Source organism: Tachypleus tridentatus, chromosome 8, assembly GCF_004210375.1.
Source record: "Tachypleus tridentatus isolate NWPU-2018 chromosome 8, ASM421037v1, whole genome shotgun sequence".
NCBI lineage: Eukaryota > Metazoa > Arthropoda > Merostomata > Xiphosura > Limulidae > Tachypleus > Tachypleus tridentatus.
In genome coordinates, this window is record NC_134832.1 from 123,239,005 (window position 1) to 123,477,277 (window position 238,273).

The 238,273-nt window shown below is 33.2% G+C and overlaps 3 protein-coding genes and 1 long non-coding RNA gene across 13 annotated transcripts; 1 reads left to right on the plus strand and 3 right to left on the minus strand.

Moving 5' to 3' along the window:
* Positions 1-2,201: 2,201 nt before the first annotated feature.
* Positions 2,202-79,690, minus strand: LOC143223385 (diacylglycerol kinase theta-like). Of its 2 annotated transcripts, none has more exons than XM_076451304.1 (21): positions 79,231-79,690; positions 71,214-71,293; positions 65,095-65,197; positions 53,681-53,769; positions 51,935-52,066; positions 46,554-46,710; positions 41,476-41,574; positions 41,053-41,147; positions 40,710-40,776; positions 39,519-39,660; positions 33,909-34,051; positions 33,257-33,321; positions 29,998-30,148; positions 26,724-26,908; positions 21,352-21,476; positions 20,572-20,829; positions 20,139-20,333; positions 19,646-19,801; positions 19,014-19,179; positions 13,949-14,047; positions 2,202-7,349 (listed from the first exon to the last, which is right to left on the minus strand). In XM_076451304.1, the coding sequence occupies exons 1-21, from the start codon at positions 79,430-79,432 to the stop codon at positions 7,221-7,223; spliced, it is 2,838 nt and encodes a 945-aa protein (XP_076307419.1). In that variant the 5' UTR covers positions 79,433-79,690; the 3' UTR covers positions 2,202-7,220. The 2 variants fall into 2 exon arrangements, with proteins under 2 accessions (XP_076307419.1, XP_076307420.1); XM_076451305.1 differs by having other exon boundaries at positions 7,233-12,847.
* Positions 79,691-97,495: 17,805 nt separating this feature from the next.
* On the minus strand, positions 97,496-143,622 carry LOC143223386 (very long chain fatty acid elongase AAEL008004-like). 4 transcript variants are annotated; one of them, XM_076451306.1, is made up of 9 exons: positions 143,512-143,608; positions 138,456-142,481; positions 117,192-117,438; positions 109,777-109,967; positions 107,267-107,347; positions 105,350-105,406; positions 102,402-102,507; positions 101,014-101,150; positions 97,496-99,878 (listed from the first exon to the last, which is right to left on the minus strand). In XM_076451306.1, exons 3-9 carry the CDS (start codon positions 117,244-117,246, stop codon positions 99,594-99,596), a joined length of 912 nt encoding a protein of 303 aa, XP_076307421.1. In that variant the 5' UTR covers positions 117,247-117,438; positions 138,456-142,481; positions 143,512-143,608; the 3' UTR covers positions 97,496-99,593. The 4 variants fall into 4 exon arrangements, with proteins under 4 accessions (XP_076307421.1, XP_076307422.1, XP_076307423.1 ...); XM_076451307.1 differs by lacking the exon at positions 138,456-142,481 and having other exon boundaries at positions 143,496-143,622; XM_076451308.1 differs by lacking the exon at positions 138,456-142,481 and having other exon boundaries at positions 143,512-143,621.
* Positions 143,623-152,173: 8,551 nt separating this feature from the next.
* LOC143223387 (very long chain fatty acid elongase AAEL008004-like) lies at positions 152,174-189,387 on the minus strand. 6 transcript variants are annotated; one of them, XM_076451315.1, is made up of 9 exons: positions 189,231-189,384; positions 186,802-186,904; positions 183,891-183,982; positions 162,333-162,523; positions 161,423-161,506; positions 159,546-159,602; positions 159,119-159,224; positions 158,417-158,553; positions 152,174-153,990 (listed from the first exon to the last, which is right to left on the minus strand). In XM_076451315.1, the coding sequence occupies exons 2-9, from the start codon at positions 186,864-186,866 to the stop codon at positions 153,964-153,966; spliced, it is 759 nt and encodes a 252-aa protein (XP_076307430.1). In that variant the 5' UTR covers positions 186,867-186,904; positions 189,231-189,384; the 3' UTR covers positions 152,174-153,963. The 6 variants fall into 6 exon arrangements, with proteins under 6 accessions (XP_076307430.1, XP_076307425.1, XP_076307431.1 ...); XM_076451310.1 differs by having other exon boundaries at positions 152,174-154,121; XM_076451316.1 differs by lacking the exon at positions 186,802-186,904 and having other exon boundaries at positions 189,231-189,387.
* A 1,979-nt stretch (positions 189,388-191,366) lies between these two features.
* LOC143223389 (uncharacterized) lies at positions 191,367-231,117 on the plus strand. Its single transcript, XR_013012887.1, has 4 exons — positions 191,367-191,606; positions 214,663-214,776; positions 219,857-219,957; positions 230,734-231,117. It is a non-coding gene; the product is annotated as an uncharacterized LOC143223389 (long non-coding RNA).
* The last annotated feature ends 7,156 nt before the right edge of the window (positions 231,118-238,273 follow it).

Consider the following 238,273-nt stretch of genomic DNA (forward strand, 5'->3'; position numbering starts at 1 on the left):
ACAACAACAAAAATGTATCGTGTACAATACATGCAGCAGTAAGTACAAGACTGGTTGGTTGTTTCTATTTATTCTCAAAAGATACATTCAGATCTTTGAAACTAGTCCTTACTTACAGAGTTATATATTAACGAGATGAAGACAGGTGCTTGTAATGACAGAGCAGATACAGCAGCACCAGTAACAATGAAAGCATACACTGTAGTATTGAAAGCTGTACTGTTTACACAGTGAGCTAAGAGCTGAGTACAGATGGGTGAGAGATTTTCAAAAACATTCATGTTAGGCTACAATTAGTAGAATATTATTTAACAAACATACAGAATTATTATAATTATTTATATGTATATATTTGTATCATTGTAATACCAATGCTAACATCTATAAGTAAATAAGAATTTTATGGTAAATAATGTACACAAGATTTACAGCTCTACAATGAACTAACATTACAATATTTGTGGGTGTTGAAGAATTGACTAGAAAAGGAAGTATTACATTAATAGAATAAATAACATTTTGATTACACTATCTTATATGTAAAGGTGTGTCCCTTTAAAACAGAAATTCTACAGTCAGTTACTTCATAAAAGGTTAGTTTTAATGAAGTTTTTTCTCATGAGCTTTCTTTATAGGCCTATTTTATCTACACATCACAACACTCTGTATAAAAATTGATACAAAAGAAAAGTTATATTTAAACTGTTAAAGTAGCCTTAAATAAAATTATATATATATATATATATATATATATGTAAATTCTGAACATGACATTTGAACAGATTTATGTATCTTTGTCAAAGCACTTGCATATAAATTACAAGGAAACAATAATCAAGATATTAATGAAAGACAACCTCACAAAATGTACATTAATTTTCTTCTCAATATCAGATAAATGCTTTCCACAGACAGCACAAAAATGTAAAAAAAAACAACAACAACAACAAAATACAATAAAACATTACCACCTCATAAAAGAGCACTTTTCATAGCTTAAAGATTGGGGGAAAGGGGTAATAACATATTACTGAAAGCATTATCCAAATCTGTCAGAATGACTTCATAATTACATTCTATGTTGTAAGAGTTATGTAATAAACAAAAACAGTCTTTTTTACTAATAAAAAACACTAAAAAAGTAATAAAAGGCAATAAAGATCATAAAATATATTAAAATAATAACACACATCAACATTTATAAAAGAGACGTGTAAAACAAAATTTACAATTAAAGCTGACAATATACGTCATAGACGAGTTTTCTAGTTCTCATATTACCAACACACTGACTTTCACCTCAAAGAGGTCTGTGAAACCCTTGCAGGAAATTTTATGTGTATGTATATATATATATGCATACAAACACTTGTGTACACCCATAGCTCTGGTATGCTGGAAAAGTACCTACTTTTGTGAAATGTCTTTAAAAAACCTCAGTATACAACTCAAAGCAGCTATATTGCTAAAAGCTAAATAGATTAATACTAGAGTTCACCATGAAAATCAGGACCTATGGAATGCTAATACCCTATAAAAACAAGTTTCACATTAAAACTTTACTAGATTGATGGAATTCTCATTTTTAGTTCGTATGAATTTATCTTCCCATTTTTTTGTAATAAATTTATGTATATGTATACATAGGTTATGAGAAAAAAAGAAATATATATGGTTTCAAGTATACATATTTTCAGCAATATTTTATTTATGAGAAAAAAAAATGTTTCAGTTATAATGAATTAACCAATTATTTCTTCAGCATAGGAATGGACATTAAAGTGTTTTCATTAATTTGAAATACTGGCTCAAATATTTGAACAAATACAAAACACAATGGCATGATCACTTATTCAGTACTAACTGTAACTGACAAAAATCAAAGTTTTAATGAGCAAGTTTATGAAGGATGACTAAAATTACAGCTTTATATATGATGAGCTGAGCTCCAAAATAAAAATAAACTTAAATAAGAATACCATATTTTCTCATATTCTAAATGACTTAGTAGTACCATAAACAAGGCTCAAGACAAACATAGTGTAGAATAACTTACAATCTCTTAAAAATTATTTTGTAGGTCTCCTTTCACCCATATTTAAAACTGCTTCTAATTACAGTGAAATATTAACTGTAGGAAAAGAAACTGTAAAACATCAGTTTCTAGTATATACCAGCAAATTTACATACAACTAGCTATCTGTTGGAAAATAAAAAATATCTCCAAAACATAGTAACATTCTTAGTAGTATTAAATATATAACTGAAAGATAATAAAACTTAACTGTGACAAAAATGAAGTAACACACAAGAATCATACAGCCTTTAATAAAAATAACTAAAACAGTTTTAATGTGACCTAAATGAGATGTATAAAAAAGTTTTTATCTATTTAAAGGCTTTAGATAATTTTTTGAAATCTTACTTAATATGTATTAGAACTTTACTTAAATATCATAAAGAGTTGAAATACTAGCCTACATTAAGTGAATTTCTTTCGTATATTTAGTTTTACATATTATTTAGACACATTTTTAATACCTACTGCAATGTTGGCATGACTTTATGGATAAGTTTCAAATATTATTTTCTGTATATGAGCACTTCAAAAATTGAAAATACAAATAACAAAAATAACTTAGACACAGTTCAGTACAAGTTCTTACAAATACGTGATATCATAAATCATGCTTGCTATTTTCCACAACAAAACACATTTATTATAAATAACAATGATGTCTTTCTTTGTCATATTTCATCAGAATAACCTGTTCTTAACCAGGTTTTAAGTAGTTTTACAAAAAGAATCTTATTGTTTCATAATTAATAAACACAGTTTGAGCTACTAAAATCAGAAAGGTTTGTATTTAGATTGGTGCTACTAAATAAACAATGCTATATTCCAAAGCAACAATATAAGTAGATACACCACAGTTATTGTGGAAAGTTATTAGATTGGTCCTATTAAAGTAAGGAATGCATATATAATATAAATCAACATAATATATTAAAACTAACTTTTAATTCAGTGATGTACATGATGTTATACCAAACAAGGTAACTATAGATCTATTGCAGTCAGATAGTGCAAAATCAGTCAACTCATGTCTCAACTGGCAAATAATTCTTCAACACATATGGTGGCACGTCAGTGACTATGTATCAGTTTCATACCTCACAGGAATATAATTAAACAAGTTGAATATGATATGCAAACAATTCCTGTAAAATAATTTAAAGAAAATAACAAAATACTGATACCTTTATTGAAGAAGATTGGTGTCACCTACACATAATGAGAATCAGTACTTTTATTAGTATTTTATGATAATAAGTGATGTTTCTAAGTTCCTGATCATCTAGGATAGACAGAGAATTACGAAGCAAACTCCACACATACTTAACAGTAGCAATATACATGTATATAACTGTAGTAGGATAATTAGTGTTCTCAACATAAGTGGTACATATAATAATGTAACTGTTTGCGAGACTATTAATGCATAAGAAACGTATCATACAGGTGTATCAATAACATTTGGTCATTGTTATTTCCACTTCAAATTTGTAGAGAAGAACTACGTACGATCGTGTGTACATAAATACTAAGTATGCATTACACAACAGCTTGTAGGTTTTCTTTTCAATGGTTTAAGGGAGTATGGTGTTAGGTTAGTCAACTTAAACAGACTGTGATGTAGAGAAATTGCGAAAAATAGCTCCACAACTTTAATATGTAACACAAGTACAAGAATACAGTGAAAATCACTTAACACTGTTATTTTATTTACATCTCACTGAAACTTTTGCAACACAGTGGACTTTCAAGTACAAGAATACAGTGAAAGTAGAATCACTTAACACTGTTATTTTATTTACATCTCACTGAAACTTTTGCAACACAGTGGACTTTCAAGTACAAGAATACAGTGAAAGTAGAATCACTTAACACTGTTATTTTATTTACATCTCACTGAAACTTTTGCAACACAGTGGACTTTCTGAAACAGTTTTATGATATTGAAGAATTGCATTTGGTGTCATACAGCAAGAATGTGATAAACATTTTTATTCTATAGAGAACTTAATACTGTGTATAATCAATCTTTGAAAAGTGACAATAACTGTAACAAAGTAACTATGATCTTTAGTCCAGCTTGACAAAATATAAAAAAACTTAACTTTAAAACAATAATATTAAAATCACAAGCACATGTTAACCATGCTGGCCTCACAAGTTCTCTCTCTACCCTAATGTCAGTAGTACTCCTCATAAATCTAGAATACAAGTAGGCAATCTCTTGAGCCAGCAAAGAATTACATCAGTAATAAATCCATCTTTGAATAAATTCATGCAAGTTTCCCACTGACCAGCCTTAATAATTGGGCTGTTAAAAAATAGCAATAATGAAACAAAATTCCTTTTGCAGTTCTCAAGTTAATATGTTAAATACTTATAAATAAATTATATTATAGGAATATCTTTGAAGTAAAGAAATGCATCTTTACATACGTATATCTTGACCATAAGTACTGAACAGAGAGTAAAGTTGTTTCCAAATAAAAGTATTTTTACCAGATGAAATAACTAACCAATAAACATGTATTTACATTGGTATATCTTAACCACCCATAATTACTAGTTTGTAAATGTTTAAAGAGAGAGGTATCTTTATCAGGCTTAATGATTATGCCAGTAAATGTGTTTTATAAAAGAATATCTTAAAGCAATGAATATTAGTCTACCTAAGTTGATTGAACATTTAAAATCGTTTCCAACAGTCTTCTATTTTCCAACTCTTGTTGCTTACCTATGTAATGGTCAATGATCTAAAATAATTCATAAAACTACATGCAAACATATTAAAACATGTCCCATAATGCCAGAAATGAGCAATACATTTCTCAGCTTTCGGCACATCCCTTCAGCCAGATATGATAAGTAGTAAGAAACAAGTGTAGATTTAGGTATGTGTGTGTGTATATATATATATATAAGAATATGTGATGAACAGCTAGTAAACATATCTTACATAGAAATATGAAAAAGACCAACCAGTATTGATCTCCTGTGGGAATACTTTATCTGGACTTATTGACTAGTTTTTATGGAGGAATATCTTAACTAGATATAATGAATGATAGGTTGAGAAACTAAACTTTTCTTATGAAATCTTTAAAACAGTAAATTCCCACAAAATTATATCCTAGATTATCAAAAGAAACTCAAAACAACTGAAAAACAAAAGTTATCTTTATACAGCCTGAAAACAAAGGCAATGCTACCTTTCTTACTTCTGAATTTATCTACTTCTTGTTTCTACTAAAACAAAAGACCCCTATTCCTTTATAATAAATTATATAATAACCTTCCCTACTCTACTTTCAAGTAAATTAAAATTATAAAACAAAATCAGGAATGTAAATGTAAAAAGAACTTAACCACGATAGCCTTTCTTCTAGTGAAGTCTTAAATAGTAGAAAATACAATACTGTCCCCTTTGTTAAAGATCTAAACAAGGTCTTCTTACAGTAATTCTACCTACTGTGTAAAATATAATACTTACCACTTGTTAAAGACCTTAAGGTCTTCCTACAGTAGTAGTTCTTTCTGTGGTGTATAACATACAATACTTCCCCCTTGTTAAAGATCTAAATAAGCTCTTCTTGACTAGTTTTGCCTACTGTGTAAAATACAGTACTTTCCCTTTGTTGAAGACCTAACGGTCTTCTTTCTACAGTAGCTCTTCTATCTGTGACACACAAAATACAGATTAAAATCACAATTTTTCTTTGGAAAGTAAGTGAATAAGAAAGAAAGAAAGAGGACTAAACATTTTTACAAGAAGAGGAGCTCAATTAGAGATAATGTTTAAATAGTTATTTTGTTTAAGAAAGGCTTCAAACTAAATGAAAAAATTAATTACAAACTACTAAATAACCTATTCTTCCATGACAGCTTCAAACAAGAAGAAATAAGCCTTTATTACAAATATCTCAAATAAATGGTCCTTAACCATGGTTTTGAAAAGGGTTTCATGGAAGCAATGAAAATACAAAGTTCAAGTTTTTCTCTTTGAGAATATTTCACATGAATACTCATTTCCTTATAAAGACACCCATATCCCTTAAGGAAGAAATATTATTCAGCTATTCTGTCAGTGAAGTCTCACATAAAAAAAAATTTAAAACAGCAGACAAAACATTTTTTTGAAAAATCTACTCTCTTCATGCTAGGTTTGTTTGTTTTGTTTATTTTTGAATTTCACACAAAACTACTCGAGGGATATCTGTGCTAGCCGTTCCTAATTTAGCAGTGTAAGACTAGAGGGAAGGCAGCTAGTCATCATCACCCACCGCCAACTCTTGGGCTACTCTTTTACCAACAAATAGTGGCATTGACCGTCACATTATAACACCCCCACAGCTGAAAGAGCGAGCATATTTGGCACGACGGGGATGCGAACCCGCAACCCTTAGATTACGAATCGCACACCTTAACACGCTTGGCCATGCTGAGCCCTCTTCATGCTAGGAATCCATCTTCGAGATGATAATTATAAACATTTCCTATCTCAGTCTCTTCCTTTGTGTACAAATGCTTTCATTTGGAATAAATATCACATTTCTACTGGAACAAATTTAATACAACAAATATAAAAGAAATAATTAAATTCCACCTGATTTTCACCTTCTATAGTTGCAACACAACTCGTGTACATAAAAGTTTAAGGAGCTATTTTTCTCTCTGTTTACGTGAACAGTTGTGTAAATCAATAAAATTTCTTCTTCTACTCAACAAAAAAATATAATCTTTTTTAAAATCACAGTCAGTTTATGAATGTTACAGTTATTAGTGAAATATATAAATACATATATATATATATATATAAAATAGTTTAAAGTGACACAACTACAACAGAAGATGATGACGAAAGTGGGTTTTCATAAAATTAATAATAACAAGAAAAAGAGGAGCAGAGAATAAGAGAATCATGCTTTAAACAACAAGATTAATGATGCACTGGAAGGTTCTGTGTAAGCTTGGATGATAAATTAATGCAGTAAGTAGTAGCAAGGGTTCTTATTGACCTGAGCAACAAAAGAAAACATAACAACAGGGGGGCGAGGGTTAAAGTTTGGAACTAGAAGGAACCTGCATTTTGGCTCACGTGACATCACAGCAAACAGAGAAAAGGGCGAGTACTAGAAATTTGCAGCTAGAAGGGACCTGCAGTCTGGCTCACTAGGATGGAGGCAGATGCTCCTGGTTCTGTTCCTGACAGAAGCATGCTGGGCTCCGTGTTCCGCCTCTTGATTTTGCTCTTAGCCTTCTTGAGCATGGTAGCCTACAGGAAGGGAGAGCAAGAAAACAGAGATGGGAAGAACAGTAGCACACAGACAGAGAGGACTGAAGCTAGGGGGAGCTAAACAGCAAATAATCAAAGCTCATAATCAAACAATTAGTAAAAAAAGGGGGATAAAAACTATTTCAGACTGGATAAATATTAATAAAGAGTACATTTTGCATCATTTTAGAACTATAAAAAAATATGATATCAAAATGTAAGATACATTTTCATTTAGTAAGTACAATTGTACACACATATATAACTTTAAAGCATAGTATATTATAATGTTATAAAAGTTTGCAAGTTATCAATATTGTAGTTAATACATAAATTTATGGGCACACCTCAATATAAATTTCCTGTTAGCTTGCAAGTTTAAATTACTAACAAAAACTGTTTTAACTCAAGAGTAAATACACTGTTAAAATAGAAATTGCATGAAAAATCTGTCTTAACACAAATATTTTACACTTTAATAATACTACAGTATACTGTTACTATGAGCATACCGATTCAACCAAAAGGTGCTAACTGATACAGCTGACTACATTTCCTAAATTCCAACGTCAAATTTGAACTGAAAATTTGAAAAAAATACTTAACTTTTTAAATTCATACTCTCCTTGCAACAAGGGAAGAGAATAGTAAATACTAAACATATAACTATCCAAAAAACATGATGCATGTGTACATTTTCATTACACTACAAGTGTATGTTTCTTTACTTGAAGTACAAGTAGAGTAAAAAATTAAACAGTATTTAAATTAAGTCGTTGGTTTTATACTCTGTTAAGGTTTCAGCAATTTTGTATGAATGATAATATACATCAGTATCAAACCGATGCAAAAATAGCATAACTGTATATATGTTTTTGCTAATATAAGTATTAAAATTGAATATAAGTCTCAGAAATTGACACACCATTATATGTGAGATAACTGCTTCAGTAGCAATGGTATATACATTATAACTGTTCAGCAAAGTAAAACAACAACCTATTTCTCTACAGAAAAGTAAATTTGTGAAATCTATTCCTGTTGAGCACATATAAACTAATTAAACTGGTTTATAGCCAAAGTAGCAATTATAAATGTAATTAATAGTTTAATTTTAATACAAATATTGTTCTATATCATCATGACACGGATAAGAATTACGTAAAATAACTACTTCATCTATAAGCCTTCTTGAAACAAGGTTTACTCAAAATAACTACTTAATCTATAAGTCTTCTTGAAACAAGGTTTACTCAAAATAACTACTTCATCTATAAGTCTTCTTGAAACAAGGTTTACTCAAAATAACTACTTCATCTATAAGTCTTCTTGAAACAAGGTTTACTCAAAATAATTACTTCATCTATAAGTCTTCTTGAAACAAGGTTTACTCAAAATAACTACTTCATCTATAAGTCTTCTTGAAACAAGGTTTACTCAAAATAATTACTTCATCTATAAGTCTTCTTGAAACAAGGTTTACTCAAAATAACTACTTCATCTATAAGTCTTCTTGAAACAAAGTTTACTCAAAATAACTACTTCATCTATAAGTCTTCTTGAAACAAAGTTTACTCAAAATAATTACTTCATCTATAAGTCTTCTTGAAACAAAGTTTACTCAAAATAATTACTTCATCTATAAGTCTTCTTGAAACAAGGTTTACTCAAAATAACTACTTCATCTGTAAGTCTTCTTGAAACAAAGTTTACTCAAACTAATTACTTCACCTGTAAGTTTTCTTGAAACAAAGTTTACTCAAACTAATTACTTCACCTGTAAGTCTTCTTGAAACAAGGTTCACTCAAAATAATTACTTCATCTGTAAGTCTTCTTGAAACAAAGTTTACTCAAAATAACTACTTCATCTGTAAGTCTTCTTGAAACAAAGTTTACTCAAAATAACTACTTCACCTGTAAGTCTTCTTGAAACAAAGTTTACTCAAAATAATTACTTCATCTGTAAGTCTTCTTGAAACAAGGTTTACTCAAAATAACTACTTCATCTATAAGTCTTCTTGAAACAAGGTTTACTCAAAATAACTACTTCATCTATAAGTCTTCTTGAAACAAGGTTTACTCAAAATAACTACTTCATCTATAAGTCTTCTTGAAACAAGGTTTACTCAAAATAACTACTTCATCTATAAATCTTCTTGAAACAAGGTTTAATTATATTAACTACTTCATCTATAAGTGTTCTTGAAACAAGGTTTAATTAAATTAACTACTTCATCTATAAGTCTTCTTGAAACAAGGTTTAATTAAATTAACTACTTCATCTGTAAGTCTTCTTGAAACAAGGTTTAATTAAATTAACTACTTCATCTACAAGTCTTCTTGAAACAAGGTTTAATTAAATTAACTACTTCATCTATAAGTCTTCTTGAAACAATTGAAAGATGTTTAGGAACATTACAAGGTTTATTTTATTCCTGTTGAAGCATAGCAATGAAACACTGAAAGATTTATAAAAAAAATTATCTTAAATTACAGGTCATTTTTTATTTTTCTAAAAGGCCACATATCTCAAGTCTGCACTACAAATTTTAAACTGTTAAGCTCTTTTGTCAGTATCACAATCACATGCTTATTTCAGGAAAACTTTGTAATGTTTCAAGACAAAACAGACATAAAATAAAACAATTATTATGTCGAATAAGAAAAAATATATGTTTAAGTTAGCTGACTATAAATACTGTGATATGAACTGTTTCAGTGTATCTGAATTACACTATCTTAGCAGAAAATACATTCATTGTCCTTGAAACAAATTGAAATTTTAGTGAAAGTAAGTTGTAACAACAAAGTGTAAAATTTTAGATAAAAGAAATATTCTAACAAGAGTAAGAAATGCTATTTCTTGCAACCAGATGTGAAAATATCACACATGTCATAAGTACTTTTTGCACTGCAGTAATAAATGTACATACACTGTTAAAATGATTTCAAAAACATCAAGAAAAATTAATTTGGATGGGAACCACACAGGTATTTTTCTCATCTAATGCACATCCCAAATAAACATATGTGGTAGTTACACTAAATATATATATACCACATTTAATCATTTTAAAGCAAAACAAGTTAAAGAGTTATACATAAAGACAAAATCACCTTCTCATCTGTTATTATTTTTGAATTCATCCTGCAATTAAATTACTTTTAATGTTTTAATTTATTATTTTGAGCTTCTCTCAGTAGTTTTAATTGTAAAATACTTCCATTTATATTCTCACAAGTCTAGTTTTATACTTTTTATATCCTTTCCTACATAACAGATAATTCTCAAAGCTTTTCTTCATTTTTCACCCTATATTAAAACTTGTTTCAAAATGGTTCTTTCAGCTTAATCAGGTTTACATTATCTATTTTCCCACAACCTACTGTAACAAGGAAGAGCATTTGGGTTTAGTGTCTAATGTAACTTACGTACCCATTGCCTTATATACATATTTTTACCCTTCACTAATTCTTAAATTTGTGGTGAAGTCTTTTTGCTGAAATGTCCTAACGAGCATCAGTCATCAGTTTAGGTTTAACAAAGCATGTGTACTAAGTCAACTAAAAGGTACATAAAATGTTGATACACATATGATATGACATTATGTTATTGCAACACAATTTATATTAACAACTGCTATTATATATCAGATAACTTATAGTCTTTATGATCAATATCCCACTTCATCCATACGACCTCACAACTGCTTGCAAGCTTAATAAAAATTTTGTTTTACATCAAACTTTTTATTAATATATAAGTCTGCTAACATATATCCATCAGTGATGATTTTGAAAAATCTCTAAGATATTTCTATATTTTTAAATGATATTTAATAAACTACAGTATTTTGCACTTGTATCTTAAAAATACAACTATTACAACTGTATTTTTTCAGTGAAACATATTGGCAAAGCAATAGCCTTAAAACATAATGTTTGTGTATCCTAAAGACTACATCTAGAAGTGTGCACCTCCAGCAAGAAGATTCATAAATCCATACAGATGGTGCTAGTTTAAATGAACAGTACATATATTTATTCTATCATGAAACATGAAAAAATTGTATCTTTTATAGAAAAGGTTATAACACAACCAGTCCTGAATATCTAGATTCATATGCCATACCAAACAGTTTAAGATAAAATAAATGATGACCTAAGGGGTTTAACTGAAAGACAAGCACTTTAAAATTAAAATATGATTCATGAAAGGATACCTTTTCACAAAAATACAGAGATTGTGTTTAAGGTGAAATGGCACATAAATGTAGAATGTAAACATTTTATCATGCAAATCTGAATTCACAAGAAACTACTCAATATAACAACTGTACACTTAAAACATATATTTGAGAAAATATCTTTTAAAAACATAAAAGTACAAAACATATACTGAAAAACACAGAAACACAGATTTGAAACGTATCAAATTAAAATGACTATTTTCATAGATTTTCAATTTTTTTCTTTTATTTAAACACAAAAAAAAACGAAGGATTGGTTGGTAGGTTTAATTCACTGTTTTTAGTGATGTTACTGTTTTTGTATTAGTAAATAGTTTTCAAATACCATATGTTACAAATATAATTCTATAATATGGGACTTTATTTACAGTAAAATTAAAGCTATTTGACTAGTCAGTAATAGTAACTCAGAAAATCAACTGAAGGCCTTCTGCTGTAAACACCTTTTTTTTTAACACAAAAGTAACATGTTTTATTTTATTATTATCACTGTCAATATTCATGTTTACTCTTGGGAATGTACCTTTTCACATAGTCTATTTAACATGATAAAAATGGGACCATTTACATGGTCTCAAAAATTGTTCTAGAGAAAAACAAGAACAAATACTTGAAAAATTAAGAGGTTACATTTTACAAAAGAAATTAATTTTTATAACTAAAACACAAAAATTTTCTGTTTCAATTCAAGCCTGACAGTTAATATTTTCTTGAAACAATAGAAAAATATAGACAAATTAATAAAATATTAAATATTTTTAACACATCTAGAAAAATGTCAGGTTCTTGTTGAATGCATATTTAGTACCTTTACCATAAAAGCAAGTTTTGTGGGTTGGTAAGATATATACCTAACAGTATAAATGTGAAGTTTAAAAATAAGAAATAACAATGAGACTCAATAATTTAATTTTAATACCGACTAGAAAGTGAATACCCCAGGAAACTATAACATGACAATTGTACTTTATGAGGCCAGAAACCAAACCTCTACGGCACACTTGTTGACACAGACCTCACAATCTGAACTATTTGCTGAGGTCTTCGACATTGAGAGAAACATGACCTGCATGAATGAAGCTTCTTGTGTTCACCTCAATGACTACAGAGCCCCAGGAATCACTACACCTAGCTAGGTTTCTTTCTAATTTAACAAATCAATCTTCACAAGACCGTTCTGCACTGGACGAGGCAAGAGCTGATTCTGTATTTCTGCGCTTCATTTTACTTTTCCTGAGCATGGTAGCCTATATAAAGAATTGTTGTTTGTTTCAGTGTAACTTTACTAAAGAAACAGACAGAGACCAACTATTGCTGTAGGCTCAAACTTGACTGCTTAACTTATTATTCACATAGCAGGTATGACCAGTTTTTCTGTAATTTATACTTTATTAAAGCAATTAGCTATTTCTATATGTCATGTTCACTTTATAATTTTAAACATTCTTATGTCAAAATTTATGTAGTTTCTGATTACTTTATATTTTAAACATCATAAGAATTTACATTTCATAAATGTGTTTATTATTTGCTAATGCACACATCTTCATAAAACTTTACTGCCATTCACAGTGAACAGTTCTTTAACTATTATCTGTACTAATGAAATAAAATAAACTAATTTTCTTCTCACTGTGTTTATGGATACAACTTCTCTGATCTAGAATTCATGAATATGGATTACAAGTGAGGTTTCAAACACTTTATACACACACCATAAAAGATTTACAGCATTTTAAAAACAGAAATGAATGGCCTACAATTTAAGTCTCTTCATAACTATCCTTTACTAAAATCCACTTTAACTCTATAAAAATCCTGCTTGTTTGTGAAACTACCCATACAATATCTTTTAAAAAGATAATTTTCCCTGAAACCACTTGCTGTTGAAATAAAATTCCTTTATAATAATAAACTAAAGAAAAAACACACATGAACACAAAAATTAAGACTATTAAGGAATCACATCAACAGTAAACTGATTATAATAATGTGATTAGTGTTATTCATATATATCATGATGTTATATCAATTAACATTTTGATTCTTAAAGAATAAACTTAACACATTTTTAACAATTCACACCACATAATTTCTGGTACTTGTTTTTTCTTATTGCTCTTAAAAATACTTAGTTCTAAGTTATGGAATGATTTTTAAACCAGATGAAAAATAAAACAAACCAACCCCTATATTTTGCACAGATATGTACCAGAATGACTAAGTAACATTTTTCATGTAATCTAAATACATGTTATAAGTATTACAAACATTTAATATGGCTAAAAGCATTCGCTTCCAAAATGCCTCATTAATGTTTCAGTAATATGTGCAAAGATTTTACTGACCTTGAGAGCAGAGCGCAGGACCACAACTTCCCCAGTACTCTGAATCCAGGGTTCACCATCTACTTGTACAGGCATTTCAGAGTTGAGACGAATTCGGAGCTAAAGAACCAGAATTTCCAATTAAGTATTTTCTTTTCTTAGTTGAATAAAACCTAAAAGTTTTAACAATAAAATAAATGGAAGAAAATACTTTAAAAATCCAATCATAATTATTTAAAAGATAATTTACAAAGTAAAACATGCAATTTCAATTAAATGTAGTTATTCAAGTGAAGGTTCTTATTACACTTTTTAAATGTAATTTAGAATTTGCAGGTTTAAGTGCTTTTGTAATTATTTAAAACTTAAAAGTTAGCATTTTCCTACAATAAAAATGTATTTCTGATAGATATTTACCTCTTCTCAATTAGAACTGCCCTCTGTTGGCACATATTTTCAATGCAAGTCACTAGCCTTCCATTTCCCACTTCTCCATATCCACATACAAATAATCATATAGTAGCTCTACCCCAACAGAAGTACAACACAGCTCCTATTGTAACCAGTGCCCTCTTTATATCTATATTCATTAATCATTTCGTGATTGGTCAGAAAACCTACACTTTATATCACTATAAGTGAAAAGACTAGGAGAGAAATTTGATCTGAGGTAAGTACCTATCAGAAATACATTTTCATTGTTGAAAAATACTAACTTCCAATACAAGATCTTACATCTGTTCACAAAATTGCTAGAAACCCACACTAAACAGGTAGAGAGTTGATTAAAAGATAAATCCCCATTTAGAAAATGTATCACCAATGAATGATACTCCTGGGTATTGAGTGGCTAGGAAGCAACAGACCACAGTGGTAGTTTGACCTCATCCAACACCAGGTGGTACCTGGATGATATAACAAATCCATGACAGGCACAGGATCATCTACTTCTTCACTTTAAAACAGGAATTGGTATGGAAGTCAAGTTTCCATATCAAAGTCCATCTTCACTTCTGCACATTTCCAACACAGTTAACACCAGATCCACTGAGAACCACCACAGATGGATAAGAGGAAGAAATCCACAGCAATATGACATTTCCAATACAAAACCTGCTAGCAATAGGTATAGTGCTTCTACTCTGTGGTAGGAGGAGAATGTCCAGCCATACACAAGCAGGAAAACATGTACTATGTCTAGTTACAACCAACTTCAGATTCTATGGGAACTGACAGATGGTAGGAAGAGGGACCACAAACTTGGGATGTAACTCCAGTTCAAAAACTTTGAAGCAGTGGACATTTGTCAACCAGTTCATGGTAGGAGGTATAAAGGTTTGTATACATGTGAGAATTTACTAAGCTGAACCATCTCCAACCAACACCAAGCTCATCAGGAGCACAGATCCAAATGATGACATATATGAAGAATATCTCAGCTTGAGGGGCAAACTGCAATAATAGATACATATGTATTCATGACATGGTGGGGTGCTTCAACCAAATCCTAGAGGCATCTGCAATTGTATATCAAGTCTGTGGTAGGAAATGCATCATGCCATCTACAAATGATGCAAATTGTGACCAGGCCCATCTCCAACTAAAAACAGGCCCACTGGGAACAGAAAGAGGAATACCTTGGTAGGAAAAAATAATCAGTCAATATAAACAGACAAAATACAGAGGAATGTTAAAACCAAAACCTGGTGGTATCTTAAACTGTACATCAGACATGTGATTAGAAGTGTGATACCAGAATACCACTATTTCACTTTCAACTGACTGATATAATACATCATGCAGGAGAGACCTCTTTGGTCCAACACCTCAGCAGCTATGAACTAATAAGTGGTAAGGACGTAAATACTCCACTAGAAAAAAGGGAGACAAAATGTGCTGTAGAAGTCTATGGACTGCATCACTGGAGACAGTGCAATGGTTGACTGCAATCGTCTATTTTGAAAAGCAGATCTACCACATCAATAGAGTCAATCAACAAAACCTTGTAGCATCTGGAATTGTACATTAAATTTGCAGTAGGAAGAGTCTCAATGTCAAAAAGCATCAGAGATGGGCAGCAATCTTTATCTGCTTTACTCATAGTACTCCACGAGTGAACAGTCTGTGACAAACTGTGAACTACTACAGTCCTTCAGAACAGACCCTCTCTATGGTGTGCAAAACCAAAACCTATGATGTAATAGTTTAGTCATAGTTAACAATAAAATAAAGACGTGTAGCTAAAACCTGTCGATATCTGGAATTACAGATCAGGTCTGCAGTCAAAAGGGCTATAACATAACTGACATCAAGCATGGTTGAAGAACAGACAGTGCAGATTTTCAAATAAAATTATACCTATTCAGGCATTACTTGTCACAGAGTTGTATCCACAATATATGAGCAAAAAGCCTTTGAGAAAGTATGAAAAGTTTAAAAAAATGCAACCTTTCATAATTTGATCACTTGCATTTGGATATGCACAAGAATGGAAGGCTAGTGGCATATGTTCAACATTTGCACCAACAGATGTCAGTACCAGTTGAGAAAAGCTACGTTGTGAGAAACGGTAAGACATTATATCAATATTATGATTGTTAATTTTATAATAAATGTTTTTTATTAATAAGTTTGGCTCCCCTGTTGCTAAGCAGTAACTCTTGAGGGCTTATAACACTAAAAATCTGGTTTCAAAACTTGTTGGTTACAACACAAACAGAAAACTATGTGACTTTGTGCTTGATAACAAATAAATAAAAATAATTAGTTAAATTCTCTCAGTTAACAATATTTGTAATAATTACTGTATGTCTTTTTAATTTTGTGGTCTGATATCTTTGTGAGTAGATTTTAGACTGTTGTTATGATTTGACATTAAATACATAGATATTAAAATTACTTATATACCATAAAATGTGTCTATATATTACACACATCATAATTTACCCTTAACTTCAAAATTTATAACCTTCCTATACTGAAGATGTATTTCTGACAGATACTTACCTATTTCTCACAAGATTAGCTGTTTTCATCAAGAGCTACCCTCTAAATGCAAACATTTTTCTTTACACATGCTACAGGCCTTCTACTCCTCCCTACTAGAATCAAATAATTACAAACCTCTGTCATGCAAATCATCATGTGTCACTTTTCCACCAATAGAGGCATAACATATGTGATATGTCTGATTCACTCTATATGCTTCTACTGAACTATTACATTGAAGTTTTGCAGTAAATGTAAGCACCAAAGGAGAGTGAAGAGAAAAAGTGAGAAGTTTGAGTGGGGGTAAGTACTTATCAAAAAATACATTTTCAGTACAGGAAAATTATATCTTCTGATATGTTATTTATCTCTACTCACAAGATTAGCAAGAATCCCACACTGAATAGGAGGAAGAACTGGTGCAAGGGAAAGACAAAAGCAACCCCCACAAGTATCTGAAATGAGAGAGCCAGATTTCAAGATATGATGAGGAGAATGACAACACTTCTGAACTAGGTATTCTCTTTGTTTATCTGGGAAATGTGTAGGTGGTAAGGGTGGAAGAAGAGGAGAGCACATAGGTAGCTCAATCCCACTAAGTATAAAAGTAGGTAAATAAAGAGATGTGCCCCTTGGTATAGAGTGGCTAGGGTATGATGGGCTATATCCAAAATAAATGCTGCTGGGAACCAACATCCATGCAGTGGGAGGATAAGGATCATACTTTCTTCACCTCAAGTTCAAGAGACCAAAGGGAATCTAGAACCACTCTGACTCACAAACGACTCATGTGATATCTCTGATCTATCGATCTGGAAACCTGACATCCTGTATTGAAAAAAAATGTCCATATAATAGAAATCAATTTCCATAACAACAAAACTGACCAGAACCATCCAAAATGCAGTAATATCTTCAGCATAAGATACAAGGGATAGCAAAAAGGACAGAACCTGAACAGTCTCCTTTATCCCCACAACACAGGAGTATGAATGAGGAATGAATGGAGATAACCATAAACATGTGTGAGGGACTTATGTTGATTGGTTCTACTCTAAATCCCACACCCACTATAGAATAGTAGAATAAGAGCTCCCAACCGAAGGGGTGAACTTCAGATTAAATGTCATTACCCTTTAGTGGGTGTGGGATTTAGAGTAGAACAATCAACATAATGACATTTACAGTGAAGTAGAATGAGAGCTCCCAACTGAAGGGGTGAACTTCAGTTTGATGTCTTATTACTTTGTGATTGTAAAACGTATATTGGATGATATCATGTCATCTACACCTGCAGAACATCACTGCCCTACTCTGCACTGAATGGTCATAGTGAACTTTACATGGAATCTATTCAGGATGGCACCTCCATGGTTAACTACCCCAGCAACATGAAACTGAAACTTGGTAAGGAAGAACTCCATATTTCACTAGAAGAAGAAGGGATAAAAATGTGTTGAAAATTCTGGAGGAATGTCATCACCTGAGACAGTGCAACAGGTGACCATGAAACTAAATTTTGAAAAACAGACCACACCAATTTATTCAATACAAGACAATGCAGGGAAAGGCAGTTATCCCCTTCTGTTTTACCTGTGCAGTTTTTGGTACAGTCCAGAATAAGCAAGTATATATCACCAAGGGTCCCAAGCAAGGTTCCATTGATCTTGAAGAGCTCACTGGAGGGATCTCAAATGTGCACAACCAAGGAGGACCAGTGACTTCACTGAAGATCACATCTTCAAAAGTGATAGAACCTTGTGAGCAGAAAATGTGTGGCAAACAGAAAATTCTATGGAACAAAGTCACAGAGAAGATTGGGAGTGAGCACATCACACTCCTACTGGCAGTTAAAGGGAGCATGATTTGCATGAGAAACATATTGGAATCCAATAGGGGGAGAAGAAAACTTGTGGCATGTGTAAAGAAAAAAGTCTGCATACAGAGCACAGTACTAGATGAGAATAGCTAATCTTGCAAAAGGAAGTAAGTATTATATTAGAAATAAATAGTTTTGAGAAAAAAATATCAATTCTTTCTCTTTTCTCGACTCCCAAAAAATCTTAATCACAAACTTATTGAAACTACAAGAACTCACATGTCCTCCCTGGGCAATCCTGATGCCATTTCGAAGTCCACTCTGGATCTGTCCCATGTGGACTACTCCCGTAACTCCAACCACTTCCAACATCCCATCGTAGTGATTAGGCTTAGAAAACTGGTCTTCTCTTTCTGGGCCCCAGGGATTAGCACCTGATCCCCAGCTAAAATGCAATCATATAACATCAGGCAGATTAACTGACTTAATACTACTGACATTAATAAGCAGCACTGGTAAAGTATACTAGACCTAAATCAAATAACATATTTAAAAATTACAAACTATAAATACTGGTAAGATAAACACAAATCATCATTTAAATAAAGAAAATGTTTACTTCTGTTGTATCAATTAAAAATTTATAAAGTAAAACTAAGCCAGACCTTGCATATATAAGCATATCCACAAGTAGTGCCAATAATTTACTACTGCTCTCACAGGCACACAAGTTTGGGAAACGTCATATGAAAAGTTAGCGAGGATGCACATCTTTTTCTAACAACGTTTTACTTTTACTTTGACTAGAAACTTGTCTTTTGAAAATGAAGCCACAGTTTGTGAAAAATTCCCACATTGAAATGAATAATAACTTCCAAATCTATGAATTTTGTGTGCACATAATATTTTACCTTAGAATATTAAGAATGATTATTCCTTCAACTGGAGGGAGATCCACAACTTTACCATCCACTTCAAGACGGACTTCTTTATTAAAATCTCTCCATAATTTTCTACCCACCATTTTCCTAAGGCCCATTTTGAAATAAACTCCTTTATTATGAAGTCTGTAACAAATAAGTAAAAGTAATTTAGATTGAAATGGTTTTAAAATGCATACAATTAACTTAGCAGGATGATACCAATGGAATATTAATTTAAAAGTACTCATAAAAATTGTTATAGTAGTTTGATGGATTGATATAGAGCAAAATAATGTTATTTTCAGGTGCCATGTAAATACAATTTTTAAACTGTATGGGTAATTTTAATATTTTTAAAACTCTTTTATAATCTACACAAGATTTCAAGGACCTCATCTTTTTAATATAAGTGATGTAATAGTATATTAGATTTATATTGTACAAATTAAGTTTTATCACACACTGGTGAATGATTTCTTACCTACTGTTAAACTTGTTAGGGTTTTCTTCTCGAGCATTATGAAAATCAAGACAAAGATCAGCATCAATTCCAATTCCAAAGTAATTATTCATCACAAAGATGGCAGTGTTGTCCTCAGATGTGGACCCAGAGCTATTAGTCACAATTCCAGGTTTATCATCAGATTTTTCATCAGAATGAAACACTACTGTCCACCTATATGCATAAAATATTATATCTTAAATTCAGCACTTACATCTCTACCAAATACCACTTTATGTACATAGATCTAAATATACAATGGATTAGATAATTAGTCTTTAATAACTCCATAAAGTCTGTTGAGACATGAATTTATTACAAGAACAGAACCTTCAGTTTAATGCTTTTGACATTTTAATTAAAATCACATAACAAGGTTTATCTACTACCTGATACTTATATCCTTGTTTACCTGTCTAATCTAATCTCTTCTGCATCAATAACATCCTTGAGCAGTGTAAGTGGTTCCTCTCCACCTGTGTAGCCTGGACCCCAACGAAGAACTCGAGCAAGGTCGTTGCCTGTTCCAAGAGGCAGGATGGCACACGGTGGGGATGAGCACTCAGAGTCTTGACCAACATTATCTAGACACTGTAGTGTCCAGCCTACTGTACCATCTCCACCACAAACTAGAATCTTATAGTCTTTAACTCGTCTAAACACATATAGCCTACAAAAACCATAAACATATTTGTTATTATCAATAATTTTTTAATTAGTTAAGCTAAAAAACTAAACTTTTATTAAACCTACTCTTTTGTTACATTTCTCACAATTAGTTTTGTACCTCTCCATCTGAAGTCTGAATAAAGATACACAATTTGACTTGTACATTTCTGTTTCATAATGTGTGAATGTTAATAATTTTAAAGGCTCATCTGGCACTCTATATTACTCACCGGGCAGCCTTATTTGTACAGCCTAACTTGTGCAGCTTTATCTACAACTTATTCTGACTTTCTTGGTTTTAACTAGCACTTTTGTGGAGTTTTATTTGAAAGTTTTATTAAATATTTAAGAAATTGTGACATGTTTTCCCAACATTATGTACTTGGTGTAGAGAAAATTAGTAACTTTAAATTTTTATGATATTAATTACTGAAGTTTAAACTGAAATTCAAATTCCACCTTTAATTATAGCTGTAGTCTTGTACTATGCATACAATATGAACTCATTGAAAACTTTATTTACCCAGGTAGAGGTCCTCCATTCTCAAGGTCATAAACTTGGTAAGGATTTAACAATTTTCTGAATGCTGATAAGAGCTCAAGTCCCTGACAGCCACCACTCTTAACATTAACAAACACTAACAATGGCTGAAAATAGAAAAAACATCATTACAAACAACTAACATATTGAAGTTAAAAACCAATCAATTTAATAATTTAAAATCACTTAATTTTACAGTAACACAGCATTGAAAGCAAAACAATATCACTAATAACAGAATGCAACATTTTAACTCCAAAGAAAAGGTTTGTTAAAATCATAACTCATTACATTAATAGTTCAGAAGGCCTAAACAAAACAATATCATTAATAACAGCTGCTACATTTTATTTACATAGAATAAAGTTTGTTAAAATCATCACTCTTTATATTAATAAAAGTTAAAAAGGTCTGAATGAAACTATAACACTAATAAAAGATGCAATGTTTTAATGGCACAGAATACTGTTTGTTACATCCATAACTCTTAACATTAATAAAAGTTAAAAAAGCCTAAACAAAACTATATTTGACACTGGACTTAAAACACACATAGAACAAGTCTATCCTCTTCTAGCTCCAACAAGTCCACACTTTAGGCTGAAATTGTACAAGATTTTGAATAATCTATGTGAAATCATAATTATACTTTGCAGTGTGATGTGGCACTGTCAAAACCTCCTGCAAGCAAGTTTCTAACAGCAGACACATGTTATGTGGTCTTTTTACAGTACTTTTTGAGTCAGAGGCAGTTATTAATTGAAGTCATAAAGTTCCTAAATGCTGGAATTTCAAATACCCTAAAATCTATCACTTAAACAACATTATACTGCTATTACACAATTCTCTTTTTTGGTATTAAAACTTACACTGATTGTTGAAGTTAACACATTTGACAGAACTTGACATGTAACAATACATCTGGTCTCACTAGTGTATGCCATTAAAGTACGGGATGCACTGTAAACTGTACACTTCTGAGAATGATAAATCAAAACATGCTACATGCATACATGAGATAACTTTTCCACATCATTCAAGAAAAGTATCTGTCCTTTATTCATATCTATTTAATCATTAAACTTGCTTCAAAACAAAGATGCCCAGGTAATAATTAAAATATTTCTACACATAAAGAGTATTTTATAAATTGATTAACCCTTTGCAAAATGAAGAAGGGATTGTCATTTTTACACCTACTGATATTATTTCCTACTCACAGTGGAAATACTTAAACAAATGTATGAATGTTAGTAAAAAATTTGAGTATACAGTATTTGGTTTTGGCTTTAAAACAATCAAATAATTCAATTTAATTTTACTACAATTTCTCTATATTGTGAGCTTTCTGAACTGTGCTCAGCTATACTGAAAAAACATTAAAAATACTTACTTTCATCTTAGAATTCTATTTTTTTTTATTATTCACCAGAAGTTGTATTTTATACACACACTAGCTGAATGCTTGTTATATGACAGTAAATAATGATTAAATTTTATTTTGAAAACTTAATGCAAGTAAAAGTTTTAATATGCTTTCAGAAAACATAATTATATTGTAGTGTAGCATTTTCCTTCACTAACAATTTTCAACACTGCCACTAGCTTTCCATCTCCCCCTTCTGCCTGTCCACTTGCAAATGATAGTACAACAACTATCTATCAATAGAAGCATGACACAACTCCAATTGTAACAGCATCCTCTTCACATCTCAAGTCTGGTAAAATATTTTCACTATATAACATTGTAAGTGGAAGGCTGGGTGGGAAAAATGAGAAGAGGTAAGTATCTATCAGAAATACATTTTAGTGTAAGAAAATGCTAACTTCTGAAACAATATCTTACCTCCATTTACAAAATGGCAAGAATCAAAACACTGAAGTGGTGGAGGGCTAATAAAGAAAAATCCCCCTTTATGAAGCACCCTAAGAAAGATCAGGAGGTGTGAAACCAAAACATTACACCTAAGCAGGAGACTGTACAATATCTAAACCAGGTTTACTCTTCACTCTTTTATGGCTGTGTCATAAACATAAAAGGCAGAAAAACAAGACAAAATCCCAGAATATGTATCATTGATTAATGGAACTCCTGGATGTCACGTGGTTAGGGTACAACACATCACAGTGGTAGTCCAACCTCATCTAACAGCAGCCAGTATCTGAAATGATACATCAGATCTGAAATAGGTAAAGGATCACCTACTTCTTCACCTCAAAATGGAAACTGATTAGGAAGATGAACTGTACATCAAGTCCATGGTAGAAAGAGTCTCAATGCCACAAAGCAACAAGATGGGCGGAAATCTCTGCCTGCTTTACTCAAGGCAGTCCCATGAGTGTACGGTTTGCAATGATGTAAAAAAATCACTATAGAGAACTACTGGCTATCCCACAGAACACCCCATCCCTAAGGTGCACATAATTCAATAGTGTGGCATAACTATTTAAGCACAGATGGCAATAGTATGGAGACACACAACTAACACCTAGTGACATTTGGAATTATAACTCAGGTCCACTGTAAGAAGAACTACAACATAACTGATGAACAGTGTGGACCTTTAAAAAAAAAGCATGCCTGGTCAAGCACCACTTGCCACAGAATGGGATCTACAATAAGCTGTCTAAAAAGGCCCTGAACAAGTTGGAAAATAGCTTATCACAATTCCAAAATGTAAAAATTTAATTCTACAGTAAAGAAAAACTAAGTCTATATCATAAAGGAAAATGCTGACAAATCTGAAAAAAACAAAAAAAAAACACCCTATCCTTACATTTCTATTGCCAACTGAAAACTGATTAATGAGTGCAAAAGTGGAGAGGGCTCTGGTTACAATAGAAGTGGTGTCACACTTTCATTAGTGGATAACCACTGCATGATTATTTGCATATGGATAAGTACAGGATGATAATGGAAGGCTAGTGGCAAAGCATTAAAAATTTGGGCAGTACTAATTGAGAAAACCTATTTTGTGAAAAGAGGTAAGATATTGTACTGGAATAACATGCATAAATATGGAGAATCTATTATTTTTCTAGTATTTCACAAAAAAAAATTGTGTATATTTTTATGTAATGTTTAAATTTTCTGTTTGGTAAAGTCTTATAGATAGAACCTTTCTAAAAATTGGTTCTCAAAGAAATAATTCTACACCTTCAAATATCAGACTGCAGTTTATTAAATGTCATGGTGAGGGCAACAAATTTCATGGTGAAGGGTACATTTACAAAATTGTAATTTCCTTAAAAATGCTCCTAAATTTTTGACTAATTCTTTACCAAAGGTGAGAAACATCAATAATAATGTATTGTAGCATCTATTGTATTGAAAAGATTTCTGGCACACACAATCACTTGTGTTTATTATGTAACACAATGTTATCAAGTATTTATTCTATAACTGTAATTTTATTTTATTAAATATTCAAAAAGTGTGTTGTAAATGTATAATAAACAGATAAAAAAATTAACATAAAATCCTGACTCATCTAGGATCTCAACTTAAGAAGCTTTAAGGAGAGAACAACATTATTTTATAAATTTCATGCATGACATGCATACATAGATATCATAGGAAGAAAAGACATGCATGTTATTGAATACGTAAGAGTAAGAGAAAATATATAATGATACTTGACCCAGAAAGGAAATGTGTATGTCAAATATAAACTAAGATGCATTCCAAGCTGTAATGTGAACCAGTAGTTTATCTTATCTATATAAACAAATGAAACCATAGCAGAGAGAAAGCTTTGAGAATGTTTATTTTAGTTTCAGTAATGGCAGAAAATAAGTTCAACAAAAAGAACATAAGTGACCACTAGCAGCACTTTGATTGTAAGGAATCCACCAAAAAATATATACAAATAGGTAGCAAATTTACAGCTTCTGACCTTAATTAATTAAAAAATAAGTTTTGGTTTGATAAGACAATGGAAGATAACCAACTGGAGAAGGGATCTTCTTACAAAATAAGCATGCAAAGCTGTTTAAATCATCATAAAAATACCACAAACAGTGTATACAAAGTCACATTTTGGTCTAAAGCTAAGTTCTCTGATGCTAAATAAAATGCCATTGGTCTTACTGCTAGAAAGTTCACTGCTTAATGCTACCTGATTCAACCTCTCCTAAACCAAGAACATCAATGATGATGCCCATATTACAAGATGTTACAAACTTTTATTGTTCAATTTTCATGTAAGTGACCAATGGCTACCTCTCTCAGTCAAACAACTAAGTTAGGAATTGATGTAAAATGTATAGTTTACAGAGGAACTTGCAAAGTAAATTACGTTCAAGCATCATATTTCATGTGACATGGTAACAGATAACGTATCTGCCGTAGTAGGATATTTAATGAATATTTTTGAAGGTTTGCACTCAGACCAAACATTTTGACAATCTTAGTATAGAAACTTTTCAAGATACTTTGGGTAATCTTGATGTAGCCAAGTATCTTAATAATTTGCATTAAAGTATTATATGTATTTTTAAATCTCAGTCTGTAAGTCTATTCTTTGTTCTAACTGTAAACTTCTTTGAGTTAGTGACTTGAGCACTCCACTCAAGAGTATACACTTGGAGTTAAAAAAATCTGTCTGAACTGGTGTTTAAGCTGAACCAAAGTGACTAGGCAAATGGTCTCCTATTACACAAATTCCTTAGAACAACAACTTTTTGAGTTAATTCAGCTAACAAATATTTGACCTTATTTTTTATGAATGTAACTCTGAAACACAAAGTTAATTTAATTATCCTTGGTTCTTAGTTGGTGAGACAATCACAAATATAACATAAAAGATTCTCCTTTACTAACTTACCTGGCTTGTTTATTAGATAAACTTTCATAACACTTTCTTACATACTGTTTCCCTATGGGTAAACTGTAAAAATGCTAAATGAGACCTTATTCTTTTAAGAAATACAATGACTTTAATAATTTACTACAGAACTTAATAACCATGATTCCAAGAGTGATCATTCATAGAATAGGGTTAGTAATGCTTAAATTACCAAAAATACTGTAAATATCTGTGAAATAATGACTTGGATATTTGGTATTTTGTACAAATCTTTATTATTCATGAATTAATCACTCTGATACAAATAGAAAAATATACAGAAGAAATAAGAATTGTTTAACTCAGCAAGCCCAGTTTCTGAAATACTTATTAATAATTAAAAAGCCAGTTGTACTATTAAAATAGGCTAATTCATAACATCGCATTATAACATCTAATTTTGAAAGTTTTCTCAGATATACTTATTTTTTTTTGAAGATCATTTATGAAATAATCTCTAGAAACTCTTTACTTGCAACTTACAAATAAGTGATGCACCTAACTTACCCTAATTCCTGGTGGGATCATTTCTGGGGTAACGTTTGGTAGAAGAAGGACTAAAAGATTTTTATCATCAAAACTACATTCTCTCAGCATGTAAAATGCCTTAACTGCTATGTCTGCATTGTCATAGGAGACAATCAATGAACCATATTCATAATAGATTGGCCCAATCTGTTTGAACCTGTAGGCTATAACAACAGGTAAAGTAATATATATCAGTGCATACACAGAAATCTAAGAACATCTTTAAAAAACTATCTTTGGTATATCACTTTTATCAAGGTGGGTTTAGGGAGTATATCTGACTTGTGGGTTGTATTTTATGTAGTTTGTTTGTTGTGAAGCAAAAGGCTACACAGTAGATATCACAACCAGGATTTTAGTGTTATATCTTCAAGCTTACTACTGAACCATGAAGGGAGGGGCAGTTTATAAAGCTAACATACTTGATCTTGAGATAATACTGCAAGTTTTAAGCAGATGAAAAGCTGAGTTAAAATATTGAATATATTGTAAAAATGAAACAAATGTAAGTACATAAAACACAGTCCATATTACTATCTCTTATTTAAGAACAAAAAGCACTCAAGAGGAACTATAAAAATATGTATTAAAAATAATTATACAAAGTGCTTTAGGGGTGAAGAATAAAAAATTTACCTTAAAGTTAAAACATAAATAATTAAAAACACTTAAAAAATTTTTGTGAAGTAAACATTATACACTGTGCTGAAAATGTAAAATAAATGCATCTTTAATATATCTTATTAATGATATTAGAAATTAGTTATCAATATGGAACCCAACAGTAGCTTTAAAACTGATAAAAGCAAAGCTCTTACCCATTTGTGTAATAAATTATTATTTTAAATAGTGAAAAAAGTATTATAAATTAAAGCTAGGCAAACTAATTAATCACCTACAATAAAAATGTTGCTGATTAGTATCAAGTAAACTAACTGATTAAAATATACTCTTCAAAACAAGAAATGCAAAATGGATATTTTTTTATTTTAAAGAGAAATATATGTAATAACGTTACAAGCTCAAAGTATTTGATGTTACACGTGTTAAGGCACTGATTGTCAGACCAAAATGACAATAAAAGTTGTGCACTTTGAAAATGGAGGAAAACATCGGATTTTTCGCCAAAACGCATTCGTGTCCAATAAATTTGTTTGAGAGATCTGCATGTTCTGCAAGTGCAAAATCCCTATAAAAGTGACGAGATGCAGGAATCCGACCTTGACGTCCAGTCAGAGGCGTCATCCTCACCCAGCACCATCGTCAAGCACGGCTGCAGTGGACTTGGGCACATCGGGTATGGCCTCATCAACGATGGAGGCATGTTTGGTTCAGCGATGAATCACGTTTTATGCTTCGTAGGCAGGATGGAAGGACCTGTGTTTACCGTTGCCGAGGTGAACGTTTTGCAGGAAACTGTGTGCAGGAAGTTGACAGATTTGGTGGTGGCAGCATCATGATGTAGGCTGCCATTGCCTACAATGCCAGAACAGACCTTTTGCACATTCGAGGGAATCTTACAGCTCAACGATACGCCGACGAGATTCTTAGGCCCCATGTGCAACCCATCACGGTGAACGTCAACTACGTTTTTCAACATGACAATGCCCGTCCTCATACAGCCTGACTCACTACTGTCTTCTTGAGACACCACAACATCAACGTTCTTCCCTGGCCCTCAAGATCACCAGATTTAAACCCCATTGAACATGTTTGGGACGAGTTGGACCGACGTCTGCGATGGCGACAACCTCAACCGCAGACTCTACCTTAGCTTGCAGCAGCTTTGCAGGCTGAGTGGACAGCCATCCCACAGGATGTGATTCGTCATCTCATCGCTTCCATGGGCAGGAGATGCCAAGCAGTTATTGATGCTCACGGGGGGCATACTCGTTACTGACATTGAGTGACGTTAAACTTCAACTAGTGACCGTGGACTTTGCCTTTGCAGACTTTGGATGTTCAGCAGCGAATGTGCAAAGTTTCACACATGTCATACAGAACTACCCGGAATAAACTTGTTAACAATTTGTCCCAAATTTTGCCTTTTGCATTTCCTTTTTTGAAGAGTATATAATTAAATCAATTAATCAAAATTAATATTTCTGATTATTACTGTTTTCAATTATACCAACAATTGACCTAATCAAATTTACAGTTAAGCCAACTGTCACAATAAAATCATGTTTCTGATAATTACAATTTATGATTATTCCAATTACTCATATAGCTGTAGAGCCATAGGAAGTAGTACAGACAGTCAGACCATGATCTGACCACTTTTTCATGGCAAGTTATGTACTAAAACTTGCTTTATTTTATTCAATACATTATGTTGCGTGTATGCAGTATTTGTAGTAAAAATGGCTGAAGATTCAATCTTACAGAATGCCCCTAAAAATGGCAATATGACAATGTCCTGACCACTCATGAATTGCTTCCTATGGCAACAAAATGAAATGCTGTCACCAACGTCACTTGCTCTGTCTTTGTTATGACAAAGCTCTTCTGGTTATCTATTGCTGTGACTAATTTTGTACTACTAACTGAAGAGAAAGTGAGTGTTCAGCAAGACCTACCATCACATGTTTTCTTTTTAAACTGTTGAATTAAAGGAAAGGCAACTGTGTGGCACCCATTGCCAACCTTTATTGCTGTCTAGAATGAAGACTAATCAATAGATCAAATGTAACAGATTAATGGGGCCATGAATTAACCAATTAGCAAGTATCACTAATCACCCAGTTCTATTATAAAACATCCTCTACATGCTGTTTTGGAATGCCTAAAATAACGAAAAATAACCAAATTAATTTTGTTGTTGTTAACTAAAAAATACAACACCTGTAACCCAAGCACATTATTCTTCAGGGATAAACTAATTATCCTGAAGTTGTTTTCTGAATTCTTAAGAGACAAAATACAAAACATCTGGATATTTCTAGACAAAGTTTTAGGTTTATTTCCTACTTGAGTGAGTAATATCAATATAAATTTAACAGTAGATTTTTTAGCAATTATTTATTAACATTTAGGGTAATACATTCATTAACTGTATTTCATAAATCCAATTAGCAATAGAAGCATCCTATATGATGCCACTTTTCTATTATGTAATTTGAGTAAAACAAAGTACAGCTCAATATGCTATCATCTCAAAAATGTACAGGAAAAAAATCAGTAAAAGAATATTTTAACAATCTTATGTTCATACACTTTGCTCACATTTCAAAATTGGGAATTAAACACTTACGTTTTCCCAACATATCCATAAGAATCTTTTCATACTGTCGTTGCGATAGGTTTGGAGGGAGATTGCCAATAAACAGTGCTACTGTAATACCAGGAGACTCATCTTTCTGTTGTAGATAAAATCTTGTCAAGTTCATTTGCCTAATAGATTCCTAGAAATAAACAATAAATAGATTGAAAAGCATAATTAATTTCTTAAATCCAAAAATTCAGTCCTTAAACAGCAGATAATGTATATACAATACTCAGAAGTATTTGAATAGAAAATATAACTTAGAATGAGTATAAACAAAATCAATAAATAATTATTATTGGATTAAAATTATCTCAGGATATTACATCTGAGTTATACTTCAAAGTACAAATTAACAGTATTTGAAACTAGAAATCCAAACATTCATTGCCTAAATGTTTTAACTTCGAATTAATTAAAATGTTATTACAGTTATTCAAGCACTATAAACAAAAATCATATGAAACTTTTTTCAGTTACTATATTTCTGAACCAAGAGTATTTGACAGTGGAATTCTGGAGTTACCAATAACCAGCAAATAATTTACTCCTGCACATTAATCCAGTGATTGTTTTATTAAATATACTTGCCAGTGCAGCAATACAGTTGTCAAACATAATCAGACTTTTTTAAGTTAGACCTATGATTTAATTCCTACCTCTTCACATGTGGTTCTTTGGAAAATATTTCAGAATAGGCCAGATGATTTCAATATCAAATAGCATTTTTTGGCTAAACTAAAATGTCAAAGGGCTTTTTAAATAATTATCCTACTTATTCATGTAGTTTTCTTAAACTACTAAATACATTTAAAATTTGACTACACAACTTTATTATCAGTGTATGCCATTACATTTGGCATTAGATATAGTTTAAAATTTGAATAGATGTTTTGACTTTTTAATTTCACATGAAAATATTTAAATAAATTCTCAATTTTCAATTCTTTCTATCATGTGAAACTAATTTACACCAATTTGCCTAATTTTAGACTATTTCTATTCTATATGGTCTTCTGAGTTTGGCACAATATCGTATAGATACCACTGATACATAATACACATTTATATCCCCCAATCATTTTGCTTTAATAAGCTACAAGCCAGAAAGTCAACATTAAGTGCCATAACACATACTTCAGATAAAAAATTTTTTTATGTATATTCATTTATTGTTATAAAGGTAACTATGATACAAAAATTAGAAGATCACTAGGACTGATACGAAAACTCATATGAAAATAATTAAATACAAAATTTGTTCTGTGAATGATGCACATAAGCTATATGTGTGTTATGTAATGTGATACTGCATTCACCTCAACTTGAGTTCTGGTCTCAGTGGGTGTTACATTAGTTTAATAGTCAAACACAGCACTGAGAACAATAAACTTAAATGGAAGCACTTGTAAAATACTATCAGAATAAATAATTCTAGTTTTATGTTACAATTTGCAGTCGTTCTAGAAAAATAAATGTTATTTTGGTTTTATTTCACATTTTTAAACTTTTGATACATTTAGTATTATGACAGAAGAAAAAAATAAAGTTTTCCCCCAACACTTGTGGTATTCATTTATTAGGTCCTAGAGGATGCATAAGTGAAATATGAAAACTGTAAAATGAAAAAAACTATTTGAATTTTCAACATAAAAATTATCTTGAACTCAGACTAGCCAGAATTTGAGTCAGACTGCCTTCATAAATTCCCAAATGCTTGAAAAAATATTTTGTTAAAAAATCCAATTTTTGTGTAAACTATATGTATAATGTTTACTAAAGTTTAAAGTTTGAGGAGATAGAAACAGTAAGTTCCAAATTATGGGAAATATTAAGTGTTCAATGCAGGGTTGATCCACTCATGCAGGTAGGATTAACTAAGATTACATCTATTTTGGTTGTGTGCAATATTTCACTTGCAGAAAGTGTACTAGTAATCAAACATTTATTATTTAAGAAATGCTGCAATTAACCTATAATTGTTTTCTCCTCTTTTATTATTGTCATCCACAAAATAAAAAAATATTTCTGTTCTCACACATTCCCCTTCAATAGGAACCATGTTCCTACCTGTTTTAATAAATTGGCTGAATGATCTGGACATAGCTTTCTCTGTTAAATATCTGTACTACGGTCAGATTAATCAGCTGAATACTGAAGAAGTAAACATAACTGGTTCTAACTAGAATAATTCATTATTAATTGTTTCAAAGTCCTTAACATACCAGTCATGTGTAACTTATTGCAACAAGAACTCAGTAATACCTGATTTATAAAATTCCACTGGATATAAAAGCTAGCAAGGGGAAAATTGCATTTACTTTCAATAGGTTTTGCTTACTTTTATAAATTAGCAAATGTCTATTTTTTTCCCCAGGTTAATCAAGTTCCATTATTCAGTCCATAGGTAGTCAAATGAAACTTCAATACTAATCTAATTATTGTAAGTAGTTCTAAAGGTTATATGCTATATACTGGTCATATTTCTCAAACAAGAGTTATTCAAAGCTGAAGTTCAGGGGCATTTTGGCTCTGTTACTAAACATACAGTTAATGTAGTTGAGTTTCACTATAAGAATCTTGGATCTTAAATATCCTACATATCATAGTTCCATCTATACTTACTCAATGATAAATCAACAATTACCCAAGTTATATTATAAAATTTGAAACTGTTCAATGTTTGCATTCTTAGTTCTATGTCTATAATACTAATTATTAATCCCTAAGTATATTCCTAAACACTGAAATGATCAAAATCTAAGTTCATATTTCGTATGACTATAACTAACCAATTTAAACAAGGAGCTGTTCAACATCCATATCAACATTTACTATGGTTATATTATTTAACCAATGTTATTCAATGAGTAAGCTGAAACTTAAGAATGGATAAAATTCTAAACCTAGAACTATTCGTTGTTAAGTATAAACTTACTCCAAGTACAGTCCTGGAATGAGAACTATTCTATTTGATTCCTGAAATCAGTACTCTGACTAACTGCCATGCTGTATTTCCAATAAAAACTTATTCAAAGACTATGTCCACATGTACCACGATAATGTTCCAAAATCCAGTTATTCAAGGTCAAGCACAAACTTATCCTTGCTATATTGATATTTATTCCATTTTAATTTTGGTTTTATTCTATAATGTATTTTCAAACTATAGTTAGCCAAGTGTATATCCAGAACTACAATGACTGTTTATCAAATAAATTTTATTTAAAATCTAATCTTAACTTACTCTGGCTATATTCCTAAGAAGTTCCCATGGACACTCTTGATTGTCCATAATTCTTTCATGGACAGCTGAAAAACAAGTCATTCTAGTAAACAATGTGATATTTTTATTACATTATTTTTCCAGTATAGTACACTGTGCAAGAAATGAAGTCCTGACTGTCTGAAAATCTAAGAGTATACTTTAAGATTGTTTAGGCAGAATATTCATGATGAAACTTTGTAGAATGGATGGCAACTGACTGTTGTGAAGACACAAGTGTAGAGGAAGACTTTCAAAATGTTGTCCTCTACACTTGTTTCCACAACAGGCAGTTGCCAACCATTCTACAAAGTTTCATGTAAGAGTATAGTTTTGGTTTTGGAGAATTAACAGACACTATTCCAACAATTTAAAAATGAAAGTTTGATTTATTAGTTATATCAAATACAAGGACATTCAATTACAAGCAACAGCTATGTTAAAGTTTATTTTGGAGAACAGAGGAATTTCACAAATCAATTTTTAAGGGACACACTTTTAAGTAGTAGTGACAATTAGAGTGCATTCTCTAATAAAATAAATGACAGGGAAAAATAATTGCCATACATATCAGAGAAGCTAAAGTTTGAAGATTTTATGAACAAAATAACATTATTTGTTGAAATAAGCTTACAGCCTCTATCCAGAGAAACTTCATTTAGTCGAAATTTATTCAAATTGCTTGAATCAAGACCAAGTTTTTCTAAGGCTTGCACCATAATTTCTTCTACACTTGAGTCAGCTGTCACAGAAACAGTGACGTAGGTTTCAGTTACACTGTAAGAGAATGGCCTTTTTTTACCTTATCATTCAATATCCATTGGGGTCATTTCTTAATAAGTAATTTTAGTGCAAATTCCTGACTACTTAAATGAAATATTCTGAAGGTATTTAACACATGAAAATACAATTATTTCAACATTTACAAATATTTATATCAGTGTAATTACTACATTCCTTTGAATCATAAGTATAATATTTCTTACAATGTGTATACAATTAAACTGAGGAATAAGTACATACCAAGAACCTGTTTTACCAAGTTCGTGAATAGCTGATGAAAATTGACATTTTTCTAATCTGCATACCACTAGCTAACTCCCATCTAAATTTATGTGTTTAATGTGAACTGCACTGATGCATGGTGATATCATCATACTACAATAACCTTCCACCAACCAGGTGAGGACACAACCTTCATGAATAGTAACTTCCTCTATGCACTTACACTCATGATTATTTCATTTTTAGATAAGGTAAGAAAAAAAAAAGGTGCACCAGAAGTGGGAAGGATGTGAAGAGTATATAATGCAAATATAGATTATGAAAATGTCAATTTCTGAGACAATAACTCATCATTTTACACAGAAGTGCAATAATCCTATGATGAAGTGAAGGAGGTACTGGTGGAGAATTTTACATCAGCAAGCTCTATTCAGAAAGCATCCAAAAGAAAACTCCATGCAGTGTAAAACCCCATGGCAGGAGATCAATATGATATACTCTTTGTCCAGAAGGAATAGGTAAATGAAACAGACATATTGCAGGAATGGACAGAATGTGATCATAACAAACCGAACACCTGCATAAAAGTAGTTAGCGAGTTAACATATATTATTGTGATTAAGGCATGATAAGGCCATGTGATATGTGCTCATCTTGATTCTATTGGATAGACTCTGACTCAAGGAGGAGATCAAATTAGATGTATGAGGGGTAACCTGTACTCAGTAGACATGCCTCTACTGCCATACTTCTTACTGTATTGTGCTAAGCTCAACCAATGAGAATTCTCCATGGTCACTATCCCAGTAGCTAGGAACTGATAAATGGCATGAGTTTTACATGCTCCTCTTGAAGAAGAAGATGGGGAAAAAATTCACACTGTGGAGACTTAGAGGAGTGTCCAGATCCCCAGTGGACCACCAAGAAGTGGACACTGGCTTACTTAGTGCTAGTTTTTGTCCATGGTAACCCATGGAATTTGTATGATTTGGATCAGACAACTGATAAAATTTGTATTCCCCAGGATATCTCTAATGGTCTTCTGGAACATCCCATCATGCAGTGGACACCAACAGATCCAGGATGGATTATGTAAGCACTTGCTTTCCTTTACTTTTGTCCCAAAGTGTATTTTGAAAAATAAGTATACCCTGGAAGACAACACCAGCCACATAGTGGAATCCTGAGTGATGAAAAGGAGAGAAAAGGAATAAGAAAATATATTTACACATCTCAGAGACAGTGGGTTGATAAAATAATGGCAAGCAGAAGAAATCAAAATCCTGTGAGAGACAAAAGTGCCAAAGACAATGAGTGATAAATATGTGGAGAGTCATCTACATGTTCATCTGGAGAATCTCCTCTGAGGTCAGTCAGAGTTGGAAAGTAAGAGGGTGAAGACAGGTGATAAATCTGACGTGAAGAAATTTGAAAGAGCCTACATATCAAAGTAAGAATATATCAACTGGAAAGTTAATGAACACATCTGGTAAGGGCAGAAGAAGAGAGGTCCCTGGAAGAAGTTCAAGGGCAGAAACAGACAATGGATGAGGTACAGAAAGGACACAGGAGCCAATATGTGGTCTGAATGATCATACAGGTGAAAAGGGTAAAGGGAATGGAGACCGAAGGAAAAGTATTCTTACTTTCCTCAGTAGCAGAAGCTTTAGGAAGGAAAATCCAGTCTGGGTACAGGGGTATGTAAGTTAAGTGGAAGAGTGTGCATGAAGTATCAACAGAATAGACATCTGAATGGCAGCAACCACAGGCAAGAAAAATGAAATAAATCTTGAGAAAAACATGATACAAAGAGCAAGAAACCAATGGCTTGAACAAGGTATGCATAAGTTCATGTAAACTCACAGTAAGATTTCAAGCAGGCATAAGAGTTGCTTGAGGTGGTCAGCAAAGAAGGGAAGAGTGGAACAGAGTAAAGAGGATAAGAGAAGAAAAGAATCTATGGTACCAGGAAAGACAAAATGAAGAGGACAACACTGCCTGAGAACAAGCATTGGTGAATACCAGCAAAACATGGTCAAATAGTTAAGTAAAACAGGAAGAAAAATGGTTCACAGCAGGACAAGTGGGAATAAAAGATCAGCACAAGGCCCAACACTGAAAGACCCACCACTGTCTTTGGTAGACAAGGTGGAAGGGCAATAGGAATGGGACAAGAAGAATACATGATCAGACAATCTAGCCTGACGGGTGATGGAGCATACTAATCTCATATGTGAAGAAGGAGAGAAACATCCCTTAATGGAAAATGGATGTGTGGTTCTGGAGTAACAGAGTAGAAACATCTGATAGAGATAAATGGCCTGGATGCTAAACAAAGAAGCAGAGGAAATTAAGGCTGAACTATCCAAAGGGACACCATCAAGAGGATGCAACAAAAAGAGTGATGCATCAGGGAGAAGACCCATGGAAGGATTCGAAGAAAACGATAGGTATATAGAAAAAAGTAAGATCAGGCCTGGAACAGGAATTGAAGCACAAAGTTGAAAAAGACAAAAAATGTGGGAAGATAATAATGACATAAAGGTATATAGAAAAAAGTGAGATCAGGCCTGGAACAGGAATAGAAGCACAAAGTTGAAAAAGACAAAAAATGTGGGAAGATAATAATGACATAAAGGTATATAGAAAAAAGTGAGATCAGGCCTGGAACAGGAATTGAAGCACAAAGTCGAAAAAGACAAAAAATGTGAGAAGATAATAATGACATAAATCAAGCAACTTCAGCCTGAGTTTCTACTGAAACATGAAAAACTGAAGGCTTACAGGTGTAGAAAGAATGCCTGAATAAGACACACAAAAAAAAGGAAAGTCTACTTTAGCTCCAACAACAAAGGAACTAAGTAAGTAGACAGAGCAGAAGAAGAGAAATAGATGAAGGTACAAAGGGAAGGGGATGAACCTCTCCCATGTCCCTCTCTTGTGTACAATGAAATTTCCATGAAAAAAAAAAAGATGAATAGAGAAGAGCTAACACAGGAAGTTGGTGAAAAACAAAGATGTGAAAATGGGGAACTAGAGAAAGCAGGTAAAAAGAGATTCTAAAGACAAGGAATACAGTAAAGAAAAGGAAGAATGGTTGTAAGTCAGGACAAAAAGTCACAAGCACAAAGAGATGAAGCACTAGATGCAAGGGTGGAGCTGTTCAAGAAAAGGAAACAGTATAAGCCCTAATACCATGCAAAGGAAGAAAGATAAAGCAAACACAAACATGTGTTCAAGTAATTAAGATATGAAAATATTAAAGGGCACAGGGAAAAGATAATGAAAAGAACATATATTAGAAAGCATAACCAGAAAGAGTTTGGAAGAGTAAGAATATTCACAGATGGATAAGGTATTACACAAAGCAAAGCAGGTTAAAATTATTGTTCAACTAGCTGCTCCCAACTGAGGAGAAAGAACATACAATAATGGAAATGGAGAAGGTCTACTGTGCATAAGGTAATCCACAACACACTGAACAAAGGTAATAACACAAACATGACTTGTGTGTTTAACAAATACAAAACAAATATAGGTCACTATCATTTGAGAAATCCTGAAAAAACTAAGGCTTCTGAAACAAAAGCTAAAGAAAATGAAAACCAAAATTTTATGAACAAGAGCCAATCTTATCAAACTGAACTTGGATCAGAAGTTTAAAAACATCTGTTCAACACAATGTTTAGTGAAAGAATCAAATTATCATAAATGCAAATGCATAGGAGAGAAATACTGTGCATGAAGTTTGTGTCTCCATTCTATTGATGGAGGGCCATTGTCACATGATAATGTCATCATGCATAAGTGCAATTCATGATAAACATGTGAATTTAAGTGGGAGTGTTCTTAAGGTTAGTGGCATAAAAATCACATAAGCAGATGCATGAGGAAAAAGAATTTTGGTATATGATGGTGAGTTATTACCTTTGAAATTTTAAAACAGTAAGATACACACATTTAAAACATGGCTCAAGTAATATCACGAGATGATTAAAAGTCTGAAACACGATATTTATGGAATTTTTAGGTCTTTTTATCTTATCATTTTGTAATGTAAATTAACTTAAATATGTGAATATTGTTATGGTATTGCAACAAATTGGAGTGTAGCTTATCAATTACGTCTCAGTAACAAGATACTTATAAAGTAAGAATTCTGGATTTTGTTTTTAAATTTATGATGTATTTAAATATTATTTATAACAATAGAATATTTCTATTGTTCTATTTTGTTGGATCATAGCTTTCTTTGGAAAAAGTCAAATATTAACATTACTTTAAACAAACATTATGCAGTTGGTTGACTATATTTTTCATTACTAAACAAAAATGGGTGAAATATAAACTTAGTTTTACATATATACAGTTATTACACTATGTAACAAAATTTTTACTTTTTCTTATTCCTGAGCAGATAGTGTTATTTCCCAATTGTTTATGCCTAAAGTAAATGGAAAAGAACTATTTTTCTTTTCAAACTTTGCTTTTGTGACCTGGGAGTGTATAACAAAACATGGTGGGAGACTATATTTGGGAGCTGATACATGAAAGTGATTTACATTACAGTCACAAATCTCGAAAAACTACTCACTTCTAAACATTTTTTTCATTTTTGTATAACTTTAGTATAAATACATGTAAATCTTGATTCACATGTTGTTTTATTCAGACCTTATGTGAATGAAAATGTGCAAATTTGCCCCTTTTTACATAGAAAATAGGTTAATTTCTAAATTTCATTATCCAGATCACAAAAGCAAAGTTTGAAGGGAATAATGGTCATTTTCTGTACTTTTACAACATAAGCAATAAAGAAATAACAATACTATCCAGGAACAAAATTTATGTTACATAATATAATTATCACACAAATACAAGTGTTGAGATGAAATTTGAGTTTGCAAGAGTAACACAGGTTCAAATATTTTTTCATAATATAATTATGTGTGATGCACTTTATCACAGTGCAGTAATACATTAATTAAACAAAAGAGAATACAGAACATGGAATATGTGTCATGTTGTACCCAAACCTATGTTGAAATAAGAAATACAGGAATATATAATAAATTATATTTGGTACTGCAAACATAAATGTCTTTGCTGTTATAAAAAAATCAATATTTTGAAAATAAAATACATGGTACATAAATAATTTCAAGTATGTTACAATGTTCATTTTTACTTATAAACAATAAAGTATATCTAACATCATATAAAAAAACTGGAAACATACCCTAAATTACCAGGATAGACTTTTAAAGAACCCTTTTCTGGTTCTGGTGGGCGATACCGTAAAAAGATAGCTGGTCGTTTTCCTTCTCGCCGTGTTAGGCTCTGCACTGGTAAAAAGTCCCCAAGTTCTTTTTCATTGGGATCTAACATAACCAAAAAAAGGAAAAAAGTAGCTTATTAAATCAGAATAGAGTATTAAATTAAGTTTCTTTGTGTATAAATCAATGACAAAAACGTGTATTAAAATAATAGCAATGTACTGAGAAGTTCATGATTAAGACTTTTTTTTAAGGAAATATTAAAATAAGAATTTGTCAGAATACATTTTCCCACAACAAATAACTGTCACAGTAAGCACAATAATCAGATATAATCTGTTAAAATATATATCTATTTCTACATGTACAATTCTGTTTTTTTTCACTGATATGAATACATATCTTTATCTTCATAGCTATTTCTTGTTCAGTATAGTCAGTTGCAAATGTTTAAACAAAATTCCTTACACCACAAACAACTTTGTCAACTGTTCCTTAGAGACCTACTATATTGGGCAAATATGATGTTAGCAATAACTTAAAAATGTTGTAAAAACAAATCATTTTTAACATATCTGCTGTTTTAAACTCATAACAAATTCCATTAAGTTAGTAATTTTAATGTTTTATTTATTCAGTTTCATCAAGAAACCAGTTCTGCACCAAATTGAGATAAGCATAACAGAATGAAACATTGTATAACAACGTAGAGTTAAGGCAGCATATAAGCAAGTATTACTGAATATTGGTCACTGTTAATTATGTTTAATGTAAAAGCCAAAAAGAATGAATGGTCTATATAAAGAAACACTATAAAGGAAAGATTCAGAAAAAGAAAAGAAAAACGAAATTTTTTTTTGAGAATTAATAACTTAAATATGGTGGTGTTGCTAAACTGTTCATATCAATATAAGGACTTTACTTATCAAAAACAGGTACTACTTATCTTTACAAACACATAATATCAGTTTACCATTAATTAATATAACATAAAAAAAAGCTTTTAAATGCTATTTTAGCAATAATCATTTTCTTAAAACCTTTACTTCAATTTTCTCAACAATTTATATACCAGTTACTTTAAACTTTAATGACACAAAATAAAACTTGTCAATTAATTTTTATCTTACTTCCACAAAGAACTGAAAACTTACCATAAACATCTATCAAATAATAATTATTAGGATCATCATGGATGTGGAATGCTCTTAATGCTGCACCCTGAAAATAAAACATAACATGCTAATGTGAACATTAGAGCAAATTTCTGTTGAAATGCTTCTTTCACACTCAATCTTCACTGTGAAAGATTTCAATCCTTAATGAATTATTAAAATAGTTACATATATATATATATATTTACTGTTACTAATTTACTGTGTTTTTATGTAAGATGAAAAAAACACACCAGAAAACTAGAAAAAAAATATACTCTTTCAATAAATATTTAGAAGCTTTTTTCTAATATGATAATAGCATATGAATTCAAAAACATACAATGACTTGTTCTTTCATTGCTTTCTGAGAAATACTGATTGTCCTGTAGGCTGACCTCTTCATAGAGGAATTTCCATCATATACTCTGATTAATTCTGAAAAAAATATCTAGTAAGATTTAATTATTCTCTTTAAATTAAATACTCATTTAAATAGAAACAAGAAACATTAAATGAGAAATCTCTACAGACCAAAGTTAAAAATCTACCATAATCTAATTTAGTTAATTGAAATAAATGTAAAACACAAATTTCAAAACCAAACTAAGTTTTACAGGTTAATTCATTTTTGTGTTAATGTTATAAGTTTTTAAGTTTATCACTTTCTTTATTTTATACTTTATAAGATGCTAAACCTCTCCTGTAGGAAAATGTTTTATTTTGAGAAACATTTTACCCTTCCTTTCTGAAAACATCAAATTACCTTCTTCTCTATCTTTTTCTTTCGGGGATGAATAATCATCATATTCTTTATTCTTTATATCTCCACTGGAAGAGAATTCTTCAGATACACTCCTTGCAGCTATGTTAAAACACAGCTGACAGTAAACCTCTACATAATATCACATTTTTATCTTGAAATCTCCAAGTAACAAAAAAAATCACAAAATAACCAGAATACTTGTTATACTTATGCTTTTCCTACATAAGATAATTTATATAATATCTTCAAATGAATTATAAACTGTTAATATACTTAAACTTTATGAGTATCCTGATAGTATTTCAAGCAACTATTTTTTTTACTAGATCATTAATAATATACTTATCACTAATGTTATATAACTGTTTAGAATATCACTAAATAAGGTTATATAAAAATGTACATTTATTTTTCTTACTTATAATATTAATAATATTCTGCCTGAAAATGACTTTCGTTTAAAATTGCATTTATATATGTGTGTGTGTGTTAATAAAAAATAACTTTCTTAAATTATAAAATTATGCTAAATCCAAATTCAATTCTAATTAATTAAAAATAAAACAAAATGTTATCTATAGGATTAATCAGCTAGGAGATGAGAAAATAAAATTTTATTCCTTAATGCACTATTTCATGTTTTTCATATCTGACAACAATAAGTGACAAAGTAAATATATTTTCTTCTTTTATTACATTATAATTTTTAAAATTAAACGAGTTTTTCTTCTGTTCTCTTCCCTTTAAATTAACTTTTTGAAATATTATTTTCATGGTATATTAATATGAATAAAACTGTCTTTAAAATTTTTTAAAAATGAAATACACATGTAAAACATTAAACTTAATTTGTTTGGTATTAGCATTTATGATATATGAACAAAAAACGGAACTTACTAATTATATCTAATTCATGCATCTTACAAAAACTTGATGCTTGAATGAGTTATGTTAATGTAGCATTTGCTAAAGTTTTAATCTTGTGAAAATATGGGTAATATGATGCTACTGTTCTGACTTGTTTGTTGTTAAACACAGTTATAAAATGTGCTATTTCAGTTCTACCCTCTAAAGGTAATGAAACCCAATTTTCAGCATTATAAGCTTTAGAGTTTCCTCTGAGTCACTGTGAAGCATATGCTGCTGCAGAAACAGAGAATGAAAGATACTGACTAAAAACCTTTGTTTAATAAAAGTTGGTTGAACATTTAAAATTTTGAAGTTGTAAATGATGTTGAAGTGTTGATAATTTTAAAGAGAACTGGATTCAAGTTTTAAGAAACCAATTTCTGTAGATTAATCAGCAACTTGTATTTATATTACACCAGTATCCCTGATGATGTTGAATAAAACAGAAGACTTAAGTTAATTTATACATTCTATAAAAGCTTTATGTTATTCTTGTATTAGTTCTAAAAATTATTGAATATTGTACACAGTGGAGAAAAAGTGACATGTGCTTCAGTTGAAACATACTTTAATTTCTGATATCTTATTCTGAAACTAATAATAACTGATTTCAGGTCTCTTTGTAATATTTTCTTTAGAACCAACTGTACAATATTACATTTATCAAACCTATATTACCAAATGTGTTGTCCCACTCTGTATAATACACACTGCTGTGTTTTAGTGTATATGAAAACCTTCAGTAATAGAATTAAAATAACATAACTACTGATATAATTGATGCAACTAATCAAACAAGGATATTCAATTTAAAAAAAAACACATTCTTTTCCATTTAAAAAAATGCTAGGAAGATTTATTTATCTCCCTCACAATCTCATAAAATGCTCACAAGAATCAGTTATAGCTTTAAAGATTTTGTTTTTAATAAAAAATAAACAGTAGTCTAAATTTCTGCACTCATGACGTCTATTTCAGAAAGGTGTGAACTTAAAAAATAATAACAAAGTAAAGAATGAAGGTGACCACAAACTTAAATATGCTCCAAAAATTATCATTTGGAAAACAATAAATATAATGTTTTGACCAAAATAACTTCATCAGATTGCTTTTTTCAGAGTAAAGTCACACTGGGATATCTGCTGTATGATCTGCAGAGAATCAAACCCCAAATTTTAGCTTTGTAAATCCATAATAACAAGAAAATGAACACAATTAGTGGTTAATAATACCTTTTGCTTTGTGAAAGTAAATAAAGAAAACAAAATTAACATGAATATATACGTATATACATATTCTTAGAGATGACCAGTTAAATTGGATAAGGATCAATCAGAATCTCTGGAGGACCAGTTAAAAGTTTTATGCAAGACTAATTGAAATTTTGCAAATTTTGGACCTTGGTATAGTTCATCTTGCTTCTGTTTTACTTATACAATTTTATTCTGGAATTAATTTAGACATTGCATTACCAATACCTGCATGTTTCCAGTACATGTAATTTATACCTATATGTTATCTGTCAAACTATTCAGATGGAGAATTTACTTCAAAAAGTGATATGATGATGTGTTTTTATGTTTCATATTTACATCATATGTATTCAGATGTCATATTAATGCAGAATTGTGCAGTATACACAAAGGAAATTTTACCAAAATACAAAAAACACATATATAACAAGTTAAACTTGATTAAATTACCAACTGTATTATTTTTTTATACAATGAAACATGAAAAAAATTTTCCACAACTAAAAAAACAATTTTGCACATGTATATTCAAAAACAACAGGATTTTGGCCTTTCATTAGGCCATGCATCTCTGATAGGAATTTAAACAGTGTTGTTACCACAATAAAATTAATGTTATCTTATTAAAGTCTGTGATTTCTTATTCCCTACTGGGTTTAAAACTTTGTAATGTTAAGGTATAATGATCAGAATTTCTATTAACATTATTTTAACATTTGACTTGTTTAATATTTAGATTATCTTGGAACTACATGGTTGAAACTGGTTAATCTAAAACTAATTGTGATTTACAATAATACATTTGTGGTAGTTTTCATGCCCTTTACTTGAGTTTTCATTATTCTATCATTTTTATGCAGACATTATGTTTTAATGTGTTAGACCAACAAATTCTGATCTATTTGAAAAAAATTATGTTGCAAGGCAAATAAACTCACAGACATAACTTTATTTAATAAAACTATAAGTAAAATAAACATTAAAGTATTGATACATATAATATTACATAAGTAGTAGTTTTAAATTGCAGAGTTAAACAAAGAAACAAAAATGACAAAATCCACAAAAGAGAAATAAGTAGCAAAAAGGTGTTTATACAATCTATTAAATGAACCAAAACTAAATTATTACAAAGTAAAGTAAATGTAAAGTTGTAATGAAGACAAACTTACTTCAATATGCAGAAATGTTTGAATGCATGTTCACAAAGTGATAAGCATAGGATTTTGAGTGAACTGTGAACAAGTTATTTATACCCAAATAAGTTGAAAAAGCCCATTGATATTGTATTTACTGTAATGGTTTATTTTTGTTTCTGAAATTACATACAGCTTAAGTGCTGTTTGTGGGAAACACTTTTCAAGTAAAAAAAAATAAAAAGGACACTGAAGCCAGTTGTCATGTGATGATAACAACATTATACCATGGTGTAGCATACTCATTGCATTAAAAAGTTTGCATTAGCAAAAATCAGATAAAGTGATTATAAATGGAAAAGCCAATATGCAATATGGACTTCTCAGACAAAGGGGATTCTAACAATACAAGATTTGTTGTGTTTGATACAGAAGTTTGGAAGAAAAGTTCCAGACAGGCAAAATGTAAGCCTATTATTTAAACAAATACTATAACTGTTACAGTTCTCTTTTTCATGTAAAAAATACTAAAACTTTGGTTACAGTATTACACAGCTAACTTTCATAAAGATGATATACATCATACTCATCATAAAAAATAAAAAACTACAGTGTATCTCAAGATGGCTGGTATGGGTATTAAAATTTTAATTAAAATAAAGTACAGAACAATGTTTTGAACTTCTTAGGTCATCCTCAGGTTAACAGACCTAAAAAGTTTGTTCTGTATTTTAACCAAAGTTTTACTACCCATACAAGCTGTCTTAAGAATATACTTTTACTGCAATAGATATTATGAATAAATTAATCAGTGTTGTTAACACAACAGTACTATATTATCTTGATAGACTTTCAAGTTTTATTTTATTCATTCCATAATTGTTTTAAACTTTATAAGATACAGTTAAAATTATAAAAAGTTTTGATCTATAAGATTAATTGTTATCATCATTCATTTCCTTTGGTTTGCACAAAGTGTTTGAGTAACTGCATAATTACAGATACAATGCTCAAGGTTTCAACAATGTGGTAAACAAACTTATGATGAACATGCAAAACAATACCAAATTGTTTGGAATAAAACATCTGTAAAAGTCTACACAATAATGAAATATTGATTCATTTCTAAATATTCAACAATTTACAAGCTTAACGTATAGCTCTGACATATTCAGCAATGTACATACCACTGCACATTTGCACGTTTCTCAGATGTTAGATATTAAGCACTGTGAGTGACACGTTATTGTCTGCACGTTGATTTATTTAATCTAAAATAACGTTAAATTGGAGACTAGTTACTTTGATATAATACTCAAAAAGTAGGCATTATATTTGGAAATTCAGATATATAGAACATGTTATTAAATGTTAGAAAAACATATGATATTATATTTACATTTGTAATTTATCAGATAGAAGACATATTTTTATTCATTTTCTGTAGTTATGCTTGAGAAATGAATATTTCAAATACAACACGTGTTTCAGTTCTGTGATGGTGATGACACAGTAATTTCAAAGTTAGATTGAAAAATAAAGTACTTGTCTAACCCACAAACTATAATGGTAAAAAGTTATTGTCTCTTATACAAATGTCACTGTCCTAGGAGTAGGGCAGTATGAATTTGCAACTTTTGATTAAACAATCAGTACTGAAGAGCAAAGCCAAAAACAAAAGATCTTTCAAATCAGTTTACTGTTACTATCTACTAAGGATCAATGCTAAAATGAGAAAGTTACAAAAGGAAAAAAAAATCAGGATGTACGTAAAGCTTACGAGACAAGGTCTCTCTTCTTCTAGTTTGAACTCCCATTATTGTTTCCAGGGGTACATCCGTGCGTGGAATGCTAACACAGCTTGGTGGAAGCATGATACTTGCCATACATCCAAAGTTACACTCTGCTGCAAGGTTCTTGTAACATGCTGCATGAGCCTGCAGAAAAGGTGTACCACATAATACATAGTAGTTACATAAAGCATTAAGTAGTTGTACGTAGAGCCATTTAAACATGTGATACACTATAACCTAAATATGTTAAGTTGTATTAACCCTCTAAATAAGAATAGATCAAAGTACACTTGTCTCAACTGTTATAGAGTTACATCCAAAATTTAATTAAACTACTTTATTATCAATTTATATCACTAAACTTAACATTAAAACATAGTTTATAATTCAATATACAAGTTTAATTTCTTAATATCAGAAAGAAATATTTAAATAATTTCCCTGTCTTAACTGTTTTACATCACATGAAACTTTACTCCAAATTTCTTTTCATACCTATATTATCTACTGTTTCAGAAGACTTAAATACTTACATGTGACATATACCTGAGCTAAAATGAAAACTTACTGTGTATATTTTTCTTGCTTCAATGAGTTATATACCATAAACTAAAACACTCCTTCCTTGTACATGCTATTTTCAAAAAGACCAAAAATTTTTTTCTGAAATTTGCTGCTGGATTATTTATAATAAGTACTAAGAGGAGAATTTTTACTTTACTGCTTGTCTTATGAGGTTAACTTATTGTCACAATCAATTCTGAATTATTCTACTTCAAGTTTCAGGGTCACTTTGACAAAGAGAGGAAACTATTTTACCATGCATATAGCTTCATTTACAACAGTTTTAATGGTTTAATGTGTTAATGTTTTTTGTTATAAGCTGCATATTTAAAATAAATAAGAATTAACTACAGTGTTAAAAACAACCTAAAGAACAAACAGGATCAACTATCATCAAAACTACCCATAGAGAAGGGAAAAGAGGGAAAAATTGCAAGACTGATACATAAGTAATGCATGTCTTATTTTTTTACATTTTTTTACTTATTATAAAATTAGATAACCTGGAAAATTAGAAATATATCAAGTTAGATAAAAAAAATACCCACCCTAAGGAGCACATCTCAAAACAGAACATGTAATTTGACTAAGCATGTTGTGTTTACACAAAGATTCCCATTATTATAATTTGCACTGGCATTAATCTAAGTAGCAGAAAAGTAACACATTTAAATGACCAAAAGATGTGGACTGTATTAGCTTGAGTTGTAAGAATAAGTGTTGGGTAATTGTAACAATATAAAATCGTTTCAGAAAAAATATATTTATTTTGAGTTTGTACACAGAAGTAGGATAGTAAAAATAACAGACAAAACAATACAGTTTTACCTTAAAAAGTAAATAAACTTCTGACATTCATTTAAGAAGTTCTACAGGTTATTCAAATGAAACTTACAAACTGTGAAATAAGACAAAAAGATATTTTAAACTTTAACATGAAAATCACCTCAAACTCAGATGAGTCAAAGTCTCTATGAATTCACAGAAAAATCTTTAATAAAAAAAAAGTATGTGGTTACAAAGTCAATCAAAGTGTAGATTTGAGAGGAGTTGTTCATGTGTATACGATTTGTACACAACTAATCCTAAGTACATTAAATTGTAAAAGGTTGACTGTTTAAAATTCAGTAGCATTTTAACCAACATAAAATTTGCAGTGTAAGCAGAATTTTTTTAAAATAACTACTAACAACATATTAAAGCTCCCACAACTACAACAGTTTATTATTACATAGTGTTAAAACTATGCATTAAACTGTTGCAAGTAGAACTGTTTATGAACAGAAAATTATAACTTACAATTATCATGATAAAGAATGCAGCACTAATGAATACTTGAACATAACTTTTGATGACCCAGGATGTAAAAGTGTTCTTTCCACAAAAAAAAAGTGGTTTTATGATATTTTATTTTAAAAAAATGAAGTCCATCAGCTGCTTTGTTATTTCTTTTTGAATAACATTATAATGATAATGAAACTTTGTATACATTATCAACTTTTCATGTTATCAAAATAAACAAATATCCCTTGAATAATAATACAGGGTGTTCGGAAAGTCACTGTGCACTTATATATTTATTAACAGACATGTTTCTATATAGAATACAGGAGGTAAATATGAATGACAATTATAAACAATGTTGAAAGTGACCCCCGTTCGCATCAATACAGGCTTAGATCCTTCTTATTTTGTTTCTAAACACCGCTATCAGTTGCTGGCTTGAAATAGACTGAATGAAATGCAATAATATATGATTACAAAACTGCACAGTGACTTTCCAAACACCCTGTAGCATCAGTCTTATAAATTTATATTAACCATCTCACTTTTACAACATTTTGTCATTCCTTTTCAGGTAGCATAGTTATTATTACTGAACAGAAATATTTACTTTTTTAATATTATTTTGTAGATATTATCCAAAACATCTCTACAGTTGCTGTAGAGTATCTTACAGACTATTCTCAACCTTGAATTTTCAAGTAGAAGATGTTTCAAACTCTGCACTGCTTGTTTTTTTCTGACAAGGGAATTTTTATAAATTTCTTGCTTGTATTTAGTAACGTTTTGTTTTTAGTAAGGATATAGAGTTTGGAAAAAATGACGACAGATAAGTAACTTTCATAACATGTGCATTGTGGCCATATTACATAAGGAAAATGGAAATCAAAATGTCCATGACCTTTAAACCTCCATAGTCATAATTTAGAGTAGGGTGGTGTATCCTGATGAAAACTATTATGACTTTTTGATTTTTAAATGTACAGATCTGTTCAGAATTCTGATGTTATTTTAGTTGATTATTTGATGATGAAGAACCCACTTTTCTTTAGAAAATAAAAGTTGGCTTGAATGGGTAATGTAAAAAACCTTTATTATAAATATACAGTGTTTTGACAAGATTATGTTACCATCAGGCACAAGTAATTTACATAAATAAAAACACAAACATACACAGTACAGAACAAAGAGGTTACATGACCAGAGGTTATTAAAGAGCTTAATAAAGGTATCTTGATACCCCAGAGTTTGGTTTACAGTTAGTTTTGTTCAATTAAAATAAGTTAACTTTATTTTACACTTGTTTATGTTTGATTTGTTTTTTTTAAATTACAGGGTTTTGTATAAATATACTGTAGTTTTTGTAAAGTTGCAATGGTCATAAACATATTTTGTCTTAGACTGATGCTAAAAAGAGAACTGAAACCGTATCTTAATCACCCTACTGGTTTTTTTTGCAAATAGGAGAAGTATCTATAACAGATATAAAAGATTAAAAACAGCCTAGCAACCAGGAGTCCATTGTTTCTAACTGATGAAATAGTATACTCAGTAAGTTTCCACTCAATAATGTCCCCCTACTGACTCTGCTCCTAGTTGGCTATCACAGTGTCCCAAAAAGAAACAGAGATTTCCAGATGAAAAGCCTTACTAAGCTGTCAGGCCTCAAAACAAATGAACAAATGCCATACATTTCATTTTGATCACTCTATCAGACAAAACCAGCAGCAGAGCATCCCAAAACAGTTTATACAGCTCATAAATCACAAGTAATGTCGAGGTCTGTGAAGAGTTTCACCTGTAGGAAATCACTAAATGACATGAATGGAAGAATTACAAATTATTTAGAACTAGATTATGTTAATTTTAAATACAGTTCATTTATTACTGTTAAAATTCCCTGGGCTATATTTTGAATATAAAAGAAATATAAGAAAGTTGGTAAAGTTATGACAATACTCACATTTGAAGACAGATATACAGACTAAAGATGTTTTATAAACAGAACAGCTTTATCATATTACAATTCACTCTGCACCTCTTACTAGAAATGGCCAACTTAGAAAATGATGTGTTATGCTATTTAAAATTTACAGACCAAGAAAAATGAACACAGCTGGTTAAGACCTTAATTAGGAATGATGTGAACTTGGGGACAACAAAGCCATTTATTGCTTGGGGTATTTTCTCATCTGCATTTTACCAAAATAAAATAAACAAGAGAAACCTTACAACATAACTAAAAACTGTAGCATTTCATCACCATATATGTTTGAAAACATTTTCCACAAAATTGTGCTACTTGGTGTCTAATTTAAAAAACATATAGTAAAGAACCAAATTGAAAAAACCAGACCAGCATCCACAGATTAGACACTCAGCCACAAAGAAGAAATAAGACGTTTCCCATTTCCCACAGACATGGTCATTACAGGAAATAAACTAAATTAACCCTGAAGGCAAAGAGAAACTGTACACAAGTAAGCCAATCAGCAGTAGATAATAGCTAAACTGGAATAATAAATGTTCAGTCTACAGCAAAACCAACCTGAATGCCTTGGCAGAAATTCTGTGAATATGAGCCAATCTGGAAGAACACATAGAAATTAAAGTTCAGGTTTATCAAAACACAAAGGGATTGTTCCTCTTCTGAATACCATAGAATAAATTATGCTAATTGAACATCAAGAAAGATTGATGATTAGATCTGCAAATTTTAAATTCCACTGAGAGTGCTCTAAAGAAATTTCTTATACCATCTTATCATTTAAAGAATATGAAGTTGGTGAACTTCAGAGGCACACAACTTCAGTACACATTGTGGTGAGTAAATGAAACATGCATATATATGTATTTGTCTGAACTTTACACCCGTGTTTATATTTGTTCTTGCTTCTGTTTATGTTATAGAAAATAAAAACATATACTAGAATATTAATTTCATATACTCATTTTTATTTGAAATATTGCATGTTGCTTTATTTTTGTTAACACAAAGTTTTTATTATATTCTCATAATTTATTACTGTGATTTTATTCTTGCATATTAACTTTTAAAGTAATATTTTTTAGTATAACTAACATTTATTTTCTGTTGTTTAAACAAAGTTTAAACAGATTAAAACTTTCACCATGCAATTTCTTATAGGCAGGGATATAAAAGAGGGGAGTATGCGAGAAAATAAAGTTGCATATATATATATATATATATACAGTAGTTATACATTTTTAGGGGTAGTAAGCTAAAATAAAAGCAAATAAAAAGAAATTATTTTTAACATAATAATATTTCACCATTAAATGCAGTCAGAAAAGTTGCAGTTTATCATAAGACTACACAAGATTTATAATGTTTATACACACATCACTCTCATTGTACACAGATCACATGTTAAAATGCTAGCTTTACCGTAAACCTAATTTTTTCGAATAGAAATACCATATAAGTTTACTTAAGTTTGTAGTTACTGTACAACCAAAAGCGTTCATCTGAACTTTCTAACAGATTCTTCCTACTCACCGTTAGATTACACCACTCACATCGAGTACCAGAGAGACATTCAGCTGACCAGCATGTTTTCTTACAAAAATGGCACTTTGAGTTTCCTGGTAAGTTTCCTTCCCTCCAGTGATGAAACTGGGTTACAGAAGGCTGGCAAAAAAAAAGAAAAAAAAACAACAAATCATTATTGTTTGTAAATCAATACAGTGTTTTTAAATTATTCAGTAATTATATTTTTATAAATTATCATTTCAAATGATTTACATAAATTATTCTTTGGGATAATGATAAAATATAGCATTGTTTTGCAATATAAATATTTATTACCTTTTTATAAAATTATGTTTTGCAAGCTTGATTAATAAGTGTAGCCACTTGATGTATGATTCATAAATGGGTTGAAGTATGTAATATCAATACAATTTTGGAGCCTCATGGCATCATTACATCCCATCCTGCCATGTTAGGCTATGCTCTATTGGACCACTGTGCATCTTGACAGTAGCACTTACCACAGTTTCCATTGTAAAAGGCCCTGTCATAAAATAGGGTTTTAAAGTAAAACACTCCTTCCTGCTTGGTTTTCATAAGTCAGCTGGTGTATGAAGACAATGGTTTTATGGCACTCATTTCAACCGTCCATTCATAAAGAAATACAAAGCAGTTAAATTCAATGACTAAATCAGTATGTATTCATATACAACCAGCATGAATATCCATTTCATTCTCCAACTGCTAAAGGTATGTAATGGCCAAACAGATATGTCAAGTACTGTCAAAATGTAGTTATGATACATTCATTTCCATCATGACTTTATATTGGGTATGGATAATTACCACATACTTTGTTGATTTGCATATATAAAATTGTTTTAATATAACATACTCAATTTTCTGTATTCTGCAAGTTATATTATTGTAACAAATGATATCCAAAAATACTCAAAACTGTGACTGTAATGTTGTACATTAATAAGCAATAACATGGACATAGTGAAAGACATAGTAGTAATTAATGGCTTATCAACAAGGCTTTAAGTTGTTATTTAGTAAGTTTACTGTGTAGTGATTTTAAACTTTCAACGAAGTATTGGCACACTTAATTTAAACCTGTATATGCATTTGTAACAGATTTACTGTTTTTGATGCCTGTCCAAAATATAATATCAGCCCTCTGTTGTAACATTTTACAGCAACTATACAAGTCAGTATTCCAAATTTAAAGTGTTTTTATCCCAATACATCATCCTTAGAATACAATTTTTTATATAATGTCTGTAAGACACCATCTTATTGAAAATCCATCAATGAATAATACAAAATTATATAAATAATGCAGGTACACTTACTAAGGTATCTTCCTAAAACCAAAACTAACAGTTTATGAATGATACAAAGTGAACGAAAAACATTAAATATTGCCCAACTCCAACTTTTCTGATTCAGTATCTCTTAAATTTTGCTTTGGAATATTTCTGCTATATTAATTCAACTATAGTGAAACTTTAATCTTCATATTAAATTAGCTAATAACCAACTGCATAACTAAATAAAATCAGTTTATATTATAACTACTATTTATTTATGTATTGTGTAATTCACAAAACATGTTCTTGTGAGATTAAGTATGGCTGTTTTAAATCAACAAAGTACTAACACACACACACTGAAATAATATTTCTTACACAAAGTAGGTACTGAGATAAACTCCTAATGCATAAACACTTCTCTTAGATAACATTAGAATATCTGATGTGTACTTACAAGATTTCTACTAGTTGGGTAAGTGGCACATTCTTTACAGTTGGCTACACTGAAGTCATGACATTCTACATGAACACTGTACTCACAAACTAAAAAAACAACAAAAGACAGCCACTGAGCATACTATATAGCATAATAAATAAACACTTTGTATATTATTTATAATGTACACTGCAATATATAAATGATGACATATATGTCAAAAGGAGGAGAAATCTCCTCATTTACAACAAACCACTGTAAGTGAAATTTAAAAATGAAATTAAGATTAAATAGAATGGGCAAAGAGCAAGTGGAGTTTTTTTTAAAGTAGCTACACCTGGTATTACAAATAATTATTGCTGGGAAAGTGGGTAAATCTTAAAGCTCCTGTGTTGATTGTATAAATGATGCCTTTGTTAAACAAGTTTTCAAAGCTAGAGAAAACTTAATAATTCCATTCTTTCATATTTTGTTTAAATAAATAATAACTTAAATAAAATATTCTGATTTTGATGAATAGAATTAAAATGATTTTCTCAAAAATATCTGAAACAGATTCAGCAGGTCAAGTTACTATGACTTGAATACATATTACAACCGGCAGTTCATTTCTGGTCTAAACTATATTGGATGCTTCTTAAGATATGAGCTATATACCATTAACACAAGCATAGACTTATTTTTTTTTCTAGTTAATATGTCATCTTTCATACATTAAAAGTCATGCTGTATTAAAATGTTCATGATGTTAGTAGCATATGCATATACATTTATTCATTTTGCATGACACTTTTATATATATATATTTTTTTAAATCTAAAACTACTTTATGATAAACTGTAGTTACCTAAATGATAGTTAAATAGTGTATAAACACATTTTCACTGAATAATTATCTCAAGAATTAGTTAATTGAGTGATAAATATTCCAAACCATTAACAGCAATTTATAAGCTTCTTTCTACTCAGTGGAGAACTTAAGGTTGTGTGGGCCCAGGGGCTAGTAATTTTACATAGAATAAAACTATCAATATCCCCCCTGTTAAGACCAAGGGCCCTGGGGCTGAGCCCCCTGTAGCCCCTACATAAATACTCCACCGTTCTTACTATTACACAATGCTATATCTGTGCATGCATGAAATAATAAATAAAAATGCAAGGTACTGTACCTCATGCAAGTAACTAGAAGGCTACCTGTGTGAATGCTTTATGCACCAGCAAGTCCACAAATTCAAATGAAAGATTATATTAACCCTCTGTTCAAGGGCTTAGTCATTTTAACTGACCTTTAATAGTTAACCAGGTAATCATAAAAGTATATACAACTCATAATTTGGTAAGTGTACCTTCCCAAGCTTTTAGTAAACACTACAAGTCTCTTTAGATAAAACAAAAAAATGTTTATCTTATGCACTCAGCTGGGTCAAAGTGTGCATGTCACAAACTTCAAAAGAGTCATATTAAAAACTAATTAAACAACTTTATTAACAATGTAAAACTTCAAAACTTAGTTTATAATTTAAGTGCTGACATTATATTAGTTTTAATTTTTTAATTTTGGAGGGAAATATTCTCAATCGTTACTGTATCACATGATAGTACTTGCTCAAAATTGTCCGTTTCATATTATCTTACTATCCCATACACTGCCTTCTAATTTGGACATAAATGACACACTTGTAGAAATAATATTGGTAAGACATAATATAAACTTTTATCATCCAATTACTGAATTATAAGTCAAGAAATACAACCCACATGCCATGTCTTCCAATCATATCTTGGCTTCAAAAATGTTCAATAATTCTCTCATGAGTTTGTTAATTCTAATAAGAGTTTTTTAATTACATTACATAATGATTCTTCTTGACAAGGTAGGAGAATGACTATAATCCATTATAGCTTAGTTAGGAACACAGTTAAATTATAATAGCTTTTTTTTCACAGTAATATTTTATACTCTTAACTGTATGTCTGAAATAAACAGAAATTATTTTATGTGTTACACTCACAATGGACCACATATGCCCACAGATATCAAAACCCATTTTTTTGTTTTATAAGTCTAATTACTAATTGCTGAACTACCCATTGGCTACAATTTTTGATTTTTTATGTATATTTTTTATTTACTGCAATAAAAGAAACTAAAATATAAAAATTAGAAACTTATTAGTTTTGTAGGAAAGTAACCACATGGAAATCATTTTCAAAGAGACAAAGATAAACTCATAAGATCATCACATAATTTAGCCAAAATAAAGTATTATATTAATGAATATCAACTAAGTTAAAATTACTTGATATAATGTTATAATTTTCCAACAGTGAAAATGTATTTCCTGATAACTACTTATCTCCTCTCACATATAAAGCTATTGTGGTTCAGTGATGCCCTCTATATACAAAAATGTTTTTTATATGCCACAAGTCTTTTGCCTCCCCTCCATTGGAATTGACTGATTTCATTGCATTTCTCAAGCAATTCATCATACATCAATTTCCAACCAACAAGAGCGCAGCATTCATTTCTACTGAATTATCACTTTGAGTTTTGACAAAAGATGGACATACTGGTTTTCAATATGGAGGAAGAGTAGGAAGTACCTATTGGAAATATATTTTTGGCATAAGAAAATTATAGCTTCTAATATAGAACATTAGTTCCACTCACATAAACAGCCAGTATCCCACACTGAACAGATAGAGTGAAAGAAAGAAGAATCCTACGGACGATCCCTAAGATGAAACAACCAGATTCTAAAATCTTATGTAGCGAACTGCAATACTTCTGAACCTGGTGTACTCTTCACCCATTTTAAAAAGATGTTACATATATGGGAAGAAAACAGAAAAGCACAACCAAATGGGAGAGAACCAAAGCTAGAAAGTGATCTGTACTATGAAATATTTAAGAAACTCAATTTGAAAAATGACAAAAAGTGGATAAAACTTAAAGGTGTAAAATAGCTAGAGTACAATGGACAATACTTGGCAAGTCAACTACATCCAATATCTATGCTACTGGGAAATGACATTCACATGAAGGTAGGATGTGGATCATACCATTGGTAAATCTCAACTACAATCCAAAACCCAGCCTTATGAGAACCTACATCAATACGAGTGTGAGAAAGAAGATCATATCAGTGGCATGTCAACTACAATCCAAATCCCAGCAATCTTTACCTTTAGTTCATGAGACTGAAGGGAATCTATTACTTTCTGACTCATGAAGGGGGCACATGTGAATATGATAAATTGACAGATCAATCTGGGAACCTGACATCTGGTACTGAAAAAGTGTCTACATAATGTAGACCATCTCCATCAAATGTGAAACTGACCAGAACCATCACAAGCACTTTAACATCTTTGCAATAGGAAATACAAAGGGATAGTGAAAAGGAAAAAAAACATAACAATCTGCAATTACCTTCACAGTGACCAATAATAATGATGGAATATAAATGACGGAGGAATATAGACATCTAAATACATGTGTTGAGGCTTATGTTCATTGTTTCTACTCTAAATCCAAAATACAGCCACAGGAAAGCAAAATCCAGAAACAAACATTGCAGATAGAAGTTGTACATGCAATATAACAGAGATGAGAATGTGTAGGATATAAATGTCTACCTAAATAAGAATGGGGAAAAAGATGTAAAATGGAAGGAAGGGAAAGCAGCTCAATGAAAGAGTTATCCTCACATCAAGCTGCAGAAGTGTTAAAAAGGAAAAACAATCTGGAGAAAGAAGAAGATATGTAGAAGGATAAAGTGTATGTGAAACACTGATGGCTAAGAAGCAGACCACTAACATCCACAGGCAAATAAAAGAAAGAATGAAAACAAAAGGAAAGGTGAAACAAGAAGCAATGGAAGAGTGGTTCGACCACAGACACAGTGAGGTCATGCAGAAGTACATTAATATCCCCACCCAAAAGGGTACCCACCACTGTGTACAACAAATACAGAAGAAACACATCCACAGTTATATAAAGTTTAGGACAGGTAAAATACTGTATGGACAAGAATATGATCCACAAAAAGAACAAATGCACCAAGAAAGCAACATGTAACAAAATGAATATCAAGAATGGGGGCCCAAAAAGAAGATCCAGCATATAAATACAGAGGGAAGGAGAGCAGATGTTGACTGAGATAAGCAACCTTTGAAGAAACAATGGAATAGGTCATTACCAGATAACTTCAAGCCAGTTGAAGAAAATAAGCCAAAATACAACCTACAGCAAGAAGTTCTAGGACGTTGATAGGATAAGGCTTCTTGGTTACAGACTGAAACACCAAATCTTCCAGCTGATCAACTCACTCACTCCATTTCCAAAGGGTGCAACCATGAAATGTGAAAGATTGGATGAGGAGGAGGAAGTGAGACACCTGCCAATGTGTGAGTCATATCTAACAACCAACACTGATCAACAAAAGGAAGGGTAATAAGAGCTAACAAAGGAGACCTGCAAATTTCACTGGATGTGAAAAGTCCACAAAAAAGGATGTATAATAGTCTGACCTAAGGAGATAAGGGCTGCCATGAAAGATCACATTCAGGAAAGCAACAGAACTTCACAAGGAGTAATTGAAATGCAAGCCAATCGAACAAAGTCAAAGAGGACTGACTGAGATGAGTGTAGAAAAGAAAAACTCCCAAACAGACAAATTATTGGATAGGTTTCAGTAAGACTTTTTCAACTTGATTAAACAGTCAATTATAGCTACTTCTGTGAATAGCTGATTATGATAACAGCAGGAGTCCTGCTTGGTGTGAGCAAAAGGCAACCAGTCAGCCAAAGAAAGGTTAAAGCACTACTCAAGAGTATGTAAGTGATGAACAAATGCTCTGAATGCCCCACAAAACATACAGAGCCAAAACAAGTATAAAGGACAGTGCACTAAAAAGAAAAACCACCCCATGGAGAATAAAACGAAAGACGTTAGTAAGTGATGAAATATTGCGATGTGGAAATAATCATTTGAAACATTCCTTTTGTCATTGATAAGCCTGGAGAAAAAAAACCCTCCTTAGGATCACAGACAGTTTCAAGGGCAGACTGAAAATTAGAATGAGATTAAACAAACCTTGCACAGGCCACCAGTCTCTGGTTTGTAGTAAGGACAACAAACAGCCTGAAGAAAGATGATGAATATGTGCAAGAGCCTGTAGAGACAGAAAATCTTGTAACTCGTAGGACAGACACAGGCTGTTGGCAGGATCCCAAGTCATGGGGAAGAAAAAGGTTACCAGAGACATAGAAAGTGAGGAAAGAAATAGTTGGGCAAGTCCCTTTGAACTCAATAAACTGTAGTGAAAGATAGTCAAAGGGTAACTATATAATATAGACAAGCTCTCACTGAACTGGAACCCTCTTATTAGACTCTGATACTGCTGGAGATATGCCTATCACAGTTGAATAAAGCAACAATATGAGAACTTCCTGAAAGGGAAATAAGGACAGTTGTATAAGGACCAGGATGGGAAAGGATTAGAAACAAGCATGTCATGGATCCAACTGTGACAAATGTGCAACCAAAGATTAAAGCATCAGGTGTACACATATAACACATGAGGTTCCAAAGTCTCAAATTCATGATCAAAAACATATCACCAAAGAAAAATATGGACATCCCAAGAAGAAAGAGGTGTCAAACATACCCTGGACAAAGTCACATTGCAACCCAGAAAATCCCAATTATAGTGAAACTATATGTGTGAAGTGAGAGTTGAAGAGCCAACATGGAGGTAATAAAGAATCACAAAAATTGAATTGAATCAAACATAACATTCCTGAGAAATCAAGTCAAAAAATGCTGTATTAGCTCATTCTGCAGGATAATTAGGGAAAATATACAGCAAAATTCAGTGGTGTAAAAAGACTATCAAATTTTCATCAGTCAAAACAGGTTTGGCTTGTTCATGAGTAGAATGCTGATCCATATAATGATCAATTTCATGATGGATAATAGCAGAGAAATCTAATGATGGGTCCAGCCTGTAAAAATAGTGCTAGTGATATAGCACCAAAAGTGAGAATATGAACCTCATAGTGTGCTGTACAAATATGTAAATCAAACAAAAGTGTTTGATGTAAAATATGCAAGTGTGAGAAAAAATAAAGACTGGGAAATTAAGTTAAAATATTTCCTCAAATATTTGCCAAATTTGGTGAAGGTACAATGTATCAAAAGTTATAGGGTAAATACTTAATGGATGAAAATGTGTATATGAACTTGTGTATTTTATTATGAGCCTATCAAGAATGTTATATCATATCATATATTCATTTTTTTCAACCAAAACTTATACTACTTAATATTTTTCTTACGTTTATTGCAATTTGATTAAGAATTAAATTTTCATTGTGAGTAGAAGAGAAATCAATGGACATCAAAGACTCCCTTCCCAAATCCGAGAAAGGTTAATAGAATTTGTCATGTTCAAGTCAGAAGTAAAAATGAGACTTGAGAATTGAATTACAAATTTTCAAAGAGTTCTTCTGATTGTTTATAAACTTATGCACAAGGCTAACTTTTAACACAATTTATACAGAATGACATAATTACTGAATTGTTACAATACATGGTATAACCTTTTCTTCTGTTACTTACACACAACACTTCAAAAATCCAAAAGATTTATATATTTTTCAGATTATTCTGGTGTCAGTTATATTAATATGAATAAATGCAGTAATAAAAATGTATGCTAGATACAGAATTATACAAAATCCACATTTGTTGCAGTGCACACTTTTATTAGTTAGCTTTGAAAATCAGAAAGCATCACTAAAGAGAATTCTATAACCAAAAAATAGAAAGATAAACACTGGTTATAAGAAAAGTTAATAAATTTACCTATTTAAGACTCATAACTTAAGTATTTATATTTGACTGAATAAAACACATGGACAATCAATCATTAAATTCTACTTTTTGTTGCATGCTTTCAGCTCCTTCAACAAACTAACTTTCTCTAATCAGCTTTAATTATTTTACATACAAAAGTCTTATGTAAAGTCTAGTTCTGAACACTACACCAATACCTTAGCCTACAAATGTTTGGGTAGAAAATACAGCAATTACCAAAATGTTTTTAGTAAAATTTTTGGAGCAAATTTCTTTTATGCTGAAACTGTAAATGTGTTCATGCTACACTATATAAAAGTTATAATTTTCCTACAATGAAAGTGTATTTCTGAGAGGTACTTCCCTCCTATCATAAAAATAACTATTCTCATTCACTATTGCCCTCTAAACACAAAAATGTTTTGCATGCTATAAGCCTTAAGCTCCCATTACCCCATGATCAATGTGGTTCAACTGTGTCTTGCTCCATCAAAAGGAGGATGACACATTCTCCTGAAGCATGTGAATATTTTGGCAGAATATGGAAACACCACTTTTCAGTGGAAAGGAAGGGTGGGAAGTGTAGAAGGAGGTAAAATTTACAGTCAAAGAAATTTATAAATTTATATACAGTATATTACTTTCTCTCACATGAATAGGTAGAGGGATCAGTGCAAGGCCAAAAAAATACTTTAAAATGGGAGATTCTTGTAGTAAAGTATTCTACTACATACACTTCACTCCTGGTGTGGAAAGGGGTGACACAGACGTGTACAAAAAAGTGATGAGCACATCCAAAATGCAGAAAACAGTAATGTGGGTGAGAGTAAGGTGTACAGTAGCTAGGGCATAACAGAATGTATACGGCAAGTCAACTTCATGCAAAACCCAGCTGTTGGGAACTAACATTCTTGTGAAGATAGGAAAGAAGAGCATGCCATCTTCTCTTCAAATTTACCAGAAGGAAATATCATACCCGATAATCTATGAGCAGAACATATGATAGCAAAGAAATAAAATATTTGACATATATGGGTACATGACATCTGATGGTCAGAATAATAAATATGTCCCTGAATTGTGAAATAGCCTACTCAAAACCAATCAGACATGAACCATTCCAGAGCAGTATCATCCTTGGCATAGTGAAATTGAGTTGTAGCACAAGAGAAAGAACCATACCAACTAGCATGTTCATCCACCATGACCCACAACACATTATCAATAATATGTGTGAGAACTTATGTTGAGTGGTCATACCCTGAATTCAAAATCAAACCACAGGGAACTAGCATCCATGTGGGATTAGTGTAATGGATCCCAATCAAAAGGGTAAACTGCAATTTTGACAGCTCACATAAAAGCTACAACATCCCCTGTTTAGAGATAGAGCATCAGATTAGAGGACATTTCATTGTCTACATCAGCAGAACACTATCACTCTACTGTCAACTGAATTAAATCATTATTTTTTGTGTTGTATATCATCATCACATTCAGAAGGATACCTCCATGTACATCAGATCTACAGTAGGAAGAGTTTCAACATCACAGAGCATCAGAAATGGGCAGCAATCCCTACCTGCTTTATTCATGACTGTTTATGAGTGTACAGTATAGGAAATGAAGGGCATGGCAGACAATACAAATAGGAGAGGTAATATGAGAAGACAAAGGCTGGACAACATGGCTAGGGATAAAGGAATAAGTTTAACAGGGTCTGCCCCCATACATACAACAGAGATCCTAAGTGCAGAGAATCAAGAAAACAAAACACAATTTGTCTTGTGGTAAGCTACAGCAAAATGAATCAAAGCCCATGGAGCACCATGGGTATGCTAGCACCATCTCTCAAAATACGGACAATAAGGCCTAGTATGAACCCAAATGTCTGGAATAAGAAGAGGGGAAAAAACTGCAGTAGAGATCAGGAAGGTTAAGTAATTAGATGGAGGAAACTGTCAAAATACACATCCTCCCAAATGTTTTTGGCAATGGTGAGAAGGTTTGATGGATCCTGGACCTAGGGGTAATCACAAATGAAATTATTCATAAGAAGTATAAAATATAATTAACTAAAACAATGAAATAGTCATTATGTTTTAAAATTAAGTAAGTGTATATTGACAATACAAAATATAGTAGATGGTATTTGTTGAAGAAACAACATATTTATGACTTACCAGTAAGATCAATGACAAGTCTAAAATAACACACATAATAAGCCTAATATTACATATTAGTACAAAAGATATCACTAAACTTTAATTCAAAAATTCTAACCATACAAGAAATAGGTAGAGATCTAACTAAACATACAGTATTGAAACCAAATAACTACAAACAATAATAATGATGTCTAAAATAATTAAAAAGCTATAACAGTATAACAGTTTATCTGTCCAAAATCAATGGACCGCATTAAAATGTGTGGCACCTCAAACTCAAGATCAGACAAACGTCAACTCTACAACAGTTAATTTCCCAACATATTAAAGCTAACAATTCCTTAAATGACTACTGCTACCTGAAGTCTTAGTTATGCTGGAAGTAACTGATAACATATTTGAGGTGACAACATAAGCTATGGTGACAAACAATAAAGTTATCACTTAAAAGTGATAAAGTAGAAAAAAAAATACTCCATTTCATATGAACTTTAAAAAAAATTTGAGATGAAAGCACAAACAAAAACATCTTGAAATAGCACTGACAAACAAGAAGTGATAGTTTGAGTGAATCAAATAGAGGGAGTTACGTGTTAGGAGATTTTTTCACACTTCTATCTGTAGAGGATTGTCACATGTTGATTTACTTATGAGATAAAGTTGATTATGGGGAACACAGGACCTTAAGACTTATAGAATATGAAACAATCTTCGCATGTACAGGGCAACAATGAATGAAAACAGCTATTTATGTGAGCAGAGGTAACTTACCATATCAAAAACCCTTTTTTCAAATATCTACAAAATTTAAAATAAAATACTCCACTTGGAACCTTCATGTTCAAATAAATCTGTAATATCCTTATACATTCTCTGCTGGGCAGTTAATTGCTCCTGATGATCAATGTCAGATGAACATTGTCGTGATTTATGCTGACTGCATCAGGATATATACAAGTAATATTCTTGCATTTGCCCTGTCCAGCTCTTTTCTTTCAAATATTTTTATCAAACACTACAAATGTCATATCATTAGAAAAGCCTTTGTCTAAGGAGTCCAAATTGCATATTGGCTTTTTCAATTCAAAAATCATCTTAATTATTTTTTTGCTTAGTCAAACTTTTCAGTGCAACAAGTATAGTACATAAATGTTGTTGTAATCATGTGATGACTGGTTTTTTTCATTTAAAAAGTACTTTACACACCCAACACTTAACTATGTAACTTCTTTAAAAAAATTAGCATTACACTATTACAATTTCTATGGGCTTTCTCAACTTATCTAAGTCAAAAATATGCTCGCATAGTTTGTTCAACACCATATCCTTATCACTTTGTGAACATGCATTCAGACATTTCTGCAGATTTAACTTAGTATACTTTCATTACAGCTTTGCAATAATTTAGCTTTGGTTTGTTTTGCATCCATTAAACCAAATCTGGCACACAGATGCTTTGAAAAATAAATTTACAGTTATGAAAGTATAATATTTCTTGTCAGACATGAAACACTGCACTTTGGCATCTAGAAAAGATTATTTGTCCTCAACCATCCTCCTAAACAACTCTCCAAATGAATCATAACCATGGACACAATAAATAATTACCTTCCTATTTTCCCATAGACAAACATATAATAACATTTATCCAATTCATGACAGTTTATGAGGATGTTGTTTGTTTGCTTCACTAAATCAGAAATGTGATGAAGATTATAATATTTTGACCATAACTGCATCTTGGGCAATGAAAATTTCTGGATTTGAAAGCAAGAAAATATTGTCAAAAAGTGGTTTGGTTTGTTTGGAATTTCACACAAAGCTACACTATGGCTATCTGTGCCTAGCCATTCCTAATTTAGCAGTGAAAAACTACAGGAAAAGCAGATAGTCTTCACCACCCACTGCTCACTCTTTTACAAAAAGAAAAGTGGGATTGACAATAACATTATAATGGCCCCAAAGCTGAAAGAAGAAGCAGGTTTGGTGAGGCAGGGATTCAAATCCATGATCCACAGATAACAAGTCAAGTGCCTTAACCACATGGTCATACTGGGCTGTTTTAATTTGTGGGAATAATAATTAGAACATCAAAAGGTAAAATAATGATATTATTCAAAAGGTAGTTTCATTTAGGTGATAATTAATTTTGTGTCCTATGATAACAGTTTTCACTTGAAAGATATTCAATAAATCTAATCTGTTATTTTCATGTTTCTGAGATGTCACACACTTTGGATAAACTGATGTAAAGTTTATCAAACAGACATGTATTTCTTACATTAAGATCTTTTTTTGGTTGAACATTTTGAAGTGACTGGTGATTTTTATCAAGAAGAAAAATTTTTAAATTTTCCAGTTATGTAGAAAAAGTTGGTAAGTACAATTTATAACTTACCTTCACATCTTACAGCACAGCTGTCCTCTATCCTTTTTCTACACACATTACAAAACTTTCTTTTCAGATGGCCAGGCTCTGTCCAACAGTGTGGAACAGGATTCTAGGAATTGAAAACATTTTACTTAGAAAAATAAAATCTATAGAAATAATACAAAAATAAAGTACTAATTATTCAATAGCTACATTTTACTTAGACAGATCTTCAGGGTAAGGTAAGGCTACTGACAAAGTGCTTCACTGCATATACAGTTAAACCTATCTAAACCGGAAACCTTTACAAACTGAAAATATCAAAATTTTGCAGCATTATCTTAAGATCTCTTTTATAAAAGGCTCTCTATATGGCAGAACCTGCATAACACAGATGGAAAACTATCTTTCACCTACCTCATCTATCAACAAGTAGGATTAGAACCTGAGTAAGGTGGAAAAATGTTTTTGATTAAATATTAGTTTCTTATTTAATTCATAATTTCTTTACATATAAATAAATTCTTGTTTAATTAATATTTTATCTAAATATTAACAAATTCTTGGAAATCTTGTCACAGTAAGTACTGGTTAAATATATTCTGTTCTTTTTTCAGTCATCCTTATTCCAGAGGTTGCTATTCAAAAGAAGAATTGAATGCACTTTTGGTTGAATTTGCTGATGCAAAATTAGAGAATCCATGGCTAATAGGTAAAAGTGAAAATCCATACTGTTTCAAAAATTTAAGTTAAAATCAACTTCTTGTGAAATGGAAAACAACTAATAAAGCGTGATTGCAAGAGCTATATTCGAGGAATTTTTGAACAAGAAAGTAGGAATATTCTACTTTTCCTAGATAACGCAACTTGTCACCTAAAAATTCAACTTTCAAATGTTCATTTAGTCTTTCTACCTCCATGTACAACATCAGTTCTACAGCCACTAGATAATGAAATTAAACAGTGTATAAAACTGAAATATAGAAAACTGATGCTTCAGCATATTATTGCAAACATCGACAACTGTAAGAGAGCATCTGAAATGACCACAAAAATTGACATGTTAGGTGCAATTGCACTTTTTAAGTCATTCAATCAAATGCATAAAAAATGAATGCGTAATAAAGTGCTTTTGAAACTGTGAATTTGTTCTTGATAATGGCCGAGATTGTGGAGAAGTTGTTTGTTATGATGATTCTAGTGAAATCCAAACTCTGACTGTGAAGATTGATGCAGATGATTCTGTGAATGCAGAAAGTTTTGTGAACATTGACAAGAATGTTTTAAAAAAACTGATGAAATTGATTTAAAATTTGTAATAGAATTGCAAAATGGTAACAGTGTGAGAGATTCAAAAGATGAACAAAATGGAAAAGATAGTGAAGAAATAGAAACTCCTACTTCATCGCAACTGTTAAGTTATATTAACACTATCAAATTTTTTGCAAAAATGAAAAGGGAAAATGAACTTCATGAAATGACCGTAGAATTGTTCTCTTTTACCTGCATGAGAAAGCCCATTAAAAAAAACAAAACAGTTGAATCTGGACACTTCTTCAAATAAATTTGATTAAGATTTTGTGTACTTATGTATATTTTGAATGTCTATTTTTGTTCTTATTCTAATAAATACAGCATAAACAATATAATAACTTTATTCACAAACATCTTACTTCCCATGAGTCAAGCAAGTATCACATTTCACTCAAAAATTATATATAATTAAGGAAATGCATGTTCACTGTCTAAGCCAAAAACCTGCTTAAGCCGCAAAATTTACTCGGTCCCGTGCGATTCAACTTTAGATAGGTTTTACTGTAGTACCAAATTCATGAAAATATTTAGACCTAAAATTAGTCACTGAATCAGAATCCCAAAAAGATAATAATTGCTTTATTTTAAAAAACTGTATTTTGCACTCAAATAAATTTAAAAGTACTTTTCATTAAAAAATCAGTTCCTACACACTATTAGTTCATGTACAGATTCTTGTACTCAAAATACATGTTCAAATCTGATTTCAACTAGACTTTAGTGTGTTAACATTTTAGGTAAAGAAAATAGATACCTCTCCCACAGAACTTAGAGCTATTATTAGTGATGACAAGAAAACTCACTTGTAGAGAAAAATGTATATGTAAAAACTGCTTGTTTGGGTTGAGAAATTTTTTTTTATGTAGAAGATCGAATCGTTGTTCTCTCCTCCACACAAAAAAAATGTTCTCAACCCAAACCAGCTGTTTTTACATATATATTAGAACTATTATATTGTGCCACTGATGAAAACATTTTGCTCATGTGCCAAGAGCCAGGTGACTTTATTAATTATTCAATGTAGCTGATCATCTATGAGCAGTAATTACAGTTATTAGTGTTATATAAACTGAGCAATTAATAAAAGCTAGTATTTTCAAATCTTCCAACAATCTAAATAAAATTAGTGATTTCAATTATTAATTGATTTTATTATTCCATTCATTGATCAACGAAAATAATGAAAAAATAAACTGTCAAGAAAACAACCACTCAATCACAATTTAACTTTCCAGTGATACTATTTTCAATTATTCCAACATTCCAAGTATTGGCACCAAACATGCTCACAATACCCATTATAGCAAAGCGACTAATGTTATTTGCCAAAATCACTGATATTTAACTGCTTACTGGTGGGAAGATAACTGGTTGAGCACCTGTTGTTTTCTTTTGTGAATTGCTGACTGGGAGAAAAGTATGCTTTCTGGCAACACCCACTGCCAACCATTGTCTTGATTTTATTTTTTGCTTGTATGTACCACTGATGGAAGACCACTGTACTTATTAATAGTAACTGATTAATGGGACTCATTGATTAAACAGTTAGTAAGTACCATTACTCTAGATTGTCATACCCGAGAACTGTACAAAGGCCTTCATCAAAAGGAACGACTGCTTCTAAGTTTAAAAAAATATCTGATCTACCACACTTACAAGATCATGGTCAACAGGTTCAATAAAAAAAATATATTTTTCTTGAGGCAAAAATAAACAGAAATTTAACAGGATGTAAAAGTGTGAGCACTGGTGTGCTGTTGACTGAGATCATTTTAAGCAGTACAATCCACAATGAAAAGAGAACTACAATTAATTCATTTATAAAAATGATCCTTTGCTGTGAGACTTTATATATTGTAATACCTGCATGAATGAGCAGTGACAAAAAAAACTGCTAAATTATCCTCTCAAAATTCAATGGATCTTTCTTAGCAGTTTTAATAGTTTTACATATAATTACAAAGTACTGAAAAACTTTCTGCATCTCTTCTTGGCACCCTTCTCCCACTGGGAACCTTGATGATCCCATACTCCTTGCCTGTTTTATTTTTCTCCTAAAATTAACATGATGTCTTCGATTTGATTTTGAAGTGAAATCCAGCTGGCAATATACTTTTGCAAAGCAGTCTTTACAATTACCCACAAAAACATATTCTATAATATAACACTGAAAACTCCAGGTAAACTTTTATCTCAAAGTATCTGTGATTGCAGTACCAAAATATCATAATCAAACCCATGGAATATTTTGAGATACATAAAACAGATTGTTTCTTACCAAAAATAACAATTTCAAGAATTACACAAAAATGAAGAAACATTTCCATACTTGTAGTTAAAATTACTTTCAGTTTTCAACTGTATAAATTACATTTCAGTTGAAACTCCATCCAATTTATATGGACTTTATAACCAGTTTTGCATAAAATATTAATTCACACCATTGACCATCAAGGTTTTCAAGAAACACTTTTTACAGAAATAAAATACACTTTAAGCTCCTAATAATCTTACAAAAAGTGATCCAGTAATTAAAAAGTTTATAATAAAATAACACACACACACACACACACAAAGTTTTAATAAAATCACACTTGCTAAAATTGCAACAATATTATATTCAACAAAGTGAAACCAGTAAGGTGCAAGATTACTCTCCCATGAGCCAGTTTAAACTTTCTAAAAAATTACATTTTAAATCTTCTTACAACTTAGCTGTAATTATTTGAAAGAATCAGAATTATCTGTAAAGTTCATATGAATTAAGAATAAAGAGATAGTAAGCCAGGTTTGCATATTTTCTAACCATTCATATTTTAACACACGACGCATATATCAGGGTGACAAAATTCCTGTTATATTGTCAATTTCTGCAGAATGTTAACTGCAGGACTTGAACACCAAAATGGGGCATTTTGCACTAAAAAAGAACAGTGAAAAATATTTTCAAAGGGGTTTTTTTTTTAGTTATGTTTAAGACATAAATGCTCAACATTTTATGATTGTTTGAAAACTACAATTGTCGCTACAGTTTCCAGAGCCTGTTTCTGTTTATTTTCTTGTTCTTTCTTTCTTTCATGAAAATAAATAACAATATATATACAAATAAATAGTAATTCTCTTATGATTTTACTGTTTTTTGGATGAATATTTATGTCAACCTTCCAGCAAGTATAGAATATGTAATGAAACACCTGTTTGGACTCCTCCTCAAGCTTCATGCCTTTCCTTCTTTTTATGTTTGATTTGGTTTTTTTATTTTTTGTCTCATCAGGGAAATCTTTGATCGGGTTTGCCTCCATTATCATCTCTTATCTTTCTTATAAAGTATTGATAGAATTCCAGTAGGTTCAAGAAGACCCTGGATTTAGTTCCATTACATTATGAAAAAAATCAATGCAAAAAGTTTAGCCATTCATCTTTTTTCCTGTTTAAATAGTGCCATGGGATTGAAAACAAATTTGTACCATGGAGGTATGCATAACATATTAAAAAGTTGATTACAGTTTAGTCAAAATTAACTGTAAAAATTTAAATTACTTTTCGAAGTTCACAGAAATTACAAATAGCCAGATATGTAATCATCCTAACCGCTAAGAAATTACCACAACATTGAATTAAATATTCAGTGAGTCCCAAAATCAATACTTTACAATTTTATTAGTTAGTTGTTTTTTATTTAGATTTTCACTGCAAAAAATAATTATTTGAAACATTAATAAAATTTTTTGAGGTATCTCTGTTTATTTCAAATAGATGGATGTTGATGTTCCAGTCAACCTTGCTACCTGTGAGTTGTGCATATACTGTTAGTTTACTGAGAAACAAAAATGTGGAAATTAATTAGAAAAATTTTCTCTCCTGTGTGATGCCAGTTATTATTAAAACGCTTGCATTCTCATCAGTGATGGCATATTTCATTATTTTGCACAAAACAGATATAACAGTTGACTATATATATATATATATACATATACAGCAAATAAAACACTAAGATATATATATCAATATGCTTTAATATGATAAAATAACTCACAGACACAAAATTTAAATCAAACCATAATGTGAAACAAAATGATGTACTTGAAGGAGAATAATATTAAAGTTCACTCTCTCTTGAGTCAGCATAAAATTTATAAAAATTTGTGTTTCAAAGCTTACCAGAGTTTAGTTCTAATTAATTGCAAGAATCAGAAGCACTTACAAGTTCACATAATTTTAGGGAAGACAGATATTATATCAGCCTTTTACTATTATAATATGAAACTTAAACTAACTAGAGTAATACAAGAATGCATTCTGATAGGCTTGTATTTCAATCACTGTATCACATTATCTACATACTGTGGCACATCAATACCCATCCTTATTGTCACCCATGCTGGTTAAATCTGTACAGTAAACAATGCTGCTTACAGAAACAAATACATATTTTTCTGATATCCTAAACACAATCTAATAAATTTGGTTCTAAACCTTTTAAGCAATTTTAACTCTTAAGTTTTCAAAAATCAGAGTTAAAAGCCAAATAGTTATTTCCTAGACTTAAAACTATAAGAAATATTAATTAAATATTTTTATCACATTTTATTTTTCTACATCTCAAAGCTAGAACATTTACTCAAAAGAAGGTCTGTTTGGGCCGTAATGTATAATGAAACTGGGTTTGCTCCTTTTTACTGCATTGATCTTTCTGAAGTTTTATTCTCTGTTCCATATCATGTTCACAGAATTTATTAGTGCATCTTTGGATTTGTGACAATCATTACACATGCAAATTCAGTATTGTGTAACCTACTTAAAATAAATTAAATACAAACACTTTCACTTACCTTTAAAACATGAATGGCATTGGTAGAGCAAGGGGATACAACTGTTTTCAAGCAACGATCATGAACAACAAAATTACAAACTGCAAGAAAAACAGAGCAACACCTTCAAATTAACTTTTACACAATTGTTTCTGCAAAGTTAATATGTTGAAAAACACAATGAAGAAACAAACAACATAAGTTTTATTGTCTTACTATATTAACTTTGTTAACTCATTCTTTCTCTTAATATGTTGAAAAACACAATGAAGAAACAAACAACATAAGTTTTATTGTCTTACTATATTAACTTTGTTAACTCATTCTTTCTCTTAATATGTTGAAAAACACAATGAAGAAACAAACAACACAAGTTTTATTGTCTTACTATATTAACTTTGTTAACTCATTCTTTCTCTTAATATGTTGAAAAACACAATGAAGAAACAAACAACACAAGTTTTATTGTCTTACTATATTAACTTTGTTAACTCATTCTTTCTCTTAATATGTTGAAAAACACAATGAAGAAACAAACAACACAAGTTTTATGAAAAACACAATGAAGAAACAAACAACACAAGTTTTATTGTCTTACTATATTAACTTTGTTAACTCATTCTTTCTCTTAATATGTTGAAAAACACAATGAAGAAACAAACAACACAAGTTTTATTGTCTTACTATATTAACTTTGTTAACTCATTCTTTCTCTTAATATGTTTCAAGTTTTATTGTCTTACTATATTAACTTTGTTAACTTATTCTTTCTCTTCGTCTTGTGCCATTTATTTTTTCATACTTATGCACCAAATTGATTTCACGTAAATCAACATATCAACCCACAGTTGTCTTCCAGTCTTTTGTGACTAATCTCTTCATTATTATTTAAGTGAAAAAAAATTAATGAAGTAGCTCTAAAAATCTTCATTTAAAAAAAATATTTCACTTAAGAGTTGATTTCACGATTTTTCAAAACTCGTTTCAACAGCAAATAAACTTCTAGGTTCAATTTATTTACTGAGTTACTACAGTTACTTTTAAAAATGAATAACCACCAATACAAAGTACTTGAGGAACAAGAAATAAGACTTTATCATTATTTGCAAAAAAATTATATTAATTTTTCTAAACATTTTGTGTATGAAATGTTAAATATACAGTGTTTTTGCAACTAAACCAGTGGCTATACTTATAACCCCAAAACTGTAATTTATAAGAATCATTATTATAAGACTATTAACTGCTTTTCTTCTACACTGATGATGTTGTAACATAGTTAGTTATGTATCAGTACAAAGAACCAAGACTGAATAATACACAAATGTCTTATCTATACATGATGTACAAAATCCCTTACATTCATCAAGAATGTTACATTTTATATTATTCAAATAATTTAAGGATTAGAAAAACACAAGTACACTTATTATATAAACAAAATTAGCTTCTACCAAAATATAACATGTCATAGTAGTGGTTCAAGATCTATAATCACACAAAACAAGCACTTGAAATTTTTATTATATAGAATAATGGCCAAACTGATCTTCAGAGAGTTAATGAAAAAACTACAGTTTATGAATCAAACTATCAAAAGAGTTGAAATTAGAGAATATAGTTTCAACAAAGCTTATATGACCACAGAACTTCAAATTTCCTTCTTAACGATCACAACAACTATGGATGTCCAAAGATTTACTGCAAGTTCAATAATACAACCTTCTAGAATTTTCTAAATGCACTCCTCTATTTTGTTTTTTCTTTACTAAATACTTTATAGGAAATTGTAAATATTTGGAAAGTTGTTGGAGTGAAACTTGATGCAAGATTAAGTCTGTAGCTCCTAGGTAATCAAAAACAAATGTAAGTTCTTCCAACAATCCATTTAGTTTAATGTGCTCATGGTCCAATAACCTAATTCATTTTATGTTAAAAAATTTTTATTAACATAACACATCTTGTTTCCCCAAATCATTATATAAAACCATAGATCTCCCTCTAACTCTTTTAACTGGCTCTCCATGTTCATTCAAACTCATCTGTTATCACATTTCATCTCATTACTTTGTTCATTCTTGACACAGTACTTACTTTGTTTTTACCAATAACTTCAACAAATTATTTAAGAAATACATTATCTTTCTTCTTATGTCTGGATGATTTTTACTCATATCTATTTTAACAGCTTTTATAGATGTGTCCTCTACTTTCTCCAAACCATAATTTTGAACTAAATCTTCCTTTTATTTCTGGCAATTTTTATATTGGTATTGAGTATTTGGAATTATGATTTTACATTTAACCTATATTTTAAAAAATATATATATTTGCAGTATTACTGCAAAGTTGGTGGATTTGAAAAACTTCCTCTATTATAGTATGAAAGATAATGAAATTATACCATCAACTAGGTATTTTTGTGAGTTAATCAATACAAACTAAACATCCACAGAGTTTAAAATCATTAATTTAGAAATAGAAACCTGGGAATCTATCATCACAGAAACAGAGGTTCCAATATCCAAAACAGCTCTTTAGTCTTTGCATCTATCATAGAGCAAAAAAGTATCATCACAGAAACAGAGGTTCCAATATCCAAAACAGCTCTTTAGTCTTTGCATCTATCATAGAGCAAAAAAGTATCATCACCAGAAGTGTTTACTTTCCAAAATAAAGGGGATGTTCTCTTTTTTACAAGTTAAAGAAAGCACCTCTGCTGAAAATCTTCCACTGAATCATTTCCTTCAGATCTATAATGGGTAGAATTCTGAAATCTAAAATGCCTTGACTAATGGCTACAATAAAAACATCAATCTCTTACAAAAGAATGCCTGTCTTTAAAAGGATTTACTGACATCCCTTTTACTAAATCATTACACTCAAGAGTTACCATCAAATCAAGTGCCCTACTCAGTAATTTAAGAACTGTTACAGGCATTCCTCCATTATACTGAAATCTAATATTTACCATAAACATTACTCAAAGTTACCTTAACCTGTTCTTGTTCCAATGGGAGGTGCTTCATATGCTTAAATATTCCTAACATTTTAACAACAAAAGCAGACAAATTTTCATTTATCTGAAAAGTTTCACATAGTACTTTATATAGAGTTTTTCATCAGGGATATTCTCTAAAACATGAGTCATTCATGAAAAGCATTCTTTAATAAGTTGGAAATTTTTTAACATGATGTAATCTAGTTAACAATTACTTATTTTATAAATGTTACATTGATAAAGCCTTTGATCTGGAGGAATATCACTTGAATCAGGCAAAATAGGTAGTTCATGAACATTTCTTAAAGTCTCTTAAATGTAAGTATTTCACAATACCAAATCAGTTACAGTATTAATATGAACAAAATCACTTGCAGGTTCAATTGTGAAGACAAGGATCCCTTAGTAATAGTATTTACTTTTGATTGGTCTACAAAAATTATGGGTAAAACACTTGTAACTCCTAGTTTCAATTCCAATCAAGATACTGATGACTGCTCTAAGTGAAATAAATCATCCTTTGTAATTATTTCCTTCTGTCTATCTTCCCCAATCATGAAAATATTTCTCTGTAACTGCATTATCATTTCCAACAAGCAACTTTCTTAGAATGAAAAATAAATATTATAATTTCCATTCTTTACCTATAAGTGCATACAAAATAATATATATATAAAGTACTAACAAAACCAAAAATATCTGAACCTAGATTTTTAAAGTAAGGGAGATATTAAACAATTGACATTATAGTAATATCACATTCTGTTAGTTAAAAAGATGGTATGATATGAACAAAAAATAAAAAGTACAAATTAGAATACAATTTCTTAGTAGTATGCTAACTCAAGTTACTGTCAATTCTCACTCATATTTCAGAAGGTCTCATCTAATAAATTTAGAACATACTTTGGTCAACTGCTGTTTATACAATTTTGTTATTAACAACAGGGAGGGAACAAAGAGGAAGTATCCCTCGACAAACAGGAAATGTAAACACAACAGCAAATGAATGGAAACGTGAAACATTAAAGGTATGAATGGCAATATGGGAAAAATAATAAATGCTGGAAGAAATCAGCCTGAAGTTAAAATAAGGTAACACTGAAAGTATATAGAAGGTAAGGTTCATAAGTACCCAAAGAGCACATAAGACATGAAGATAATATTCTACAAAACGTGTCTGAAAATGCGTAAAGAAGATCTAGCAGATATTGCAAGAGAAGTATGGAAAGCATTTTATGATAAAGCTAGGGAAAACTGATAATTTTAGGTTGTTGAAAAATGGACTGAACCATTAGAAGGTGAGCAGTAGTGGTAGCAGGTACAGCAGACACCATCTCCATAGCTCAGCTCTGAGGTAACACTTTCATAATAGCCTTATTAACAATGCTGCTACCAGTTCTGAGATAATGCTTTCCTAGCAGTCTTATTAATTATGCTGCTATCAGCCCTGAGATATGTTTTCCTAGTAGTTTCACTAACAATTCTGTTACCAGCTCTAAGACAACACCATAATAATTTAGACTAGTTTACTTTAGCTTGTAGTTTTTATTCAAACAGTTAAAGTACAAAATGATTATTAATAAAATAAAAATATACTAAACACAATCAAACTGGCTACTATTTTGTTTCAAACTGGCCTGAATTAATACTTAAGTACTAAGTCACATGTTATTCAGAAAGCAGTGTTGAAATGATAATTCAGAAACTTCTGGTAAACAAATACTTCATTTCTTAGTCAAAGTGAGATACAATCATGATATAAACATATAAATTCTGTGATTCTCACATAAATTTAAATTTGTGTAGCCATTACCATTTTGAGGAACAAAATCAATCATACCCAGCCTCAAAATAAAATGTATTTCATTCTGAAACAAACAGTTAAATTGGCTTTAACTGTCATTATAATATTTCTGAACTACCAACTGTATAAAAACAAATATATAATAACTACTGCCCTACCCTGTATATTAAATTTCACTTTAACACCAACTTACCTGTGCAGACAAGAGTCAATATTGCTTGAAACCATAGCTATCAAATATTTAATGAAGGACTTTATTATTCAAAATCAGCTACCATGTTTCATATTACCAACCAGTTAGATTGCACACACACACATTGAAAGAAGAAACATTAATGCCATATAGAATTATTAAAAAGATATTCATTTACAATTCAGACTTTTTGAGAAATAAATATTTACACATTTTTAAAATACATATAAATTTACCTGAACTATAAAAAACATTAAGTTTTATTTCTACTGTTGCCTCACTACATATATGTACATGCAACACTCAATCTGTGTCAACACAAGCAAGATTTAAATTAGGTTGTCCACTGAGTAAGGTGATCTCTGTCACAGTGAACAGCTTTTGATTTTGGATGTTTCTTCTTTTAAAATATAGTAGACTATAGTTACATATACCTCACTCACTAAATATACTTTCTAGTTCTAAAACCACACCATATCAAAACACTGAAAACCAGACTTCACAGTATTTGCACCATGTTGTCTTTTTTTTATCCTTTCTATGGCTCACTTCAGCTTCTAGTAGGTAAATTTGTGAAGAATGTGAATAGTAATTCCCATATTGATAATGTAATTTAAATAAACTTATTTTAACTCTGCTATTTTCTCTTGATTTATTTGACTGCAAATGGGTTTCAAATTTTACCATTTTCTAGTTAATCATCAAGTTATCAACATATTTGTTTAAGTGTCATTCATTATCAATGGAATTCACATATCACATTTTAATGAGTGTCAATAATTTTGTTTTTACCTATTATAGTACTCAGACTAAAAAAAAACTGACCCAAAACATTGGGTAAAATCATATATTTTCTTTACAAAACAAATAAGAAACCTGAGTAGTAATGAGTATAATTGACATTAATACTGAAATTCTTTTTTTTTTTTTTTACATTCTCTTATGAGACATCTATGTTACCTAAAGTCCCTGTGAATCTTAAAGCAAATTGGTTTGGTGTATAAATAGTTTAGAAAAATATATAAAAAAAAAGACAGTTTGGCCAATATAGATCCTCCAGTTTTAAGTTTAATCAATAAAGATGAGTGATCTTGGTTTCATATATACTATTTTTAACACTACATCACTGACATAATTCTGTGTGAAAAATGACAGCACTATGTCCTACACAGCTCCATGTTTACCCCCTACATTATGCAAACAGCACTTATTTGGATATGGTAAATATGATCATAACCTAAAACTTCACAAAAATCTACAACTGTAGAACTGCAACATGAACATACACACAATTATATAAGCTACAGTCAGTAGAGCTGAATAAAGTGCTATCTGTCATACAATAATTAATTAAAGAAGGATCATAACAACCTCATACATCTACTAGGTAACCAAACTTTAAAGCAGTTTATTTGGCCAACTTTCCCTCAGATGCTACACAACTTTTCTGGCATATTAGTTTATCTATAATAAACATTAACATTAGGCAGTAGATGAATCAACAGAAGTATTAATAATCCTGTTACTTCAAGCTTGTATCACCTGAATGCCCATCAATACCTAGGTGGATTCAAATACTACATCAAGTTGCAAGGATTTTCTCAAGGTACTGCTTAATTTTGTATAACCTCATTCTATATGCTACAGATAAAGAATGCACAGCTGTGGCACAAAATTTGGGTATAATAGCTTTGAAATTCTCATATTCTCTGCATGTTATGTTCAGGCTTCTATGTTATTTTCTTTACCATAATCAAAGTACAAAACCTGAATAATTATTGGTAATCATTCAAGCATTGTTTTGGTAGGTTACCTTAATGTCATTATGATAAGTCTTTAATGTAGAGAGTATAATAGATAACTGATTATTTAGATTTTAAGAACATATCAAAAATCAAGATGAAAGAAGCTGTTTGGGCCACCAAGATTATTTTTCAACCAAAATATCAAACTAATATTCCTTAAATACATTTAACTAAATTTCAAATTAAAAGTATATAAATGTGCAACAAACCCAGATATAAAAGTAAAACATCAAATAATAGCCTGGCAAATATTGAATATCAGAATTACTAAACTTCATCAAGTTTACTTTTAGGCCTGAGATTGTGTGTTTTTACACATCATTTTATACTAAAATGCTCACAGAATATTGCTTCAAAATGAAATAAAATATCACCTTTCTGATATACCTGCATCATTTAACCTTAACTTTCATAAAATATTATAAACACCTAAGAAACAAATTACATGTATTTTTTAACATAGTTGTACTACATAAAATTATCAGGATATTTTTTTATGTAATTACATTTAGTGTTTGAATTGGGTAATATTTTCTATAACTTTTTTAACTACCTTTTCTTGTTAATATGAACTCATTTTTATTTACTACTAAATATAGTATGTATTCTATTAAAGAATCCTAGCATACTTTAAATACACTTAAAACTATTTTTTCTTACTGTAAAAAAATTGTGCTCTTCTGTGTTCATACAAGTTTTATAAGACAAAAAACGAATAACACAACAGGCCATAAATCACAATAAAACTGTAACTAAGAAATCTGTTAACTCTATTATTACTCCATTAAGCTCCACTTTATTATCTGCAGATATTACTATTACTAGTGTAGTGCTAACCTGAAACTATGATTGCATCTCAGTAAACCAAATGTCTCTTTACAATAGATAAAATCACATTTCACAATTATGTAAAAATTAAAATATTATCTATGTTTTATTATTTACATCATTAAATGTGGCACTTCTATAAATATGGCACACAATATTAATTTACTCATTACTAATAGTATTAACAAGCACAGAGAGTATGATTACACTGAACTATTGACAGTGCTGGTATTTTTAATAAGTGTACCACTACATCATACTAATATTATATGAATAATACTTTGTTGTAATTATATTAGGAATGTGTCATTTAGGCTTAGCTGAGGACCAGTTTTAACTAATTTTATTATCAATATCAAACACGTTAACTATTTATTTATAAATTACTTTTTAACGTAACTGACCTTCACATATATATCCCTGGCCAATTAGTCCCCACAGCATATCTGTACAATGATGACAGTATGTAGGCTTATGAAATGTCTTCTTTACAAAATAATGACCATGATGACCCTGTTCATAATCCGTAAACGGTACTACTTCGGTTGTTGGGCTCGGGTCATCATTAGTCCTAATGCCCATGTTAGGCCTAGCACTAGAAGCCATATTGTTCCACCTGAGCCGAAATAAATCTGCGACCGCTTGCAAAGCCAGCGGTTCCGACTTAGATTTCTCCAATTTTGCTGGCGCAGTATCAATATTCACTTTATATTAACATGTTGTAATTGTACAAAATAATAAAATGCAAAGTTCCATTACAGCGTCTCTCGTCAAGCTATTCAAGGAAACGCCATCAATAGTTACCAAATTTAACATCGGAGGTAAATTAACGTCACCATCCGCCATTCCATCGTTTCCCTCACTGCTGTAACTCCGCGAAGCAACAATTTTCACATCAAAGAACCCCAGCGCTTCAGTATATAATTCAAAAAAAAAAAACGCTAAATATATATTACATAACATTATATTATCTTTAACTATACAAGAAAAATTCCAACAAAGTAATAAAGAATGGTGTTTTTAATTATCGATGTCTTTTTGCGCCAGACTATTCCATTAAACCATTACTTCTTTTGTAAACTGAAAGATATATTCCAAGTGAATCTAAATATTTTTCAATACAATCAAATGTCAAAATCTTTATAAAAACGTATTTTATAAGAAATATAATATCATTTTCCAGTAGTGATAGAATCCGGAAAATCTACAAAAGATACAGCATCTGAAAATTATCAAACGTGAGTCTCTTAATTGTTAATTTGTTTACATTTCATTTTGATATATGTCATGCTCACATATACTTTAACAGAGGCCAGAATTTCATAATTTATTAAATAAATTTCCTTATTTGAAAAAATTAATGAAACTAAAAATAAAGTTTGATTGATTGGAATTAAGCACAAAACTACACAATTAAATATTTGTTCTCATCTCTCCTCAGGTATCGAAACCCGATTTCTAGTGGGATGAGTCTGCAGACATATTGCTACGCCACTGCGGGACTGATAATAAAGAATCTTCTTTCATGACTTCATATAATTGTAAACTATATCAGTTATTAAAACAACTAAAACAAACAATTTTATTACAATTTTAAACTGTTGATTCAGTGCCTGTATAAGTGTTTTTCCAACATCGCAGTTTAATACTATGTTATATCTACCATTTCAGGGGCTTTTAATATTATTAATTTTAGTATCCAACATCGTAAAAGATAAATCATACAAAAAAAAAAACTAATATAATTTTAAAATAACTCAAAATTTTGAGGTACAATTATTTTTTTCAAGGTCATACTTCTACAATAATCGACATAAGGAAATGTAAAGCACTATATAAAAGTGTCATTATTGTAAGTTTCATAAACTACAACTTTGTGAATTGGTATAAAATATTTGTTTTATTAAATTAATATGAGTCCTGTAATACCTTAGGACTATCACTGGGCAGCAGTACATATATGAAAAAGGACTATAAAAATGAAATAAAGAGCTCAGCCACTAATTTAATGATGCATTGTTGGTTATAATTAAGGCAGCTTTTTAACAGCTTAGGGCAAATAATTTTTTTATTAATAAGTAACAAATAATTAATAATGTAAGTTATAAAAGGTCCCCCACCCGACCTCTCAAAAAATAGCAATTTAAACATATTGAATAATTCATTATTTTTTGTCACCATATTTTATAGAAATGTTTGTATATTCTAACCTTAACTAGAACCAGCTTTAAAAGTGTTTGACAGAAATATTAGTACACCTTTTTTTCAGTTATAAACTAGTAATAGCGTTAACAACAAGCTTTAGTAGCAGTTAATTCTAACCAGACACATATGCATAAAATTCAAACTAAACATTTGTTTCGTTATTTTGTCTTGTTCTACGTTTAGGAATCTAAAATTAAGCTTTGGAAACATTTTTGATATTTGTATGAGTAAAATTACAACAATGCTTAAATAATAAATTTGAAATAAAATTTCGTATTGTTTTCTCCTTTTAAAAATATTCTAAGCATTAAAAGGTAATATTCCATGATGAAGTATATTTTCAAGTCGACAATAATTTTTCTTTGATATCACTCAAGAGGTTAAATGTTAAGAAAAAACAAGAGTAGGAAGCGGAAGAAAAAAAGTTACACTTTAAAGCTTATATTAGTAAGTTGGAAATGAGGTCAACAGTAAAATAAAAAAAAAAACCTGTTAGTTTACGTGTAAAGAAATAAAAGAAAGAAAAAGACGTGAGCGATATATTCGGTGAACCAAAAAATCTCTCGATACTCTGTTGGGTAAAATGAAAGTTTAAGTCTTATTGTTACTCTAGAGGAGACTGAAATATTTAACTTGTAATAAAATTAAACTTCTAAGAAGGAACCGTTTCTGCTTATGAAAAACAAATGAATAACTATGAATATGTTGCAATATTGGATAATAAAAAGTAGCCCACGTAAATAAGCATGAATAGTTAAGAAATCCCTAAAATATCATATACTCTACTCATCAGCATCAGTCATGATATTCAGATAGCTATGAGCCAGCTAACAGAAGCTGGGTTTTAGTTTTGTCAGCTGTCGCATAGATTTATACTAGTGTGATTAGTGTTATGAATGCATTTCATCATTACAAGTATCTTAACGTAAAGGCTAAGTTTTGTTCACAATATCCAGCATTGACCACTAAGAATAGATTGGTGCTTTCTGTTTCCAAAGCTAATTATAAAAAGTAAATATTTTACATCTCAAAACTACTCAAGTGAAAGTAAAAAAAAAATTAACATTTGCTACGAGTTTGTATTGGTATTACTAGAGCAAGCTAACATACAGAAGTTTCCATTATTTACTTCCGAGGTATGTGCATACCATTAAAACATCTATCTAGCCTATAATTTATTGAACGAGGAATTGTTAAAAGTGGGAGTATAATAGTTGATAATTCATTGTAGCTTCAGAGTAATGCAGCCATCTGAAGTGAGTTTGATCTTCAAATACAATAAAAGACATTTCCAAATATACATACATCAATGCAGCACCACATATAATCTGAAATTGTATTACGTTCTTGTATTACGCGCCAAATGTTAACTATCTTACGTTTTTTCACATACTGCATTAGATCTGCAGTTGTTATTCATTTGCTCAGCTGTGAAAGTTAAACCTATTCTTTATCCAACCAAAAATTATTTTGTATAATTTGGCGTGTAATCCCTTAAAATAGGAAATCATTGTTTCTCCTTATTGTTTATTTGGTGGATTTCGCTCAAACTTACACGAGCGCTTATTGTGCTAGAGTTTTCTAATTTTAAAGTGGTATATTAAAGGGAAAGAAGCTGGTCAATACCACCCTCCGCCAACTTTAGGCTGCTTCCGTTTGTATTTGTAGTTAAGCACAAAGCTACACAATGAAATGTCTGTACTTTACCCACCACGAGTATGGAAACTTGGTTTTTAGCGCTGTAAGTCTGAGAAGACTCTTTCTTTGACATTTAATCTTATTACATTTTCTGTTTGCTTGTTTTTTTTTTTTTTTTTTAATTTCGCGCAAAGCTACACGAGGGCTATTTGCGCTAGCCGTCCCTAATTTAGCAGTGTAAGACCAGAGAAAAGGCAGCTAATCATCACCACCCACCACCAACTATCGGACTACTCTTTTAACAACGAATAGTGGAATTGACCGTAATATTATAACGCCTCCACGGCTGAAAGGGCGAGTATGTTTGGTGTGACTGAGATTCGAACCCGCGATCTTCAGATTACGAGTCGAACACCTTAACCCACCTGACCATGCCGAGCCTCCTTCTGTTGGCTGGTTAATTTGAATTACGTGGTTGATGAATAGAGCATATGAAATTTGAGGAATAGCTTAATTACTCATGCGAACCATAGAACACACTATGAGATAATTACCATTAGATCTACCTCTTCTAAGAAACAGTTTAAATCGTTCACTTACTTTTAGTGTCGTAGTAGATAAGAAGGAGTTTAAAATGTGACTATCTGGAGATAAAAAATAAATCAAGTACCTACAAGAGGTGGAAAAGCTACTGGAAAGAGGCCATAAGTCTGGAACAATAACTAAAGGTGGTCTTTAAGACTAATTTAACTTGTTTGGTTGTTTGTTTGAAGTTAAGCACATAGTTCCACAATGTAATACCTGTGTTCTCTTCACCACGGGTATCGAAACTCTATTTCTATCACTTTATATCCACAATAAACGATATTACCAATCAAGATCTGTGCTGTAGAATAACGGATACTAAAAAGGGAGACATGTTCCTTGTTTCCGCATAGATAAAAATGGGACTATCAGTCGTTGTGTGGCACGTTCAACCTACCGTAAGTGACAAGAGTGCAAACAAGTAAACTAGTGAAATATTATTACACCAAAGGATCCACTGCCAAAACAACTCTTAGAAAACACTGTAGAATGTAAACAACTGCAGTTGGCATTGTTATACTTCCAGTTTTGCACTTATAATAAGTTAAGCACAGGCAAACCGCAACACATATTGAAACTATCGCTGAGTTCAGCTGTGCCGTAACACAATGAGACAACCTAAGAGCACGTGAGTACAGAAGTGCATGTGTTGCCTCACGGTATTTTGAGTTGTCAACTTCAACTGCTTTTGAAATTCTTGAATCAACTTTGCGAATGGTTCTGTTCAGGTTTCATCGTGTTCAAGCACTGTTGGAGATTTACTAAACCAAATGTGCTGACTTTGTGTTGTAGTTCACATCAACACTAGAAGTCGCTGATGAATGGTCTGCCAATATCGTATGAACTTTACACACTTAACTCTTTCTGGAAGTGTCAACACATTTTATTATCTGGTCGGAAAATAATCTACATGTAGCATTCCTTCCACGCTTCCACGATGGTAAAGTGACAGAGTGAACTTTGTTATTGGATTTTAGTGTTTTTTTAGGACCATCAGTACATGAAATGTAAATCTGTACCATCAGTGGTGCACAGTGCCATGCAATACTAATAACCAATGTGGTTTCCAAGCTGCAGCAACGAGGAGTGATAGATATTATAGTTTTCACGGCACGCTATTGCTTCTCTGCGTATTGTTAACAAGGTGAAACTTGTATTTTGGGGGCAACTTCAGGACGCAATCATGTCACTATCATTTCGAATGATAACGTTCTCACCAATTTTTTGGTATTGGGAATACCTGAGGTAATGAGACGTCTCTGACGTGACATGAAGTTATGCATTTTATTTTACTATGAAAGTATGTTGTATTATTAGTTTTCATGTCCCAGTGGTATGTTGTATTATTAGTTTTCCTGTCCCAGTGGTATGTTGCATTATTAGTTTTCCTGTTCCAGTGGTATGTTGCATTATTAGTTTTCCTGTTCCAGTGGTATGTTGCATTATTAGTTTTCCTGTTCCAGTGGTATGTTGTATTATTAGTTTTCCTATTCCAGTGGTATGTTGCATCACTAGTTTTCCTGTTCCAGTGGTATGTTGCATTATTAGTTTGCCTGTTCCAGTGGTATGTTGCATTACTGGTTTTCCTGTCCCAGTGGTATGTTGCATTATTAGTTTTCCTGTTCCAGTGGTATGTTGTATTATTAGTTTTCCTGTTCCAGTGGTATGTGCATTATTAGTTTTCCTGTTCCAGTGGTATGTTGCATTATTAGTTTGCCTGTTCCAGTGGTATGTTGCATTACTGGTTTTCCTGTTCCAGTGGTATGTTGCATTATTAGTTTTTCTGTTCCAGTGGTATGTTGTATTATTAGTTTGCCTGTTCCAGTGGTATGTTGCATTACTGGTTTTCCTGTTCCAGTGGTATGTTGCATTATTAGTTTCCTGTTCCAGTGGTATGTTGTATTATTAGTTTTCCTGTTCCAGTGGTATGTTGCATTATCAGTTTTTCTGTTCCAGTGGTATGTTGTATTATTAGTTTTCCTGTTCCAGTGGTATGTTGCATTACTGGTTTCCTGTTCCAGTGGTATGTTGCATTATTAGTTTCCTGTTCCAGTGGTATGTTGTATTATTAGTTTTCCTGTTCCAGTGTGATGAAATAAAATCCTAATTAGTTTTTCACTTTATTTCTTTACAATTACAAGCTATACTAATTTATCATCATTATGTGTCATCTGCTTGAAGCAAGTCGACTGTTGTGGAGCACCATTGTTCTTTATTTTCAGCCACACTGATACAGTTACTATACGTTGTTGTTCATCTACATATTTCTAGGCATGCCTCTTCCTGCTTTCTTATTCATTTTCCCTTCGAGCAATAGTCTTTGCATTACATTCCTTCTAATTATATGTAAAAAGTACATCACTCTAAATAAAAGTTGTTCATTACGACTACCAGGGCGTAGTTACGTCTATTTCTGCTTTAGAGATATCGTGGTCGCTGTCAGATTGACTATTTAATATGTATCAATAAGCAAGATGACAATCATTTTGTAGTCGTGGATATGAAATTGGCTATTAAGTAGTAACGATGATCTATTACTAGTCAGTTTGACTGACCCTTAGTCAATTTAAGCAATAAGTCAGTTTGACTACTTCCAAGTCACCTTGACTACTTCATAGCAGCACTGCTATGCTAGTCTTAAGGACTACTTTGTGGTCAGGAAGACCAACACCACAGTAAGCATTAACTCATGAATTGACATCCTTGATGTTTCTTATATCATTAAGGCACAGTTCTAACAAATGACTGTATACATGCATCTTGTTCCATAAATGCAACAATTGAAACGTGACCAGGGCTAAACTTTGCAATAGTTTATTTATTTATTTACTTTTATTTGGGGGGGAATAAATTTCTTTCACACGAAATAAACCCTACCTAAATAAATCTTATTTATTGACCACTACTGTTTCTTCACTGTTTTATTTGACAATTGTGTTTTTATATTGTTGTGTGCGTGTGTTGGAATATTCAAATATGAAATCCAATAATCAATACATTTATAATTACAATCCACAACGATCTAAGTTATGACTGAAATAAGTTTTCCCCACGTGGTTAACCCTCTCGCTGACACTACACGTCCGGAAAATGCATCCGATTCGTCTAGTGGTCCGCAGCGGAAATCGAGTACAAATGGAAAGCAGCTACATTAAGCGCGAGCGAGACTATCTCTTTTCCAGAGGGGTGTACCAGGTCGAGTTTATATGAAGGCGGGAGTTCCTTGTGTTATTTGTGGAGAGAAGTTGATCATTCGTCAAGGTGGTCGAAGGGGGATTTAGGGGCTCACATACAACAATACATACACAGACAGCACGGTCCACTCCTTAGCGGCAGCCGAAAGTAGGGATGACACTATAAACCCAAAGGGAGCTGGGTGGAGAAATCACACAGAGCAATATTTTGTCGCACATTGAATAATTACATGTGACGTTTATAGAATTTATAATGACCAAAACTTGTACTGACATTGCCCAATTGCCATGCGACTACGCAGATGACGAAAAGAAGAAATCCAGGTAAATATTAATCGTTTATGTCTTATTTTCCTATACTATGTTTCAATAAAACAATATAAGAATACGAATGTTTAACTTTCTAGATTAGCTGAAGTGAATCCATCCGTATGTTTTTGTACAACTTGTTGTGTGTAAACAAGGATGGTTGCCCGTTACATTGTGTAGGTCTGTACTACTGTAGTCTAGTAGTAGTAGAGTAAGAATATTTATATTTAGGTAATGCTTTGAAGCAAGTATGAAATCGCAAACAGTCCCCAGTCTTGACATCACAAATGTACATATTTGGTATCTTGAATGCATATCCTGTGGTAAAATCAAAAGCCCGCAATGATCCATGTTGCTGCTCTGTTAAATTTAGCGCCAACTACACCGCTGCTTCAAAGGTTTGTTACGGCCACCGCTACACAGATGAAAGTTGTATACTCATTAAAAGGGACCTCGTCTGTTATTATTTTATAGACCTTTGATAATGAAAGATGACATACGATAATACGTAAATAATAAATCCTTATTTTTAATACATCAGCAGAGCTACAAATGCTAAAGCGTACACACTTTATGTGACGTGTGTATTATCGTGGGATCCATTGACACAGCCAACAATGGAGTTACAAATGAGGGCAGCAAGACAAATCATTTGAAAACAGCGAAAAAGTGAAACATATATTGTGTTTAATGTGTGTTTCTTTAATTTAATATTACGAACTATCTAAAAATTTCTTTGGGTACAAAATGTATTTAAATTTTTAACTCTATACTTTGAAATCGAATGATGCGAGATAGAAGCCAGCGCCAGGTTGTACACTATGAATAGAAGACCTGTGATCCTGCAAAATATTCCCCCAATCCCTCTCCCTTCTTTACTCCCAAGGAACTTTCTCAGACTTTGGGTCTCTCCCGTAATCCATACCGGTGAGAGAAATGTAGCATCCGGGGATATTGCATCGAGTCATGAGCAACCGAGTTGTGTAGTTAAAATAATAAAAATTGTATACCCTAAGAAAATCGGGGGATACTATGGATCACGCATCAGCATGCGTATGCGTCTGCAGAGATTTTTTTGAATTCACTCTACAGTCCACAATTCTTTTCGGATTTCTGTCCAATTTGGTGAATATGTTAGTTAGGTTGAGGTCTGACCAATGAATGTTTTTAGCCAACCCCAGGGGGTGGCAAAAGTTTGCATTTTGAAGTACGTTTTTATTTGCTAGATTGAGAGCAAGTCCGAGGATACACCGTTGGTTTGAGGGCAAGTCCGAGGATACACCGTTGGTTTGATGGCAAGTCCGAGGATACACCGTTGGTTCGCGGGCAAGTCCGAGGATACACCGTCGGTTTGAGGGCAAGTCCGAGGATACACCGTTGGTTTGAGAGCAAGTCCGAGGATACACCGTTGGTTCGCGGGCGATCGACATTTGCTAGTTGTTATTGTTGAATTTCATCATTAAATTTAGTTAAATAAATGATACATTTTACGTTCCAGAATGAAAATCCGTGACATTTGGATGCATGTCTCGCATGATATTTATTAATAGGCACTATATAGTTTAGTAAACTTTGGAGTTAAACATGGCAGAACAGTCAGAGGTTTTCAATATTTTCCCTTGCATTAAATGTAATTATAAGGTTAGGCATTTTAGCAAGCTTCTTTCACATTTTTCGTTAGTTTATGAGCATGAGCCTGGATTTGTTGTCCGATGTGGGATTAATGGATGTCAAAGACCATTCAAAAGCATCAGATGTTTGAAAAGACATATAAATAAAAAGCATGGATGGTTTGTTACTACCAGTATGCATGATAATGAAGTTGATGGTGAAGGTGCCGAGTACTTTATGGAACAGAGGTATAAAACTCTGACAGTGATGAGGCATTTGATGGTAATAAGGTGATATTTGTCACAGACAAGCGAAGAACCTTAGCTAAAATAATTCTGCAGCTGCGTGAAAATGAAAAAAAAAAATACTTATAAAACTACAAGCATTTTTTGAAATTTGTTCTGTTCTATTATGGCTGCCAAAGATGAACATTTATTCCAAACCATAAAAAGAACATTGATCAGTGAGGAGGTTCCTAGAAATAGTATAGTTACAGTGATGGAAGCTTGCAAGAAAGAAAGTATTGACTTTCATTCCATGATTGAAAATTTCACTGACTACAATAATTTCCAGTCTTACATTGACGATAATTTGTCATTTGTAAAACCTGTTGAGTATGACCTGGGAATTGCTGGTGATGGGAAACATGACACAGTGCAGTATGTTTTTTTATTAGATACTCTGAGGTGTTTGCTTAAACATGATGATATCATAACAGAGGGAACATTCAAATTTAGAGGTGCACCTCTTGTTGTTGTTGCAGATAATTTGGAAACCTTTGCTATTGGAGGGTTTTTTTAATCATTTTCTGCTCTCAGATCATGTAGATTCTACATGATAAGCCGGGATGAGTTAAGAAAGTTGACTGATATTTCAAAATGTCCAGAGAGATCTACTGCATCCTATAATTACCAAGTTGCAATGGTCGAAACTGAACCAACTTTGTCAAGTACATATGGGGTTAAAAAAAGATCGCCCCTGAACGTTCTGCAGCAATTTCATGTGGCAAATGCTCTACAACGTGATATATTACATGACCTTTTTGAGTCTGGCTTGGTGTCAGAAATTTTAGTTTTACTCGTAAATCAGTATGTCTTGTCTGGATACTTCAGCCTTCAGTACCTTGCAGGCAGAGTGAAGGAGTTCCACTGCAAAGGAACTGATAAAATCAATAGGCCTGAGCTTGTTATTTTGAGAGAGTCTGTACACATTAAGCAAAAAGCTGTGCAAGTTTGGTATCTCTTAAGGTTATTTCCATTACTGGTGGGTGATGCAGTGCCAGAAGGCCAGAAGGCATTTAAGCGGCTAAGAAATGATGCAGAAAAAGGAGTGTCCAACTTTCTCTCTCAATATAAGGACTCGGTAAATTCTCATCTGCAGGACAGAAACATATCACCAGAAAATAATCCATTGCTAGCATTTCTTATGAACCAGTCCTCACATATGCCTGATGTTACATCTCATATTGCCATTCTTGGTATCCGTTTTCTTCTAAAAGAAAGTGAAAGTATCATGATTGGTACTGAAGTTAGGGTACCTGCTAAGAGTGGTATATACATTCAATGTGGTCCAATTTCTCAGTTTTGCTATCAGGAATTCAAACTATATGTTGATGGCTTTGATATTTGTGCTGCTGAAGATTTTGTGGAAGCATTCACAATGTATGTAGGGAGTTTTTATATCTTCAACTTTGCATTTCCAACAAAACTCAAGAAAACTTTCAACTTTGTTGAAAGAGTTGTTCTGAAGCTCTATAATGAGTCCAGGAAAATTACCAAATCTGAAAAAGATGCAGACAGATGTGTTCTTCAGTTGCTTGATCTCTTGAATGTCAAAAAACATAGCAGCGGGAAATCTGTCAAAACGTCCAAAGGTAAAGGAAGAGGAAAATGTTCAAAGCCATAAGGTTATATTAGATCTGGTAATAGTAACTTGTCATGTGTATTTGATCCAGGGTGAATTTGCAAAAACCAAAGTTTGTAAAGTTCAGTTGTTTATTTTCAAATTGTTACTGTATTTTGAATTTTATTTTGGTACATGTATATTGATGTACACTTGTGTTCAGTTTGGAATAAAAATGGTGCTGCTAAAATGGATTTTATATTTTTCAGGATGGTGGCAGGTTACTGGGTCTTAGGTTGAATCATCAGATGGCAGCGGGGTTGACTGCTCAGTGATGGTTCTGCTGACCACACTGACTGAAGATGGTCTCTTTGCCTAACAGTGACATTGCAGAGGTGGTCCTGCCCGGGTCAACATAACTTATCTTTCATGGTCGTTGGATAGTCATAATGACAACAGTACATCGTTAATGGATGATCATAATGACAACCGCTCCTTGGACGAATAGGGTCACACTGACTATGTTATGACTACTCTGTAGTGGCTTGCAGGTAGGCAATGAGACTGTTGTCAGGTAGTCAGAATTGATCAGAATGACTACCTAACCAAAGTCATAACGATTATCATAGGCCAGTTAAATTTATTACCTGCCAGGTATCCCTGCCACCATCACCTGACTATTTTCTGATTATACAATAGTAAAAATGACTAATATTTAATGGTCATATTAGGTAGTCATCGATTTTAGCGACAACTTGGAGAGTCTTTTTTTGGCACCGCGTGACTATCTGATTTACTATTCAAAAGTCGTTGCCTTGACTAGTTCTTATTTTGAGTGATACATTTTCTTTTATTGATAGCTGACAATAGTTTTATTTTAGTTTCATAATTTCTAATACTTGTTCATCTATATTATGGTCTGTCCAAAATATTTTTATACTCTCCTACAGATTCACATTTCAAATACCTCAATCTTTTTAGCATTTTATTTATATATTATCCATGTTTCAATGCCTTATAATAGGGTTAACCATACATAGCATTTGACTAGTGTCATCCATGTTGTTATGTTAATGTTTCTTAATTTTAATATTTTGACATGTTGTTAAATGCACTGCTAGTTATTCTTTACTCATTGAGGCTATTATATTCATACGTTTGACTGAGTTTGTTATTTCGTTTCTCTAGGCTTGTCTTACTCAAGTGAATGAGCTTGCGCGATTACTCACGCGCAGCACACATTGAACACACCATATTATTTTGTTTATGATCAGGCAAATCAAAGTTAGCCTGTGTAATAACTCTACCTCCATTTCATCTCGAGGATGCATTACTTCAACTTTTAAAAGTATAGGATAATCTTTTAAATGTTTTCTGTACTTTACAATGTCTTAATTATTAGTGGGCCCGTACCAATTCTACCTGTTCTCAAAATAAGCGCCATCGATTGAAAAAATAAGTGTTGGTTTCTTTGTTCTACTATTTACAACCATTGTAGATTATCCATTGGTACTTGTTAGTACTATCTTAACTGTAATTTGATGTGTTTAAAATGCTTTGTGTTATATGTGTTTTTGTTAAGTTATGTATTGTTAACCTCTATCAACTTTAACGGTGAAATAAGATGAACACAAAATATTCTGCAGAGTGAAGAAATAACAATATTATATACTCATTTAAATATATAACAAAACATTAATAGCTTTTGTTTCTTATACTTCCTATCAAGTTCTCGTTCGTTGTGTAACTCTTGTAGCACAGTGGCAGAGTGTGTATTGTTAAGGGACACCAAACCCTAGTATCAATTGATACGTAACTGTATTGTGTATTGTTACATGACAGCGAATTCTCCTCACAACAGATGCGTGATAATGATGTAGTCTGATATAAAAGGCTGTTTAGCGTATGTATTATTAATTTATTTACTTTGTGAGTTATTATTTGACAATTGTTTAATGTCGTTTTTCTGTAATAAAAGAGCTAAAAGCAGATGATTATTGTAAGTTGTGTTTGTAAGTTATCGATGTCAAGGCTATCGAACGTCGTGTGCAATCTATTTCTGTCGAGGATATACAGATTTCTAGAAAGTCTAAGTGATAGCAAGTAGCCAAAGAGAAAGCCAAAAGTAAAGCTGAGTGAATGAGAGTTTCAATTAGAGAAAGGTTATAAAGCGTCAAGTTAACCCGTCGTAGTTAGTTAATAGCCTAATAGTTGATATGTTAAAGTGAGAATTATAGTTTTTTTTTGTTATTTTAGGAGAATAATTTGTCTCGTCAAAAGGTGTTCTGAAGCAACTGAACCTGCTTATGTGGATTTTGGCAAAAAGTAGACGATTATTTGGAAGTAGGTATAAATACAAAAAATAAAAACAAAAAACTCACAAGTATCGGAAGCTCAGAATACAACTGTGGTAACTCATGAGCCATTGTAATTAATTATACGGTCATAGTGTTTTAGACAAAAATAGAAAAATAGTTCGGCTTGTAAATTGAATTCTGTAACAACTGAAATAACCAAACTGAACTTTTGACAACAAGAAGAGAACAATATAGTATTGAAGGTGTAACTATGACATACGTAGTGTAAATAATATTTGTACATACATTTAATTTGTTTTGAATATATTATTTTAAAGCAAGCAGAGTGCGTGCTTTTCATTACCGTTGAATTTATCACCAACAAGTCACAGACACCTACTGTAGAAGAATCTTCTGCCTACATACTCATATTCTAATTTACCTAATATATCCTACTTAAAATGTGAGTTTTCTGACAGATCCTCGTGGTAGTCACTGCATGATTACGATGAGTACTGTAAAAAGACAACAAATCTTCGTGACAAAGTATATTTGATTGAGATTTTGTTAAAAATGAAAATAACATTTATGAACAAAAAAGGATACGGTGAAAATCATTTAAAATTATGAGAACTCCAAAGAAATTATCAATATGTTTTTGTTTGTTCTACTGCTTAATTTTCTAGTTCAGTTCTTTTCAATCATTCAATTTCTTAAGATATTCACCGCAAATGTAGCTTTTGGGGCATCATGAACTTTTCATGTTAAAATCTCTAACTGACACAAATAATTTAGAACATCACAATTTTCATAGAGTCTGAATTAGCAATATATTTGTCACATAGTTGAAATGTTCTGCTAAGAGCTGAATCTATTAAAAATACATATAAAATTCACGAATAATGTTTGACGTTTAGCCAAAGGAAGCTCAGAACAAGTTCGATTTTTCTTCTTTAAAATCCATAGATGGCAGCAGCGCTGAAGATATTTGTAGACAAGAAAGATCAGTATTCAATTAAACGTCAGCAGTACATCGATCAAATAAACTTCAGCTTTATTGACAAGTCTTCCAAAAGGAAACACACTCATTTTCTAAAAAAATTACTCTCAAAAACTAAGTACGTCTTCTTTTATAAGATTGCTTATCAATTAGTAATGGATCTTGGAATTATTTTACAGTTTTAAGTTGGTTCGTTATTTGCTACCTAAATAAATATATTATGTTTTTTGGTATTAAATAATTGTTTCACTTCAACACTTGTCAGTTTGTTTTGGAATTTCGCACAAAGCTACTCGAGGGCTATCTGTGCTAGCCGTCCCTAATTTAGCAGTGTAAGACTAGAGGGAAGGCAGCTAGTCATCACCACCCACCGCCAACTCTTGGGCTACTCTTTTTTTTACCAACGAATAGTGGGATTGACCGTCACATTATACACCCCCACGGCTGGGAGGTCGGGCATGTTTAGCGCGACGGGGGCACCGTCACATTATACACCCCCACGGCTGGGAGGTCGAGCATGTTTAGCGCGACGGGGGCACCGTCACATTATACACCCCCACGGCTGGGAGGTCGAGCATGTTTAGCGCGACGGGGGCGCGAAACCGCGACCCTCGGATTACGAGTCGCACGCCTTACGCGCTAGGCCATGCCGGGCCTCAACACTTGTCAGCTTCTATTTTAGTGAAGACTAAACGGTTTATATCAATTGAATGACCAACTAATATACTCTTTATCCGATAGATGGCGTCTTTTGGTATCTTATTCGATTGGAAAACAATGTGCACAACACAGTTCAATCGACAAATGAACTGAATTTAATTCAGTTCACCAGAAGAAGTCTCGGTTCGTTTGTCTGAAGAACTGAGTTTGTTTTTCTTCAAAACTTTCGCAGATAGCCTAGTTTCTTTGTGCCATAAAACTCCAAACCAAACTTCAAAACTTTAATGTGAACGTTTGGAGTCTCGGTAAGTGCTGACAAAACACGCAAGTGACCCATGAAAAATTTATATGCAAAAACGGTTCGTTTGGGTTGAGAAAATATTTTACATAGAAGAGCGAACAACGTTTCGACCTTCTTCGGTCATCGTCAGGTTCACAAACAAAGAGGTAACGGACCGGAAGCTGACCACATGTTTGAAAGGGGTTGTGTAACTGAGTGTCGGAATGTAGAGGGCGGTATTAGATGTTTGAATATATAATTTTATTTATTTTATTATATTAATATAGGTATAAAGGCGTTCCTTTATTTTGGTTTATTTTTTGGGTTTAAGTTGTTGTATAAGTAAGGCTTGATGATCGAAGAAGGTCGAAACGTTGTTCGCTCTTCTATGTAAAATATTTTCTCAACCCAAACGAGCCGTTTTTGCATATAAATTTCTCAACAAGTGGGTTTCTCGACATCACTGACACATGAAAATAAATTCCAGTTCATTTCCAAACGAACTTGAGACATCTTTTTATCATAAAAAAAAGTGTAAAAAACTAACACATCCGTCAGAGGAAACGAACTGAACCAAAGCTGTTAGAAACAAATCCAGTATGAATACTTATTTAATCTTACTCTTTTTAGTTTATAAATGCATACTATGGGTCGAACCCTGAACTTTAGCAGAATAAGCTCTGAAACTTACCTCTTAACCGTTAGATAGCTTCTTGGTATTTTTTTTTCCATAGTGTATCAGAAGCTGGTTTTATTTAAAACTGGAATTGTATAACTATTCTTCATTATTCTAAAATTTATGTTTGTTTATTGTTAAACACAAAGCTACACAATGAGCTTCTGTTCTTTGCCGATCACGAGTATTGAAATCCTGTTTTTAGTGTCACAAGCTTTTAGTCTTTTGCTGATCCATCACGGACTTTTATTTTATAAAAAAACTCCAACAATAGTTATTTTCGCTTTGATCCCTATGGAAGTTTTGTGCAATGTACTGTGGTGGAACTGAGCTGTCATCTGTATCTCAGAACGGCTGTTATGGGTATTAACACTGTTATTAATAAGGAGAGAACAACGTTTCGACCTTCCTGGGCCATCTTCAGGTTAAGAAAGACAGAATTTTGTTATATTTTTTTCGAGGAAACATTTTACTGAATTTTGTAATATTAATTCAATAAAAACACAATCCAAAATTTGTACTTTCTTAAATCTAACTTAGACATTTTAAAGTTACTTTTGGTAATATTCACATTTCACAATTCTCAATTATTATCACTTTAAAACTTATGATAAAAAAATTTGGTCTTACAGTTTGAATATATATTATTTACATTATTTAGTCCTACCTCACCTCCACCTCCCAGGCTCACGGCAATAAAAGTGTGCTTTCGACTTTCACGGTTGTCAAAGCACACATAGCCCCTTGTGTAACTTTGTGCTTAACAACAAACAAACAAACATTACTTGTCTTCTGTAATAATGCAGTCGCATTATTTTATGAGAAGAGTTGATAACGTCCGTTAAGAATATAATTTTATCGGTTACACTACATAGCAATTCACAATAATTTATTTCTTTGTTAAATATTTAACTGTTACAAATTCTCTCTTTGTTAACCTGAAGATGACCTAGGAAAGTCGAAACGTTTTTCTCTGCTTGTCAATAAAAGTTTTAATACTCATACCAACCGTTCTGAAATACTTTTTTTATTTCAAGTGGGTTTCTCGTCATCAAGAATAAACGAAACTTGATGCGACGTTGTGAAGAAATGTATTATTAAACGTCTGATCTTCCACGAAATATTTATACAGAACACAAATTAATTGTCCATTTTAACTTGATAAAACGCATCTTAAGCCTTTACGAATCAGGTGGTGATAATATAGAAACTTAATGTTTGTTTTTAAGATTGCTGAAATCTTAAAGCAGATCGTTATTTAATTATTATACAGTTTTTGACGAGCTCTTTCAAAAAAATTCATCTTAAAACAGATTGCTGATTGGTTACCACAACATTCCTCGTGCTGTTTTCACGATCTGTATAGTAGCGTTTAGTTCGTTGGCTTATTTTTAACACGGAGACTTTGTTGATGGAATAAGCTGAAAAATAACATTTTAGTAAACTTACATTTCAATAGCTTGAAGACAAACTCTTGCATACCAAAATGTTATTCCTGTGTTGGGCCTGGCATGGCCTAGCGCGTTAAGGCGTGCGACTCGTAATCTGAGGGTCGCGGTTTCGCATCCCAGTCGCGCCAAACATGCTCGCCCTCCCAGCCGTGGGGGCGTTATAATGTGACGGTCAATCCCACTATTCGTTGGTAAAAGAGTAGCCCAAGAGTTGGCGGTGATGACTAGCTGCCTTCCCTCTAGTCTTACACTGCTAAATTAGGGACGGCTAGCACAGATAGCCCTCGAGTAGCTTTGTGCGAAATTCCAAAACAAACAAAAATATTCCTGTGTTAATCTAATGAAGACGAAATATCTTTTAAAAAATAAAATATTAAGTTCTAAAAATATTAGATTTAAAATGCTCATACTAACTTTTGAATTATTGATGTTAGTAAATTAAAATCAATTTTATTAAGGATGTTTGTGTTTCAGGTATTTAAAAAGTAATTTATGTTTTGTAAAAAAGATATAATTTAAAACTGATAGCTTTTAAAAACAAGTTTTAAAAGTCGTTATTTCTGAAGAAAAAAAATTTAGTTTATTCCGAGCCACTTTTAAATGGTTTGTTTGTTTGTTTGTTTTGAATTTCGCGCACAGCTACTCGAGGGCTATATGTGCTAGCCGTCCCTAATTTAGCAGTGTAAGACTAGAGGGAAGGCAGCTAGTCATCATCACCCACCGCTAACTTTTGGGGTACTCTTTTACCAACAAATAGTAGGATTAACCATCACTTTATAACGCCCCCGCAGCTGAGAGGGCGATCATGTTTGGCGCGACTGGGATGCGAATTCGCAACCCTCAGATTACGAGTCGCACGCCTTAACACGCTTGGCCATGCCGGGCCACTTTGAAAATGAAATGAACACCCAAAACAGACTATTATAATAGTTCCTTTATTTGATTTTATATAACGACCTATGTACTAAAATGTTGGACACGTGGTAAATATACAACGAAGTGCAGAACTTATTTGAAATTGTTTTCGAAATTTTTCGAAAGAAAAAAAAGATTAGAAAACAAATCGTCACTGGTAGATTAGAAGGCACCTTCGTTCATTAAGCTTACTACGGTAATGACTCAATGAATTATTAGAAAATAATAATGTAAATACGTAATTACAATGAAAATATAAGTTTTCTCTACTTTTACTCGGTCACAAAATTAAGAAATATTCACTAAGAAATACATTAGAACAGTTTCAAAACTAATTAAACTTATATTGGAACACTTATTACATAAAAATATATGTTTGTATTCTATACGGTAGTGAAAAACTGACATATTTAGATTCATTTATTTTTTGTATAAGCTTAAATTGGCGAATTTTAATATAGGACTAATCTTATGTTTGTTTACAATTTTCGCGCAGAAACCTAAGGAAGGGCTAGACTATCTAGTCGTAGCCATCCTTAATTGTGAACTGACAGATTGGACTCAGGAAATGCAGTTAGTCAACAGCAAGTATCCACTGTTTACTCGAAAAGTAATGTTTGACCACCATTTTTATATCATCCATGGCCGCAAAGTGCAGAACTCATTTTGACGTGAACCACAATCTTTCGGATTCACGGTCTGAGCATCCTTACTACTAAATCTTGCCTAGTCCATTCTAATCATGAAATATGGGCGGAAAGCTTTTGAGATTTTTCATTAACGATCAAAATCTAGAATTATTGAGGAAACTCATTGATTGTGCTTAGTTTTATTTTCACAACACCATTACTGCTGATCTAATTTACAACGAATTTCGATACGATTAACACATACTGCAATAATGTAAGATTCTAACAGCTTTCACGTGAAATTTCCCGCCAATAATCCGAAAACTCATTAGTTATTTGAAGAGATTGGTTATGACTTCTACAACAATGTTGAATGCAAATATTTACTTCGAAATATTTAATTCGAGTAGTGGTTATTGATTACTTAATCATCTTTGTCATTGTGTATTCTACAGAAATATTTCTATCTCATAGGTATGCTATGAAAAAAAAAAATGTTTCATTTGCGCAACAATATTTGAAACTAATATGACACCTTGAAAAACTATAAAACTATACATTCAAACTAAAATGTCATGCATTGTTGAGCAAAGTTTTCTCTCTTAACACACTTTGTGAAAATTACTAACATAAACAGTATACCATTAAAATAAAATAAAAATACTGAGTGTTAACCGTTTAGTGTAAATCCATCATTATTCTGCTTACATTTAAATTAGAAATATCAGAAATTGTCATGCAACATGGTTACCAAAATCACGAAATGCTTGTTTCAAACAAACCTTCACTGTTTAGTTAATACGACAAATATTTTTCATTTTATAGCATTGTTTTTGTTGTTTTTCGCGCAGAACTATGAATCAGGTTATCTTCATTATATCCACTGCAAAGAATAGAAATAGAAACCCGGATTGCGAGTCTGAAACTTTACCACTGACTCATTGAGGAGTTTATAAAACTAAATATGTAACTTTTTAAATTTTGATTATTCTAAAAAATATAGTAATTACTTCTAGTTTGCCAAGCCTATATAGGTAGGTAATAAAATACTTTGTTAAACAGGCTAAACAGTTTTTAATAAATGCAAATCTCATAAAAGATATAATGGTACTGAGAGATTTAAAAATACCAGCTCTTGTCTACTTTTAGTCTCTTCTTTCATAACACAGATGAAATTCAACTTTATTAGCTAATTAGAAGAGTTATTCAAAACTAACCAAACTAAGCTAACTTGTCACTATTAACAACAACAGTAACTACAAAAACAACTGTGTTCAAATACAAGATACGTATATTATCACAGCACCATGACGTTGATTTTGTGATAAAAACTGTGTTTTTTAGCTCACAATGATAATAAAAGAACAACAATATACTTCATAATAATAATGGCAAAAACATTAAAACAAAGAACAAAACGCATTAAATCTTATTATAATTTACCTTCAAATGACGGAGTTATTTTTTCTTAATTGTCATGCTTCTTTAGAGAGTTTTATTTCATTTTTCAAGCTTGTACCGTTTTTACGGACCAAAACATTAATTCTATTATTGTTAGTTGATAAATTTTTATGACTTAGGATATTTTCATTTTTCTTGAAATGTGATCTGGGTTTCTTGTAGGCATTTTTGTAGAAATCCCAAAAAAGAAACCAAAAAAGGACAGCATGAAATCCAATCCACCATATAAAGCCTTTCGGATAATTACAGTCTCGAAAAAGCAGTTGGAATGAATGAACAAAAATCATAACAAACTGAACCTGAAATAAGAAGTATGCATAAAAACAACTGAAAAATATGGCAGTTATTTTAAACATACATTATTAATATTAATAAAAAATTATTAAAAAGCCAATTGTAAAATTGGACTGTTAATATTTTACCTCAGAATTTTAAATTTAAAGTGGATTTTAAAGGAAAAGAGAATAATATAATGAAACGTCAAATCTACTCTTTATCTGTTGTCCATGATGCATTTCCTTATACTACCAATGATCAGTTAGGCCTGATCTGCAGCAGCTGTGACTCGTCTGAAATATTAAGGTGTAAATTCCTAAAACGGTGAAGCGAGAAAGCTCTTGAATTTCAAGACCTGGAGTCCTTAACTCTTTGCATTTTAATATTGAAAGCAATGAGTAATATAAAGTTATAATAACGTATATGAAACAATAAAACATAACATTTCACATAGCCCATTGATGATTTCTGAAGACATTCAACAAACTGTTGTAATAATTAAAATGTAAATACAATCGATAATGTGATTAAAAGTTAGAATATTTTGTATTCAAACTTGATATAAATAATAAACTAAGTATAGTTTCGCAGGGTCTCCGTAAATGTTCTGCTTCAAGAGTAAATAAGACCAAAGTTAACAGTCACAAATATTTTTATTTATCGCTTTTTAAGTTTGTATGTCATACTATGTTGTAGCTTACAGATTGCATAATTCCTCTTGTGATTCACAGCATATGCACGTTTTACTGACGTCACAGGCAGCACAAATTGCAACGTTCAGGGTACTTTCTCTGACATCATTTTAGTGCTTTCTGAATAACTGAGAGATAAAAAACTAGGGCAAAAAACAAACACAAAAAACAGACGACTTCTCCAGGAATTTCTAGGCCACATTTGGGAAATAAAACTGTAATAACTTTTAGTTATGCCTCTATTGTTTAATCAATGAAGTTTTTAGTCGGTACTGCCATCTGTTGTTCATAAATAGTCTTCAAGATATTTGGTTGCAAAGATGATGGTATATTTTATTAGTATTATCACAAACTTTGTAAACATAATAAATAAATTTAAATATCTAAAATAGCAATATACTCAAAGTAGCTCCTAAAGAGAGCTAATATATTCTTATCTGAAGCTTAATTTTTAACTGCTACCTACCATCTGAATGGTTGTAATATACTTCTTCCACCACAGATATTTGTACATATGTGGTCCAATAGCTGCTATTCCATAATAGATATACATAACAACGTGAACGAAGCTGTTGATGAATGCAAAAAATGTACTATGTCCTCCTGGAATAAATGAATTATTAATAATGGTTACATATTATTACTTATACACTTGAATGTATTTTACAAAAGATTAAACATATACGGCACTGCTTCAAACCTAAAACTTATAAAGAGTCAATATCTTCATAATTCTTTCTTTTGTTATTTTAACAAAGTCTAACCATTTTCAGAAATAATATTTTGTATTTCTATTATTGTAAAGAAAGTACATCAGGTGTGGTGAATTTATTAACAGTGTAATTTCAGTTTAGATATTAACGACACAGAAGTCTTGTTTATAATGATAATAAAATTCTAAAGGTTTGTTTGCAGTTAAGCACAAAGCTACACCATAAGCTATCTCTGCTCTGTCCACCTCAGGTATCAAACCTTGTTTCTAACGGTGGAAGTCCGCAGACATACCGCTGCGTCACTGGGGGACAATTCTAAAGTACTCTAGCAAAAATTTTAAGTAAGAAAGATCTTAGAAACATTCAAAACCATTTTCACAAGGTTTTCCACAAACTGACCAAGTTGTATATAGCTTGGTGACTTGTACATCATGTATAATTACGTCACCATACACTGTCAATCAGACCCATTTTTAATTACTTTAGAACACACTTTTCTTCAACCTATTGGTTGTGGAACAGCTTATAAAATTATTTGAAACACATTTGATACCAGCAGCTCTAGATGACAAAAAAACGTGGTTCTAGCTTCCATGTACAGTTTTATATCCTTCTTGATTACTACCATTGTCTGATCATAACTGGAAGCCAAGTTTAATTTACTACCTCACGTATTTTATAACCAGCTGCTCATAGACTACTAATATAATTAAGACCAATTTTTGAGTTATTACTTAAGTGTTTACTTTGTTTGAAATGTAATTAAAATAACGTGAGCTATCTATACGCCACCCGCTAGTACAGCGATATGTCTCCGGATTTACAACGCTAAAATCAGGGGTTGGATTCCCCTCGGTGGGCTGAGCAGATAGCCCGATGTGGTTTTGCCATGAGAAAAAAACACACACGCTATCTATATAAACAGTAGTAGATTCCTAATATTTTTCTAGAATCAACTTATCACAAATATGTTTTAAACCAACCCTCCTGTCAACGATTCTGTTGAATAGATTAGAATAATTACAAAAAACAACAACAAAATTAATTAGTCACAAAAACAGTCCTTCAGCACCACTCATTATAAGATAACTTACCTGGAGTAAAACAGTCCTTCAGCACCACTCATTATAAGATAACTTACCTGGAGTAAACTTAACTCCCCACCACACACTCATAGGCATAACTCCATGATGGATTACATGAAGTGTGGACACGTGGGAAAACTTCTTTCTCAGTACGAAAAAAATCTGTAAATATGTAGCAAGAATCAATCGAATTTGTTCTCACGAATAAACGTTTCTTTCTATAAAAACTATCTGTATCATTTTACTCTTTTGGTGGCTCATTTGTTGAGAATAACAGTTGAAACAAAATCATAAGAATAGCAGCTGAAAGCCAGGCGAGTTATTTTTAATATACGTTACTAATAATAATAATAAATATTTCAATTCATATTTGTAGTTTAACTGATAATATGTTACGGTAAATAAATTTATAAATTAAAATTTAAAATAACAGTCTATTCACATTAAGTCACAAATAATACTAATATCTTTCTAGTCCAAGTTTTATTCCACGTATTATCTGTAACTTATCTTAGTGAAATAGGGTAATAAAAACAGCCTACCAAGTCTTTCATTTCCATATATATATAAACTGATTGAAATAACTGTATTCAGATTTACAACAAACAAACAGAAACACAGTTAAATATAAGATAGATGCTTAACATATTACCTTAAATAGTAGGAAAGCAAACGCTGAAGAAGAAGGCGTAATTTTTCCCCATTTCAGTGTAGGATTAAAAACCCTTTCGCATTAATCTTACTTTGAACTGTGTTTCTAAAGTTTTCCATCAACCACTGACACAAGTTTGTAGCGACAGACCGCCGCTCCTCTTACAAACTCCAAAAGTATCGATATTTCAAAGTTTGTCTTTAATTTGGTTTTCAAAATACACTAGAAAGAGTATAATATTCATAAAAGGTTTTGACCTGATTAAACCATATTCTCTGTGCTATTTGTTTTATACACTAATTGATATAAAATCCTGTATGGCATGGTACATTATCTTGCTGAAAAATAAATAATCCTTCCTAATAGAATTCCATAGATGCAAATAATGCTGTATTGTATATACAATGCTGTAATATAATAAGATAGTCAAGATATTCTTATACGAAATCAAAACAAACTAGACTGAACCCATGCTGTGACCTCACCCCTCATTCTTCATGGTTGAAGTAAAACAGATAAATCCAAAGTATTCTATGGGTTGTCATGGAATCAGTCACAGCTACTGAAAGGAAGTAGTAAGGAGTAGTTTCTTTGTTCCACTTGAAGGTTTTCCATTTATTTGTCTTTTCCCCAGTTTTGACGCTCAAGATGTGATATACTAAACCTCAAAATCTACTCTTCTAAAACGTATTTTATTAAGTTTATTGGCATTTGCTGTTTTTTAATAAACTATTGTTATTCAAGTTGTATATTATTAGCCATATAATTCTAATACCTTAGTGTTATTGTCATCAATGATAGTGATGAATGACTGTAGCCTGTTTCTAATATCCAGCGGCATGGATCTCTTTGTGCAAAGCTGTGTATGTGTTGGTCTAGAGTCCTGGATTCTTGAGCCATATAGCTAGTACTCTGGCCTGCATTCCTGGAGTCTTCAATCATATAGCTGGTGTCTTGACCAGCATTCCTAGAGCATTGAGTCATGTAGCTGGTGTTCTGGCCTGCATTCATGGAACCTTGAGCTGTATAGATGGTGTTCTGGCCCACATTCATGGAGTCTTGAGTCATATATTCAAGGTAGGTTGGTTTGGTGTTTTATGGCGCAAATCAAGTAGGCTATCTGCGCCAACATATGTTCAAGAATAGATGAGCAGTTTCATTTCACAATTGATTCAAAGTTTTCATGGACCAAAGAAACGCTTAATGTTGAATAACTGAGCAGGTCAGCAGGTTCATGACCTTCTACTTTTTGTTTAGCACAGACGACATGAATATGAGTAAAGAATGAAATAATTCCAATGCCGATACTAACATCGATTGTTCCAATTACTACTCCTTTTAAAGTCTGTAAAATCCTTTCTTCGAAGAACATTAATTGTAGCTAGTTAGGTGTCCCAGCACTTGACTTTTATAAACCCTAAACTTCATTGCAACATGGAACACACATGCAATTTCAGTGAAGACGGACCAATTTGTAGCTAAGATCATACTTTCGAGCAGTTTTTTGTTATTATACACTGTATATTTCTATGTACCAGGCTTTAATTAGAATCTGTGGATTGGCAGACAACTGATAAACTTGACTAACAACCTTATCAAAGAATTATTAATAATGTAAATATTTTGCAGTCCTTGCACAAAGTGTCTTAAATATATAGTATAACAGCTGAATAAAACTACACTTTTTCAGAGTTATCAGAAATAGATAACCTGTTCCAGTAGTCGCAATTCCATATATACTATTAGGTCCGTGTTATAGTAAAGATAAGCCTAACGCCAAACAATGAATTCACTGTCTGCTTCTATTTTGACGTGAAACATTAAATGAAAACTTAAGAATATATTGTAAATTATACGAGTTATTGACTATTAAAAGCAAATTATTCGAGAAAGTGTTTCGACAAAAGTGATAAAAAGCTACACGCTTCGAACTTTCCAGATCAGTCTAACATTGAGGGTAGCTCAGACCACGAGACTAAATCAGAGTAAACTTTTAACACAGAATTGAAAAAAGTAACCAAGTAATATTTAACTCTCAATGTTTAAAAATTATAATAAAAAACACTTTAAATTTAATTAAAGCAACAACATACTTAAAATATTCACTTTAAATTAAAAGAAATGTGCATCTACACACTAGTAACTTACCGTAATTCCAAACAAACCTTCATCTACACACGTTACTTAACATGTTTTCAAATAAATCTTCACCTAAGCACACTACTTACCACGTTTTCAAAGAAAGCTCACCTACATAAAAGCAACTTGTGGTATTTTCAAATAAATCTAGGTCTGCATATAAGTGACTTACCGTGTTTCCGAAGAACTTGCATTTACACATGTGTAGCTTACCGTATCTGAAAATTCTACAAATTTTGAGACGTAGTACCACCAAGCTATCTGGGTCATCTAAGACACCGGGACAAAACAGAAACAAACACATGTTTTAACAGTGTTAAATTGACAACTAAAATTATACTGATATTGCTAAAGAACATGCAGAACATTATTATATACTACAGAAGAAATACAAAAATTTGGTGACATCAACGACAAAAATAACAACAGTATTAATATTCATTTGTTATTGTTTGTTTTTACGTGTGAAAAGGAAGTAGCCACGTGTGTCTCTGTAAATACAAATATTTGGTAGCTACTGTGCCATGTTCAAATGAAAAAATGTACAGCGATCAGTAAAATCGTCACTTAATATTTCTCTTCCTTTATTATCTACCCAGAGCAACACACTCTACAAAACTATTTATGCATCGAAATACTTAGTTTTTTTTTTCACAGGGTTACCAGTAAAATTTATATCATATATACACAAAATAATTTTGTAATTAATTCCACTAACTCCTGTTGATGTGTTTGTCGTTAATCGCAAACATGAACAAAAAAATGTCTGTGTTGTGCACCCTGGAAAATTGAGTTTTAACGTTATAAGCCCTCGACTAATACTGATCCATTTGAAGTACCCTTCCCCCAATGATACGGCGGTATATCCGTGGACTTACAACACTAAAATTCGGGTTTCGATACCCGTGGTGGGAAGAATACAGATGGCCCATTGTGTAGCTTTGTGCTTAACTTCAAACAACCAAACCTAAATCATCTGGAGAGGAGGTTATTGTTGCTGGTTACTTTTTCATAGGAAATTGGTGATTTCAAGTTTTTACTTGTTTAGAGCTTGACACTGAATATTTCAGCATAAAATTACTTCATTTGATGCCATAAGCTGACCTCCTCGTAGTGAGCGATATGAAGACACATAAGTGTTTGTTTGTTTGTTGTGAATTTCGCGCAAAGCTACTCTCGAGAGCTATCTGTGCTAGTCGTCCCTAATTTAGCAGTGTAAGACTAGAGGGAAGGCAGTTAGTCATCACCACCCAACACCAACTCTTGGGCTATTCATTTACTAACGAATAGTGGGATTGACCGTAACATTATAACGCCCCCACGGCTGAGAAGCCGAGCATGTTTGGTTTGATTGGGATTTGAATCCGTGAGCGTCCTAACCACTTAGCCATGCCGGGCTGAGAGATAAGCTAGTAATTTGAGATAAAAAGTATTCTGAAACATAAAGGTTAGAGGACATATGTATTTTTTAGTTTACAATGAAACAGTCGTGATAAGGTGGAGAAGTTATATAAAACATTGTAGTTTTTTCTACGTTTACCACACTCGCCTTTCGAGGTGTAACTATTTAGATTTTCTTTAAACACCGAATTTTTTAAACAATATACACCTAATTTAGTATTTAAATATAAGTGTGCATTTTACAGTTCACTGTCGAAACGTCGAAAGTGAGTTTTAATAATGCTGAAATTATTCAAAATGTCTACAGAACATTTCAACAAACATATAACATTTCTAGCTTCAAGGATGTTGTAAATTTAAATTTACAGAACTACTTCAGTAGCGTATCCAGGAGAGAAGAGAGGAAGATGTTTTGATTGACAAAAGTTTGTGATATATTTTCAATACTGGTATCAATTTCATTACAAAAATTCCACAAAGCTGCAGTTTTAGAAGTGGGTATTTCTTGCACAAACAGAATGTGACCACTTTCTATAGAATTGATTTTAACTTGCCCTCTGAAATTTCTAATTGGTCACGCATCATTAGCAGTCATAGATTTCGGAGACAGGTAGATGTGACCACCTGATTTGAACCCTGCCCCCACTCTCGTGTAATCCTGGATACGTCACCGTAATTGACATCAGAACTTTAAGCAAAAAACAAACAACGAAGATGGAAGAAAGTTACTTCTGTAGCGTCCGGATGATCGGAGTAGTCAACGGGTTGGCATCTGTAGTCGTATTTCCCAAACCAACCAAGGAAGCCAAGCTGAAACAGTGAGAAAATTATTACGTAATTTCAACTTTATGGACATTTAGGGTGTTCACATATCATGTGGTTTAATGAGCTTGGATATCACAAACAAAATTGTGTAGAACACTCCATATGTTTAGATACCACGCACAAAACCTTATAGAACAATATACTTATTTAGATAACACATAGAATAATTTTTAGAACACTACCTGTTTAGATAAGACGTACAAAACTTTGTAGAACATACTATGTGTTTGCATAGCACATACAAAGTTTTGTTGAACACTCCACTTCTTTGTATAGCAAACACATGGATCTGTAGAATAAGCGCCACTCTTGTTTATATAGTAAACACAAAGATTTATATAACATTACACTTGTTTATATAGAATTCACAAAGATCGATAGAACACTTCGCTTGTTTACAGAGAGCACACAAAGATCTGTAAAACGCCCATTTGTTAACACTAAATGTGTTACCACGTGATGTTTCATGTGATTATTCGAGTACAGAGGTATAGTCGTAAAATATCCAGTCTACAAGAACAATCATCTCTCTGAATTTAATGTAGTCTGACTGGTCCAAGAAAATTCATCAAAATGACAGTCAAAAGAAAATGTTTTCAATCACTGGAAAAGAGTTAAGCAAGGTAAAGAATTGAATAGGTTTGTAAAATGTATGTGACGTCGAGCTACGTCTTAATTAACTGATTGCTTTAAGGCTACTCAGGATTCGACTGTTTCCAATCACATTATATGTCAGATTTTAAAAACAAAACTTGTGATGTAGCCTCAATATTACCAATCCAGGGATAATCCATACAGACACAAAAAATACATAAAACGCACAAAAGATTTAAGACAAAGATTAAGAAATAAATAAAACACTAGGTACAATTGCAATACAATCTAGGAAAACTTTGATTTAACAAAGTTTTGGGTTTTAAAGCCTTATTTTGGAATTGAATTTGAACGTAACATTTACTACTGTAATTCTCTACAATATATTACGAACTAACTGCAGACCATATTGTTCGGTAAAAGGCAACTGTTGAACAATAAATCTACCAGAATCTTCAAAATCCAAACTGTTATTACACCTATAGTTAGTTCATTCGATATTAAATAAGGGTCTTCAAAAATAGGGTCAGTGCATTTGATTTGGTTTTGGTTTTTCAAATTCGCGCAAAGCGACACGAGAGCAATCTGCGCTAGACGTCCCTAATTTATCAATGTAAGACAAGAGGGAAGGCAGCTACTCATCACCACCCACCATTAACTCTTGGGATACTCATTTACCAACAAATAGTGGGATTGACTGTCACATAATAACGCCCTCACGGATGAAAGGGCTAGCACGTTTAATGTAATGAGGATTCGATCCCGTGACCCTCAGATTACGAGTCGAGTGCCTTAACTACCTGGCCATACCGGGCCTTTCTGTCAGTGCAGAGTATCAAGAGTATGACATATTGCAGGTATTGTAAACTTTTTTTAGAGTTTGTGAAATATCAAGTGTCAAAATTCAAATGTAACGCTGAAGTTAAATGTGCTCACATAAATTCAATGATAAGAAAAGGGCATTTAAGTTCGATATTACATATTCAATTAAAAATGCACCAATGAGTTCTGTTTAATACATTATTAACGACAATTCAAATGTTCCATCATAAGACGTTGGCTTCCACATGACCCAGTAAGGACCACTTATTGACTGGCACACAATGGGTACATATACACTCTTCCAAAAAAATGTAATCGTAAAATGAGTCGTGGGACCGTGGAAAGTATCGGCAAAGTAGGCTTAGAAGCCAAAGTGTTAAATAATTAATTGTTTTTCTAACTAAGAAGGGAAAAAAACAGAGAGGTTAATAAAATATAATTAAAAATTACTTTATTAGATGATACAAAAGGAGATAAAAACTTTTAATACTAAAAATTATTATGTATATTTGAATCAACTGAGAACAACTATTGATTGTTTATAGGATTAGAATAGATACAACTATTTTTTTTGTCTCTCATCATTAAACCCAACTGATGAGTTTTGGTATTTTTATGAAAGGCCTCTTGGGGGGAAGGGGAGAATACTGATCCGAAATGTTAATTTCATGCATTTCTAATTTTGAATCCGAAAAAAAACGGATTAAGTTGGATCTGGTTTCTCCATATTAAAAGTTTATTCTATGAATAAAAAGAGAATAAGAAAAAAAAGCCTTTAGTAGACTTTTCACAAGAAACCTTCTATTTAAAATAATCTTATTCAATTATTGTTTTAAATCATTTTCGTATGTTTATTCGCAGTTTTTCTGTATAAAAATAATGCTATTTAAGAGATTCTCCTATGTTTAATTGTATTTTAATAGTTATACGTATTAAATGAGCTGGAAACAAACTTTTTTAAAACATTGCGAATTCATAAATGATAATTCTTCTCTTACCTTAAGAAATAAGTATACGCTTGTATAAACCATAAAGAAATTGTATAGCACCATGACCCAGCGTAAGTTTAAGGGTTCTCGGTTCTTCATCAGGAGGGGTCCGAGTACTTTAACAAAGTACACATACGACAAACAGATGGTGATGGTTGGACCTGGACCTTGCATAAACATCCATTCTTGTACTCGTACATCTACAGATTCAGGTACATTTTAGGAAATCGCTTGTTTTATGTTCAAAGTTTCACCTGTTCTATGTTTGTTTTTGTTAGTATGATAAACCTTTAATATCATAATATTTAAAATTAACGTTATTCAGACGCTGGAGAGAATTTTGTTCAAAATGATTGATTGTGCTAAAAACATCTTATGAGTTGGTATTTAGTTGTTTTTTTCAAAGATTATACATAGTCACTCTGCTGCTTCTGAATTTTACATTTCAAATTAAACTCTGTAAATCTGTTTAATGTATGTCCTAGAGGAAGAACTGAAAACAAAAATATGTTTGTTTGTTATAAAACACAAACAATGGACTATCTAAGCTGTGTCCACGACTGATCTGGAAACCTACCTAGTTTTGAGGGTTTTAAATCTTTGGATTTAACAACGAGCCACTAGGAAGCTAGTCTGTTTTAGAATAAAACGACTGGACTATCTACTGTAATCAACTCGGGAATCGAGCTCCGGATTTCAGCGTTATGAGTTATGTTAGACAACAGACAAACGGATAAGCATGACCTGAACTGATCACTAACTGTTTAACCTTATTTCTTCTTGTTTACGTTTGTTTTTATAAACGATACCAATGTAAACAATATATTCAACGAATCAGGATCTACTTTTAACTTGGTATAAAAACTTCTGTACCTCAAGGTACTGAAAAATATATGTTTAACAAAAGAGTTTAAAATATCCTATAATTGTATCACAGTACAAATCTAATACGCCTAGTCATGCTTTATTTTATAATATCTCATTATTCCTATTTGCAATTCCTAAACGTCTAGCCCCAAGTTTAGCAATTGTGTTTGTCTTTGTGTGGATAATCGCAAACTTTACGAATTCTTTGAAATCATTTGTAGAGTTTACAAATTACACTGGATTCTAAAAAATTACAAATATTATAAAAGGTTTATGTCTAGTAAAACTGAACTGGACTGATACGATGTTGTTTCTCCCCATACTAACATTTTATTCTATGAATAAAAAAATATATAAAAAACATTTAGTAAGCCTTCAGAAGAAACCTTCTTTTCAAAAGAATCTGATTTAATTATTGTTTAAATTATTTTCGAATGTTTATTTACAGTTTTTATACCTGTTCACGAACAAATTAGTGTACGTTATTAGTAAGTTATTTTGCTGCTTTCATATCGTTTTCGTGTTTCTCTAGGAAGGTTTGGTTTGTTTTGAATTTCGCACAAAGCTACTTGAGGGCTATCTACGCTATCCGTCCCTAATTTAGCAATGTAAGACTAGAGGGAAGGCAGTTGGTCATCACTACCCACAGCCAACTCTTGGGTTACTTTTTTACCAACAAATAGTGAGATTGACCGTCACATTATAACGCCCCCACGCCTGAAAGGGCAAACATGTTTGGTGCAACTGGGATTCGAGCCAGTGACCCTCCGATTACAAGTCGAGTGCCTTAACCACTTGGTCACACCGGGCCCTCCAGGAAGATGTGTTTGTTTGTCGTGAAGTGCCATGCTATACAAATAGTTATTTTTTGCTCTGCTTACTGCGGTTATCGAAACACAAATCTGTTTGCGTTATAAGCCGTCAGACTTACTGAGGAGGCACTTCAGAAACAAAATTTTTTACTAACACAAACACTCCGAATAGAACTTTTTCAGAAAGTTTATTTGAGTATTAGATGGATCGAATGACATGAACAACCCTTACGACGAGGTGTCTGATAACCTCCCAGTGGCTCTACAATATGTATGCGTACTTACAATGTTAGAAACCTGGTTTCGATTCCCATAACGGGCAAAGTACAGGTAAGCTATTCAGTAGTTCTGTGCTTGATTTGAAAGAAGAAAAACATATGTCTCGTATGATGGCAATGTGAAGATCGCGGTATTTAGGTCTGTATATGTTTTCCTTTTTAGAAGAAAGGATGATTTTTTCCCTCTTGCTTTAATGTTAGTACGATTACTATCAGATTTGTTTTCCTGGAGCCATTATTACAGATATGTTTTTTCCGTTGCCAGTTTTCTCGGAATTCTTATTATTATAATACTATTGATACAGCTATCGATAACTCTGTCATTAAAAAGTGTTTTTTTATTATGATGGCACTGATGAAATAAAAGTAAAAAACTTTCGTCAAAGCAATTTCCTTGGAAGCTTTGAAGAAGAAAAATTATAATAGAAATGAGCAGTGTTTTTCTCTTTTATTTTTTTGATCTGCTAGACGTATGTTAAAGCAGTAGCTTACGGGCTTATTTTGCCAATACAGAGAAATCACAGTTCTAATTTATGTATATGCACATTATTTACTGTGTGCTGACAGACTATGCAAACACCACAGTAATTTTAAGGAAAAGGAAAATTCGAATGGTATTAGGGTATAATGTCCTATAAAGGTTTTATTATGTCTTGAAAAACAGCTGTGTACAGCGTTTTATTGTTTGTCAGTTTCAGAAAGCAGAGCAGGAACACACAAAAGTTGTCTGTGCATATCTGTCCCTAAGTTCAAACTAGCATATTACACGAAAGGCAGTTAATTAACAGCATATACTGAAACTATATGGCTGGTTTTATCTATCTATCTCACTTCAGTAAGAAATCTTCTATGCAATTACCGTAGTTCAATATACCCCTTTCTGTGTACGTAGTCAGTTTAACACTGACATATTTTAGAGTTTTGAAATTCGTAAATAATGATTTATTATTTATAAAGAGTGAACGTCCGCTGATGAAATACTGAAAATAATACAGTTTTATTCGTAAAATGTTTTGCAAGTTTAAATTTACATGGTTAATATAACTCGTCTTCATGGAACCAATCTTTAGAAGCCTGCATTTTTTTGCAGAACTGTGCAACACAATGCAATTAAACCAGTTGGACATATTAAATATAGCGCCGCTTAATACATTTGCACAAACGCAAATGTCGACATAGAATACGATTTCCTAAAAAGAAATCGATTTAATTCATAAGATTTTTCTCTCTTTTTCTATATATGTATACATGTTTATAGATAGATAATATTTAACAAGTTGTAGTTTAATGTTCGCATTGCGTGCGAGTTTAAGCGTTCTATTTCACCTCAGCTGTGTTTAATGTAAACGATTCTTTTACCTGCGTATCTCAAGTAATCAATACCGTCAAGCAGAGGTTTTATTATTGAACCTTTATTTTACGATGCTGTGTCGGTTTCGCTGTCTAATAAGGTGTTTCTTGTTGTAATCGTTCTAACAAAGCTAAAGCTAAGTTTATTATTACATCCTTCCTAGACCAGATTGTAGAAAAGTCAGCAATCCTTCAAAGAAGAAGAGCAAATTTTTGTTTTTGTCTAAGACCAAATCATTTTGAGAGACGCAACATGTCCTAACGGTTTAACCTTTTAAAACCAACAACAAAGTTCCTTCGGTGGGTTTAGTTTGGTATGAATTTTGCACTAAGCTACACGAGAGCTATCTGCACTAACCGTCCCTAATTTAGTAGTGTAAGACTAGAGGGAAGGCAATAGTCATTACCTCACACCGCCAACTCTTGGGCTACTCTTTTACCAATGAATAGTGGGTTTGACTATCACATTATAACACGGCACCACAGCTGAAAGGGCGAGCATGTTTGATGTGACGGGAATTTGAACTCGCAACCCTCATAGTGTGAGTCGAGCGTTCTAACCACCTGGCCATACCGGGCCTTTTCAGTAAGAGAACAATAAGTATTCGAATTCGTATCGCAGGTTGCAGACCTCTGAGTTAGTACTTCTCAGTGTTGAGTGCACGCCAAACCTGCGTATCAAATTTCAAAACCTTTATTGCACCTAATGGTCAATTTAACAGTATTTTAGAATTAATATAAAGTTACTTTCATTTTGTGTTATTAGTAGAGAAATAAGAAGCGAAATGTTTCATCATTCTTTTCTGTGCAGCTCCAATGGATCTCGCCTCAAAACAATGCATCTATCAATTACTGTTTCAGAATTTGTCTGCCTATTCTTACGTATAAAACTTCATCTTTGGAGAAAAATTATCCTTCACTTATTTCTCACGTGGCTTTTCTTTCTCTTTTAGTGACTGTATTATTAATTACTTCTATGACACCCTTTAATGATATTGTAGGATGTGGGTTGAATACTTATTAGTACATTCTAAGAATTTATTATTGAAAGTAAATACGAGTATGTAACACTATGCAAACCACACTCCTTCTCCTGTTTCCAGTACCGCTAAGGACTTTCGTAGTATATCTAGTCTTATCCGACATGTTGGTTGTTTGCAGTTTATCAAACAATGGGCTATCTGTGCTCTGCCCATCACGGGTATTGAAACCTAGTTTCTAGCGTTGTAAGTCCGCAGACATAACTCTGTGCCACTGGGGAAGGGGACAGACTGGATTTGATATGACACACAGTAATGATATGTGTGTTTTCTTATAGCAAAGCCACATTACGCTATCTGCTGAGTCTACCGAGAGGAATCAAACCCCTGATTTTAGCGTTGTAAATCCATATACTTTTCGCTGTACCAGCGGGGTACACCCAGTAATGGTTAAGCCGCTATTTGTATTGTCAAACCATGTGAACAACAACGTTTATAGTGAAAATAAAATCAAATTAGTACAGTGTACATTTTATAAATAGTATTTACAAATCCAAATTAAGGTTAGGATTAATAACACATTATTATTTTTTAAATCAGTTTTCTATTATTATTAGTTTTCTTACTTTAATCGACTCCACTCATCAAACGAACTGTCGCACCAACACATTAGTCTTTTTTAAGCTCAGATTTGAATACAGCTATAGGTACTGTTTGAACACAACTGGATAATTAAAATTACAGTGTGTAATGAATAAAACGACTAGAGCAATAATTTAAGGTTTTTCGAAAAACTGACAACTGGGGCTCCTGTAATGTTGAAAAAATATAAACCTGTGCACTGTGTATGAACAGGCAAATTCTCTAAAAAAAAATCAGTAAATATATTGTTTACAAGCAATGAACCTCTGAGATGTATAGAAATAAAAAATGGATATTTTGTTTCGCATTTACCTGTGAATCAATCAAAATAAATGTTATAAAAATATCAGTTCCAAAATGATGTTAGATGTAACATTATTGCAATAAAGTTAGAATTATTATTTGTACTTCAAGTTTGAAATTTGGAATGCGAGTGTGGTGTACAATCAACACCTGAAAAGCGTTTACCGGTTGGATTTAATAATGAATTCAGCCTTAGCTTTGTTTCATGGATTACAACAAGAAACATCTTAACTGTCAGTGAATGTGCCACAGTGTCATAAACTAAAGATTCGATAGTAAAAGGTTTGATGAAATAGATCACACGTAACGCGAACAATTTATTAAACATTATATGTATATCTATGTATCTTGCAAATAAATCATATTTTACACCTAAATTTTAGTTTTGTGTTGATGTATTAAGAGGTACTATATTTAATAAGTGTAACTATTCAAATTTCATTCTGTTGCACAGTTCTACAAAACTTCTTGATGACGAGAAACCCACTTTAAATGAAAATGTGTCTTTTTTTTAACCTGAAGATGACCTAGGAAGGTCGAAACGTTGTTTTCTCCTTATCAATAAAAGTGTTAATACCCATACCAGCCGTTCTGTGAAACAGTTCTACGAAAAGTAGAATCTTCTAAACATTTGTTCCACGAAGACGAGTTCAAATAATATTGTAAATCGAAAATTACTAAATATTTTGGCCCGGCATGGCCAAGTGTGTTAAGGCATTCGACTCCTGATTCGAGGATCGCGAGTTCGAATCCCGGTCGCGCCAAACATGCTCGCCCTTTCAGCCGTGGGGGCGTTATAATTTGACGGTCAAACCCACTATTCGTTGGTAAAAGAGTAGCCCAAGAGTTGGCGGTGGGTGGTGATGACTAGCTACCTTCCCTCTAGTCTTACACTACTAAATTAGGGACAGATAACCCTCAAGTAACTTTGCGCGAAATTCAAAACAAACTAACTAACTAAATATTTTACGATTAAGACTGAATTAGTTTTAGCATTCACTATTTATAAATAATTAATTACTATTTATGAGCTTCAAGGCTATAAACGTTTTTAGCTTTAAGCGCACATTTCTGAAGAAACTACGCAGACAGTGGACGAGAGGGATGCCTTGATGTAGTTTGATTCCAGTAGTCGTTACGATGTGTATCTAGATACTGAAGCCATGTTACACAGTTTTATAGTCTTGTCTGTTATGTATTATCTATATTACTAAATTGTCTTATTTAAATAATTCACACTTAACAGTGACTTTTCAGTTTTTCAGATTTGATCAGCCAAATGGCAGCTGGCAATAGAAGTCAAATAATAAAAAATATCCCTCTATTTGCTATTTGTTTTGTTATTGTTAATTTTTTATTACTTTGTATGCAATGTTTTTGACAAAATAAATTAAGACAACATGTAGTACTCGATACTCATCTTTATTTGTTGAATCATTAATTTTTAACAAAAATATTGAATTAGAAATTCTTGTTTTTTCCTGTACGAATGCCTTATAATGTTTAGTGTGTGTTTTCTTACAGCAAAGCCACATCGGGCTATCTGCTGAGCCCACGGAGGGGAATCGAACCACTGATTTTAGCGTTGTAAATCCCGAGACATATCGCTGTACTAGCGAGAGGCAACGTTTAGTGAAAGACACTAACATTCAGTGAATATACACGAATCGTATTGTATCGGATGATGTATCGATAGAATCGTATCACGGCTTCACGAAACGATACTGGTACCGTTTCGGTTTACGTCAAACCTTTAGTTAATTCCGTGCCACTCTAATTCGTTAACGAAATTATATAGAACTTGCAACGCCGTTTTCACACGTGCTTGTATTCAGTTGAAAGGTTTATCTATCTCTGATAATATCCTTTCTGATGGTTACAGATATTAGATACGGTGTGGTCACCATTTCAGCGAGGGGATGAAGACTGCGTAAACTTCACTGTCATTATTGCATAAATAATAATTTATAAATTTTATTTTTGATACCTAGCACTTAATTTATATGTGTACATTACATATGTACGATTATTATCAAATAAATAATCTATACTGACACTTACTATTTCCGCCTTATACTTAAAACTATCGACGCAAGATATAAAATAGTAGTAAACGGTGAAAACTATGAACCGTTGTGTTTGTCTGATTGAAAAGTAGTAGTTAAAGATTAATATTTTCAAATTCTCCATACCTCCATTTTCCAGCGTGTGATTATACCAGTTCTTAACGTCATCTAGTAGATCCATAATGCCTTAAATTAGGTTTTATACGCCCTTTATTTTTACTCGAGTCCAGCTAGCGCCTATATTTCTTTTAGTTTAACCCGAGTCCAGCTAGCGCCTTTATTTCTCCATCTCCGGCTCTACCAATCTTTTGCTGCGTCAGTGCTGCCGTCTATGCACAAATGAAGGTACCTTAACTGCGTGAACACACGGTAGCTGGAAAACAAACAAAAACCGGTCGAATCGTCTGGCGTCAGTTTTATCGCTTACATTAAATTGTACAAAGATCAACATATTATATATTTTGATAATTTCGTTAGTATTTTCAATATACTGATTTTTCTAATTAAGTTTTTTTTTCTCTCCAGTTGGTTATATTGTATATAATAAATTTAGTGTTCAACTGAAAAGAATTCCTTATTTATTAGCTTTCTATGCTCGTTCGAAAGAACTAACGGGTAAACAGAATTAGTTGAATGTTCGATACGTTAAAATATATTTTGGTATTGCGAGTTTTCGGCCATTTAACTTGAACCTTTGTAAGGCAACTGAGCAATGTCTTTGTCAACTTTCACAAAATACTTTTATAACCAACTAGGCAACAATACAAACAAGAGCTGCCATTTAATTTTAAAAATAGTCAACAAAAATACAATTATTTAAGTCATTCTAATCAGGAAATTAAGTTAGTGTTAACAGAACGCATGATTTGAAAACTTTTGCCCAGTAACGGAGTACCATAAATGTCACTTCACTGTTGAAAATATATCCCTTGAAATAAATTAAACACTATTAACTTTAAAAAGTAATAAATGAGATTGTATAATAATAAACAATTGTATGAAAGAAATAAACAAGTAAAAATCAAGATGACACAAGCACAATAAACTGATAAAACAATAGCATTGAATACGATGATATAATTATAATTTATGTCAATGCTGTTAACAGATATGTCGCCCTCCCAGTGGATCGGTTGTATGTCTGCGGACTTACAACGCTAAAAACCGGGTTTTAAAACCAGTAGTGTGCAGAGCACAGGTAGCTCATTGTGTAGTTTTTTGCTTAATTCAAAACAACAATAAATATGTTTAATTTAGTTGAGGAAAGTTTACGTGTATTACGAGTGTTTGTTAATTTATTTTCGGTTAATGCTAAGTTAAGGCCGACATTTATAGGCTTAGATAACACTACATGCCTTGCTTTTTCTCTTTTTGGTGTTTACTTCTTTTTTGGGTGTATAAAACAATATATCAACAGAAAATGTAAGGATAGTTCAAAAACATTAAATTAGTAAAGTAAGCGAAGGCGATTATGTCAGTTAAATCTATAACGAAAATCTATATTGTAACGTTAATTTTCTATACTTTTGGATCAAAGGTTATTATTACTTCGGTGTCATGTTAAAGACTCTAATGTTTAGATCAAAGCTGTGCAGAAGGTTTATGCTGATATGTTAGTTACTAGGGGAAAAGCATTGTAGTTATGAAGTAAAATTACCTAAGCTTTCTGTAAGAACTAAACTACCTACAGGTAAATACTATAAAGAAATTAAAATCTGACCTCAAAATTTTAGCCCCCTAGCAACGTACATAAATTATAATATTTAATTCACATAAATAAAAGTAACTAATGAAAAGTTTAAAAGTTAGAGGCAGCCATCTCGTGTTTGCTGAATAATTTTGGAAGTTTGTTTTGATTGTTGTTACATACAAAGCAAAACACGGATATCGAAACACTAATTTTAGAGTGTTAAGCTTACAGACTTACTACTAAGCCGGTATTTTAGGAAAAAGAAAACGTTATTTAGTAAAGGAAACAGTCAATAATTATAAATATTTTAGCTTATTTTATAAGATTCCACTTCGTTTCTGAGAAATCATTATGACGCTGTTTGGCAGAGTATAAATCCAATATCGAGGAAAACTATCCGTCTGTCTGTGAAGACACCTCATTCTAAACGAGTTGACCGACCCAGACTAAACTTGGTATGCTAACTTAGAAGTTCAAAATCAATACCAAATTCATATTAAAGTTTCCCATATATTAAAATATCTTGTTGACTGACTCCTTCGTCACTGCTGTAAATAGTTTAGTCTGGATAAACCTCGTACCATAACAAACTTATAAAAGATAAAGTTTTTAAATATAGTATATAATATTCAACACTTTAGCTTGTTTCTTATAACTGATATTTTAGTAACATTGATAAATTACTAACGTTCCGTAAATGAAGGCGGTTTATTCATGCAGTGTTCCAATGTTAAGAATATTATCCATAGCTACGTCACTGGGCCCTAATACTTCTCATTTTTAAGAATATTATTCGGCCCAGCATGGCCAGGTGGGTTAAGACGTTCGACTCGTAATCTGATAGTCGCGGGTTCGATTCCCCGTCGCACCAAACATGCTCGCCCTTTCAGCCGTGGGGCGTTATAATTTGAGAGTCAATCCCACCATTCGTTGATAAAAGAGTAGCCCAAGAGTTGGCGATGGGTGGTGTTGACTAGCTGCCTTCCCTTTAGTCTTACACTGCTAAATTAGGGACGGCTAGCGCAGATAGCCCTCGAGTAGCTTTGTGCGAAATTCAAAAACAAACAAACGTATTCAGAGCTTGAAATGCTCAATAATATTTTTTTTAATTTGACTTGTTTATGTGTAGTGTCGCTTTTTAAACCTTTAACAATTAATTATATCGCAAAGATAAATATTTTATATTTTAATGTGAGTTTTCTATTTAATAAAGGTGTCGTTGTCAACTTCCTTAACAGCTGATTACTGTATATGAACTGTGTCTATTAATGTTGGTTTTCTATTCATTTCATATAACGTTATCTAACAACCAATTATATTAGACAGATTACTAATCTATATTTTAGCACGAGTTTTTGTTTATTAAAGGCGTCACTTTCTAAACCCTTAGCAACTTATCCGCTGTAAAGAATAGTATTTTATCTTTGAATTTGAGTTTTCTATTTCATTCAGAAGGCGCTTTTTAAGTCTTTAGCAATTAATTCTATAGTAAAGACTGGAGCCTTATTTCTTAATGTAAGTTTTTTATTTATTTCGAGTGTCACTTTCTAAGCCCTTGGCAACTATTTATATATATATTGGAAATTAATATTTTATTTCGAGTTTTCAGTTTATTTCAGGTGTAGTTCCGTAAACGTTTACGACTAATTCTATAACAGAGACTACATTTGTTTCCTGCTGTTCTTCGCTATCGTCTGATGTTATGTGTGAAACGATGACAATTGAAACGCTTGAAACGAGAGTGATCTATATGGACAGAAACTGGTGAATTACGTATAGTAACAACCTATCAGCATTACCACAAACAACATGGAATTGTAACACATTTTATATATCATTATAACAACCATAACAGTTATATATACAATATGATGAAATTATGCCTTATTAAAAAATAAACTATCTGTTTATCTCATAGGAAACATTCTTAATTCTTCATTCTTACACATAATCTATTATTTGGCACGTGCACATTTTTTCTCATCAAAATACTATGTCCTTCGATATCTACTATTTGGTTCTGTTTAGAATCTGTTTGTTTGTTTAGTATGAATTTCGCTCAAAGCAACACGAAGCCTGTCTGCCACAGTCGTCCCCAATTTAACAGTGTAAGACGAGAGAAAAAGCAGCTAGTCGTTAACGCCCACCGCCAACTTTTGGGCTACTCTTTTACCAATGAATATTTGGATCAACTGTAACATGGTAAGGCCCCCACGGTTGAAAGGGCGAGCATGTTTGGTGGTAGGGGATTTGAATCCCAGACCCTCAGAATGCGAGTCGAGCACCCTAACCACTTGGCTATGCGGGTCGTTTAGAATGTAAAAGGAATTGGTCAATGTAAGTAATATTTTTGGAGCTAAAACATCATCTGTAGTCGAAAGTTAATGCATTATAAAATTAATTAACCCCAACAAGGTTTAAGTTATCTGAATGTGTTTTTATACAAAAATGTTTACCTTTTCAATGCATTTTTCAGTCCATATTGTTTTTCCTTTGTACAACCGTTTCAAAATTTACATTGTCAGTTGTGTTAAATTATTATGCTAACTCTAGCGAGCGACCACAAATTCACCGATATTCATTTGGCACTACAGACAACCAATGATAAAAAATATATCCCTTGAAATGAAACAAGAGCAACAAGTAGCTTAAGTTTTTGAGCACCTGCTCTAAAATAGTTTCAACAGATTGTTAAATACGCATATTTTACTTTAATTAAATAGTTATACAATTTGACAAATTTTATGAGCGACAACTTGCACACTCAGCTCTACCACATAGTGAAACCTAACAGATCCGGTGAATGCCTGCAAGTAAAAGTGAAGTCTCAGTCTATAATGGCTTTCTTTTCGAAGTTCTTCCAATATACTTTAAATGTCTTATCTTAAAAGTTCTGATGGTTATTTTAAAAAGACTGCACTCCTTGGTCTTTTTTTCACTTGAAAACGCAAAACACACATACAGATTGACTAAAAATAAGCAACATATTTGCAAGGATTCTCAGTAGAATTCATTATCGAAACAACTTGATGTAAGATGGGAAAGTGGATTGGAAATGAGAAAGAGTGAAAGTCGAGTCGAAAAACAGCAGAAATGGCAAAGCAGTTGCGTCACATCTTTTTCAAAGTAGCTAATTTCACGGTAGAGATGTGGTCAAGATTTCTACTGTCTGAATTTATTGCTTTAAATTTAATAATAATGTTGAATTTTACTTGTACGGAAAATTATATCAAGACGTGAGAAATATCCTGAAAATATTTTGATCATAAAATACATTCTTTAAACAGGCTTAAGTGCTCATTCTAACCCTAATATAAACTGAAAGTTATATAGTGTAAATTAAAAAGGAAGAGGAATTTAAGTAGTAGTAAACTGCTGCCTTTGCCTCTACCCAAAAGAACATTTAGTGAGACATTTTCCATCCAAAAAGTCAAGAATAATAACGATAATTAATTTATTAAAATAATAATAATAAAAAAAAACCACCACTTAATAACAATCCACGAAAGGGGACGAAGAGGAACTACAAAGTTCCTGAACACCCCAGTTGGAGAGAGAACTCTTCTGATTTCTCTCTCTCTAAACTGAACCCCTGCCACGGTAGTTTAGTTTAGTTTAGTAGTAGCAATATTTTTATTCTCCACGTTGTCATGCCTGTCAGGCATTGATAAACAAAAGCAGAAAACAAAACAAAAACCATAAACATTACAAAACTATCAGTCTTCACTAATGTATATAAAGTCCCACGCCCAACAAGCTCTCCTTTCTTAGAAAAATACACAAATACACAACCACTCTACGACAGGCACCTAAATAGACAATTCACTTATTTCCGGAAAACTTACGCAAAAATGAATTATTACACTCACTTCATCGCTGTATTACATACGATGAAAACGAGCCTAAATAATACTAAATTATAAATACGTACCATGAATATAAGACTTAATCATCTACTGCTAGACTTACCTAACATATATTTTGCGTATTATACATCTTATGTATTGTTTGTTTGTTTTAGAATTTTGCACAAAGCTATTCGAGGGCTATCTGTGCTAGCCGTCCCTAATTTAGCAGTGTAAGACTAGAGGGAAGGCAGCTAGTCATCACCACCCACCGCCAACCTTTAGGCTACTCTTTTACCAACGAATAATGGAATTGACCGTCACATTATACGACCCCACGACTGAAAGGGCGAGCATAATTGGTGCGACCAGGATTCGAACTCGCGACCCTCAGATTACGAGTCGAACGCCTTAATCCACCTGGCCAGAAGATAAATATAACAGCGGTAAGTCTACGAACTTATAACGCTAAAATAAGTGGGTTTGATTCTCTTTGGTGGACACGGCATATAGCCCAATGTGGCTTTGGTATATAAAAGAAAACACACAAAAGAATAATTAACCTAAAACATTTTATTAATCAATTTATTGTGATTAACTTATACTGCAACTTGGTTCATACAAACTGATATAAAATAGAGAAAAGTGATAAACAAGTATAATTGTGTTTGTTTTCTTTTAGCAAAGCCACATTGAGTTATCTGCTGAGTCCGCCGAGGGGAATCGAACCTCTGATTTTAGCGTTGTAAGACAAGTATGTAAAGCTACAGATGCGCTCCTCCCATCTTCATATGAAATATATTTTATGTACAAGACATCATTCTTCAAAAGACAACGTTTCACTTGTAGCAAGATTTTTAAAACTCACATATTACTGACATATTTTTAATATTTTTGAAAGTATAGTCTTACCTCTACGTAAGGCGTTTAAAAAATTGAATTTTTGCTAACTTTGTCTTTTTTTGTAGAAATTTAGTCTTTTTAGCAAATTGGTTTTTTTGTTTGTTTTTTTAGTTTCGCGCAAAGCTACTCGAGAGCTATCTGCGCTAGCCGTCCCTACTTTAGCAGTGTAAGACTAGAGGGAAGGCAGCTAGTCATCACCACCCACCGCCAAATCTTGGGCTACTCTTTTACCAACGAATAGTGGGATTGACCGTCACATTATTACGCCCCCATGGCTAAAAGGGCGAGGATATTTAGAACCTGCGACCCTCGGATTACGAGTCGCAGGCCTTAACCCACCTGGCCATGCCCGGCATTTTAGCAAATTAGTTTCTCATTAACTCCGTTGTTTTTACTCACATAGTTTTTTCTCCGAAAATTTAGTTTACTTTGTTCTTTGCTAACTTAGTTTTTGTTAGTTTAGGTTGGTTCCCAGTAGCACAGCAGCATGAGTGCGGACTTAAACTGCTGCAAACCACGTTTCGGTTGTGGTCAGAGCACACATAGCGTTTTATGTAATTTTATGTTTAACACCACCAGTAAGCACAACAAGTTAGTTTTTACTTGTAATCTAGTTTTTTGTAACTTTTTTTTGATCTGTAGTTACGTTTTGTTATTTTTGACAACTTAGTTGCTCAAAGATTTTTGGAACAGCACACGATATATAGTACAACTTAAGTAACTCCCGAATAGCTCTCTGCCTCCCCGTGGCATAGTGATGAATCTGTGAACTTATAATACCGAAAACCAGCTTTCAAAACCAGTGGTGGACCACAGGTAACCAACTCATTGCGCAATTTTGTGCTTATATATAAACAAACAACTAAGCTTTTTATATTTTTATTGAGGTCAGCCACCGAAAGTTCTGAATTCAAACAGAAGTAAATATTACACAATGTATTCTGCGTGCTCAAATAGTACAACGCATACTTTAAGACCAATGTAAAACAGTTGATAATAATTTGTTAAATGCTTTCACTTCGCTGGATAAAGTCATACGGAATTAAACCTTGTGTTCATGAGTATATACATTACAACAGCATATAGTCGGGAAAACTTGGTCTGACAGTTAAAACTGGAGTTGTGAAAAAATATTTATACACCCAGATATTTTTGCCCTCGTTTCTAAACGTTACACACTTCTTCTTTCACGTATTACAAACATTTTAGTTAAAATTTTAATATCTTTAACTGGTCATAAAATTACTAAAGATGAATAAAAAATTCCAATATTAAACACACAAATAAAATACGCAAAAAAACAAAAGCAGTGTTGTGAAAATGTAAAAGTTTTAATAGAATACAATTTCGACTTTACTTAAGTTAACAAGTCATAAAGCAAATTATTTTTACCTTTCAACGCATTATTCTGTTTTATTTGGAGCAAGAACGTATACAACAGTATCTATAACAAACAACCTTCTTAAGGCCTACACTGTTTTTCTCAAAGGGCCCGGCATGGCCAAGCGTGTTAAGGCGTGCGACTTGTAATCTGAGGGTTCGCATCCCGGTCGCGCCAAACATGATCGACCGATCAGCCATGGGGGCGTTATAATTTGACGGTCAAACCCACTATTCGTTGGTAAAAGAGTAGCCCAAGAGTTGGCGGTGGGCGGTGATGACTAGCTGTCTTCCCTCTAGGCTTACACTGCTAAATTAGGGACGGCTAGCACAGATAGCCCTCGAGTAGCTTTGTGCGAAATTCAAAAACAAACAAACAAAATTTTCTCAAAGTTGAAGCTGATTTTTAGTTTTCATTTTTATTTTTAAGAAAGTAAATTTTGTTGTTTTATGAAAATACAAAAAATTAATAAACATACGCAATCTGGATAGGTTGTACCCACTTTTGCGTCACGGAAAAAGAAGAAATATTCCAAATAGGAAAGGAATTAAACATCATCGTTGCCATGGCAACGGATCTAACAAACAAACCGTTCAGAAACCTCACCATGTTATGTCGTTACTAAACAACTTACTTTTAAAAACAAACTCATTGAATTTATTTTAGTTGTTTCCCTGCCAAAGTAGAATCAATAATAAAGTCAATTGAGTTTTCATTAGACAGAACTGGCATAGCCCGTTGCTGATCAATATAACAGGTAGGTACTCCGCACAGCACAGTTTTAATAAACGAAAGGTAAATGTCTAAATAATTGTGCTTGGAAGTGCAATCAGTAAACGCACTGTCAGCTATCAGATGATAACCGAAGTCATTTTGGTATTGACCAGTGCCATCTCGTACATTATTAGGTGCAGTTTTCGCATGTCTGTACGACGTGCAACCTCTAACGTCTCGAAGCCTAAAGGAATCACCTAAAATATGAAAATATATGTTCTTATAATAATTATATATAATTATATATAATATATATATGTATATATATAAATTATGATGTATTTGTTCTAAGAAATAACACGTCTTAATGGGTTTAGTTTGTTTGTTTTGAATTTCGCGCAAAGCTACTCAAGGGCTATCTGCGCTAGCCATCCCTAATTTAGCAGTATAAGACTAGAGGGAAGGCAGGTAGTCATCACCTCCTACCGCCAACCCTTGGGCTTCTCTTTCACCAACGAATAGTGGAATTGACCGTCGCATTATAACGCCCCCACAGCTGAAAGGGCGAGCATGTTTGGTGCGACGGGGATTCGAACCCGAAACTCTCAGATTACGAGTCGAACGCCTTAACCAACCTGGCCATGCTGGGCCTAATGAGTTTAGTACTTTGGTCTTCTATCACGGGCAATTCAAATCACTTCAGGCTTATTTATTCACTTTAAAACAACAACACAACAAACGGTTGTTTCAAAAGTCACTTAAGCTGGTTTGACGACCACGTTGAGAAACGCTTTTTGACTTTGATCAGTTTTAAACCTTAACTGCCGCTTATTCTTTATTATAAGTACATTAAACTAAATATAACTAAATATTATATCAAAATGATAAAAGAGAGTATTTTAGTGAATGTTTGAAGATTAAAGGGAAAAGTAGGGTTTACAGAAACATAACTGCTTTAATAATTGTGTTGCGAAAACGTGTTTCGAAGTTTCATTTAGAACAACGGAAAATAAAATAATCTTTTTCCCGTTTCAGATTTCATTCTGGCGGAAAAGAAACAACGGTCTCTACGACCAGTCGGTCTCACTCTTCAAAAGTAAGGTTTTTATTGTTGTTTCTTTGTTTATTTCTCTGCTGTCAGAAGGGAGAGGGATAGAAAAGCTGCATATAATATCATACACCCTGAGCGCTACCCTTAAAAAATAAACTTCGTAAACTGTTTGAATATTAGGGTTAATGCACCATTATATACTTTAGAAGACATTTTAGCACTCAAATACTATCACGCATTGTGCCTAGCTCATTAATAAATTAAATAATAATAAATTATTTTATCTCAGTTATAAATACAAATACAAGTGACGGTTGACCATCAGCCTGAATTGGTCAAACCTCTTTCACAGTTCTCGTTTCACATATATTTTAAACTAAACTTCTCGTTGTTCTTGTTCCGTCATTGATCATAGTTTGGAGTTGATAAGTTCTATCTGTGAACTGCGGTATTAGTTGTTTAGCAATGAACGAAACATGGAGAACTCTTTTCAACAGCAAAATGCAAGAGAGATCACGAATAAGGTCCAGCATGGCCAGATTGTTAGGGCTCTTCACTCACAATTTCAGGTTCGAGGGATCGAATCCCCGTCGCACCAAACATGCTCGCCCTTTCAGCTGTGGGGGCGTTATAATGCGACGGTCAATTCCACTATTCGTTGGTGAAAGAGGGAGGGAGCGACCTTGTCCCTGGTATGGAAAAGGCTGAGAAACTCTATATACCACCTTACTGAAAAACACACATATTTATACAAGCTATTCCAAAATGAATATACCAAGAGGAAAGTTGCATAACGTTTAAATTATTTAGGATAACAAGAAAATTCAAAACAAAATATTTTCTGAAGACTTCTAAGTTTTTTGTTAAAGTAATTATTACCTACATTATGATTTATTAATGTGTTTTATTTCAGAATTGATCCGGTTTTTGAGTAATACGACAACTCTTGAATTGATCCCTTTATTTAACCTCTTTGAAACCAAAGGTTTACCATAATAAACTAAAGGAACTAAAACTTTGTATCCGTGATGCTATTGTATCCATTCATGTGACTGTATTGGAAAATGTGTTTTCAGAATTGCGGACGCAGAATTAGATGAATCATAACTAATGATGAAAGACATGAAGAAGTTTACTAATTACGTAAAATTAAACTTACAGACCTTTAGAAGACATTTTGTTTTCAGTTTTGTTTGTATCTAACACAATACAAATGTTATTCAACTTTCTTTTTTGATATATACATTTTGGTATACCCTGTATATATATATATATTGGTACTTCTAGACTACATCATCTTTTTCTGGTCTATGGTTTTCTATATGAATTTAGATTGCCTACTATCTGTCTGCCTTTTTTCCCCCTATAAACACTTACTGTTAGTTTTGAGCCCCTATGATGTGACATACAACGTTTCTTTCGTTCAGTCTATTACTTCTGTTCAGACGTATATACACGAGAAAATTGTATTTTCTAAGATTTATCTTTAGAGTGTTTTTTGTTATTTCAAAGTAGTTGGCAGCTTAAAGTTATAACAACTAAACTTAAGAAATATAACTAAAAAACGTTACTGTTACTAAGTTTATGAAAAAATAATTAGTTTTGTGAATCATTGTAAAACAAGTAACGTCAAGAAAACGTTTTACTTCGATTTCCTATCACATTTTCGTAACGACCTTATCATGAGGTAAGAGACAGCATTTTCAATATTAAAGAGCTTAGAAAGAAAATTTGTTTTCTACCAAATCTAAGGGCTGCGTGCTATCTCCAAAATTTCTTCCGGTACGAATTTTAGATTCAAAGATGATAATAAAATGGTGATCCTAAAGTTTGGATTCATATACGCGGAAGACAACTTCTGAAGAAAATCTCAAACTTTAACAAAGCTAACACGATTGATTTATTTGTGCTAAAGCTGAAATAAGACTAGATCCCCCCCTCGTTCCCCAAACAAATTTGTTAAAAAGATTTTGTACTCATGCAAAATAAATAAAAGAGGATCCTGAATAGCCGCAGTATATCCGATTTGATTTTATTACTCATCAAGAATTCTACCGGCTAACTCTAGAATTAAAATTCCATTAGGCAAGATTAGACTAAATTATCTATGAGACCTTTGGCGTGATAAAACACATTAATCAAAAGTGTTAAACATCCTGAGCCTAAGATAGTAATTAGATATCAAATCGGACAAGAGATGACGGGAATTAAACGTCTATATTTGAAAACTAAAAAAAAAAACAAAATAAAACCTCAGAATCGTTCTATGAGTTGCTATGCCGCGGCCAAAGATTCACTGGAATATACTGAATCCATATTAAAGTAATAATATTAATAGCATCTCAGTCACTACAATGTTTCTCGCACCCCAGCTGGCCTGATGAGCTCAGATATTAAGCGAAATACACCGCCAGCTCTGGATATAACAGATGTAGTGTGGTTGGCCTACTACTATACAGTCTTTGTTATTAACTTCTTAGAATTGCTAATATAGTCTCATTCTGTTGACGCTGTGGTTGCTTGACTCGCTTGCGGTACAAGAAAATTAACTTTCGTCAGTTCTTCTGAATGACGGCTAAAACTAATTAACAAAGTAAAAATCAATAATAATTATAAATTAATCTTAAAAATAAATGTTATTAATGTTTACCCTAATTCCGACTTGTAAATTACTAAAATACAATCGGCAAAAATGACACTTTATCAGTTTACTCCAGCTCACATCGTACCAGTTTGACAGCTCACATCGTACCAGTTTGACAGCTCACAGTCAAACAATTTTGACAACATAAATGGAATCTGAACCACTATCTGTACGTTAAATCCCAGCTGGCCTAGTGAGCTGTGATATTGAGTGAAATACCTCTTTGGCACTCTATATATCAGATATCAGTATGTTTGACATATTGTTATAGATTCTCCTTTACTTTCAATAATAGCATTTTAGTATTACTAATTTAACCTGGTTCCATGGAAACCGAAATTAGTTAATCTTCGACAGGAACAAAAGTACCGGTTATTCAGCAGTGGTGTTTCTAGGACTTCATGGTGGTGGGAGATGAAAAGACAAACAATATCATATATCAGTGGAAAATATTAAAATTTTCAAAGACTATATCTCAGATGTGGGGTCTGCTGAAGGAATAGACCTCTTCAATTGGGGGTTTGGTAGCATTACACGTTACCTTTAGTGTAAATATTTTTGTTCGGCAATTTTTCTAAGTGATGATTAGAGTTAATTTTAAAAAATCACAAATACTTGGTGTTAAAATAAATGAACAATAATGTGTAGTGTTCTCAGTTACACTGACGTTTTTACTCCTTTAGATTAAATGGGTAGTTTTAATAAAAACAAGAAGCTTGACAGATACTTTACTATAGAGTATGAGATTGCTACTCAATAACTCTGATTGGGTTAAAAACAAGGAAAAAGACCGTGCAGAAAACCCTACACAAATCAGAATATACATTAAACAGAAAAACTCAAAGTTAAGTTAAACACTTAATCACAGCCAAATGTTTTCATGTGTTGTGAAGAACTGAAGAGAGAGAGGGGTTAGGGAGAGAGAGAGACCTCTATTAAGTCTCTCTTTGCAGTTCTGATTCAGTGATGTTGTGAACCGAGAAATATAAATAAACGAAAACATAAAAACGTGTTATCTGTTTAGTTGTGTGTACTGAGCTATACAAGTGACTACCAAATTCATATTTCGTACGTTTTATCTGTTTAGTTGTGTGTACTGAGCTATACAAGTGACTACCAAATTCACATTTCGTACGTTCTATCTGTTTAGTTGTGCGTACTGAGCTATACAAGTGACTACCAAATTCATATTTCGTACGTTCTATCTGTTTAGTTGTGTGTACTGAGCTATACAAGTGACTATAAACACGCAACATCATTTTTATTAATTTATCAGCTTTTAGTTTTACCTTTATTTGCAAACTATACAGTAAATATTAATTCTGTGCATTCATATCATAATTTCCAGAATAAACTAGCTGGATAATTTAATTTTTTAACTTGTCTAGAAAAGCACACTAGCATGAAGCCTGACTAAATCGACTGAAAATCAAATAAACAGAGAAACACGTTCACGTAAAGTAACGTATAATTTTACATACATTTGGACAATGATGACTTTTGTAGTTTCGGTAACTCGATAAAAACATCATTAATGTTGAAGTAATTAATGTAGTGAAATTATACATGAGTCAACATGACTTCTTTCGTGTTTTACAGTAATCTTCTATTGATTATTAGCTACAGTACACAGTTTTACATCATAAAATCTTTACGACTTGATACAGCTTGAGAACGGCATATAAATAGAGTGAAATAGTACATTGTGTTGAAATATATATTTCTCATTATTACATTACCAGCGACCATTCAAACAACACATTCTGATGCTGAAAACTACGCCTGTGACGTGACCTCAAAATGTAGAGCAACACATCGCGAAAAGTTTATCGATTCTTTTTAAACAAATGGGAATCCCCAATATCCGCGGAACTTGAAATGAAGACACATATTAGTGTATCTTGCAGCCAAAAAAATAACAACCTGAAGGTCACACTCTGTGTTATTAACTGAAGTAATAGTTTAGCAATTTTCCACATTCTATAAATCAGAGTGTTGTAATCCAAATTATCAAATATTTTTAATGGACGTGCTTGCTTCACATATCACACTTCAGGGTAATCCATTGAGAGATATACATAACATAAGATACCCAATTACGATTGAATTTCTTCCCAGTTTTTCATTCTTATCAATAGTACCGAAACTTTATATGGTAGAAAAGCACATCTAACTTTTATAAATTTTGTTTCAAATTTGGTTTTATAACAGATATTTTCAACCAACAATTAGGAATCATATTTGGTGAAAATACAAGCCACAAGTGCAAAGCTATTCAATAAAAACCGCTCAGATTTGACCAAAATTTTTGTGCATGCTTACGCAAAAAGTATTGTTAGCTATCAGTCGAATATTTTTATTACAGCTTCATCTAAGAGCAAAAGTGATCCTTTTTTTTTCATTTAGATTAAAGAAGCTTATTCAAAGTAGAAAAATTATAACGTGAGAATACCCGCAGACACATTAGTATTAGTTAGGCCAAGCAAATTAGATTAGCAATTTCTAGGTCACGTCTTCAAAATAATTATACAGGTAGACGGTTATTATTTGTTATTCATTGCCAACTTTTACGCACAAATTTACTTAAGTTTTATAAAATTATTATAATTATATAACGCTTAGTTTTACGTGATGTTAGCTTAAGCAATTAGCATAAATAATGATACTTGATATGGCAGTGTCGACCGCATAGCAACAAAAAACTGTTAATCTAAATTCCATGGCGTTACTATAAATAAAGATATTAACACTGTTTTAGAGAGGAAGAACTACCACCATATATTTTAAAGAATGTGGTTGGTTCTGTAAAGTAAAGGTCTGCTCTTAACAACATAGTTGCGATTCTGCAGCTAATACTGTTACTATCGAGTGTCACTTTCATACTTGGCGTGGATTTTGTCGTGTATTGACATAAAATCATGATATCTAAGCAAAAACAAAAGGTGCGGCATATTTTATTTTACCCACCATCATTGGTCAATCCCACTATTCGTTGGTAAAAGAGTAACCCAAGAGTTGGCTGTGGGTGGTGATGGCTAGCTGCTTTACCTCTAGTCTTCAATCTGCTAAATTAGAGACGGCTAGCGCAGATATTCCTCGTGTAGCTTTGAGCGAAATTCAAAACAAAGTGACCCACCATCAGGGCCAAAGTTGAATAAAAATGCTGCCTGGCTAGCTAATGAATGAATATTTGCTGTAAATTCTTTATCAATACTACAATTGTAGCTACCAGTTTGGCCTCCAATTGTGATTTTATTTCTTTAAGTAGCACGCTTAATCCTTTGTTTGACCGCACGTTTTTCACATCTAAGGTTTTTTTTTTTACTTGATTCTTTCAAGCAGGAAAAGAATAAGTTAATGCCTTACAGCTTTTTATTATTATTATTATTTGTATGTGTGTGCCAGCAATACCAAGCGTGGGGCGCGCGTACACCTGATTCAGTTTTATTACTCATAAGAATCTCTACAATCCTACCCTCAAATTGAGACTATTTTAGGTAGGATTATGATAAATTAATCCACGGAACCTTGAGCGTAGCCAAATACATCAATCGAAATAGTATGACCTCTTGAGTCCAAAAGTGTAATTAGATCTCAAATCGGTCAAAAGATGACAGAGCTGTGAGCTGAAAGTTTGTATTTGAAAAAAATTCAAAACAAGAAAAACAGAGCCGTTTTATGAGCCGCTATGCCGCTGCTAAAAGTAACGAAAAATTGTTTGATTTTTTATCAATCTTTTCTTACAGATATGCTTGCTGTATTAAACAATCTTGAAACTGATAAATATTTAGAAATAACACCGAAGTTGACAGTTTTTATGGAACAAAATTTTATTATTAAATAGATTACCCAAACTTTGATCTTTAATCTATATTTTTTACTAAATGAGATAGGATATATAATGTGGCTCAACAACAGTAAACACTAATTATATTCTATAAAGCGTTAAAAAACAACTTTCATATGCAGTTAATAATCAGATCATGAATAATTATAAAAATTTAGTATGAAGCTCGGTGAACGTACAGATAGAAATAATTTTACAATCATTTAAATTTATGTTTCAAGGAAATGAACTGGTCTCTGTCTTCAAGACAATGAACTGATCTCTGTCCCTTTTCCTGTTTATTGTTCTGTGAATTGTGTTGATTAAAATGTTAAATATGAATAATATATTCATTATTATTATTCTATCTACTAAATATGTATATATTTATTGTAAGGATTAGTTTTCATTATTCGCTTCTTATATGCGTTTAAGATGAATCTAAATTTTCTATGCTAATAAAATCGGTATTATGTCGATTATAACCGAAAAATACCATTAATTGCGAGAGCAAACAACTGATGAATGAATGCATTATAATCACCGAAAGGTTTTGTTTCAATGAATTGCATACTTTTAGTTATTCCGCTATACATTATTGGTTTGGTTTGATTTGAATTTCGCGTAAAGTCACACGAGGGCAATCTTCGCTAGCTTTCCCTAATTTAGTAGTGTAAGACTAGAAGGAAAGGCGAGCACGTTTGGTGTGATTACATACTATTAGCCTCATCAATTTCTGAGCTAACCCTTAGGTTTGACCTACGCAAGTAACCTGTAGCGCTAAATAAGGAGTTTGCTTTGCTCAAACGGGCATGGCATGGCCAGGTGGGTTAAGGCTTTCAACTCGTAATGTGAGGGTCACAGAGTGGAATCCAAGTCGCACCAAACATGCTCGCCCTCTCAACCGTGGGGGTGTTATAATGTTACGGTCAATCCCACTGACCGTGGGTAAAAGAGTAGCCCAAGAGTTGGCTGCTTTCCCCCTTGTCTTAATGACCAGATGGATTAAGACGTTCGAATCGTAATCTGAGGGGTCGCAGGTTCGAATCCCCGTCGCACCAAACATGCTCGCTCTTTCACCCGTGGGGGCGTTATAATGTAATGGTCAATTCCATTATTCGTTGATAAAATAGTAGCCCAAGAGTTGGCTGCTTTCCCCCTTGTCTTACATGACCAGGTGGATTAAGACGTTCGAATCGTAATCTGAGGGGTCGCGGGTTCGAATCCCCGTCGCACCAAACATGCTCGCCCTTTCACCCGTAGGGGCGTTATAATGTAATGGTCAATTCCACTATTCGCTGGTAAAAGAGTAGTCTGAGAGTTGGCTGCCTTCTCCCTTGTCTTACACTGTTAAATTAGGGATGGTTAGTGCAGGTTGCCCTCGTGTAGCTTTGCGCGAATTTCTAAAACAAACAATCATTCCAGAGTTCGAGTCTCGTGCGTTGAAAGCACTTGTTTCTGAAAGAATTTTCAATTGCAAAATGAATGACATAATTAAATTTATCTTTAAATATTTGGAAGCTAAAAAATTTGGTGTCCAAACATTTAAAAGTTGATGGAAGGAAATGAGTACAGCAAACATCCAAGGCTTTTATTCAAACTATTCTACGGTCTGCAGCGTTAATATAACATTCCTATTGGGCTTTTTCTCAGGTCTTCATGCAATGTATGTAATAATTATGAAGTGTTCATAACATGGTTGCCTGAAAAATCGTTACGTAAATACTCTTTAAACCTTAAAATTCTCTGTTTAAGGAATACGTACATGAATACTTAAATACATTTGCTATAAAATAATAATATTCATACCCATCACTAGAGGGAGAAAGATAGAAGCATGCATAAGTCATATCCTTTTTTGAATAACCCAGTATCTCTTTTGAAGTTAGACACACAGACGAATAGTTCTTTTTTAAGTGCGAAATCAAAGGATTTTAAAACAAAACTAAATTAACTAATCCAAGCTTATTATGTTTGAGTCTTTGCTTGCTCAAGGAATTTGTTCTATTTATTGTTGTAAGACTCCAGATAACGTGGTATTAGAGCCTGCTTTGAACTACAGTAATTTATATCTGTTTATAAGCATGAAATTTATTCTTCAGAGTCAGAAAAAAACGTAAGAGTACGTTGAGAAACAATTATATTTGATTAGTTTAAATATTTGTCAATAGATAACACGACTTACAAATTTGTTAACGAAATTGTTCAATTGATGCTTTACTATAAAAATGAAAATTTCTTGATAAAATAGCACTGAATGAAATCAATCAATATCGTCAAGGTGGTTGGGGCGCTTGACTTACACTTTAAGGGTCGCGGGTTCGAATCCCCGTCCTACCAAACATGGTTGCTCTTTCATCTATGAAGGCGCTCTAAAGTAACGGTCAATCCCAGTATTCTTTGAAAACAGAGTAACCCAACAGTTAGCGTTGGATGGTGATGATTAATTAATTACCTATCCTAGAGTCTTCATTGTCAAATTAAGGATAGTAAACGGAGATGGTTCAGGTGTAACTTTGCACGAAACTCAAATCACATAAACAAACTGTTTTGATAGCGTTCTTGTGAAGTTGTAGTGTTAAACTTCACATTAACTAAACACGACTCGTTGAGTGAAACAAAATGTTATTTTATTGTCTCCTCTTCTGTATAGGACTCGTGTTTCGCAAATTAATATATTGGCTGGATGCTTTCTTATGTATAACAATAGACACCATACTATATACACTTAAATCTAAAGTTGAATTTAAGAGAGTGATCGATCGTTCTGAAAATACAGAGAGGTTGATCAAAGTTTACCATGTAAGTTTCAGAATATTAATCGTAAATATACTATATGTTGAATTCATTCACTAGATGGAGCACTTTGGGGATTTGTTTTTGGTTAATTAATTTGTATTTTTTAACAAAGCCATAGTGGACTATTTGCCATGTTCACCGCGGGGGAAGCGAATCTTTTATTTCAGCGTTGTAAGTATATAAGTAAATTTACCCCTGACATTTTGCTGTTAACACTGATTTCAATCACTGTTCAACCTGTACATTTTGTACTGTTTTCTTTGGGATGTTTGTCAAAGTTGAGGTAGACTACTTTTATGACTCCAGGCCAATTCAAGTCACATTTGTTTGTGGTGGTGTTTCTTCTTAAATATTGTTATTGCTTTTTGTAATTAAGCACAAAACTACACAATGGGCTATCTTTATCGAAATCAGATTTCTAGCATTATAGGTCCGCAGACATGTCGCTCTGACACTGGGGGATTTACAAAAAGGTAACTGTCTGGAATGAGTGGACTCTGAAACAGGATGTACAATGTCTTTTCAGATATGTAACTCTCTGGAATGGGTGGACTCTGAAGCAGGATGTACAATGTCTTTTCTGAGCTTAAAAAGTCCATACCTCGATGCTGTTGCCAATCTGGATGGAAAAAGTAACTTCTTGCCCACCCCTGAAAAAGGTAAAACTTTCCACAATAGCTACATGGGTAACTCCACCAGCACATATGCCCCCCACCTCCATGGTCGTCCAAGTGAAGCCACTGTTACAGTCAGTAAGTACAAACATAGTTCTGGTAAATAGCGATAAACCAGACATTATGAGAAAGGTGAATAATCGGTTCAACGTGGAAGAGTTTGAACACAAAACGAATGAGGTCGATTCTGATCTTAGTTCTAGAACAGCCATCCTCGGGGTGGATGTACTGCAGAGTTATTTAACAAAGTGTAATGGCGGCATATATGTATAAAACGATATACATATCTAAACACCCATGTGTATGGAAGCATTCATGGAGTCCTTTATTGTGTTTAATAAATTAAATAAAAAAGACTAACCGCACAAGAATAGCGATGGGTAATAATAATAAAAAGAGGAAAACAAAAAAAGAAATAATTAAAATATCTGGGACAAACAAATTGATCTCAGCGGTTAAGAACTTATAAACACAATGATCAGGGAGGTTATAATGGAAAATACTGTATACCCGGGTTATTCTTTAATGCTGAAAGAATGTTCCAATGTCGACACTGAGTTAAGCATTTGACAGCTTTGCGAATTTTTCACGGAAAATACAATGGAAACGAGGATGCTCAATGGCCTTGGAAAGAAATTGCGGTTTAACCCATGTCTCTGAAGCAGTTTTATTTGGTGTTTCTACAAGCACAGTGCAAGAATATTCTAATTTGATCAATTTGAAATCTTAAATATCATGAAATAAGGTATACACATAGTGCTCCAGTGTTTAATTTGGCTGAGAACGGAATATCGTCAGTCGGGCAGTTTCAGATATTTTAAATAAGCAAACAGTCTTATCGGATGTTTTTATAATGCTGTTCCATTGTAAAATATAGTTTTGTAGCATGAAGATGTTAACTGTAAGACTAATAGCGGAAGAAAGAAGGTACCATATGCATGATAACAACTTGTAATTTACACCATATCTGTCACGTGATTTGTAAATAGAAGAAAGTCTCGATAAAAGAAGAAATTGAATTGGTAAGTAAAATTGGTCAATGGTGAGGTTAACACACCACACTTACATTATCTCGGCAATGTATGTCTTAAGATTTCTCGACTTTCTTCATTCTTTCTGAAGTCCTGAGACAGTGGTAAGTTTACAGATTAAAACGCAATAAAATTAGGGGCTCGATTACACGTGGTGAACATAGTAGATGTGGCTTTCTTCTAAAGCATACAAAAATTATTTCTGGAACTGAGCATTGTTTGTGTGAAAGCCACACAGTAAGCTAGAGATGGATCTGAGTCGGATAGTCTTTCATATGTTTTTCAGTTGTCTTCAAGGGACAGCAGTGGAAAAAATAGCAAAAGGTAGTTAGTTAAACTGAGAACTGGAAAAGTTAATGGTCGGGGAAGTTTCATAGATCCAAGGACACATGTTCTACAGGTGAAGATGTGCAAGAGTACACGTTAAGTCTGTAAAAGTTTCGTTTTACCAATACTTACCTTACTGTTGTAACCAAGCTTTACAACCAACCTTTACCTACATACACAGCTCGAGCTTTGATCATTTAAAAATTATTCAGTCTTTTCACTTCAGCTGGGACTTTCAGTATTTATAGTCAGAATTAAGTCTCACGTAATCTCTTTCTCTCTGTCAATCACTACAGCACTAGATTTGAACCACAGTTCTTGTGCTACTCCTACTTTTCAAGATTTTAACCAATGTTCCAATCTTCTGTTATCCCCAAAAAAAAACAAATCATGATAAGATAGAAAATAATACCAGCCTTGAAGTTTCACAACTATTCCAGAATGCTCAAGACTACTACAGAAAGGAGCATAAAGTTCCCTCAGAGACTGAAGACATCAGACTCACGTTCACTGTGATTGCACCCATGGATGAGGATGTTGTTGGCCAACACAACCAGCTTGGGAGAGATGGTAAGTCTAGTGAACAGGCTATTGCTGGTGTTTTCTTTGGCTGAGTTGTCTGTAAGGATTAATAAATACCCTAATGCCACTAGAGAGTTGAGAGATGTAACCAGCTCAAAATTGTTGACTTCAACGTAATTGACTCTAGGAAGACTGAAACTTGAAGCAGCCCAACATCAAGAAACAGTAACTCTGTCGATGTCACCTATGGAGAAAAAAATCGAAACAAAGAGAGACATAGTGATGTTTCCCGCTAGGGCGTGGCACGGCAATAAGGAAGAAAAGACAAACGTATTCACGTCCCGAATTTAAAAAGGGCTTCCTAGCATTACATGCATCCCAAGAAATGTTCACAACTCAACATCTTTCAACCAATCTTTTAAACAAAATATTGGCAGCCATGTCTTAACTGGACCTAGCCTATATATCCCACAATTTCCGTCTGACATCACTACTAACTCAACCGTAACACACGTTCATGATGTGTTTGAAAGATAAATCACAATGGGGGAGCTAAAACCTAACCGTTTAACACTAAAATCTCCTCACCTGGATAAGACGGCATCAAAAATATCATCTTAAAAAAGGCCTCCAGTAACTTAACCGTTTAACACTAAAAAACTCCTCACCTGGAGAAGACAGCATCAAAAATATCATCTTAAGAAAGGCCTTCAGTAACCTTACCGTTTAACACTAAAAAACTCCTCATCTGGAGAAGACGGCATCAAAAATATCTTTAAAAAGGCCTCCAATAACCTAACCGTTTAACACTAAAAACCTCCTCACCTGGAGAAGACGGCATCAAAATTATCATCTTAAAAAGGCCTCCAATAACCTAACCGTTTAACACTAAAAAAACTCCTCACCTGGAGAAAACGGCGTCAGAAATATCATCTTAAAAAGGCCTCCAATAACCTAACCGTTTAACACTAAAAAACTCCTCACCTGGAGAAGACAGCATCAAAATATCATCTTAAGAAAAGCCTTCAGTAACCTTACCGTTTAACACTAAAAAACTCCTCATCTGGAGAAGACGGCATCAAAAATATCTTTAAAAAGGCCTCCAATAACCTAACCGTTTAACACTAAATAAATTCCTCACCTGGAGAAAACGGCATCAGAAATATCATCTTAAAAAAGGCCTCCAATAACCTAATCGTTTAACACTAAAAAACTCCTCACCTAGAGAAGACGGCATCAGAAATATCATCTTAAAAAAGGCCTCCAGTAATTTAACCGTTTAACACTAAAAAACTCCTCATCTGGAGAAGACGGCATCAAAAATATCTTAAAAAAGGCCTCCAATAACCTAACCGTTTAACACTAAAAACCTCCTCACCTGGAGAAGACGGCATAAACATTATCATTTTAAAAAGGCCTCCAATAACCTAACCGTTTAACACTAAAAAAACTCCACACCTGGAGAAAACGGCGTCAGAAATATCATCTTAAAAAGGCCTCCAATAACCTAACCGTTTAACACTAAAAAACTCCTCACCTGGAGAAGACAGCATCAAAAATATCATCTTAAGAAAGGCCTTCAGTAACCTTACCGTTTAACACTAAAATACTCCTCATCTGGAGAAGACGGCATCAAAAATATCTTTAAAAAGGCCTCCAATAACCTAACCGTTTAACACTAAAAAAACTTCCTCACCTGGAGAAAACGGCATCAGAAATATCATCTTAAAAAGGCCTCCAATAACCTAACCGTTTAACACTAAAACACTCCTCACCTGGAGAAGACGACATCAGAAATATCATCTTAAAAAAGGCCTCCAGTAACTTAACCGTTTAACACTAAAAAACTCCTCACCTGGAGAAGACAGCATCAAAAATATCATCTTAAGAAAGGCCTTCAGTAACCTTACCGTTTAACACTAAAAAAATTCCTCACCTGGAGAAAACGGCATCAGAAATATCATCTTAAAAAAGGCCTCCAATAACCTAACCGTTTAACACTAAAAAACTCCTCACCTAGAGAAGATGACATCAGAAATATCATATTAAAAAAGGTTTCCAATAACCTAACCGTTTAACACTAAAAAAACTCCTCACCTGGAGAAAACGGCGTCAGAAATATCATCTTAAAAAGGCTTCCAATAACCTCCACCGACATCTTTCAATGTCATGAATCTTTTCCTCCTGACAGGATATTTCCCTGACGCCTGCAAGTAAGCGAGAATAACTGTCATTAAACAAACACAGGAAACTCTAGCCCCGATAACTTCAGACCGATAAGTCCACTGAGAATAACTATCAGTAAAAAACACAGGAAACTCTAGCCCCGATAACTTCAGACCGATAAGTCTACTAAGAATAACTATCATTAAACAAACACAGGAAACTCTAGCCCCGATAACTTCAGACCGATAAGTCTACTAAGAATAACTATCATTAAACAAACACAGGAAACTCTAGCCCCGATAACTTCAGACCGATAAGTCTACTAAGAATAACTATCATTAAACAAACACAGGAAACTCTAGCCCCGATAACTTCAGACTGATAAGTCTACTAAGCTGCATTGGAAAATTATTGGAAAGAATAATCTCGAGAAGATTGCTCCTATTTTGTGAAAACAATAGTCTTATCCCCAATATACAGAACTCCTCACGGAAAGGAAAACAGACCACTGATCACCTAATCAGACTCACAGAATCTATATATACGTCATTTAATAACAACTAGACAACAACTGCAGTATTCCTAGATGTCAAAAAAGCCTTTGATTCAGGATGGCACAGTGTAATTAGATATCGCCTATACTCCCTAAACACAAACCAGAGAATCATCAGATGGTTTTCTAACTTCTTAACTAACCGCACTGCAGTGGTTAAAATAAACAACACTCCATCCAAAACCTTCAATATCACTGTGGTTGTCCCTCAAGGATCTGTCCTATCACCTTTACTATATATAGTAGTTGTGAACAATTTACCCTTCTCGGACTTGAAATACGCTTCTCACAGTACTCTGATGACGTAGCTGTTTGGAGCGTGTCTCGCAGCCAATAGAATTCAAGAATCATTAAATGCTATCCTTAATTGGTGTAACGACTGGAGAGTCCTCCTAAATCCACACAAAACCACAATAATCTGAAAAAGTAAACTTAAACTAAGCAACAGCATAATAAAGGTCAGCTACCATGCAATATTTCAAGGGATAGCGCTTGACAAACGACTCTACTGGACACAACACTTCAAAATCGTAAACAAATCAGTTAGCAAGAGAATCTACCACTTAAAATTTATTACAGGAAATAACAAAGGATGCACACTCAATGCCATCATCAGAATACATAAAACTTATATTCGTCATCTCATCGAATAGGACAATCAAATCACGTACAACATGCAAAGAAGCATCGCCAAAACAATGCAACTCTAACAAAATTCCCGTCAATTACATGCATGAATGTTACAACATATTACTACTCAAGGACAGCCTAACAACATTAACTCACAATTATTATGAAATAGCAAAGAAACGAAACTCCTTAATTTCCAAGTTACACACCATAACAAGTGCCCCAAACAAAACAATATCCCCATATAACATATACATAGCCTCCAAGACATCATAAAACAACAAACCACACTCCACAAACACACCATTTTAAGGTATTAATAATTATATATGTCTTTATTCATTTTAACTTTAGGCATAGGACAGGTAGAACAATCGGCGCCTGTCTTGTGAAAGCGGGTTTTTCTCAGGGTACTCCTGCACCCCCCCCCCCACTGAGGCACTTAGATTTATTGATCCCAGTCGTGTCATTGTATTTATTAATCCAAGGACACTCCGTAACCCCGACCACGAGACGTTTGATGGATGTTAGTCATCTTGCTTCTTTTTGTTCTTCCATCAACTCATGTCATCGACAGTACACGGACAATGTCACGCCACCGGCCCTGATTATCTTCCCTCGGCTTCCTTCATCCGAACGGACACCTCTATCCGAGCTTTTCTGAAACAACTACAGCCTTAAATATCAACCGAGCACCACAAAAACAAGTCAGACCTAAAATCAAATCAAAATTCTCGAAAATCACAACAAATATTCTACCGCGAAAGGGACGAAGGGGATATTAATATCCCTGAGCATCCCAGTTGGGAAAGTTTACCTTCATTTAAAACTAAATTATTGCCACGGAATTTTCATGTGTGTTTTTTTTCATATCCCGAGAGAGAATATAAGAAAGGCAGGCCACAGAAAGATTCCTGAGGTACCTGGGACGACAAAGAAACAAACAACACTATCCAGTAGCGTCTTACAGCAAAGTTTCTATTACTCAGTAGTGTCTCACATCACAGTCTGTATTATCTAGTAGTGTCTTACATCACAGTCTGCATTATCTAATAATGTCTTACATCACAGTCTGTATTATCTAGTAATGTCCTACATTACAGTCTGTATTATCTAATAATGTCTTACATCACAGTCTGTATTATCTAGTAATGTCCTACATTACAGTCTGTATTATCTAGAAGTATCCTACATTACAGTCTGTATTATCTAGAAGTATCCTACATTACAGTCTGTATTATCTAATAATGTTTTACATCACAGTCTGTATTATCTAGTAATGTCCTACATTACAGTCTGTATTATCTAATAATGTCTTACATCACAGTCTGTATTATCTAGTAATGTCCTACATTACAGTCTGTATTGTCTAGTAGTGTCCTACATTACAGTCTGTATTATCTAGTAATGTCCTACATAACAGTCTGTATTATCTAGTAGTGTCCTACATAACAGTCTGTATTATCTAGTAGTGTCCTACATAACAGTCTACTACTGAAGGGTTAAATTTTAGTATTTCAATTTACAGACAAAACTCTCTGTAAGGAGGGAGCTTCAACTTGAATAATAAGATTAGTGATAAGGTAAGGAGATCTTATATAGTTGTAATTGCAAAATCACTATTATCAAATAAGCTATAGAAAATAACCTAAAAGAAGCGAAGCATGAACCTACAGTTTAAGCCACATACTCTGATTCTCAAACTCCATTCTCAAGAGATGGAAGATAAGTGGACAGATGTCTGGATTCTATAATTAGAAGCATGGACGCATGGACATTAGCAGGTATTTGTCTTCCATCCTGAAATTTCAGAAAAAAACGTATTTGAATAATTTGTTCAAAAATTGTATGGAAACAATAATATTGTTTAAATATAAATAGAGAATTAAGTGTACATAAATAAACTTATAATCAGTCAAAGCATCACATTCAGTCTTCAAGGCAATGGCTTGTGCTCTGTAATAAATTCTGTGGATGTCCATGACTGGGAGAAATATCAGATGATCGAAGAGCCATACCTTCACCAAGATATGAAGGGGAGCTGCAGCAGCTAGACAATGCAAAACATAACCTGGTGAGGGCCATTGCCAACCTCAAGCATCCACAGCTGCCATCCAGGAAATAAACAGCGATGCTAGAAGCTCTTTTAAGTAAGAAGAATAAATCCCGAAATACACTTTTGGAGGAATGCATATATTGTGTTATATTGTGTTGTGAATTGCTTTGTATATAATTAATATTGTTTTATTCCACTTGTGATTATGTATCATGACTTTACTTGCATGTGAACATGTACAAAAAAATCTACGAACTGAACTTTTTTTTGTTTATAATTCAATGTAACATATCATTCTGTATCTTTTAGTTAAAGCCAAAAGATTTTGGTGATTTATTGTATAAAAATGAAAATAATGTGTAGATGCTATTTTTCAAAGTTTGTATATCGTTTTAAATTTCTGCTAAAATAATATACCTTCTACTACATACTTTTGATACATTGTTAAAAGGTGTGTGTTGCCTAAATGATACGTTCATGTTTTAGGAATTAAGAAATGTTAACATGTTCTGAATCATGTCATAAGTTTAAAATGGCTGGTTTCGAGGTTAAATTTAATTGAAGACAGGCTTGAGACCAGAAGAGAGGAGAGCGTGACACGTAGGCCTATCATTAATTTTCTTTCTATTGTAACAAGGAAATTTTCAAAAGTTTTGATTACTGAACTTCCAAATTGTTATGACGATAATATCTGATCTAGAAAGTTGTTAACATCACCTTGTTCTAATTGGTTTGTTTCTTTCTTCTGTTCAGTATCTAATCTGAGGGTCGCGGGTTCGAATCCCCGTTATACCAAACATGCTCGCCCTTTCAGCCGCGGAGGCGTTATAATGTGACGATCAATCCCACTATTCGTTGGTAAAAATGTAACCCAAGAGTTGACAGTGGGTTGTGATGACTAGCTGCCTTCCCTTTAGTCTTACACTGCTAAATAAGGACGGTTAGCGCAGATACCTCTCGCGTAGCTTTGCGCGAAATTAAAAAAACAAATAAACAATCAGTATTATCTTCTCTACCAATAAGGGTAATATTGTATCAGGAATCTCAGTTAAATAGGTTGTTACTGTAATATCTTTTGCTGGTCTTTTATGATGTTCACTGAAAGTCTTGCTCGACTAACACTGTCAGGAAACAGTGTCATAAGGTGACACCATCCACTGAACAAAGAGAGCGACTTTACATTCTACATTTGATGCACTTTCTTTGGTGCTATTTTTTTTACAAAGATTGTTTGTAGACCTACCAGAAATTGTACATTATGGTCTTTGCCACATTAATTGCTTGTATTTCACATCTTTATTTGCATTATCTTCTACTGAATGTAAGGAGCCAATCAAACACTGTGTATAAAGAAAAACCAATAAAAAGTATATATGTGTTTTAGGTAATGTAAAATAAGCTTTATGAAAAAAACGCTGCACAGAAAAACAAAGTCACTAAGACACAGGCTCCAATGTAGGGTATAAGATGTGACCTGATTTTTGAAGGTGGCAGTAGAAGTATGGCCCACATAACTGTTGATATACATAGTCTATCAGTCTTAACCTCCGTTTGCGAAGCCTCACACGTAAAGTTAAAAAATAATTATAGTAAGGTGGTGAAATAGAAAAAATAGAATACATAGGAGAGTGAGACTTTGGTGTTCAAGATCTGTATGAAACTAAGATTATGCAAAATACAATTATAAATATATATATATATACATATAAATATGTACTTATTTTGGTTTACAGGCCTAACAATTAAGCTAAACATTAGAAGACCATTGGTGTGATTGTAGAGGTTATGACATCTAAACAAAGAAAGCAAAGAAAAGGCTGCTTTTGCTAAAGAAGTCGAAATATCAAGCACCAAGGCTTTGCCAATGGAAGCGAGAAAGAAATAAGTTGCCCTTTATCAGGACAGCGGGATGTATGTATCCTATGCCGAGAATGTACTGTGTGGGGAAATAGAAGTACCCTGAGAAAACTTACTTATTTTCTTAGATGTGGACTTCACAGAAACAGGAAGTATCCAACTGTGTGTGATATTGTTAAGATTACAATATTTATTATAAATTGTGATCGAAAGTGAGATGCTGAAACTATCGCTACTAGGGGGCTTACACTTAAAAAAACAACAACTAAATATCATTACAATATCATGGAGTGTTTCGTAACATTGTATTTTATATGGACGTGAAGAAGCCAAAACGTGATTCCTCATGTATGTGTGTGTTTTTTTTATAGCAAAGCCATACCGGGCTATCTGCTGAGCTCACCGAAGGATGTCGAACCCCTGATTTTAGCGTTGTAAATCCGTAAACATACCGCTGTACTAGCGGGGGGTAATTTTTCATGTAACCGTTGTTCAATCTCCATGGAATATTTAATTAGGTGCAGTTTTCACAACGTAATTATTTCTTATACAATGCAACCTGTTACGTGAAGTAGATGTCTTTTTCTACGATTCAAAGATAAAAGTATAAACTTCTGGCATTACTTAGTTTAGTCACGTATAACCCGTGATGACGAGAAAACCCACTTGTAGGGAAATTATATATATGTAAAAACAGCTGGTATTGACAGAGAAAGCACTATGTAGAAGAGCGAACAATGTTTCGACCGTCTTGGGTCATCGGTCAGTTACCTCTTTCTTTATTTGTGAATCTGAAGATGACCGAAGAAGGTCGGAACGTTGTTCCTCTTCTACATAGTGCTTTCTTTATTCATAGCAGCCGTTTTCACATATATATTAGTCAAGTACTTTAAAAAACTAACTAGAAAGGAAGGCGTGAGTCGAATGAAATTTGACAGAATACAAAACAACATACTAAATGTAAATTATAAATGGATAGCAGTTTTCTTCAGTTATTAGTTAGTTGATATATCGAGGTCATAACCTTTTCAATGGAACTGATCAACATTGAAATAGGTGTCGTTCGTATCTTTAGAGGGACAGTATTATAGAATTTGGTATAGAATAGCATGATCTCCTGATTAGATCTCTGAAGATCAATCTTAATGTAAGCTTAAGCCCGCTTTAAACGACTATGATGACAAGAGAGAATACTCCGAAGATAGCCTAATCCATTGATGTAAACTCCGTAAAACACATTATATTCTGTTGTTTCAGTGGAATTTTAGGCAGACTAGAGATAATAGGTTTGAAAACTAGAACAGTCTGTTGAATGAAAATGGGACAAGGTTTCGGCTTCCATATTGATCTTTCTTTCAGATTTTTACAAACTAATATACAGATTCAAGTTTTGTGTGTCCCTGCAGCTTAATATATCACTAATTTTTGTTATAATTAATTATATTTTATCTTGTTAAACATAAGGAGCGGTGAAATGATAGTATGGTGTTTTATAATAATTAGTGACATATGTCGGTATTCCTGTATCTTAATTATTACTTATTATAATGTATCTCAGACGAATATCCGATTTATTATGTTACGTATTACAATTTCATATAGCCGGGAATATTAATTTTAAATTAGAAGTTTACGATATTTGCCAACAAGATTGATACACAACAGACAATTTTAATTTTTAACACAAATATATTTTAATATACAAACAACAATACAATTTATAATAACGGTTATTACAAGTAATGATTTATATACAAAGGTTTTACAAGTTTAAAAACAATTTTAATTATTCTATCTGAATATTTTATTGATGGTTCACGATAAGTAAATTAATCCTGAGTTGATAAACTAATTACCTCTCTATTCTTGGCTTGTCTCAAGTTGTTTATAAGCTGACTTTTCTCTGACGAAGATATCTAATGTCCTCATAGAAATACTAACGTTTGAAGTTAATTCGATGAAGTTAAATATTTGTCAGTTTTGAACTCGTTTCCTTTCTGGTCAAATATCTGTAGTTTAATATCTGTAGATTAATGAGGGCTTATCGCAGTTATAGCTTCCGGGATTTATTGTATAAAACTGCAGCAAACCATCAATATTCTGAAAACTTCACTGGGCGCGTCGACTTATAAACTTCAGGCGAGATTCTCGAAATTTCAGTTTGCAACAATATCTTACTTACACACATAGTACATTATTGATTCTTACATTCGAGAACCATCTACAAATTTAGAGAACAGGCGGGAATTTCGCGAAATATTTTCAACACGATAAGCTACATGCATTTTTAAATATATATTTAGCTAAAACAAACATCAAAATTAAAATAAATACATAATTGTAAATCCGTTACATTATTAATCAATTTTTAATTTACTTACATGCAATGAATAATTAGTTTATCATTAATTTAGTATGAAGAGTAGAGTTCGGTTTTCGCTAATTTTGTGACTAATACCCTGAAACGGATTCTTTGAGATATAATGATATCATTTTATTGCTTCTTTGTTACTTTGCAAAACTTTTAGATATTGATTAAAAATTCTAAAATAGCCAAAATCTATTTTGAAAGGGACAAGAAATGTGTTCAAAGTCCACTTGTAAGGGGGGAGATCATAGCACGAACATTATAATACGTAAAGACAGGCATGAGTGGTTATGATAAATATATTTTGTCTTGCAACCAAATCTCTATTCAGAACAACCGTGTTTAAGTACGTTTTTACATACTACCAGGGTGTGCAGAGCACAGATAGCCCTTCAAGTAGCTTTGTGCTTAAATCCAAACACACTAACTTTTCAGCAGTCAATAAGAATCAAAGAAAACCTATAGTGTGCAAACTTTCCGATCAAACAAAGTTTAACTTTTACGTTGTTTTTTGATAAATTGATTATTAAGGAGGATGACCTATCAGTATAACAATAAAGAAGAAAATTGTGTGAATAAATTGCTCAGGCCATAAACTAATTATGATAACGAGAAAAGGAACGAATTTTAAAAATCTTGATTTAAAAAATGTCTCTGTTTTGTTTTTTTGTTCATCACGAAAACTGGATTCAAATAGCAAGCAAAACCCAAGGCAGATGTTATGTTTGGTATTTCTCATAAAGTTACACAAGGGTTATCTGTGCTAGCCATCCCTAATTTTATTCTTGGGCTACTTTTTACCAATGAATAGTAGGATTCACCGTTACATTATAACACCTCCACAGCTGAAATGGCGAGCATGTTTGGTGTGAAAGGGGTTAGAACCGACGATCCTAAGATTATGAGTCAAGCGCACCAACCACCTGGATATGCCAAGCCACTAACATTGAAGTTAAAAACTCCGAAAGGCCCAAATCTAGGGATTTAATGACAATTAGTTTTATTATTCTGTGGAAGTTCATAGATATATGACGTCCTTGCGTCAGAGAATTGTATGAAGTCATAAATATTTGACGAAAAAGTTTATTTCTTAAATTTCGAAATAAAACTTTTTTCAATAAACGTTAAACAGTCCTAGCTAATTAATCAGATATTATATTAGGTAAAATCTGTTTGAGGTAAGAGCTTAAAACTAACAGGAAATTCACAAACATCTTATTTTTACTCTCTTTTTTTTTTTTTCAACAGCAGACGACTTTAGTCAGGGTGTTATTTATGTAATTTACATAACTGAGTACGATACAAAAATTACACGATGTAGTTACATGTTATTTTTTGTAATCAAACCAGTACTTTATATCACAAGTTTCAACCGAGTTTTCTGGAGGGAATTTTGAATAAGGATTCTGTATAATTGAGATCTTGCTTTCATTCATACGTATTCACAATGTATGTATAAATATGGTATTTGGTTCTGACCAATGACATACATAAGATTTTCCGATCACATCTATTTCCTAATATTTCCACTTGCCGATAGAAAAAATCATTTTCTCTTCACGTGTTTTTAAACGTGCGATCAGCTTGATTTAGAAAATGAATTTAAACGAGCTATTGTTCTAAGCTGGCAAAAATACATTATCTTTGCAGTGAAACACGAACATCTGTAACTTCAAAACTCATACTAATAACTAATAATAACTTACTTTAGTTTTCCTTCGTCTATCACTTTTATTTAATTAAAAATGGTTGTGTACGCTGTTGTGTGTACAGTTTTATGCAAAACTATAAAAACCAAACACGGTTACGCACTCAAGATTCGGGGAAAGTATTGATAACACTCAGAGATGACATCACAGTAAACAAAATAAAGTTTATATGATATTCAAGTACTCTGATATCAATGTTTGTGAATATATATTTCTTTTATCTGTTCATTTGAATTTTGTTTTTCCTTTGCTGTTCAAGAATCTAGAACGTGACGACGAGAAAACCCACTTGTAGAGAAAAATATATATGTAAAAACAGCTGGTATGGATAGAGAAAACACTATGTAGAGGAGCGAACAACGATTCAACCTTCTGACGATGACCGAAGGAAAAACAAGTATTCAAATGAACAGGTGACACAAATATATATTCACAAACATTATTTATGTAAGCTTTTACCCTGTACTGACTTACAGTTTTCTTTATATGCTGCTGAGAAGGAAGACTTTTCCCAAGAAAAGGACGGTAATTATTCTGACACACCATACAGAGATTTCTAATGCGTTATACCATAGTCCCAAGCTAGGTATGTCAAGGACTCTTCCAAAATGGAGAAAACTCATAACTCAATACCAATTTGTGCAAGCATTTGTGTCACTTCATTAGGTGGATTTGTTTCTTAAGGAGTGGATACACAAGGCCATAAGGATATAAGCTTATATTTGTAGCTGTCATTGTACGCAATCCTTACGCAAGTGGAAGAGTTACAACATGTTTACTATATTTCAACATTCGGTTAACGAAATTGTCATAGTTAAATGAAGAACATTAGCACGAACATTTAGAAATGTTACCCAAATTATCCGAAGAGAAATGCATTCTTAGTTACTGAAGGTTGAAATGGATAGCTTGAAGGCACTAAAATAATCTAGGTTAAAACATCATTTTTCTTGTGATTTATTGCTTCTTATCGCCCTGTTAAACGTTTTCTATACGTCCATGTTTATAGTGATGGGTAAGTTTATGTATTACACCTGAATTCTCGAATCGTTGGCCTAGAATAATGAAATTCAGGGCGTGAGTAGGCGCCCTATAAACCTAGCAGCTGAACTCGACAATAACAACACATACTTTTTGACGAGTTTGCTTTAAGCTTTCTTTTAGAATTTTTCACGTAATATGTTTACTTCGATAAATGCTTGTGTGACATGTTTAATTATAACATATTTTAGGCGTAACTTCTGTTTTTTAAATTATTAAAAAAACGTTTACATGTGAATAGTAGATGTTTGTTTTGAATTTCGCACAAAGCTACTCAAGGGCTATCTGCGTTAGCCGTCCCTAATTTAGCAGTGTAAGACTAGAGAGAAGGAAGCTAGTCATCACCACCCAAGTACTCTTGAGCTACTCTTTTACTAATGAATAGTGGGATTGACCGTCACATTATAACGCCCCCAAGACTGAAAGGGCAAGCATGTTTTGTGCGACGGGGATTCGAACCCATGAACCTCAGATTACGAGTCGCGTGCCTTAACCACCTGGCCATGTCTGGCCGAATAGTAGATGAATTATTTAATTAATAAGAATTGGCGTGTTATTTTTCAGACACAAGAAGTGGTATATATTTTTTATGAGAATTTCGTACCATACTGTTGAAAAATATAATCTTTGAAAACAAAAATAGATCCTAGTAAAAAAAAATATATATGTAAAAACGGCTGGTTTGGGTTGATAAATTTTTTTACGTAGAGAAGCGAACACCGTTTCGACCTTCTTCGGTCATCGTCAGGTTCACAAAGAAAGGAAGAGGTAACTGACCGGAAGATGACCACATGTTTGAAAGGGGTTGTGTAACTGAGTGTCGGAATGTAGAGGGCGTGCTTAGGTGTTTGAATATGTAATTTATATATTTGAGCTGTTTTTTAATATATATTTGACATTTGACGTTATTTGTTTTCGATTCTGTGTTTTCTACTGCAACAACTTATTTTGAACTACTCTAGTGTGACAGCTACAAATAATAATTTTTCTTTGTAAAAAGTTCAAATTACAAATACCATTTTTAACTGTTTTACCAAGTCATGACTATTGTACTCAATTCAAAGGTGAAGCCATTTTTGTTCAGCTCTTGAATAAAGTTCTTGGTCAAAAATGTCGGATAAATGAAAATAAGAAGTCTTCACTTCTCTTTACATAACCTTTACCACTGTTATTGTAGTGACATCTTAAATGGAGTCCGGTTGTCACGTTATGTTTTAGATTAATTATTTTACATTAAATTTTTATTATAACCGTAATGCTAAATTGATATTCTGACTATCTTTACAATAATTTAATAACTCCACACAATTCTTAAACTGTGTTTATTATTCAACATTTTTATTCAGCCTCATAACTGAAAACAAAAAAGATATTATTGAATTCAATTAACGACTTATGCCTTGTTTTCAGTTCACAAAACTTTACAACAGAACGTTTCGGACTGCGCTTTGGTAAAGAAACTTAAAAAAAATCATAATTTCTCAGAAATGAATATTTTGATTAGCGGCTTTTTCAGACTTACTTCAAGAGAAATTATACATAACTAGAACGTTTCTAGAAAATCAAATTAGATAACAAAGTAATGTTAAAAAGGTAATAGTGTTTTCTATTACACCTAAAACATGCTTTTCTGGGACTGATTTAGCTAAACACGTTTTTGACAATAAACTATATCACACTATTTCCTGAAATGTAACGTATAAAATAATTAGTTATTATTAAGGTTATGGTTAAAAAGTGAGGATATGAAAATCGTTATGTAAAACATTACGTATTAACAATTATATAAACGTAAATTACTTTACTTATGAAAGGGTTGTCATCAACAAATACAGTAGTAATCTTGAGATAAAATAACAATCTCAAAGTTATTTATCTCTAACACGAGAAATTATTTTGAATAAGCTAGGGCAAAATATTTATGCAATGTATCAGAATTTTAAGATTATATATAAGCGTATGTTAATGTTAATTAATAGATCACAAACTGGAGGTAATTAGAGTTTTTGGTGCTTTAAAAATTGCGACTAATTATTAGCTTACTGCTGGGTAATTTATAAAACATTTTCACAAACTTTTTATATACATGTTTGTGAATTTTGTTTCTAATACGAAGATTAACAATAAGATACTAACAATGCTAAACTTTACATTCATCTACAAATTTTAATATAAAGTACAATATTATTATACAAAAATTAAAACTTAAACAAAATATATGAATTACTTTTTATCAATAGATATGTGATAATGGTAATTCCAAAACTTTATAATATATATATATGTTAAGCAGCACCACAGTATTTAGTAACATTTGCTGTCATTAATCAACGTTATTTTTATATTAATGAAGGTAAAATATGTGCAAATATTCAACAGATTACGTGAGTTAAATTGAAACAATTATTTCACAAGTTAAAATCATGTTTATGAATTTTTTTCATATTTAAACAATCATTGGTTTATAACTTCTTAGATTATTATAATCAAACTGTTTTAAATGAAGTTTCGAAACAGCTATTTTTGTAAAACGCTTCATCTCTAACAGTGAGACATGATCACATACAATATTATTCCTTAAATGTTGCACGTGATAATGTGTCACTGTTAAAGCCAAAACAAGATGTACAGAAATATATTTATTGTGTTACAGATAGTTGTTTCAAAACTTCATATTTGTTGTTAGTAAATCTGGTAAGTTATCTATCTTTTCAAAGCTTCACTAGTCCTAAGATTAGTAAGACATTTTCCTTCTACATGTTGGTCTTAAAAGTGAGTTGAATTTCTGTGAAAGTGTTTTCAGTTTTTCCTTTACATTAAAAACTAAATAATCCACAAATACCTTCACTTCTCAATAATGTCATGAACTCTTGGAACAGCCAAGGTTTCTATTTACAAGCGACGAGGGAGAATTGGACGTTTGAGCGACGAATCATGACACGTTCATTTGCTGAAAACATAAGGTAGTGTATCACCATCCTGTTTGGTTTATTTAATCCCAATTACTCATGTCATCAGTTTTCTTTCATTTTGTTGTTTTGGTAAAAATTATTCTTTGTCAAACCATTGTATATATGATGAACGTTCGATATGCCGTTTTTCCTTATTTTCTCAAAATCTTCCTTCCGATAGGCCTTCCTGTAGAAGTTAGAAAACATTACCAAAAATAAAGCAGCGTTGCCAATGATGATGTAGACAAAACCTGGAGGAAAGTCACAGTCGAAATACAAAGGAAGAAGACCGTGAATAAAGGCTACAACAAACTGAACCTAAGAAAAGAAATGGATATATTAGGTCGATTAACCTTACTGTATATGTATATATATATGTATGTGTATAATATTATTTTTTTTAACAATAGCAAATGTTGATTTTATACACTATTACTATCTCAAACTGTTATTCTAATGTTGGTATGAAAAATAAGTAAATAAAATGGGGAAAAATGTGCGAATATTTTAATTTTCTCTTAATCTCGATCAACGCTTTCAAGACTTGTTCTTTACAAAATAATAATGGATTATTTAATACACACAGAGAGAGATAAATATAAATATACCTATTTTTTCTGTTTAACAATATGGCTTGATAACTTTTTACAATAGCATTCCAAGGTATTAAAAAAAGGCTCATTTTAGTATTTTTCTGAAATATAGAAAATAGATACATCACTTTTTGGAGAAACTGTCTCGTTGTATTATTCCACTCTTGGCCTCGTATATCACATACATTTGCATTGAAATTCATTGATACTTTATGATAGATAAAGCACAGTTATGAAAAGGCTATGAAAAATACACTTAGAATCAGATAAAACTATGTACAGCACGTAACGGTTACTCCACGTTGGCATAGTACTCTGACTATTCCAACCAAAGACCTCCGCCAGCTTGCCTATAAAACAATAACATTCTACATTCTCAGTATGTGTGTTGAAGAAGACATGGCCTCAAAGAAGGAAGTATCTTACGAAAAGCGTTTTGGATTACGAGGGCCACTCTATAAGACAAACTGCACATCCAGTGGATGATATATACATGATGTTTTTCTAAGTTCGGGAAATTTGTATTGTTAATAACAAACCCAATCAAGAAAGGAAAATCATACTTTCCAGTGATCTCAAGTGTCTCAGGATATGTCCTCTGGAAGACATAGGACTTTCCAGAAAAGTTCTGGCCAAAAACCTGGCTTCAAGTACAAGTGTATAAGTTACCTGAGGACAGTAATAAACAGTTTAACTAAATACAATCTCAATGAAAATATAACTGCATGAAAACCTTTGCTGTGGGGAGGCAATAAAAAAAAAAGTCTGAAATTAGTAGTGATATAATAAGGCCTGACAAAAATTGCTCCTTTGCAATGAATTAACGTCTGAGTTATTAAGAAACAATTAACGGCAGTATATACAAAGATGGAAATGAAGCCAGTGCCAGAATCCAAAAACCAGAATAAATATGGAGATGGCTTTAGAGTTAGTATCTTCTCCAATGCTGTTAGTAACTTAGTAGAAATTTACGATCCACTGACAGCAGAGACGTAGAGACAGATCTTGATACGCTATGAATTTCATTAAGAATGTGTTTACTGTCCAATGATAATTATCCTAAGAATAATGAACAACACGGTAAAAACCTATCAGGAGTAGAAACAAGAGTTGGAGCACCAGAGTTCCTAGGTTGGCCTGCCCCAAGTTGAGATATGAACGTTGCTGAGGAACTTTGGACTAACTGTGACAAAGAAAAGATAAAGAGGCAACCAGGTAACCTGTAAAATTGTGTCATTTTACAGGGCAACTGAATGAACATTCCATGAATTTTGTCCGAGAAACTCTATGGTACCGCTTGTGAACCAATTATCTTGCTCTAAAGACTGCAAAAGCCACACACACAAAATACTAATATCTATGTAGATATATATTTATATGATGTAATTATGGTTCAGCCAAATGTAAATCTTTAGACCTGACTAATATCTGTGTTTCTATGAAATGAAGAATTATCCCATTATAATTCACCAATATTTATATTTTACTTCCAGTGTTGTTATGAATATACAATGTCTTAATATGACTGATATTAGGCAGTGAAAAACGTCCAATATTTGAAAAAAAACATCATGCAACAGAGCTCCAAAATCTTAGCAAACCATACAGTTTATAAAATAAAATTCATTAATAAATTATTTTGTAAGTTTTAATACAAGTAACGGGAAACACTGTATACATATAATTTGAGTCTCGGTCGCTCGTTAACATATTACCGTTGTACTTTATGAAATGTTTTAGAAACATTACAGTCCAGACATAATTTATATATTAGATGAACTGATCAGAGAGGCAGGGACTTTGCAGGACAAGAGTTACAATCCAATAGTGTGATGCAAAAGGCGAAAACTGGTGAAACACCGATGCTCGCTAGGCCTACTTATCTGAAGAATCATGTTTTTAGCACTAAACTAGTAAACCTGCTACTTATAAATGACTGGCTATACGAAGAATGTAAATATTTGAAAAATCTTTTAATAGGTAATAGATATTTTTAATACATTGAAAAATAACTAATTTTGCTGTTCTAATGCTAATTTTAAATGTGAATGTAAACCTACCAGTTTCAAGCTTTCCCTGCAGGCCCTAAATCTACTATATTTTTTCTCTTTCCTGATCCACAGTATCTACTTTAATCTTGTAAAATATGTACACCTAAACTGGCAAAGCACTGGTTTTTTTTAATTATATATTTAACAAAAACCATAAAATCGCACTTGCCAAAAGATTTCCCTCATACTTCTCTTTGTTCCTCCTTTACCAATTTTCAATTAGAAATGTGCAAAAGAGTGTTTCAAATTATTATTTTGTTTGTCACAAACCATTGCCCAGTAGGCCTTTTGTTCCGATTCAGGACTCACAAACTAATCTAAATTTGGCCACTTCTAAATATTTATTTAAAATGTTATTGGTATATCGTATAAGATATTCAACATGTAAAAACGTTTAAGTTGGTAAGCGTTAAAGCACTTTAGTGGAAAAAAGTTGTAAATTCACGTTTTAATACAGACTTTTTTCCTTAATCAATCATTCGTGGATTTCCCCACGGAGATGTGTAAGAAGCGTAAATCATCTTAAGCCTATACGTTGCCTGCTACAAATCACTGCATATTTCACGCTCTGGATAAATTAATTAACAAGAAAAGATATTAAATCAAGTATAGACCCCAATATTTGGGTTAGTATAAACAATCAAAACTATTAAATAAGTTGAGTTTTTAACAAAGGGAACGGGGAAGTAAGTGAGGGCTGAATAAATCTAGCAGCACTGATCAGACATAAGCAAGCCTAAAATGCTAGCAGTCATTTAGAAACGCTAGCATAAGTCTTTAAATAAAAGAACATTACCTATTATACAATACTATCCATCCAGAAACAACGTATAGGCACTTACACATATCTGTTATCATTTACATGACCTTGGCCTATACTTCAAAATTCGTTTGTCACATTCCAAGGAGGATAATGAATTTCTATTTCAAGCACAGTTTCCCGCGATACAAGAATTGTTTCTCTGAAAATACTTTATTTGCTTCAAGCGTCGTATCCTTGCGTATTTACACTTCATACGTTTCTTCCTTCTGTAATATCGTATCTGTTTCTACTAATGATATTGTTAACTTTTTATTTTGGCGAATAAAGCTTTGAACTAACCTTTTATCGTTTTATATACACAAGCATCTGTAGACATGTGCATTTCTATTTGCCACATATTCATAATAAAATTTACCCTTTAATAACACTGTTTTATACACTACAGATTTTTGATTTTTTGGTGTTTTTTTTGGAATTTCGCACAAAGCTACTCGAGGACTATCTGTGCTAGCCGTCCCTAATTTAGCAGTGTAAGACTAGAGGGAAGGCAGCTAGTCATCACCACCCACCGCCAACTCTTGGGCTACTCTTTTACCAACGAATAGTGGGATTGACCGTCACATTATACGACCCCACGGCTGGGAGGGCGAGCATGTTTAGCGCGATGCGGGCGCGAACCCGCGACCCTCGGATTACGAGTCGCACGCCTTACGCGCTTGGCCATGACACTAAAGATAATAATAAAAATAGTAATTTTCGGTATTCAGTTTACTTAAATACACAACTTCTTTAAATTTTATATCGTTTAATATAGTTCGTTATTTAGAAAACTAGCTGGAAGCCAAATAATACTTAGCCATGGAAAACATTTCTTATTTTTTTACAAAAGTAGCGCATCTGTATTGAGCAGCTCATGACGTAAATATAAGATAACTGTTACATGTAGTTCTGGTTAACAAAAATCTATCAGTGTTATATAAAAAGACGACCATAATTTTACACTTAACTACTGTATGTGTTTATACGTTAAAGTACACAAGAAGATTACAAAGATTGAAACGTGATATGTAATATGTTACCTTTAGACAATATAACACATATTATATAATAAGAATAAATGTTATACAACAATACGACATGCTTGGAAATTACACTAACGAACCCTATGTTAATATGCAGACTGTTTAAAGAAACTGTTTAACGTACCATCTGCATAATTGTGAGGTACTTTTTCCACCAGAGATATGGTTTCATTCGAGGGCCGAGAGCAGCTAGGCAATAGTAGGCATACATGATCATGTGGACAAAACAGTTGATAAATGGAAAAAAGGCATTATGGCCACCTGTTGGACAAAAGTGCAAAGTAATGTGTAAATGAATTACAGTGTTATCTTTCAGACTCTCGAGTTTTGAAAGAGTTAATCAAGAACGATTCAGTGATCTTTCTACTGCATCCGTTACAAACAGTTAAAATAATGTTTGTTATCATTCTGATTCATCGATATTAAAAGAGATATATAATTAATTCACTCTGCTGTAATATTTAGGTCGAAAAAATCAACAATTATCGATAATTCCTGTTTATTGCTAATATCGTTAAACTCATGCAATGAATTTAGTAACAATAATTACGATCTAAAATAAATATAGTTGACCGTCACCATTCTGTGATCTCTAAAAACTAATAAGCAAAATGCTGGACAGGTTACATAAATTAAGGAAGTCTAAAGACTCGGCGTTTTCACACGTAATTACTTACTCTTTCACCAGGCGGCACTAAACATGAGTGTGTTGTAAACGTTAAGCGAAGTCAAATGTTAAGCGGATACTAGGATTAAAACGTCGTAGCTAATGCATGCGAGTATTTTTCATGTTTTCTTTTCTTCTTTACTTCAAGCCCCAACTTACCAGCTCCAAACTTCATGCCTATCCAGATTCCCCAAGCAACAGAAGAATGGTGTACCACGTGAAGCGCTGAAATGTGGCTGAACTTCTTTCGAAGGATGAAAAAAATCTGATAAATAAGTCAATGATGATAATCAGAAGAAACATTATATATGGTAAAATATGTATTGAACTAAATTCAGATATTTTAAAATAATTCTAAGAAACAAAGATTTGAGCAATAAATTCATCCCGTACAATACATAATGAACAAAAACCATGTACACTTTTAGACAAATATATATATGCATATAAGTGCTGAAATACATGGTACGAAAACATCTTCGTTCCTTTAAATGATTGTTGTCTAGTCTTATGAAACAGTCAAATATTCATTGCTTTCGGTCTGATCCTAAAAGATCCTAACGTCTGAAAACCAAAACAAACTTACTGTGTCTGTAAATTCGAAAATCTTCAGTAACAGGTAGTACCAGCCGAGATTCACAAACTGCCAAAATTCAGAACGAATGTTCAATAACCATATGATTAATAGAAGAGAAAAGTTTATATAATAATTCTGGATAATTGTCAAATATTGAACAGAGGGAAAAGTTGAAAACAGGGCGTTAGATAAAAAAATATTATTGTTGGAACTTTTGCATTAAAAATATAATAAAATACAATAAGACTTATAGACATAATCACTAACATAAAATTATATGATTAAGAAAATGCAAGTCCTATAAACTAATCTTTCATACATTTGTACCAGTCACAAATTCATAATTATTAGACTTTTAAAAATCCATCATCGAACCTTCAAATCCTTAACCAGCGATATTTGGTTCTTTATTGTATACTTTACTTGCTAAGCAGATAATTCCTATTAGAGGAAGGTTTTAATCGAGTCTTACTCATAATTGAATACTTTTTTATTTTCTACATACCGCAAGAGTTTACTCAACCATCAAGAATCTTTTGAGTTAAAATGAATATAGCAAGTCTAAAATTAACCCACATGATTTTACTCAGTCAACAGAAACAGCAGTGTTCCAAATGAATAAAACAAGCTAAAATTAACATATATGATTTTAGTCAGTTAACATGGATTTTATTGGTTAGGTAAGAATAAAGTCATCCTATTTTAATCTATACAGTTTAATCCAGACAACAGAAATCTTAAGGTTTGAAATAAATGGATCTAACTCTCATCAATTGGCAGTCAGCAGGAATCCTCTGATTTAGAATGAATAAAACAAGACCGAAGTAATTTGCGCGATTTTACTCGACTAACAGGGATCCCATGGTTTGAAGTAAATAAAGCTAGTTCACATCAATAGACACGATTTTATTTAGTCAACAGGAATTGTCTGACATGAAATTAACAAAGCAAGCCCAAATTAAATAATCCATGTAGGACTATATAAAACATTTCAAATACATTTCAAAGAATGAATTTGTTTTGTTTTGTTTTGTTTTGAATTTCGCGCAAAGTTTCACGAGGGCTATCTGCGCTAGCCATCCCTAATTTAGCATTAGATAAGCATTAGTGTAAGACAAGAGGGAAGGCAGCTAGTCATCACCACCCACCGCCAACTCTTGGGCTACTTTTTCATCAAGGAATAGTAGGATTGACTGTCACATTAATTAGCTCCCACGGCTGAAAGGAAGAGCATGTTTGGTGTGATGAGGATTCGAACCCGTGACCCTCTTATTACGAGTTGAGCTCCTTAACCATCTAGCCATGGAGTAGAGGGAAGACAGCAAGTCAGCATTATCTACCACCAACTCTTTAGCTACTCTTTATACAAATGAACAGTGGGATTGACCATCCTCCTATGACGCCCACACGAATGAAAGGGTGAGTAATGTCAGTTATGGTTTGTGCTTCAGCAGAAAACCCTGAATAAGCTCTAAAGCGAAAAGTTGAGTGTCTAATTAAATAAAAAACGACAACAGTTTGGTGTTATATGGTCGTATGTGTTTAGTATTAACATGTTAACTTATTTTTTCACTTCCATATCGTGCAGATCAACTACTTGATTCAGTATCATACTACCTGCTTAATATTTGATTATTGTCGTGAATTTCCATTATAAATCCTAAGCGTCAACAGAAAAAACATGATATTTTATATAAGATATATTTAGCAAACAAAATACGTTTCAAAACGTATCTCAAGACGTCGTGTATACGTAAAAACTGTTTACGTATACGGTGCAGTTAGTAACAGAAGAACATATGATATATAATAATATATAAACAATTAACAGTGTTTTAAACCTATAAAATATTTTGTTGTTTGTTATCTTCATAGTAAAGTATTACCTTCATTGTTGCCGGATCTGTGGCATAGCTGATTGGCTGACAGAGCCAACTGTACTCAGTTGATAAATAAGTCATACTCCCTCCCTGAAACAGATAAAAAGTCTTACCGTCAGGTTCTCTGAAGTGCTAATTTCTTTAACTGCTGCACTAAAGGCATGAAAAAATGTAAAAAAAAAAATTGAATGCACAAAAATTATATATTCATAACAAATGACTACTGTTAGGAAACAATAAAAACCTGTATTTGTACTAAATTAAAATTGAGTTGAATAACGCAGAGTAACGGTCTCGTGATAATCTTATGTAATAAAATTATTGATTGTGTTCGGTTTTTTTCCTAGTATTACTAAGTTTTAAAAATATAAAGCCAATTTCGTTTAAGTATTACTTAGTAAACACTAACTTGGATTACAGGTTGATATTAGCTGCGATTTATAACTTAAATGTTTAGTTGTATCAGGGAAGAAAAAGGTGTTTTAACGAATTATGTATTCCATACGTTCATTACAGACTTCCTTATCTAACGTACTTATCTCGAGGTAATTTTCACAAGATTAATATAATTTGCAGGCTTTAAGTTACTGGGTCTGTACGAGGAGATTTGTCTAAAAGCACGCTAACTTCAAGGCCTTTATGATAACAGTAATTCCTGGAAATATATACATATTATTTGCATTTGTTTTTCTCAAACACCGAACGACGCAACTTAAAGTAAATCAATTAAGAATTAATTGAAAGAAATAACGGCTTGGTTTCACAGCTAGAGTGACTCAGAAAATACGACATTCTATTTACAAGAATGTACCTTCCAAAAGCATTGTCGTTATTGTATTTCTTGTATTATGACTTAACTTTATTATCCTACTATGATTTTTTTTTCTCGTTCGCCTTTCCTCTGCAATATACTTACATAGAAGAAGAAAAATGCACTGAGAAGTACTTGTATTATGTTATACGTGATAATAACTCTTTCGATTGAAAAAGGTTTCTTGTTTTTCATCCAGGCAGGTCCAATAACTTTGACGAAATACACGTATGAAGCAATAATTGATATCATTGGGAAAGGCGATCCAAGGAGAGGCCAATTGCTGGTCCGTGGATCTGTGAATTGAGAGTAAAAATACAAACTTGACACCTGACTGTGGAATTAGTGAAAAAAAAAAAAATTGTTATGAAACACTATAATTATACAGTGACAATTATGTATGGATATGAAATAGATAATTACAGAGAAGACACAAAACAGTTTATATCTTACGATGAGAGGCCGATTATTGGTCCGTAGATTTGTGGATTCACAATGAAAATACAACCTCGACATCTGACTAGGAAATTAGTGTAGAAATAAAGTGTTTTTTTTTTAAACTACTGCTAATATGTAGCTACAATTATTTATAGATACAAGATATATGATTGCAAAGAAAACCTTACAGACTAGTTATTTTGGAGAACAAAATATTGTGAGAGACATTTATAACGATAGGTTTTTACTAATGAAAGTCTGTAAATGTTACATAACAACATATATGTGTTTATAAAAGACTCCTACATTGTTATAAGAGAGATTTGAGACTGTTATGAGCAATTCATATGCGGTGATACATATCTTACAATCAATTTAACTTTACCTAAAATGCGTGTTAGTCTGTAGGATATCGCAAGAATCAACGAAAAATGACTATACAGATAACGTCTGCCGTAACTTCATTCACTTAAAGTGTTTATTGAAAATGAAGAAAACATACTGCTTTTGAACGCCTTAGTGACAATTTTCGAAACATCCTGCACCATGTCCAAATTTTCCTGAATAACACTTGTAAGTGTAAAAGAGTGATCATTATAAAATTGTATATAAAATTGTGATAAGTAGTTTTAAAATATAATCATTTGAAATGGAGCTATTTGTAGTCACTCTATAAACCTCTAACTGCAAAACATAAAGCTCTTGTTGTTGTTTTGAATTAAGCACAAAGCTGTACAATGGGCTATCTGTGTTCTGCCCACCACGGGTATCGAAACCCGGTTTTTAGTGTTGTAAATCCGCAGACATACCGCTGAGTCACTGGGAAGCCGAAACATAAAGCCAGTATTAAATATCAGGTCAAAAGAATGCATCGTATGATTTTATGAGAACTGATTGTTGGAATTACTAACCTTTATTAACGAGTTATGAAACTCAGCACCGTTAAACAATTACTCTAGGCCAAAAATTCATCCTTTTTTATGACTTTTATTATTATACTTAATGATGTACCCGATAAACGCAAGGGAGATACATATGGGGTCAGAATCCCGTTTGCATGTCTTTCATCATCACTTTATCCTCACTCTGTTTTTTCAAGAATTTCCTGTTTCATTTATCCTGATTTTTGCTAAGCTCTACTTCTCTTTTCTCTTGCTAATAAGCGCCGTTTTCTTTATTGAATTATATGTGAATTATTTCTAAGCTTTATTCACAATTTTAGTTTAGAATTTATATCATAGATAATGTTAGAAGTGCTCAATTGAAATGGAGTGAAGCTGTACGCGTGTCATCTTTCAATTGTAATATTAACAAATATTCAAATTCCTGATTTAATATATATAATCTATTGAACGAGATTGTAATAAAGGTCATTTATGAAAAAGAATTAGCATAATATCTTAATTCAACTACGATATGACGGAGATACTTCCATCAGTTTTAGAAATCCAATATTAACCTGTATTAATATAAAATATCATGGTATTCGTGTTTTTCTGAATACCGGAGTTTGCTCTAAACAACAAAAATATCACAAAAAATTCCAAATTTACGATATTTTAACATGAGACTTGCACTTGAAATACGGGTGTTCTAACCACTTAGGTAATTTGAGCGTTACCGAATGTTACCAACTGACAGTGGTTTAAATATACATATATGTACATAGATTTTCGTTGTTCAGTAAGTTAAGATGAGTAAAGCAGCTAAGAGTAAGTCTATTATAGATTAAATTAATTGTAGGCTCATTACGTGTATTAAAAAATCATTGTATTCTAAGCAAATAAAACTTAAGTCAATAATATTGGGTTACCTTAGATTTTCAGAACGAGCTGGTGCACAGGTCATGAAATATAAAAACAATAATAATGATAAGAGCCTGGCAGCTTTGCTTATTTTTAGTTTATTATTCTCTATCAAGATTCCTCGTGTGACGTTTTGATGATCTAGTAAACTCTATCTCTCTCACATACACACACAAAATCAATGTTTAAGCAAAAATGGTTGTGTTAGATCGTCGTGGCAACTTACGTTAGAGTAGCCAGGTTTTTAGCACCTTAATTTGTGAACTTGGGAGAAGTTTAACAATTACTCAAGTATCAGTAAATATTCTCAACTCAATCGATTTTCTATAAGTTAAGTATACTTGATATCTCTTATTAAAAAATCAAGCTGGAAATAGCATTGTTAAATCACAATTATTTATTATATTTGTCATAAAACATTTAATCGTATTTCGTTTTTTATATGATAAATTATTAACTTTAAATGAGAATCTCATGTCCAACTTTTGGTCGCAGGAAAACGTAAATAAAACTTAATAATAATATTATGATAACTATGCATACGTGCCAACTAAACTAAAGCTTCACTTTAGGTGAACTAAAAATATGCGTTTAAACATTATAAGCACAGAATGAATTATGATGTCACTAGTTAAAGAAAAATGTATATCTGGGAAAATTCGTTTTTTTTTTCTATTTTCCACATTCATCATTTTGTGTTTCTATCACTTTCTAAAAGCGTAGTCGAAAATACAGAAACATTTCTACAATATTACGTATTCGTACGCATTACATAAACTTGCTAGTTTATGTTTAGCCAAGTTTCAGTAAAAAGATTCAACTTACCAGGGTGTTTTTCTTATAGCAAAGCCACAAAGGGCTATCTGCTCAGCCCATCGAGGGGAATCGAACCCCTGATTTTAGCGTTGTAAATCCGGAGACATACCGCTGTACTAGCGGGGGGCTCAAATTACCAAATATCCTCTTTTCGAAAATGATCAATTTGAAGTCTACCTTGGCTTAGCTTTTGTGCCTTACATACGAACTATAAATATCCAACTATAAATAGTTAACAAGAAAAAGTACGGTAAATGGTACATTATAATTAATAAATATTTTCTATTAGTTTTTGTAACAATTAATTATCAGGTATAATTCAAAACTTACTGAGTTATTTTTTTTAAATGACTTTGTGTTGCTATGGCTAATTGAATAGAATGTGCTAGGTTAGTATCCCTGTTTTATATTCTATGATATATCAGAACACACTATTTTGGCTTCTATGTTGCTTTGGAAAACATCATTTAGTTAGAATGAATTAGATGAGTATATGATGAACACGATCTTATACCGTATATGAAGTCATTTATCTATTTTTTTTAACCTTATTTTGAATCATTAATTCCTTAAACCCTAGTGGCTGCTACCAGGGCCCAGCCGAAAATCCAGATTTAACCATCGGATGGTGATAGCATCAGATAACATTTAAGACTCTTTGACTGGAAACTAATCCAAACCACGTTATTATCCAACCTTTATAAATATACCGGAAGTTTTCTGAAAAATTATCCTTTGTTTCAAAATGAAGCTCACATCAACACAACATGTTGGAGAGTAATTTTTGTCAGTGTTCTCTTGTGAAAGCTAACAGTTTGTTTACATCAAATGTAAAACGAAGATGGCGAGTGAAAAGAGGTCACCAAACTGTTTTACTGCTGAGCAAGGAATAAATCTGTTCGATCAGCTAGATGAAATAGAGATTAAATGAAGATGGTGATTCCATCAGCTGATCAAATGGGGCCATTGCCCCAGCAAGAACCCCGTGTAACAAAGAAACTACAAAAGTGAACTCCAGTTAGATCTGGTCCACCTCCTAAATCTACGTCCACCGTTAGAGACAAAAATAAAGACTGGACTACAGAATAGGTTAAGTCACAAATAACGACTTTGAGAATTTGCTGAAGAACGACAATATCTTAGAGTACACACCGACATCAATAATAAATGAACGTGATCTTGGAGTACACACCGACATCAATAATAACTGAACGTGATCTTGGAGTACACACTGACATCAATAATAACTGAACGTGATCTTGGAGTACACACTGACATCAATAATAACTAAACGTGATCTTGGAGTACACACTGACATTAATAATAGCTAAACGTAATCCTGGTGTACACACCGACATCAATAATAACTAAACGTAAACCTGGTGTACACACCGTCATCAATGATAATTGAGCGTGATCCTGGTGTACACACCGATATCAATAATAACGGAACGTAATCCTGGTGTACACACTGGCATCAATGGTAATTGAGCGTGGTCCTGGTGTACACACTGACATCAATGATAACTCAACGCCCCTCGACCTTTAGAACTCTATTCACAGAAGATATAAGTAACACTCTAATTAGTTCTATCAACGAGTACGCTAAAGCACAACGAGACTATTTCGCTACCTTCCAGCCTCTCTTCACCCCTTCTATCGCCAAATGTTCAAAGGGAAGAGATTTGAAGCTATTTGTTCAACAATGCTTCTTGTCAGTATCCCTGATACTGAAGGGAAAAACAAAATGTTAAAAACTGGAGAATTATAAGGTATTATGATAATCATTCGTACACCAAGAAAATAATTCCGACAACACATGCAAAAAATTATGAGTTTAAAGAGTTAAATTAGAAACGTTGATTTATCGAAGAAATAACGATTTGATGTCGAAGATGATAAATAGTGAGAATGTTACTGGTAACTCCAACTGAATGTACTCAAAGTTATATCAGTATGTACAGTTTAATTTCGTCAAAGTTGCTGATGCATTATTTATCTATGTGAATCATTAAAAATCGAATACAACTGTTTTGTAAGTTAAAGGATTTTAATGATCCAAACTTAAACTGACATTTTTTTAGTTCTGTCATTTCTTACCAATTTGAGATCTAATTACAGTTTTGGACTCAGGAGGTCAAATCCTTTCAATTGATGTAATTGACCATGCCCAAAGTCTCATAGTTAAATATATTCTAATTCTGTTTTTTAAAATAATTTCAGTTTGACTGTTGGCTGGTAGAGATCCTGATGAATAAAAAAAACTGACTGGAGTATGCGTGCGTCCCACACTTGATATTGTTGGCACACAAAAATATACCTAATTAAAAGAGAGAGAAAAAAGTCGCATAGATAAACTTAATTTTGCCTAAAAGAGTTTCAAGTGTCGCGGCTATAGAGGATTCCCTCTTCCTATTGTTTTGGTTGCCTAACGGATCACATTTCGTGAGAAAATAAAGCCACAAAACTAGTAGGAGAAAATTTATGTTTATTTAACCCTGGATCTCCTACAAATCTACACAGTCCTTGTTTTGTGTTTCTTTTTAACTAGACAATTTTATTTGTTGAAGTATAACCACTAAAAAAAAATAATTTGTTAGAAATCTGTGATAATCTTCGACGGTTATAATTTGTGCGTGTTTGTGTTTTATTTAAAATATAATTATAAATTAATTTGTCTCCTAATTTCCCGCAGAAATTTTGTTTGTTTGTTTGGAGTGAAGCAGAAAGCTACACAATGGGATCTGCCCACTACGGGTATCGAAACCCAGTTTCTAGTGGTATAAGTCTGCTGGCATGCCGCTGTGCCACTGGGAGGCAGAGCAGAGCTACATAAAGGCTGTCTGCGCAAAGTCGTCCCTAACTGGTAGCTGATAGACTAAAAGAGACGTAGCCACTCAACAGCACACACAGCAAATTTTTAGACTAATCGGATTTGACACTCACTTCCAGAACGAGTCAGAAACAACTTCATAATAAGTTGACGCTAGAGAGCTTCATTCAACGTGAACTTCTAAATCATTTACTTGTAGTATAATTACAATACAATCTGAAGAAAATTTGGCGATACTAGGAACAATAATTTGTTTTCTCATGCGAGATATTTTTAGTAAGGTATAAGCCTTTAGCGTGATCTGTCACCAATGGCAAACGAATGTGCAAAGACCGTGACGTCAGGGTGACATAGAAATCCTAATACAGATACATTTGAGTTTATGGGGTCACATTTTGAAAACGGACCTAAAACTGTTCTAGAAATGTATAAGTAAAATTCATAAGTAGAAAGAAGCTTCAGATGATTAAATAATAATAATATGTCTTCTACCATAAACTCTGTTATATTGACAAGTGTTGTAGAAGATATTATTAACAAAGTCAGAGAAGTTGGTTCTAATATTTTAAAGTTTTTGGTTTTGTAACAGCAAACCACGAAATAATAGAGAAAACCAAGGTTTCTATCAGATGCATAATTATATATATATGTTATTACACCCTCTGTTTTCTTACCTTGAGTAAACAGGAAAAGTAGCTTTTTGTCCATGACATAATAACCTCTAATGGTAAGAAGACCAGGGCACGTCCGAAGTTCGCTTGTTGCATTCAAATTATCACATTTGCGTTGCAGTAAAGCTATTTAAGCATAACAACTATATTTCTGTTGTTTAATTTCTAAACAAACAAGTATATGTGTCCAGAAAGAATGCATAATAATTAATTTTGTTAAATCAAAATATTTTGTTTATTTGTTTCTTAGAATTAAGTACAAAGCTACACAATGGGCTATCCGTGTTCTGCCAACCACAGGTATCAAAACCAGGTTTTTAGCGTTATAAGTCCGCAGACATTCCGCTGTGCCACTGGAGGACGAATGTAAATGTAACCTGAGTTCCATGATATTACCTGATGTTTAATCTAGTAGGGAAAACATGCCCAACAGTTAGGTGCAGCAGGAAATTGCCTCTAGACATATCAATTTCGCAAATACCTGTATGAAGATAGAAACAAACCTTTAATCATTGTTTACAAAAGTTGGTTTTCAATATGGTCTGCATAAAGGATACTTAATAAGATACATCGATCCGTAAAGAGAAACTGAGATCAAGTGAGACTCGAAATCGAAACTCAGTTTTCCTGTTCCTGCATATATATATTTGTGTATAAGACACTTTAACTGGACACATTTAAACGCTCAACCCCTTTAATCACTCAATGTTGACTAATGGATTCTGAGTTTTGTACACATTTGTTAACACAGTTCAAGTTTTGTTTTTGTTGTATTTTTAAGCGCAATGGTGTACCCGTTATGAGGATCAAACTGCTGAGGCCGCGTTGTTTAATGGACCTCAAAATTACATTTTTAATAACCAGTGAGGTTAGAAACGAGACCGAGTGCATTAGCGTTTTTCATTTGTAAATTTGAGTTGTGTTAAACTTCAGTTTTAGCGTCTTTATAAATATTTCTTACATTAATTTTAACCGCTCTGTTAGTAAACTTACTGGAAATAACATCGAGTTAATCAAGCTACATATGATTTCACTCGAAATAACATGAAGTTTAATCGAGTTACTAGCGTATTCAATCAATCTTTAGTAAATTTATTCGAGCTAACATTGAATAAACCGACGTACTAACAAGCTTATTCGAAGTACCACCGAGTAAACAGAACTACCATCGAGTTTTTTCGGAGCACCAATAAGGTTAACCAGCTAATAATAAACTTACTCGAACTATAATCGAGTTTAACCTAACTACATCGTAAGATAGATTTTTCTAAAAGAAAAAGGAACCGAAAATCTTTACGAGAATATTTACAAGAAGGGATGCACGCATGTTATATGTTTGTATGTTTCTCGAAGTTTACGTCAAATGAGCAGCAATATTGAGCAAAACAAGCTATATATATATATATAACATACAAATTCTTCTAAACATAATAAAACTTGTAACAACTGTTCACCCATCTTAATTTTAAATCTTTGCCATATCAGGTCTCTACAGTTTGCCTCTAAACTATACCTATAGGCTTTTGTATACATTGGTTTGCAAAAAATATTTATTGTATAGCAAAGGAACAGGCTGAGATAACTAAATTAAAAAAAAAATACAAAGACCTTTGGAAGATATACCAATAGTTTATAGCTTCCTTACTTTGTTCCCCTAGTGGCACAACTGTATGTCTGCGAACTTGAAGGGATAGAAACCGGAATTTGATAGCCATGGTAATCAGGACACAAATAGCCTACTCTAGTAGCTTCGTACTTACCTATAAATCAACAGATCAGTTCTTTTATTCCCCTTTAATAGTATAATGATTTCTTTTTCACAACCATATAAATATCCATATAATAGTTCAATCTGTTACCAGATATCATGCCAGTTTTACTACAAAAAGTCGTCAGAAGCGATAATAAAGAATTCTTCATAGTTCTTCGTAAGGTCAACGGTAAGTTTATAGGTTAAATTCTGGTATTCGATTTCTCGCGGTGAACAAAGTGTAAACAATTCATTGAGTAGCCGTGCGTTAAGGAAAACAATAATAACGTTTCTTCTTTAAAACGTTTAAAGTTCAATTTTAGTTATTTGTAGCGACACCTTGTTTGAAAATCCCGAACCATTCGTTATTGTTTTTGGATTTTTTGTACTAAAATGAAAACCCGAGAAGTAAAGAATTCAGTCGATATTTGTGAATATAAAGTTTGCCTTCGCTCATATCTCACCAACCACCCCAAAATACGGTGTGAGTTTTGTAACTACTGTTCGTTGCTCGGATTTAGTAAGACCACTTGCAACTTTTAGTTCAACAGGCAGTGAAACACTAAGTTTATAAGTAACATTGTGTGTATTTGTATTTTTTTTATAGCAAAGTTACATTGGGCTATCTTCTGAGTCCACCAAGGGGAATCGAACCGCTGACTTTAGCGTTGTAAATCCATAGACTTACCGCCGTACCAGCTGGGGAAGGTGACATTGCTCTGTGATTAGCACAATTAAGTGGTCGTGTTCGACTTTCTTAAATTTATTACGTCATACCTGCGATATATAAAATGGTTGTGGAACTAGGTTTTGAGGCCAAAATTTAAACTTAGTGGTAAATACGTTTATCATGATACTTATACGTCTAGCAAAAGCATTAAGAAATTTGAGTAATTTGTTTAGTATTATATTTTTGTTTATGTTTGACGATATATTTGTTATCATACAATCGTGTTTTGTTTTATCCTACTGTGTTTTGTAAATGTTATTTTTTTCCGAAAATACGCCTTACATTTACTTATAAACTGTCGCAAATATTTAAAAACTTAATAACACTTTATGCACAGCGAAAATTCGTAAATAGCCATTTGTAACGTTTGTATACGTTAAAAAGTACACTGTTTTAGTTTGTACATCGGGTAGGCATGACCAGATGGTTAAAACACTCGACTCGTAAAGTAAGGGTCGCAGGTTCGAATCCTCGTCACACTAAACATGCTCGACCTTTTAGCCAGAGGGATGTTATAATGTAACAATCAATCTCACTATTCGTTGGTAAAAGAATAACCCAAGAGTTGTTGGTGGGTGGTGATGACTATCTGTCTTCCCTATAGTCTTACACTGCTAAATTACGAACGGCTAGCGCAGATAGCCTTCGTGTAGATTAGCGCAAAATTCAAAACAAACAATGAAGTTTGTATATTTAGATAACTTAAGATCTTTATATGTGCCTCTAGTGAAAGTTTGTTCCTCTAGGACAAACAATTTTTAAACTACAATAGTTTTAAACATTGACTTTTCTTTATGGTCGCTTCGTGTATAACAGATAATTCTAAAACTTAAAGCCGTGATCTATTGAAGTAAATGTACAGACTCCATATTTCACTATAATTTCATACAAGCCATATCTGTGATTTTATTTACTTGTAATTAAGCACATAATTAAGTAATTAGCTATCCGTGCTGTGTCCACCACGGGTATCGATACCCAATAATGTGGTCCTTAGTGAACGGTGTTTGGTTTTACCAAATAATTATTAAGAATAATTTTTATCCTCTACTCTTATGCAGATTGACTTTTCAGCACCATTTTATGAACTCAAACGCTGATTTTAAAAATATTGTAACTCAGAATAAAAACCATAATTTTAGTAATTCTTAAACACCAACATCCTGGGAAAATATGGGCATGATTAACTACAATATATTATGAAAAAAAGAGAAGAATGTAATAACACTGTATTACTTCGAATTTAAAACGCTCTCTATTGTAAGACGCCCTCTACTTTAAAAAAGGAATTTTGAAGGAAAAAACGAAAGATAATTACAAAGAAGTAAATATGTTTCAAAAGAGTTTATTAACGAATCATAAATGTTAATAATTTAATTAATAGGGAATATAATAAAGATATATAAAATATACAGGAAATTTTAAAAAATTCATTACAATAATGTTTCTTCCCGATTTCTTTATTTAATCAGAACGTTACTCCGATGTTGTACCCCGCTGGTACAGTGGTAAGTCTAGGGATTTACAAGGCTCAAATGAGAGGTTCGATTCCCCTCGGTGGACTCAGCAGATAGTCTGATGTGAATTTGTAATAAGAAAACACACAGATACTCCAATGTTTCATCTGACTCACTGTTATATTCTGAAGTTGAAGTATCTTCATCGCTTCATTTACTATTGTCACAAAGTATGTTTTCTCGTGTTTCATCTTCCGCATCTTCATAATGTGACAACAATTTTTGACTACTTTTTGTCCTTCGCCGTAATGATAAACCTTCTCTTTTCATAAATTTCTCACACTATTCACGATTAGCCTTGAAATAAATACCACTGTTTCCTGCATATTATTATGCTTTTAACATTCTTTCGTAACAGGCAGTCCTTTATTTCATAACTCTCTGAAATACATTAAACGTCTGAACAACAGGAAACTCAGGCATAGACAGAAGATGGTGATGTCCAACTACACCGCTAGAGGCGCTGATATCGGCAAATTTGACGTGTTTTTTCTAATTTTGCGCAAAGCTACACGAGGGCAGTCTACGCTATCCGTCCCTAATTTAGCAGTGTAAAACTAGAGGGAAGGCAGCTAGTCATCACCACCCACCGCCAACTCTTGGGCTACTCTTTTACCAACGAATAGTGGGATTGGCCGTTACATCATAATACCCTCACGGCTGAAAGGGCGAACATGTTTGGTGCGACCGCAATTCCAAACCGCGACCCTCAGATTACGAGTCGAACGCCTTAACCCACCTGATCATGCCGGACCATTGACGTTTTGTACGTGTTTTTTAGTATTTTCAAGGTAAGGTCTTTTTAAATTATACTCCAATACGTTTGTTAATTCAAGTTGTTTTTTTCGAAAATTTTTGTTGTTCGAGGAAAATTATGTTTTCGAGACTTTCGAAAAGTGACAAATAATACCTTGAATTTAAGACGCACCCTAATTTTCAGTTCGGAAAAATGTGAAAAAAGGTGCGTCTTAAATGCGAAGTAATATGGTATATAAATTGCACTACATTTGCAATATCCAATACTCTCTGCTGGTGGGACAGAAGTTTACGAATTTACAGCAGTAAAATCGGTGATTTGGTTTCCCGCGGTAGACACAGCAGATCACCCAATGTGGCTGTTCTCTAAAACAAACAATGAAACAAAAAACAAAGTATTGACTAAGTCTTTCCCCCATTAGGCTGTCTGGGATATAACATACATAGAACGGACAACATGTACAACTATAATGAATTCGATTTCCCCATTGAGGTTATCGTTTACTAAACACAGCTGAAAAGGTACATATAGTAGGAGCTATGATAAAACGCAAACTAGGTAATCCTATATAAGCTACAGGGTCACCTTCTTCCCTGCTTGTACACTGCACTCCAACGAGAGTTGACTTGAAAAGAAAATTTAAACTAAAGAATTCGTTGCTCAAGGTGATTTCATAAGTGTCACTATGAATATTACTAGTTATATTCTGGTTATTTAATTTATCTCTAACCTATTTCAAAATGTATCCTTTCGATGATCTCGCTATATATTCAGTCAAAACCAGTTGACCTGTTTCCAATAGCACTATGTAACACAACTTTTGTTCCTGGATAGTATGTGTTGTTTTTTTCTTAATTGCTGTAAAAATGTTGTAAAAGTACAAAAAATGGCCATTATTCCCTTCAAACTTTGTGACCTGGATAATAAAATTTAGAAATTATCCTATTTTTCTGTGTGAAAACAGGCAAATTTCCACATTTTTATTTACATAAGGTCTGAATAAAACAACATATGAATCAAGATTTACATGTATTTATACTAAAGTTATACAAAAATATTTAGAAGTGAGTAGTTTTTCGAGATTTGCGACTGCAATGTAAATCACTTTCACGTATCAGCCCCCAAATATAGTCTCTCACCATGTTTTCGTTATACGCTCCTAGGTCACAAAAGCAAAGTTTGAAGAAAAAAATAAGTCTTTTCCATTTACTTTAGGCATAAGCAATTGGGAAATAACACTTTCTGTCCAGGAACAAGGAAAAGTAACAATTTTGTTACGTAATGTAATTCAATGTGTAGCAAGCGCACCTCATTCAGGTTTTGTGTGGCTCTAGGCACAATTGTTCGAGAACCTTTCATCTCCTGCGTACGATATATTAAAGAAAAATATGAAAGGAAATAAGAACACGGTCTATGTTCCATCGATCTGAAGCAACACCTGGAAGAAACATGCTTCATATGAATGTTATTTTTAAAGTACAAAGTTCTGGCTGGCTTATTTGTTTGTTGAATTTCATGCAAAGTTGCTTTAGAGCTTTTTTACCCTAGCTAGTGTAGCTATAATACAGTTGAGGTTTGTTTGTCTGTAATTAATTACAAAGTTACACAATGGGCCAACTGTGCTCTGCCCACCACGGGTACTGAAACCCGGTTTCTAGCGTTTTAAGTCCGCAGGTATACCGCTGTGTCACTGGAAATGGAGGCGACAGGGTAGAGAAAAGCTGCTGATTGACATCGCCCATTCTTAAGTTTTGGGTTTCTCTTGTGAGGTTGAATAGTAGAACTTGGCTGTCGTTCTTATAACGTACCCACGATCCCAAAACTTGGTGACGGGACGCCAGCCAGGAACCCCACTCTAATACTATAATTATTTGACAGCGCTAGGTCAATTATGAATAATATTAATATTGTCTGTGTAATACTTTGATGTAAAATATAATATATTTATACCATAGTGAGAAAGAACTGTTTAATAAAATACTACATTAAAAAATCGTAAAAATAAAGTTTGTGTTTGTTTAATCTCGTGCAATGTTATACGAAAGCTATCTGCGCTAGTCGTCCTTAATTTAGCAGTGTAGAACTCTAGGGAAGGCAGATAGTCGTCACCCCCTCCGTCAATTCTTGGGCTATTCTTTTACTAACGAAGCGTGGAATAGACCATAACATTATAAGGATGTTTGATATGACGGGTATTTGAACCCGTAAACCTCAGATTACGAAACGAGTGCCTTAACCACCTGACCATGTCGGGCCTACAAATAAAAAATAAAAAAATACGTACGTTTAGGATAATCCTGTTTGGGGTCACAAATCTGTACAAATCGTAAGCTTGCATTGAACTTGTTACTATGATCATGGAACATTTAAATATATTAATTTTCTAAATTAGTGTTTATGATAAGAATTTGGGGAAATAACTAGCTCAAAGTTATTTCAATCTAATCAAAAACATCTTAGGTATGAAAATAAGGTGTGGATAAAAAAGGATTGAGCATGGGACCTAAAGGAATGAAGTCAAAACTTGCGGGAAAACTGGTAGCTACGTTTATCATATTGGTAGTAAATTTATTATTTAGTTAGAGAGACAGCACTTTGTGTTCAACTTGATGCATAACGGTGGTTGGAACAAAATGCATCAGCCTAACTAACTAATGAATAATTGTTGTGAATTTTTTCGCAGTGTTATAAGTGTAATTGAAAGTTTGGTAGCTAATGTTAATTTCATTTCTTTACGTTGCACTCTCTGTACTTTTATGGCCGTTCTTTCTTTTTCATACAGAGCCATCAGATTCTTTAAAGTGTATGGTGGTAGTTTTTTCATCTCTAAAGCAGTCTTAAAAATTTCCCTTATAGTAACACCACAGAAACTAGATTAACAGTTTCATGTCATTACCCGTATGTACTCAATGAAGCTGATCATGCAACATCATTTACACTAATTGCTTAAGATAACGTCAGATGGCTTACACGATCTTTAGTTAGAATTTCATAACCTCTAGTAAATACATGTATGCTTAAAAGTTGGCAATGAATAATAAACGTTCACCCTTATAAATATTTTTAAACTTGAGACTCTGCTAATCTAATTTGCTTGGCCTAGCCAGTACTTGTGTATATGTACATGCTTTCACCCTATAGTTTTGTTGCTCTAAATCAGTCATCTGTAATACGAATGACAAAACACTAAAAACGATCCATTTCTTCTTTTCGGTGAAGCTGTAGTAAAAATGTTGTAGTGACACCTAGCGTTACGTTTTGCGTTACTATTTAATTTTGGTTAAAACTGAGCATATTTTGTTGAATGCCTGTGCCCGTGTGACCTACATTTAGACCAACTGAAGGTTGTAAAAGCCTATCAGTATACTATATTTGAAAAAAAAACACTCATAAAAGTTCAGTATGTTTTTCGATCAAATAAATTTTTCGAAAATAAAAAATTTATATATATCTCGCAAAGTAAGGACCAGTAGAGCACATCCACCAAAATAAGTGATAATTTGAATCACAGCAGACCGATATCCATAAAGTGAAAAACTGTCAAACTATCTACTCTGTTAAAAACACATAGTGTGTCCTGCAGGTTGTTTTCGCCGCACGGCACACTATTGTGTGCCTTTTGATTGTTGTTAGCTCAGAACAGGCTAATAAAATGAACTGTGCTTGGTTTCGTTTAAATTTCTTGGTAATAGTAAATGTAAAGCAAGGAACAAATGTTATGTTAATCCTTTATTAATTATTGTACACAGAATGGTATTTTTCAATTACCTACATTTCTTTTCTCTTTCAAAATGAGACAATTTCTTCAAACAAAACCACACCTTTTTTTAAATATTATCTATCTAGGCACCATACACGCAAGGCCCCAGGTATCTACCAACTTTATCTAATGGAAACTCATGGCCCTAGAAGCAAGCCTTAACGAACACATACGTGTAAAATTGTTATCATACTCTTTCGTTGATTAGATTTCGTAAAACAAAGTGGTCCCATTTCCACAAGCTCTGCTAGGTTTTAGAACTAAAGCAAAATGTTATTGTAGGTCAAACCACTAAGAAGTTAACTACATATATATATTTTAACGTATATACTGTTATCGATACAACGTTTCAGGCAACCTTTTTTTTAATCTTTTTCGACAAGTAATTTTCTACATAGATTTTAGAACTAATTAATGTTTTATAATTTTTTTTACTTACGAAAGCATTTCCTTACAAACAACTCTATTTGTCAAATCCCCGTCACACCAAACATGCTCGCCCTTTCAGCCGTGAGGGCGTTATAAAGTTACGGTCAATCCCACTATTCGTTGGTAAAAGAGTAGCGCTGGATGGTGATGAGTTAGTTTTACACTGTTACATTAGGGACGGCTAGCACGCATAGCCCTCGTGTTGCTTTGCACGAAGTTAAAAAACAAACAGTTCCACATCATTTTTCTGATCGTATAAAGGTTCTTCAAGACCTTAAACCAGAATATTTCCACAAACCTCCGATGGCCACGTTGAAGCAAATCAAATGCACCAAATTCTATTTGTGAAGAGTCAGGTGAATTAAATACAGATCGGTTTGATCATCCATGTTTCTAGAAACATTGATACTGTAGTTACAGCTTCTTGTAGTTCCTGTATTGTATCTCAAAACGTCAACTCGTGTACTCTGTGTAACCCAGTGAGCAGATTTCACTTTTACCTTATTTTAACTTTATAAAGTTTGTATTTCTCATTTTTAACCGATTTATAGTAGCTTATTGAACGGCTCTTTTAGCTCCTAGCTCTGTCATTTCTTGACCAATTTCAGTTTCAATTACAGTTTTGAACTTAGGATGTCAAACCCTATCGATTGATATGTTGACCACACTCAAGATCTCATAGATAATTTACTCTAATTCTGCTTAAATGAATTTCAATTTGAGGGTAGACTTATATAAAACCTGATGAGTTTGTTTGTCCAACCTCTTTTCCACTGGGGGACACCTGATGAGTAATAAAATTAAATCTGGTACACGCATGCCTTTACTTGATGTTGCTGGCGAAAAAAAAATACAACTAATAAAAAATAAGCTACCTCAATAGCACAGCGATATGTTTGCAGACTTACAACATTAGAAACAGAGTTTCTGTATTCATGACGGATAGATATTCATCTGGTAGCTTTGTGTTTTATTAAAACAAACATAAAAGTATAAAAAGGTCACATAGATCGGTCACTCTAATCTTTCCTGAAAGAACTTCAAGTGTCGAGGCTATCGAGATTTCCTTTTGTTTCACAATATATTTCTTTACCTCGGATTCAAGCCTGAAATCTATAACATGCCAGACGAGTTTTCTGTAAAAACTGAGATAAAGGGCAAGCTAGACCTCTAGTGCCTGACTGTATAATACGACAGGCTTACATTTATTTTTAAGTTCCATCAATATACAATTTAACAATGAGTTATACCTTTGCCTAGTCCAGAGGCTCTAGTCTCGATAGCCATAGGCTCTACATTCCCTTCTTGGTCACTTTTCACTTATTGTTTGTTTGCTTTTTGCAATGTAACATTTTATGATAAATATTGTATTTTGATTGTTTATAAACTAGGTCTATTGAGACCTAGAAAGCTAAGGAAACAATAAATCCCAATGGAAAAAGAACTTCCTTATATTTTCTGTATCTAGTTGAAAGATCATTATCAGAGGTAGCGAATCGTTCATTTCTTCTATTAATTTGCAATTAGTCACAGATTTCTTTTAACATCCATCTTCTAAGAGCAAGACATTTTTCATAAAGTTTACCTTTCCCACAACAATGTGTCTAGGAGACAGTTTGTGAATCCATGGGTTGTGATCCTTGAGAATAATTTCTTGCACAGTCGGTTGAGATATGTGCAGCTTGTTGCAGTTATCTTCTGAGTGATGGATTCCTGCACTTAATCGAATTTCTTTAAGGTTATATTAACGCTATTACAGTGAAATTCAAGGTTCACAGCTCATTTTGTTTTGATTCCATAACAACCATTGAACCACAGCTGTGATTATTTTGCCGAATAGTTGGCGTTGACTGTCACTCTTAAACCTCACTAACAGCCTGAAAGTGTTAAACGAGTATGTTGCGATAACCATTGGATTCACTATCCAGCAAACTTGTTGACTTAATTCACCCAAAAGTGTATTCAGATTCGTTTTATGACTTTTATTTATATAATACTTTCAACCCTCATATTAATGCTTCACAGCTTCAATAACAAGAGAACTTTGTTAGAAGAACCCCAGCGTATTAAACCTAACTTCAAACCAAAATAATGCGATTCAGGAGTGGAAATCGAATAGTTTCGAGTTTTAACTAATTGTGCCAAAAGTTTTAAACGATCCTAAGATTTTGCCTGCTGTCAAACTACTGCATAATTGTTGCATGAATTTCGAGTGAAGAATATTTGTTTAATCCTCGAGCTATACACGTTTATAATCTCAATCATCAACCTTTTTTTGTTTCACATTAGTTCCGATGATCAGAGAAATTACCGGCAGTACTAAGTCCCACCCCACAGTCTCAACGAATGCTTGGACTATAAAGAGTGTTGCACCTGTACTTTATCCTAAATCTAGGGTTAGGTTCAAGCCTAAAAACACGTGAAAGAGGACGTAAAACGTAAGACGACAAAATACGTGTAAACAAATTATTACGAATTCTACATCAATTGTAATTTATAGATAAATATTGTTTGTTTGTTTGGAATTTCGCACAAAGCTACTCGAGGGCTATCTGTGCTAGCCGTCCCTAATTTAGCAGTGTAAGACTAGAGGGAAGGCAGCTAGTCATTACCACCACCGTCAACTCTTGGGCTACTCTTTTACCAACGAATAGTGGGATTGACCGTCACATTATACACCCCCACGGCTGGGAGGGCGAGCATGTTTAGCGTGGCCTTTATAGATAAATAGGACAGCTAATAAGCTTTGCTATCAATAAGGAATTAAAACAGCAATATCGAAACTTGTTCTGTGTGATCGAAACTTGTTCTGGGTGATCGAAACTTGTTCTGTGTGATCGAAACTTGTTCTGTGTGATAAATAAAAGGTTTTAATACCTATGTCTTCCGTCTCTGTTATTTCTCGTCATCTTGAATTAAAACTACAGTATTATTCAACATACTGTTCCAAACATGCTCGCCCTTTCAGCTGTAGGGGCGTTATAATGTGACGGTCAATCCCACTATTCGTTGGTAAAATAGTAGCCCAAGAGTTGGCGGTGGGTGATGATGACTAGCTGCCTTCCCTCTAGTCTTACACTGCAAAATTAGGGACGGCTAGCACAGATAGCCCTCGAGTAGCTTTGTGCGAAATTAAAAAAAACAACAAAAAACAAACAAACAACATATTGTCTAGTTTTGTGTCATTGGACGAGATACCAATCTTCAACTTTATTTTAGTGCACTTTGTTTCAAAGTACATTACCGTTGTACAACTGAAATTACCGTACGCGTTCTGCCAGTTTAGTTCCACGCAAGAACGCAAATTTTCAACGAAGTTTACTGAACTTCAGGAATGGAACGTCTGTGTTTGTTTAAACTGACCTAGTAAAACAACGCACCATTAACCTAGAAACAAGTTCATCTACCACTAAATCTACGAGCACTTATAAGAAAGAAAGTCAAACGTTAATATTGCGAGTATTTTGAAACAAAGCAAAGTGCTGTAATCACCATTTTATTTTTTGGGCTTTTTCATTTTATAAACTCTATGAAATCCGTTAAAATTAGAAAAAAAAGTAAAATCCAAATTCTGACAACATCATAAGACACTGAGTGTTAAATAGATTTCATTTGCAGTCTGAGTCTCAGCCTCTCGTGTGTAGCTGTGTTCTCATGAAGGTTCCTACAGATTGTAATCAAATGTATATGTTCAATAGCAATTACAAATTGCCTAGTTTTAAATATCATACCAGTGTCAGAGACACAACACGAAGAAATAAGCACAATTTTACCCCTCTTTAAGAATATAGATTTTATATTAATTGTTAACAAGGATTGGGAGATGTTGTTGTTTGTGAAGTTTAAGAGTCCTTGAGTATACAAGTTTTTCCAAGATAATTATATTGTTTCGGTGCCAAAAACAATAAGCTAACGTTATTGGTTACATTGTTGTCTTTGTTCTTGTTTTTATTCTGATAAGTACCAAAGTAGGTCGTAAAACAAAATAGAAGGACAAATCAACAAAATTATGAGATTAGTGTTTGAAGAAACCATAACCATTTAGTTCAGACAAGGAAAAATCCGCTTGTTTTCGAAATATATTAATATATGTTGCTCCACAAGAAAGAAACAACAACAAAGGGCCATTTTTGGACTAACCGTTAATGAGTATTAACACACGATATGAACATAATTGATGCATTGAGCTCGAGCCGACTGCAACCAAGTATTTAGTACCCATGGATACAGTGCTTTTTCTTATAGCAAAGCCACATTGGGTTATCTGCTAGGTCCACCGAGGGAAATCGAACCCCTGATTTTAGCGAAGTAAATCCGAAGACTTATAGCGGTACCAATGGGGGACCCTTGGATAGTGAATCCAATGGTTACCGCAACATACTTGTTCAACATTTTCGGGCTATTAGTGCGGTATAGGAATGAGGTTCAACGCCAACTATTCATTCAGAGACTAGAGTGTTCCAATAGTTGGTCTGTACATTGACCAAACTATATATTTCTCTCCACAATCTTGTAGTGATTTTTGTGAATTATTTAGTAATTCGTAATAATTGTAGTAGTGAATGAGTGGTTATTTCGATACGTAACTTACGGTCTTCTTGCTATATTATGTTTTCATGCCATAGATAAGTTGGATGAGTCAATTTATCTTGACAACTGGAAACTGCCGAAACGAAATTGTGATTATTCTCAAGGATGGCTCTTATCTATTGAAATAATGTATAAACCAGACAAACGTGATGTTCAGAAACGTGACGATAAAGCGACTTCTTACGGTGGTTACCGCGCGACCCACGTATAATAGCTTGTCTCTCGGTGTCAGGTTTATTTTTAGTTATATACAGAAACATATGAGGCGTTGTATAATTGTTTTACATCTCGCATATTATTTGAAATTATTTTTCGTAGAAATATTTCATAACACAACATATCAACATGAAGCACCAAACATGCTCGCCCTTTCAGCCGTGGGGGCGTTATAATGTGACGGTCAATCCCACTATTCTTTGGTAAAAAGTAGCCCAAGAGTTGGCGGTGGTGGTGATGACTAGCTGCCTTCCCTCTAGCCTTACACTGCTAAATTAGGGACGGCTAGCACACATAGCCCTCGAGTAGCTTTGTGCGAAATTCAAAACAAACAATCAACATGAAATTGTTGGAAATAACTTCCTGAAATATTTTACACATGATTATGTTTTCAGGTTAAAAGAATCACTTCGTATTCGTAGAGTTTTTCTTTTTTTTAATTACCAAATTCGTGAGCAACACTTACGACTTTTCAATTAAATATGAAATTGTTAAGTTTATTCAATACATACATTTCAGACATTTTTCTCAAATCAACTTTTCTAAATCTAAAACAAATGTCATCTTATGTTATCTGAATGTGTAAATGCAGATTTATCCATGTTAGTTGGAGATTGAGTTGAATATTGGATAAACTGAAACTCACGACTGCGAAAAGGGAGGACTGAAAGAAAACTTAATGGTTTATTAACATACAGGTTGACAGTTGTTTACGGTCGAGACTAAAATTTTTGAAAAAAAAAAGAGGGTTCAGCTCAAATGTCGAAATATTGGCCTCACACTTGGACATCCGGGTTTTTCCCTCATTTCATCATTTTGTCCCGATCACGCACTTCACTACAACTGTCTCCTCAAAGCAAACCAGAAAAATAACTTTTATTTTACAATAAAATATTTAATTCGTTTAATTTCGTTAAAGACGCTGGTTGGCTTTGATATAATTAAACAATAAAAATCCCAGCGAACCTGTACATTCTTGGTTACTAGGTGGCTCAACACTAGGAGATCCTTTTAGTGTCAAGGTTACTATGTTTAAAAACAAGAGATCAACAAAATAAGGCACAGCACGGCCAAGTGATTAAGGCACTCGACTCGTAAGCTGAGGGTCACGAGTTCGAGTCCCTATCACACCAAACATGCTGGCCTTTTCAGCCGTGAGGACGTTATAATGTTCCGATCAATCCCACTCATCGTTGCTAAAAGAGTAAGCCAAGAGTTGGCGGTGGGTGGTGATGACTAGCTGTTTTCCGTCTAGTCTTACACTGCTAACTTACGGACCGCTAGTGCAGATAGCCCTCGTGTAGCTTTGCGCGAAATTTAAAAACAAACAACTAAATACAACCAGACTTACCTCCCTTTGACATCATCCAGTCGTACCAGTAAACTGGCTGTTTCAAGTACTGAGATAACATAGTATTTTCTTCAAGTGGCGTTAGTAAAAACCTGTTACAAGACACCAAATATATATATACATTTATCTATTTAATCAACTTGAATTATATATACATAATTATTGATATAAATATAAAGATTCTACAAAGAATTAACTGAGAGAAAACTGAGGATAAAAATTACTCGAAATATTTTCTATTACACACTTATAAATACTTTCTAAAGTAAAGAACAACTTAAGATTTACACTTTTACTTAACCGAACGATTTATGACTTAAAATATACTGTTTGAAACTATTTATCGTAGAAATATCATTAAACAAAACACATGAGAATCGGGTCTCGATGGCTTAGCGATAACTATAAAGGCTTATAATACTGAAAATTTGATTTCGATACCTGTAGTGAGCAGATCAAGGATAGTGTGGCTGTGTTTATCACATCATACACGCATCGTAAGTTCTTTGAATTAACTTTCTTTGAAGCATACATAATTTTTTTTATAAAGTTCATAGAAGAATAAAACTCGGTTATAACTATTAATTATTATGTATTTGTTCTGTGCCAGCACTCTAAAAGTTATGGATTGAGCGAAACGCGTGGTTTGGAATGAATTTGGCAAATATAGTGTGGTTGAAATACTATTGTTATACACTCTTCTAATTCTTGAAAATCCCCAAGGAACTAACTAGATAATGTAGTGTTTTAAAACATAATAGGCCTAATACCAATGTGTCATGAAAATATATAATTACATTAATTAACCTCAGTTATAATATTCTACAACTGGAACATGAATGATACAATGACAGAGTTGAGTAAAATAACTAAACTATTAATAGAAGCTGCTTCACAGTCATGACATTCGGGGACGTTTGGTTCACATTGTACGTCTTTCTTTTCGTCAGAAGCATTATTTGTTTCACTGAATTTCGCGCAAAGTTAATTAAAGGTATCTACGCCAGTCTAACCCTAATCTTAAAGTTATAGACTAGGATAAAACAGTAAATCAACTTTATCCACTGTTAACTCTTAGATTACTCTTTACCAATGAAAAGTATGGTTGGCTTTCGCATTATGACGCCTCCATAGCTGAACGAAGGAGCATCTTAAATGAGAACAAACGAAACCACTATCTGCAAATTCGAGTCTAGCGCCCAAAATATCAGACCACGCTAAGCCTATTATTATAATTCTGCTCGATATCCATTCTCATACCCTGAACAAATATAATATTATACGTTACATTTATGAAGTAGGTGTAACAGCCCCTAACTAGAGTAAATATTCAGATAGGTTTTAAACTAATTTTGCAACAGTTACACCTCAAACCACTATTATAAAAATCATGTAAAGCTTTGGATTGTAAACAAAACAGTTCATGAGTCTCAAATAATATGAGAAGAATTATGTTTTAGAGTTTAATTAAATTAGAACTTACTTTGTTTACAAAATAGTCGTTTCTGAAATTAAATACAAATCTCACAAAACGAATAATTTACGTTAATATTATTTTAGATTTTTCACAAACCTTATTACTACAACACAATCAAATGAAAAATATGAATCATAAAATAAGAATAAATAATAGTAGTGTTCTAGTCTTCAAAACTACTTGAAACCGTGTAACCGGTTAAGTTTTTACGACCATTTTGTTTGTATACTACTAGTGTGACATTAATCAAATCAAGCCCGGCCAGTTATTAGCAAGTCAAAGTGTATAGATGAGGTCTCGTGATTCACATCCCATTATAACAACAAAACATAAAACAAAATTGCACTTTCACATGGGCATAGGGATGCTTCATAAGAGTGGCGGTTAAATCCCCTGTTCAGTCACCTTAACTGGCCTTGATCACATTCAAGGACAGTTTCGAAATGTTGTCACGTGACTCTACACCCCTCTCTTCTTGTAGGGTTTTTTTTAGGTATTTTATTTCTTAAGTTGTTTTATTTCTCTATTTAGTTTACTTTTCACTTCAAGTAATACGGGGTAGGAAAGACCAACTCCTAGTTGATCGAATGATAGCTTCATCTACCTAAACTTGTTAAAACTTTTTTTACATTTATAGTGTTTTAATTTAGTTCTCACCATACCATTAGTCATGGGTGTTTGTTTGTTTTTTGAATTTCGCGAAAAGCTACACGAGGGCTATCTGTGCTAGTCTTCTCTAATTTAGTAGTGTAAGACGAGAGGGAAGGCAGATAGTCACCATCACTCACCGCCAACACTTGGGTTACTCTTTTACCAACGAATAGTGAGATTCGCTGTCACATTATAACGCCCCCACGGCTGAAAGGGCGAACATGTTTGGTGCGACGGGGATTCAAACCCGCGACCCTCAGATTACGAGTCGAATGCTTTAACCCACATGCCCAGATTAACTAACTGCATGGGTGAATAAGACAGTACGACGTCGATTATGTATGATTTGGAAACATAATCATTTTTTTTTATTTTTGTCTGTTTTATCAGCATTTCTTATATCCTACACCACATTTAATAAATGGTTGGGTTGTTTCTTCTTTCTTGGCCTGGAATGGACAAGCGCGTAAGACGTGCGACTCGTAATCCGAGGGTCGCGGGTTCGCGCCCGCGTCGAGCTAAATATGCTCGCCCTCCCAGCCGTGAGGGTGCATAATGTGACGGTCAATCCCACTATTCGTTGGTAAAAGAGTAGCCCAAGAGTTGGCGGTGGGTGGTGATGACTAGCTGCCTTCCCTCTAGTCTTACACTGCTAAATTAGGGACGGCTAGCACAGATAGCCCTCGAGTAGCTTTGTGCGAAATTCCCAAACAAACAAAAAATCTTCTTTCTTTGTTTTTATTATTGGGTGACTAGATCCCAGGACAGACAGTGAAACTATACTTGTATTCAGACATTATACACCCAACCACCGGAACCTGATCCACCCTAATTTCAAATTTGTTCATCTGTTCTTCACACAGTAGATCCTTATCTGCGATGGTGTCTAATAGAAGAAACACACGGTGTTCAGTGCCTTTTCAACGCTACTACACATTTATACACCACTCATGACTTTATAGCTTGGTGTTTCTAACAGTAAATTTTAAAATGATTGAATAATGTTTGTTTTGTATAATAAGTCCAAAATAATAATAAGAAAAACAGTTATAGGTTTATTTTTCACGATAAGTTATTACAGTTCAGTAAATGTGGCACAGTAAACTCCTATGTATTAATAATAAACATTACACATTGCTTATATTAACCATACACAGAGTGATAATTGTATGTATTAACAACATACACAGCACTAACTACACGAACTAACAACATACACAGAGTGATAATTGTATGTATTAACAACATACACAGCACTAACTACACGAACTAACAACATACACAGAGTGATAATTGTATGTATTAACAACATACACAGCACTAACTACACGAACTAACAACATACACAGGTGATAATTGTATGTATTAACAACATACACAGCACTAACTACACGAACTAACAACATACACAGGTGATAATTGTATGTATTAACAACATACACAGCACTAACTACACGAACTAACAACATACACAGGTGATAATTGTATGTATTAACAACATACACAGCACTAACTACACGAACTAACAACATACACAGGTGATAATTGTATGTATTAACAACATACACAGCACTAACTACACGAACTAACAACATACACAGAGTGATAATTGTATGTATTAACAACATACACAGCACTAACTACACGAACTAACAACATACACAGAGTGATAATTGTATGTATTAACAACATACACAGCACTAACTACACGAACTAACAACATACACAGAGTGATAATTGTATGTATTAACAACATACACAGCACTAACTACACGAACTAACAACATACACAGAGCCAGTCCTATATACAATAGGCGCTATACTAACTCAAATATTATAGTTCTAATTCTTATATACTACTAAAACACACAATAATAACTCATATATTTTAAATGTATACACTCCTAACTACTACATAATACTAACTTCCATATATTAACAAAGACACAATGTAAACTCCTGCGTACTAACAATATACACAGTAGTAACTTATACATATTAACAAAAAAGGTAACTCCTTTGTCCTGACAATATGCACAGTATTAACTTCTATATACTAACAAAGACACAATGCTAACTCTTATGTGCTAACAATGTACTAGTTTCTATACACTAACAAAAACGCAGTGATAATTCAAGTGTACTAACAATATACATAGTACAAACCTCCATATACTAAGAAAGACACAATGTGTACTAACAAAATACACAGTACTAACAGAGACACAATGCTAACTCGTGTGTGCTAATGATATACACAGTACTAACTTCTGTATACTAACAAAGACACAATGCTAACTCCTGTGTACTAACAATATACAGAGTAGTAAATTCTATATACTAGAAAAGAATCAATGCTAACTCCTGTGTACTAACAATATACACAGTACTAGCCTCTGTATACTAACAAAGACCCAATGCTGACTCCTGTGCACTAATAATATTAACCTAACACAAAACATCTCGATCTTTGATACGTTTCCTGATTAGTAACTAACCCAGAAGTTTAACCAAAAGTAAATATTAGGAGCAGCATATTTCTTTCTGTCCAAAACCGATCCACTGATCAGCTGACAAAACATTTTTAAGAAACGCCAGATTTTGTCAGACCACGTGAAACCATCCTTAGGAAACAGTACTATCCTATATAGTTTATTTTGGGTGGGTTCTAAAAATATTTGTTCTTCTGAACAATATTGATCTTTAAGGTCTGGACATAGCGGTCCATAATTTTGAATGTTAACGTCAATAAGTCAGCAGCACCCGCCATCTAAAGGACCAAGTCATAACGAGCAGTGGTATTGACTGTAGTTTTTATAACGTATCAAAGTAACACGTATGAAGATCGTTTGGTAACATCACGTCTCGAACCTAAAATATTTGGAACCCCAGTCGGTTACGCCAATCGCTAGGTCTCGCTTAATCGAAATGAAAAACGATTGAAATTTTGAGAAAAAATAGCCCTTAATTTTAAGAGTGAGTGTTTTACTTTTTATGGAGGAAAATACAATAACGGTCGTAAACCATATCAGATTACTTAGTGAACAAGAAAATAATTTACATTGAACAATAGGTGTTAGTAACTGCGATGAATATTAGTGATGATTAAAACAATAATAAGCTCTGATTTACAACCTTATTTGTTCCGGAGATTTAACCCAAGTTCACCAGAAACGTTTCTTTTAAGCTGTACTGAATGTAGATCAACTAACCTTTTTCGATTGCGAGTTGCTCAAAGTATGTTACTTGTAACAGGGCGCTCACTTCTAGAAATGTGGAACACTTAAGTCACGGTAGGTAACTCTGCCGATACCTTGTGAAAAATAACTCGATCTTCTACTACACTTAACAAGTTTTCATCTTAGCTTAGAAGTTGAGACTTCTGAGTGGTTACTATAGGTGCCATTCTTTTTTATGAGGCGGGGCTTAAATAAAAACCCCAAGGCGTGATTGTATCACATATTTTAACCTGGTGAGAAAGAGCTACATTAACCTTGAATTTAAAAAAATAAAAGCCTTTATTATCTTCATTTATAATACTGATATTATATCTGGCATCTTTAAAGCAGAAATAATTCCATATTTTCAGTTTTATTCAAGTACTTGTATAGAGAAGATTTATTAATAAGACTAAAAAAAGGGATTTGGGGAGACACATGATTCCTATTTCTCATTTCTTAGTGTCTTTAAGTCTTCGTATTATAAATAAAAATCACGCACGCTTCTCTACAAATTCATATTTATTAGCGCTTACTATCGTCAGTTGTTATGTTTTGATTACATTATGTAACATAATTTTTACTTTATCTTGTTCCTGGACAGAATGTGTTATTTCCCAATTGCTTATGCCTAAAGTGAATGGAAAAGACTTATTTTTTCTTCAAACTTTGCTTTTGTGACCTGGGAGCATATAACAAAAACATGATAAGAGACTATAGTTGGGGGCTGACACATGAAAGAAAGGCCCGCCATGGCCAAGTGTGTTAAGGCGTTCGACTCGTATCCGAGTCTTGCGGGTTCGAATCCCAGTCGCACTAAACATGCTCGCCCCTTTTAGCCGTGGGGGCGTTATAATGTAACGGTCAATCTCACTATTCGTTGGTAAAAGAGTAGCCCAAGAGTTGGCGGTGTGTGGTGATAACTAGCTGCCTTCCCTATAGTGAGTCTAGTCTTACACTGCTAAATTAGGGACAGATAGCCCTCGAGTAACTTTGCGTGAAATTCAATACGTGAAAGTGATTTACATTACAGTCGCAAATCTTGATTCATATGTTGCTTTATTCAGACCTTATATAAATGTTGCTGTTGTTTTGAATTAAGCACAAAGCTACACAATAGCTATCTGTGCTCTGCCCACTACGGGTATCGAAACCCGATTTTCAGCTTTGTAAGTCCGCCGAGCCATTGGGGAGCATTTATGTAAATGAAAATGTGCAAATTTGCCCGTTTTTACATAGAAAATAGAATAATTTCTAAATTTCATTATCCAGGTCACAAAAGCAAAGTTTGAAGGGAATAATGACCATTTTCTGTACTTTTACAACAAAAGCATTTAAGAAATAGCACATACTATTTAGGAACTAAATTTTTATTACATAGTGTTATTTTACGACGATCCATTTCCCTATGTAAAATATTACAGTTTAAACTGTCATCATTAAATATATCACAATGTTAATTCCAACAACACCCGTAAAATATCATAATCAGTCATGAAACACGTATTATGTTTATAAACCTGAACTAAACCATTCATTGAGATTAAAAAATAACAATATTGTGTTAAAATTTCACTCATTAATAAAATTATAATGAAAGAAGGGTAAGTTTTTATCTTCAAAAGTCGTTAACCTTTAATGGAATGAAGATTCTATTCAAACATTTGCTAATATTAATTTGCATAATTTACTAATGACGCCACTATACTTACAAGTTTGCGTTTGACTAGAAACAGTTTTATCTTACAAGTAATCCATATGAATAAAATAAAACATTCACACATAGCTTAGAAATATGTTATACAGACTAGCACTCATGCTTTTATGCTGTTAATAAAAGTGAAAAAACACACGTTTGTTTTATATACACACGTGTTTAATAGTGCTTACGATAGTAATACAACAGTTGAATAGAGAAATACCATGTTCTCTACTATCTATAATGGTGTATACGTGGTTCATAGTATACAATATCATCTTCTAGCCGTCTCAGTTCTTTGTTATTTCGTTAGATGATGTCTCTTGTCCCCAAAGATAGTTTAGTGTATTTAAAGTCTGAATTAAAACTAAATTGAAGTGGGATATCCTTTGCAAGCCAAAATATGACGTCAAGCGCATCTCACAGCTGAGCAATCGCGAGATGCTGTCCGCTCTACAAAGAAAACAAGCACACGTTTGAAATCCAAGCGTTTTCTTTGTATCAGTTTGGCCCTCAGTTCTGTTGAAGGGAAACGTCATGGAAGTTTGTGCAGCATTTTGGTATTGAGGTAATCCATCTCGTGGTGAGGGCAACTTTAGATCCATCTCGTGGTGAGGGCAACTTTAGTAATACAGTTGTATAATGAGAGTGGGGATTGTCCGTCGTCGCACGTAAGTACGCTTTCAGTTTTGAGAGTTTTTGTGTTTAAAATAAGTGAAGATGTTTATCACCCTGTTTAAACTGTTTATATTCTTTCATTTCCACTATTTTCACACCAAATTCGAAAACTCGGTTTAATATTATCACACGGAAAGCTTACTTAAACCACTGGACCGAACATGCTAATATTAACGGGTATTTATATCAGAGAAAAAAAATCATTCTAAGCTGAAAATACTAATAGTTGCGGCCCTTTATGGCCAGGTGGTTAAGGGATTTGACTTGTAATCTGAGGGTCACGGGTTCGAATCCCCGTCACATCAAACATGCTCTCTCTTTCAGTCGTGTGGGCGTAATAATGTGACAGTCATTCCCACTATTCATTGGTAAGAGTAGCCCAAGAGTTGGCGGTGGGTGGTGATGACTAAGTGCCTTCCCTCTAGTCTTACACTGCTAAATTAGGGACGGCTAGCGCAGATAGCCCTCGTGTAGCTTTGCGCGAAATTCCAAACAAACCAAACTAATAGTTGCCAATAGTAACCATGCTTTATCAGAGCGCCATACGAAAAGAACTGCAGCTGTCTTGAGCAAGACAAATATTTACTGAACACTTAGCATTTCAATTAATTTAACAGTAACTGGTTAATTAAACGCTATAATAAATAAAATAGAGTAATTAAATGTTTGATTAGAAAATAAATACACACTTGCAACTACACAAAAAGGAATGTGATGGGTTATAACATTTTGTACTTAATTAAACATACAAAATATAGTCACTAAACTGTAGACGTACCTCTCGTGATTTAATATAATTTTCTGGTCCAATAAACAAAATAAGCAGTTTCGAGTACATGTTTTTTTCTTCTTTTCTTTCAATCCAAAACTGTTGTTTAAATACTAAGCATTATAAAATTAAAATATCGAATTTTCCATGTGAGCGTAATTTATACTGTAATTACTAGTCAAGCAGTTTCTGTTCACAAAAGAAGAAACGAAATCTGCCACTTGTTACAGGCCCCTGACAACTCTCAAAGGTTAAGAGCTATCTACGAATTCCTGACTCGCAAACTGGCATTCGAACACAGCTCCATTAATTAACTTACTACGTCACAATTGTCCGGCATGGTCAGGTAGCTAGGGCACTCGACTAGCAATCTGAGGGTCACGGGTCCAAATCCTCGTCACAGCAAACATGTTCGCCATTTCAGCCATGGGGGCGTTATAGCGTAACGATCAATCCCACTCTTCATTGGTAAAAGTATAGCCCAAGAGTGGGCAGGGGGTAATGATGACTAGCTGCCTTCTCTTCTAGCCTTATTCTGCTAAATTAAGGACGGCTGACGCAGATAGCCCTCGTGTAGCTCTGTGCGAAATTCAAAACAAACAAAAACACATCACAAATCGTATTTATGTTTGTTTGTTCGTTGTTACGAGCAAAGTTGTACAACGAGCTGTCTATGTTGAGTATCGATACGCTTGTAGAATTATAAGTCTTCAGACTGAGCTACTGCAGGGAAGAGATGCATTTATATAATTAATGCAGACAAATAAAATAAATTTGACCATTTGCATTTCTGTACTGGAAGATATTTTACCTTGTCAACACAAATATTTAATTCAGACAATAGCCTAGGGTTCTTATTCTCACAGGTTACACAAGGTTGACTCAAAATTCTCAAGTTATATGACCGTTTTGGATCATTTTAAGGAACTGGTTATAAGGTTCGTTTATGACATTTACTTTTCTTCCACTGGTCAGCTAAGAATAATGTTATATAAAACTGTGAATAATCAATATATATTTCGTCATTTCAGTTTTTCTACTTGTGCCTTGAATTCATATAGTTACTATGGCAAATTACTTTTTAACATCAGTATGTTTGATATAATAAAAACTTCCACATTCTACTCGATATTAAGGATAACTACTTAAAAAACACTTGAAATTCGTAACTCGTTATCTGAAGGACGCTGTGCACGTGTCCAGAAAGCCAGCCATTGGTGTTTAAGAACGCATAATAATTGGCTCTAGTAGTTATGAAATAAGGTGAAATAAAGTCGAATCAGTGTATTAAAAAAATTACGAAAATTTAATCCAAAAGTAGTTTTCAGAAAATACATACATGTTAAGTCTCTATTTTTTTAATCGCGGAGATACACAAGTTTACTGTTGGCTTTTTTACTGCAAAGCTGCAAAATTTCACTATTTTTTACCGCAAAGCTGCATAATTTAAATGTTGGCTTTTTACTGTGAAGCTGTACAACTTAACTGTTAACGTTTTATTGCAAATTGCACAGCTTAAATGTTTGTTGTTTTACCTCAAAGCTGCACAGTTCACTGATGGTCTTTTATCGCACAAGTGCACAATTTAAGTATTGGCTTAGACAACTTGAATGTTGATTTTTTTATTACAAGACTGCACAACTTGCTGTCTCTTTTTTATGGCGAAGCTACACACTTTGACTGTTGATTTTTCATCGTAAAAATGCATAACTTACAGGGGATGGTTGTTTGTTTGTTTGTTTTTGAATTAAGTACAAAGCTACACAATAGGCTATCTGTACTCTGCCCACCACGGGTATCGAAACCCGGTTTTTAGCGTTGTAAGTCCGCTGACATACCGCTGAGCCCCTGGAGGGCACAGAAAATGGAAGAAAGGGTACACCCTGAAAATGTTTTATAATTTCTTTCATTTTTTATTAAATAACAGAAAAATATGTAAAAAATATACGTTTTTAGACGCACTCGACGAGATCCGTTCATATACGATCTCAAATCCTAATTTTAACACTGGTTTGCGTAAATACCTAAACTTTTCATGATTTTAGTTACACTTTCTCATAAAATTGTTGTGCGCCATTTGTTTGTTTTTTGAATTTCGCACAAAGCTACTCGAGGGCTATCTGTGCTAGCCGTCCGTAGTTTTGCAGTGTAAGACTAGAGGGAAGGCAGCTTGTTATCACCACCCACCACCAACTTTTGGGCTACTCTTTTGCCAGCGAAAAGTGGGATTGACTGTAACATTATAACGCCCCCACTGGTGGGAGGGCGAGCATGTTTGGCGCGACGGGGATGCACGCCTTAACGCGCTTGGCCATGCCGGGCTGTGCACCATTTTATCGCGAAGCGGCGCAATGGGTTATCTGCGCTCTTTTCACGAGAGGAATCGAACCCAGGATCTTAGCATTGGAAGTCCTGAAACAACTCAGGGAAAATTTGATCTACTGAAACACAGCTACTGCAATGACGAGAACAACCGAAAAAATCTTACTGATTGGCACTTTGAGGGTCGTTGATTTCATTTCTGAAGTTAACATAAAGATTTAAAATTAGGGGCTTAATTTCCCTCGGTAGTCTCAGCAGATAGCCCGATGTGGCATTGCTATAAAAAACACATATACACACACAAACATAAAGGCTATACTACTTGGTGTATCAGAACAGTAACTAAGATCGTTTGAACTATGTTTTATTTTTATTTAACCATTACTAAAGGAAATAAATGAATTTTAAGTTTTCTTGTTTTCTTTGTGAAGGGGGAGTATTTCATGAATGAAATTATTCAATTTTCTGTCATTTTACTCAATGAAGTATGAATAGTTAATTAAAATTCATAAGAGAAAATAGCATAGACGAAGTACTTTAAAAGCATGTCTAACAAATGGAAGCAGCCTAAAACTTTTGTTTAAACACCATGCCGTTGAAAGTCTCCTGTTTTCACTTGAACGTAGCTAATCCATAGAATACGGTGAACCCCTCTTTCCTCTCCAGTGGTCCAGCAATAATCCTGCAGATTCGTGTTTCGATAATTACGTCGGCCAGAGCACACATAGCTCATTGAGTAGACTTGCGCTTAACGACAACCAAACCATACAATAAGTAAGAGTTATACATTTATAAGCATGCCAAACAGGTAGATTACTAGTGCCGAAGTTAATACGTCGTGAATTAAATGAAGTTAATGAAAAAATACGCAGATCATAACGTTGAAAATTAAAATATGAAATATTCAATGTTCTTGGCCACACGCAGTTTACCGTGTATGAGGGTATTAAAGAGTATTGGGACTCGAAAAGTTCGATGTCTTAGAACCAATCTGATGGGCCTAAAATAGTGTTACGGTGGGACAAGCGATCGCTTAAAAAATTACGAAAAAACTTTCAGAAAGTACCTTTATAATGAATCTACTGTGACTGCATGTGGACGGTTACCATCTGTGAGGCTTTTATGCTCTGTATTATCCTTTAATTCGGTACCATCTGTAAGGCCTGTACACTGTATTCTCTATTAATTAAGTATCGTCTTTGATGCCTTGGCACTGGTTTCTCTGTTAAATGGGTACCATTTGTGAGGCTCGTGTATTATGTTCCCCGTTCATTGAATATAATTTGTGAAGTCCACGAACTATATTATATTCTAATTAAATATCATTTGGAAGGCTTACGTATTGTATTCTTTATATAATTGTGCACCATCTTTGATGCCTATGCACCACATTCTCCATTAATTAAGTACCGTCTTTGAGGCTTATGCACAGTATTATCCTTTAATTAAGAACAGTCTTTAAGGCTTACGTACAGTATTCTTGTTTAATTAAGAAGAGCTTAATTTGTACTTAAAAATGCCTAAGATATTTAATATTTGTACTATGATAATATCGACTCTCTGATATTAGTACTTAATTTCAAGTTTTATGAAATATTAAAATATGTCTATATTTTATAAATATGTCCTAGTTTATAGGTAATACGAAAATAGATAAGTGAACATTTCGCCCTTCACTATGATGTAACGAGGACCGAGTGCACGTGATCTGCGTATTTGGACGTGGAACGTGTTTGCGTGCCGAAATGTTCAAGGATCCCAAGAGACCTTAAGTGAACTCATGTCCAAAAGGCACATTACTAAATTTTTGTTCAACAGGTAGACAGACGTCTTCATGACTCAATGTACTTAAGGCATGACCTGGTTTCAGGGAAATGTTGGGAAAATCCAACTGAAACCCAAACCTTGAGTGTATAAAGTATGTTTCAGATGATTTAAAAACACCGGTTTTAAAAATTAGAATGGTTCCAATCGTATTCAGTTGTTCGAGCTTTAAAAGCAAGAATGAAAACAAACCGTATCAAACTTAGTTGAAAATATACTTCGCAGGAGAGAAGCCATTATTAGGAGTACAGTTATACAAAACTGTATAAGAGCAGTTTTCAGTAGTATCCTCCTCTATTGTATACGTCCAAACATGTTTTATGGAGTATATATCTATCTCTCATGTTCGTTTGCGTATTTAATGCAGTTTTCCTGAACAGTTTGATTGCTCGTTTGTTTCTTTGTTTTTTTTCTAAAAGATACACAATCCAAAGAGCAGCGCACATAATTTCACATTTTCAAATCATGTACACTTTGTACATAATTACACTTTGTAATTATATATAATTACTGTGTGTAAGCTCTAGTTTATAATTATTTCAATGAGTAGTCGGGCCTAGCATGACCTGGTGGCTTCACAGCTCAATTCACAATCTGTGAGTCACAAGTTCAAATCTCATCACCGAACATGTTTGCTCTTTCAGCTGTGACGACGTTATAAAGTGAAGAACGTTGGTAACAAAGCATCGCAATAGTTGGCGGTGAGTGGTGTTAACTCGCCGCCTTTCCTCTAGCCTGTTGTTTCTAAATTACGGACTGCTAGAGCATATTACTCCGGGTAGATTTTTAGCAAAATTCCAAATGCAAACAAACAAAATCTTTAGTACTCAGAAAATATTACCAGGTATTTCTACGTGACCCCGATAGAGGGCTGAAGAAAGACAACGTAATCGTACAACTTTACAGGCAAGATAAAATGCTCGCCACGCCCATTGTTCTCAGTTATGGATGACCACGGTGAAGACCACTTTTGGTATATTGTTTGTGCTGAGTTTGCGCAAAGCTTCTTTAGGGTTATCGCTGCTAATTATCCCTAAGTTAGAAATGATAGACGAAAGTTAAGGCAGATAGTCAACATCATATACCACCAGTCTTAACTACTCTTTTCTAATAGTGGGATTGACTGTTATACCATAACACTCCCATAATTAAAAAGGCAAGCATGTACGGTGGTGACTGGAGCCCGCGATCTGGAGACTGCAAATCAAACACCTTGACCCTCGACCTTCCAGTCGTATGCTTCACATTATATTTCCTCCTTAAAATTTTAACTATATTTTAATAGTCCCTAGGTGGAACAGTGGTAAGTTTTCGGATTTACAACGCCAAAACCAGGGAGTCGATTCCCCTTAATGGACACAGCAAATATAGCCTGATGTGGCTTTACTATAAGAAAACAAACACACATTTTTTTAAATATTATTCCATATCCTCTTGGTCCTCTTCTTTACCTTTAATTATAGAGACTTTACTTAATAATTACCTTAACTGGGTGGAAGTCGGATCCAACCTCATTTAACCTCTGATGATAAGATAATAATGCAGTTAACATAAACTAAAATATTATGAACAAGGTGAATATAATTAACTAATTAATATGTTGAGAGTGATTTGTAAATACGTTCAGTAATATAAAATACTTAGAGCTTACCATGGTCATGTTGTTAGGGCGTTCGACTTGTAATCTGAGGGTCGCGGGTTCGAATCCCCCCTCACATCAAACATACTCGCCATTTCAGCCGCGGGGACGTATGATGTGACGCTGGTAAAAGAGTAGTCGAAGAGTTGGCGGTGGGTGGTGATGACTAGCTGCCTTCTCTCTGGTCTCACACTTCTATATTAGGGAAGATAGCTCTCGTGTAGATTTGCGCGAAATTCAACAGTAAGACAAAAGAGAAGGCAGTTAGTCATCTCCACCCACCGCCAACTCTTGGGCTACTCTTTTACCAATGAATAGTGGGATTGACCGTCACATTATAAAGCCCCACGGCTGGAACGGCGAGCATGTTTGGTGCGACGGAGATATTACGCAACCCTCATATCACGAGCCGAACACCTTAACTCTCCTGGCCATGCCGGGCCTTACAGTCAGTGAAGTGAGCAATGTTTAAAGTTTGTTCGTCAGGAACAGACTTGTAGATGTTTGTTATTAATCTCTCACTTCTCGTTTTTTCAAATATGTGATTGTTTAAATTGTATAACTAGATCCTTGAGTCAAATGACTGACGGCTACTCAACGAAAGGATTTAATATTGGTTTACTAAATCTGTACCAGTCTCTAGTTTTCAGTTTAATAAATACTTATTTTTATAATGTGTTTCAATTATGTTGAATAAATATAGATGTAGTCATACAACATATTTAATACAGTAGAATACTGTCAACTCTTGGTATACTCTTTTACCAACGAATAGTGGGATTGACTGTAACATTATAACGCCCCCACGGCTGAAAGGACGGGCATGTTTGATGTGATGGGGATTCGAACCCGCGATCATCGGATTACGAGTCGAGTGCCTTAACCACCTGGCCACGGTAAGCTGGCTATTATAAGCCATGTTATAAGAATAAAACTCCCAGATGGCTGTCATTATTTCCACCTGACCGTTAGTATTACTTTCAGAATTGTAATATTTTGAAGTTGAGAATTTCTGAATAAGTATTACCACAAATGAAACCGAAAAATGCAGAAAATACAGCACAATTAAAAAGTATTACGAAATTCTTTAAAGCTAAGGGATCGAAACATTTCGTTGACACTCATGGTATACGAGTGAAATATGCTTCAAACGTGTTCAAACAGATGAGCTAATCGCATATTAACATATACATCATAAAGTATTCAAACATATAACTGTAATATATCTTATCAAAGTTTCCAAACAGATAAACATGTCCCAAATTATTCTATACGAGTTATACTGGACGGAAGTAATGTAACCTCATGATTAATGAAAGATTATCTTCGGACATACAAAAGTCATTTCCCTTATATATAATTGTAAAAAATACCCATAAAAACTTTAAAACACAGAGTATGAAACCTTAATTTTGCGTGCAGTAGCGCTAACTAGATCTGACCATTGTACTGTCTACTGTTTTTCAAATCGTACCTACCGCGCTGACGATTGCACTGTCTGTTGTGTATATAGTGCTATTTAGTCCTAACTATTCTCTCCAGTGAAACAGTAGTAAGTCGAAGCTTTTTATGGCTAAAAACTTGGATTCCTTTCATGTGATGAGCACAGTACAGATTGCCACTGTGTAGCTTTGTGCTTAACTGCAAACAAAACGAAACAAACAGATGAAAGCTCTAACCATTGTACTTTCTTTTGTTTTTTAGCTTATGTACATCTATACCTGAGACAATTTAAAACAATAACAAAACTGTTTCTTCGAGCTATAAAATCGTTTGTTTTCTTTTCTCTCGTCTTTTTTTGATTATGTAAAACACTCGAAACTTTCATATGCATTATTCAATATTTTCTAGCGTTACTTCTCACACTGAACATTGGAGAGCCTATAAACACTCCAGGGACTTGACAATTATATAGAAGAAAAATGGTTCTATGCACTTCTTACAGATAAATACTGCCGAGTACCAAAGTATTGTATTCGAATAGAAGCTTTCATATATAACGAACAAATCTTAAAATAAATACCAAACCTAAGAATTAAACAAAATGTCAACTACAATGGCCAATAAAAGTGTTTCATTTCTCAAAAAGGAGGAGCCAAAGTTAGTTGTTAAGTTATATGCATATATAATTACATTCACAGTTTTAAGACTTCAACGGTTCTCTGTGCAATCAGGTATTGTTCACAGAGTTTAAGATTCGATATCCGCTGAATTAATTTTCAAAAAATACGTATATAAGCTCATGAATGCATTGAAACGGATTAGCACAATATATAAACTGTACAATAAAATCAAAACTAAAATGTGATATAATTAAAATACAAGCACTAGTACATGTTTTAATATATCGTTGATGCCAACCTTATCAACCAGCCAATTAAAAACATTGAATATCGTTCCAACACAGAGGGCCCGGTATGGCCAAGTGTGTTAAGGCGTTCGACTCGTAATTCGAGGGTCGCGGGTTTGAATCCCGGTTGCACACAACATGCTCGCCCTTTCAGCCGTAGGGGCGTTATAATGTGACGGTCAATCCCACTATTCGTTGGTAAAGAGTAGCCCAAGAGTTGGCGGTGGGTGGTGATGACTAGCTGCCTTCTCTCTAGTCTTGCATTGCTAAATTAGGGACGGCTAGCACAGATAGTCCTCGAGTAGCTTTGTGCGAAATTCAAAACAAACAATCCAACACAGAATTAATAATAATTGGTATACTTTAGCCACGGACAGCAGCTGTGTGTCAGTAAAGGTTTTGCAGCTGAAATAACTGCTAATTTCACGTTTCAATAATTAGAAAAAAAAATGATATCTGGTCTTTATCTCAGTATTTTGTTGTTTTTCTATAATTTTCATGCAGTCTTCTGCATATAATTAGTGGGCGTCTTTTATAAGCAAGAAGTGAAAAAATCATAAACTTGCGATAATCTTTTAACTTAGACAAAGGTCAGATGCCATAACCATTAAAACAATGGTGAGTCTTATCCTTGTTTGTTCGTATTTTTGTGAGTCATTACTCCATGAGTAACTTTGTATTTATTTTAGTGGATGGTTTGAGATTTATCTCCATTGAAAATATAGAATGAGAATGATTGTTGGCGTAGGTAATTTTGATTTGTGAGATACTGCATGAGGCTGTGGTCTTACTTGAAGCTGTGATATCTTCACGGTTCTTGTTCATGTCTTCATCTGACGCAAAAAAGCTTCTTCGAGCTTCAGTAACAATAGAGGTTCTATGTAATAAACTTATAAACCTGTCAGTTTATGTTAGCGATCTTGTAGTTCGTAAGGATAACTATTTTTGATTTATTTGTTCACTCGGTTCACTTCTGTTGTTTATTCTCTCTGCTTTCGAAGTTATTTTCAGCTTAGCGTTTTCTGACTCTGTTGAGTAACAAATACTTATAACTTTCTGTTCCAGACAAGTATAGTTGAAACACATAATAATTTATTGTTGGTTTTTCAAGTATCGATGCATTGCAAATTGTTATCTCAGTGACGCATGATATATTTGTTTTTGATGTAAGACTGTTATCCTGTATTGGGTTACAGATGCTGTTTTATATACAGATATTTTTCATCCTACGTTCACAAGGAAGCAGCGTAAGGGAATTTAAATGTAAAAAAGATTCTACTTGTAAACAACAACAACAACAAAATTAAACCAGTCCTTTAAACCAAGGCCAGTAATGACTCCCAGGTGTATGTGTGTGTGTGTGTGTGTGGTTGGGTGGGAGTGAATAAAGGAAGCTAAAAAATAAAAATTCCGAGAACATGACCTCGGTGTGACTGATAGCTAGTTATGGCCATGGTTTCCACGAAACTGATAAGTAATTAAAATACTGAAGTAACCTGCTTTTGGTGAATTGGTTGTAAAACCTGTCAGGTGTGTTATTTTATCAGCACATTTGTTTATTAAACTTTAAAAATTACGAGTTATTCTAATTCATTATTTGAGAAAAAAAAAAGGCTAAACTTTAATTCAGTTAATTTCTAAGTTTAATTTTCATCGTATTAGACAGAAATCTAAGCAGTCAATAAACTTATTAAACGCATTATTTCAACTGACAAAAGCTATAATGTCGTTACTTAGATTTTGTCGGGTTCTAAGTTTTCTTTTCACCCGAAAAATGATTGTTGATTTTGAATTAAGCACAAAGCTACACAATGGGCTATCTGTGCTCTGTCTACCACGGGTATCGAAACCCGGTTTTTAGTGTTGTAAGTCCGCAGACATAGCGCTGAGCCACTGGGGAACCCCGAAAAATGTGTTTCTTATTTTACTCATTTGTAATTGTTTGTTTGTTTGATTTTTGTAATTCGCGCAAAGCTACACGAGGACTATCTACCCTAGCTGTCCCTCATTTAGACTAGAAAAAATGCAGGTAGTCATCATCACACACCACCAGCTCTTCGGCTATTTTTTATCAACTCGCATTATAGCTGAAAGGGCGAGCATGTTTGATATGATGGGGATTCGAACCCACGACCCTCAGATTGCGAGTCTAGCACCCTAACCACCTGATCATTGCTTGAATTTATTTGTTATTTAATTATTTATCGACAAATTACAATCTTAATAACTTAGTTACACAAATATGTAGAACTACTGTTTTAAATTTATTCGCATAAGTATTTATTTATAAAATGTTTAAAGGGAGAATTTGAATGCTTTTGAAACATTTATATGATGTTAGAATTCTTAATAAGAAAATTATATTAAAGGTGTTTTAATGGTGGCTTGATTCTTAGTGAAAGTTTTAGGTTAAAACACAACTACTTAAAAGAAATATATATGGATGTGTAAAATAAGAAACGAAATAAAGTTAGGCTGTGAACCTTATGTAATTGAATTCGATCATTTGGGTAGCTTTTGAATTTACTCAAGAACATTGTTAGTTGGATCGTTAAAAACACTAATTATTAAAAATAGTTTCATAAAGATACAAAAGAAACAAAATCGAAGAATTTTTTAAGTTACCACCCCTATAATTCTACAAATTAATGTTAAAAACATAAACGACTATTATTGCGTTCTTATATACCCATACGACTCATTATTTTCATAATAGAATTAAATTTGTTCATTAAAAATATTGTAATAAGTTATACCTTTAATGTTGTAACGCTTTCAATACTCGTGTGAGCAGCGATCTTAAAAGAAAATCCACATGGACAGTAACTCGTGACAGAAAAAATAAACTTGAAACGTTATTCGTTGTAAGCCTCTGTTTCAAAATCCGCAAAGGACTAATTACTAATAACGAAGAAAATAAAGAAAAACCTTCACAGCCTAGCATAATTTTAGTAATTTAGAATTACTTTCTTATTGGCTAATGCATTTACGGAACTTAACATTATATATATGTATATATACTCTATCAGTTGAAACATAAAGCTTTTGTAAACTAGTCAGTTAATCTACTGTTAATTACAAATATATAGTGAACTGAACAAATTAACTTACTGCAGTGGTTCCCAACCAGGGGTGCTCGCACCCCTTGGGAGTGCGAGATAACATTATAAAAAAATGTTTTGGCCACCTTCACCTTTATTCTTAAATAAATAATTATTGTGAGGGATGCGAGAACATATTAAATTTTTTTAGGGGTGCGGGGCATAAAAAGGTTGGGAACCACTGACTTACTGGAATACGTCTTAAACTTGAAATTGAACTGAAACCAGAAATCGCGTTTAAGACAAGCGTAAAATTAGCTCCAGCTATAGCATGACTTAGCCATATTATTGTCTGGAATGATTACTTTGTATCCATCACCCTATATCTCTTTGTTTCTACATGTGAGCAAGCATGTAACAACATTCTAGTAATTTGATGGGATGGAATTTCCTCTCACAAATCCCTAAAATGTTGTTGTATTCTAAGTCAGATATAAAGATCTTGAGAATCGTGAGAAAACTGTTTTGCTGCTTTTAGGGACCTTCATTTCAATCCTGAAAGAGTTAAGATTCATTACAGCAACTAGGGAAGCTAGCATCTTTATCGTTACGGTACCAAGGGAAGCTAGCATCTTTATCGTTACGGTACCAAGGGAAGCTAGCATCTTTATCGTTACGGCACCTAGGGAAGCTAGCACCTTTATCGTTACGGCACCTAGAGAAGCTAGCATCTTTATCGTTACGGCACCTAGAGAAGCTAGCATCTTTAACGTTGCGGCACCTAGGGAAGCTAGCATCTTTATCGTTACGGCACCAAGGGAAGCTAGCATATTTATCGTTACGGCACCTAGGGAAGCTAGCATCTTTATCGTTATGGCACCTAGGGAAGCTAGCATCTTTATCGTTACGGCACCTAGAGAAGCTAGCATCTTTAACGTTGCGGCACCTAGGGAAGCTAGCATCTTTATCGTTGCGGCACCTAGGGAAGCTAGCATCTTTATCGTTACGGCACCAAGGGAAGCTAGCATCTTTATCGTTACGGCACCAAGGGAAGCTAGCATCTTTATCGTTACGGCACCTAGGGAAGCTAGCATCCTTATAGTTACGGCACCAAGGAAAGCTAGCATCTTTATCGTTACGGCACCTAGGGAAGCTAGCATCCTTATAGTTACGGCACCAAGGAAAGCTAGCATCTTTATAGTTACGGCATTTAGGAAAGCTAGCATCTTTATTATTTCTGTGCCCGGCATGGCCAAGCGTGTTAAGGCGTGTGGCACGTAATCTGAGGGTCGCGGGTTCGCATCCCCTTCGCGCCAAACATGCTCGCCCTTTCAGCCGTGGGGGCGTTATAATGTGACGGTCAATCCCACTATTCGTTGGTAAAAGAGTAGCCCAAGAGTTGGCGGTGGGTGGTGATGACTAGCTGCCTTCCCTCTAGTCTTACACTGCTAAATTAGGGACGGCTAGCACAGATAGCCCTTGAGTAGCTTTGTGCGAAATTCAAAAACAAAACAAACAAATCATTTCTGCATCTTGGGAAGCTATCATCTTTATTGTTACGGCATCTAGGGAAGCTAGCATCGTTATCGCTACGGCATTTAGGAAAGCTAGCATCTTTATTATTTCTGTGCCGGCATGGCCAAGCGTGTTAAGGCGTGTGGCACGTAATCTGAGGGTCGCTGCATCCCTTCGCGCCAAACATGCTCGCCCTTTCAGCCGTGGGGCGTTATAATGTGACGGTCAATCCCACTATTCGTTGGTAAAAGAGTAGCCCAAAGTTGGCGGTGGGTGGTGATGACTAGCTGCCTTCCCTCTAGTCTTACACTGCTAAATTAGGGACGGCTAGCACAGATAGCCCTTGAGTAGCTTTGTGCGAAATTCAAAAACAAAACAAACAAATCATTTCTGCATCTTGGGAAGCTATCATCTTTATTGTTACGGCATCTTGGGAAGCTTGCATCGTTATCGCTACGGCATTTAGGGAAGCTAGCATCTTTATTATTTCTGTGCCCGGCATGGCCAAGCGTGTTAAGGCGTGTGGCACGTAATCTGAGGGTCGCGGGTTCGCATCCCCTTCGCGCCAAACATGCTCGCCCTTTCAGCCGTGGGGGCGTTATAATGTGACGGTCAATCCCACTATTCATTGGTAAAAGAGTAGCCCAAGAGTTGGCGGTGGGTGGTGATGACTAGCTGCCTTCCCTCTAGTCTTACACTGCTAAATTAGGAACGGCTAGCACAGATAGCCCTTGAGTAGCTTTGTGCGAAATTCAAAAACAAAACAAACAAATCATTTCTGCATCTTGGGAAGCTATCATCTTTATTGTTACGGCATATAGGGAAGTTAGCATTTTTATTGTTTCTGCATTTAAAGATGCCAGCTTCTTTTTTTGTGTGTGATGTAAAATGTCTTAGTTGGCGAACCGATAAGACTTTTTAGGCCTAAAAAGTAATCAAAATCAAGCTAGATTGTGCACGTTGTCACTGTTGTTTTATCTGAAGTTCTTCTCAACTATTCCATTACATTAAAGATTTCGAATCCAAACAGGAAAACTTATGATGTGCTGTCAAAATCCTTTTTAACTTTCCACTATTTTCTAACTGACGTCACTTCGCCTCCTATTTCCTTTTTCCGTTATAGTGGCGCTAATATTCAGGGTTCAGTCACCGCGAGTCCCTTTCTGGTACAGCGGTAAATCTATGGATTTACAACGATAAAATTAGGGGTTCGATTCCCTTCGGTGGATACAGGAGATGTCCGATGTGGCTTTGCCACAAGTAAACACACACTCACCGCGGTGGACACAATAAAGATACTAAAGTAATATCTTATGGAAACCTTCACTAAAACAAAGAAAATGTCTCCATTATTTGGAAATACTTCAATGAATTTACTTAAACGAATTACGGTTTTGTTTGAACTAAATACGATATTTTTTTTTAGTTAAACAGTTTTAATTGTTGTCTCTGGTATCATTTTCATAACTTTACTTCCGCGAATATTTTGTTTTCAATAAAACTCTCCAGTAAAATTTGTTGTTGTTATCGTAAAACTATATAAAAAAATTAGTTCGTAAGTAAGTAAGTTTACTTACTGTAAGAATGTATATGTTTTCTTTTGTCCAAGCCATATCACGCTATCTAATACGTCCGCTTAGAAGAATCGAACCGTTGATTTTAACGTTCTAAATCCCTAGACCTGGCTCAGCATGGCCGGGTGGTTAAGGCACTCGACTCGTAATCTGAGGGTCGCGAGTTCGAATCCCCATCACAACAAACATGCTGTCTTTTCAGCCGTGGGAGGCTTTACAATGTTACAGTCAATCCCACTATTCGTTGGTAAAAGAGTAGCCCAATAGTTGGCGGTGGGTGGTGATGATTAGCTGCCTTCCCTCTTATCTTACACTGCTAAATTCGGAACGGCTAGCGCGGATAGGCTTTGCGTAGCTTTGCGCGAAATTCAAAACAAGCCCTAGACCTACCGTTGTCTCACCGGAGGACATCTGATAGGTAAATAAATAAAAACAAGGCATTATACACGTAAGTGTCCCACTTATTAAAAAATCTGTACACTGCACCGTTCGACCTGCTTGCTTCCTGGGGTGTCAATTTGCCCTGAAGGCAACAACTTTGCAAGAGCATATAATCGATTTGTCTTCTACACATAGTTCTTGTAATACTTGAATCTCTTAAGGCTGTTCATACACAGGTCTACCTATTCATCAACTTTGTGTGTTTAATTTATATAGCTATGATGTTGGTTTGATACCTGAACATTTTTGTTTCGCAAGTGCAACACATTCTTAACGAAAAGTATAAAATATGTTAATTTCAGCAATATCGTTTGTCGTAAACCTAACATAAAGTGATCGAGTGTAATTCACAATATAAAAGCTGTTTGGTGGTTTCATACGACTTGTTAAAGTTTCAAGCTTCTCAAGTTTAACCCCTTAAGCCTATATCTTACAGACATTTTGAGCCGATACTTACAAACGTCTTGGGTTTTAACATCTTGTGTTTGTTTTAAACCAAAGCAACGCTGAGTTACCTTCTGGGTCATTGTATTTCAAGTGAAAACTGTTCAGTTGTAGCCATATATTATTTAGGGTTATTGATATCAGCAGCGATTTAAATAAGAAAAGTACATATTATTACGCAGTTATTTTGACAATAAGAAACTTTGGAAACATGTGAAAGTTTCAGTTTTAGGCTAATGTTCAGACTTGTAACACTCCAAGCAATGGAACGAATACCTCACTTGACACCGAATCTTCTACACAGCTGATGATGTGTTACTTAAAGTCAAAATAACGACATGATTAAAATAGAGAAAAGTGCATATGTTGCACTTAGTTTTTATTATCAATTAAAATCGAAAGTAAAATATTCTGAAATACTCTGGAACTTCCACTTTCTCACAGAATTAACTACATTAAAAGGACATTCATTGAAGACTGAACGTGGCAAAGGCGGTATGGTACACAGTCATATCACAGGTTTTCTACCTTTCAGTGTTTAATGTTTTTTAAAATTTTCAATAATTCTTGGCCTATGCAGTTTTTACCTGGCATGTGGTCAAGAATGTCTTCAAGTTCACTTCGTTCTATCTGTATTTGTTCCCTTATCATCATTCTATTGAGTTAACACCTATCCTTCCCATGGAAGTGTGGTATGGCTGTTACGCTGCACGTTCTGCAATGATTTCGAGAGTCAATGACCTTCCATAGTAACCCATATATCTCGAGTATATGATACCCTCTATACTTGCGTGTTAATTACCATCCCGTGGGTAAATCCGACGATTCCCGCTAAGTAAGGAAACAATATACTTAAACATCCATCCGGATCTTGAACAAGTTGGGTACTGAGAATAATTCTCGAAGAAAACCAGTTTAATTGATTCAAGAATGTGGCGAGAGGTGGCCGTCCATGATCCAGAAGCTGTTGTTGTTGTTTTGAATTCAGCACTACACTACACAATGGGCTAGCTGTGCTCTACCCACCATGGGTATCGAAACCCAACTTTAAACGTTGTAAGTCCGCAGACATACCGCTGAACCACTGAGGCGGGGTCCAGAAGCAAAATAAATAAATATTGTTGTCATTGCGCGTTACATGTCATATTCAGTTAATTTATTTCTCTGATCAAGCTCAGCTAGTTTTAACTATATTCAATTACTATATATATCTTGCTACTTCTCCTGTTAGAATTTTGGGAAATTAGTGTCATTGATTTATTATTATATATTTTATTTGTTTTCGTCCCTAAGTTTTTAGTAACTGAAAACACAACACCAATATCTAGGTGGAATATTTCGCTCTTTTAGTAGACTAGTAGAAATAGTTTATTTCTCCGGAAGGAGGCTGAAGGCCACCTGGAAGGTTCACCTGTTTTAACCGCTCGTAACGCTATACAATAATGTGTTGTCTGTCTGTCGGTCAGTAGACACTAAAACTACGTTGTGTAAGGAATGCTTAACGTAGCAATGTGTACTGTCTAACCTCAGTAAAATATACGTATGCCGTGAATCACGAGAAGAATTACGCACTCTCTAAGCTACAACACAGCATGACGTATGAGTTTCACTCTCTTAGCTACAACACAGCATAGCGTATGAGTTTCACTCTCTAAGCTACAACACAGCATGGCGTATGAGTTTCAAAAGTAAGAAATAAAAATGTTCGTTACTGTTAATTTTAGTTTTATTTACTCTTGAAGCAGAAAATGTTCGGAAACTCTGCTACTGAAGTCTTTCTTGTTACTAAATAAAACTATATTTTGCTGATTTGTAACACTAACAGTATTTTGTATCGTTATTAGTTAATAAGTACTAAGACCTTTATTTTGTGCGTGTGTTTTCTTATAGCAAAGCCACATCGGGCTATCTGCTGAGTTCACCGAGGGGAATCAAACCCCTGATCTTAGCGTTGTAACTCCGAAGGCTTATTGCTGTACCAGTGGAGGACCTTTTATTTTGACTGAAATGATGAACTGAGGGCCCATCTAACGTTAACACTGGCGTTAAAAAAAAATTCTCCACAGAATAATTTTAAAACTTTAATAAACCCCTAAAACTAACTATTTGCCATAGTTGACTGAGAATGTTTCACATGGAATGAAACATTTTTCAATTCTGTCTTAAAACAACTAGCAAATAGCGACATATGATTTGCAATATTTTTATAAGTAGGCCAAATAATAAAATAAGGTTATATTAATGAATATTTGATTAAGTATCATAACTTTTTCATTTCATTGGTCAGGTTTCATTTCGCAAAATTTATTTATTTTAATTAGCTATGAAATGTGAGATTAGGGTATAATATGGGGTGGGCATGGTAGTACTTGCCCCGTGTTTTTGACGAGCTATAAGCTACTTTTGTGTGATATATTGTATATAATTATATTTACATAGAATTTTGCTTACGAACTACAATCAAGCGTGTTATGTGTGCACTTGCTGTCATGAGCTTATATGCTATTATGACTGTTATCATCTTCCCTCTAGAGCACAGCCCGTTGTAAGTTTAAATGACCGCTTCATAATTACCTTCTTTCATAAAACTCACGCTTACAATGAATTTATTATCTTATCCTTATTCAACCTATGTAATGGTTATGTGAAACATTCTGTTAAGTTCCAGGATACGAGGCTACACGTTACCGTTTAGAAGAGTAGTTTTCTTGTTCTTATAATTAAAAAAAAAAAAAAAAAAGAGTTGATAAAGAAACTATTTTAACCATGAAATTCAAATAGTTTCTTTTCCTGTTTAGATTTTGTACAATCAATCCATATTTCACGTTCCATCAAGGATATGATAAGAGACTGTGGTTATTGTAATTTTCTCTGGAACCTTAGTGTTAGAGAATTTAAAGTGTTTATTAGAATGTATACAATATTTTTCACTTCATTCTTAAATTTTTGCATCAAAAACATTAAAGATGTCTATTAACACGTCCCATATTGACATTTTAACAAACATTTTTTTGCGAATAAATTATTATTGATCTTGACATTCTCAACACCAAGTGTGGAACAACATCTGAAGTTTCCTGTGTCTACTCTATGGGTGTGTTTGTGTTTTTCTTATAGCAAAGCCACATCGGGCTATCTGCTCAGCCCACCGAGGGGAATCGAACCCCTGATTTTAGCGTTGTAAATCCGGAGACATACCGCTGCTACTCTATGGAGTTTTAGGGTTAATTAAAGGAAAAAAACTATAAAGTATGTCTCGTTTTTTATTTAATCTTCGAACAAAAAAAAAAGGTTAAATCAAGATAACACGGTAGAGATTTTGAGGCAGTATGTTTGTTTGTTTTGAAATTCGCGCAAAGCTATTCGAGGGCTATCATCACCACCCACCGCCAACTCTTGGGCTACTCTTTTACCAACGAATAGTGGGATTGATCGTCACTTTATAATGCTTCCACAGCTAAAAGGGCAAGCATGTTTGGCTCAATGGAGATGCGAACCCGCGAACCTCAGATTATGAGCCGCACGCCTTAACCCCCTGGCCATGCTGGGCCTCAAGGCAGTATGTGTGTGTGTTTTTTTTATAACAAAGCCACATCAGGCTATCTCTTGAAGCCACCGATGGGAATCGAATCGTTGATTTTAGTTTTGTAAATTCGTAGACTTACCGCTATACTAGCGGGGGGCTTGGGGTAGTAAATGAATACTATAACAATATTATATTGAGAAACTTCTCTATGGGAAATTAAATTATATTAAATGAACCACATATTTATTTCTTGAAAACTACATTTTATAATTTTTCCAGATGGGAAGGGTAAGATTACGAAGCTACAACTCTAGAATCCGGGGTTCAATCCCACACGGGTAGATACAACAGAGAGCTTAATGTAGCTTTACATTTGGTTAACATGTTGTTAAATAAAAGTAACACATATGAGCTCCAGACATACCTTGTTTCCTTGAATTATTTAGCAGATTCAGGAATAAATTTGTATATCTTTTTAACATGGTTGCCCGATCGTAGCCTAGTAGGTAATTTCCTCGAGTTGAGAATCGTATAGGTCATGACTCGCTTCTCATTATCACAAAAACTATCTGTAATTTGGGCCTTGGCGGGCTATAAAGGTGACTATCAAATTCTACTTTTCGTCTAGACAAAAGCTATCCAGCAATTTCCAGTGTCTTTTGCTGATTAGCTATCTTCCTTATGGTCTGTCAATTCAGAATTAAAGATGTCTGTATTGCAACAGATTTACCGTCATACGTTTATTTTAATACCTGCATTTGTTTCAGTATACTATTTTAAACATGTGAAGTATATTGTTGGATAAGTATTGCACAAATCCCTCCTATTCTCTAAATTTGTAGTAGATTCTTGAGAGTAAGAATAAACAATATTTGTGTTATGAAAACGCAGGCGTGTTTGAACATTGTTGAAAATTAAAAAAATTTTCGTAATTGATATATAAAATCGATGGCCGAAAAATAAAAGATTTTAGTAGACAGCTGCAGTCAGTAGCTATGATTGTGATTAACATCTGTTAATCGGAAAACTACTAAATTTGATCAGAAACATTTATAGATTTTGAACACTACAAACGCCACTTCAGTTAATTAACTTCGGACGTTTGAATTTCTACAAAGACATTTAATATCTTCCTCGATAAGAAGTGAGCTCGTAACCGATGTGAGGCCAACCAAGTTAGCTAGGTTAAGCGAGGCGTGAATTAATTTGCTCGTCGTGAACATGGATTGTCTATAAAAAATTAAGTTCTAGACCGGATATAAGAATCAATATTGTCTGTAAGTTTATAAAACTGTTGTGTGTAAATCCTTATTTGTAATAACCGTTATTATAAATCATATTGTTTTTTGTACATTAAAACACGTTTGTATTAAGAAAGAAAATTGTGTGTATCAATCTTGTTGCAAATATCATAAATTCGATATATATTAATATTAAGAAATACTACAAACAATTTTGCTTAGGTTTCATGGATATACAACTTTATTTGCAGAGAATGAATAATATATTCAGTAGCCCTAAGCAATTTAAGAATGTTTAGTAATATACTCTGGTTAATAATATTATGCGTGAGCCTAATCTTAAATGAGGGCACAAATTATACTTGAACGTATGGTACCATTACAAACTGCTGGAACTATATAAGTATGTATCATCTTAGTATGTTATCACGTAGGTATGTACGCAAGGCTCATTTGTGCCGTCTCTAAATTTGAACGGATAGACTAGAAGGAAAGCAGAAAATTAACATTACATACCGTCAACTCTTAGGCTATTTTTATCTATTTGTTCATTAATAAGCTCAAAATTATATTATGGGCTATCTGTGCTGTGCCCATCACGAGTATAGAAACCCGTGTTGTTGTTGTTTTGCGCTGTAAGTCCGAAGAATTACCGCTGAACCAATGAAGGCTACACTTATTTGATCTAATAGTGGGATTTGACTGTCACTTTTATAACGCACACATAACCTCAAAGCACGGAGCTCGTTTTTGCGGAAACAGGATGGGAATTTGTCCATTTTTAATTTAGTCAGAAACACCTTATGTGTGAAAACAATGTGCGGCCAAACGAAGATTGAACAAGCAACTTAAAAACATCGCCTTCAAGCATCATTATTTATACTAATTGCTTAAGTTAATGTCACGTTACGTTAAACGCTCTTTAGTTAGGATAACTGCATTAAACTTACCAACTTATACTGAGAAGTTAACAACAAAAATTCAATAGTAACTGTCCATTTGTATGATTTTTTTGAAAACTTGAACTAAAAACTTCTAATCTAGTTTTCTTGGCCTAACCAATACTTGTATATATGCAGATACAGGTGCTTTTACCTTATAGTTTCCTGTTCTAAGTCAGCCATTTTTAATTAAAATGACAAAACACTAAAAAGGGTCCACTTTTACTTTTAAATGAAACTGAAGTAAAAAGTTTAGACCAATAGCTCACGTTACTTTTTCGAGTAAGCATGCGCAAAACGTTTGATAAAATGTGAATGGTTTTCGTTGAATAACTTTGTACAGTTGACTTATATCTTGACAAAACGTGACTCCTAATTGTAGATTGAAACGATCTATCAGTGTACTCAATTTGAACAAAAAAAAGTCCATGACAGTTAACTATGTTTTCTATAAAATAAATTTTCTGTATTTTTAATGCGAATAAAATAGGGGAGAAACGCAATGCGAATAAAATAGGGGAGAAACGCAATCCAAACTGGAGATGATACATCTCAGGCATTTCTTAACAGATTGACTTGAAATAATATGTGAAGTGAGAAACCAGTAGAACACATCCACTGTAAATATGTCTGGACTACAGGAAATGGAAGATTACTAAAATATCATTCCTGTTAATAACACTCGTGTTCTGCAAGTTGTTTTGGCCACAGGACACACGACGCACGTCTTAATCCACGCGTCGGACAGTAATAAATACTATAAAAGTAAAAATAAGGAACTGCTATTTATATCAGGTTGGTTGTGTTAGTAAACTTTCACTTTATACATATTTAACGATTTGGTTGAAACAATAACGTTTTAGGGCTTTTGTTGTGCTATTATCTTGATAACATAAAAACACGTTATCCAAACGAGTCTCTATTTGCCACATTTTCTTTTGTATTTATAGTATCTTCTAAATCTTTTGCCAACGGTGCACCTGGATGACGTTTTACGTACTAAGCGCTTATTAAACAATCTCACCAAGATGATTCAAAGGTAAAGTTGCAGCCTTATAATGTTAAACTTCGGGATTCGATGCCTGTAAACATCCCCGTGGTACAGTCTGCTGCTTGACAATAATTGAGTAAAGTATGAAATATATTCTAACCGGCATGCTTTATTCTCTTGAAAAAAAATTAAAAAATACTGGTTATAATCATTCTCTCATGACAAAATACTGTTTTAAATCTGTTGAATTGAAAACTAATTTAGCGCAAGTATTTCTGATAAATGTTGATATGAACAACTCGATAATGGCGATTCATATATTATTTAGCTTCAAAGTCAGATTTCTCAAAACTGATAACCATATATATATATATACATTTGTAAGGTATATTTAATATATTAATTTAAGTCGTTTGTATTATTAATTATAGAGAGTTTCAGATTTGATGTGACGTGATGAGAACATAATGTCTCGAATTATCTTGATATGTTATGATGATGTGCGACGCTATAAAAGTTTTCCAGCTTCTACACAAGATAGAAAGGTTATGTATTTTAATTTTATTGTCCTATTTACGATATGAAGTTGGCCTTCGGTATTCTTATATCGTTGTTACAATAATATCTATTTTCTAATTGTTATGATCTGAACAGAAAACCGTCATTCACTTTATGGAATTGATTTTGTTTTGTTGTTTCTGTTTTTCTTTTTTCCAGTACATTTGGGATTTGTTTTATATAGTAATTTCACAAAATAAATATAATATAATATGTTAAAGATTATATGTACTTCAGCTTTTATTTTCTAATTGAATATAAGTCTATAGAACTTATAATTTCATTAAAGGGGCACGGGTTAGATCACATATGAAGCATTATGTTCTGTCTTGGGGTCCTTAGAAAGACATTGAATTTTTGAAAAGGGTTCAGAGGATGACTACTATAATAACATACGAGGAAAGATTAAGATTTCTAAAACTGTGTTATCTTGAAAAAAATAGTTAGAGGAGATCTGACTGAGGTGTTTAAAATTGTAAAGAGTTTGGTTTGAATTTCACGCAAAACTACACTAGGGTTATCTGCGTTAGTCGTCCCTGATTTAGCAGTTTAAGACCAGAGGGAAGGCAGCTAGTCATCACCATCCACCGCTATTTCTCGGGATACCCTTTTACCAACGAATAATGAGATTGAACCTCACATTATAATACTCCCCACGGCTGAAAGAGCGAACATGTTTGGTGTGACGGAGATTCGAACCCGCGACCTTCGAGATTTACGAGTCAAGCGTCCTAACCACCTGGGAACTGATATTGTTGATGTATCATTTTTTTTTCATTCTTAACGACAAGAAGAGTAGAACTATGGGACACAGATATAAATTTTCCAAAGATGGGAGCTATCTTCAGCTACGACAGTTTTATTTCTCAAATAGGATAATTAGTCTTTGGAACAAGTTACCTTCGGATGTTGTGGAAACAGTAAATTTAAGAGAGTTTAAGAGAAAGCTTGATAAATAGATGAATGAAAAAGGCTTTGTTTTTATTTTTCATTTTTTTATTAGTTTGATTTAAAAGATTAGACATAGCCTAACTTAAACAATAGGTTTCTTGTTTTCTCTAAACATTATGTTACGTGTCATGTTACAGTTACTTCGAAAATACCAAGATGAAAATGTTGAATAATAATGCAATATAGTTGTCCGTTTCAATTAATCATTTAGAAATAACTGTATGGTAAACACTTTTTTATATATGCTCAACACCCACAGCAGACATGGTGCAGGTTGTCCATTACGTGGCTTTATTATACAACCAAACATGTTTTGCAAAAATTTAATTGTGCCATCTCTAAGAACGGTTAAATTAACGAACTATTTGCAGCTAAAATAATTGTTATTGTGTTCTTGCGCAAAATTACACAATGGGCTAGTTGTGAGCTATCACCACGAGCAATTGAATCTCGGATTTTAATGTTGTAAGTTCGTAAATTTACAGCTGACCCACTAGATGACCCGTTAAGATGGCCTTAATGCATTATATCTTCTTTACAATAAAAAATGGGTAAGTATGAAATTTAAAGAAACACCAACTAGCAGGGAAAAAAAAACTGGAGTATTTGTTTTAACTCTTAAAGAAATGTATCATTTATATACATATATAAAGAGTTTAAATTGTATATTCTTTACCATACATAAAGTTTGAACACGTTTTCAAAAGAAATTAAGACAAAAATACAAGACTCTATAAACCAAACGCTTCCGAGAGGTCAATCTTTAATAATGTGCTCAAGTTGTAAGGTTTTGTATTCAGTTAGCTTATATAACTTTTTCATTTTGTGACAAAAATGCTGACTTCGCTACAGGAAAAAGTAGGTCAAGGTGTTTCAGTTACGTTTCTTTTAGCATTCAGTACAATCAAGGTGTTTCAGTTACGTTTCTTTTAGCATTCAGTACAATCAAGGTGTTTCAGTTACGTTTCTTTTAGCATTCAGTACAATCAAGGTGTTTTAGTTACGTTTCTTTTAGCATTCAGTACAATCAAGGTGTTTCAGTTACGTTTCTTTTAGCATTCAGTACAATCAAGGTGTTTCAGTTACGTTTCTTTTAGCATTCAGTACAATCAAGGTGTTTCAGTTACGTTTCTTTTAGCATTTAGTACACTCAAGTTGTTTCAGTTATATTTCTTTTAGCATTCAGTACAATCAAGGTGTTTCAGTTACGTTTCTTTTAGCATTCAGTACAATCAAGGTGTTTCAGTTACGTTTCTTTTAGCATTCAGTACAATCAAGGTGTTTCAGTTACGTTTCTTTTAGCATTCAGTACAATCAAGGTGTTTCGGTTACCTCACTTGACACCGAATCTTCTACACAGCTGATGATGTGTTACTTAAAGTCAAAATAACGACATGATTAAAATAGTGAAAAGTACAAATGTTGCACTTAGTTTTTATTCTCAATTAAAATCGAAAGTAAAATATCGTGAAATACTCTGGAACTTCCACTTTCTCACAGAATTAACTACATTAAAAGGACATTCATTGAAGACTGAACGTAGCAAAGGCGGTATGGTACACAGTCATATCACAGGTTTTCTACCGTTCAGTCTATAATGTTTTTTAAAATTTTCAATAATTCTTGGCCTATGCATGGACGGCCACCTCTCGCCACATTCTTGAATCAATTAAACTGGTTTTCTTCGAGAATTATTCTCAGTACCCAACTTGTTCAAGATCCGGATGGATGTTTAAGTATATTGTTTCCTTACTTAGCGGGAATCGTCGGATTTACCCACGGGATGGTAATTAACACGCAAGCATAGAGGGTATCATATACTCGAGATATCTGGGTTACTATGGAAGGTCATTGACTCTCGAAATCATTGCAGAACGTGCAGCGTAACAGCCATACCACACTTCCATGGGAAGGATAGGTGTTAACTCAATAGAATGATGATAAGGGAACAAATACAGATAGAACGAAGTGAACTTGAAGACATTCTTGACCACGTGCCAGGTAAAAACCTGGTTTGGGTTTTTCTCAACCCAAACGAGCCGTTTTTACATACATACGTCTCTAATTTTCTTCATCATTTTCAGTAGTTCTGTACTTATTTATATAATATTAATGTAGTCTATGGCCAATATTAATGGTGATTGTTGAACATCCGTAAAAATACTCTAACACAATGATGGGTTTAAGCCTCCAACCGTCGTACCAAATTTATAATGTATTTTCTCTCCTAGTCCAACATAAACTAATATGGTAGATAGTTAAGTACAGTATTGTGCAAAAATGTGAGGACAAAGTCAAACATTAGAGAGATTTCAGGCTACTTTGAAATAACAATGGAAGGTAAATCACAGGTAAAACATCCAAATATTATTAATAAACACTGAAGGTAAATCACAGGTGAAACATCGAAATGTTATTAATAACAACTGAAGGTAAATCACAGGTGAAACATCGAAATGTTATTAATAACAACTGAAGGTAAATCACAGGTGAAACATCAAAATGTTATTAATCTTCATATTTCGTAAACAGAAACTTAGTGGAAGTGTTTGAGTTCAACAAACATTTAATATTTTGTTTGTCTCTCTTTTGCTTTTATAACTGCTGACAATCTTTCAGATATTGTTGTAACATGTTTAATCAAAGTGTCTTTTCAGATATTGTTGTAACATATTTAATCAAAGTGTTCTTTCAGATATTGTTGAAACATATTTAATCAAAGTGTTCTTTCAGATATTGTTGAAACATGTTTAATCAAAGTGTCCTTTCAGATATTGTTGTAATATGTTTAATCAAAGTGTTCTTTCAGATATTGTTGCAGCATATTTAATCAAAGTGTTCTTTGGGATTTTATTCCAATTGTCTTTATACACTCTCATAAAGTTTCTTTGGAAGTAACTTTTGATTTGTCAAGTTTTTTTACCTAACAAATTCCAGCTTCTTTCTTAGTTAAGTAATATCTGCATGGGTTAGATAATGTTTAAGGTAATTATCTTCTTGAGTAGAATCCTTTACCAATAATATTCAAACCACTGGGTATACACCATAATAGATTAGAATAAGATGGTACTTGCGTTGGTCAGTTATTCCATCTATTTTGCAAATATCTCCTGTCGCTTCAGTAAAAACAAAGCACAACTAACACAAGCACATCACACTGCCTCCCTCGTGCTTCATGATAAATTATATTTACTTAATAAAAAAAAGTTTGATTTGAATTTCGTACAAAGCTACTCGAGGGCGATCTGTGCTTGCCGTCCCTAATTTAATAGTGTAAGAGTAGAGGGAAGGCAGCTAGTTATCACCACCCACCGCCAACTCTTGGGCTACTCCTTTACCAACAAATAGTAAGATTGACCGTCACATTATAACAGCCCCACGGCTGAAAGGGCGAGCATGTTTGGTGCGACCGGGATTCGAACCCGCGACCCTCGGATTACGAGTCGAAAGCCTTAACACGCTTGGCCATGCCGGGCCGGTGTTTTTCTTTTACTTCCATATAGACTTATGGTAGTAATGTACAACCTGCGGCCCCCTATATGTCAGACTAACTCTTAAAAAATAAAATATTAAAACAGCACAAGTGGTTTGTGCTATCTGTAAATGATAACAGCAAACTCAATTCAGCAAACAACAAACTTTAATATGTTTCAAATATAAATCACGTTTAATGAAGTATCTAGTTTTTGGATTGAACTTATTGGTTTAAGAATGTTTGAGGTTCTAAGTTTAGGTTTGGTTCCCCTTTCCTCTGATCTAAACTTTTAGGTTGTCATTATCTGTAACCTTTAGAATTACAGGTGGTTAGCAAAGATTAATTATACTCGCAATTATTAATATGTTAAGACACTGTCCTCCACAACGTTCACTTTTTTTGTTACATTGGATCTGTTTGTCCATCTGATGCACGAGTATACTTTTTTTAACTGATTTCTCACCAGAGTCTTCTCAATGAGAAATGAATGTTGTATTGTTCTCTGCCGAAGATCCATATTTCTCATGTTACAAGTATGGTAAAATTTTCTACAGTCCTGATTGTAAACTTATATCATCGTTTACTAATAGAATTTAAATAATTCAACACCTTTCTTACAAGAGGTAATATGTTTCTTACAGAACAGCAAAGCTGTAAGCCGTTACTTTCTTATAAGGCTTAGAAACAAGCGGTCATCCCTTCTCACATGTCAATATAACTGGAGACAATTCCTTTCTTACAGGTGTGTATAACTGGATGTCATATCTTTCTTATAGGTCAGCAAAACTGTGGAATATATCTTTCTTACATTTTATTATAAACGAAGGCCAGACCTTTCTTACAGACCAACACGTTAACCAATAATTTTACACAAGCCTCATAATAGTTAGAAACGAAGATGCATTTTTAGTGTTTTATTTTTTAATAGAAAATCAAATATTAATAGGGCGTGTTGAGGTAAAAGGAAAACTTCAGTTTAAACTTAGAAGAACTAATTATACAAAACGATTAATCACAAAATATTCATGCTTATCTTAACATTTAGACAAATACGGAACTATTACATTTTTACTTTCCTATTTTTAACTTAAACTAACATATTGTTATTCTAAATGTCCGTAATAATGAATGTCTATCCCTTTAAAATGCTCCAAACAAACAGTCCATGAAGATAATGCAATTTAGAAAAATATGGATGCGTGCGTGTCTTCGTTCTATTTTTTTTCGGCTTGATTTCAATTAAAAATGTTGTTTCTTTTTAATGTTTTATATTTTAATGCACCTAAAGGTTTATCTGAGAATCTGCGTCCGTTGCTGTAATCACCTGGAAGATGGAATGGTAGAAATATGTAACAGTTTCGTCAGCTTGGTTAAGCAGATTTGTGCCGTGATTATTGAGTCTGTTTCAGTAATTAATCAGAGATACGAAATTAGCTGCAATGAGGAAGTTAAATTAGACTTAGTTTATTTATTAAATTAGGTTTATCAGTGAACGTTTCACGGAAGTTCTGAACCGCAAAGTGAAAACTTTATTTTTTTTTCTCCTTGTGGTTTAGAACTTCCGAAAGAATGGACTTTGCACTATTCTCTTTTTTACTATATAATCCAGAAGAACCCGACTAACAATAAACTATTATAACGACACCTATCAAAGACCTTAAACACTATTATGAGATCATACAGATAAAAGCAATCTCTATTACAAAATTGTGCTATTTAAGTTTAAGTGTAATTTAGCCGACTAGTGTATTGTAAATAAGCAACAAAGTTCACCACTGTTGGGTAGAGCTGATGAGGTAAAAGTTTTTGGATAATAAAGATAACGCTTGATTTTCACTCTAACACGGCATTTGTTTGTTTAGAACTGAACACAAAGCTACACAATGGGCTATCTGTGCTATGCCCACCACGGGTATCAAAATTCGGTGCGAGTCTGCAGACATACCACTGTGCCACTGGGGGGAGGGCACAGCATTTGTATGTATCTGAAAATATCACATTTATAAAAATATGTAATACTGAGCAATAAACACGAAATCTAATTAACTGTACGTTAAAACACGTACAGCACGTTTTCTTTACTTTTTATGAGTATGTAGTACGAGTCAAAACTTAGCATTGTAAAACATTTCAGGTAATTAACAAGGTATGGCAAAACGAAATATATATTAGAATGGAGGAAAAATGTGTAAAACTAGTTACAGGGGCTGAGTATTTTTATATCGAAATTGGAGCCCAAGATGGCATGGTTCTTTGAAGAATGGATGAAACTGCAAAATATAAGACATCATTCCACATCCTAAACAGTTGTCTGGTAAACGGCTGATACAAACAGCGTTTTAGTTATAACTTTGTGTGTGCAATCCATCTGTCCTCATGAACTTTACTATTCGAACGAAAGACCTTGTCAGCAAAGAAACAAGGTACCGTTGAAATGTTGTTATCTACTGTTCTTGCTGGACACCCATCCTGGGTGAGTAAAGAATGATGGGATTTAAATAATCAGTTTTATTTAGTGGTAATATATATGTGTACTTGTTTATTTTTAAATTTAGCGCAAAGCTACTCGAGGGCTATCTGCGCTAGCAGTCCCTAATTTAACAGTGTAAGACTAGAGGAAAGGAAGCTAGTCATCACCACCCACATCCAACTCTTGGGCTACTCTTTTACTGACGAATAGTTGGATTGACCGTCACATTATACGCCCCTACCGCTAAAAGGGCGAGCATGTTTGGTGTGACGGGGATTCGAACTCTTGACCCTCAGATTGCGAGTCGCGGGTCCTAACCACCTAGCCATGCCGGGCCAATATGAGCGATATTATACACTAAACAATAGAATGCATAGAAAAAAATTACTGGAAGAGGTGCTGAAATGTACATCCAGCGATGAACAAAAATTTAGCAAAGACTATCAACTGTCTGGTTATCTTGATTAAAAAAATGTTGACCTGAGTTATGCAACCAAACCTCTTTCGTGATCAGCTGCAACAACAATATCAACGTTTGAAGTCTTCCTTAAACGCACTATTGGCATTATCATTCCAAATACAGTAACTTCTAATACTATGGTACAAATACATCGAAATTCCCCAAGTAATAGTTGTAGAACTGCATATTCATAAACTGTCCTTGAATATAGTTCTAATTTTATGGCCTCACAGAACAATTTACGACTAGTGACTTTAGCCCTCCAGTAGCATTGCGCAAAATTCAATGGAAGCAAACAAATTATTAAAAATAATTCACTCTAGATGGATGCAGTTTGAAAACGTATGGTTGTGTGGTCGGAGGTACAGCGAGAGGTCGACAATGAGCGAATTATACCACTATACTCGTAGGCCTGACGTTTACCTCTGTCTTCATATTGCTTCCACTTTCAGCGATCTCTGATACTAAACACCCCCCAGTGGCACAGAGGTATGTTTGCGGACTCACACCGCTAAAACTGGGTTTTGATACCCGAGGGGGACAGATCACAAATAGCCCTTTGTTTAACTTTGTGAATAATTCAAACAAACAAACAAACCGATACGAAACTCTGAGTCACTACATGATGATGAAACTAAAAAATAACATAAACTTGATGGCTTTCATAACTTGAATAGTATCGGTCAATTTAATTAACCTCTTGATCAGTACTTGACTCTTAATACCAGTACATATTATCATCTTTCAAGCAATTGTTTATTCCTTCCTTGTTTATTTATTTTGGTTTGAAGTTAACCCCAAGGTAAAAAATAGACTATCTGTGCTTTGCCCACCACGGGTATGAAGAACCAGTTTCTAATATTTTCAGTCCGTATACGCACCGTTATGCCAATGTTAATCACAAGACTACAAAGTGGCCTGTTTCTAGCGTCATAATCTCAAAAACTTGTCTCTAAGCCACTTGGGTCTCTTTCAGGTAAAAGATTTTCAATTGTATAGCTTTACAGAAGTTGCTTTCACAGTCGAGGGATTGTTAACGTTCTGGAAAATGTTATCGAATTTGTAAACAAGAAATATTATCTGAATTTCATAGAATATGGTCAGGAATTTAAACTTTCTATTTGTCATGGTATATGTAAAAATCACAATAAGCTAATATTACGGGATTTTTCACGTTAATTAAAAGAGCTTTTAACTGCACAGTTATTAACCACCATACATAAACGTATGACATATGAAATAATAATAAATATACCCCCTCTCACTCGGCGAATATGAAATTCCATCCCTGGAGCCCTGGCGGACTAGGGTTTAGTTTGCTTTGAATTTCGCGCAAAGCTACACGATGGCTATCTGCGCTAGCCGTCCCTAATTTAGCAGTGAAAGACTAGAGGGAAGGCAGCTAGTCATCACCCCCCCCTCCATTACCATTAACTCTTGAACTACTCTTTAGCTAACGATTAGTAGGATTGACCGTCACATTATAACGCCCCCCCCCGGGTGAAAGGGCGAACATGTTTGGTGTGACGGGGATTCGGACCCGCGACCCTCGGATTACGAGTCGAGTACCTTAACCACCTAGCCATTCCAGGCCTTAATTAGAGTGTGTTGCACGGTTCTACAAAAAATACAGGCTACTAAAACATTCGTTCCATGAAGACGAGTTCTATCAACCATGTAAATTTAAACTTGAAAAACATTTTACGAATAAAACTGTATTATTTTCAGTATTTCATCAGCGGACGTTCACTCTTTATAAATAATAAATCATTATTTACGAATTTCAAAACTCTAAAATATGTCAGTGTTAAACTGACTACGTACACAGAAAGGGGTATATTGAACTACGGTAATTGCATGCTCAGAAGATTTCTTACTGAAGTGAGATAGATAGATGAAACCAGCCATATAGTTTCAGTATATGCTGTTAATTAACTGCCTTTCGTGTAATATGCTAGAGTAAACTTAGGGACAGATATGCGCAGACAACTTTTGTATGTTCTTGCGTTACTTTCTGAAACTGACAAACAATAAAAATGTTGTACACAGTTTTTTTAAGAAATAATAAACACATTACAGGGCGAGCATGTTTGATGTGACTGGGATTTGAAGGCGCGACCTATGACCCATGGGTTACGATTCGAGTGCTTTAACCACCTAGCCATGATGGGCCTACCAGCAACGGGCAAACAGGCTTTGTTTATATAACATAGCATCGTGTTGTAAACTTCCGACCATTTCAAAATAATCTCAAGCTTTCTCAGGACCAACAGATGACACTGACACCGTGCACGTGTTTTAGAATTTATCATCAAAATTGTTTGTTTATTTTAAGCGTAAAGTTAGGTGACGAGCTGTCTGCGATGTGCCAGCAGGGAGGCAAGTTTACTAACACCAAAATTATAGGGTGTTTAAACAGCTATTATTAGATTTCGTTTCACGCCAATAAAATATATTTCCTTAAGACACCTGACTTTTCACTTCTAAACCTTTGTATGATTTTCAAAAAGATGTATTCTAAAATATTGCTGTGATATCAACTTTCCTGTTCAATAAGTTAAATAACATTATTCATTTAATCAAAACATATCATTAACTTTTGCATTATAACAAGTCACTTATTTAACAATTGCTGAATGAAATTATGTTTATATGACAGGTAGGGGGCTAAAAAATCAAATGAAACAGTTGGTAAAAAATACTAGAGTTCAAGATTTAGTTCACTTGACCTGAACACATCCTGTCGAGCAATGAAAGAAAACCTTTTCTTTGCTTGATTTCGTGCCTTCTATTGTTCAGGATTTTCAATAATAGTAGAAAAAAGAAACCAAAACAGCTGAGTATCTACTCAAGGGTTATCTATCCTGACCATCTCTAATTAACCTGAGATAGACTAGGGGGAACGTAGCTAGTCTATACATCCCAAAGCTAACGAGTAATGGGACTGACCTTCACAGCTGAAAATGTGTGTTCGTAGGTGTCATCAACATTATTTTCATAGACTTCGTAGCAGGATATTTAAAACCCACGCAAATCAAAAACTGTATAGAACTGCTGATAAATATAGTGTAAAAACTATATACCATAAATACCACAGTTAATCACTTCAATCACGGGATATCTCCTATCCGCTTAAACACACCGTCCAATATCAACATTCAAGGTTCGCTTGCTTCCAAGAAACACGAAATCGAAAACATAAGTAAACAAATTAATCCATAAATTGTAATAATAAGCGAAACACTGCTCTATAAAAATAACAGACTTAAAATATATGACTGATCAACTATCAGAAAAGATAAACTCAATAACCAAGACAAAAACTGAGAAATAGCCCTATTATATAAATCAAATCCATCTGTAACAGAAATGCAAATTATCAACAATAATTAATGCATAATACTTGATGTTCTCCTAAATAATCAAATGAATGTTACCGTACCAGGAATTTATTGTTCTTTAACAAAACAAATAGATATGGATTTATTCAAGAACATATTTTCCCACAATCAAATTTTTTTCTTTATATAAGACTTAAACAGCAAACATAAAAACGTCAGATGTACAACAACAAACGAAAATGGAAGCAAAAGAATAGAATTTATTGACCACACCGATATAGCTATGTTAAACGATGCAACACCGACGCACACTTCGTATATAGCTATGTTAAACGATGCAACACCGACGCATACTTCGTAAACAAACAATAGTAGTGACACACTAGACCTCTGCTTGAGCTCATACAACATGAGCCAAAATTAAAAAAAATTCAATGTGGGAAAAGATGTTGATAGCGATCACATATCAGTTTGGTGCGTCTTCGGTCTCACTACAATAAAAATACAAACCACTGAAAATAAAATTCAGTTACCAAAAAGGAACTGGCAAGAATACCAAAAAGTACTAGACAATCTACTACCCATAAAAATAAATCGAACAGCCGCAAATCAATCTGAAATAGATAGACATTGTCAAGTAATTACAGAGTGCCTGCAAAAAGCCGCCAAACAATACCACTACATCAACACACACACACACACAAACCAGCTGACAACTCTTATTAAACAAAAAAAAAAATTAAGAAGACAGTATATGAAAGCGAGAGACCGAGCAATAAAAACATAAGTAAACACAATCAAAAATAAAATACGAATTAAAACAAGAAAATGGAACAACTTCTGCTCTCAACTAAATGGAAAAACAAATCCCAAATAATTCTGGTCATATCTAAAATTTGTTTGTTTGTTTTGAATTTCGCACAAAGCTACTCGAGGGCTATCTGTGCTAGCCGTCCCTAATTTAGTAGTGTAAGATTAGAGGGAAGGCAGCTAGTCATCACCACCCACTGCCAACTCTTGGGCTACTCTTTTACCAACGAATAATGAAATTGACCATCACATTATAACGCCCCCACGGCTGAAAGGGCGAGCATGTTTGGCGCGACGGGGATGCGAACCCGCGATCCTCCGATTACGAGTCGCACGCCTTAACCCACCTGGCCTTGCCGGGTCCCCACATCTAAAAAGACTCACAAACGGAAATAATGCAAAGAGAACACAACACCAACATAGCACATACAAACTCAGAAAAAGCAGAGACCGTCAAGGAACATTAACAAAACACGTTCAAAAGACATCATGACCCAGATGTGAACATAAATATAAACAATTACATAAAAGACCATAGAGAATTATTCAAACCCCACTTTCCAGCTAACACAAACATTAACACGATAAACGACTAATCAACTAACGTGTAAAGTAAGAAAATAAAATAACTCAAGGCAGCAACAAACACAAAACCCCTGAGAAGATGATATACAAGTTATTCTCCTAAAAAAGATACTCCGAAATTATTTGGACACCTAACAGCAGCTTTCAACTTATCACTGAATTCTGGATATATCCCAGTTTCTTGGAAGCTTGTTTGTTTGTTTATTTTTGGAATTTCGCACAAAGCTAGTCGAGGGCTATCTGTGCTAGCCGTCCCTAATTTGGCAGTGTAAGACCAGAGGGAAGGCAGCTAGTCATCACCACCCACCGCCAACTCTTGGGCTACTCTTTTACCAACGAAAAGTGGGATTGATCGTCACATTATAACGCCCCCACGGCTGGGAGGGCGAGCATGTTTGGCGCGACTCGGGCGCGAACCCGCGACCCTCAGATTACGAAGCGCACGCCTTATCGCGCTAGGCCACTCTTGGAAGCATGCAAACGTATTAATGTTCTATAAAGAAGAAAAGCCAACAAATATATCAAGTAGTTACTATTCAATCATCCTGACTAACTTCATAAGCAAAATTCTCGAACGAATGATCCACAACAAACTCTCCAAATTCCTGGAGATGACATCAAAATTACTTGAAGCACAAAATGGATTCAGAAAATTCAGACAAACAATCGATCAGTTAGTTAGACTGACTGAATATATAATACATAGTTTTAATAAGAATGAATGCATGGTTGCATGCTTTCTTGGCACCGAGAAGGTTTTTGGCACTGTATGGCTCAGGTTCCGAATGACAAAAATTGAACTACCGCGTGGAATTATTCGCTGGCTCTCAAATTTTTTTGGAAAACAGAAAATGTAGAATAAATGTTTAGAAAACATTCTCAGAGTCGTTTACTCCAGAGGCAGGCGTCCCTCAGGGAAGAGAGGAGTAGTTAGCCCTATCCTCTTCATCATACATGTTAACCATATGCTTCCGAAAGGACCAAATCACAGATACTTGTCACAGTTCGCTGATGACGTAACAGTCTGGAAAAGTGCTCCCACACCATCTATAGCAGCTACAAATTTACAACCTCAATTAAATAGAATAAGTGAATACTGCCAAAAATATAAAATTAAAACCAACGTATCGAAAAACCAACTAGTAGTTTTCACAAAATTAACCAAACACAGAAAGAACAACCAGAGTTATATATGAACGGAACACTCCTTCAAATTGCTACATCCGCCAAATTTCTAGAATCAACCTATGACTCAGAGCTAACATAAATAAATCTCCTGCACAATATTAGAACCAAAATCTGGCAAAGAACAAATAATACTAGAAGTCTAACTGTTAAAAAAACAGTAGAGCAACAGCCGACAACATATCAATAATCTATAAAACATACTTGCGACAAGTAATTGACCATGCAGCCCTAGCATAGGTAAATGTATTCATCAAGAGCCGTGCTCCAGCCTACGGCAGAGAGGAAGAGATCAATGAACCTGATCCTTCAGGGTCTGTAGATCTAAATCCCCATAAAAAAAAGAAGTCAACAGCCCTAACTACCAGATTCTCCCTTAGTCGCTTTTGTTATATATAGACCAAATACACGGCAACTTTGTTGGTGTTTAATTTAGCATCTTTAACCAATCAATTCGACGTATAATAATTTCAGTTGTTTTTTTCTCAAACATACGAAGAGCAAAGAAACGTCTCAAGATTGATGGACTATTTCTAGAGATCGGGTGTACAGTGTAAAATAAGTTCCCACGATAATCCATAAAATAATCAATTTATAATACTTCCACTACCGATATTGGAACTCGACTGCATTCGATTCGAAAGACTAGAAAAGATAAAATAATATTTATGATCATTTATTTTTGCAATTTGTCGTAGCAGTAAATTAGCTTAAACTTCCGGAGAGTTTATTAGCAATCTACTGGTGTTGATTCGATATTAAGAATTGGAGTCTCACAACAAGAAAGTTGGGCCTGATACTTAATGTTCGGTATCACTCTAGAATTATGAACTTTGTAAAACATCGAGGAACACTTCCAACTGGTATAAGTTATAAAATAAGTGTATAGGTGAGGAAATAACAAACTGTAAAATAGGATGTGGTAAAAATTAAAATAAAATGAAATGTTTTACTTTTTATTAATAAAATTATTTTCATTTGCCGAGTTTTTCACCATTAATTTGTATTCTATTTCGAACTATTATTCAGTCAGTTTCTTTATATGCTATGAACTTATTTACTATTATACATTGGACTTACAATGTTTTTATTTTAGTATCATTTAGATACCGAGTCTTATGTCAAAGTAGAGACTAGTCTATACGAAAACTTCCTATATGATGGTTGAACCTGACTGTCCATGATCAACGAATGTTTTCACCATTATATGGGGTCCGGCATGGCCAAGCGTGTTAAGGCGTTCGGCTCGTAATCTGAGGGTTGCGGGTTCGAATCCCGGTCGCACCAAACATGCTCGCCCTCCCAGGGGCGTTATAATGTAACGATCAATCCCACTATTCGTTGGTAAAAGAGTAGCCCAAGAATTGGCGGTGGGTGGTGATGACTAGCTGCCTTCCCCCTAGTTTTACACTGCTAAATTAGGGATGGCTAGCGCAGATAGCCCTCGAGGTGGTTTGCGCGAAATTCATAAAACAAAAACAAACAAAGCACTATTATATAACTTATTTTTAGGTGAAAAATCCCAAGTAACTTACAATACCATGTCTTAACCAAAGTTCGAGGTGTATTTTGATGTTGTTTCTTTAACACATTAAATACACAATGGGCTGTCGAATCCTGAATTTTAGCGTTTTAATCGTGTAAGGCTAGCGATAAGACAGACATCAATTAACAATTATTGTTGTTTTTGCTGTTTATTTCAACATCTGTAAAAGGATTCGTATGTTGTCACGTGTTTTGTTGTTGTTTCGCTAAACTATACCATAGGTTACCTTTGTTCTGTCAACTGTAGGTAATCCCCCTAGTATTTTAAATTCATAATTTTCCCGATGAGCTATCGGGAGACCAACAGTGTTTAGGATATTTTCTTCGGTTTAAACTAGGTATTGACACATTGTTGTCGTTTTTTATCGTTATTTTTGAAAGCTATAAAATCAAGTATCTGGAGTCTTTCCACCGCTGGAAAATGAACCTTGGATTTTATAGTTGAAGCTCGGTAAATCTATCACTGACCCAAAGGTTAACTTGTAAGTAAGTTCCTTGTAAGCCAGCAATTATAGTTGTATTATTTGTTGCAAACATGCTTACACTTTGATGTTCGTTTGACTTCTTGGATTTGGGGCAAATCAAGCAAGGAAGACCAGCAATCTGAGTCACCACGCATTTCACAATCCTTCCATAAACTGAGTCCTAAAATAAATACGACCGTACTTAGTTGGCCCTATTTCATTAACGATTATATATCTTCTATTCATAGGCAACTGAAATACACCTGAAAATTAAGAAGCATTGGGGATTTCCATAAAATTAGAAAAAAAAAAAAGAACTGATATAATTCTCATATAGGAGTGTCATTATGGTTACTTGTATTGCTTTGTTGCACAATAAACTGCCTGTGCTGAGGTCACTGCAGGGATAGAAGCCCCAGTTTCAGTGTTATAAAATTACCGCTGAGCCAACAAGAATATTACCATACCGTGATCAATTATCCACCGTATTTTATTGTTTCACTTATAAAATGTTTCATTTTTGAACTGAAGATAACGTGAGAGTTTTGTACACAAGAATTTTCATGAGAAACATCAGTATAGAAATAAATAAAATATTGGATTTTAGTTTTACTCGCACATAGAATATGCATTAAAAAAAAACTCGATTTTGTTTCAGAAATTTCGCACAAAGGCTATCTACGTATAAACATCCTGAACTTTAAACTGATATACAAATAAAAGGTTACAGACCTATCTTTATGGAATACTTTTATATGACAGAATAGTGAAATTTGGCCGTCACAGCCTCAAATTTTAGCGGATATTGGCCCCAAACCATGAATTATCCGGCTCGTAGTCCGAGCACTGTAACTGCAAATTCATGTCGGCCAAGAAAGATTTGAGACGATTGTTATAGTTTGAATGTTAAACACTTGACAGTTTTTTTCAGTCTTAATATATATATAATAATTAATTATAAATTCTTTTATTTAGATATATTTCTGTTTATAAAACAAAAAATCTTGCTATTTAAATAGTAATATATTATACGAATTGTAATTATCATACAAAGTAAAATAAAACTTTATATTTAAAGAAAACGTTACTACTGTTAGTTTTTGAACGAAAGATCAGCATATTTGTGTAACATAAATACCAAATGTTCTTGTACACAATGATAATTCAAAGTTCAACTAAAATATTGTTTCTGATGGGTGAGGTACTCCAACTACGTTTAGCATGAAAAACAAATGATCTGGTAATCACAGCTCCAGCTCTCTAAAATTCATACCCAGAGGGTTAAAAATACAATATAATATGAAGAAGCGGGTTTGTAAACGTCTCTAAGGAAATTGTATATAATAACACCACGAAGTATTTCTTTGGCCACCGAATTGACTGTTTTATTTTTTTGCAATTCCTCTATCAGTTGTTTGTTTGTTTGTTTTGAATTTCGTACAAATCTACACAAGGACTATCTGCGTTAGCCGTCCCTAACTTAGCAGTATAAAACTAGAGGGAAGACAGCTAGTCATCACCACTCACCGCCAACTCTTGGGCTACTTTTGTAACAACGAATAGTGGGATTGACCGTCACATTATAACACGCCCCCACGGCTGAAAAGGGGAGTATGTTTGGTGTGACGGGGATTTGAACCAGCGACCCTCGGAATACGAGTCGAGCGCCTTAACCACATGGCCATGCCGGGCCTATTTTTTTGTAATTAACCTTTAAGCCGAAATGACAAAAGAAATACAAGTTCCTAAAATATTGACACCTGATGTGAAAGCTGTATTAAACTATTAACAGCGGGAATGTTGTAGGTAGCAGCATTAGTTAATGATGGCCGCCGTTTTAGGTAACGTGTAATAAACATTATTTACACCTATTTTGTTTATGGCTTGTCTAAGCTTTTGTAGATCTAAATTTGTAGGCTAAATAAGAAAACAAATGGATATATATATATATATAACCTGTAACAATGAAAATTATGGAGTATTCCTTGTTTTATCAAAGTATTTTCACTGAATAGAACTATTTAATAAACAATAATACTTTCGGGTAACATGAACCCTTACAATATAAAAACCAAACAGTATGAGAAATGTCGTCATAATGTACACACCACTAATAAATGTGAGAATCTGTCAATGATTATTTTAATTTTATTTTGGAAAGTGAATATAGAGGTAAAGTAACAATACGTAGGAAAAATTAAATGTTTGGTAGTTTACAATGAGTTCGATAAAATAGAGAAAGGCATGAACATTTATTTAATACGTGATCCAGACTACTCACAGTATGACCATTGTAATTTACTGCCATTAATAATTTCATGTATTGTCAAATGTTCTTACCGATAACATTTTTAGTTGTGTTCAAAAGTAATTTCAATCAAAATTTTTAATCTTTCTTCTAATACAATTGTCTTTAGTGTTATTTTTAAAAGTCGGGTAAACAAACTTAAAAAACATCTCATTTCTAGGAATGATTTGTCTACAACAAACATTATTCTTGTTACATATTAGCAAAACTATAAAGATGTTTACCCCAGACAAGTCCCCACCCCATCTCAGTGGTATATCTGCTGATTTATTTCGTTAGAAACCAGGATTCGATACCCGTGGTGAGCAGAGCACAGATAGCCCCATGTGCTTTATAATAAACTACTACTACTACACCATACGAATTTGGGTTTGTTTATCAAACAAAAAATACACTATGTGCTATACTTAATGCGGGTATTGAAACCAGATTTTTAGTGTTATAAACCCCAAGTCTTACCGCAGAGCCACCTGTAGAGGTAGAAACACGACGTCTGTAGCAAGAACACTGATATATCATACCGTTAAAGTTAGGCCTAGGTCCGTAGCGCGATATCTTACAAACCTACTTAGCCAAATAATGATAATTTTTTAGAATCCATTCAAGGGAGATAAATTTTTATCCCATACTAACTTCTACAAATCTTTGTGCCATCTTTCAACTTAAGTATAACTCGCATCTCAAGGAAGCGATGATACAGAAACAGATTCAAATAAATAAAAGCCTTTACAAATTGACAAATTTGTCTAAGATATTAGAATTAGCACAAATTTACAGCACGTAACACTATGCTTATGAGAATTTCCACTAACTAACTAAAGATACTTCTTTCTAATTTTAGGAGGGTGAAATATTGCACTGTTTAAACTTCAACATATTTCCATTAGAGAACGTGTTCAAATTTTCACGGAAATATATATGTAAATTGTTACATATCATAACTATCTTTGGTTGTGAATTAAAGTGAAATGTGTGTGTGTGTATTTATGTAACTGTTTCATCTGAATGCTATGTTTCCTGTCCAATCGTTTAGTTTAGAATGTGTCACTCAAATATTTATTTATAATTCTTCAATACATGACATTGTTTTTAACCTGCACTAAAGCTGTCAGATTTCACTGTTAAGATACGACATTCCTGAAGATATTTGAAACCAAACGAGACCACAAATAACTCAATACGTCCAAAAAGCAGTAAGTTCTGGACATAAAAGAAAAACATAAAATGCTGAGAAAACTAAAACTTTACAGGTTAAGAACTTTAAAAGTAATAATGACTCTTGAAACTTTCAAAATGGACAAACACAGTAGAAATATTTTGAATTTTAAAATTAAAAACAAAGTTAACAGCACTCATCAAGAATCAGTCTACAGTGCAAACCTTAACGTAACCAGCAATAGTAGTATTTACTTATCAATATACTAACATAACCAAAATAAGTAATATAAACATTAAGAATCTACAGTGTAGACCATAACATAAACAACACAGGTAATATTTACTCATTAATTCTACAGTGAATACCTTACCAATACAAATAATGTATCTCAGAACGGCTTGTATGGGTATTAACACTTTTATTGACAAGGAGAGAACGTTTCGACCTTCCTAGGTTGAAAATGTTAATACCCATACCAGCCGTTCTGAGATAGTTTATTTCGAGTGGGTTTCTCGTCATCAAGAATTACTTCACCACAATACAAGTGATATTTACTCATCAAGAGTGTACAATACAAGGGAAAGTCTACACTTTCTTGTAATTTACTATTTATTGCTTACTTAGTTTAACTCATAAATCATGATACGATAGGAATAGACGTATTTCAAAAACACATCACAGAATGTCACATGTCCTTTGATTTTGATTAATATACATTACTGTTACATTGACAAAAATTGATGGAAAATAGCTACACAAAACAATTGCACAAAGGAATCTGAATTGTGTGCTGAAGTGAATTGTTCACATATGCTCTAACTAGCTATCGCTATAAAGTACAAGTTGTAACTTTCTCCTTAATAATAAACTATAAATATAAATTAATTTTTAATCTTGTACATAACTCTTTCATGGATATGTTTCATATCATATACATAAATATTTACATTGGTTCTAAAATCATTGTCCAATTCACTGGAAGTTTTAGTGCTGATTGTTTTGACACCAACACCTTCAGGGTCTTGTTTCTGTACCGTTGTGACATATGTAGGCCACTCGGACTTTGATTCTACATTCTTACTTAAAATATATGATTGAATTTCTGTATGAAGAAGATCACCTTTCACTAGCGACTGACAGGTCTGACAGTCCATGATCGGGTAGATGGTCTTTCCACTAGCGACTGACAGTCCATGATCGGGTAGATGGTCTTTCCACTAGCGACTGACAGTCCATGATCGGGTAGATGGTCTTTTCACTAGCGACTGACAGTCCATGATCGGGTAGATGGTCTTTTCACTAGCAACTGAGAATCCATGATCGGGTAGATGTTCGTACTGCCTGCTCAATAACAGTGACTAGACATTCTTCAGACGATTGGTAGAAGCCTAAGTAAATGTTTGATCTATTTCACATCTACCTCTTCTTTGATTATTCTTCTCGTTCTATAAATTGTTAGAAAATTTTAGATTGTTCATCAATCTCAGTGTGCATTTCATAAAAGGAGAATTAGCTTCTATGTTTTGTATGAGAGCAGACAAATAGAAATTGCAAAGAACACTGACAATCTTCCCATAATTCTCAATGCAATGAATATGCATGGTGGTAAATACCAGCTTTAGTAGTATTTACTGTTTTAGGGGATAAGCTATCGTTTCTACTGCCAAACACACTTTGTGATAAAACTGTGGAAGAACAGATTTATTTGAATAATCCTGGTACCTCCATTTAACAAAAATATTGGCATCTGGAATTTTAGACCAAGTTCATGAAGATTTAATGCATTTCTAAATTCTTTATCTACAAAGCCATATTGTAATATCCAGGCCCAAATGCTTTCAACATCATTTCAGAATGTGTGTTATGTAACTGTTCCATCACCATTTCTTCCAGCAGCAAGACATGGACCAAGTAATGACACAATATACCCATTAATGGATACAACATCATTGGTTTGACAAATGATTGATGCTTATGCACATTGCAACTTCACCTTTGAAATACACATTTGACACTTTTCTAACACGTGTCATCTATAACATTGCTGTTCCCTTTTGTCAAAATGTCCCATGCAAGATGGCAAGTATTATGATTGATATGCCTCTAAAAATTAAAGAAACAAAACTGGCCATCAAAACAGTATAAGCCAAACCTATTGCTCTATTTAAACCAAAAGTAGTTTTCAAACTTAACTCATACAGATCTTATTTTGCTATTCCTGAAAGATGAAATCCTTGAAAAGAGGCCATCAAACTAACATGTGTGGTATCCAAAAGATCAATCACATCCATTCATTACAACTGACAAAGTCATTTATACTTGTATATCATTTGGCATGAGTCGCGTACAAACTATTTTCTGTCCACCTGATTCACGACGAAGATCCAACAAGAATATTACAGTGTATAACAAGCAACATGATTCTTGCTTAAAGTGGTACAACATTCAAATGGGTATGTTTTGTGTAAATATCAAATTTGATATGAATGTTGCATTTGACCTAATATACAGCCTTAAAACAGTTACCACTTGCTCCAACGGTTTAGTTTGATAATCGACCAGGAACAAAAAGTGGAGAAGGAACAGTGTGAATCACTTCTATTAGCTTCATTGTTATCTGGAGCACGATCATCAGACACAGGGCGCTTGGAATATTAGTACTGTTAAAGGCGTTAGGTATAAACAATGCTCTCTTTGTAATAAGGTTTTCTAGCAGTTGGATGCATCTTTGTTGTTCATTACCACTACAATTTAAATGATTCTGATATGTACCTTCTCCCTTAATGTAACACTTCACGATACATAACTGAGTGAAGTCTCACCAACCTTACTTCACAATGGACCTTATAATCTACTCAATAAGCAATGCAACAAAGCATTACTGCTAAATAATTGCAAAAGTAACCAAGTTTCTTTGAATAACGTAATATTTAATGTGTAACTATGCAACTGGCTTTATTGATCAAGTCACAATTTTACTGGTTGACATGTACGTACAGTATAAATAAGATTAGGTTTGTTCAGTGATTACATTTTATACGTTGTAGATTTGCATCATAAATCAAGAGGTTTTAAACAGTTCACAATATAACAAAACAACAGATCTTCACACTTTAAGATACACAAAATAACTGGTAATATCCTTTATACTATTCGATTCACATCTAAAACAACTTTCATTGCATATATCTATAACATGGGTAACACTGTTATAAATCCATCTTCTTTAGTACCTGCAGTACTACTATCAACAAAGAGCAAAACTTAGTGAGCAGAGTTTACCACTGGCCTAAAACTCAACGTCTCTAGTCACAAATCTATCATGGTACAAAAAACCATTGAAAGATGCGACTGTTGTTAAGCACAAAGCTACACAACGGACTATCTGTGCTCTGCCCATCACGGGTATCGAAACCCGATTTTAAGCGTTGCAAGTCTGCAGACATGCCGCTGAACCACTGGGGGGATAAAAGATGTCAAGATCAAGACATTAACTATCCTTATCGTTTGTTAAGATCCTATGCTGGGAACGAAATCATATCCAGTTGTATGTTTCTAAAGATACACATTTTTGATCTAGGATTTACTGTAACAGCTGTGGTACTTGTATTATCCTGAATTTGCTATAATATAATAGGTGAATGTGACAACTGATACTGTAGAAATAAACCTCATAGTGTCCACTTACATTAGATTTTCATACAAAAGTTTATCTTCCAATTCTTAATGTTATTGTAACATTCAACATTAAAGCTTTATATATTGTTATTGAAAACATTGTAAAATAGGGCCTGTCTGTTTTGTAAAGATTACATTAACATTTTTAGTTTTTAAAAACATGAGGCACGCTAATGTGTTTTACAATAACAAATGTAGTCAATATAATAAATTAACAATAAAGATTTTTTCAAAGAATTTTCTCACAAAACCATCTACATAATTTCACAAAACAGAAAACTGAAAAACCTTACAAAAAAAACATTAATTTCATTTAAAACCTAAAACAAAACAAACATTAAAATTCTAAAAGCAGATAAAAGAAACGCTATACTAATAATGAACACGAATGAATACATTCAAAAATAAACATCCTATCAGACACAAATTTAAACAAATACAACAAAGACACACCAAACGCAATAAAAAAAATACTGCTAAAATGAAAAAAGCTAACACAATTTCAAAAAATACTTTATTTCTACCCACGCAAGACCGACTCACGCACACCACAAATATACGGCATCCCCAAACCTCATAAATCAGATTGTCCACTACGACCAATAACGTCCACATATGAATCGTTTAATTACAATCTTGGTAGATACATAGCATGAGCATTCTCCAAATATGTAACATCAGCCAGCTCATTCATCAACGACTCTTTTAATTTCAAATCTAACCTTAATCAACTTAATCATAAAGCCTTAATGGCCAATTTCGATGTCATATCCATCTTTACAGAAGTCCCAACCACTGAAGCCTGCAAAGTAGCTTTAGAACTCTATATCCGAGACCTTAACCCATCAATAGACATTCCCAACAAACAATTAGCAACACTCATAGAATTCACCACGATGAAGACAAACTTTCAACAACTACAACTATATACAAACAAATGGCCTTAGCATGGGGAATTCAGTATCACCAGTTCTAATCAATATTTTTATGACACAAGTTGAAACAAGCAATTAACACAGCATTACATCCACCACTATACTGGTACAGATATTT

Bases quoted from the DNA above. Each gene is read 5' to 3' on its own strand.
- LOC143223385 (XM_076451304.1), bottom strand. From the start codon at position 79,432: ATGGCTTCTAGTGCTAGGCCTAACATGGGCATTAGGACTAATGATGAC. The intron at 65,198-71,213 runs GTAAGTGAAAGT...TTCAATTCCTAG, and splicing joins ATGCCATTCATGTTTTAAAG to AATCCTGTTCCACACTGTTG. The intron at 34,052-39,518 runs GTATGTTTCCAG...ATTCTCTTACAG, and splicing joins GTCTATCCTGGTAATTTAGG to TGTAACTGAAACCTACGTCA.
- LOC143223387 (XM_076451310.1), bottom strand. From the start codon at position 186,866: ATGAACAAATTTGAAATTAGGGTGGATCAGGTTCCGGTGGTTGGGTGT. The intron at 161,507-162,332 runs GTAAGTATATTG...TATCTGTTTCAG, and splicing joins GTGCATTTTTCTTCTTCTAT to GGAGGGAGTATGACTTATTT. The intron at 158,554-159,118 runs GTAAGTTGGGGC...TTTGTCCAACAG, and splicing joins AGGCATGAAGTTTGGAGCTG to GTGGCCATAATGCCTTTTTT.
- LOC143223386 (XM_076451307.1), bottom strand. From the start codon at position 117,246: ATGGATCTACTAGATGACGTTAAGAACTGGTATAATCACACGCTGGAA. The intron at 107,348-109,776 runs GTAAGAGAAGAA...TCACTGTTTCAG, and splicing joins GCGTATACTTATTTCTTAAG to CTTGGCTTCCTTGGTTGGTT. The intron at 101,151-102,401 runs GTAAGTTATCTT...CATTTATTCCAG, and splicing joins GGGAGTTAAGTTTACTCCAG to GAGGACATAGTACATTTTTT.